The sequence below is a fragment of the Neodiprion pinetum genome, chromosome 7 (assembly GCF_021155775.2).
Source record: "Neodiprion pinetum isolate iyNeoPine1 chromosome 7, iyNeoPine1.2, whole genome shotgun sequence".
NCBI classification, from domain to species: Eukaryota; Metazoa; Arthropoda; class Insecta; order Hymenoptera; family Diprionidae; genus Neodiprion; species Neodiprion pinetum.
In genome coordinates, this window is record NC_060238.1 from 22372566 (window position 1) to 22660923 (window position 288358).

Below are 288358 nucleotides of genomic sequence, written 5' to 3' on the forward strand. Positions count from 1 at the left end.
TTTTGCAAAACTACGTCGGAATCGTGCCACGATTGATTTATTCCAGCACTTTTCAAAATCGCGAAAATTTTCGCAAAAAATGCAAAGGGGTTAGCCTTACTTTTTCTTCATTTTTCGACCAAAAATTTTAGGTCTCAGATTCGTTTGGTATGACTCTTACCTGACTAATTGGACCTCCAGGAACTCAGAAAACGCAGCGAGAAGAGCGTGGGATCAACAGGAGAGAAATTACGAAGGAAAATGCACCTGCTGAAAAATGTCGAAAAAACGGGTTCTCGTTTTTTGGCTGTAACTTTTGATGCATTGATCGCAGCGTATTGGGACTGCGCCCAATCGATTTCTTTTGCAAAATTACGTCGGAATCGTGCCACAATTGATTTATTCCAGCACTTTCCAAAATCGCGAAAATTTTCGCAAAAAATGCAAAGGGGTTAGCCTTACTTTTTCTTTGTTTTTCGACCAAAAATTTTAGGTCTCCGATTCGTTTCGTATGACTCTTACCTGACTAATTGGACCTCCAGGAACTCAGAAAACGCAGCTAAAAGAGCGTGGGATCAACAGGAGAGAAATTACGAAGGAAAATGCACCTGCTGAAAAATGTCGAAAACACGGGTTCTCGTTTTTTTGCTGTAACTTTTGATGCATTGATCGCAGCGTATTGGGACTGCGCCCAATCGATTTCTTTTGCAAAATCACGTCGGAATCGTGCCACGATTGATTTATTCCAGCACTTTTCGAAATCGCGAAAATTTTCGCAAAAAATGCAAAGGGGTTAGCCTTACTTTTTCTTCATTTTTCGACCAAAAATTTTAGGTCTCAGATTCGTTTCGTATGACTCTTACCTGACTAATTGGACCTCCAGGAACTCAGAAAACGCAGCGAAAAGAGCGTGGGATCAACAGGAGAGAAATTACGAAGGAAAATGCACCTGCTGAAAAATGTCGAAAACACGGGTTCTCGTTTTTTTGCTGTAACTTTTGATGCATTGATCGCAGCGTATTGGGACTGCGCCCAATCGATTTCTTTTGCAAAATCACGTCGGAATCGTGCCACGATTGATTTATTCCAGCACTTTTCGAAATCGCGAAAATTTTCGCAAAAAATGCAAAGGGGTTAGCCTTACTTTTTCTTCATTTTTCGACCAAAAATTTTAGGTCTCAGATTCGTTTCGTATGACTCTTACCTGACTAATTGGACCTCCAGGAACTCAGAAAACGCAGCGAAAAGAGCGTGGGATCAACAGGAGAGAAATTACGAAGGAAAATGCACCTGCTGAAAAATGTCGAAAACACGGGTTCTCGTTTTTTGGCTGTAACTTTTGATGCATTGATCGCAGCGTATTGGGACTGCGCCCAATCGATTTCTTTTGCAAAATTACGTCGGAATCGTGCCACAATTGATTTATTCCAGCACTTTTCAAAATCGCGAAAATTTTCGCAAAAAATGCAAAGGGGTTAGCCTTACTTTTTCTTCATTTTTCGACCAAAAATTTTAGGTCTCAGATTCGTTTCGTATGACTCTTACCTGACTAATTGGACCTCCAGGAACTCAGAAAACGCAGCGAAAAGAGCGTGGGATCAACAGGAGAGAAATTACGAAGGAAAATGCACCTGCTGAAAAATGTCGAAAACACGGGTTCTCGTTTTTTGGCTGTAACTTTTGATGCATTGATCGCAGCGTATTGGGACTGCGCCCAATCGATTTCTTTTGCAAAATTACGTCGGAATCGTGCCACAATTGATTTATTCCAGCACTTTTCAAAATCGCGAAAATTTTCGCAAAAAATGCAAAGGGGTTAGCCTTACTTTTTCTTTATTTTTTGACCAAAAATTTTAGGTCTCAGATTCGTTTCGTATGACTCTTACCTGACTAATTGGACATCCAGGAACTCAGAAAACGCAGCGAAAAGAGCGTGGGATCAACAGGAGAGAAATTACGAAAGAGAATGCACCTGCTGAAAAATGTCGAAAACACGGGTTCTCGTTTTTTGGCTATAACTTTTGATGCATTGATCGCAGCGTATTGGGACTGCGCCCAATCGATTTCTTTTGCAAAATTACGTCGGAATCGTGCCACAATTGATTTATTCCAGCACTTTTCAAAATCGCGAAAATTTTCGCAAAAAATGCAAAGGGGTTAGCCTTACTTTTTCTTCATTTTTCGACCAAAAATTTTAGGTCTCAGATTCGTTTCGTATGACTCTTACCTGACTAATTGGACCTCCAGGAACTCAGAAAACGCAGCGAAAAGAGCGTGGGATCAACAGGAGAGAAATTACGAAGGAAAATGCACCTGCTGAAAAATGTCGAAAACACGGGTTCTCGTTTTTTTGCTGTAACTTTTGATGCATTGATCGCAGCGTATTGGGACTGCGCCCAATCGATTTCTTTTGCAAAATCACGTCGGAATCGTGCCACGATTGATTTATTCCAGCACTTTTCGAAATCGCGAAAATTTTCGCAAAAAATGCAAAGGGGTTAGCCTTACTTTTTCTTCATTTTTCGACCAAAAATTTGAGGTCTCAGATTCGTTTCGTATGACTCTGACCTGACTAATTGGACCTCCAGGAACTCAGAAAACGCAGCGAAAAGAGCGTGGGATCAACAGGAGAGAAATTACGAAGGAAAATGCACCTGCTGAAAAATGTCGAAAACACGGGTTCTCGTTTTTTGGCTGTAACTTTTGATGCATTGATCGCAGCGTATTGGGACTGCGCCCAATCGATTTCTTTTGCAAAATTACGTCGGAATCGTACCACAATAGATTTATTCCAGCACTTTTCAAAATCGCGAAAATTTTCGCAAAAAATGCAAAGGGGTTAGCCTTACTTTTTCTTCATTTTTTGACCAAAAATTTGAGGTCTCCGATTCGTTTCGTATGACTCTTACCTGACTAATTGGACCTCCAGGAACTCAGAAAACGCAGCGAAAAGAGCGTGGGATCAACAGGAGAGAAATTACGAAGGAAAATGCACATGCTGAAAAATGTCGAAAACACGGGTTCTCGTTTTTTGGCTGTAACTTTTGATGCATTGATCGCAGCGTATTGGGACTGCGCCCAATCGATTTCTTTTGCAAAATTACGTCGGAATCGTGCCACAATTGATTTATTCCAGCACTTTTCAAAATCGCGAAAATTTTCGCAAAAAATGCAAAGGGGTTAGCCTTACTTTTTCTTCATTTTTCGACCAAAAATTTTAGGTCTTCGATTCGTTTCGTATGACTCTTACCTGACTAATTGGACCTCCAGGAACTCAGAAAACGCAGCGAAAAGAGCGTGGGATCAACAGGAGAGAAATTACGAAGGAAAATGCACCTGCTGAAAAATGTCGAAAACACGGGTTCTCGTTTTTTGGCTGTACCTTTTGATGCATTGATCGCAGCGTATTGGGATTGCGCCCAATCGATTTCTTTTGCAAAATTACGTCGGAATCGTGCCACAATTGATTTATTCCAGCACTTTCCAAAATCGCGAAAATTTTCGCAAAAAATGCAAAGGGGTTAGCCTCACTTTTTCTTTGTTTTTCGACCAAAAATTTTAGGTCTCCGATTCGTTTCGTATGACTCTTACCTGACTAATTGGACCTCCAGGAACTCAGAAAACGCAGCTAAAAGAGCGTGGGATCAACAGGAGAGAAATTACGAAGGAAAATGCACCTGCTGAAAAATGTCGAAAACACGGGTTCTCGTTTTTTGGCTGTAACTTTTGATGCATTGATCGCAGCGTATTGGGACTGCGCCCAATCGATTTCTTTTGCAAAATTTCGTCGGAATCGTGCCACAATTGATTTATTCCAGCACTTTTCAAAATCGCGAAAATTGTCGCAAAAAATGCAAAGGGGCTAGCTTTACTTTTTCTTCATTTTTCGACCAAAAATTTTAGGTCTCAGATTCGTTTGGTATGACTCTTACCTGACTAATTGGACCTCCAGGAACTCAGAAAACGCAGCGAAAAGAGCGTGGGATCAACAGGAGAGAAATTACGAAGGAAAATGCACCTGCTGAGAAATGTCGAAAACACGGGTTCTCGTTTTTTGGCTGTAACTCTTGATGCATTGATCGCAGCGTATTGGGACTGCGCCCAATCGATTTCTTTTGCAAAACTACGTCGGAATCGTGCCACGATTGATTTATTCCAGCACTTTTCAAAATCGCGAAAATTTTCGCAAAAAATGCAAAGGGGTTAGCCTTACTTTTTCTTCATTTTTCGACCAAAAATTTTAGGTCTCAGATTCGTTTGGTATGACTCTTACCTGACTAATTGGACCTCCAGGAACTCAGAAAACGCAGCGAAAAGAGCGTGGGATCAACAGGAGAGAAATTACGAAGGAAAATGCACCTGCTGAAAAATGTCGAAAAAACGGGTTCTCGTTTTTTGGCTGTAACTTTTGATGCATTGATCGCAGCGTATTGGGACTGCGCCCAATCGATTTCTTTTGCAAAATTACGTCGGAATCGTGCCACAATTGATTTATTCCAGCACTTTCCAAAATCGCGAAAATTTTCGCAAAAAATGCAAAGGGGTTAGCCTTACTTTTTCTTTGTTTTTCGACCAAAAATTTTAGGTCTCCGATTCGTTTCGTATGACTCTTACCTGACTAATTGGACCTCCAGGAACTCAGAAAACGCAGCTAAAAGAGCGTGGGATCAACAGGAGAGAAATTACGAAGGAAAATGCACCTGCTGAAAAATGTCGAAAACACGGGTTCTCGTTTTTTGGCTGTAACTTTTGATGCATTGATCGCAGCGTATTGGGACTGCGCCCAATCGATTTCTTTTGCAAAATTTCGTCGGAATCGTGCCACAATTGATTTATTCCAGCACTTTCCAAAATCGCGAAAATTTTCGCAAAAAATGCAAAGGGGTTAGCCTTACTTTTTCTTTGTTTTTCGACCAAAAATTTTAGGTCTCCGATTCGTTTCGTATGACTCTTACCTGACTAATTGGACCTCTAGGAACTCAGAAAACGCAGCTAAAAGAGCGTGGGATCAACAGGAGAGAAATTACGAAGGAAAATGCACCTGCTGAAAAATGTCGAAAACACGGGTTCTCGTTTTTTTGCTGTAACTTTTGATGCATTGATCGCAGCGTATTGGGACTGCGCCCAATCGATTTCTTTTGCAAAATCACGTCGGAATCGTGCCACGATTGATTTATTCCAGCACTTTTCGAAATCGCGAAAATTTTCGCAAAAAATGCAAAGGGGTTAGCCTTACTTTTTCTTCATTTTTCGACCAAAAATTTTAGGTCTCAGATTCGTTTCGTATGACTCTTACCTGACTAATTGGACCTCCAGGAACTCAGAAAACGCAGCGAAAAGAGCGTGGGATCAACAGGAGAGAAATTACGAAGGAAAATGCACCTGCTGAAAAATGTCGAAAACACGGGTTCTCGTTTTTTGGCTGTAACTTTTGATGCATTGATCGCAGCGTATTGGGACTGCGCCCAATCGATTTCTTTTGCAAAATTACGTCGGAATCGTGCCACAATTGATTTATTCCAGCACTTTTCAAAATCGCGAAAATTTTCGCAAAAAATGCAAAGGGGTTAGCCTTACTTTTTCTTCATTTTTCGACCAAAAATTTTAGGTCTCAGATTCGTTTCGTATGACTCTTACCTGACTAATTGGACCTCCAGGAACTCAGAAAACGTAGCGAAAAGAGCGTGGGATCAACAGGAGAGAAATCACGAAGGAAAATGCACCTGCTGAAAAATGTCGGAAACACGGGTTCTCGTTTTTTGGCTGTAACTTTTGATGCATTGATCGCAGCGTATTGGGACTGCGCCCAATCGATTTCTTTTGCAAAATTACGTCGGAATCGTGCCACAATTGATTTATTCCAGCACTTTTCAAAATCGCGAAAATTGTCGCAAAAAATGCAAAGGGGCTAGCCTTACTTTTTCTTCATTTTTCGACCAAAAATTTTAGGTCTCAGATTCGTTTGGTATGACTCTTACCTGACTAATTGGACCTCCAGGAACTCAGAAAACGCAGCGAAAAGAGCGTGGGATCAACAGGAGAGAAATTACGAAGGAAAATGCACCTGCTGAGAAATGTCGAAAACACGGGTTCTCGTTTTTTGGCTGTAACTTTTGATGCATTGATCGCAGCGTATTGGGACTGCGCCCAATCGATTTCTTTTGCAAAACTACGTCGGAATCGTGCCACGATTGATTTATTCCAGCACTTTTCGAAATCGCGAAAATTTTCGCAAAAAATGCAAAGGGGTTAGCCTTACTTTTTCTTCATTTTTCGACCAAAAATTTTAGGTCTCAGATTCGTTTCGTATGACTCTTACCTGACTAATTGGACCTCCAGGAACTCAGAAAACGCAGCGAAAAGAGCGTGGGATCAACAGGAGAGAAATTACGAAGGAAAATGCACCTGCTGAAAAATGTCGAAAACACGGGTTCTCGTTTTTTGGCTGTAACTTTTGATGCATTGATCGCAGCGTATTGGGACTGCGCCCAATCGATTTCTTTTGCAAAATTACGTCGGAATCGTGCCACAATTGATTTATTCCAGCACTTTTCAAAATCGCGAAAATTTTCGCAAAAAATGCAAAGGGGTTAGCCTTACTTTTTCTTCATTTTTCGACCAAAAATTTTAGGTCTCAGATTCGTTTCGTATGACTCTTACCTGACTAATTGGACCTCCAGGAACTCAGAAAACGTAGCGAAAAGAGCGTGGGATCAACAGGAGAGAAATCACGAAGGAAAATGCACCTGCTGAAAAATGTCGGAAACACGGGTTCTCGTTTTTTGGCTGTAACTTTTGATGCATTGATCGCAGCGTATTGGGACTGCGCCCAATCGATTTCTTTTGCAAAATTACGTCGGAATCGTGCCACAATTGATTTATTCCAGCACTTTTCAAAATCGCGAAAATTGTCGCAAAAAATGCAAAGGGGCTAGCCTTACTTTTTCTTCATTTTTCGACCAAAAATTTTAGGTCTCAGATTCGTTTGGTATGACTCTTACCTGACTAATTGGACCTCCAGGAACTCAGAAAACGCAGCGAAAAGAGCGTGGGATCAACAGGAGAGAAATTACGAAGGAAAATGCACCTGCTGAGAAATGTCGAAAACACGGGTTCTCGTTTTTTGGCTGTAACTTTTGATGCATTGATCGCAGCGTATTGGGACTGCGCCCAATCGATTTCTTTTGCAAAACTACGTCGGAATCGTGCCACGATTGATTTATTCCAGCACTTTTCAAAATCGCGAAAATTTTCGCAAAAAATGCAAAGGGGTTAGCCTTACTTTTTCTTCATTTTTCGACCAAAAATTTTAGGTCTCAGATTCGTTTGGTATGATTCTTACCTGACTAATTGGACCTCCAGGAACTCAGAAAACGCAGCGAAAAGAGCGTGGGATCAACAGGAGAGAAATTACGAAGAAAAATGCACCTGCTGAAAAATGTCGAAAACACGGGTTCTCGTTTTTTGGCTGTAACTTTTGATGCATTGATCGCAGCGTATTGGGACTGCGCCCAATCGATTTCTTTTGCAAAATTACGTCGGAATCGTGCCACAATTGTTTTATTCCAGCACTTTTCAAAATTGCGAAAATTTTCGCAAAAAATGCAAAGGGGTTAGCCTTACTTTTTCTTCATTTTTCGACCAAAAATTTTAGGTCTCAGATTCCTTTCGTATGACTCTTACCTGACTAATTGGACCTCCAGGAACTCAGAAAACGTAGCGAAAAGAGCGTGGGATCAACAGGAGAGAAATCACGAAGGAAAATGCACCTGCTGAAAAATGTCGGAAACACGGGTTCTCGTTTTTTGGCTGTAACTTTTGATGCATTGATCGCAGCGTATTGGGACTGCGCCCAATCGATTTCTTTTGCAAAATTACGTCGGAATCGTGCCACAATTGATTTATTCCAGCACTTTTCAAAATCGCGAAAATTTTCGCAAAAAATGCAAAGGGGTTAGCCTTACTTTTTCTTCATTTTTCGACCAAAAATTTTAGGTCTCAGATTCGTTTGGTATGACTCTTACCTGACTAATTGGACCTCCAGGAACTTAGAAAACGCAGCGAAAAGAGCGTGGGATCAACAGGAGAGAAATTACGAAGGAAAATGCACCTGCTGAAAAATGTCGAAAAAACGGGTTCTCGTTTTTTGGCTGTAACTTTTGATGCATTGATCGCAGCGTATTGGGACTGCGCTCAATCGATTTCTTTTGCAAAATTACGTCGGAATCGTGCCACAATTGATTTATTCCAGCACTTTTCAAAATCGCGAAAATTTTCGCAAAAAATGCAAAGGGGTTAGCCTTACTTTTTCTTCATTTTTCGACCAAAAATTCAGGTCTCAGATTCGTTTCGTATGACTCTTACCTGACTAATTGGACCTCCAGGAACTCAGAAAACGCAGCGAAAAGAGCGTGGGATCAACAGGAGAGAAATTACGAAGGAAAATGCACCTGCTGAAAAATGTCGAAAACACGGGTTCTCGTTTTTTGGCTGTAACTTTTGATGCATTGATCGCAGCGTATTGTGACTGCGCCCAATCGATTTCTTTTGCAAAATTACGTCGGAATCGTGCCACGATTGATTTATTCCAGCACTTTTCAAAATCGCGAAAATTTTCGCAAAAAATGCAAAGGGGTTAGCCTTACTTTTTCTTCATTTTCCGACCAAAAATTTTAGGTCCCAGATTCGTTTCGTATGACTCTTACCTGACTAATTGGACCTCCAGGAACTCAGAAAACGCAGCGAAAAGAGCGTGGGATCAACAGGAGAGAAATTACGAAGGAAAATGCACCTGCTGAAAAATGTCGAAAACACGGGTTCTCGTTTTTTGGCTGTAACTTTTGATGCATTGATCGCAGCGTATTGGGACTGCGCCCAATCGATTTCTTTCGCAAAATTACGTCGGAATCGTGCCACGATTGATTTATTCCAGCACTTTTCAAAATCGCGAAAATTTTCGCAAAAAATGCAAAGGGGTTAGCCTTACTTTTTCTTCATTTTTCGACCAAAAATTTTAGGTCTCAGATTCGTTTCGTATGACTCTTACCTGACTAATTAGACCTCCAGGAACTCAGAAAACGCAGCGAAAAGAGCGTGGGATCAACAGGAGAGAAATTACGAAGGAAAATGCACCTGCTGAAAAATGTCGAAAACACGGGTTCTCGTTTCTTGGCTGTAACTTTTGATGCATTGATCGCAGCGTATTGGGACTGCGCCCAATCGATTTCTTTTGCAAAATTACGTCGGAATCGTACCACAATTGATTTATTCCAGCACTTTTCAAAATCGCGAAAATTGTCGCAAAAAATCCAAAGGGGTTAGCCTTACTTTTTCTTCATTATTCGACCAAAAATTTTAGGTCTCAGATTCGTTTCGTATGACTCTTACCTGACTAATTGGACCTCCAGGAACTCGGAAAACGCAGCGAAAAGAGCGTGGGATCAACAGGAGAGAAATTACGAAGGAAAATGCACCTGCTGAAAAATGTCGAAAACACGGGTTCTCGTTTCTTGGCTGTAACTTTTGATGCATTGATCGCAGCGTATTGGGACTGCGCCCAATCGATTTCTTTTGCAAAATTACGTCGGAATCGTGCCACAATTGATTTATTCCAGCACTTTTCGAAATCGCGAAAATTGTCGCAAAAAATCCAAAGGGGTTAGCCTTACTTTGTCTTCATTTTTCGACCAAAAATTTTAGGTCTCAGATTCGTTTCGTATGACTCTTACCTGACTAATTGGACCTCCAGGAACTCAGAAAACGCAGCGAAAAGAGCGTGGGATCAACAGGAGAGAAATTACGAAGGAAAATGCACCTGCTGAAAAATGTCGAAAACACGGGGTCTCGTTTTTTGGCTGTAACTTTTGATGCATTGATCGCAGCGTATTGGGACTGCGCCCAATCGATTTTTTTTGCAAAATTACGTCGGAGTCGTGCCACAATTGATTTATTCCAGCACTTTTCAAAATCGCGAAAATTCTCGCAAAAAATGCAAAGGGGTTAGCCTTACTTTTTCTTCATTTTTCGACCGAAAATTTTAGGTCTCAGATTCGTTTCGTATGACTCTTACCTGACTAATTGGACCTCCAGGAACTCAGAAAACGCAGCGAAAAGAGCGTGGGATCAACAGGAGAGAAATTACGAAGGAAAATGCACCTGCTGAAAAATGTCGAAAACACGGGTTCTCGTTTTTTGGCTGTAACTTTTGATGCATTGATCGCAGCGTATTGGGACTGCGCCCAATCGATTTCTTTTGCAAAATTACGTCGGAATCGTGCCACAATTGATTTATTCCAGCACTTTTCAAAATCGCGAAAATTTTCGCAAAAAATGCAAAGGGGTTAGCCTTACTTTTTCTTCATTTTTCGACCAAAAATTTTAGGTCTCCGATTCGTTTCGTATGACTCTTACCTGACTAATTGGACCTCCAGGAACTCAGAAAACGCAGTGAAAAGAGCGTGGGATCAACAGGAGAGAAATTACGAAGGAAAATGCACCTGCTGAAAAATGTCGAAAACACGGGTTCTCGTTTTTTGGCTGTAACTTTTGATGCATTGATCGCAGCGTATTGGGACTGCGCCCAATCGATTTCTTTTGCAAAATTACGTCGGAATCGTGCCACAATTGATTTATTCCAGCACTTTTTAAAATCGCAAAAATTTTCGCAAAAAATGCAAAGGGGTTAGCCTTACTTTTCCTTCATTTTTCGACCAAAAATTTTAGGTCTCAGATTCGTTTTGAATGACTCTTACCTGACTAATTGGACCTCCAGGAACTTAGAAAACGCAGCGAAAAGAGCGTGGGATCAACAGGAGAGAAATTACGAAGGAAAATGCACCTGCTGAAAAATGTCGAAAACACGGGTTCTCGTTTTTTGGCTGTAACTTTTGATGCATTGATCGCAGCGTATTGGGACTGCGCCCAATCGATTTCTTTTGCAAAATTACGTCGGAATCGTGCCACAATTGATTTATTCCAGCACTTTTCAAAATCGCGAAAATTTTCGCAAAAAATGCAAAGGGGTTAGCCTTACTTCTTCTTCATTTTTCGACCAAAAATTTTAGGTCTCCGATTCGTTTCGTATGACTCTTACCTGACTAATTGGACCTCCAGGAACTCAGAAAACGCAGCGAAAAGAGCGTGGGATCAACAGGAGAGAAATTACGAAGGAAAATGCACCTGCTGAAAAATGTCGAAAACACGGGTTCTCGTTTTTTGGCTGTACCTTTTGATGCATTGATCGCAGCGTATTGGGACTGCGCCCAATCGATTTCTTTTGCAAAATTACGTCGGAATCGTGCCACAATTGATTTATTCCAGCACTTTTCAAAATCGCGAAAATTTTCGCAAAAAATGCAAAGGGGTTAGCCTTACTTTTTCTTCATTTTTCGACCAAAAATTTTAGGTCTCAGATTCGTTTCGTATGACTCTTACCTGACTAATTGGACCTCCAGGAACTCAGAAAACGCAGCGAAAAGAGCGTGGGATCAACAGGAGAGAAATTACAAAGGAAAATGCACCTGCTGAAAAATGTCGAAAACACGGGTTCTCGTTTTTTGGCTGTAACTTTTGATGCATTGATCGCAGCGTATTGGGACTGCGCCCAATCGATTTCTTTTGCAAAATTACGTCGGAATCGTGCCACAATTGATTTATTCCAGCACTTTTCAAAATCGCGAAAATTCTCGCAAAAAATGCAAAGGGGTTAGCCTTACTTTTTCTTCATTTTTCGACCAAAAATTTTAGGTCTCAGATTCGTTTCGTATGACTCTTACCTGACTAATTGGACCTCCAGGAACTCAGAAAACGCAGCGAAAAGAGCGTGGGATCAACAGGAGAGAAATTACGAAGGAAAATGCACCTGCTGAAAAATGTCGAAAACACGGGTTCTCGTTTTTTGGCTGTAACTTCTGATGCATTGATCGCAGCGTATTGGGACTGCGCCCAATCGATTTCTTTTGCAAAATTACGTCGGAATCGTGCCACAATTGATTCATTCCAGCATTTTTCAAAATCGCGAAAATTTTCGCAAAAAATGCAAAGGGGTTAGCCTTACTTTTCCTTCATTTTTCGACCAAAAATTTTAGGTCTCAGATTCGTTTCGTATGACTTTTACCTGACTTATTGGACCTCCAGGAACTCAGAAAACGCAGCGAAAAGAGCGTGGGATCAACAGGAGAGAAATTACGAAGGAAAATGCACCTGCTGAAAAATGTCGAAAACACGGGTTCTCGTTTTTTGGCTGTAACTTTTGATGCATTGATCGCAGCGTATTGGGACTGCGCCCAATCGATTTCTTTTGCAAAATTACGTCGGAATCGTGCCACAATTGATTTATTTCAGCACTTTTGAAAATCGCGAAAATTTTCGCAAAAAATGCAAAAGGGTTAGCCTTACTTTTTCTTCATTTTTCGACCAAAAATTTTAGGTCTCAGATTCGTTTCGTATGACTCTTACCTGACTAATTGGACCTCCAGGAACTCAGAAAACGCAGCGAAAAGAGCGTGGGATCAACAGGAGAGAAATTACGAAGGAAAATGCACCTGCTGAAAAATGTCGAAAACACGGGTTCTCGTTTTTTGGCTGTAACTTCTGATGCATTGATCGCAGCGTATTGGGACTGCGCCCAATCGATTTCTTTTGCAAAATTACTTCGGAATCGTGCCACAATTGATTTATTCCAGCACTTTTCAAAATCGCGAAAATTTTCGCAAAAAATGCAAAGGGGTTAGCCTTACTTTTTCTTCATTTTTCGACCAAAAATTTTAGGTCTCAGATTCGTTTCGTATGACTTTTACCTGACTAATTGGACCTCCAGGAACTCAGAAAACGCAGCGAAAAGAGCGTGGGATCAACAGGAGAGAAATTACGAAGGAAAATGCACCTGCTGAAAAATGTCGAAAACACGGGTTCTCGATTTTTGGCTGTAACTTTTGATGCATTGATCGCAGCGTATTGGGACTGCGCCCAATCGATTTCTTTTGCAAAATTACGTCGGAATCGTGCCACAATTGATTTATTCCAGCACTTTTTAAAATCGCAAAAATTTTCGCAAAAAATGCAAAGGGGTTAGCCTTACTTTTCCTTCATTTTTCGACCAAAAATTTTAGGTCTCAGATTCGTTTTGAATGACTCTTACCTGACTAATTGGACCTCCAGGAACTTAGAAAACGCAGCGAAAAGAGCGTGGGATCAACAGGAGAGAAATTACGAAGGAAAATGCACCTGCTGAAAAATGTCGAAAACACGGGTTCTCGTTTTTTGGCTGTAACTTTTGATGCATTGATCGCAGCGTATTGGGACTGCGCCCAATCGATTTCTTTTGCAAAATTACGTCGGAATCGTGCCACAATTGATTTATTCCAGCACTTTTTAAAATCGCGAGAATTTTCGCAAAAAATGCAAAGGGGTTAGCCTTACTTTTTTTTCATTTTTCGACCAAAAATTTTAGGTCTTAGATTCGTTTCGTATGACTCTCACCTGACTAATTGGACCTCCAGGAACTCAGAAAACGCAGCGAAAAGAGCGTGGGATCAACAGGAGAGAAATTACGAAGGAAAATGCACCTGCTGAAAAATGTCGAAAACACGGGTTCTTGTTTTTTGGCTGTAACTTTTGATGCATTGATCGCAGCGTATTGGGACTGCGCCCAATCGATTTCTTTCGCAAAATTACGTCGGAATCGTGCCACAATTGATTTATTCCAGCACTTTTGAAAATCGCGAAAATTTTCGCAAAAAATGCAAAAGGGTTAGCCTTACTTTTTCTTCATTTTTCGACCAAAAATTTTAGGTCTCAGATTTGTTTCGTATGACTCTTACCTGACTAATTGGACCTCCAGGAACTCAGAAAACGCAGCGAAAAGAGCGTGGGATCAACAGGAGAGAAATTACGAAGGAAAATGCACCTGCTGAAAAATGTCGAAAACACGGGTTCTCGTTTTTTGGCTGTAACTTCTGATGCATTGATCGCAGCGTATTGGGACTGCGCCCAATCAATTTCTTTTGCAAAATTACTTCGGAATCGTGCCACAATTGATTTATTCCAGCACTTTTCAAAATCGCGAAAATTTTCGCAAAAAATGCAAAGGGGTTAGCCTTACTTTTTCTTCATTTTTCGACCAAAAATTTTAGGTCTCAGATTCGTTCCGTATGACTCTTACCTGACTAATTGGACCTCCAGGAACTCAGAAAGCGCAGCGAAAAGAGCGTGGGATCAACAGGAGAGAAATTACGAAGGAAAATGCACCTGCTGAAAAATGTCGAAAACACGGGTTCTCGTTTTTTGGCTGTAACTTTTGATGCATTGATCGCAGCGTATTGGGACTGCGCCCAATCGATTTCTTTTGCAAAATTACGTCGGAATCGTGCCACAATTGATTTATTCCAGCACTTTTCAAAATCGCGAAAATTTTCGCAAAAAATGCAAAGGGGTTAGCCTTACTTTTTCTTCATTTTTCGACCAAAAATTTTTGGTCTCGGATTCGTTTCGTATGACTCTTACCTGACTAATTGGACCTCCAGGAACTCAGAAAACGCAGCGAAAAGAGCGTGGGATCAACAGAAGTGAAATTGCGAGTGAAATTAATATTTTCTTTGTCTGCAACTCTTCATACGATGATCGCAGCGTATCGGGACTGCGCCTACTCGATATTTCTCGCAAAACTACGTCCGAATCGTGTCACAATCAATTCATCTCAGCATTTTTCCAAATCCCGACAATTTCGCAAAAAACCTCAAATGCTTTTTCTAAATTCGTCAAAAGCTATCACAAAATGAGACTTAAAATGAGTCAGTCATACAGAAATCATTATCATTCTGCAAATATTCATCGATCAAGTCTTTCTAACCACCAAACTTTGTATTCATCGATGCTGTTGTATGTATACAATACATTCTTTGAATCACGGCCTAATGATGACAGGGTGCAATCCCCCCTTCTCCCATCTTCCGAAAATAAGTCATCGTTCAGCTAAGACGACATGTCCTCAAGTACACGCAACATGAAAAACGCCCAGAAAATAGATGTAGAACTGCACAGCTTCCAGATTGTACAGTTAGATTTCTTCGCTGCTTTTATGCAGATTTATCTCTCTCGCAATCTGAAGAACGGTGCGTTCAACGGAAAGCATCTTCACCCGCAAAACCCCAAAATTATTATTGAGTAAATTTCAATATTTATCACTGAAAGGTTCCCCCCAATTTCTAATGTCAGAAGTAGTATTTTCATAATTTTTATTCGTACAATGGATTACACACTGGTTTGTTGCGTATCATATGCTGAATTATACATAATATATATAACAGATAATTATATTTCATACATCATGAATAATAATTCATACATGTTAAATCATATGTTAAATCTGAGTTCCTATGTAATTCACTTCCATCAAAGGCCTCACTTATTTTATACCTATTCAGGCACTTAAATCCACCCACTCGAATGTTTTGACACTGCCACGCTTTTTCCGTTGTACTTAATATGCGCAACCGTATGAGGTACAAATTCTTCGACGATTCCTTTTCACCAATTGATCGCTTGGTATAAACGATACACATTGCGAAGAGCTTTCCGACGCCACGTCACGTTTCCATCCCCACAGTTACCATTACTGTCTCACTATCGTCAGTCTGCTCGCAGCTGGTTAGATTGACATTCACTCTAATTCAGAGTGAGTACAAATTTCAGAATATCACTTTCGGACTTATCTGACATCGGATCTTGGATTTTCTGCACAGCTTTCACATAGCCAATAAAGGCGGTTCTCTCTACAGCAGCCTGCGATTCAAATAATAATCGATTGTCGTCATTTTTCAGAATAAAATAGGAATTACACGGGAATCTTTTATCAGACAGTAAGTAGCTACCTTCGAGGATTAACCTTTCCGGGGTATTGCAGATGCCAGTGGTACCACATCTTCTCGCCTTACCAGCCTCACAGCTCATCCAGCATTCAGGATCTAGTAGTTTGCGCTTTTGTCGACCATCCGTAATCGGCTTCAGCTGCAAGCACAATTGGAATCATGGTTACCATTTATCGTCAATCGAATAGTTTCACCTGAAAAAGTTTCCAGTGCCATCCTTACCACTTGAAAATATTAGAATACTTCTAGAAAGGTGGTACAGTCGTTAAAGAGAACAGTAAGCAGTTCCTTGGAATCCTGCCAGTAGGTTCGAATCCCGCGATTTCCGTTCGCCATAAGTGGATGTAGCTGCAATCAATCAAAATTCGACCTTATTATGATTCTATTCCATATCTACGGTTAGAACGATTGTACGAGGTGTGTTCAAAAAGTAAGGTGACTTTATATTTTTATGAAAAACTATTTATTTATTCATCAATATTTATGTTGTCCCCTTCAAAGTAATCCCCCTCAGATATAATACACTTGTGCCAACGCTTTTTCCAATCCTCAAAGCACTTCTGATAAGCACTTTCTGGTATAGCTTTGAGCTCTTCCAGCGATGCAGTCTTTATCTCCTCAATCGTTGCAAATCTCCGTCCTTTCATAGGTCTCTTCAGTTTTGGGAACAGGAAAAAGTCGCATGGGGCCAAATCCGGTGAATATGAGCCTTTTGAGTAAATCAGGATCATCATTGACGTCATTCAACAGCTCCTGAGCGATGCTCATGCGACGATTCTTCTGGTCAAAATTAAGCAGTTTCGGAACAAACTTCGCTGACACACGTCTCATACCCAAAACATCCGAAAAAATTTCATGGCACGAGCCAACCGATATGCCAACATCCTCAGCAACTTCTCTGATAGTGATTCGACGATTTTCGAAAACAATTTTCTTCACTGCTTCAACGTTTTCATCTGTTGTTGACGTGCTGGGGCGTCCAGAGCGAGGTTCGTCATTGGCATCTTCTCGGCCATCTTGGAAGAGCTTGTACCACTTATAAACGTTTTTTTTACTAAGAGTAGACTCACCGTATGCCACTGTCAACATTTCAAGTGTTTTGGAGCACTTAATTCCATTTTTTACACAAAATTTGATGCAAATTCTTTGATCCATTTTTCTTGATAGCAAAAAATCGCCGAGCACACCAAAATACGTCTCACCTTTGTATCTGTCAAAAACAAACTAAACATGCTATACACTTGAAACTGTGTACAGATGTTCGGGACAAGTGTACCAACATAACATAAAAAAAAATCGAAGATCGAACGGACATAGCCCGCGAAATTAGAAAAGTCACCTTACTTTTTGAACACACCTCGTATACAGGGATAATTTCATTGGTCAAAGGTTCGAACGTGTGCTGTCTGACCAATCGAAAGAAGTTTACCAATTTTCTCAATAGAAACTAGGGCGAAATCGACGGCAGAATGTCCCGGGAAAGCTCGAGTATAAACGGCGATAGCGAGCTGGCCAGGATTGCTCCGATTTCCGGTAGAGTTGACAGTTGAATTCATGCAGGAAGTCCGCGGTTCTAATTAACATAATTTAACTTGTCGTAGGCGGACAGCTATGCCCCAGTTCCAGACGCAACAGTGCTACCGTAGCCGTTATCTAAACTAGTAGCGATTATTTGCACCGACTACAATGCGCTGTGTGGCATAGAGCCCCGTGTTACACGTATAACAATGTGTACGAAAGTTCAAAGTTGCCCCAGAGGGACTAGAGGAATAGCGCCTCCATGTCCTATGAGCCGAGGGCCAGGCAATTGCGTTTACTGGCCCGAGTCCCCCAACGTTTTGCGCATTCTACCCTCAGCGCTCGTTCATGACGACGCCGAATTCCTCCGCTGGGCGCCTTTCTGCAATTACCCAACAATTCTGCACCGTAATGCAGCCGTTATTTTTCGTCCGGTGTACGGGAGGCAAAACGCAGATGAATATCGGGGCCTTATATTGGGCTGAATTTGACAGGTACAAGGGTACATGTACATTTACATATGCCTAAATGCCTTAACCTTCCGACTAACTTGTTTTCGGTTTGAAACAAAATGCGAGTTCAATTATATACGGATTATGTGACGATGACTGGTGATGCAGCTGACGTGAGAAAATGAGATGCATTGTCACGTAATTCGTATGTAGAATTAAACTCGCATTTTTTTTTGGACCGAAAACAAGTTTGTCGGAAGGTTAAGGCATTTAGGCACTCGTTGTCCTGCCCTTTTCGGTAAGTGCAAGATAATGTTTTAACAATATGCAAAGTAAGTTAACAATAAAAATATTTTTTTAAAAAAATATTGAACTAATTTTTGAGCAATCTATTCGCATATTCACTTTCTTAAGGATGGTCAAAATGATCAAAGTGGAAAAATAGCCGACGATGGAAAAGTGATCGCACATATGACGCTGCTTGTACATGTCCCGTCACGATTTTGCTATTTTCCATTAATTTTGCGGCGATCATATGTCTCGAAGAGTTCGCATACGTCCGTTTCTCACGAATCGATCGATTCGTGGCGAACTCAAAAAAAAAAAAAAGACAAAAATCGCGACTTGGTATGGCGGTGAGTATGTAGGGGGGAAAACGGGGTTTCGGCAAATCCGGCTGAGGCTGTAAAATATGTGTTACACCCCGCGAAAATGCCAAGGCTCGAGAGACAAAGTGGCTGGCGTTTACCTAACTTATCACGTCCTCATGCAAAGTGCAACGATGTCAGGCTGCCAAGCCACAAAACAGGTTTGTAGCCCAACTCCACGTCCGTCGGCCGGATCTTTTTTCCCCTGCCCTTTATTTTACTTCGACGTTTCCCTACCGGCGGGGGGAAACCTCGAGTGGCCGATGAAATCGCTGCGGCCGTTTTACATCGAGTCGATACCATCGCCGGGAGTCTATTCTGGATCTGGGAATTATTTTTTTTTTTTCGAAACGCTGCAGGTTACACAGGTAAAATATTCGTTTTATATCCGCAGCTCGATTTGTCCAATTAGAAAATCCGGTGCTCGGGCCTTCCTAATTACAAGCAAGAGCACAAACACCGTTATTCATCAGTTTACGAATCACCGTTCCCTCCTCGAACCGGGGGGCATGATTATTCTTCCAAAGTTGTGAGTCAAAACGCTTCGCTAATTGACGAGTCGTTTGATCTCGGGTTTAGAAAGAAGGGGATCCCCCGCTTGCCGGGGACTCCCCGAAGGTTTTACTACTCCTCGAGATCAGGCCAGCGGGAATTTCCTGCATATATATATATATATATATATATATACCTTGAGAGTTTTCATCAAAGCGCGACATTGACAACTCCGCTTCCAAGTTCCTTCGTTAATAAATGAAAACAAGGTCAAAACATAACGATAACAAGAACAACAATTGTCGGAAGGATAAAGCAATGGCAACGCAAACATGCAAATTTCGAAAAATAAACGCCGAATGGTGCAAAGACAACATATTCGAAGAAGAGATTTAAGTTTCTAGCGGACCAAGTACACCACGCAAGGAAAAACAGGAACTGGAGGCAAAATCACGGCAAACACGACGAAGCTTTGCGGTTCTCCTCGGAAATCCACCCCCCCCCCCCCCCCCCCCCCCCCCCCACTTCCCGGTGATCTGCCGCCGCGGGGACCGGAAACAGGAAATAGATTTCCAGGAAAGCTTTATTGCCGCCCCTCCAGCCAAATCAAACATAAATAAAGATAAAATACGTGTAGCGCGCCACCCCTTTTGGCCCCTGTTTCTCACCCTTCGATGCTGCAATCCGGTAACCACTTCCCTGCAGGGTCGGTTCACCGTTATACCCGGGTTATTCCGCGCTCTGCTTTGCCGCTGCCCTGAGGAGTAGTTGTGCCAAGAGTTGCCAAGAGTTTCCCAATCTCGCAAAATTTAGGGCGGTTCCACCTCTTCCGCCAACCACCCCTTCCCACCCTGTGATCTATGCACCGGTCCTGCTTCTTGATCCGACCAACCCGGAAAGCGCAATCTTACTCCTGAAGAAAATTAAACTGGCTTTCTTTGGATCGATGATTATAAGCGTATCTCACTGTTTCACTTGTTAACTGCCCAACAGCTCGATTTCGGGGTTACGTTACCACAGATATTCAACGTATACACTTCTAGATGTCCTCATTTTCGCAACGTATCCTCATGTTTTTAGATATGGGGAACTCGAACTTCTTGGTTAACCACACGAAAAATGGTCAAATTGTTTGTTATTAACAATTTAAAAATCAAAAGTCGATATATCGAGAAACAGGTCGAACCAATCGATTCTGTGGTGAAGAATAAGAAAGTTTCTTTCTCAGACGATCCTCGTTGATGCCGTATTCTTCAGAAGTCAATTTACAGTTTACAGAGTTCCATTTGTTTTTAGACATTTGGCAATAAAAATAGGCCTTGGACGAGAAAACGTCAGTAGAAACACTCACGTATCTTTCACAACAGAATCGATTGGTGTCATTTGTTTTCGATGTTTCAAGTTACGTTTTTAAAATTATTAATAACAAGTAAGTCAACTATTTTTCGGATCAGTAACCAAGAAATTCAGGTTTTCCGTGCCACAAAACGTAACGACGCGTTGAAAAAATGAGGGGACCTAAAAGTGTACGTGGAAATTTCTCCGCTGCGTCCGGACGAATTACCGGGTAACAAAAGGTGCTACTTTCGTGGCACTGAAAGCTTTAGCGTATATAGAGCTTAAACGTGGAAACAAGTCACCTCGGCGCCAACAGATAGGCAACCAGAGACCAGAGTTACAATCTGCCATCTTACAAACTAAATCGTACCGCCCGATTCTGTAGGCGGCGGGACGGTTTGTTTCGACACCCGATATATGTATAAAATTAGGTATTGAAAATTTGAGCTCGTTGAAAAAAAATAGACGTTGAGTGAAAAATTCCATAACGTCAATGAATTTCGTGAACGATTTGAGCCCGAAAAAATTTCAAGCTGGATCCGACTCTAACCTCGAATTTATCGAATCAGCGATTTTTCATCAACGTCACGGTGATTCAAGATATCAAAGAACATTTTTGCCTGCGGGATTGGATTCCGGCAAAGGGTATCGACGCGATCATTCCGCCTTGAAATGGTTCGGCAGGGAATGAGAAAAAAAAAATCAGATTAATTGGTTCCCCGTCGGTAAAGCAGATACATAAAAAGGCTCAAAGTTCCCCCAGTGAGTTTAAGCTATTTGCAATTAATCCTGCGGGGGTGGAACGAGGCGATGTGTTTACGTATGAAACGATAGGGTCGTGCAGAACCTCATGGTAACACAGGGATCGAGGAGGGAGGTTCAGCTGCGTGGAAACAAACCTACGTTTGCGCGCTCTCTGCAGCGCTACACCACGAGGGTTAAGTTAAATGGGACAGAATGGAGACGTCCAACGTATGCGAGCCACGGCTCGTGAGCATCCTATTTATTACCCACCTCATGCTGTACTGCCATACACTCACGCTTTGCATTAAGAAAAAAAAAAATAAAAATGTATTTTTTCCTTGCAGTTAAAAGAAAATTCCTCGTCAAACGGGTTGCATCGTTAAAATGACATGAAAAAATAAATAGAGTACGATTGACCATTAATCAAAGAAATAGCCACTGTAAGCTAATCTTCATTACTAGTATCCGAAACCATGGTTTTCCGGTTATGGAAAAAAAAAAAAAAAACGATTATAGTTGGAAAAATGATTCGATATCGTTACGTACGCCATGTGTGAGATTTTGTTGGTAATCATATCGATAATTGGATATCAATGTGTACGAATATATCTGAGGGATAATTGTCTGTCAGAGACTGATTGGGGTTTGAGTAGGTCGATTCGATGAGCAGAATGGGAAAATATTTTACTCCGGAACAATTACCGATGGAATTTTTCAATTTAATTTATCAACCCCGGCGTTTTACAATTGTGAAAAAAGCCTGTAACGAGCGGTTCTAAACTTTTGTCCTCCCCTCTTCCTTTCTCTGCCCGTTTCTTTGCTTTACGGAGGTGAAAAGAAGAGCGAATGGAGTAATTTCGTTCCATTGAACGATTCAAGCATAGAGTCAATTCGCTTGATATCGATTATACCCTGCAAGCTCATCTTCGCTCGGGTTTTCATAATCCTTGAACTGTAGATTGGAGTCGCCGGTCTGACAAAAGCCGATGAAGAGACGTTGTCAGGGAAATCAGTGTATATAGTAGCATAAAATTTCAACGAACTAAATGATCTGCCTTTATAGAGTCGAAATTAAAGGACATGGATGCGCCGATAATCGGCAGCAAATGCCACGTTTTTTATTTGTGACTCAACCCGAGTTTCGAATTATCCAATTAAAAATTCTTGGTACGCGATTCGCACAGTTTGTTGAAAATTTCACGGTCTTTCACGTCTGGCTCGAACCATATCCGTGTTTCCGAAACTCCGATGTTTGGATGAAAATTTACGCTGAAAAAGTAAAGCTTGATACCGATAGTACCGAGCAACAAAATTTGTCCCGCGATGTACGAATACTTTTAACCTACAGTTATTTTCCGGTATTTTTCCCGATTTTGCAGCCGGATTCGAGCCTCGATGTCAAACTGCGGCTGAAATTTCACGAGACAAAACTTCCGTCACCTCCGGATTCATATCCAACTGCACTGTTCGTGATAAAATAATTGGCAGATGCACCGAGGGTCGGAAAAGTTGGTCGAGAGAATTTCAATTCGCGGAATTAGAACCGAGCCATAGGCGATAAAATAATTGACAAACATACGCCGGGTGTCAGTGAACTTGGCCGAACAGCCAGTGGATGTGACGCAGCTAACAATAAATATAATGAACTGGAAATATATTTATTAAATTTTTTATGGCGCATTGAAAAAGTGAGTCAAAATAACGAAATATTACATCAGCATGTGACAATTTCGTTATAAGAACTGTGATTCCGAAATTTTCATTTTTCATGAGATAATAGAATAATCAACAAGACACAAGCTGACCGATTTTCATAATGGTATCAGTCTTGTTTAAAGGAATTATAATATTAGAAATGAAACTGGAACGTTTATGCGCTGTGAGTAATATTCAGGAAAATGCATCAAGTTGAATAAATTTATGGCTTACGTAAAATTCTAGTTAAATACCGTTCGATACTGTTCTTTCATTAATTCAGTCAAGGCACACGAACTCTCCGATCATATGCGAGAAATGTAAACTCGCGATGCGATGATTGTGTTAACTAAAAAACCGCAATTTAGGACGCTGGTGATTTTTAACCGTTCAAATCGTTATGGGTGGTTTACGTTTGCGGTGCATCCGCACGAATAACCCTGAAGCGGTAATATGCCTGCAGAAATAAATGCTTACCTACATATTACGATAAAGCAATCACGTCGGGCCGAGGCGTGAATTGATCGGTGAAAGAACGGGGTTCGATTTCCGCGCGATATTCTCCCCCCATTATTCCGCTTCATTATCCCTCCGAATAACCTTTGGCCTTTGTTCCATCGACCGTAGAATCTGGGACGTGATTAAGGTGAAACTAATTCATGGAAATAGGCAAAACGGGCTGCGCGGGAAGTTAGTCAGCAGGTGATTACGCAAAGAGGCTTCAGCTCGACAAGCGAACGGCTGACCCGCGTCCCCGCATCGATTTTATTTACGGTGCTTACTTTATCACTCGCCTCAGGTAAAAGCGTCTGTGTTTGCGCGCAAACTATACATCGTGTAAATGCGTGGATAACACATATGGACCCGATGCATACACGTATATATACATGCATATATACGCCGTTTTATACGATACATCTATTTTCCTACGTGAGAACCGAACGCAATCTCGGAGTAGAGATCACTGAATCTGCAGTGTTACTCCGCACTCTGTAATATGGGATTCACATCGGCGCCAATATGCTTTTGTCGACGCGGAAAATCAGAAAAACTAAAAATTTCGAGAACTCTATTTCACTGTGCTGATTTTCTAACGATCAGTGATTATTAGCAATCTTTGATAAAAATTTTCAATCGTAACTCGCAATGTTCTGCAAAGTGAAAGGAACGCGAATTCAGTTTTTCTTACTAAAAAAACAATAACAAAGTGACCGGTCACGAAGTGAATTGATATTTTTCTCTATCTATGTTAAAATCAATTTGTAACAGCGCATTTGTCGTAGTGAATGTGCTTTCAATACTTCACGTGGCGGTCGGACCGCCAACTTCTGTATTTTATTTTTTTCTCAGACTTTTTCCGATAGGGTGGTAATTTCGGGCTGGAGATTTCGCGGAGGGAAATGTTATTCGTTGAGACAGGACAGAACTGAGGGTTCGCGGTGGCGTGAATAAGCCGATACTTACTTGTTCACTTTCGAGTCTGCAGGCTGCCGGTTTAAAATTTCTTCTCGTTCGCTCACTATTTTTCCTCTTTTTTTTTTATTTTCCTCTATCCCTGAAGACTTTGCCAACTATTATACACGCGAAGACTGAACTACGCGACTGACAGCGAACAAAAGGACTTTTCTCTCTCTTTCTCGTAAAAAGTTTTCTCCTCCCCTGCCGTACCGAAATTGCAGTTACTGCCGGCACGGTTCAGGAAGCCGGAAGTGAAATGTGGAGAATAAAAAATTGCCACGAGGAGAGAAGAAGAAACGTATAAAATAAAATTAATGTACAATACGGCCGTGCGCGACAAATTGGTATGCGTATAATAACATGAAAAGTTCTGAGGGGTATAAAAATATTCTTACACGTGTTGAATGGAAATTTTCTTCACTATCCACACCCTCCAATTATCACGTCATTAACGTTCACCCGGGGAATCTGAAGGATCTCGATTTCAAAGGACAACGTACGGATCCCGGATCTCGGGGTGTTTTACCATTTTCTGGAGGAACGCTCGGGTGGCTCCTTTTCCTCTGAACTTGCAAGTCTGAAAACCGATACACAGTATGTAGTAACGGAATATGATGTAGGTATAATTCTCATACCCTGGGATCAGAGCGAATTCAGCCTACGGGAGCAGGCTCATATTATACATACGTGCGTTTTGTCGCGTAACAATGATCCCTCGGCGGTTGATCAACGATCAAACAAAACTTCGGAAAATTATATATCCGGTTATTTGTCAGAAATGTTCCAAGGGTAATCCAATACAGAGTAAATCCGCCTGCATGTATACAATTTAGCGTACATGCAATCAAAATCCGCCTGCATTTATGCAATTCGGAGTACAGCTTACCAATATCCGCCTGCATTTATGCAATTCGAGCTATAGTTAAACAAAATCCGCCTGCGTATATGCAATTCAGGGTCGTTTTTATCCATCGATATTTGTCTCATGGTCTACAATTGGTTGGAGAGTACCGAAGTTAACCAATTGTGAGTAACAGAACAAATGTGATTCGGTAAAACGTATTTTCACAGTTGCCTGAACGCAGGCGGACTGTGGTAAACGTACATCCGATTGCATAAAAGCAGGCAAATTTTGGTAATACGTACGATGAATTGCATGAATACGGGCTAATTAACTCTGTGTTGTACTACCCGTGGAAAACTGGTAAGAAATAACCCGACACAACTGGGTGATAAAAGAATGAAAAAAATGTAATCACATAACTCACCTCAGACGTGAGGTTGAATATACGCTAGTCAATATTTGAAGCATTCTAAAAATCGGCTCCTGCAACCTGGCGTTTCACATTCCAAAGACGTTCACCGAGCTCGTAATTCTTTGCTGGTACATCCGGGGCCTAGACACTTTTCCGAGGTGGTGGTGGGTCGCCTGCCGCTGGTATGGGATACTAATCTGAAATTAGATCCGCAAAATAAGTTTCTCCAGTTGCATAACCGACAACGTTGAATGAGTTTCTTTCCTCGCTGCAGCCACTGAAAGATTATCCAGAGCGCAGCAGTCATCGACGTAGGTGTGAGTGATTGTATTACATATAGAGAAATTTCTGCATATGAGTAAAATTCATAGCATTAATAATTTTTCGCATCTGATTTGATCGCGGTTTTTGAATACGGAGAGACCAGGCTACTCGTTAAAATTGTGAGTGAATCGAGCTTTCAAGTAGTAAAATCATAGACTGCACGATTAACGAGAAATTCTGCCAACCCAGTACGAGTGAAATGCAGAGGCACATAATGTTTGAAAAAAATTCATACCAACCAAGTTTCTGATAAACCAATATCTGCGATTTCCTTGGTTTTCTCAGAATTTCACACCACGGAATTTAGGCGGAAAAATAACTCGACTGATTTATGTGTGCAAAGAATTTCGATGAATTGGAGAACTCGTATAACGTCAGCTGAATCATTTTTAGTATAGATTTTTCAAAAGCTTCATCACCTTAGATCGGACAACTTTTTGGCACAATCTGGATTCGGAAGTGTGACCGATACGCACAGGTATAAACATAACGCTGCTAACTTTTGACATTCAAGTGTGCGAAAAGAAGATTCCGGGACAGGCGCTAATAGCGGTCGACAGTTTAACCAAAATCCTATTACGCTCTATGAATATATTTGTTCTTGGAATGACTACGGCGTGTAAAAATAATTAAATTCCACGCGAGTCGCGGAAGGCAATGCGACGCGACGCCTGGCGTGCGTGATTAAATTAAAATTTTTCCTGCCACCTCCTCATCCTTTACCCCTTCTGCTGGCACGTTTTAATAGGGATTTGCATCTTGTTAACTTAACTACACTTACCCCCCCCCTAGCCCTCCCCCTCCCCTCTTTGTACCGGTGCTGAAAAAATATCACCGACTGACAAATTATTTACTTACGCAGACGATAGAAGATTTGATATATTTGGAAAGAGATCAAGAAATGAAGTGACCAAAGTCAATGATGTCGAATTTAATTGAACCGACTTACGTCAAAGTAGAGGAAAAATTTAAATCGATGCTTTTGAACTGTGATTAATTCAGGTTATTCATAATTTTAGACTGTGTCTCTTGTTTTTAATTGTGAAACGTACTATCAGTTCAAAGAATACGGGAACGAAAATATCAAAATTGCTTCAATTGCGTTATCAATTTTTGAGATTTTTCCTAACGATATATTTTCCAATGAATTTAAACTGAATCTGTTTTAAAATTCGGTCGATATTTTATAACTTCTTGCAGTTCAACCATATTTTTTTTAAATAATCTGTAATCTACACAGATTAAAAGGGGTCCAAATATTTTCCCTACGTACCTCCTGCCATCAGATCATTAGAATAGAGCTCTCTTTTACTCTATTTTTCACTTTGGCTATTATTCCGTTCACGGGGCAGCACCAATGCGAAAAAAGAAAAAATCCGCGAGTTCTGCTGCGGCGAGAAAAGCCGCAGAAATAAAGCCAACTGAGCACTAACGGCGCTCGTCGTATTCTGAGCAATTAAATCCTCATTGTCGATGGAAATAAAGGCAAATCGCGTTCAACGCAGGTCCAGAGTCTCTGAATTAGCCACGGGGGTAGCTCGCTGCGCCATGTACGCTAGCAGAATTGCAATTTTCTGCAACAATGACCTTATAACTCGGTCAGGTAGGCTGCAAGTACGACACGAGTCGGTTTGCGGCATTTTGTCCGATACACTGTAGCACACGAGAATGAGCAGTTATGATTATTATCTAAACGAAGATAAGATTGGTGAATGTGAAAAAATAATTGTTAATTCGTCAACACGCTTCTTTACTCTCGGGAAAAATTATTTGTTGTAGCTAAGAAATATTTTTCCTTCAGGGATCGAAGTATTTCCTGATATTGAGTAAAATTTAGTTGAAGTAACAAAGTATCTCTTACTGCAAGGTAGAAAAAAAATTATTTTAGCTCCAAGAATCCTTTTTTTCAATGGCATCTAAGAAAAGAGATTGGGATGAAGAGGAGATCGTATCCAGATGAAGATGAAAGATGAGATTAATTCACGTGTTGTCTCTATAGGACAATCATCGTTGAGGTGAATCTGAATGCGAAATTATTAGCTTGCAGAAAATTACCCAGATATCGTACAACAGTAGAACAGCGAAGCTGTTTCTGGGCACAGATTCCTGTGTGCCGATATTTTGCCAACACCTAACCAAGACAGAAATATTTTTCCAGAATGTTTTATCATTAGAATTGAAATTCTCCACACCGCCAAACATTCTGAAAAAAAGGTTTGTGTCTTGGTTAGATGTCGGTAAAATGTCGGTAAGATGTCGGTAAGACGTCGGTAAGACGTGGGTATAGGAACCTGTGTTCAGAAACGGATTTGCTATTCTACCTGCAACACTGGCAATGTGTGATTATCAGCGCTCCAACCACACCTCTGGAATTATTGCAGGTCGTTTATGCGCCCCCGTAGCGAATTACAAGCGGCGGAGCCACGCGACGGCTGCAGTCATGATAAAAGAGTGGCTGCGAAGTCGTAGCTAAGCGAAGTGGTGGTTCGGTTTGGTTCAAAGGGGTATAAGAGCCGGCTAAAGACGGTAATAAAGAGGGCAAGACGCGCCCCATTTGATATGCAAATGGGCGAGCAGAGTTGAACTCGACGCGCCTGCAAGGCGACACTTGAATTCAGATATTTCCAATTTCGCGATTTGCGATTATATTCACGCTTCCGCGAGAATTCCTCCTCCTCTTATTCCTATTTTTTTTCTTCGCCATCCACCCCGTTTTTTCCTCTGTTGAAACAGCAAAAGTGACGGAAATTCCCCCAAACGAAAATAAGTTTATCGAATTAGCACCGCTGCATGCGGGGAAAAAATCGCGCGGCAGCTGCCGAGATGTGAGCGGAAATGCAAAAAGGAAAAATCATATCAACGGGCGAGGCGAGCTGGGAAAGCATTCAGTCGAACTTTTCAAGGCTGATCTTCGACTCAGGATAAGTATAAATATAAATCCCACAGGGGTGGAATTCCCATTTTCGCAACAGGCAAAAAAAAAAAAAAAACAGCATAAAGCGATCGCTCATCATTCACGAATCGCCAATTGTACTTTTCGATAAATCAAGGCTGATGTAAATGCATAACTTGTGAATAATGAAAATCACGAAAGCTGTGAGTCGATTCAATTCAATGCAGATAATCAAAGTAACGTACAAATTTATTATTTATTCGAAAGCCCGTATATTTCTTGATTGAAATTTGTAGTTTTCAATTGCTATTTCTATACAAGCAACTGAGATTATTTCATCAAAAACTGACTCGGTCAACTTTGATCTCTGTATTTATTACATCTTGCAGAATTCATTGTTGGTCTGTTCAATGTGGGATTAAAAAAAAAAAAGAAAGAAAATCTGTTTTTTGTGAGTAAAAAATATTTTGATTCCGGTATTCGACAAGATCAAAGAACACACATGCGCTTAAGTATTCAGTAATTCACCAAAAAAATGTCCTTGTATTTTTATTCTAAAGAAATGCTCCAGGTCTCTTTTGCGTATAAAGATTTTATAGAGTTATCGGGTACATAGCCGATACACGAATTGGCTGCATAAACACGATTCGAAAGGCGTTTAAAGAAACATGCAGCAAACAAGGGAAGAAAAAACGAAGGATTTCCTTTCGCGGGGTGTAATAAAATTGCGGAATCACCTCCCGCGGGATAAAAATACGTTTGAGGCAGCGTGCGAAGACCGGGCGTCAACATTTACAGCATCTTAAACCGCGCGTTTTATGCGGAATGGGGGTGGCATTTCAGGTGAATTCGGGCCCGCAGGGGGTGAAGTGTGAGAGTCCAGAGGGGCGGATTCAGGAGGGGTGAAAGGGAGCGAAGAATGAAGAATGAAGATCAACCGAGTATATACGAGGAATAAAAATCGCGGGGTGAAGAGTTAAGGGAGGGGGACGCGACCTGAGGAAAAGTGGGTAATGTTTTATGCATGGAATCTTTTCGATCGTTTCGTGTCTTGGCAGGTCCCGTCAATATGTTTGAGGTGTTCCACCGGTAAAACGAGGAGACTTCCGACAGCCAATAGAAGCCGTTTCAAAGGCTCTTATATACGCGGACGGGATGCCGCTCCGGATTTCGTTTGGCTCGTCGATCCCGATGAGAGAGAGAGGGAGAATCGTTTCACCAGACCGAATATGCCGCCCATATTTTTCCCCCGACTCTTTTTCTCCGCGACACAAACTCTCAGGGAATCATCTTAGGCGCTTCTGATCCTCGAACCCCTATTTCGCCGGTCCGAATCTTGTACGAAATCGCCGTTCCTGCACTATCCGCAATATTCTCGACCATCCCCCACCCTCGCCAAATTGACGATGATGAACAGCTCACGAAAAACTGCTGTCCAAAAATTGTCCCCTTTTCGCCGATAGCCAGGGATAGTAATAAAATAAAGGTGAGCAAAATTTTCATACAAATTATCCTCAGGCACTGCAGGGGTTGGGGTGAGAATGTGGAAATGTTGCAAAATAGCAGGCTCACGATTTCGGATTTCAAAAAACCCGTATCTCATAGAATTTCAAAATGTTGTAGATCGAAATATAGGATACAAAAATATTGAAATTCTGTGCAATAGATTTTCGCATCCTTGAAAATTCTACATTGTGACCCTCCTGTTATCCGATCGTCATACATTTTCACCCCCAACCTTTGAATTCAACATTAAGAAATGTTGGCCATTTAATATTCGATCATACGGGGAATAAATTTTATCGATTTGAAGTAAGCAACAGTCTTTTTTTATACCATCATTTTTCTCTGTACATACATATCATGCAGAGAATAAATTTCATTCCAAGTATAATTTAATTAAGACTAGCCGTCGCGATCGATTTTGAACAGTGTCAAAAGTAGGTCAATCCTCTTGAGAAATTGAAACTGAGATTGCTGTTTTCAGTTATTTTATTTCGAAATAGTTTAAATTCGAAGCACGTAGATTTTTTTTTTTCATTCTCACTGTGCACGCGTCGGAGAAATCTTATAATACGAGTTTCCGTGGTGAGGTGAGATTTGATTTTCTACTTCCTCACGGTGATATGACGTTGATATTGAACGGATTCTGGCTGGGTTGATTAGATTACGTTTCTCAGATAGTGAGGGAGTTTCATTTTATTTTATTTCCTTCGAATCGACTCAGCTTATATCTTCATTTTTCAGTGTAGGTATTGAATACATTCCATTGAATTTCTTCGAGTTTTCTTTTCATTCTTTTTCACAAGATTGTAAAAGCGCATTTTCAGCTTCCTTCCATGAAGTTCTCGATCGCATGAAAAGGATGCCTTTAATCCCGCAGGACGGTAAAATTATAATAAATAAAAAAAAAAAAAAAGAAACAAAGGATTTATTAATAATAATAATAATAATAATAATAATAATAATAACACAGCGATGGTAAACCGATAAAACGCTCCTATAAACTGACGGTGGAAAAAATATCGGAGAATGATTAAGGCCACAGAGGGCCGGTGCATTCATAGGGTATAAAACTCTTCTTAATCCCTTACGCGCATAAAAGCCGAGGCTGGATAACCCGAGCCGAAGTTTAATGCGTTATTACGGCATCGAATCGGCTGCATAATTGTTGTAATAATCAATGGACGTCGCAGAATATGAGGAGGGATTATAAAGAGGGGGAAAATGAAAAACGCTAGGGAGGTTAAAACGGTGTGACGTGAGTGAAAATCGAAGAAAAAAAAAAAACCATATTGGCGAGTGAATCGTCCTTTCCTCGTTCTATTTTCATCCCTTTAAGTTTTCGTCTTTTCCCGCGGTGTATTCGTCTTCCTCTTTATTTTTTCATCTCATACGTCTCCTTTCCCCTATCCGGCGGTATACCAATATATTTCTCTGGTCCCCGTCGCTTTTTATTTCCTCCTAATAACCGAACGACATTAATCCGAGCGCCCGCGCTGATTGGTTCGATTCAATCAGCCCCGCTATCGCTTACATGGGCCATTCATTGAAAAGGGGAAGAAGGAGGAGAAAAAAAAACGATCGTTTGTCTCCCCCCCCAAATAAGACCGGCACTTTGACGTCGGTATATAGGGTGGCTCCTAAATCACGTCGAAAAATTATGATGCAAAGAACGAACCTTGATCATCCAATATCATGTCCGTCGATTCTTCCTTGATCCGATTCTCTTCATCCCCAAAGAATTGAGACCGCGATTTTCCGTTTTTAGCCAGGTTCACGGATTGAGGTATATTACAGTGTAAATCAGACACCCGGTAGACGACTCTCATAGAGAAAGAGAGAGGGAGAGAGATGGAGTAGAACTTGGAAGAGGAAGAGGAAGAGGAGAGAGGGTTGGGTTAGGAAGGGCAGTGGTTACGGTTCTGAGGTTCTAAGCTGTGAACGAGATTAAACGATCGAGGAACTAGCGCCACTTGTCAACGGGTCTCCTCCTTGTCGGTAAACAAAGCTTTGCGAAATTTCCCGAGATTCGCCAGCAGGAAGTCAAAGGTCGCCGCGTCCTTTCCGCAATTAGGGTAAAAACGGAAGCGCGCCTGGAACCTGGGAGAGACGGTGAGGTGAGGGTGAAATCCTCGCTTGCGAATGAAGTACCAACACAGTTGAAGACAACGGAGATCCCTCTCCGGTTTTTGCACACCCCCGGCAAACTACCCCTCACCTAACAATATAATACAAACTTATCGCGTTCTCTGTGTTCTACGAATCTCTTCCCTCTTCTTGTTCTCAGCCGATGCAACTCGCAGCCTTACTTCCGCTCCCTGATTAACGCGTTTAATTAAGAGAGAGAGAGAGAGTTCTACGGGTAGAAAATCGATTTTATGTTTTTTGCATTTTTTCTTACACTTACATCCCTCGTCTCGATTCCCAAAATTTTTTGGGATCGGAAACCTTTGATTTGCACGAGTCTGCATCCGGCCAATTTAATGTAATAAACAGTTTAAACTTTACATACATTTTTCTTCATTCTTGATTTATCAAACTTGCGCGCAAAGTTTCTTCTACAGTTTCTGAAATTTTTACACGTTGTTTTCTTTTTTTTTTTTGTTTAACTATTTTTCACACCGTGGCACAGGATTTTTCCCAAATTCTCATCTCGAAGACAGATACTCTAAATTTTATTTTGAAAACGGCTAATTTTTTGTTACGATTCTTATAAAATGACGTATTTTCTTTCAACACTAAGCTATTAAAAAAATCCTGTGACAATTTGCGGGAATTTGCAAGTAGATTATGCTCAAATTATCCATATGCTATGCTGCAAATATCAACCGAGAAACCTTGCGTGTAATGATTTTTCACATTTTGCACACTATTAATATTGCACTCAGTGCATCACTCTGATACATTTCAATGAGGATCTAATGAGGCAAATTTACTCTAAAGGATGTAAGAAATGCATGTCTATAGTCTTTAAATTTTTTAAAACTTTTTCTGCCCGAGAAAAAATTAACTGAAATGTTAATGTTTTTATTTTTATGTAGCAACGTGTGTCACATAATTCTTTGAAAATGTTATTAACAACTATATTTGTGCGCGTAAGTGAAGCTCGATCGATTTTCCTACCCACAATTGGAGATTTCGATGTTTCAGGTTTATTATGTTATTTTCAACCGGACTTTGAACAAAAAATTGTAAATATTACTCGTGTCTAGTTCTTGTCACTTTATGGGTGTTTGTCTCTAAAAGAGGTCTAGAAAATAAGGGAAATTATATTTTCAGAACTTCTTTATTGTCAAAATTTATTCGAACCTCAAGCAAAGTTTACAAAAATCATATTTCACTTCATTACATTTATCTGCAAGTAAATCTCTGCTTAGCAAATTAATTAGCGAAATAAAATTTAAGCAAAAAAAAAAAAAAAAAATCTAAATAAAAATAGAACCAAACGAAAATTAATCCAATCGTCAGCCTGCTGAGTTTTTCTTTTAAATGCCAAGGTGATCAATGAAAGTTGATTTTCCACCGACAGCGAGCGTCGCGTGTTAACTGATTACGGTTTCCGATTTCGCTAGTGATTAAATCGGAACGTCAAGAGACAAATCTGAGTAGCTGTATATCTATACAAAATGTGAAATGCAGAAAGCGATAGTGAAAATGAAGCGAGACAGAAAGAGGGAAGGAACGAGAAGAAAACCGTTTCGTTGAAATCTGAAGCATAATCCGCAATCTCTAAGCCTCTTATTTCATCTTGCCTTACAAACGCTTCGCTCGCTCGCTTCCCCAATTTCCGCGAATCTTAGCGGTTGTTTATCAAGGAGTCTCGTTAGGCGCGCCGATATAATAACTAATTATCCCCACCTCCCCCTCGCCCTGTCCGCTCTTTCATAATTTGGCATGGAACGAAGAGGTTCGTTAACGAGACAACCGCCGGGCGTGCGAGAAAAGCGAGAGAGGTTTATTACGGGGTTAGGATGCTTTTCAAGGATTCAACATGAATAAGGAACGGAATAAAAAATAACGCGCAAACAAACATGGCGGAAAAAGACAATGGAAAAGGAAATTCAGGCCTAGCTGGTTCCTTTTCGCAGCGTTGAAAATTACCCAAAGGGGAAATAATTACGGGCTATTTCACCGGCCAAACTATCGGGTGCGCAAATTGCGAAGAGGATAAAGAGAAGGGAGGAAGCTTTTGGAAAGCTTCTCAACTCTTTGTAGGGTGGCTTATTTTCCACCGGATTTCAGAATCCGTTTAATTATTTCTATTGTTCGATCTGCGGAGGGCGATTGAAGCAATTTTCCTCTCTTCTTCTCTTTTTCTTTTTTTTTTTTTTTGTTGTAAAATTTGGACAAAGTTTGAGCCTGAATCATCAAGTGACGATAATTGACGAACAAAAATGTATATATAGCTAGGTTTTATTTGAACGATTCACTGCATTTCTCATATATCTGAGTTGGATGATAAACGTTGGTGGTTCTGTGAATCGGAGAGAAAAAAATTTATAGAAAAAGAGCGGAGGTGAGTCAAAAAGTGGAGAATAAAACGAGAGCGCGATCGGCTCAGAGAAGAGGATTATAAAAAAAAGAAAAAAAAAAAGAAGCAGTGATAAAAATGAAAGAGGAGCAAATAAATATAAATAATTCAACCAGCGCGTTGCGAAGTGAAGCGATAAATTTCGTGGAGAGTATCGGATAGCTTAGTTTTTTTTTTTTTTTTTTTTTTACATTCATCTATTTTTATTCTCTTTCTTCGTATACCCTTTTTCCTCTCTTTATCGAACGGTGGAATTTTTAACACGCGAGATAATAAAAGATACGGATAAATACGCGATGACTGATGATCATTTTTCGAAACGATCGTAACAATTTTGACCTTTGATGTATCATATCGCAATTTATCACAAATTTATTTACACATATGTTACACAATCCTGAAACATTGCTCGATGAGAGTCGACGTATATTTCGAAAGTAAAATTACATCACCGGCCGTTGAAAAAATACTCTTTGACGCGTTTTAAAATCTTGTTCTGAAACTCGCAACGGATGCTTTTTAAGAATAACAATTATCAAACTCAAGTAGCTCTGCAGTAGCTAATGCATTGTAAACATGAAACACAGTAAAAGTGTGTGCATTAAAGGCGTTAAAACTCACAGCGAACTGCCACTTTTACATCGATTATTCGCTCAAGTACCTTACGGTGGTTGTGGATGGTTAGAGAGAAAGGGAGAAAGGGAGAAAGGGAGAAAGGGAGAAAGAGAGAAAGAGAGAAAGAGAGAACAAGCCTTCGAAGTAGACCGAGTAGAGAGGAGAAACCGAGGTATAAGAGATGGAGTTTTACTGTATTATAAATATATAGCCGTCTTGTAATGCACTCAACAACTTGTACCAAAGTGAAACAGGATAGAGATAAAAAAAAAAAAAACCAGGAACAACACAATGAAAAAAGAAATTGAGTGATAAACAAGCGTGTACTTATCGCGGGGTGAGGGACAAGACGATGGGAAAAAAATTACGGAAAGCGAATTAATAACCAACAAAGAAAATAAGAACAACAAAACGGGGATGAAAGAAAAACAACGAAATTGATTTGGGATAAGAAAAAAATGGAGAGTAGAATAACAGGAATTTTATATCCCTTATGTCAGACATCTGAGCGCTTTTTAATACTGCGGAAGAGTTGACTCGACGGTGTTACGGAATGTACCATATACGTTTGCGATGGTATAATAAATTCTTGTGTCAGATTGTGATAGGTAAATTTGCAATTAATTCTAAACAATGCGTAACTACCGATTATTACAGTAGTCTCGAATAATTATTAGTAGACAATTTTTGTAATCTATTTTGATATTCCCGTTTCCCTTAATTATTTTTATACTACTGTATTGACAAATCGGTACGAATGGAAAGAAAATTAAGCTGACTAATGTCAAACCGAAACATTTGAAATAATAACAAACAATATTATTAATACTTTTCTCTACGATCTATGGGTTGAAAAACATGGTTTCGACACTTTTTCGAGATGACTATATTGAAATTGTATTATAATACGAATGATTGATGTACGGTACTAACATATTAATAAAAAAAATTGAGAATCTCAACTCGTCGAATTCTTCAAAAAAAAACGTACCGATCCATAATTTCTGCAACGTTGAAAATAGCGCACTGCGGGAGTTGACCAAACTTGACGGAAACGCGACAAGAAAAAGAACGAGGAAAAAAAAAAGAATCAAAACAAAAAAAAAAAAAACCATTGGCTGAACAAGATCCGGGACAGAAGAATCCCGACGAAAGACTGAGAGAAAGAAACGAGGACTGCGAGGGGGAAAAAAAAAAAAAAATGTGGTGCAAAAACGGAAAGCTGCAGAAGGATTAAAAAGAGGTAGATAGGGAGGGAGGGTAATAGAGCCAAGAGACCCTTGGGATCGGGGGATGTAAAAAAAATCAGGCAAGCACAGGCAAAAAACTTAGACACATCCTCGGCGTTCGCTGAACGGATGTCAGATAGGAGTTGGCAATTAAGACTCACCCCCGGGAGGCGGCGGCGTCAGGGACGTCTTTTACTCCCGAAATAAGGAGACGGGGGAACGGGGTCGATGCCAAGAGGAGCAAAGGGTGGAATTCGAGACGTTCTCGGTTCCCGGCTCGCAGCCCTTCCCACGGTTTCGCGGGGCGTCGAGACATGTGCAAGATTCCACGCGGCTCAACCGTGGAAACCGCTGCTGCTGGCGCTACCGCGAAGCGACCGTCGCTATCGGAGCACTACCGGCGCTGCTTTGCTGCTGATAATGTTGCTGTACCGGCGGCGGTGGTAACCACCCCCCACCTCCGACCCCCACCCCCCGCCACCCCATCGAGGATCCGGCGCCGGAGTTTCTACTTCCTAAATAACTACCAAACAACGCGGTGTAAACGCGGTGTGTACGTAGTTAGGTAGGTACATGTGTCGTGCATGTGTGGGAAGCTTTTCGCGACCTCTGATCAGAGACCCGCCTTTCGAGTTAAAAATTCCAAGAAATTTTCATCGGGTTTCGCATTACCAAAGACGATGCTTCGTTGTGTTTAGAAACTGTAGAATAACTGAGAGAGAGAAACGGGTTTATTATAAGTCATGGGACACCGCGATCCCCTAAGGACTATGCAACAAGTACACGTAAGGAAGATAAACGAAAGAAGGTGAATAAATAAATAAAAAATAAAAAAAGAGAAAGAAGCTTTTAATCGCCCTGTATTATATATATATATATATATAAATGAAATACGTAATACGTATAAATATAACGTATGAGGTAAAAAGAATATACAATAAACAATCAGCAGAATGAGAAATAGGTGATAATGAAAAATAGGTAATAATGATAATCGTATCGTATATTATAAGTCAATAGGAGGAATAAACAAAAGTCAAACAAAATAAGTTAGAAATTACATAAATAATAAAACAATTGGGGTAAAATGCAAATAAAAATTGAAACAATAGTATAAGGTAACGAAAACGATTAAAATACAATAAATTTCAGGTGTCAACGAAAGGCAGAATAAGAGCATAAATATGAACACAAACATTAAAAAAAGAAAAATTCTTCCGCAAACATTGGCCTCGGCACATACAAACAAGAAATTTTTTCTTAAAAAATGAAACTTAGTCTTTTTTCATTCACCTTTTCAACTATCATTTTTTTATTTGCATAGCCGAGAAACACAGTGTTGAGTACAAAATGAAAACCATAGTTTTGTGCAGCTATAAATATGTGAAATTATTCTTTTCGATTATGGTTACTCGCTTTATTTTATTTTATTTGACAAGTTACTGCCGTAATTGAATGTTTCATGGCAGCGGTAAGTTGACGTTGATCAGCTTTGTTTCTCGGAAAAAAATTTCATCCAAACAGAGTTTAATGTTGCGAAAACTAAAAGAATTTAGTATTCGAAATAATAGTCACACTGATTGGTTACTTGTAGAACACTTTTCTAAACGGTGATTCAAATTTTTTTTAACACTGAGCGAAATTTTTAGATCCGGTTACCGCTTAGTACTTAACTATTTTCATTTTTCACCACAATCGAAAAATATAGTTCTAGGTAGAAAATGAAAATGACCTAGTTTTCTAGCTGCTACCGGAAAGTCTAGTCTCCGTTACTATTCTTTCTCATTACGATCGCTGTTACTATATTTTCTTGCAACTGTTGCGAAAATTTAATGCTTGTGCAACGATAAATTGACGTCAAAGGCTTGTTTATCTAAAAAAGTAGAGTAAACCTCAGAAACTGATTTTGCGTTGCAATAACCAAGAAAGGATCGAAGATAGCGCAAAATGTTTACGCGTACCTCGTTTTTCGCAATTCCAACAAGATTCAAACAGTTTTTCTTAACGATACCTGTTTTATTAAATTTTTCTAGTTACTACAACGAACGAAATTTACCGAGTGTAGTAAACCCGGTCAATTTACCATTTTAAAACCCGTATAATCCATTTTGTTTTTTAATTCTTCTCCACGGTATCCCATCTCTCTATCTCCGGGGAATTTGAATCATAATTGATATTCCGATTATATTGAAACGGATTGAATAAACGCTTGTGCGTGTAATTAATAATGGAGAAATATGAAATGTTTCGGGGTCCGACGACTTGATCAGTAACACTTTAATTCAGCCCTGTCGTAAATATCTCGGTTGTATTTTCCATATCTCTGCAGGGAGCAGCGGCACCCGCCACTTTAGCAATTTGCATATTGGTAGTATTTCAATTGGTAGCAGGGCATGCCGCCCAACTCCGGCTTTCGATCTCCCGGCGCGTGGTTTGGTCATCAGTTAAAAGTTGGCTCTGCATCGGCCAACATTTACAGAGCGAAAAAGAGAGAAAGAGAGAACGAGAGAGAGAGAGATGGGAAAATAGGAGTCGATATGCGTTATTGTTTATCATTTTCCGAACCGGAGTCACCGCGGAAAAATAATCCCTGTACAGATATGATGCGGAGGTAAATTGGGGCAAGCAAAATATGAAGAGAAAAAATAGTATAAAAAATAGAGTCTCGAAGGTAGGAAAATCGCATTTATCAAAAGGTTTGAATTGAAATTTATAACTGCAAGGGTAGCTTTTAAATAAATTGAATATTTGATAAGCTCGGTCTCGTCACTGAAATCGGGTTAAAAAATCAAGAATCTCAGATTTAGGTAGTCAATGAAAAACTGTAAAATATAAAACAAATTCTAAACGTAAATATAAGATAAAAACGTGAAATGTACAAACGCATTTTTGAGTCTCGCGATTTAGCAATTGATTGAAAATTCCACTATCAGTAAAGAAAAGAAAAAAACAAAAGAACAATGCTACCACATGATCTTAAAATTTGATTTCACGTTGACCGTCATTTTTACGAATCCCCGCAAATTTACAATGATTTCTTCACATCCCTGGAGAATTAAATTCTCGTTCCAAGAGCGTACAAAGATTAAAATCGTCGCGTTGAAGCCGGGGAGTTGTGGTGAGGTTGGGTTAATTAGAGGAAAACTTGAAGGGAATAAAATACCGACTACTTTCCACGCCCCGAAAATTTGCGGAGCTCTTTAACTAGGACGATAAGATTTGTGGCTTAGCTGTTGTGCTGCTCGTTGAGTAAGCCACGCGGCTTTTCTCTGCTGATCCACCGCCCCCGGAATTTCCCCCCCCCCCCCCCCCCCCCCCGCCCCTTTTTTTTTGAATTCTCCCCAAGTTTGGCAATTTCGGATATTTAGGGCGGCCGGGGAATCGTCCGCCTCTCGATCTGATGTATTTATTTATCCGATACCAACGCTGCTGCCTACCAAAAGTCGGGAGCGAGCGGAGAAAACCCCGGAAAACTGGGAAAGACGGCGCGAACTCGAATAAGGCACGCGTCCAGACGAAAGGGGCGGAAAACACAGTGGAAAAGCTTTGAGCGAGCGAGGTTGATGCATCGCTTTTCAAGACTTTACCCTTTTTCATCCCTCCTGGAAGCGCGGATAACAACACGGAGGATAATTTAATACTTTATACCGTAGGGGGAAAAAACTCGGCGATTGAATGAATGCAAAATTTCTTCAACACCCCTGAGCAACAGCTTAACATTATAGAATATTCAATTATAGGCAAGAAACTTGGTATTTTTTACCTTTCGGAGGTTAATTAACGAAGAGAAATAAAAACGTGAAATGCTAATTGTTTAAACAACATTTAACCTCGTTCCTGATACTTGGTCGCTTGTATTAAATCGATGCTTTCACGAAACCCGGGGACCAAAGTTCAAAGATAAATAATCAGGACCTGCCTTGATCACCCTGAGTTGATTAACATTTGACTGGCAGATTAGCTACATCCGTACAAACACGTGTTGGATACTGATTGCCGCCAGATATAAGCATACGTATGTGTGCGTTATACTCGGTCATAATCATCTCGGGAGTAATTAGGACATCGATAAGGGTCGACGATTCGTGCCGAGAGAAATTATTAGGTAAGCTGATAATCGTGCAAGTTAATCGTCGGGCTTCGAGAATTCTGTATATTTTTTTTCACAATTTTATTTTCAATTACTCACATTTCAGGCGGTTTTTCATCCTCGACGATCAACAACAACAACAACAACAACAACAACAACAACAACAACAACGAACAATAAGGTAAATTTGTTTCTAACGGAATTATTTACAAATTCTTAGAAATCTAATTGTTCTTTAACTTTTTAGTCCATCACAGTATTGTTTTTATACATGTTAAATATTTAAAGATTTAATCAAATTAAGCTAATTAGGCTCTGTTAAAAAAATAAATACTTGGATTATTTGAAATTTAGATCATCAAAAATTGTCAAAATAATACGATATTAGCATTAAGAAAAACCGATAAATCATGTCGTCTGTTTTAAGTTATGAACAACCGAATTTTCCTCATTTCGTACTAACGATTTTCATAATTTTTTTTCTTTATTGATAAAAAAATCTTTCAATAAAATTCAACTCGATGATAATTATGTATTTCTCTCATGCAAGGTGTTTAAAATTACCACTATCACTTTCATATTCCACCTTCATTCCTATCCCGAAACTGGACCTTGAAGAACGTGATTATTCTTGTAAAGCCTCGGTCGATGAAAATTGTTGATAATGAGAAGAACGGAAAAAAAAAACAAAAATAAAATGAAATGAAACCACGACGTGACGGAAGGGTTTGAAAATTCCTGTCGACATTTTTAGAGTAAAACGAAACGTCTGTGGAGAATTGGAGGGAAATTTTTTCACCAGAATATAATAATAAAGAACGTTTCGTTTCGTCGGAGAATGAGGATTTTTAAGTTCTCCTGGGAGGAGAAAAGCATAGAGAGAAAGAGAGAGAGAGAGAGAGAGAGAGAGAGAGAGAGGCGGGGGGATGGAGTTAAAATTTAACCATCTGGTTGATTAACCGTTATTCAGAGAAGAGGAGTATATATTTCCCCGGCGCAAAACCTCTCCCGTAATCTTGCCTCCTCAGATGGCAAGCTGTTTTCAAGTAAAGTAATTTTTCCTCACCTCTCCGCATCTCGTAGGATCTTGCAACCAGCCTCCGAAACGAATCACCACCCTTATCTTTTTTCACCCTCCTCGCCTCCCCCCCCCCCCCCCCCCCCCGCCTCTTATAAAGCAGCAGCAGCAGCATCTGAGAAAAGTAAACATTATCATGACTACAGTCTCAGCCGAGAAAAGAAGCGGCACATTTCTTTTTCCACTGTAATTTATACGCAAGGAATGTAATTATCGCTTTAAGGAGCTTTCGCACCTTCGGTGCACAGAAAATGATGCCAAATTTTGCAAGAAAGAGAGAGCTTCGTTGATTAGTTTTTCGAAGATGAATATAAATCGAATCTAAATATCATCGCAACATCGATACAAGTATCGTACCGTAAATTTTTTGAAATTTTTACAGAAGATTGAATAAAGATTCTGTCACCATTTTTGAGTAACAATTTATTCTCTTTAAACGATTGATTTTCTCGTCTGAAAAAATATTGAGTCGAATTGTTGATTTGGATTGATTTTTTTCCTTTAAAACCGATCTAATTATAACGTAAAAAACGTATTTTATGATCAATCGTTCCTCGCGTTTTTCTTTCTCGAAAAATTCATCCAGCGGTATGAAGATAAGCAAACACCGCATATTTTCACTCCTACATTAATTCAACAGACCTTCAGTTGTACCCGGGTGTTTTAATTATTCGGTTTTGAATCTTTTGACCGGTCGACATGGAGCTTCCGGTGCCTCCCAAAGGACGAGAGTTTTCCAGCTCGGAGGCAACTACTTTTCGACCATGCAGCATGCCCCCCTTTTACTACTGAAACTAAAACTAGCTAACCGGTTCTTAGGTGTGCAGGGGCACGTTGTACCTGCGCGTCGACCAATTACTTCCACTTCCGCCCCCTGATCGCCGTACCATGGACACCCAGGGCTGCTATTGTGTCCCTATTTCCCATTATGCGTGCGGCAAAGGCGTTCGAGTGGATATTGAAGCGCGTAAAATTTCACCCTCGAAATGTCGAGGCGTTCGTTACAATTTTCCGTAATCAGTGGCGCAAGCCCCGGAAAGCGTAAATAAGAAAAAAGAAATATAAAGAATTTCATTTTCCTTTTTTTTTGTCAGTTAAACTTTCACGGATTATAAATAATTGTGATTTGTGTACTGTGATCAGCAATTTGGAAAACTTTTATTGGGATGTCGGGATCGTGGGTGGAAAAAAATTGATGAACGCGTATCTACTAAGACTGACGATATTAATCCTGTGCAATTTTGCACAGATATGGCATCAAATTTTCTCATACCTGATAGTAAAAACTGAATAGTTAAATCTCAGCTTAGTAAAATTAGATCGAACGATTAGCTTGAATTATTAATTAGCAGATTTCATCAGATAAATAATATACAAGCTTTAGATCTAAATAATACATGGTCTGAAAAAATGGATTATGATATTGGATTCGGATTACAGAATATTGAATTGATATTAAATTCAGTTCGCAGGATCAAATGTTTGATGAAATAATAATCGCACTTGTCAATGTATCAACCGAAGTACGAGACTCGGGTTAATTTGTGAAAGGCTTACTGTACGCACCTCATCAGGTCTCTCGGTTTCGATTCGCAGACGATTTTATACGACCCTTTATACTGCTAACACGAGGTAACGATCAAAACTGCCTATTAATTCTGTATTAGCATAACGTTCTTCAATTATTGGTATTCGTCATTAAATGTAATTTGGTCGAATGCTTCCGGGCTTGAGTACATACATATATGATGCAATTGTGTAGAGAATCGAAGGTAATGACGAGGGAAAATGCGAGAATTTATACATTCCCCTATTTCGTTGCTACGAAAGAGTTGGAGGATCGATTCGCTGTTGCTGTATGTGTGGGGTAGAGGTATAAGGTGTACCGATATTCGTATCGTATATCAGAGATGTAGCATATACATGTACTGTATATAGAAGAGAGTGTAAAGTATAAGAGATAAAGGCTGAAGGGCAAGAAGAAGAACAAGGAAAAACCGGAAAAACTTTAGGGCGTAAAACATTAAACACTGGGGTGCGACGAGGCAGTGATTGAGTAAGACCAGAAATGCGAAGCAGTCGCTTTTGCTTTGTAAGCCGCTTTGCTGACGCTAAAGGTATAACGGAAACGTACCACTCAGCCGAGGTTTTCCGCAGGAAAAACAACAGGGGTTTTAAGCAACCGCTCTCGCCACCATGCAAGCCTAGCTTCAGCTTCTTCTTCTTCTTCTTCTTCTTCTTCTTCGATGCAGGAACTTCTTAGCTTAGAGGCACCAGCCCGAGACGCTCCCGACAGGATCACTTTCCCGTTTCTCTAGCCCGACTTCCAAGCTAGACACTTGGGCATAAAACATCCAGACTGTCGCCGTATAAAAGAAACTCATAGTCACTTTTGGGGCGATCCTTTTGAAAAACTGTTTTCCTTTGCTTTACCCCGAAAACAACAGTCCACTAGGAGTTGACGCTGAGCTAATGGCTACTATTCCCAACATCAGAAGTACCTCCAAATGATGTTGGCTCTCGTTTTATCCAGTAGATACATGTATAGCGCCGGTTCTGAGTACAGATTCCGATGCCAACGTTTTACCGACAATTTAGCCGCTTCACAGCTCAGACTCAAACCCTCCTTTATCGATGATATCGATGAAATTTACCGATGATCGATAAAAGGGGTTGATGTCTAATTTTGAACATCGTTTTCAACAGCAACACTCTATGTGTTCACTGGTTATGCAACGGCAGCTCTGATCCTCTAACAATGAGGCTATACTATAGCGATTCCTGTGAGGCAAATTATGGCGGGTGCTGGGTGAAATTAATGAATGGTATCGTTGAATGTTTGATGCCTCGGCGAAGGTTCTTTGTTTATCGACATGACGCTCCACCTGCCACTAGTTTAGGTTCCTGGAGCGCGAACTGGCAGCTCACAAGGTGTACCAGTCATAATGAGCGAGCAAAGTTCGGTATCGATTTGCAATTAGGGTCTATCTAATCGTACCTTTTCATGGATCGAGTCCGCCCTACGCAAAATTACCACTTTGCTCGAAGCCGTGTCAACGCTTCTCGAGAAGTTATACAGAGCGGGACAGGATATGGCAACATAAAGGGAATTCAGGAACGCTTGAATGCGAAACTGCGAAGCACTCCGGTTACCGCTGTTGCTCTCGTTGGGGATCGAGTGTCGCACATTCAGCGGTGGATTTGTTGCATAAGAATATCGGCAAACCGTGTTTTACGAGCCCCGAGTCTTTTGCCAGAGATTCAGTTGTATTGACGTGTTCACAGATTGGAATTTTCTCTCACCGAGCGACTGCCTCCTCCGACGAATGACTTTTCGCATTTGCTTAGGAGAGTGGGAAAAACATCCGTAGCCGAGTCTCAACGAGGAAATTGAATATTTTTTTATCAATGTGGGTTAGACTGTTTTAAATTGGGTGGATTTTTCTTTTCTTTCCCCAAAAACAAGGTTTACTCGATATTTTTTGTTATATTACAAAAAAACCTACCCAAGTATAGGATTGAAAAGCTCACGTTTAAGAGGCACATCATACCACGTGACTCTTTCCTATTCGAACACTCCAATGTGGGTACGTATACCTGACTTTGGCTAACGATTCACTTCGCTGCACGATTTTATTTTTTAAATTCTAATCTTCCCTTTCCGGGAGCTGATATTCTGCAAGCTCCGGCGAAAATTGCCAGCTAAATTGGACGAATCCGTGTAAAAAATCCATCCCCAATGGCTCGACCTGATTCATTCCGGAGAAAAACTGGCTTTGAAAGTGATCGATGGACGGCATCATACGTTGCGGCCTTTTTCACACTCACTTATTATTTTTCTCAACAGTTGACGCGTGTATACCCACGTAGGTACGTATTTCAAGTTTATTTCATTTCGGTACGGAAGGCAGTGTCCCCACGATTTTGACGGATGATGGATGGATGTACGAATTGGTTGAATGCCTATAGCCCGTTAGGGGTTCGGGGTTTCGCCGCGTTATAACAACTCGAAAAGTCAAGTGGGTCCCGGGCCGCGTTATTGGCTGTAATATAAATTACCCGGAGCTCGACCTTGCGCGAGGTTTCTCCTTTCATCGATAATTAATATACGTTGGGGAATTTTCGTTGTACAAGATGAAAAATGAAGAATAACCATATTAATTATAAAAATGTTCGTAAAAAGAATTTTCTTTTCTTTTTTTTTTTTTTGTTCGTTTCATAACAAGTAACGGTGAAATAAAAAATTGAAAAAAAAAATAAAATAAAATAATGAAACCACGGAAATAATCACAACCGCCGATTTCCTTTCGTGCGCTTCTTTGGCGTTGAGCAGGGCTCATTGGGTTGGAGTGAGTGTACATAATTTCTCAGAGAAGACCAATTACTCGCCATTATTACATGTATCCATTCCAAGGGGTTTCTCGGCTGCTCTTAGTTTCCCGTAGAAGCACGCTAGGTATCCGAATAATTAAGCATTAATCGAGTTTCTTCATTACCCCCCCAAGACGAGCTGCGTCTAAATCACGTTACGACCCTTCCCTCTGTCTCTCTTCCACTTGGCAAAGAGCCGCTCACTTGGTTCTCTCCACTCAGGTTAACAGAGTCGCCATGCAGGCAACGGGTGAAATCTGGTACCAACTGTGCAAGTCTCTCGGTCCTTCGTTCCACTCGCCATGCTGCGGCTCCGGCTGCGGCTTTCCATCTCCGCTAACCACGTCTTCAAGTTATGGTTGCACCGTTCTGTCCACGAAGTAATCCTTCTTGACTACCTTCGCCTCCTTCAACTGCGCCGCAATGCAACTCTGAAGAGGTTGGTGCCCGCCCTAATGGGACATAACCAAAGGGAAGAAGAAAAGTAGAACCCTAAGCGGATAAAGACTCGGACCGTTAGTCTCTCGGTTCAGAAGCACTCGAGTACCACTAAATCTTTCCTAGATGTTATATCGCTGAAATTAAACCCTGGTCTGGAATTTGACCAAACATTTGACGCTCCAAGTTGGAATCTGAATTTTCCTTTGAGAAGTTAATTCGTTTCAAGCAACTGCAGAGCTTGAAGTAAACTCGAACAACTTCACGCGATATCAATTAGCAGTTTGATGCGAGATCGAGTTACATATCTACTCAGAATAATTTCGCGTATCAAAGTGAATTCGCCTAGCCTGCCATGTCTTCATACAATGACTTTGCACGATTTTGCAACAGACTCGAGAGGTAAATTGGAGCGAGGTACTGTATCACAGACTCCTTGGAAAGTGAAACGCACCGTAGCGATTTCGTTATACTAACACCGATATTCTCGAGACTTTGGAAAAAAGCCTCTCCATATCGGGGCACTTTCCTTAACGCACTGAGTGGGAGATAAGTAAGTACGTACCTATAACACATAGGCAGAGGTGTGAAAGCTCTCTCTCCTAATTGTCCTTTGTGAGGTGTGTGAGGATGGCTGCTGACTGCAGAGGAAAAGGGCCGGTTGATTGGCTCGAGGACTCGAAGAGGAGGAAGTAAGTGGAATCGGGAGAAGGCGCGACTCGAAGTGAGTGATATTCGCTCCCGAGGGAATAGCTTGGTAAATGCGCGTTTAGCGCGAGCCGCAAAGGAGCTTCATTCGCTCCTTCGATTGCCGGGGATCTTAAGGAGTCGGAAAATCACTGGACCGGTTTCTTTCTCCGGTCACTTGTTAGGCGAACGATTCGCCCGAACAAAAGGCCAATCCCAAGTATATGGACCGACTATTGGTGCCGGTCAAGGTTTTCGGTTGACGGGGGAACCAAGACCCGTACTTCGGGTCCTCCTCATTGTCCGCGGCAAACCGCGTGGGGGGTAAAAAATCTTACGACTTTCTTCCCGTGCTCCGAAATTACCTGCTTCTACTCTCGAGCCTCTCTAGGATCAGCAGCATCCCCCGCCTCTCTCACCACTTTATCTCCTCAAGATGTACCGCCATCCGATATCGGCTGATCAGATTCACCGTGACGCGCGGCTCGGATTTGCGGTCGTCGACCAACTCCGTCGCGCAGCTCTGCGGAATTCGCAGATCTTTTGTCCAGGACGAGAGTGGCTAATTTCACCACGACCACGAGGCATGAACTGAATGTTCTGCAGAATTCCGCCGAGTGCCGGAGGGGAGAAAATTTCATCTCACGGGCTGCGCAATATTCCCTTTCGTTGATATATTCTGCATGGGAACTGGCAATTATCGAACCGGGATTTTCAATCGCAGATGGCGTATGTATATTTCCATGAAAATACGGACGTTTTTTATGCGGTAAAACTCGCTGCGTCGAATGAATCGGACTCAATTAGTGCGATAAGGGGTAAAAGAACCGTGGCTAGTCGTTGGAAAAAAAGAATCACCTGCAGTTGCTCGTTATGCAGCCACTGCATATTATCCTTTATGCGGGGTTTCAATACCGCATCGATCACGGGATTGCTAGTGATAAAATCCTCCATATCGGCAAATTCGCATTAAACTGTTTCCCGTGAGATCATGCGAGATTCCGAGTGCTCGGAATATTTCTGACTCTTCCGACTTTTGACTGACACCTTGTTACACTATCCGTTAACTTCAAGTCACGTACGTCGATAGCTGTCATTTTCTCGACAACGCTGTCTCCGCGGAATCGGATATTGTCCAGATTATCGAGGATAAAGAAACTCTCGTTGATCCTTGAGCACGAGATGGGTTCATTATTGGTGAACGACACAGCGGTCAAAGAGTGTCTCGAGATCCTGAACAGCGGTTTGAAGAGTAAAACTCCAATCGAAGTCTCCGCCACTTTGGAGAGGTTAAATTCTGGGCTCAGCAAAAGTCTCGAGTCTAGGATGCACGCGTTTCAGACTGGAGCCTGCGGGCTCATTCTGGATGTCCTGGACGATTTCGTCGACGTAAAAAGCGTCGTCCGCTCGTGTCTGAAAGCTCTGGTCACTCTTAGCAGTCAGTCAAATGAGCTGAATGAGAAGGGAATCGCTCGTCAGATGAAGTAGTTAACCGCCATGGTCGTTCATTTTTTCCTGGATGTTGTCTATTAGCTTGCTTCAGGAAGGAACCAGCGCCGGAAATTCACGGCTGGTTATGCGATGGATGAAGCGGTGCTGTCTGAAGAGCGAGAAGAACAGACAAGCCATCTTCGAGGCGGGCGTGACGGACCGTGCTAAAGAGATTTTGCAGAAGGACACCGTCACGGCAGGGGAACTCAGCGACCTTTGTTCGCTGCTGAGGGCGCTTATCCTGGATGATGACCTGACCATCGATTACGGAAATTCCGTCCAACGGACCCGTGACGTTGCCCAAGAGACCGTCATCTTCGTGGTTCCTCTCCTTGCCAGTAAGGAACCAAAAGTCCTTTTGATGCCACGTCCCGTTCACCATCCTGTCAGTAAATCATCCGATCGCAGAATTCATCCACAAGAAGAAAACGGTCTGCGAGGTATTGAAGACCCTGACAGCGCTTCTCGTGCGTAACGACTTTTGCGTCAAGGTCGAAGAGATCGGGGGAGTCAGCCTCGTTCTCCAGACCACGGTGGTACACCCCGATGACGAGAATCTGACCTGCCTGGTTCTCAGGCTCATTAAGAGACTGGCTGGGAACGACTACGTCAAGGTGCGTCTCGTCGTCGAAGGTGCCACGTCTCTTGTGGTGTCGGCGATGCGCAGGATGCAGGTGAGAGGTCGAAAGAAGGTGAATAGAGGATCCTTGGTGCGTTCCGCGAAGAGTATTCATTGGGACGACAGTCGTTACCATCAGTCAACGAGCGATGACGGGTTCATAAATAGCCGGAATATTGCTTTAGATGCGAACTTTACGAACGACGCCGAGACGCTAAAGCAGATGCAGCACCGTAAACTGCATCCACCTACGCATTCGGGCTGAGCAATTTGTTGTAAAGTTTACAACTTCGTTTGAAACTGCGCGTATACATATAGTGTACAGTACACCCACCTGATCTTGTTAACCGTGACGTATGCGTGCGCTATTTCTTTGCCAATTACGCGCAGCTTTCATGTGGGGTACGTTTCCACCTCGCTGAAGCCACCATGTATTTCCTAGGAAACCATGTGTTCAGTTTCTTACTGAAATGTTACGAACTGTTCGAACGATCGGAGGTAAATCTTATCGCCGTGAGTTTATTCCAGTTCTTGATTATCCCAGACCTGGATTGAGATCAGAATTGAGTTACCTATCGCTGCGCGAGTTGAATGACACGCGTAATCCGAGCGTGCGAATCTGCCACGAATGCGACTGCACCGCCATTCCTTCGAAGAGTCTTGCTTCGGTGAGCCAAGCCTAGTGCCTCACGGATATGAATTATCGTCTTTGAGTCACTGTTCCCACCTTTGATAGCTATTCGACATTCCGAATAGTTGAATTTAGACTCGATTATTATGGTCATGGTTCCAAGTTGTCAGAGTTTTCATAATTTTCGGTGCTGGTCATTTTAATACCTTGGACACATGATTATGGACTATTAAGATCTTCAAACTAGATAATACATTGGTTATCGTGACATTTGGTTTGCTCGGAATCTAGACCATTTCGAGTGGTATCATCGACTCCAAACCAATCGATACATCGACTCTTTCAAAATTCAGAATCTTGAGAGACCATCAGACCACTTAGAACGATGAGAAGTCAATTCGGATATTGCTCATTTGAAATGCCATCGTCCACCTGTTCGAGTCTTTTCTTATGTGAAAATATTCGACCCTTGAGAATCGTTCCTTCCGCGAAGTCTAAGCATAGTCAGTTCCCTTCGCAGAGTAGAATATTCAGTTTTCCCTTGAGTAAGAATATCTTCCGGAATAATTTTTCCCAATGCAGACGGGATCCGTGTCGGTGGCGGGTTTGGATTGCATCGGAGCACTGACCCTGGGAAGCTGGCGTAACGCGGGTATCTTTTACGACTGTGAAGCGGCCCTGTTGATCATCGAGACGATGAAGAGGTACCCGGGGAGCGTAATCGTTCAGCGGAATGGCACCCGGGCGATATCTAACATGGCGAGGAGCAGGAAGATCGATGCACGACGAGCCTTCCTGGACCTGGGGGTCGAGGCAGTCTTGGAAACCGCCATGAAGATACACGCCGACGACGGTGATATCGGGCCCGAAGTCACGGCCGCCTTTTCCGCCCTCGAACTGCACCCCGCGCTCAAGGACCACTGGGCTAAAATGCCCGCAAAGAAGTTGGAGTGTGGATGCAATGTCGTGGGAACAGGGTTTTCAACCACTTGTCAATAGTTGTACTCGTAATTAAGTTTCTAACAAGAAAGGTATCCCAGGTCGATCTCTCCGATCTAATTTCTTTTGTAATATATTATAGTAGACTAAAAACTAAGCAACACGTCTTTTTTTATGTGCCATTAAACACTTTGAGGGGATGAAAGCACCCCTCAAAGTAAGGCATGTCAAGGGCCGATTTGGTACTTTCACCCATAAGAACATAATATTTTTCAACCAATCCAACTGGAAAAGTTTTCACATAACGAGATATGAAAAATTTTATTTTCAGAATTGCAAAAGAAACAGAAAACTGCCAAATTGCCTTACTTTGGAGGGTGGTTTCACCCCGTTAAAGTGTTTAATGACGGATGAAAAAAAAAACACATCTGGCTTGGTTTTGAGTCTACTATAACATATCACGAAAGGAATCAAATGGGAGAGATTGATTTGGAATACCTTCCTCGTAAGAGAAAGTAATTCAAGGTTTCGTTGAGACTTCATTAAAATTGTCATTATGAGGAAAGTTCTGTCTTTGGGGTAGTTGTGGGCTCAAGGACAAACTGCGGAAAGGTCTGCTGGAATGTTTCAATACCTTCGTGAACTGAGAAAAAGCTCTTACACTTTCCAGATGCCCGTTTCCAGCGGCCCGTATTGATCCTGATCAGTCTGCGGCGTATCCGAGACGCACCGAGGGGGTAAAATAAGAAGTTTGATGAAAGCTGAGGTGTATAAAGATTGATGTAGCCGGTGCTGTTGCATCCGACTCACAGCTGCAAGACGAAGACGTCGCCGTCTCGACTCGGCGCTGCGTGAAATCGCTCAATTAGAAGAGCCCCTTGAGTAGGTATACGTATAATATCTCGCCGAAACTGTTTCCAAGTTTTATGAAGTGGGTTGAACCGCGATGGTTGAAGACGGCAGGTTCTTTAGGTAGGAATTGCAACGACTGGAGAAATTCTCTAGCTCGCGAATCGAGAGACCAGCTCGTTTGGTAGCTTCGAGCTGCAGGGAAAGTAGCGGGAAACTTTTCAAGGCCCGTATACCTTACACGACTTGTTGAGATGCATTGAAACGGAAACAATCGGACCGTCTTATCTTCACTCCGGAACAAGCTCCGACCCTCGAACTAATACACTCGCAAGCTGGAAGATGGGCTGTTTTTTCAACGACTGCACCAGCTGCGCAATTCAAAGCCGTCTTCGTTCCTCTTTCCATCTTCTGCTCTAATGCATACTCATTACACACTATTTTACATTTGCGTTCAAAACGTACAGTCCGACTGAAGTCGCGAGCCATTCTTGAGTTAAGAAATTTTCGCACCAATATTTCTGCGTCGATTGCCTTTCTTCGAATTTCTTACGCTCGAGTATATTTGGCACATCCCATTGATCATGCTGGCTAAATCGACCGTGCGTGAAATACAGATACCTACGTCTTTTTTATTCACTCGTACGCTGAAGATGTTCACTTTTTCTTTCTCGTCAGAAGTGAAACGAGGAATGAAAGAGAAATTAAAATTATCTAGTTCGACAATTTCAGACCCTTTCCAACGAGTTTCCAACGCTTCAAACTGCGGTTTTTGACATTTATCAAAATCACATGGGCACAATCATCCTTGAAGCTATTTTTTCATAACTTTACCATCGTTTTGGGCATCAGCATTATTTTTAGTCAATGGTCTACAAAGTGTACGGAGGTCAAGTTTCTTGGGTCATGGTCAACCTACTTTTTTTTAACAGACACGTGTCAGTCTCATTGAAAGCTGTCCTCAGACTTTATTCTGTACCAGTATGGATGTAAATTTTCGAGCAATTAGGGGTACAAAGAGAAAGAAACCAGAAAGACTGCCATGTTTCTGACATGGACGGAACATCGGCGTGAAGTAATTTTTTCGTAATGTGAATGAACCTCATCCCAATAAACTTAAACAATATATTTGTTACGGATTGGCGTAACATCAACAGTGTTGACGTGTTCGAGTAACATTACAAGTTATCAAAAAATTGTTGCGATTTGTTGTCAAGTAAGATAGTCTAACCCCGAGTTGAATACAGCAGAGAAAAGTAAGTATGTCCAGCGTATTTCAAACTCATAAACCAATGACAAATGAAATGTTCATATTTTTCTTATCTCTTAAAATGAAGTCAGAATTTGAGCATTTCTAAATCCAAAATGGCGGATCCAACATTGTGGATATAAAATCGAAAAAACTAATAAACGATTATTCTGGCCGGAACTTATTATTCGGGGGTTTTCGGGGTTGTACAAATTTACAAAGATCATTTGTAGTTGTAAATAAACTGTGACAAGGTTCAAACATGGAAATTTTTGAAGTAGCATGCCGATCATCCCGTTGTGACTGAAAGGGTGAAACCGTCGAAATCCGGTGAACAGTCAAGTTTAAATTTTCCGTTTGATCGGAACAACTTTTCCTTTTTTCCCGAAAAAACCGAGAAAAAAAAAAAAAAACAAACTAAATAAGCAGAAGAGCGGGAATTTCAAAAAGACAGCAAAAGCTTGAGAGGCGGTTCGTTTGAACAAAGACGATCAGCCGAGAGAAAAACATCCGCTTAAGAGATTGCGACGTCTTCGTGTAAGCGGATGCTGTGTGCATCGGTCCGGGACGGCGTCGCGACGCTCCGCGCCACGTCCCGACGACAAGGACGTTTCGGAGTGGGTCGCCGGTCATGCGCAGGTCGCTCAAGCAGCCAGGTGCGCGTCGAAGAGGCGCGAAGATTCGACCGACGTTTGGGGGAACTCCAAGAGTCGGTGGTGGTGCCGGTTCCACCGCCTGAGCGATCCGGCACGCGTTTAGTTGCTTGCGGGTCAAACGCTCGTCCGGTCGCGACGCGTTCTCCGGTCCCTCGAATCATCATCAATCCGCGATTATCAGCCGCGTCGGATATTCCGCGTCGCGATTCGCAAATCAGTGCTGTGCGGATAACAATTCTGGATTTGGAAAGAAGGGCCAAGTCCCGTCGCCCCCTACGGTTTTTTTAAAAACGCAACCGGAATTCATCCTGCCTAGTATGCGCGGTTTTTCGTCGCCTCAAGCGAGGTTCAATCGCCGTAATAACCGCACTTGACAAGACGAATTAACAGCCGATTCGCCAGTTCGTGCATGAAAATTGCCAGCCGCCGTCGTCCGGATTTCGAGTTTGGGTTCTGTGAGCTGCGAACTTTCGTGATTGAATTTCAGTTCGTCAAATTTCGCGAGCGCCAAAAGCGAGAGTGTTTTCTTTTTAAGTCAGTTTGAAGCTTAACGATTTGTTGCTGCTGTTTCTGTTTTATTGTGTCCCGTTTTGGGTTCTTTTTACTGTTTATTCAACTGAAATCGTTCAGATTTACCTGTGAGAAAAGTTCGCACCCGTCACACCGAAGTCGAGATGACGGGGAAATAAGTGCCTGCTGAAAGGAGCCTAAAAACCCCAAAAATTTCAACCTACCAAAAAAAAACCACGCCGGAAGTATACCCAAGGATTCATCCAACAGGAAATTGCTTGGCATAAAATGACCGGTTTTTTCACCCTCGTTCTGTTCGCGGGGCTTTTCGCTGCCTGGCCTGATCGAGTCCAAGGTAAGAGGAAAAATCTCGCGCGAAGAACGAAACGCAATTAGTAAAAATATCTAGTGGTAAGAAACGTGTAGAATATATTTACTTCCGTTTCCTGAGTATACACATGTGAATACACGTACCTACCGTTCGTCCTCACACAGGAGTAACAGCGTTGTAACGATTCTCCCCTTAGAATCGGTGAACGTTGAGAGGAAAACGCGTGTCTTTTGCCCAACGAGGCCAATTATCCGTAAATCACGGAATACGGAAAGTACGTTGGAAGTATTTCGCGTTCGGTTGATAAAAAAAATTTCTCGCAAAAGCTGTTTCAGGAAAAAGTTTTCCCAAAACGTTTCTGTTCTTTTTTCTGCAAGAAAAGAAAAAAAAAAAAAGAAAAAAAGAAGGGCTGCAGGTTTATCCATCCGGAGCACTTTTGATCTCGTTGAAAAACTCACTTAGCTTAGATATAGGCGTGTGTGTGCGTGTGTGTGTGTGTGTGTGTGTGTGTGTGTGGAAGGCGTACGAGGATCGCCTCTCTCCAAGAGTACTTCACTTAGCCGCATACTTCACTATTGTCATGCTAATGTGATCGCGCGGCTTTAACCCTCCTCGTGCTCTCGCGAAAATGGGGTTACCTGGAGAAATAACGAGTCGCCGTACTGCACTTCTGGGGATTTTCCTCGAGGAGGACGTTGCCTCGTACCAGCTGCCACCGTCATCTAGGGCAGGTGCATTTAATAGCCGGCTCAATTTGTCTTTCATTTCTGCCTCTCTTTTCTACTTCGACGAGGGAATAGGAGAACAAGAAGTGCGAGACGTTTGAGGAAATAAAAAATAGAAGGAGAAAAAGAAAACTTTACTGAATTTCGATCTGCGAGGGTGATTTTAGTCGCGGATATTCCGCTATATCGCAAGCTTTGAAAAAGCACTTCGACGCGATACGTGTATACATTACGCCGTTGAATTTCCTCGCTTCTTTCCCGAAATGCATTTCTCTCGGAGACTCTTGCGAAAACTTCGTAGCACCAAGACTAGTGAACAGCGAAAAGGCGGATCCGAAACAAACGAACGCGATGCATAGTCTTGAACTGTTTTCCAAACGGTTCGCGAAGCTGTGCGCAGAATTTTAATACCATTTATCTCACCGAGAAACTCGAGACGCGACAATTTGCGAAATCGCCCGGTTATTCAGACTCTGAATTCTGACAAGTCTTAGAAAAATTTTTTTTCATGCAATTTCGTATTTATTTTGCCTGAAGAAGAAATGTAATAATACATCACGCGTGTATCATTTTTTTTTTTTTTCAACTTAGCTTTTAGTTTCAATTCAGTTGTAAACTTTCGTGAGTACACAAACCTTGAAAAATTTCCCATTTCATCCGAATTTTGTACCAACTTTTCATTTTGAAGGAATTTAAGTAACCAAAAATTTCTCTCAGATAATTAAGTATTGATATACGTACATATTTATACTTTTGTGATGTAATTACAATTTCTTTTTTTTCATTTACCAAACAGGAAATTAAATTTTCATCATATATGTGTAATAGAGAGAGAACATAATGGAATTTTCACAGATTTACTTTCGCGAATAATCACTGTTAATGAATATATCGTGGGGGAAAGCTAACTTGCGAAATTTTATTTTCCTTTTTGACGAGAAAGGAAAAGGAATCAGGAGAGGCGAAGTAAAACTTGCAAGACTACCCGCCAAACGAAACACTACAGCCGCACGTTTCAAGGGGCTATTTAAATTTGTCGAAAGCTTGCGAATTAATTATAAACGAGTAAAAGTTGGAGTTGTTTTTTCTTTAATTATTTCTTTCTTTTTTTCTTTTTTTTCTTCTGTGTGTTTAATCTGAAAAGGAGTGCCGAGTAAAATATTTTCCTCAACCGTGACGCACGGATGGCGGAATGTAAATATAAAGGCAATCAAGGTGAGAGTGAATGTTTTGCTCGTTTATTCAGCAGGGCAGTCAACCAGTCTTGCATTTACTACGTACAGCAATTAAAATATAACGAAATGACATTGAAAGCGTAAAAAAAAAGCGAGATGGAAATTGCGGGGAAAATAAGACGAGCTGAAAGGTTTTTTTTTTCTCAATTTTTGCAAGCATCATGCATTCTTTAAGGAATTAAAAAAATGAACAGAAATTATTGAAATACTTTATACCAACAGGTTTTGGGATCATTTGATCACTGATTTATAAATATGTTATTTATTTTCGTTTAGCTCTGATCACTGAAACAAATATTGGAGAATTAAGGAACGATCTGAAAGCGTAGAAAATGAGACGCAGAATAATTAATATTGCCGGTCTTATTTTACTGTTAACGAGATATCGTGATTTCAATAAAATTCATAAGCTTTCATTCAATTATTCAGTCTCGTTTCGTTGATTTACTTTTTTTCAAGGCTCCTCGAGCGAACAGTTTCACGTGAATCACGTTCGTCAAGCCGACTTAGCGTCACCGAGGCGATGTATAAATTTAAACTTCTGCACGACTAGTTTGATAAATGTTTAAATTAACTCGCTGGAATACATCGGATATCGGAATAGGCGATATTCACGTTCGTTGAAATGAAATTACCGACTAATACCCGAGCGGTGTAACCGCCGTTAGAAATTGACGGATCGTCTTGGGGGACGTTTTCTCCTTCGCGATCCGCGTCATACACGACTTACGCACACCTGACTAGATACCGCGGTCTTGAATCAATTTTCCGAAGTGATTAGACCTGACAGAATCAGCGGGGGCTAAAATCCACCGTTCCGTTACCCTGGAGGGCTAATTAGATACCTGCAACCCTGAATAGCCGAGCGATTCGTGATACGGTATTAATGAATGAGGAGCCTGTCTCTCCGATCCTCTGCGAGGCGTTTCGCTTCTGCATTTTGTGTCTAATGTAGGGATCACCGAAAGCTCCGTGCAAGGGTGTACTGGCTCTGTACATTCTCAACCAAAAGTCAGTCGCGTCGACAATATTGGATACTTTGTGATAAGATGAAAGTCGGTGAAAAATCAACCGCGATAAAGACGGTGAGAAAATTAAATTTGAATAACAATAAGGTCTAAAGGTTGTCGATAAATTGTTCCACAAATTTTTAGGGAATGTGTTTCCTTCTTTGCGATGTGAAATGAATTCGTTGATTTTTCTCAACACACGTGAATTTTTCAACAATTTTCTCATTGTTTGGAAATTTCCGTTTTCGAATGATTTTCAATTTTGAAAAATGGGGGAAAAGCGTGAATTTTGGTTACGTTTTCGTAGAAACGTGTGACATTAAAATTAAAAATTTTCTGGAGCATTGAACGAATACTTTCGTAGATACAGTCTTCACAAATTTTCGAAAACGGACATTTCAACAAAATGGGACATTTTTTTGAAAGCTTAGGTGTATTCAGAAAAAGCAACGAATACATTTTACATGAAGAAAAATATTCCGTAAAAATTTGTCAAATAAGGTTTTGCTTAAACAATTTATTGGTAACTTTTGAGCCTTACTATTATTCAAATTCAATTTTCTCATCGCTTCTATCGTGTTTGATTCTTTCCCGATATTTATCTTATCATAAGTATTCAATATTGTCGACGAGACTCATTTTTGGTTGAGAATCTCTAACCGGTACATCCTTAAGCTTCCTCTATCAGTAACTAAAAGTTCACAAATTCAAGTTCTAATTTGGGTCTTCGGGGGGTGAAGTTTTATACTTAAAAAAAAAAACGAACGATTCTGTTTTAGAATTTATCGATAATGACATAAATTTATTTTGAACGAACCGATTGGAAGAAAAAACCAATAATATTTACTGTGTTTTTACTCTTAGGTGTTGAATTCCTTGTTTTTTGGGGGGAAATATAGGGGTGGTTTTTACCCCTCAGACAGTCGAATCGACACGTGGAGAAAAACACGCATCCGATGTTTTTTACGTGCTACAACGTATCGCAGAATGAATAAATTCGATGAGATACATTTTGGCTACTTTCCCAACGTTCGTTACAGATTCACTTGTTGACCATCATTGATTGACCTTTTTCATAAAGCGACGGTGATTCACTCCGTGGATAAAAAAATTTCTGAATCTTGATTCTGAAACTGAATTCGGAACTTACAATGCGTATCTTTTTCGCCGCAAATGATCGTTATTACAGGATCGTAAAATCAGTCGTTATAAATTTGGAGCAACAGTTTTAGACTTCAGAGACTAGTTTATATAATATACATAAATTCGTGATAATATATTCTTATTCACGGCAGAGTGAATAGTAAATACATTTTCTTAGAGTAAAATCGAGAAAGCGTAGATTACAGATAAAACCCTGCGCCGAGTAGATTCGCGAAAAAATTTACGAGTCGCGTTAGGACGGAGAAAAGTTTGATCTTCGTTTCTAATTAACCTCCCGTTTCTCTCTTTTCACAGAACAGGAAGTTGTCGTAATCATCCGAAAATGAAAAGTTGAGTTTTCCCCAGATTTACACGTTTAGAAGTTGAGATGAATCATTATGTGATGAATTTATTTGTTCGACGATATCTCGAGAACGAGATGATTTTGGTCTCAATTGACGCGGCTTTTCCAAACATAGGACTGATTAGATTTTGGCTTTGATCGGTACGGTACTTTTTCACTTATTCAAATAACAAACTTCCAAGAGATAAAATAAAAATGACGATAAATTGATATTGTAAAGTTTTCCGGCTCACTGATCACGAATCTAAAGTCAGATTTGCAAAATTTGAATTTGGCGTATTCGATATGCTGAGAAGAAAAACTATAAACATTTGAATTTTGTTGAAAATTGGTACTCGAAGGTTTTCCTGGTGGTTGATCACGATTCTGAGGTCAGATTTGCGAATTCCAAAACGGCGAATCCAATATGGTGTGTAAAAAAATCTAAAAATATTGCGATTTTGGCTGAAATTAGTAGGCAAAGGTTTTTTAGGTCACCGATAACGAATCCAAGGTCAGACATTGGACGTTAATATTGTCTTTCTGCAAACTTGGGACCTGCGGTGTGAAAACGAGAAGTTCGAGAGCTGGCTCACGGCCAGCTTAGAGTCCCTTTTTTTGTCGATATTTCCGAAAGGCGATCGTCGAATATTGCAATATCTCACGCTTCTTCTCTTCGTTCATTTCGGATCTAAATCCGCGTCTTGAGATATCGGATCAAGACGTGCAGCAGCGGTTTTCGCGCGGCTGGAAATAGTCGGACTGTTAACCCAGATATTCGTATCGAGTCGGATCGAGACTCCGAAATTTTTCCGGCTCCGTCGAATTATAATTAGTAAGTCGGTGGCGATATAAAAAGTGAAAACAAGAAGGATCGAAAAGTCGGAATTCGCCTTTGACGGAACGACGAAGCGTCATAATCTTCGACGAATATTCGCCGATCAAAGGATGAGAACCGTCGGGTTATCTCAGAGGCTGATATTTGCACCGAAGTTTAATTACTGTAAAATTAAATTCCCCATCCCCCCCCCCCCCCCCCCTCCCGCTACTTTGCGCTTATCAATCTTACTTAGCTGAAGTTTAAATGAAATTAGGCCCTGCAGAACTCGAGAGCCGGTCGGGGTGAAACGCTCTCTGCATCTGCGTTATCTTAACGTTTGCGTAATTTACCGGAAAACGGAAAACCCCGTTAGGCACTGTGTATGCGCGACAGTGGAAGCGGCGTTTCAAACGGAAATGATAATTACTCGGTTTCACACGGTCATAATATCGTAATCGCCAACAATGCAGAGCCGCCGCTCATTACCTTCGAGAGATCCTCGTATTCTGGTCAAAGACCCGAAAACGGCTGCGCTGCGATCCAGCGTTTTCGCGAAAACAGATGTATCCTCACGTTTCTGGTAGAAATAATTGATGCATCGATTAAACGAGTCCGAAAAATAATCGAACGCGACTCGAGTGAATCGGTAAGAACTCGTCAAATTTCTTATTATTTTTTTTTTTTTGAAAAGGTGTATTTGAAAACAAAATTTCGTCAATTTCAGACCGTAGTCTTAACGGCAGAAAAGTTTTTTCATAAGTTATATTTTTATTCAAAGTATTTATATTTCAGGTAAAAATATTTATTTATCTTTCACTAATTACATCGAATCCAGGTACTTAGTAAGTAAGACAATGATAATAAATGATAATTTAGTCATATAAATTGATATTGTATAGCGTCGTTCGTGAAATTGAAAAACAAAAACCGATTGTGAGGAAAAATAATCGATTACACTAGATTAATCGAGAAAAAATAATCTTCCGTCATTCTTACAAATTGCAGAAAATTATTGACCTCATTGCAAAAACGAAGCGTTTCGACTTCAAATTTATTCACCGATTTATTCCGAAAATTTCTACTCAGCTGCAGGATTTGACAAAATTTTTTTTTTTACATCCAAGACTAACTATATGAACTCGGAAAAAAATGTACACAATGATTTACTCCGATTTTCGAAAACCTTGCGCGTTGTTTCAAAACGGAAAAAAAAAACGACAACCTCAATGAGTCGGCTGAATGTTTGTTGTATGTGAAAATAAAGTTTGGACAATTTGTTGACGGTAGTTTTGGATGAATGAAAATTTCAATCACTGTCACGTATAGCGTTACAAAATTGCCGTGATTATTACCGTTGCTAATATCGTCGTAATGATTATCATAATCGTTTGATCGCCCCAATCCCGCAACGGCAACTTTGCCAACTGTTTATTAAGAGTTCTGAAGGGGTTTTTCGAAGGGTTGGGGGTAATGCCCGTCGTTTTACTCGCCCACCCTCGCCACGAGTTGACGGAAACTTTTAATACAGTTGGATTACGTCTTGCTCAAACTGCGTTAGATTCGTTAGATAAAACAACCCTTAATACGCCGCTGTTTCCTGTACGCGGATTTCTACAGTTGTTTCCGTCTTATACGTTTTAATCTGGGATTAGTCGACGCGTGACCGAGCTTTCATGTCCCACCGGAAATTCTCATGCCTTAATTATGCTAATTTTCATCAGGCACTTAGGTTTTTTTATCTTTTTCTTCTTTTTTGCTTCAACCGGAATCGCCTTTACAGAAATTTATTTTCTTGAGGTTGACTGTTTCTAACGAATCAAAATTGAATAACTATGAACGAGGTATCGGGTTATAGAATATTGGATCGGAACTTTGAGCTTCGATCAGAAAAACAGACTCTATTTCTTCACCGAAAATTATTATTCAAAGTTTGATAGAATGAATGAATGACTGACTAAAACATTTCGATCAAAAACCGTACGATATCTTTTGTGAGTTGAGATTCTCCGGAATTGGAGTAAGGAAATTAGAAAACCGTGAATCATTCTAAAAAGAAATTCGATGAAAGGTGAGAATTTCACTAAGTAGTTATACATTGATAAAATAAGAGGAGCAGAAATCAGAGATATTGATTTAAATGTCGATATTGATGTTACTCGAAACTTTTTCGCAGCAACTTTGTTATAAAACAATAAAAACTTTAATTCCACCAGAGAACCGAACCTCGGGTGACAAAAATTTTCGTTCCTCCAGTCGCAAAAAAATATATTACGAGTGACTATAATCAAACAAAATAGTTAAGAGATACTTGTCTTGATTTCGAACCTAGAACTCTATTTTTCACGGACAGAATGAAAGGGCAGATTTTACTCAAAACCTCAAGTGAAGAGCGACGTGTCAGATATTTTGGAAAAATATGCTTTGCAAAATGTAGAGTTTACTCTAGAAACAGTGAAAATCACTTTGCTTAGAGTCAAATCTGCTACGCTTATAGTAAAAAGTTATATATTTGACATGGGTAAAGGCAAAAACCTCGACACGTTCCTCTTTTCCTGCACTGAGAGAAAGTTTTAGTTCCGTTTACCGCTCAGTCCTTAACTATTGTCATTTTTTACCACAATCGAAAAATATCGTTCTAGGTAGAAAATGGAAATTAGATTTCTAGCCGTTACCGGAAAGTCTAGTATCCGTTACTATTCTTTCTCATTACGATCACTGTTACTATATTTTCTTGTAACTTTTGCGAAAATTTAACGCTCGTGCAACAATAAATTGACGTTAAAGCCTTGTTTATCTAAAAAGGTAGACTAAACCGAGCAAACTGATTTTGCGTTGCAATTATCGAAAAAGGATCGACAATAGCGCAAAATATTTACGCGTACCTCGTTTTTCGTAATTCCGACAATATTCAAACAGTTTCTTTAACGATACCTGTTTTACAGAATTTTTCTAGTCACCGTAACAAATGAAATTTTTCTCAGTGTGCAGTTTCGAGTAAAATCTGTTCTTTTTCTTCTCTCTGTGTATTGGATCACGGTAAGAAATGCAAATAGTTTTTGTCCTATTACCGATTTTTCGAAGGGTAAAAACCCACGTTTCGCACTATATTGAATATCTCGAACACTGTAGGACTTCGAATGTTCAACGACGCCTCGATTTCAACGGAAACCGAATGAGTTGTCAAAACGCTACCATATAAAGTTCCGGTCCTTTGTATGAAAAAAATGATGATCTCCATTCAACCCTCAGAATTGGATTTCTTACGTATGTTATTCAAATATCGAATACGAAAGGTCGATGCGCGACCTCTAAGAAAAATTGCAAGTTGCCCCGTCTTTTCCTTTCGGGAGGTTCAATATTGCGTTATTAATTATCGTTTCCTGAAGTATCGGATAGGATATAATAAAAAAAATGCATTTTTTTTTTCTTCTTGTCTTCTTTTTTTAAATCATTTTCTTTCGAGGCAATCCACCGTACACTTACCAGTAACAACTAAAATTTCCTCTCAATGGCTCGAGGCGGGCTTATACAAGCGTATGCGATTCCAAAGCGTGACGTCATCCATCCGTGACTGTATAACGAGGTAATGAGTCGCGTATGGATGAACCTAATCCAAACTAACAAGCTAAGCTCCGCTCGGAGACGTCGGAGCTTTCGGTTGTTGGGATCCTCGCGGTGTTTTGAGATGGTGTGTTGTTCCTGATACAGAGAAAGAAGAGACGGGAGGGGGGGGTGGAAGAGAGAGTCGCGCCCCGAAGCGCCAGGAGAATTGAGTTCGTGCCCCGAGTTTCAAACCAACAAGAAAATCCCGGAGCCTCTGCAGGCCAGGCAAACGTCGCCGACTTCCAGCTCGGCTCATCGTCTTCTAAAACGCTCGCGGTTGTTTCGACGTAGTCCTTTCCAACCCTCCTTGCGTTTTCTCATCGCCTCCGGCTGGCGGCGCACGTCGCGTGGAACCGGAAACAAATACCGCGAGTGCTTAGGGTGAATTTGAGATAAGAGAAGAAAAGAGGGGGGAAAAAAATGAAGAAAAAAAAAAAAAAATAGAAGAAGAAGAGGTGAAAATGACGATAAAAGTGAAAGGAAACCGAGGGGGAAACCTCGTGATGTATTTTTATTTTTTTTTTTCGATTGGTATGGTAAAAATTCAGTGATCAAAAGCGGGGATTTTGAAAACCTCGTTTTATAACTGTTTCGTTATTGGTTAGGGGGTGAAAATGGAGGCGGAACGGAAAATGGAAAAGTTCGATATCGAATTTTTGTATGTACGTGAAAATCCATTTCATGGAATTCCAGAATGTAGATGGTTGAAGCATATATGGAAAGCCGGGGTTATAGAATCGTCAATATTCAGACTGAGAACAGGGGTGAAGAAAGTTTTGGAAGATTGGGAGATAGAAGATTCGGAATATGCAGTTTTCAACAATGCGAAAATCCGGTTCATTAAATTTCCAAATAGGTCGGTTAAAGTGTATAATAATTAAAATGGAGGTACATAGTTGGATAAAAATGTAGGGAAATAAGAAAATTGTCGAAGTATGGAATTTTCACAATCGTGGAAATCTCTTTTAAAATTTGCAAATGATTGAAAATGCAAAAAGTAAAAATAAGTACACATAAGTAACCAAAATATACAACGGTCAGAATTTTGCTATATATTCTTATTCAGTCTGAAGACTCTGTATATATACGGCCTTCTACACTTTGACTTTTGGGTGGGGTAAGAATATAGTATAGTCAAAAAATACCGGGGCCGCAATATCGAATCTTAAAGTAAGCAACAATTCAATTTATAGAATTAAAAAATGTAGAAAGTCCACATATGGAAAAGTGAGGGGGAAAAAAAAAATCGAAAGGTATCAAACAATAGAATCGTATACAGATTTTAAATTTTGACATTTCGTCCTTCGACCTTCTGTATTTTAAATTCTCTTCACTCGTATCTTCTCCACTTCGATAATTCTACGAATTAAATTATCGCGCCGTTGAAAATTCGACATTCCGATCAATCTTCTATCAATCGACCATATCTCAGTTTTTCACCCTCACCCCGTATCGTCTACACTTCGACTATCTACGTTTAAGAAATTCCGTATTCGCGGGCCCCACTTTCGGGTCCTCATCAATTTTTGGCCCCATCGATTCCCGCCGCTGCAACATAACTCCGATAAATGTTGAAAAGCCTGAGAGTATCACCGTTCCCAGAATTTTACGACCAGGAATAATGTGATCCCCGTGATATGTTTTTCCACCGACCGGACTGACCGTCGCCGTTATATCGTTCGAATGTTTGTCTTGCGATACAGGATTCGTCTATCCTCCAGGACACGGCCGCAATTCCCGGCAGTTTTGCGGGCGGCTGTGGGATGTGCAGGGCGTCCCGAGGGATGGGAGAAAAATACGCACCCACACATCGGCCGGCCCGCAACGAGCCCCACTAATCATCCGGCGACTCTGCGCTTGACAAGCGTCGAGGCAGCGCGCTGGCTCGTTTTAATTTCGCCATACTGCAAGGGCCAGGGAAACCAGAGAGGGTGGAAACTACCCCTGCGGAAACACCGCCGCGAGTTTCAAAGCCACTTGATACACTCAGCGACGCGTAATCGTATCAACAAATACGCCTTCACCCTCTTTTCAGCCCCTCGATTCGGCGCGGAATTCATATCTTACGATTAGACGCGAGTGATTACTCGACAGGGTAGCTGGAACTTTGTTCGGGTCGTTTGGAACAGTCGTTGGACTAACGGTGAGTCGGAAACTCCTCTATTTGAATTCCGACATCACTACAGATCCAAAAGCTACCTCTACAAATCAGACGCGACTTCAGAGTCAGAAAGCAGGACTCGAATCCACTCTGGAATCATTTGACGTTAATCTGCTCTCAAGGTTTACCAAAAACAGTTCATGATCGGGCTCAAATCGTTGACTCGTGTTCATTTTTCAACACTTTTAAGCTCAGAGTTTTCATACGACAAGTCTTGGAATTTGGGACACGATTAAAAGCTCTCGTCAAGTTTTTGTGTCATTACACTTTTGCCCCGAAGGATTCGGTTGTTGGATATGTAATGAGCCAATGAGAAAGAGGCTAACTATGTAGATAGACTTAAGTCATAGACTGAATTGACCATCTAGACACTTATTATTCTACGATCTTTTTCTCTTCAATTAATCCTTAATTATATTGTACTAAACTGTAAATATAGACCTAAGACATAGACTGAGTTGACCTTCTAGACACTTGTTATTCAATGGTCATCTTCTTTGGAGCTAATTCTGATACCGTGTTGTTTCATAGACGCCATCGGTGAAGATAACGATAAGATAGACGCTGTGCCAATTGTGTGAAGTTCTGTTTCTTGTTATATCGTAACAAATACATTCCAAAAGTCGAAGTATACCATGAAATAAATCCTGTCCCATAATCATCCTTGCAACATCGTTTACCAACATAGAGTGGAAATTCGTTCGCGTTGAAAATCATGCAGGTCGTCGAATGACACGACTTTGAATTTGATTTTATATGATAAATCAGATGAAAGTGAAGCCGCAGATACGCCTATGATTTTCTGGAATGGAGTTTATGGCACCGAGTGCACGGTGGCAATTGGTAACCATTGAAGTTGGATTCGCAAGGCGTGTTTGGTGATAATCTGAATTTTCAATTTTTTTTTCTTTCGTTTTTTTGCAAAAAACGGAAAGGCCAGCCTCGGATTCCTTTGCAGCCAGTCCGTTTGCGACGCCTGCTAATACACTTTTCCCTTTCTCCTTTCTCCCGAATTTCTATCTCTATCACCCTTCTCCTTTTATCCTTTTGCGATTTTCCGGAGCAAAAACCACACCGACTCACCGCGAATGCAAATTACTCTCCAAGCTATTTCCATTCCCGATTCTCTCTACCGTTGGCCAGATTACACTTTCGCACCGTTTATTGGCACCCGGATTCTGACTACCGTTCGCTACTCAAAGTGCCGCACCCTACCAAAATCCGATTACACGTATTTCGCGACTGTTCTTTTGACGATCGCGTTAAATCGTTCTCTGGCACGATTTCCAACGAATTAAACTTACTTCAACGATCTCTTCGAAACACGATTGGCCGAAAGACGAATTCAAAAATCAGAATAACGTTCTAGAGAAGCGTGAAACCTGACCAGAATTACGGTTCGAGGATTCCAAGGCTCTGAATAGCATAAACAAGTATTGTACCGCAGGTTCTGAAAACATCTCAATCAATTTCAAAAATGCTGTCAAAGGCGTCGTGAACTTGTACGGAATTCAAAAAACCGTTGGAAACCTGTTCAGGCTAAATTTTCTAAAATTTCAATAATTCGGGAAATAAAAAACCAGTTTTCTTCCGTTCCCGAAAATTGAATACGTATGAATAAATTGCAAAAGGATCGTAGGATTGATGGGTCAGTTTTAGTTACTCGATGATCAGGGACGCTGATTGCAGAAAAGTGGTCTAATTACAAGGGCGACTTACGAGCGTAATTATGAACCGCCGCATCTGTTCGCCGGTCGTAATTCAGGCACGTGTCTTACCAAGGGCTGGTGTATGGTGTAGCGGTAACCGCACATCCAGGACCCGAGCTACCGAGCTTAATGGTTTATAGTTCGTCAACGCGAGCTTGGCGGTCAGACCGAAGAGAGACTGAGGCACCAACCGAGCCCAGGAAACCATATTCAAAGTGGAAATGTAGCAACGCAGGGTCAGCTGGGCCGAATTTTGATATTCAACGCTTTGGCGTTTACGCTGCTGACGGTTCCACGGGATGAATTTCAGGGGCGGGATCGGAGTTACGAATTTAAAGAGTTCCGAATTATTTGGCGGCGAAGCTTGAAGTAAAGAAATCAAACTTTGGAGAAATAACAAAGTTTCGAATGGCCGGAAAGCCGACGGCTCAAAGTTCCAGTGAAAATGGTGAAATTTCACCAAGCCAGAAATGCACGGAACTGAAAATCTTGGATCATTCGGAATTTCGATGTTTCAAATTTTTTAATAGTCTCACTTTCGTACTTTGGAAACTTTGACTTGTTCGAATTGTCGATCCTGAACGAATTGTAATTGAAATTTAAAAGATCTTCAACACTTTTGTCATGATAAAAACAGACCAACTGTTGGAATTTCGAATGTCGAATGCATGTTTTTTCCTGCGGAGAATTTTCATAGAAATTCATTCGCTCAGTTTATTCAGACATTAGTAAAACAGTATATAATTCTTAAACAAATTTATGTTCGAACATATTTTGAGTTTACTGTAACTGAAAAATAATAAAATTGGAATACATCGAATCCAAAACTAGTGACTAGAATCGCACAAAATGTCATTAATTATTTCCAATCATACTGAATTTTGGTTCTTCATATGTTGAATTCTGAATGATTGATGCAAAATTCGTTACACTTCTTAATCAGCGATCTCCTGAGCGGTTTATGAAACACGTTTCCGAACAAAAAGGTAGAAAAAAAAAAATTAAAAAAAAAAAAAAAAAAAACCAAACCAGAGGTGAAACAATTCGTTCTCAGTGTTGTACACAAAGTAAGGTGTCGAAGAAATAAAATCGTTTGACCCTACAGTTCCCGTTGTCGACTTGGCTGATTATTACGGAAGCGAAAATACCCCCCCCCCCCCCTCTCCTCCCAACGAAAGCTTACGGATCGTCGGATAACCTGAAAAAAAAAAAACGACTGTAAAGCTTCTCGGTATTAATTATATAGGTGAAAAGAAAATTTCATAAAATTTCCCGAACCCTTTCCGACAAACAGCACACGTTGACTGAATCGCCTCTGCGCGTCTGCAGAGACCCTGGATAAATACAATACCTGTAAAGGCACGCACACGCACACACACACACACACACACACAGGCAGACACAAAAGCGGAGTGAGGAGGCGAATGATGATCCGCATAGAATGTAGCGAGGGGCATTGAAATTTGGCAGCGGAGCGATGCTTTTATCGCTATGGCATTGAGGTCGATCTGCCGTCATGAATACGAAAGTTACAAGGGGATGGCCGTTTCCCGAGGGGTTGGAGAACCAGGTGACCCGGGGAATAGGTGCGGTCTCTCTGACCCGCGTTATTTAAAAGTAATATCGCGAGAGAAACTTCTCCCCGAGAATCAGAAGGAAAGAGAAAAAGAAAAAAAAAAAAAAGAAAAAGAAAAGAAAAGAAAGCTGCCCGAGGCTTTTTACCGACCGAATTTTTTCCTCGATTCCGTATTTCCAATGGCGGGCAAAATTTATTTTTTCCCTTAAAAAAAAAAAAAAAAAAAATAATAAATAAAAATAAAAAAAAGTTCTTTCTTATTTTTTTGTTTTTTTTTCCGTTTTTTTTTTTTTTTTTTTTTAAACGGAATTTCATGTATTACGTATCATTACTTGTAACGACTACAGATTGAATTTTCTCAAGTAGAATGTTAAAAGTGAATGGCATGATTTTATAGCGGTTGAAATACTTATCAAGAAAAAAAAAAAAACAAGCCAATTTTTGCACGATTTCAACTTTAACCTTGAGTAACAGTTTGATAGACCTTACTTATCAAAAAATTGTAAGAGATCTGTTTTGCTTGAATCCTTAAATGCCCTGCGAAAAAATATATATATATATATATATATGTCGGACATTTGTGTAAATTTTATTCGATACTGATCCACAAAATTCATAAATAACTAAAATTATTTTCTCTTGTCATAATTGAATATGAAAAACGGAAAAATTGCGTTCAGGAGAAATCACAAAATATTAACAATCGGGGCTCAAATTATCACAGCGGTCTTATTTCTTCTTTTTACAAATATTAAACGTGTGACTTTCAGGAAAAAAAAAAAATAAATAAATATGCGATTTTTTTTTGGACCAGTCTAATACACATATTAGAAAATTAGAAAATTCCCAACTGCTTGTGAGTGCTTTATTTGAATATTATTACGATTTCTTTCCGGTCGTTTTAGCCCGCGGTATAATTGAATACATCCTTTTGTTTTGAAACAGAAAATTACTCCTCAGACATATTTTCCTATACTTCGGTGCAATAAACGCTTGCGGAAGCTGTTGTCAGTCACGAACGATGTTTTGGCCCGTTTGCACGAAGCTTTTCGCTGAGTACACGTCGTTATTGTTAATTGTATGTACTGAAAACGCTCGACGTAGCATCGATTTCGCAATTTTGGCACCTCGAGGAGATTGATTGGCCAAAGATGGATACTTTCTACTGATTGAAATACGAGATGGTAAATTATTATAAAATATGAAACCAGACGATATTGATAATATTGGAATTAAAAAGAAAAGATTAGACCTCGACGCTTCGTTCCAAACAGTTTCAAAATTTGTGAAAAAATCTAGCAGATCGTTTTTTCCATCTCCATTTTACGATGGCTCACTTTGTTCGGGAAATAATTCTCTATAACGAATTGGATGAAACACTTTTTTTTACTACTTTGGTATCATCGAATATTCAATTACAAAACATTGCACCGATACCGAATACGATAAAAAATCGGCAATATTGAATTGACTATTGAAAAAAAAAAAAAATTAATAAATAATCATTTACTTCAGTCACTTTGTCGAAAAATAGTCTTTACAATGAAATGCACCGCCTCTAGAGTAAAATCGAACGAATAAACCGTGATTTGAATAATTTTCAAACGATTTGAAATGAAACTTGGGTATCCAAGCTTTCTTTTCTACAATTTTGGTATTTTTTATTCTTTAATTTTTGAAGAGCTGTTTCTAGCTCACGAGTATAATAATTTGATAAACATTCGATGTGCGATTATATTCAAATAAAATTTATAACTGACCAGCAGTTTTTCCAAAAACTCATCTCTAACCGGTTCAAGGCCAGAGAACTTCCGTTCCGAGATTAAATATTGCTCCACGTTGTAAAAAATTGATTATTTACACAGCTGGAATAAGCAGCGTCAGCGTCAGTTTTCACGATACCGTTAGAAAACTTACAGAAACCTAGAATAAGCGGGCCTCGCAAGTTGGCATGTACCAGGAAACATTACGTGAGTTTGCCAGCGGGCATAAATGGAGGATGACGTAATTTTAAACCTCAGCTTTTTCTAGCCGGGTGGCCCGACGTTTATTCATCGAGAATTTATAAACTTTCAGTTCGAGGACATTCATCACAGATATATAGGAAACTCGCCCGCGTCAAAATCCTGGCGAATCTTGAAAAGAATCTGCACCGCGCTATTTTTCTATGATGCGTGTTTGTTACTTTGAAAGAGAATTTTCTGTACCAGCGATGAAATATGTTATATTTCAAAAATTTTTGAACGAGAAGGTGAGATATTTTTTCAAATGTTCTTGCATAATCTCAGATTAATATTCTTGACAAGGAAAGAGATTTTTCTTTTTGGAGCCGGGTTGAAGTTCCGAAAGCGCCTGATTCCGAATTATTTCGTGGTGAAGTTTGAAGTAGAGAAAGCAAATTTTGAAGAAACAACAATGTTTCGAATGGTCGGAGAGCCGACGGCTCAAGGTTTCAAAAATTCAAGTTCCAATTGAGCAAAGTTTCGAAAAGATCAAGTTCCGAGAGAGCAAAATCCCGAAAACTAAAGTTTCGATAGAGGAAAATTCCGAAAATTAAAATATACTTAGACAGCGTAGTTTACTCAACGAGTGAGTGTAAAAAATGTGAAAAACCAAAAATCGGAATGACCAGGATTCCGAACGTAAAAATATCGAGAATCCGAAACAAAGTTAAATCAAAGTGGTGAAATTTCACCAGACCAGAAATTCGTGGAACTGAAAACCTTCGATCATTCGGAATTTCGATATCTTAGATATTTGAAATTTTGTCCTTTCGGACCTTCGAGCATCTGATCATTCAAAATCTTAATATTTCATCAAAGTTTAATTTCTGTACTACAATTTTCGTCACGAAAAAATTCGGAATTCGGCGCGTTCGGAATTTTTCAAATTTGGATTTTCAACCCCGCCGCTATTTTTTTTATCTTCAAATTCTTTAAAAATTGGCCAACAATAAGGATTCGATTGGATATTTAAAATCGAGAGTATTTCTTCAATTATTTTGAACAAATGCCGAATTCCACAGCGAAGCAATCACCTGGGTGAAAATTCGCGTCCTGCATCCTTCAGGATTCTTCGTGTCCCTCCCTTCTCATTCTCAGTTCACATGACGAAGAGACTCGAGGACTTGAGCCAACATTCGGTCGCGTAGGTAAAACTAATTTCGAAGTTCAACCCTCGCGCACTACTTTGGGGAAACAATGCAATACTTCGGACTTCCAGCACCTCGCAAGGTTCCACCCACACCCCCGCCCCCATTGCTCGCTTCGAGCCAAACCAAAGTCCTGTTTACGAGCTGTAAGTACCCTATATACACGGCCTAAAGCACCCTCATAGTCTCCCCAAACGATCCGGTAATCGGCGAGTGAAGCCTCGAGAGCGAGGAGACGTCGATTTTCGAAAGGAGATATCTGGGTTCGGGGGTAAAAATGCGGAAAGACAGGGAAATTAAAGGGTCAAGCTGTAGAATCGTCAAAGAGACGAAAAACTCTTCGTAGAAATATCGGAATGTAGAATAAGTCGAAATATGTAAAAGTAAAAATATGCAAAACACCGTATTATTTATAAGAAACGATAGAACGAATAATAATATAGCTTATTTTTCGACGATCTTTATGTTTTGGTTTTCTGTACCTCCTTTCTTACCTTCATCCAATTTACCTTTGCCATATTTTTATGGCGAGAAAGTAGAAAGATCGGAAAATAAAATAGTCGTAATGTAGAATTTTCAATGACGCGAAACTCCGTTTCAGAGAGTTTCGAAACGTAGAATAAGTTTAAAGAGAGAGGTAAAGTATAGAATACCATAATGTAGAAACTACGATAGAACGAATAAGAATACAGCATATTTTTCAACGATCTTTATGTTTCGGTTTTCTATATTCTACGCATCTACATTTTCATGTTTCTGTACTTCTATATTCCGTGGTTTAAACATTGCGCGGAAAAAAGATAACACATTTTTGATATTTCATTACTCATTATGAGCCCATTCTGCATTTTTAACTCTAGTTGATTGTTGATACATTATGATTCTATATTTCGTCCTGGTTTCACACTTTGATCCTTCAACATATTTTTCACCTTCACAATCAGATTTTCGACTTTTTGAAAACTCGATATTCTTTTACTCATCCGCATATTATTTTGCCATTCTACTTTTTGTGCCCTACGTACGACAAACACTTTGAGTTCCCATTTCACCGCATCAAATTCTTTCCAGGTATTTTTTACATTTTAACCAGCACCGTATGACGTGAAAAAAGGAAAAATATCAACGTGGAAAATATAGTAAATAAAAACAGTAATCAAACAAAATAAAAAAAATTCTACCCAAAATTGCGAACTTTTGCACAAAAATAGATCCTATCTGCTGTAGGGCATCGCAATAACTATTCGCGAAATTTTATCCTGGCCTCGCAGGTATGCGATTATTGACCGCATGCAAGCTTCGGCATCGAAAACTCGGATAAATTGCAGTTCATAAAAATTCGCAATGGATTTGTTGCAACGAGGCTACCATGCAGTTGTAATTCGCAAGGTAAAGGCGAAAATAACGGATTTTCGATTACGGTATATTGAAACGATGGAACCGATCGGTCTGTAATTTTTGAAAGAAAAAAAAAAGAAAAGAAAACGCCTATCGTAACGCATAGTTTATTAGGTCTTGAACTTCAAACGTGGTGAGAGACTCGATGTAAGGTTGTTACTTTATATTCGTTGTATTAAACAGTTTTCTGTTTGTCTTGTTCCGGTTTCTTTTTTTTTTTTTCTTCAATTGGCAACGTTCCGTTCACTCGCGCTTCGCGCTATACTCTCTACCGTGAAAAAGCATCGCGGAGAAAGAAACGTAGAGCTTGCAGCCTCGATAAAAGCTCAACTCGCGCTTTGCCTCCGGACTCCATCAGCACTCTGCGCGACCCCATTAATTAACACAGCGGCTACAACGAACGTGACTTTCAGGTTAAAACGCTCGACTTTGGCTCCGGTTTTTTTTTAACCTTCCCTTCAATGGATCGCGAATTTTCGATTGTCTCTAATGACACGGCCAGCCACTGTAGATTCTCAAAAACAAATTCACACCCGCGTCTTCGTTTTAATTCATTCTCCCCGAACGTTTGCCTCGACGAAATTCTTTCGCGTTGTTGAGCGGTAAAAAAAAAATAAATAAATAAATAAATAAATAAACAAACTTCGATAACACGAAGTGACAAAATTATTCAACGCGTAAAAATAATTCGCTGATAAAACGTGAAATTTTATTTTTATCGATCAGTTGAATCGGAGTTTACCTAATTTATTAATATTTCGAATTACCGTGTGTGATTTTATTGTATGAAGTTTAAGTTAGGTATCAAGTGAGGAGGAGAGAAACGGGGAGTGACGTTTTTTTCTTTATCTCTATAGTAAACGCGTTCATTTTCAAGAGGGAATTATCTGTGCCGGGTAACGCGGAGCTAGCGCCGCAAAAAGAAGGACGAAATGAAAAAGAGAAAGAGAGAGAGAGAGAGAGAGGATAAAGGAAAACGAGTGAAAAAGAGAAAGAAAAAAAAAAAAAAAAACGACAAAAACAGACAGTCGAGGAAAAAGAAAAAATAAAGAAAAGGGTTCGACATCGGCGTGACGCGGCTAAAGAACAGAGAGAGAGGTGGAAATATGAAAGCGGTGAAACGCTTACACACGTTGACGTAGCGTGTGGCATGCGATATTGCCTGAGGAGCGGCAAAGAGAGGAAAGGAGAATTGAAGAGGGGGAGAAGAAGAGAGACAGAGTGAGAGACAGAGAGAAAGAGAGAGAGAGAGAGAGAGAGAGCGAGAGTAAGAGGAGTGAAAAAGCGAGGAGGCGAGCCGAGGCATTTGACCGGAATGCAATTTTCTGTCGTTTGAATTCGCGGCTCGCCCGAGCGATGGATACTGACTAGTCGTCGAGAGCTACGAGTCGTCGCTTCGTCACCCGGAAACACCCGCGCCGCCATATACACAGAAGGACGGACGAACTTCTAATGGAAATGCATGCCTGCAACGAGGGTTTGTTCATTAGCTTCGCTAATGAGGACGAAGCACTCCATTAAGTCAACTACGCGCGACTACGGCGCAGATATTACCAACCCTCCTCCTCCTCCTCCCCCACCCACCGCCTTCCTTCCCATACCCCCCTCCGGCATCGCGCGGGAAATCTAAAGAGAATTTTCTTCTCGTAATCTCCTTGTAATCAAAGGGTGGGAGGAAAGAAAAGGGTAAGAATCCTGACCGATTTTTCGGAAGCTGTAAATTGTGAAAAATTTCATTTGTTACGGTAACTGGAAAAATTCAGTAAACAGGCGTCGTTAAGAAAAACTGTTTGAATATTGTTGGAATTACGAAAAACGAGGTACGCGTAAAAATTTCGCGCTATCGTCGGTACTTTTTTTTTGGTTATTGCAACGCAAAATCGGCTTCTGAGGTTTACTCTACTTTTTTAGTCAAACAAGGATTTAACGTCAATTTATTCTTGCGCAAGCATTAAATTTTCGCAACAGTTGCAAGAAAATCTAGCAACAGTGATCGTAATGAGGAAGAACAGTAACGGATACTAGAATTTCCGGTAACAGCTAGAAAAGTAATTTTCATTTTCTACCTGGAACTATATTTTCCGGTTGTGGTAAAAAGTGAAAATAGTTAAGGACTGAGCGGTAAACGGAACTAAAAATTTCTCTCAGTGTATATTCGCGTGTTTTTTTTTTTTTTCTTACTTAACAATTCTTCTTACGTACCTTTCGAAAAGTTAGTTTTCAGCCCGAAACGAAGCCTCCTGAAAGCGGAACACGGTAGCATAATTTAAAAAAAGGTGACCCATCCGATTTGACATTTTCAAACACTCTAACCGAAATATCTCGAAAATTATACAAGTTGGGAAGGTGTTGTTGGTTTCGTTTTGTAGATAGTCAAATTTTTTATAAAAAAGTTCTCTACTACTATAAACCTAAATGTTCATCTTTCATTTTATACGCACGTTTAAAGTCTTTGTTTATAGAAAATTTGGTGATTATTTTGGACAAGTTGATTGAAAATAATACTCCGTAAAAGTTCGCGTGACATTTTTCGTACCAAGTATGTTACTAAAAATCATCACCTCCATTTATCGAAAATTAAAAGTGTCCACTTTTTTCTTGTTTTTATATCTTACGATTGGATATAGTCTAAGTTACGTCATTGTATTAGAACAATACAGGTCAATACGAATCAAAAATTTCTTTCCACTTTTTCAGACGCGTGAATGAAGAAAATATAATTCCTAACCCAGGAAGGGAAGACATTGAAAAGAAAGGGAAAAAAGAAGAAAAATCAATTCATTGATCGGAGTAATTAGAGTGTGTTTTTGATTTTTTTTTTTTTCCTTTTTGTAACAGCAGAGCGTTTATATTTATCGTGCGATATGTATTGCGTGATTTAATTAAGGTTAAGAGCTGTTGCTGTTGCTGCTGCTGCTGCACCTCAAAAGATTGACAAACGAGACCCAGACGAGAAATCGAATCGACGCGCACCTAAAAGGGGGTAAAAATTTTTACGACGCCTCTGATATCCGTCCATGAACAAGGCAGGTATATACGCCCCTTAAACGGAGTTATATCCGTTTTTCGCAGCAGGTGCTACCGGGGCTTCTAATCCATTAAGGAAGTTCGGTCAGCTGTTCGACGGTCGAACCTAAAACATTCTCTCTCCACTTTAACGACGCGCATTGCCCACCTGTCGTCATCGTCATCGTCAATCTTCGTCATCGCGCGACCTTCCCAGTCCATTGACTTCCGGGACGGAAGTTTTTTACCGATTGAAAATATGCTCTGCGCGAAGCGGAAGAAACAAATTTGAAAAAAAAAAAAAAAAAAAAAAAAAAACACACACACGAAACGAAAAAAGTAAACCGTTTTTCGACGATACTCTGTAGAAATAAGACGCGGTGTTATTTATTATTAATTTTCAAGAATCTTGACTTTTTTTTTTACAACGATCGGTCTTTTAAACGGATATATAAGCGTAATTGTTTGAATTATATACTTGAATGAAAAATTTGCTCATCAATTAATTATTACCGGTAGTGGAAAATGATATTGATTATAAAAATGGGACTTTTACTTTTTTTTTTTTTTATTACAAAATGGGAATTTGTTAAATTGAATGATTCGTTCAAGTCGCAATGACGTTCATGTAAATTCAAGAAAAATAATCAACGTCAAAATTATATACAATAGCTTATGTATTTGGATGTAATTTTTTTTTTATTTCAAATCGCTAATGAAATTGTTGAAAACGTATTAAACTCTATTGATTTAAATCGTAAATTTAGTATTGCTGTTTTTTCATCACAATCAAAATCAGCCAGATCTTGAACAATTAAATATTCTCCGATACTAACTAAAGTGATAAAAAAATAAACTTACAGTCTTGTTAAAAAAAAAAACAAAAAATAACCAACCACCGCAGAATGAACTCGGAGAAATGTGACGTTATAGATTTTTTACCATTTTCCAGTGATATAAAGTGAAAAGTCGATACACTGAATCTCTGGTATACGATTAATATTTTCTTTCTCTTTTTACTTCGATCTGATAACTTACGATTATGTGATTTTTTTTTAAATACCCTATTACACGATTATTTCGTGAGAAAAAATTGAGCGAAAAAGTGTGAATTGTGGAATCGTTAGCCAACCTCGTTAGAATTGCGACTGTGAGAACAGGAATGAGTATCAGGAAAATTTTCTTCTCTTTAAAACAAAGGCAGAACAGAAGAAAGAAAAAGAAAATAAAAAAAAAAAAGAAAACGTGATTGGGTTGAGGTGAATCTTAATCAAAATGAAATAAATATCTGAAAAATTTGCTTCTTCTTTAGACAAAAAGCAGAAAAAAAGAAACGAAAAAACAAAAAATCGTAGAGTTGAAAGGAATTTAAATCGAATGAAATAAAATTTTCTCGCTCACACCGAGTGAATTATTCGACCGATTCGTAATCAAATAAATTTTTTATTTAATTCAAGAAAACCGAAAAGATCTTTTTCCACCAAGTGCGATGATGGTAGATTGAAAGGTGCCGTGAATGAGGAATCCGCGAAACGTGCCAAGCCGTCGTCCCGTTTTCTCGCACCGGATTAGCCCGGTTTTATTTTAGAGAAATTTGGGACCCTTGGGGCTATGTTCAAGGGGATTAACCAGCGCTCCCGGATTCCCTGGCCTAACTGGCGGCGCCCAATTGAGTGGAAGAGAAGATAAGAGACGAAAAGAGAAGTCGGAAGTAAATAAAAATAAAAAAAGAAAAAAAAAAGAAGAAGAAAGAAGAAAGTTAACCAACACCCAACGAATTACGAAAAGGAAGAAGATATACTCGAAATTTGTTTGCCCAATGAAAACCCGATCCCTTGACTCTTCAAACGCCTCAGAAATTTCAGCCTCTCAGACATTTTTTGCCCTAGCGACTCAACATATCAAAACGCGAATTTATCCCGCAAAGTGTTTAATTCCATTTTTTCTTTTTTTTTTCTTTTTCTCTCTTCTTCAATTTTTACCAGAAAAAAGAGGGTAACTTCGAACGCTGAAATTTTTTGCATCGATAAATGAAAAGATCAAACTACGGCGATTAAAGATTTCGAACGAAATCAAAGAAGCTTTGTAAAATTGTCCTAATCAGTTTTTCAATTAATTTTCAACGGTCTAATATATCACTTTAAAAAAACTGTACATTATCTGCAACTTTAACCAGTACGAAAATACTGAAATTTGAAAAACCTTTTCTTCAGTTCGACGAAAAATGAAAATGTAAACGCAATCGTTACATTTGTTTTTTTTTTTTACTTTTCTTCTTTTTCGAAAGTAAATTCAACATCTGCAATTCTTGGCATTATTCGTCACCGCCGAAAACTAGAAGATAAAAAAAATAAAAAAATCTCTGCCAATTTGACATTCGTATATTTTCTATTCGTACGTGAATTGTCACGTTCGAATAACTCGTTTATTATATATATATATATATATATATATATATGTATTTGAAACATGAGTAAGGATAGAAAGGAGAGGTCATCCGGTGAATGCGAATCGGCTAAAGCCGAGTATTTCATTCCGGTGGTGTGAAAATTCGTTAAAATTTAGCGAACCTGGTGCAGTAATTATTCTTTCCTACATATGAATACATACATATCCGTATCATCTATATATGTGATACACTGATTCCGCTTACCGTCAGCTTTTTGCGCTGGCCGCTGTACGTGCAGTTCTGATAGCTTTATCCGTTGAAAGGGTTTCGCCCGAATCCTCCCTCACTGTAACATATATATACATATACGTATATATATATATATATATATATATATATATATATATATATGTATCCATAAATATATCCATGTATAAATACATACACACACAAACACACGTTAGATCCGCAGTGGCGAACTAAATTTCGAGCTTATTATCCCAGCATGGATTTCGGGAGAGCAGCGTTGCGTTTTATCGATCGCCAATCGATTTGCGAAAATGCAAAGCCTTGCGACAGCAACTGATTGTGGGAAATTACTAAATGATATAATCAAAACGCGATGTCCTAAATCTATTTGGCGATTCTCGCAGCCGGTGCTGAGAATCGATTTGGGAACGTGGCGAGGCTCGTGGCAATAAAGGGAAAAGTTTTAGGGGGCTTCGTCTATATAAGGATTGTACCATAATAACGATAAGTTATAGGACGTTTGCGATGAAAAAAGATAAGAGCCTCTCGACGCACAGCCTGACTCGGAATCCACACTTTCCACTTTTCGTTTCCTCTCATAAATTTTAGCCGGATACGCTTTTTGCGCGATAATTAGTATCGGAAGTAAAAAAAAAAATAAAAAATAAAATCATCGGTAAAGGATATCGTTTGATCGAGTCAAAAAAATAACCATATAAAAACTTGTGATCAAAAGTAGAACGAAGATCAATTCTTCCAATCGTTTTGGGCATCAAATATTCTTTCATTATTATTCGAACCATCGACAAGGGAATTTATTTGAGTAATCGAGTGTGAAGGATTTCATTCGCTATGAAATAAAACGTAATAATAATCGTAACAATGTCACAAGTTTAGCGAAACTAGATTAACGATGAGTTTTTCGAACTAGAAGAGTTTTTTTTCTACTCTTCCATTTTGGCTCGTATTCGTTGAAACTGTACACCCGATAAATCCTGAAGCTTACTTCCTGCGAAAGTTTTTTCCATATTTTTTCAACTCCGAGCCGAAAGGCCTCTCCATCAATTAAAAAAGGATGGAGCTTTTCGCCGTTAAACTATACGGTTCGAATTAAACGAAAGAATTACGATGATGAAGAAAGGGGGCGAGAATAGACGAAGAAGGAGCAGGTTTTGAATATCGCAACTGTCTCTCGGCGTTTTCAAATTAAAAAAAAAAAAAAAGAAAAGAAAAAATTAATCGGTGTCACGAGAAATTCATCACTGAACGTAAAATGAATTTTCAACTATCAATCTTTCAGTATTCGAAAATTGGTTATTCTCGACAGCAAAAAATTCAACAACAACGTGTTAAAAAATCTCGATCGCCTTTCTTATCTTCCTAAAAATGAAATCCTCAATCCTCGGTATCCTCGATCACGATCGGCTATTTTCAGCGTTGCTCTATTCCTCGGGCTGTTTCGAATTCCTCGTGGTACGGAAAATACGGGGAATCTTTTCATCGAAAATTCCAGATCGGGTAGATATTCGCACCGCAAAAATATACATATGTAGGTAATATGTTCCGTACCAACCTATACGGAGTTACTCGAGTGAATTTGAAGCCTCCACGTTTTGTACAGATATACAATATCGAGTTACGATTTCAGGCGTAGCTGTATATATAAATATGTATATAGTAGAACCTGCATTGGTTCGTTGTGCAGATTCATGCGGGTCGGGAAGGTCGAGAGTTTCGAATATTGCCAAGAATTTCGCTCAAAGTGTAAAATGAAATTCTACCCCTTCAAGCGTGCACGCATAGATTGGTCTCCATGCATATTTGAAACAACGCTAGGATGTGTATTTATTTTTGGATTTTTTTTTCAACAATAACAATCGGGAGAGAAACAATTCCGGCTGTACCTCCACGCACCGTTTATTCGTCATTCGATGGATACGCGTTGCAAAATTTATTGAAACGTCAATTTCGTCAAATATTTGCCCGGCCAATGATATCGAAACGTTTCCGACTATAATCGAGTCTCTGCCATGATGCAGCTACGAAAAATCCCGTCTCTTCATACGAGAGGAAAAAAAAAGCAAAAAAAAAAAATAAATATGCCAAAAAAATTAGCAATTCAGATCGACTGTGTGTGGTTTTGATTTTCAATTATCGGAAATTAAATCAGTCAGATCGCCTTATCATACAGACTGTTAACGAAATCCTCGAAGCCTGGTATGTATTGCTCGTAATTGATTCGAAAGCTAAATTTCAACTAAAAACAAACAGAAAGAAAATAAAAAAGCATTATACATATGTATATATATATATAACGGCATGTGAAACGAACGAGTGAATAAAAACAAAATGTATGACAAAAAAACGGGCCGAGCTTTCAAAGAAATTTTTATAAGCCCAGATTTTTCAGTCGTTCGCATTCGCAATATCGATATCAAAGTAGATATTTTCAGCGATGGATTTTTGACTATCAGGGGCTTTTAAAAATTCGCATTGCTTTCATCACGTTTAAAGTGCATCGTCGCACGGCCGATTAAATTGTCAATTTTAAATGGTGAAAAAAACGTCCATCGCATATTTTGAACGAGAATTTCAATATGTAGTGGATTACGTTCACAGGTTACGTTCATTCAAGTACACGAGGTGCGCGGATATGAAGTTAGATATTTCTGATATGAGCTTGTCAATTTTTCGTAAATTTTTCTCGCATCCCTTGGTCAGCACCGAACGGTGTGAAAAACCGAAGAAAGACGGCCAATGCCGAGAAGTTTCTTTTAAACGATTTCGGAGAAATATCGCGTTTCGAAAACCAGCAATTCGGTTCAATAGCGCAGCGAAAAAAAATAAAAAAAAAACACGAGGAAATCCAGGCGAAAGATATATGCGAGGGGAATAAAAAGAGTGAAAGTTTGAAGAAACATCTTTCGATCCATCCGGCAATAAGCTATTCGGTTGTAAATTCTGTTACGGCTAAACTAAAAAATTGAGGATATCGAAGAAGGAAAACTTTTCGATATTTTCTACTACGTTTCCAAAATTCTGAATCAACATTCGTTATTTTGTTTTATTTTTTTTCTCATTTTCATTACCGATTCTGATTTGGGAATTTTACTGAAATGGTTCCAGGATTCTCTGATGTTTTGTACAAAATCTCTGAAAATTGTGAAAATATTTTGAAACGAATTTAAATTTCCAAGAGAAGGTTGAAAATCTAGAAGAAACTTGAGAGAAGTTGAGAAGAATATATGACCCGGAAGAGGGCAGCTAACTTTGAAATAAATTCGCGTGTTGTGTGTTGGGATCTTCCGTCTCAGATCCGCATACCCAACGACCCGATATGGGATCGGATCGGATTCGAGGTTAGAGCGTTAAATTTATGGGGCGTAACTGGAGCACGATGTGCATATAATGCAGCCACTTCAGAGGAAAGAAACGTATTTTGCAAAGAGTATAACAACAGGAGTTTCGCTGGGCAGGTTGTGCTCGTGTTTGTGCAGAGCGGATGAAAAACAGTGGCCAGAAAAGAAGAATAGAGAGGCGAGGATTGATTTACGTCGCAGTTTCCAAACGCGGCGGTGTAAACTTTTCGTTGGTTAGGAGGTAGTACCTGCTTTCTTTTCCGTAAAACTTTTTCCACATAGCTCACGAACGAAGAACCGGAAATAGCTCTCTGACTTCCGAAATTTTTTTCTCGGGAACACGTATATGAGAAAAATTGAATGGACTCTGCCTAACTTCCTGCTAACCGAGTTCTCGTTGTTCGCCTTCTATTCCAAATCAGAATGTTACATCGAGGATTTTGGATTTTTTGGTGGCCCGTTTTTGTACACAAAGAGACTTAGCCGCGGTCCTGCAGTTTAAAACCGTGGCCAAAGTTCGGGGGATGGTATTTTAAGTTGAGCGGATAAACGCGCCCCCGATTTTACGGTCAATTGCTCGGGGTGACGTTAATTAAGCAAAGCGCATACCACGGCCAATTTTCCGGTTCCATTGCAGATACGAAACTCTGCCGACGATTTCAAGCTCCTAACGTTTCCTGGCAACGAATCAAGGCTCGAATGATCCATAAACGGAATTTATCCCCAGCGATTTTCTGCTTTCGGTGTATTGTAAGGTATGTTGACAGGGAGAATAACATAGGGAAGGAAAAAGAGAACGAGGAGAGAAAGGAAGATCAGAACTACGACTTCGGTGCAGTTTCCACCGGATTTCGCCACTCTAATTCATGGCTTTATTGCAACATTCAAGTTCACAACCAAGCGCAACTAAAATCGGAGAGTATTTTCTGTCGGTGAAATATTCGCAGCACATTTTAGAGACTTTGGGGTTTAAAGATCTGAAAATATTTGCAGCGTCGCAATTTTTCCACCTTGTATATCACGTTATGGCCTCAGCTCAGTTCGAGGTGCTCTTTTCTCCCGTTTCCAGCATGGCCTCGGTGTCATTCACTTCGCTCACCGCACGACCATCACGTCCGTCATGAAAGACCACATCGAGCAGCGTTTATTCGGATGACCAGCCGAGCAAGTCCCGGTAAACTACGACGATCTAACCAGCACCGAAGTCACTTGATCGACGAATTTTACCGTAGGAATCAAGTGGCACATCGACATCGAGACTCCAATCCCTTGGCAAAAGAAGGACACACGAGTCTCCACTTCCGATTTGAAGAGTCCATCTGAAACCACCTTGGGTATTACAAATGACAAATAACCCCATTCGGATGGTTCCACCGTCTCAAGGACTGATCCATATTGGTGTACAGACCATGAGAAACTTGGACCTAACCTACACAGTGTAAGAAGAGGACGAAGTCTCCCTTCTCTGGAGGTCAGACTGGTTAAAAATGCAGCGATGCGTGTCCCTTGAAGGTGGCACGATGTAAGAAAATAAGTTGAATCAGAAAACATATCCAAGGTGACGTCGTGTAGGCGTCAAATTTAAACCTAAATAACGTCAACGTAATTATCCTCTTTGTGGAATGAAAGAAACTTGATATTTCATCCTTTAGTGTTTACAACCGAAATTTTCAACAAACAAAACATACGGAAATAAATAAGTCACCTACACACTTGGAGTCAGTTGTCAGAAACATGGATGTCATGTTACATTTCTGTGACGTCATTTTGGATATGCGAACGCACCTTATTTCCTTACGTCATGGGAGGTGGTAAGACGAGGGGCGGAAGACTCGACTCGTTGCCGTGGCTGAGGGTCACGGTGGTTCTAATTGAAAAGAGAACAGGATGACTACCATAAGGCGGCGTCAAGTTGGGAGACGGAGTCGAGGCCACGAGGCCCGGAGGCAGCCTGCGGAACGAACGTACGTCGGGGTTCCCACGTGCAGCACGCAGGTTGCATGTGGGCGCAGTCGACTCCTGTTCTCGGTCTCCAGTCCGTGCCTCTTGATGCGTGGTTCCGTTCCCACCCGTCCGTGCCGTCGTAGCTCAAGACGGTTTAACCGTTTACCCAGCGATTAAGGACGAATCGGCCGGACCAGACGAGTCCAAAGTTAGGAGGGCGGGAAAAAACCATTTGAAAAAACTTTCGGCGATGTCATACCTGCCGATGATGGTTAACGAGGATTAAACAACGATCCTACAGTGTGGTGGATACGATTCTGAGAAAATTCTAACAACGAAAGCTGAGGCGTGTCAATAAAACTCTGAGAAGAGGTACTTTATGTTGGGAACGTTACAAACCACCCAAAGAATCTTGTCCCAAGTCCTATGGGATTTCGGCCACATTTGTACAATATTGTAATGCATACTGGTGGGTAGTCTATGGTGTGTATATTAATAATATAAGAGTTCCCAAGTCCTGTCGCGTGTGCATGAAACCTTAACATGAAACTTCAAGTCATACCGTTTCACAAGTTACAGTACGTGTCGAGTCTCTTTGTTATTCGAAAGTGGGATGTTGTGCACACATTCTAACCGTCATTTGGTACCTGGGTTATGCCAAACACCATGAAAAATGTCTGAAGCACCCAAACGTACGCATAGAAAACATTTTTGTAATGTTTGACACCTCTGATGAAGAGTCCACTTCTGACGAACTTTGAGTAACTGTATTTTATAACGCACGCACGTTCGTAGGTTGAAATAATTTTTGTTTTTGTTATACTGAGCTAGCACCATGCACTGCTATATAAATCATTTATTTACATCAGAGGCCCAGCTTGGAACAAGATTCTTTGGCAGTGATTTGTTTTTAACATGATTATAATGTTTTTTGGCTTATTTTGTTCATCATTGTACGGTGCACAAGATGTTCATCAAGAATTACAGTTTCGCGTTTCAACTATATTATATTGTAAGATGTCTTCTATATATTTCATGCACTTTGTTAATGAACAATGAACCTGAAATCCTTTACCGACACTGTTGACGCAATATTATCTGGTACAAGATCTTGACGTTAAAAAATTGACGGTGTTAAATTTGATCAAAAGTGGCCGGTGTGGACTACGACAGACCAATTTTCATGCTCAATTTAGAACATGAACGTCAGATAGTGTTCCGTTGATGATAAATAGGTTTGGATCGACATCAAATGGTGTTGGATCGACACGAAAAAATATTCTATAAAAGTCCACACCTCATTTCTTTGACAGTGTTGTGTTACCGAATTTCCTCAAATTCATTTCCACCTCATGGTAGGGGACGTTGTTTCATTCGTGTTCACTATCATCGTTGCAAATGACACTGCTGGCGAGTTTCTAAATAGTGTAACCTCTCGTATCCAAACATTTCATCGAGACAGTAAGGAAATGTGAAATGACCTCTCGTGCGAGGATCGTCTCGAGTCACGGCACATCAGGATAAATTTCAACTTGCCAAGAGCCGATGACCGGCCCCTGGCACCTGGCTATTAGCCAATGTTTACCAGGAGTCAACGCCACGATATAGCCCAAAACCGATTACACGAGCCGGTGGAAAGGCAAGACTGCCTCCAGCAGCTGGTCGGTATAATGCACCCGGGAATGAAGCGACGGAAGGCTTTCATCCGTGAGTTGAATGGGCCGACGCGACGCTCCCGTAACGAGAGTAAAAAAGACCATGAGCACCGGTTGATGGCTTATCTGTAAGTGTGATTTTGGAGTGTTCGCGACTCGACGAATCGCTGGATTTATATCGCTGCACGAATTTCGAATCGAGCATATACTTCAAGGGATGGTTTAAGTGGTGGTGGGAAGTACAGCTTGTACAGTCTCAAACCATACATATTTTTAATTTTTTTTTTAAAGAAGGTCAAAACACTTGGAGAAATTTGAGTTTCAGGGGTTTATTATTCGTAGTTTCAAGGACATTTTAGAATTTTTACAATTCAAATTAGTAACGAAATGGCGGCATGGCGCGTATAAGTAGCTAACCTGACATCACTGTCTGAATTTTAATCGATAAAAATATTTTTTTTTTACCTTCAAACACATCTTTGCTTCCAAGCTCGAAGTCCAAATGTGAAAAAAAAAATTTTTCTTCACATATATACGATTGTGAGTCGAAAAATTCATCTTTCGATCAAACAATTGTTATAACAATTGTTATAAAAATTTGGGTACCGAAACTGAAAAATCTAGCCACGAGCTCGATTCATTAAACAAGTCTTAAAGATTGTGTCGAAACTTCAAGTCGGTCGGATAAAAATTGAGCGAGGAATCTGTGCCAACGAATTGAAAAAGTGGTTGTTTGCTACTTATGTGCGCCGTGCTGCCATTTTTTATTAATTTCTGTTAAAAATCGTTCTTGAATGCTCTTGAAACTATGAATGATAAAGCCATTAAACTCAAATTGCTCTAAGTCAATTGTTTTTCTGAAAAAAAAACAAAAAAAAAACTCTTAAAGATAGATATGATTTTAGACCGTTCAAGCTGTACCCTGCCTCACCTTTCGCACACCTTAATTTCAGGTTTTAAATACCGTACGTCACAAGTAGCATTTGCCTACACCGTGTAGAGGTTGGTAATCGTGGAGATGGATCGACTCGGTGCAGTCGCGCGAAGTGTAAGGAATTAGATTGCCGTACCCCGGTAAAAGGATAAATTAAGTGGAGTCCTGATAAATCGCGTGAGCAACCGATCGGGAAGTTACGTACCGAGTCGACTGCTAGAAAGGGTAGGAAATCGGAGGTAAATGAACAGAGAGAGAGGGAGAGAGAGAGAGAGAGAGAGAGTATCTCGTCCGGTGAAAGGGGGTGATATTGGTAAGCCGGGGAACGAAGGACGAGGGTTGGAATCGATACCATTGCAAATGTTTCCCATTCAGGTACTTTTCTAATTCTTGTTGTTAGCCTCTCCGACGTCACCGACCATGTTTGAAGTCTCGGAAGCCTAAAAGTAGGTATAAAATCACTGAGTTTATCAAGTTTCTAGCTGATCCCTTTGATCGTTTGCTACTCTTCTATCTACTCACTTCCAAGGAAGAACGTGCAAACGCTCTCACGAATCTGACGGATTAATCATCCACGGTTAACGATCATTATCTATGATAATAGACCGCGGCGTTTGGATGCTTTCAACTTAATTGAACCGGCATGCGTATTTTGCCTCAATGGCGAAATGTCGTCCCTTGTAAACTGCCCGCTTCCTTGGTTCCCTGTATATTCGGATGTTGGATCCACCCGGAAGTCCTAAGAACGCACAAACTTGACGCTCAGCATGACGTATATTATCGTTGATACCAGAGCGCACAATGCGCAGAGGGTTGTTTAGCTACACCAAAAAACGTTTCGGTTTCATGTATGTATAATTATTGCAATTAGGAGAATAAATAATACAACTGCAAAAATACGATTTGGAATAAATTGATGGTTACAAACGAATGAAACGGCGAAGACGGGATTATGGATGTGAAAAACGACAGGCTGGAGAGAAAAGAAATTGCGAAATGATTTTGGAAATTGAATGCAGAATTCAGGAAGCGGATGAGAGTCGCGTAAGAAGCTTGTAGACACGTATTTATCTGACAACGTCTGAGAAACTGTCAATTAATTATTGACAGGTTCAAGTTCGAGTTACGGATTCTCACGAGTTTCTATTCGGAGGGTAGAAGGTTCGGTTCTTCGAGCGGCTGAGAGAAGGCTGAGAAAGTTTTACTCCTGAAGGATATAAGGTCCCAAGTATACTTTGCCGTCTAACTTTGGCTGTAACAGACTTCTATTTGTATTCCCTTTGCAGCCGAGTTTCGCGAAGCAAATTGATAATGCGGGAGTACTTGTACCATTTTCTACAAGTTTACTTACCTTCTGTTTTCGCAGAAGGTAAGATAAAGGTGAAGATGGAAAGACGGATGTGGAAATAGAGAGAGAGAGAGAGAGAGAGAGAGAGAGAGAGAGACAAAGTGAAGGATCTTCACCGAGTCATAATTCCAGATTCGAATTTGACGTAATTTTTAAATAACAATCAGTTGTACAGCTGGAATGAGATTATCTTAGCGAATGACAGAAAAATTAGTTACTTGAAAATACGAATCGAGTATATAAATAAGTTTAGGAGCTACACGCCACGTGCTTTCCGATCCCAACGACAAAGTTATTGAAAGTTGAAATAAAGGGGAACGGAGATCAGGGAAGAGGAAAAATCTATTTCCTACTTCGGATGGAAAGGGATTGTCAAAAGACGGTGGATACAATCTTTTCGAACCGATAACAGGAAGCCGTGTATATTCGGATACATGACCGCATTTTCTTTTTCTCTTCCCGTCGAAACTCTGTTTACGGTCAAAGGAATTTAACGGAGTAAAAAGTAAAGACAATTTTCAACCAAAGGGCTTTTGGAAGTTTCTACCTAATTCCGCGAAGTTTAATCTGAGTATAAAGATATTTAAAACGAAGAAAAAGAAATTATTCCAACGTTGAATCTCCAACTCAATTAACTTCAGTCTCACCGTTTAAATTCAATGGTATCATTTTTCCGATAGCATGATTAATTCAATGACTTAACTTGACCCTTTTTTTTTTTGACTTATCAAACTTTTCATTCGGTTACATCAGTCGTCCTCAACCCTCCGTGTAACCCCACGTTTTTTACACCATTTGTTTTTTTTTTTTCTTTTTTCTAAAAGTTTCAACCAAATTATCCAAGAGTTTAAAAATATTGTCGATGAAAATTGCAATTCCGAAAACGACTGTTCTTTAAAATGGCCGAATCGTATCCTCCCAGTTTAATCCCTGAATTATCGAGCTTGCAGCTTTCAGTCTGCAAACCGATCGTCCATCTCGAATTCCTGATTCGCGATGCGTAAATGGCCAGCAGAATTACAGACGTGTCAATTTGTGGATAGGATGTAGGTGGATCAGGATTGCTTCGCGAGTGATTCAGCGAAGACAGGCTCGGGTTTCCCACGGGAGGTTCCATGGCGTCGGAAAAGCGAGTGTCGAGTCTCGGTTTAATCCGGAGGCGTAACTTGAACCGGAAATTTTCGCGGAGTGAGTTAGAGTTCGCAAATCTTGAGTTGAAATCCCGGGAGTTGATAAGCGAGCTGCAGTCGTTGGTGGAGGCAAAGAAGCGGATCCTTCCTCCCCTTATTCCGCAGGCCAGTTCCCCCGGGATTCGCAAGCTTGGATTACATCGGCGTCGCCAGCTGATGCAGCCCATTTCCTTCCAATTAAGCCCCCGCAAACTGCGGAGGAAACACCGATCCAACCACCGATTCGAATCCCCGAGAATTTTCCCCCTCGAATGAATCGTGATCGAGCTTTCGTCTCCTGCATTTCTCTGCTTGCAAAATGCTTCTGTACATATTCCTCGGTTCGAAAGCTCGCAAGCATCTCTGCTCCGATTCGAAATCCGTTCAGAATTTTCTCTCTACCCCAGGGATCGTTTTCCTGGATTCTATTTCCCGCTTCGAAACCAGAACGGAATGTCATTTTCTCCAGGACTTGGAGTCCTTCAGCTTCGACCGACAGCCGCTTCGTCGTTATTCCTGTTTTTCAATTTCGCTAATGGCTCGGGCAAGGTTCTTCGATCAATCACCAATTTTCAAACGTCGACCGGAACATGATATTGTGAAAACTTCTTTCCCCCACCGATCTAATGTTGAACTGTGCCTTTTTTTCCCCCATCAGTATAACCGCGGTAAAATTAGTTTGTCTCCACATCGATAGTTTCATCAGTTTGAGATCGTCGATTGAAAAAAATTTGAATTTGATATAAGAATATCGATTTCTGAATGATTCGATGTACGATTTACAAATTTTCGTTAAATTCGTACAAGTGAAGTCATTTTGAAAACCGTTTTTTTTTCTTTCTGTTTATAAATGCTTATATCGCGAAATGTGTTTAAAAATTACTGTATCATCAATTGTTTGTCAAAAATCTACTACTTCGAAGAAATATATTTTTCTTCCTCTTCCCGAACTCTCTGTTCTCCTTCTTGTATACCCGCAGCAATTAAACAGGAATTTGTTGAATTTGCATAAATGAATTCGCTTCTTTGAAAGCGACTAAAAATTTTTGGTCCATTTTCCAGGAGTGTCGAAGAGTTTGAAATCCAGGCAAAAGTCGACTTCCTCCTTTTCCTTCCTCTTCCCAAGCTCTCTGTTCTCCTTCTTGTATATCCGCAGCAATTATAAAGGAATTTGGTGAATTTGGATAGACGAATTCGGTTCTTTGAAGGCGGGCCGAGCTCACCCAGTTTCGCAGCGTTTCGGCGGAGGCGAGCGGGAGATGAGAGAGTTTCGTCTTGTCCGCAGCCTCCGGCTATTTCTGTGTCGCAAGGATTGGCGCTATGCCACGGCCACGACGAAACCGGGACTGGAGCCTCGGTCATCGCTCGACAAAGCCGCATGGCCCGTATCTATAAACGATTACGTCGATATTGCGCCTCGTATCGTTTTCCTGCCTTCCGCAAATATTATATACGGAGCTTTCCGTTTCGACTCGACCGACGACTTTCCCTCGTCATTTTTTATTCGACTATCCGATCTTTGCAAAAAGAATTTTTAGATTCTCTCAGATTTTTCCCACCTACTGTAAATCTTTCATGATTATTTAGATCGATCTCAAAATCTGTCTTTTTTTAAAAGTCTCAAGAATCTAATTGTCGTTCCTATCGTTTCACTTTTTTATTTTTTATTTTTATATATATACACGTAAGTGTATAATGGACGCGGTAAATTTGTGCGTGTGTGTGTGTCTTTTTCTTATAATATAACGCGAGAAAGGCCGACGAGGCGCGATCCATTCGCCGTATATACCTATAAGTGTGCTTTTATCGCCCGGAAGAATTATCCCCAGTTCCGATGACGTCGAGCGTACGAAACACGCTATTTCTCGATAAAAGCAAAAATTTTCACAATAATACAACGGCTATGTTCAGCTATAAAACAGATTCACCGGCGAATAAATTTCGCGGATGTGATTTTCTCATTTTTTGGTTCCTCCTCAATTTCTTTTTTTTTTTTTTTTTTACTTTTCCATTACCTTGCTCTCTATTTTTACACGATTCCAAATATTATCGAATCTGAAAAACGACCCGCTCGTTTCTTGGCGATATACCATGTACATTGCGTTATATTGAAATTATTTTTTCTTCGCTACTCATAACGGATCTACTACGCCTGTTTTGCCTGTGCAGAAAATGGCAAAGGATCCTGGAAACCGTCAAGTTTCACTTGAAAAAATAATCGTTTTTTCATTGGTCAGCGAGAATTTTCAACGGTTGTTAAACGATTATCGTCCCATGTAATGAATAATTCAGAAAAAAAAAAAAAAAAAAAACGGCAAAACAACTCGCCGCAGAGTCAAAAAACGCGCGATCGTCGGAGTGAAAAATTATCGTTGACCGAATTTATACGTGTATTGTGGAAAATCGGTGTTTGTGATGATTTTTACAATTTTTTTTTTTTTTTTCTCTCCTCCGGAAACTCAGATCTCAGCGATTCAATCAACGACTTATAATTTTCAGTATGTAATTACTCTGAAGGATTGAAATTAAAAAACTTTGAAAAAATTTCTCATACTCGTTTTCGTGAAAAGTTTTGATTAAAACACCAACTTTCTACAGATTGTTAACAAAGTGTTGATTTTTTTTTTTTTTTTCTCTTTCTTATTCTTGGGTTTGTTTTCTCTTATTCTTCAGACTCTGAGTGATCGTGAAAATGAGTAAATGCTATGGTAGAAAAAAAAAAAAATAAATAAAAAGGGGGAAGGAGAAGTTATGTACTTCCTTTTCAATCGCGTTATTATTAATCGAACCTTACACTAAATTTCAACACTGTTTGTCGGATCAGGCGTGATGGGGATAATCCGGGTGGTTTTCGAGGCGAGTATACGCGATCAAAAATGAATACCGAATGTATCGAGGGTGTGGGATAATCGTTATGTACTTATGTGTCCGCTGTATATTAGAGGAGGTAACAAAATTATCGGTGCTGTTAAAGCCGACACAATTGATCCTCAAAGTGAGCTTATATTCCAGAAGCTTATTCCCTGTAGGCTAATCTATAGTTATACGGGCTTTTCGGTATTATCGTAGATCGCTTTCGATAAAGTATTTACAGTCGGAGTACGTGAGGTAGAGACGAAAAGCGACGGACAACGTGTCCCCGTTAATAATTCATCACTTTTTTATACACCGCGGTTTCAGTTCGAACGCCCGGTTGCACGAACACAGAAAAATGTGTCCAAGTTTATTTCCGCTCTCTCTCTCTTTCTCTTTTTCTTCTACGATTTGTTCTTTAGCCGTTTTTTAGTTAAGGAGAGAACACGAAAATGGAGGTAATGGGAAGTATCAAATTCCATCTGCAACTGTATGCAGTCGACCGTTCTAAAAATACTTGAATCTGTGTTATTGTGACTCGTCGGTTCTTCGAATAAAACAAGATGCTTCGAACTAATGTTAAGTCGGTCGTCGAGCTATTTTCAGTGTCACGTTTCAGAAGAGAAATAAAACAAGTAAAAGGAAGGGAAAAAAATATTTATATACAGGAAATTGTCATGCATTTCACGAATTTTTTAAGTCTATTTTGCACGGAATGTATAATGTATTGAAACATGGTCAAGTCAGAGAACCGAATTCTTTAGTCTCGAATCAAGATAATTGCTGGTGTATTGCAAACTGTATTAATCACTATTATTGGATTGGATGAGATAGAGAGAAATCAAAAATATTTGGAAAGTTCCGAAAGCGCTAAGATCCGAATTTTTCGATGGCGAAATTTAAAGTAAAGAAATTAAACTTTCACGAAACATCAAATTTTCGAATGGTCCAAAACCCGATGCTCAAAGTTCCGAATGTGTAGAATGCCGAAAAAACGTAACTCGGACAAATCAAAGTTCCGAAAACGAGTAAATATAAAAATCCGAAACATCAAAATTACGAATGTTCAAAGATTTTCAGTCCTGTGAATTTCTGGCTTGGTGAAATTTCACCACTCTGATCTTTCTTTGTTTTGGATTTTCCATATTTCTACGTTCGGAATCCTGGTCATTCTAATTTTCGGTTTTTATCATTTTTTGCACCCTCTCGTCGAGTAAACTACGCTTTGTAAGTATATTTTAATTTCCGGAATTTTACTCCATCGAAGCTTTAATTTTCGGAAATTTTTGAACTTTCGAAATCTTGTATTTCGAAACTTTGAACCGTCGGTTTTCCGATCATACGAAACTTTTTCGTTCCACCAAAGTTTGATTTCTCAACTCTCAAGTTCCGCCATGAAATAATTCGAAATCAGACGCTTTCGGAACTCTTCAAATTCGGAACTTCAACCCTGCCCCAGAATATCCACCAGTACGATGTAATACGTGAACGTAATTCGGCACGGAATTCGTGTGTGAATTATTTTACATTCCCTACAAGAATAATTAAACCCGAAAAATAGATGTGTGCTAATTTATTTCCGAGAATTATGAACTTCCCTCTACGTGGCTTTAGATGCGAAAGCCGATTCGACGCAAGGCGCGACACGAAGCGTACGAGAATCGCTTCTTTCGTCTGCGGAGGGTGAAATATATGCACCATCCATCCCTTTCGAAGCGCTCGTGCAGCTCGTTTCCATCCCCCGTTCTCGATAAGAGTTCTCCTTTATAACTGTATCGGATTTAATGGAGTGCCATCTCCTATCTCTCCTGCAGCTTACGACCAGCAGGCCTCACGTGACCAAACCGAATAAGGACACCCTTGGCATCGTGCGTTGCTTAACTCGTTTCCGACGAACTTCCGGTCACCATCAGCGATATCCGAGGATCGAACAATCCCAACATCGGTTACTCGCGTCTTACATGCGAATTACTCATTTCCCCGTCATTTGAATGACTTATACACGTGATATTGAGTTGAAAGATGTGCGAGTGAAAGGGTCGAGAAGTGAAGTGAGAAAAGTACCCTTGAAATGGATTCTTTGACATGATTTTAATGCAGGGTACATTACATTGAGAAAAATTTCGTTTGTTATGGTAGCTAGAAAAATTCAGTAAAACAGGTATCGTTAAAAAAACTGTTTGAATATTGTTGGAAGTAAGAAAAACGAGGTATGCGTAAACATTTTGCGCTATCGTCGATCCCTTTTTGGTTATTGCAACGCAAAATCAGTCAGTACAAGAAAATATAGTAACAGCGATCGTAATGAGAAAGAATAGTAACGGATACCCGACTTTCCGGTAACAGCTAGAAAACTAATTTTCATTTTCTACCTAGAACTATATTTTTCGATTGTGGTAAAAAATGAAAATAGTTAAGGACTGAGCGGTAAATGGAACTAAAAATGTCGCTCAGTGCATATTTGAGTAAGCTGAATCTTGAATTTTCTAAAAACGAAACGATCAATTCGAATAAAAGTTAGTTAAAAAATCAAGTATATCGGGTATAGATGATCCGTGATAATTTCCAAACTATCAGCACTTCCTGTTTACCAAATACCGATTCTTCGAATTTTCGTTATTAATCATCTCTCTTGTCCCAATTGTCACAAATGAATGACACATCCGGACGAAAAGCCTTATCGCTCAGGCAAACCAACAAAGTGACGTGCACGATATTTGTAAATCATGATATGTACGAGTAGCCATCAGGCATCGAAAGTCCGCGGCTTTGATTCCCGCGTGTTTCGGAGATAATTTGAGACGTGTCAGTTCCCGATCGGCTTGTTCGACGGGCCGTCAACTCCAGAAACACGGTTGCAGATTAATCGGGAGGACGAGGGTGGGACGCGGTGTCCGATTCGAAATTTTAATGGTAAATTGACCGCCCGGAGAACGGCGGAATTGCATCGAAAATTATGCAGGTTAGCGCCGTGCTGCAGCCGATGGATGGAGAAATTCGAATTGGAGTCGAACAGCGTCCCAATAACCTGCAATTCCCTGTAACAAACGAACGATCCTCTCTCTCTCTTCCGTTCTGCATCTCGCTTCTGACCTGATTTTATGACAAATGCATCAGGGCGCCATTTCCATGTAATTATAACCTTCATTTCCTCCGTACGTATTCAACGAGATTTGATTATCCGCTGGGTCAGATCGGATTCGAGGCAATTTTAGTAAAAAATTCGTGAAAAATTGTAGCCGGGAATAAATTTCTCTGCTCATCTCTTTCTTCTTCTCTGCAGCAGGATCAAACGAAGTTAAAGGCAAAACTTTCACCCTCCTACCCCCGTTTTTTTCCGAAAGATACACAATCCTTTTTATATTGAAAAAGTTTACTAACCGCTTGTAATAAACGAGGGAGAAACGTCGATCGAAAAGAAGAAAAGGCAGAAAAAACGAACGATATAAAATATCGAATCTTGTTCAAAGAATTGGGTATATGTTCGCTAATTGTGGAAAACAAACGTAAAAATCGAAATATTCCGCCGAACTTGTTTATTTTCATACTTTTTTTTCTCGTTCTAATAAAAACTTTTATCGTTTGGTACGTATTCGATATTGAAAATAAACCGTGAAAATAAAATGGTAATATTTTGAGGCTAGAATTCGATAGCGTCAAATGTGTTTATTTATGACGAAGAGATAAGGTTTTGATTGAATTCAACTTGATTGACATCTCCAGTCGCGTGATTTTTCGGTAATATTTCAGTCACTTTTCCAATGAATTTTTTATCCCCCCATGCCGATAAAACTGAGTCATAACTCGACAGGCGACGTCGAAACGCGCGGTTCGAAAATTCTCTCCTGCACTCCGGCGATATCCTTTCTCACCTTTCGAGTGTCCTGGAGAACAGACGACCAGGTGATAACGGGAAATTACACGGACTATAACTGCGGAGCCGATATTGTTTAGCACCCGAGTATCCAACGGGCACAGCTGATCCTCCACTCTTTCTCGGGGATAAGGATTGTTTTTCATCCTAGAAGGATCCGTTCGCGTCCGCAGGACCTTCCTTTCCTACTTTACTCTGTGACGCACGTACATAACAAGGATGAAGTTAGTGCCATTATTGAAATGATTCGTGTTTCGGGAAACCCTTGATTTCGTAATTTTAAGTAAATGCAGTAAATTATAATGGGGCAAAAGTTATTCATATTTTCAAAACCGAGCCACTTCGAAATCTCTAAAAAGTTGTAAAACAGTGATTATTTTTCCCAATGTTTCGTTACGCTAACGTTACTAACTTCAGCCTCGTCGTATGTAACACTGAGAAGAATTTCAATTGTTACAGTAACTAAAAAAATTGAGCAAAACAAGTATCGTTAAAAAAACTGTTTGAATATTGTTGGAATTACGAAAAACAAGGTACGCGTAAACATTTTGCGCTATCGTTGATCCATTTTTGGTAATTGCCACGCAAAATCAGTTTGTTCGGTTTACTCTACTTTTTTAGTTAAACAAGGCTTGAACGTCAATTTATTCTTGCACAGGTATTAAATTTTCGCAACAGTTGGAAAAAAATATATCAACAGTGATCGTAATGAGAAAGAATAATAACGGATACTAGAATTTCCGGTAACAGCTAGAAAAGTAATTTTCATTTTCTACCTAGAACTATATTTTTCGATTGTAGTAAAAAATTAATATAGTTAAGGACTGAGCGGTAATCGGAATCGTTTGCTAAAATTTAATGCGCATGCGCTAAAATCCGACAGCGTTTCTTCGCCAGGGTGACCAACCGTCACCTGAAAATATTTATAACTTGAAAATAATCATCCGAATGTAAGCGAATTATGTAAATAAAAATTGATAAACCTAATACTCCTTCGAAAACTCTAAAAACAATAAAAAAAAAAATCGCGATGAATGTAACCTCAAAAATTTCACAACCGTCGGTGTTGAGCAAGACCGCCAGCGACAACTGTAAAAATTTTTGAGGTTAGGTTCACGACGGTTGGCAATCCTGGCGAACGATTGCTCACGGATTTTAGCGCATGCGCATTAAATTTTAGCAAACGACGTACAATTCGGTTGTTAGCAATTACTTCCGTATATGAAACGCAGCGAAGTACGAAGTTTTACAATTCCGCAATTTCGCAATCTCGATGATTTATCTCATTGCGGTTTTGCGGCGATCCTTGTTATTCCTCGATTGCTCGCCGCTAGCCGCCTATAGGATACTGTATGTATTATGTATGGCTGGGGGTCGAATTAAAATGCGAGAGAAATTTGATCCCAACTGTTTCGTTTTCCCCGCTTGACTGGAAAGTATTATCTTTCAAAACAGGACTAAACACCGCGGGGATCCGGACGCTGCGACCGTTAAACGGTGTTGAATAACGAAAGGTGGATCATATCGTTGCTTCTCTCTTTGAATTTTCACGGGAATGCAATTAGAATCGGAAGGGAGAAAAAGATGTCAAAAAAAAAAAAAAAAAAACAGGGAAAAAATATTACACTGTGTATAATGACATGTCGGATAAAATTTTAAAATTTAGGCAGAAAAAAAGAGGAATAAAAAATTGGGGGATGGCTAATTTGCAAATAACGTGAATTCATAGACTACAATTCGTTTTTTTCTTACAATCCGATTGTCACCGTGGCCAGAGAAGTTTTAAAAATTCTTTCCACGTGACTGCTGCAGTAGTTAGGAAATTCATTACCCCAGTCTCAAAATTTCTTCATCATTCAAATTTTGGGTCTCACGTTTCATATTTTTTTTTCAATAATATCGAACTCAAGAGATAATATCAAAGTTTTTATGCTACTGTGTTATCTAACCATCTTTCTTTGCGTTTTGTCAATCATATCACGTCGTTCGAATGTTGCACATAGTTCCTAACCCAACCCGTGATGGGAAATTGTCACTTCTGCAAATGGTCGAAAAATATTTTCGACACTGACTCGAGTGTTGAATTGAAAAAAAAAAAAAAAAAAAAATCCTTTTCCCATAAAAAAGCACCTGCGATCTGTTATATCCTTCAGCCTGGAAAATGTCCGGTATTGAAAGTTAAAAATCATCAAATGTCACGAATGCACGCAGATTGGTACCTGCTTTGCCTTGAATTCGAAAAAGAAGAAGAAAAAAATAAATGGGATCGAATCAGACATGTCCGCAAGAGCGCGAACTAGCGTAGTCAGAGCTTTTTGTCATTATGTTTCGCATGCGTAAGAAGTGGGCCACCCATCCAGACACAGGGGCAGACTGGGTTTTATCTACCGGCTCAATGAGAGAGGCTGGTAATCAGGGTGTCGCTGGATGGGCTGCTGTCCAAATGGAGAAAGGGACGGCAAGGGAGGCGGACGGGGGAGTTGAGCATAGAGAGAGGATCAGAGGTCCGAGCAGAGGTCGTCCCGACGATGGCTAACGCTGATGACCTCCGTCGACGTCGACGGCGCGGCTACGAGGAACCGTAGAAAGAAGAAGCGCCTCGTCTTTGATTCGAAGTAGGTACAGCAGCCGGCGACCAGCGACGCGACGACGGAGGTGAGGATGGGATTTAATTAGCTAATGAAGTCGCGTAAAAAGCTGAAAACTTCTCGACCAAAGCCACCACCCACCCCCTCCCCCCATTTGCACCACGTCCCCCAGGACCCTCCGGGATCTCGTTGAACCGAAGCTTCCAAAGCTCCGCAACCTCACGGCTACCTCATATAATCTCGATGCTTTAATGCTACGTAGATACCGAGGATATTCGGGGCGAAAGAACTGACTTGTGTAATTTGAAGAAGTGAGAGTTGGAAAAAATGAAAGAGAGAGAGAGAGAGAGAGAGAGAGAGAGAGAGAGAGAGAGAGAGAGAGAGAGAGAGAGAGAGAGAGGAAAAGATATAATAAAAACCAAACTTTGAGTCACAATTTTTGACTGTGATGAGTATACTTTTATAGACAGGATTTGTAGATAGGATTCGATGGTTTTACGAATCTGAAATCAGATTTTCAAAATTCAAAATAACGGATCCAATATGCTGAACGAAAATTTGAAATTTGATCGAATTAAGTTGGAAAACTCTATGTAGCGGTTTTTGGGGTCGCTGATTGGATTCGGCATAACGAATTTTCAAAATCTGATTTCTGATTCGTAATCAAATAGCCCAAAAACTCTTGGACAGAATACTTCCTCCGGATTCGAACGAATTTGAAATTTTCGTCGGCCATATTCGATCCGTCATTTTTAATTGTTGAAACCCGATTTCAGATTCGTAACGAGCGACTTCAAAATCTTATAATTTATGTAAAACACGTACACATGTAGAGGGATAACTTTCTCGTCAATGAATCATTCCTTCAATTTTCACGATTTTTTTCCAATCAATTTCTTCCAACAATAATAATTTGCCCTACATCGCGACGATTACCCTCGAGTATTGAAAACCTATTTTAGCATCCTGTCAGAAATAGCAAAAAAAAATCCGCAAAGAATTACGTTTTCAAAGTTTTCTAAATATCAAAAAAATGGATATAAAACAGATGTTAAAAATACTTACCACTAAGTCTCAAAGGGTTAAACTGGGACTGGGTGGATGATTTGATTCGACTATTTCACACCGTGTTGTACGGTGTATCGGTTAAACAGAAACAACTTTCGGGAATTCGACGAGCGTTATTTAAGCTCCGGCATTGTTTTCCTTTCGCCAATCCTTCTCTCATACACATACACACCCGTGTATGTGTAACTGTGTGCAAACTTTGCGACGTAATTAAAGTGCCGTGAATTTCTTGCCGGTTTTCAACGCGTCGTCCCCGCGCTATAAGTGAAATGAATGCTGAACTCGCGTTTCGCGTTTTGTCTCCTCTGTCTCACCCAGCTTCTTGCAGCTTGACTTTGGATTGAATGGATGGATATACGTTCTTATATATATATATATATATATATATATGTATTTATATACCTATACACGTATATATATATATATATACATATACCTTGCAGAGTTTCTGTACAATGGCGTTACAACTTCACGACGAGGTTGCCTCCGCTCTTCACTTCGAAATTCTCGACACCATCCGTTTCCACCTACAAAATTTACTGTTAATCTCGTATATACGAGAATCGCGAGTTTGTTGGTTGTTTGGTCGGGTGATTTCGATGGAACGGCAGAGCCGAAAGTTTCTCGCTCGTTCTAATTTTCGCCGTTTCTTTTCCCGCGGGTTATTCGATTCGTCGCGAGGAGCTGCCAACGAGGTTGATTCAATTCTTTGCTCTTTTCATTTATTGGGTTAGCCCGATTCCAGAAATATGAAGCGACGCTGCCTCAAATTCGTCTGAGGGAATACCGCGGATGAGGTAATAATAACAACGATAACAATAATACAAAAAAAAAAAAAGAAAATCGTATCAACGCCGCCGCCGCCGCCGCAGAAGCTTTTGGCTTTGAATCGAAAATTTCTTACACCGCAAAACGTTTCGTTTCATCGAAAACGACGATAATCCGTCAGTTTTCCTTTATCTTTTTCTTATTTTTCTAATTAACAGATAATCATCGCTGACGCGAATTTCGTATGTAATCAGCGTTGTTATTTCAAACAAGGCGAATCACCGAGATGTGAAGTTCTTCGAGCTTTTCCTAACGGAGATTATTTTTAGCAGGGATTCAGGCATTTGAACCACGGCTTGCTGCACGAGACTTGCACGATACTTGTAGCGAGTCTAGGTAATTTTAAGTGCGTAGCGTTTAATTCGGGCGGCTCTCGAAACACTCGAGCGCATTTCTAAAATGACTGCAAATAGACGACTAAATAAACAGACCGGTTGAAATAGAAAGAAAGAAATAAGAAAAGGAAATGAAAAACGGAAAACACAAGGCGAAGGTTCTCGGCATCGAATCGAGTCGACGCCCGGCCATTCGATCAGAATAAATCAAAAGAGGAAGAAGGAGGAACGTGAAAACAGAGAGAGAGAGAGAGAGAGAGAGAGAGAGAGAGAGAGGTGGAATTCCCGTCGAACTAGAACGCGAAAAGCTCCATGTCGACTTCAAACACACACAAACCGTTTCGAGAACCGAATATAAACCGTGGCTAAAAATCGTTCTGACGTCTTTACGTTGGAACGTGTTATAAACATGTGCAGAATTTGTAACCGTTCTAGTAACAGCACAAGCAAGAAATAATTGAAATAACAATATACAATGTATAAGTAACATATGGGGCAGTCCGTACCGTTTCGACCTGGATCTGACCCTTGACCTCTCGGATTGAGCCTGTGATTTTTTAGTAGATTGCTCTCACTTCAAAAGGCACTCTATTTTAATTTTTTTAATTTTTGGACTCGATTTAAATTTTTTACAGTCCTTTAAAACGATTTTATTGATTATTAAACGAATTTTGAAGATTATAAGACTAGGGAAATTTTTTCTTCTTACTGATTTCAAGCTTTGTCAGAAAAAAAAAAACGTTCAAACAATTAGAATCGGGGGTCATTTTACTATGGATGATTGCTGAAAGGTTATCGTAGGTGATCTCTGATTTTTGAAATTTTTTTTAGATTTTTTGCAATTTTTTTTTCGTCTTTATTTTGCTAATGAGAAATTTGCAAATCGTAAAATGGTTCCGAAATTTTTTTAATAAATTTGAAAAATCTAGTGTGACACATGAAAATGTTTCAACAACCATCCATGGTAAAATGATTCCCGCTTCAAATTTTTTTAACGTTTTTTTTTCGGAAAAAGCTTGAAAACAGTAAGCAGAAGAAATCTCCTCACTTTCGCGTTAACCTTGTAAATTTTGATATCTGACACACGATTTTTCAAAACATTTTCAGATTTTTAAATTGTGTGTAAAATGATGAAATCGTTTTAAAAAAATTGTAGAAAATTCAAATCGACTCCAAAAAAATCTACCAAAAAAAAAAAACCGGGTGTCTTTCAAAGTGAGAAAAATCATATAAAAATTGGCGGGCCCAATCCGACAGGTCAAGGGTCAGATCCAAATGGTACGGTGTATAAATTATCGACGCGCGTCTCCGTCTTGGGGGAAAAAATTAAATGGCGATTCCGTAGCAAACACGAGCTTCTTAAAACTTCGCTCTCTAATTTTCTTTCTCCTCGGAGATTTCTGTTCAATTAAACTTCCACTCCTGTTTCTGACACTCTTTCGACGCGGATGGAGTACACAAAAAATTCATCACGAAACTCTAACGTTCGAACAGCTCGAAGCAGGAATTCGGTAAGAAACTTGACGGTGTTTGTTGATGAAATTTTGAAAAAAATGATCGCTTTTTAGTTTTACGAAAATATCCAAAAGTTCCCGGCAGATGCTGACGAAAATTCCGAGCCGTATTTTCACCGCCGAGTTCTATTACGCCCTGCGTAACCTTACAACGATCTGGTTTTGATATTTTCCTCACGTTTTTCCATCTTTCAATTATCATCCTTCGTGTCTATATCGATCCCACAAACGCTGACCGAGCGTTTCATCCGATAAATAAATTCCGTTTCAGCTATGCGCGCCGCGGCTGCGAGCGAAATGGAATTTCGTACGTGTCGTTGAAACAGGAAATGCGCATCCGACGAATATTTTTCAAAATTTTTAGACGCGCTGTTTCCGAGCACTGGGCAATTTTTACAGAGTAGGTAAATTTGAGAAGAAAATTAACGAAAGGCTAGAAATCTGCAACCGAAATTAATAACATTGAATTCTGTGAAGACAGTGTCAATTCACCGAGAGGTCAAAAACTTTTTCATTCCCTGTGACAAAATGATTTAAAAACATTTTCTTAAAATTCTTTACATTGGGTGACGGAAGGATTGTGATTGTGTGAAATTTTATCCATAAAATTACTACAACACATTTATTTCAACTGAATAGAAAATTTGGCGAAGATTACATAAGCAGAAACAAAAAAAAAAAAAAATATTTTTTTTTCAATTATCTGATGATTCTTCAAAAGATTACAAACAACTGAACGTTTCACATTTGAGATCGTTGAATTGAATTTTGTTATTTCACTTCAGAGAACAATTCTTGCAATAAAATTTTACTCCATAAACTTTGCTTTCGTGCTTTTCGAGCTTTGACATTGTGTCATTTTCACTGATATAAAAATTTCCTTTTCTGTCTCGGCCGGCGCCTGATACACATCATTAAATGAACGACCATATTCACGGTTCTTCTCAAGGGTTTTGACCCGAACGAGCAGAAGTAGCGAAGATTTAACCCTGCCCGAGGTTAAAGCCGAAGAGAGTCCGATAGGATTTTATGAAGATTGAAACCCGCGTCGATGATTATATGTATTTTCGGATACTCTTGGGCCGGTCATAATGTTTGAGGAGTCGTTAAATTCCGTAGGATATAGGAAAAGATATTCGTTCAATCCCCCACTAACTCTCCCCTCCCCTCCCCCCCCCCCCCCGCCCCTTTTCCAGCACCGTTTTCTTCCGGTCCTCCATAAAAAAGATTACTTGACTGGCGGGATTCCTTTTACTGCGGTTTCTGCGTGCTGATGAAACCAGGAAAAAAACTCCAGAATCCTACGTCTCCGCGTATAAATAAGACGGACGTATGTATAATGGACGACACATTATACATACATGTATATACAATATACATACAATATATAAATACATGTATATATATTTGGGTTATTACGTTACTCGTGTGCAAAGCACCGGCTCTCATATACGTCGAGAAAACTGTCTTGCGACGGATGAAAAAAGCCAAAGTCACGTATGAAACGCGGGACTGCTTCGTATGTGCCCGGAATTTTTTATCGGGGGTGGGCGTACTTTTTTTCTTTTTCATCATTATTATTGCGCTTTTTCATCTTATTTTTTTCCTTCTTTTTTCTCCGCTTCTTGTCCTTTATCATACTCTCTCTGAGCGTTTCAAATTATACCTATACACACGTACCTCTCTCTCTCTCTCTTTCTCTCTTCTCACAGCGTAGGTAAAATTTTCACACGCAAAAATATATAACCCTGGGAATAACTCATGCGGCATTCAGAGTGCCAAAAAAGAGAATGACCAGATTTGAGAAACGTGCGAAGCTCAAAAAAACCCTTTCACCCTTCTCGCATTCGCTCCATACATGGTTGAAAAATGATCCATTGTACAGAAAATTATTACGCATATACAATCAGAATTATAACTCTCTGATTCAAAGGTTGAAACTTTATTGAGTCCTGATGATATTGAACTTGAAATATTACACCCGCAATTTGTTGACTCGCTGCTACGAAATTGTTCGCTGATACTTTGGTTGAAAAGTAGAAAATTATCTTGTTAATTCCTTAATCTTTTTAATCCTTGTCTCTTGAAGTAAGTATATCAATGCTTGAATGCGAAGGGATGTGCAGGGTGTTGGATTTCATCGACTGCAAAATCATGTCGCGTAATTTCTACAGGCTCACAGGATGAAGGAGAACGCGTTGAAACCGATACCCAACACAAGTAATAACCGTATGCATGCTACGAGAGAGCTTCTCACGAAACTTTGATCGCATCGTGAGAACGCGATTTGCTGCACTGATCGATGATCTACTATAGAGGATCGCGCACGTTGAACAATTTTATTTATATATATATATATATATATATTTTTTTTTCTACTAATTAGTGGTTAGAATATAGCAACGATCGTTGATCGATTGTTCAGAAGACCTGATTGAATAGCAATTAAAATCTTGGCTACGAACTGTAACAAGACTGGGATTTATTTACTTACGTATATCGCCTTTACTTTCATCCGCGGCTCATTATATCCTTAAATAATTCAACGACATTCTTTTGAGTATAAATTGAATCTGATTCTCAATTGATATCGGTAACAAAGGCAGAGAGATTCCAATTAATCGACAATCCAATTGTAGTCTCGGTGTATTAATGTATTTACTGTAATTATCAAGCGTTTGAGTTGGCGATTTGTACCCAAGTGGAAATTGATTTTCAAACGGATTCGTACTATTAGTTACTGCCGGAGGAAACCTTCCAAATTTCAATCATTCGCGTCTGACTTTAGCCCCCATTCAAGAATCAATGGATCTATTAAGCAAATGGAAACGGAACACCGAATAGCTTGGCGGAAAGAATGAACGACGGTGTCGATGAAGCGACTTGGATCTCGGAAATGGGAGGCTACGTTGCACCGAGTTTTTTACACACCTCGATGTCTCCGACTCTCGCACCGTTCTGGGCTCAATTCAGCTCAAAGACTTCTCAATTGACCATTGAGTGCTTGCGACTTGAGTGGCTCTAGTAGCAAAGTGTCAGTCGTGGTCAGACGAAACGTGAGTGCTCATAAGTCGGCGCCACATCTAAAGTCCGAGTCTCTATATCAGGCCAGCATCTCTTTTTCTCCTTTCGTTTATTGAATTATCCAATCTCTCGACCACCGAGAGTTGGAATAGCTCGGAGATTCTTCCTCCCGAGGTCATTTGTCCGCTTCGCCACGTCGTCCTGCTGATTACCATTTTCATCCTCGCGTAGTTGGATCTGATGCCAATTCGTTCCTGGATTGGCTCGAGCTCACGTCTATCGAAGTGAACGACGAACCCAGAAATTCTTCGAGATCGAGGACTCGCAGTGCTTGATCACAGTGGATGCTTGGCGGTAGTTGAGGTGGTTAATTTGCATGTTTCCCTGTTGCGGAAAGTCAAGGGACTCGAGCTTCCCCGGCGGAAGCTGGGTTACCAACATTGCAAGCCACAAAATATCCCGCTCGAAAGTCCGCGGTAGAAGCGTTTTAAAATATAAGGAAACTCTGGCGGACCACGTGTTTTCAACTCTGGGACCCGACGCGAAACATGACTCAACAACACACTATCGAGTTTCTCTTTTCGCGTATGTACGTGTAACGTTGCGAAAAGGGGCTTCGCTGCGGAAGTGCAACCGCCATCCGCCGACCACTCCTGCAACCAACGTTCTCTGTTCACCCTTGCTCTTGTTGTTGCTGCTGTTATATACTCTTCACAATAAATTTCTGCATTGTAGAAACCCAGCAAACTGTTCCACCATCATCCCTTTGTTCAAAAAGAACGGAAGAACGAACTGTTGAGAACAGGGATTTGCTCCCTGCGAAAAATTTTCCACCGCTATTACGTGAGGATTTGATACCACGATGTTCTGATCTATTATATCAAGGATTCAGTCAAGTTCGAATGCTCAGCGATGTGCAATGCTTTCTTACGGTACCTGGACTGAAGCACAATAACGTGGACTTGGTACCATGACGATGTAATCAATTATATCATGGATGCGTGCAAGTTTTGAATGGTCATTGATGTGCAATGGTTTCTTACGGTGCCTGGACTCGTACAATATAACGTGTACCTGATACCACAATGGCCAAATCGATTGTATCATGGATTCCTTCAAGTCCGAATGGTTAGCGATGTGCAACGGTTTCGTAGAGTGCTTGAACCGGAACTGATGAGGTTCATCTTTCACCGTTACTGCAATACCGGGGCTTCTGTCTCACAACAAGGGCAAAAAGTAGAGACTCAGTGAAGCGGCTGAAAATCAGGAATGACTCTATCAGTCAGAATAAGCTTTTGGTAAGCTTGGCACACGCTGCCAACTGAAACCGCATTGTAATGTTTTGACTAATTGGGTAAGAAGCTCGTGGCACTGTTTCGATGGGTGGTAAGAGGGGGGCTGTAAAATATACCCAGCATCCATTTCCGCGGGGTAAATTTCACAGCGTCACTTTCATTAGCGTCTAATAATGGTCCTGTTCCTCGTCGGCAGGCAGCTGCGGGCACAGGGCGAGAAGCTGGTGGTAATTGGGTCGCATCTCGAATTATGTAGCCCGGCATAAGCGAACACTCGCACACCGTTGGAGAGAATTCGAGCTTCCGGGGCACAGATGCCGGTACACGTTTCGAGTCCGCTATTTTCGCGAATGGAAGGGAGGCGGCGAAGAGGCGGCATTGCCGTTTGTGTATCTACACCCTGGCGCAAGATACATGTGTGTTTATTCAAGAAATTCGCGGGTCCTCGCGAGACTTCCGGCAGCTGGAAGAGGGTTGCAAACGGAGTATGGCCAAAACTCCGGGTGCTGCTAACTGTTTCGTGTAATTGGAATAATTAATTCTCTAACGACTGAAGCTCGCGCGCAATACACGGTACTCAGTCTATAGGTACCTTACACACCTATGGATGAACCCTTCTTTCACGGCTCCGTTTGCAGTCCGATTTCGATGCGCTGGGAGCTGCGCGTTGATTACACCGCCGAGGGAAATAATTATTTTCCAATTACGCCACACTGCACCCTCCTATCAACCCTCCGCCAATGATTGTGTGAGGGATAATGAAACACTTCAGAGCCGCACGCGCCCCTTCTCTTCATTCAACCGATGATGGATAGCACCACTGATACTCATCGACTCATCTGCCTCCAAATTAGTACCGACTCGCTGTCATGGAGAGAGAAGAGAGAGTCTCGCATTGGCGTGACTTGGCATTGTTCAAGACGATATGCTCTCGGTCCAATCTGCAAACACTGCTGGAATAACACGAGTCAACGAATTTTTCTTTTTCATGAGTTTCTATTAAGATAAATAGATTTTGATTCTGTACATCGAGTGATAAACAAAATCTTTATTTATTACTTATAAAGTTTGTTTTTGTCTTTTTTACGTTGATAAACAAGCTTGTAGTTTTTGGTTGATAGATAATATCGGTGCCTGTTTAGAATAAAATGGATAACGCTTACTCCAAGATTTGATGGACTTTATCGTTATTAACGTTACCAGGGGCTGTATAATGAGAGCATGATGGGAGATTACGTTTGGGGTTTGGTACGAGAAAGTCCGTACGAAAATAAAAGAATCACGGAAAATATTAATTCTTAAACTTTGTTTATCAATTATTATACGTTTGTAGTTTATTATTAATTATTATTTTTGAATAAAAGTGATATAAATGCAAAACTTGAAGTTTGTTTAATTGTTATTTACATCAAATGTTTGACAAAATAGGTATGTTCTCTTTGAATCCGAAATATCGTTCTGGTTTCTACAGAAACAATCTTTATCTAATAAAACAATTTTTCATCTATTATTTACGCAGAAGAAATCAAAATTTGACATCTAGTAACCAGACTCAAAATTCGTGTTTACCGCTGTAATAGATCGCCAATCACATTGATCAGATTCGTATGACAACCTGATCTGACGTCACATCCGATTTGGACAGATTTGGCACCGAATCTGACGAGATAAAATTATATTTAGAGGCGAATCTGAAACCGTGTTTATTCGGACAGGACGTGTCAACCATGGCCTTGGGATAATTATACATGTGACGATAGAAAGTCTCAAGACCGATGTGTTTATACATATAATTATCTTTAAAAAAAAAAAAGTATCATTTTCCAAGGGTGTATTTCCCGAGCGTTAACGAGCACCCGGCGAGATCGTGATTATGAATTTATGAATAAACGAGGCACAAGTCTTGGGGGGGGGGGGGGGGGGGGGGGGTGGTGGAAAGGGGCGCGATGCATGAACCGATAATGACTGTCGTATCCAGTTCTGCACAGGTTCAGAGGCCGCGATCTCGAACGAACCGCGAGTCCAGTTCGTACACTCCGATGACGCTGTGCAGCTATTTTCACAACCCGCGGTGGGAAATGCAGATGTGCCCTGAACTCACGTGACCTGGCTCACGTCCAGAGCTTAGCCTTCCTATTCCTATATTTTATGCAATATGTATGTGGACGCTTACGTGCGTGCCCACCCATCCACTCGCCGAGTCGAGGTCGGCCCGGCCTGTCCTCTGGAAGTCGCCGCAGGTCAATTCCGGACCCGCTTTTTTTTTCCACCCCGGACTTCATTCGCCCCTGTTTCTGACGTATTTTTTATACACTCGTTTGTCTTCCTTTCCTCACGGCCCACCGTCTCCGATGAATCGTTCCAGGATTTCTTTAACCCCTAATTTTTACCACAAGACATACGTCGGACGAGCTTTTGCGCAAGCTGTATAATCAACGACGAGTCGCGCTTTTCAAATTTGGCAGAATTCAAGCGTTGTACACATATATGCATACGAAGCAATGGTTTAGAGCATTACCTCTATAGGAACAGTATGATCTGATTTTGAATTCTCACCCATCGGCTGGTAGGTTTTTTTTTAAAGCTCAGGTTTCTTCAAGCTTACGAACCTATTCATTCGTCCGTTTTTTGTTGCTAGCTATTTCGTTTGGGTCGGAATATCTGAAACACAGACGGTCTGTGATGTGTTCTGTGCTCTTGCCGAATATTTCGATGATGGATATAAAAACGAAATTCACGTGCATCCAAAAAAGCGTGATATTCGGTTTTTTTTCTTCTTTCGATTTGTTTTGAAACCCATCACCATAGTTCATTGAACTGAAAAATTGGTGACAATTTTTTTCGAGGCTCCGGACATTCTACTTGTATTTATAAACATTGATCGTACAAATTTTCATCACGCAAGCTTGACTTGAAGCTTTTTTACTCGAAACGCAAACAGTTTTTTGTAAACGGAATATCTGAGTTTTGAATTTTTGTTGAATTTAAAACTGATGCCTGAAGTGGGAACTCGGAAAGCTTGGGTCGATTTTGAAAAAGCTTTCGGATAACAGGGAACTCGAAGCGGGTACTCGCGATTAGAAATTCGTGCCCGCCCCTGTTTTCCGGTATGCCCGAGGACTCGATGGAGCACGTACGTCGGGAATAGGGTGTGTGCCGGGGCTTCCACCGCGCAATTTTCCGTCGTCTTTGCGATAAGCTTTCGCGGCGAAGGAACAATAAGCTGTATTTACAGTCGGTGGTGCGATTAAATTAGACCCGGCGGCGAACCGGGAAAACTGGGGAGGCTTCCAACTACGTAAGCCATACCAGGAACGAGCCCTGCTGTTCTCAGGGTGAAGCAAAGCGAAGCGAAGCGAAGCGACGAGACGAGACGGAACGCCAAGTTACACCGAGCTTCCTTCTCCATCTGCGAGAACAAAAGCTCCTGCATCGCGTCGCGCGTCCCTCAGGCGCTATTTGCGCTATTTCGGAAGTTGACTCTCCACCTCCCGCGGGATCCAGGAATTGAAGAAAAAAGGAATCGGGGACGATGAGCTTGCGGCCGTCAATAGCGCTATTTGCCAAATTTTGAAACTGAGATCGGAGAGGGAAGATGGGAGGGGGGGGGGGGGGGGCACATTCATCGTTCCAATTGAGGCTGGGTTGAAGTTTCGAATTTCAAAAGCTCCGAAAGCACCTAATTTCGAATTATTTGGTGGGGAACTTTCATTTGAAGAAATCAAACTTTGGAGAAACAACAAAGTTTCGAATGATCGGGAACCCGACGGCTCAATGCTCCGAAATGCAAGATTCCGAAAATTCAAGTTACTATAGAGCAAAGTTCTGAAAAGTGAAGTGATGAGAGAGCAAAATTCTGAAAATTAAAATATTCTCACACAGCGTAGTTTACTCAATAAGTGGGTGTAAAAAAATGAGAAAAACCGAAAATCAGGATGACCAGGATAACGAATGTGGAAATATCGAAAATCCAACACAAAGAAAGATCAAAGTGGTGAAATTTCACCAGGTCAGAAATTCACAGAACTAAAAATCTTCGATCACTTGGAATTCCGATGTTTCAGATTTTTAAATTCTCTCATTTTCGCATTTTTGGAAGTTTGAGCCTCGGGTTTTGGACCATTCGAAACTCTGATGTTTTGTCAAAGTTAGACTTCTTAAAGTTTCACCATCAAAAAATTCAGAATTTGGCGCTTTCGGGTCTTTTCGAATTCGGAATTCCAACTCGGTCCTATTTCAATTTTTCCGTTAATCTACGTCTAACGTTATTATTGCTTGCTCATCAGGTTTTTAACTTTTCTCTGTTGCAGGTGAGTCCACTCATTCCGGCTTGTAATTATGTTTGTACAGTGCAGAACCAGGGTAATTTGACAGGGTATAATTACCCATGTGTGCTCACGCTGCTCTCGAATTCTGTAAGTACATTCAACTCTGCAGCATGTAAAATTCCCCGAGTTATTATACTCGATTCCGTTTCAACCCTTGCAATTCAGGCACCATGCGATGGAGAATCGCTGGATTTCTAATCTAATACTTCGTCCCTTTTTTTAGAGGTAGTCCGAGGGACAGAGTTTTAAAAATGGTCAGTCGACTTTCCAATACTCGGTCGTATTTTTTCAACCAGTAATCATAAATGTGAAAAAATATTTTGACTAGAAAATCGATATCAATTTTGTTCGATAAAAATTTCTAGCCAATTTCTTGGGGATTTCTACTAATTTTTTGAACTTAGTTTCGCGTTTTACAGCATTAATACATTCGGTACCATTCAAAAAACACATCCTACATTAATTAGGAGAAAGAATAATAATCCTTGCCAATTGATAAAGTCATCGTTAGAAAACTTGAACGTTCCAGATCGACGTCTGATTATTATTTCTTTCATAGGTTAGATTGAGACTACGAAAATAGGAAAAAATAGAGCACACGGAGTACGATGTTTGTCCACAGAGTTTTCCCACATCACAAAATTATTATTGTGTTGAACCTGTTGTTTCTAAGACCTGTACGACGAGCGTTGTGAATTTTTTATCGACATATTCGTTTCAGCAAGTTGGAATCGAACATGATTAACAAAATGCCGAGTCCCTTACAGAGAGTCTGTATTCAATTACGTGAAAAGAATTTTCGGAGAGAAAAATTCGGGTAACGATGGGATATCGGAAAATATCCGGGGAAGTATGGAAGCCGTTTTTCGCTGGAGTCCCGGGACTCCGTAGGAAGAGAACGAATGCGAAATATGAAGCCGGTATTTTGGATCGAAGAAGGGAAAAGCGGATAGCTGCCGCATAGAGAGGCGAGCAGATAACTGGCCGTTTGCCAAATGGCAATTTATTCGCGAGTCGACCGATACACGCTAGTCGGTATGGATCTACTTAAAAACTACCAAGATTTCGGGGGCGGGGTTGAAGTTCCGTATTTGAAAACTTCGAAAAGCACATAATTCCGAATTATTTAGTGGCGAAGCTTGAAGCAAAGAAAGCAAACTTTAGAGAAGCAACAAAGTTTCGAACGGTCAGAAAACCAACGATTTAAAGTTCAGAAGTGCAAGATTCCGAAAATTCAAATTACGATAGAGCAAAGTTCGGAAAATTAAGATATACTCACACAGCATAGTTTACTCAACGATTGGGTGTAAAAAATGAGAAAAACCGAAAATCAGAATGACCAGGATTCCGAAAGTAAAAATAACGTAAATCCAAAACAAAGAAAGATCAAAGTGGTGAAATTTCACCAAACCAGAAATTCACGGAACTAAAAATCCTGGATCATTCGGAATTTTGGTGTTTCAGGTTTTTAAATTTTCTCACTTTTGGAACATTGACTTGTCGGAGTTACGTCCTTTCGGTACTTTGTCCTTTCACAATTTTGCTCTTTTGAAACTTTGAGCCTCGGCTTTCAGGCAACTCGAATCTTTGATATTTCGTCAAAGTTTGATTTCCTTACTTCAAGTTTCGCGAGCAAAAAAAAAACCAAAATTTAACGCTTTCGAAACTTTTGAAATTCGTAATTTCAACTCCGCGTTTGGAACAAAAGCCCGCGCGCAAGCTCATACTTGAAAATATTTTGCAATCTTCATTATAATTAAAATATTCGCTCGCGCGTGGAGAATTTCTAAAATTCTTAAAGCGAATGACTGATAGAGCCGGCGTAATAACGCGGTTGTATTCGCTTATATCGCGAGCCGAGGAAGGAGGGCGCAATTTTTCGCAAAAAATCTCGTCGCTTTTCATTCTCATCATCATAATGTGATTCGCGTTTCTTGAGTTATGGTGTACGCGCGGCACTCGCTCGGGTCGCCGAGTCCCTTGCGCGGACTCGTAAACCTCCGGCTGTCCCTTTTCGCCCCCTTATTATACGCGTCCTCCACCCTCGCCCCTTTCGCCCACACCGAGGCACGAGTGCTTTTTTAAGCTCTCTTTTCTTTGGAGGAATTGTCGGAAGTGTTAAAATATGGAGTTGTTTTCCTTGCGCAGGGATTCGCGATGACTCTAAATTGTTGCGCACAGCTCTCTTTTTCACCCTTGCGAATCGACTGCTTGTACGCAGCCGGCGTCAGACACGGAAAAAGGGGGGCGGCAAATCGAGCTTGCGGGCTCAACGTTAGTTCGAAAAATTCGCGCTCTAATTTACCTCGCACTTTTTTCCCGCAAAAAAAAAGTGAGTGAAAAGAAGAAAGAAAAATATATCGTTCTTGCAAATATCATTTGTTTTTTTTTTTCTTTTTCTTGTCGATAGAATTCAAGCTTGCGGACGAGTTGGAAGGGCGGCTTGCAGGAAAGCCGGATGACCCATAACCCGCAAAATCTGTTGCGCTACTTTGAAAGTCAAATTTAGAGACGCGCGTTCGACGGTCGTGGCTTTCCTTGCTTTTCATCTGCAATGTAAATATATCTTGAAAATGGCGAGCTTTCTTTACCGCGTGTATATGGGAAAGTAACCGTATGGCGTGTATATGTATACCTACACATTTATAAAATCTCCCAACTATTCAAGAGGATGGACCAACACAGCCAGCTAAAAAAAAAAAAATTTGTTTCCAGGAGTCCTTGACGACTTTGAACAGTTTTTCAGGATTAAAAATTGTCGTTTTTCGTCGCACAAATTTCACCGAAGCCACGAAGGTTCAAAAATCGCACCGTGATTTCCGACTCCTGCGTTTCCCCTTCTCTGATTAATTTTCCTCAATTTTCACCACCGCGAATACAATTAAACGCCTTTTGCGGCGGGGCGTTGAGACGTAAAAATGAATTGTCAGGGATTCAAAGTGTACGGGGGGGGGGATTTCATCGTTGACTAAGGGTCCCCGAAGCCATTCGCATTTTCGGCACAGAATCTGCGAGCTAAGAGGCGTCGGAACGGCACGAAATCGTTTTAATTGCATGACGAACGAAAGGTTTTTGCCTGATGCAAGGAGCGGAAAGCCGCCGTCACATCGAGGGTATAAAGGACGTTAAATTTTCAACGGCTGCGTAGAGAGATTTTATTTGATGATCGGATACGAAACCCGCAGGTGCCCGCCGACTTATCCGCCTTGAAGCTTGTGTTCCGAGTAACAAAGTACCGATTAAATTCAAACGTGCCGTGATTTGTTTTACGATTTTATCCCGCGGTTAAGGGCTCGCTGTACCTACTGCTCTATTTTATTATAACGGTCCCTTCTTCGAGTTCCGCGTTCCAATCGACACGGATTTATTACGCGTCACTCGTACGATCCCGATTTCTGTATACATATGCATTTCGATTCAAGTGCTCGTTTCGGCATTAATTTTAAACGAATTTCTCCGCTACACTTGAAATATCCCATTGGAAATTCGAGTACGTTGTTATTCATTCGTTTCGTCTCGTTTTATTCAATTCCGAGTACCGGATGAATCGGCTCTTGGTTCGAAACTTGTGCAGTCACGATTCATCGGTCATGAAATTTTTACCCAATATTTTTACAGGACGTAAAAATTTTCGCTTCATCCTCAGATATTTCATACTATTCCGAGAACGAAGCTACAATAATTAGACAAAAGGGATCGATCAATTTCAATAAAATTTCCAATATGTTCTACCAAAATTAATTACAATTTATTATCATCCCGAAATTTCTAACCGTCCATATCAAAGATCGAATATAACAAAGGACGGAAACAAATTTTATTTCAATCATTTCACAAAAAATTCTGGCGTATACTACAATTGTCGGAAGCTGTATCCGGTTATTATATAAAATCGTCGAATGATCAAACGCGGTGTTAATTTTGTCTGATATTTTACCTCTTTGAAGAATATGAAATGAAAATGAAACAAAGAGGAAAAATAAAATAAAGTAAAATAACACACTTTAGACACACGCAGATATAATCCCGTCTTTTGTGTTTCGTATCTTTTACAATTCGTTTTTCAATTTTCTTTTTTGTTCTCGTTTTCGATCACACGTCCGCTAATCTCTAGCGTCGTTTTTAAACCGGTAGATTTAGAACCGTAGCTTTTGTTAGAAATTCTTTGTCTGTTTCGACGATTTTTTTTTTTTTTTTCTTTTCACCTTTTATTATTTTTCTGCAGCGGTGTAAACGTTAAGAATCGTGTCAATTGTATCCATAATCGGCGGTGTCCGCTCACCCGTTTCCATCCAGAATCCGACCAGCGTGGCAGCCCAGACATTGAATTTTTAATCTGCTCGGTTGATTCGAGAGCACACAGAAGCGGTTTTTATCAAATTCCACGATTCTTTTTCAGCCGTGGGCACGCCTCGTTCCATTATTCAGCCTCTCAATTTAAACCAACAAAGAAAGAAAGTTGAGTCGATGACATATTTACACAATACAAGTATTTACGATGAATGAAAATACGTGAAAGGTACGATTGTGATTAAAATATTTTCTGTTATTTATGTAACAGCGCTCCGATTATTCGGTAAGAGCTGACACACAGTGACACAATTTTATTTTTCATTCTTCTTCCACTTTTCCTTGTAAACACGTTTTCCCCGATCCTGAATCGAATCGGAGAAAAGAAAAAATAACATTACAGAGGAAAAATTCGCGAATATCAATGTCGCGAATAGTCTATACATACAACCGTAGAGACGAGCGAGCTTTGCAACCTGACACAAAGGAAATATTTTTCCTTGCTATTTTTTTCCGCTCACCGAAGCTGTCCAGGATGATAATGATCCTGGTAAGGATATAAGATTGATGGTGAACCCAGAGATCAGGTCCTCGTCCTAATTTTTTTAACGTTTTATTTTACGTCTATATGTCAACCGAAGTTTCTCCAGTTTCCCAATTTACGTAACTTGGATTCTGACTGTCAAATTGAAAAATTTATGCCACGTATCTAATCTCATTTCCGAGATAATTTTCTCAGCCTGAGACTTCGCGGCCTCGACGCGTTTTCGGAATTCCCGAACGACTACACGTGGACCAAATTTGACAAATGAAAGGCGTCGCAAAGTTACCATATTTATTTATGAAGCGGTCGATGCTCGAGAGACCAAAGTTGTTTATCACGTGCCGATATCCCGAACGAAGGACGTCCGCTCTGCTGTATAAGAAAAAAAGGAAAAAGCGCCAAAGAAGGACGAAGAGAAAAGTCCCCGTGAAATTCTGAGTCGTCAGTCTTTCAATATTATAACTTCGCGATTCGCTTACTCAGTTTGACAGGTTTTCGGTAACCGTTGGCACCTCAGCCTCTCTCTTCGATATTTCTCCATCAAATATTGACGTGGATTGTTCGGAACCACTCGATCATTGGCCGGATTGGACAGGCCCGACAAATTGTACGGTTTGAAAATGCAAGCTCATTCAAAGAGCGCGCCAATTTGAGAAAGCGCGCCAAATGGATCAAGCGCTCCAATTTTAAATGATAAATAAATTTGTGAAGCGCGGCAATTCAGGAAGCACGTCAATTTGAAAAAGCGTGCCAATATGAAACGAAAAATGAATTTAAAAAAGTGCAGTAACTAAAAAAGCGCGCCAATTTGATAAAACGCTTCAATTTGAAATGAAAAATAAATTTCTAAAGCCTGGCAATTCAAAAAGCGCGCCAATTTGAAACAGCACGTTAATTTGAAAAAGAGCGCCAATTTGATCAAGCGCGGCAATTTGAAACGAAGAATGAATTTGAAAAAGCGCGGCAATTTAAAAAACTGGGCAATTTGAAGGCGGGGGTAAACAGCGTTGTGTTTGGCGGATGTATTTACGGCTCGCGTGACGGATAATTAAACGCAACAATGGAACGGGTCTGTGCTCCCACAGGTTTCCCTCCCCCTTAACGGCTGCGAACGGCAAGCGGGCCAGCGGGTCAACGCTCACTAATGAATGCCTTTATTTCCTGTTCTACATGCGTCTGGTACCCAGTCCGAACCCCCGATCCTCGGCAATAACAGGATCCGCGTCATCCGGCCGCCGCGGCGCGACTCATGGACCAACTGCAACGGCACCCAAACCAACCACTGGCACTACGATTGGCGCTCGCATCTCGCCCAGTGCATTCCCGACAGGAAAATACACGTGTTTCCTAGATTGCAATCCCGCAACCACATGCCGTTGCTAACCGACATCCACTCCGGTTTTCCCCTTTCCTCCCCGCGCACTCACTCGCCCTTTGATCCCAGGCTCCGTCTCTTTCCAACCGGCCAATCAACTGGCAGGCACTTTGCGTTTCACACCCGCGGGAATTCGGTATAGTATAGTTTTTGCAGCCACGGTTCGGGATTTTCAGTGGCTATAATGGACAAGTGTATTCTCTTTAATCGCTATCGAGGGTTTCGATGCGACCGTTGGATCAGCGGCCATTCGAGGCCCGGGATGTCCAGGACGTAAATAACCGTCGGAAGGACGAGCGTGACCGGAAGTCTCCTCTCGCAGGACCCAAGGAACACTTGACTCGGCGTAAACTCGACTTGGAAACAAAATTAATCCCGGTTGAACGGTCCAAGGAACAAGGCTGCGGCGTCTGTGTCCCTTAAGGATGGTACCAAGGTTTGCTTGATGGCCCAACGTTGCGCGTGCTAATCTAGGGACATTTGAGACCGAGATTTCCGGCGTGACCCTCGGACAATCCGAGCCTTTGACCCGGTGCCACGTTCGTTGAATCATCGATCGCAGAGGTCATCTAGTCAGAGTTCTACGTTTGGTTAGAGAATTGGCCGTCCCACCACTGCCACCAATTTTTCGAACCAGGAATCGGTCAACACCGCGTTGTCACAAGTTGCGGTTTCCAGGAGTTGACCCAGGCAAAATAAAGCCTGTTTCGATTACACTGTTACCGTGCAGTTTTCAAGCCTGGTTCCCAGTGACCTTAGGCTGACAAACACGTTTTCGAACTGGGCGGAAACTCTCCCAGCAATTTATTTGTATATATACCTGTGATACCGCAGAGTTTGGCGAAACGCCGGGAGGGTGAATTTTCCTTCAGTCACCGCAAGCTCTTGCAGGGCTCTTGTTGAGAGAAAGATGTGGTGACGATTATACCCACATAGCTATTGGGTTTCATATGTCATAGCCATGTAGTTCGAGGAACCGTTTTAGTGTGTAGATATTTCTGCGTAGTTATGCGCAGATCCTTCGGCGAAATTGTAGGCCGGTTGAAAGTACGATTCAGTTTGAGAGAAAACCACAGAAAACACGGACTTTTTGCTTCATCCTGTATTTGATCAATGTTTCTGCGTATCGAAGTGCTCCTTTCACCACAGAGGTTGGAACAATTACACAGGTTTGAAACAAAATTTTTTCATACCGTTTCGTATAGATTTTTACTAATTGAAACCAGGAAATATACTCAAAAAAATTTCATCATGATAAGTTTTTTCTTGAACTCGTGTTTGTAGTTTCCTTTGGAGCGAAACTCCCGTTTAACTCGATATCTGGTATCTTATTCTTGATTTTAAAAATCTTATGCAAAAGTAATTTCTTACTTTCGTTTAATATGTATTACAGTGAGAGTCAAGAATAAATACAAACAGGGAAACAGAAAATGGAAAGCGGAACCCTGTTCGGAGAAGTATCAAAAAGAAAAGGAAAGTTTTCAAAGGCAAAAAAAACTGAACATGGAATGTTAGGTACATTTCATGAAGAAATTTTTTGGTTCATTGTAACGGAATGATGGTTTTTTCATTATTCTTATGCTTCTTTTATGTAAGCACTTTGTGGAAGTCATGTTTGGATTCAGCACACTCGGATACACAGTATTTACCAGAAACACCCAAAGCTGAAATAAAACATTTTTTTCACACCTGTGTTGTTTTCGCATCAAAGTCCTTTATATCAGCTGGATTCATTCAGCGGCACAAAATGGCGTCCACTCACTCTCTTCCTTTCCCTGCTTTCGTATCATACGCAGTATAACTGGTGGCTGATCATTTGTGAGGCTGACGCGCGCGGAGGTGGTAAAGGTCGTTGATTTGCCGGAGGCATGAGAGGTCCATGGTTAAATATCAAATTCCCCAAATGAAACCGAGGACAAAGATAACATGGTACGCACAAAGCCGCCCTCTGTCTCCCGACGAAAGGAAGCCTCGGGGTCGTTTTCCACGGCTTCTCATGTTTGCTGGTGGTTTCTACCTACATGTGGGCATACACAACGCCTAGTCGTTAGGTACCCAGTTTTCGTTTTGACTGTGACGTTGGCTCAGCAGCAGCTCTCTATCAGCATTGAAACCCAACCCTTATCTGGCGCCTGGAGGATTAGAGTAGGAAGATCCTTACTGCGTGTAGATCAGGACGAACAAGAGATTATCGTGACGCAATCGCAAGGTAGATTCTATTTTCGATTCCATTTTCCTACTACTAATTCACCCGGGAGCTTTCCTTTCGATCGTAGCGTGAGCTCCTCTTCACGGTATTATCAGCTTTGAAAATGAAAAGCTCGCTGCTCGTCAACTCGGCAGTTGTGAGCGTCGGGTGTAGGCTAATGCCAGCCTTCGTAGGGAAATTTGATCCTGGAAACGAGGAGCGAATTTGGGTCACGTTGAGATCCGCTATGATTTCATCTCTGGATGGAAAAAGAAAAAAGAGATCATGAAAGAGGAAAAAAAAAAAAACGGTGAAATATCATCATTGCTCTCATTATTCTCCTCTCTGATTCTAAGTGCAGCTGCTATTTACGAAAGTTGAATTACACCTATTGGTAAATATGTACAGCACGTCTTGTGTGAGAAACAGATTTTTGAATATACAGTATAATGTTCTTCTATGTTAGAAGACGCGTTGCGTATGTTTTGTCTATGCTTGTTAAAATTTGAATCGACCCGATGGTTTCCATTCGTCGAAAAAACTAAACACAATTATGACAAACAAGAGGAAATGTGTACCATAAAGCATGTAGATGGCGATATAAATGTCATAAAGTTAGAGACACTCGATACGGTTACATATTGTGAATATGAAACCAAGTCGCGAATCGATATCTGTTCTGTTCTACGAATTGCAGTAGTAAAAGTAGCGTAGGTAAAAGTTTGCGCATATTTATTTTTCATTCATTTCAAAACTGCTCCTGCGGGATTTTTTTTTCTCAATTTTCTTCCAAGCTCACATATTAAACATAACGTATACCGCGGCGCATGATACTATGCAACTTTCAACTAACCACCGAAATATATCACGCGGTGTGTTATCAAATTTTTCCCTGCGTTGAAATGGGCTTGAATCATTAAGGTACACGTGTGATAGCCGGGTATGATTGGAATAGATGAAACAGATAGAACAAGAGTAGCGAACATGTAACGAAGCTTTTCGATTCCTGAACTTTGTTGGTTTTTTACATGGTTGATGATGCATCAGGCGCACAGTCCAGAGAAACTTCCAACGTCATGGGTTGTAATGTGTAAAAAGGAGATGGTTCGGTTGAATAAAAACTGGATCAACGGTGTGGGTAAAAAAGAAAGCTAACAGAGATATAAATGGAACTACTGTACATGGGGCTTGGTTATTTTGAAGTCTTCTATTTTACGAGGAGTATCGTCTCATCCGAATACAACCCAACTGTTGTTTACTTCAGACTTTGGACGTTTGTTTTATGATTCATGTTCTGCGCGATCGAAGATTGGCAAAGAACCTGTTACAACCACGGTCCATCCACGCACTACGCAAATTCGTTTTGTCGTGAATGTCGGTCAGGATATGCGAGGGTGGAATCAGCCTTGGGGGTATCAGCTGTTCGATATCAGGATCATGTTCCTTTGAGCCGACGTGAAGAGGAATGTAAGGGCCCCTGAACTCTTTGAGGCTTTGCGAAGTTAAGGTGGTGGCCAAAAATGTCCCTGGGAATGAAGCAAAGTATACCGACTATCGAGTGGAGAATAATATTTCTGAAGGCCGAAGCATCTGTAAGCTGACGATAAAGGTTCGAGTGACTGGGCTCGAGAGCCGAAGGAAGCAGGGGATGAAAAGAGGGAAGAAGTTGCCCGAAGGAAAACCGCCACGTCGCTGGTCGCCCGTTTTACCGTATAAAGCTCAAAAGCTCCGCAGGAAAGAGTGGCTAGACCGCGGCCGGTCAGGTCAATGGTTTGAAAGAAGATCCGAGGTGCTTCAGCCCCAAAGCCGACCGTTTTCTTTGCGTGGATGACCAAGAAAAAGAAGAGACGAGGAGAGCCACACTGCCACGTTCTTCTCCAGCCTCCATCCCCGATTCTGATTATTTTATAATACACGTCCGATGAACAGACTCGATCACCGTCCCCGAGCTAATTGCGAATCTCAAAATCGGGGAACTCTGCCTCCAAACTGTACGGACCAACTCTTAGAGCCAGAACTAACTCCCAAGTTCGAATCGAGCGGTCGGCTCGTAGCTTGGAATCAACCTCTTCTAGCCACCATCTCACACTCTATACCCTCCTAGAGGTGGATTTCATTCGAAAACCAACCCGGTTCGTTAGGTTATGAACAAGTTCTCAACGGCCAGAGGTTAATTAAATAGATTCGGATTATAGATTCGCGTCAGCTCGCGAAGTCAAGACACCCTTTTCCACGTTCACGCCACCATCCGGATCAAAGAACGCTCCTTAAATCCTCTTTTCGAATCAGATAGTATTCATCAGCGCTCAAAATGTCAGCACTTGTATCCCTCAACTCCAGCATTTCATTCAGCCTGATGTTTCAAGTCGAGCGAGGAGTCGTTGATGCTTTTCCATACTCTCCACTCCTTGCACGAATGAATCTGCACTACGATAAGTGCACCAGTTATTGACATGTTTAGACCCAAGAATTGGTCCATTTATTTTCCAAGATTATAAATCGATAGTTCAAATTGTGAACTTCTTGCTGACCAAAAACCAATTGCTGGAGGGTTAGATACTACAAATTAATTTTTTCATAATATTGGAACTCAGGATAAAACAGATAGTACAAAGAAAGATCCATAATTAGAACATGGGCAATAACTGGTACACTTCCAATTCGTGGACTGTTTCTTAAACAGTCTCCGATCGTTTCTCAGAGATAATTCCGTGAATATTCAAACTTCTACGGAGCTTAGAACGAGAACACGGGGGTGAAAAAGTTGGGTTGGTGGGTCGAAGGGGAAAGTTACGATTCTCGTTTTATCGTAGGTACGTATACCAGTTTGTAACTATCGTGTAGTTGCGTCGGGGGCCAATTTAAGAAGCTTTGGACTAACTCGCAACGATATTAGACCACTTTCCTGAACATAATAACGCGTGGGTCATTCCACGCGGGTTTTCCGGGGTCGGGAATTAGGTCTCGCGGCAGATTTCCGTTGAAAGAGGAATTTCGTAAGTGATTGGTGTTTCCGGCAGTTTGAGGCAGGGCACGAACCTCGAGTTAAGCTCGAAAGCGTGCGTCCACCTCGCGCAGGCGACGAGAACGATGCGGGTACGTACGGTCAGTGCGCGAGCCTCCCGGCATCCTGTCGTAAATACCAAGGGCGTAATCCTCTAATCCTTTAAGTCCTCCGTCCTCCCCCACATTTTCCTCATTTTCTTTATCCCATACGCACCCTCCCGGGATTCTGCGACCGAATTCACCCTGCATCAACGATTCGACGATTTCCGTGCCGCAGGCAGCCTCGGAGAGAAGAGAGGGAAAGCAACTTTCGGAATTATCATTCGGACGTGGAGGAATTACTTGAAATTACCAAAATTAATGCTTCCTTCTTCCGAGTAGTTTTAAGATTTTTTCTTTCAACGGTGCTTTACGAAGAACTGGAAAGTCGAAAGTACAATGGTAATATCGCACAGTAATTTCAACATGCGAGGGGCTATTCGCTTAAATATTGAGCAACGAACGCTTTCGAACCGGTTCAAAATTATTTCAAACAGTTTCCAGCGGTCTAAAAGAAATTTAAAATGGCTTAAAGCTGATTCAAGGTGGTCTCATGCAATTTCCAAGTTGTTGAAACCGATTTCAAGAGGTTTCGAAACAATTACAAACGGTTTTAAACTAACTTACAACAACTTTCAAACAATTTCAAAGTGATGCCGCGCTATTTCTAGCAGTTTGACACCGATGTCAAGCAATTGAATGCTATTCATGAGCGAATTAAGCAGAACTGGTTTGAGATTTCAACTAATAAATAACTCTTCGATAACGACAACGTTCAATGAAAACCAGTGAATGAAATTCATACAATTTTAGGAACTTTGAGCGAAGTATTGTCGGGAAATCAGATGAATCCGAATCCTCCGATCCGCAACCATGTAATCATTTGACATTTCAACCCCAGCCTACATTGAACTGTTTTTTTTTTTTTTTCTCTTACCATCGAGTTGAGTCATCGGTTTTCCCTCTTTTTCGATGCTTTTTTCTCCCCGCTGGCTCCTTCTCCTCCTTCTTTTCGTTCCGCTATTCTTGGTCAACCCTCAGTCCCTAGAGCAGCAGCCGGTGGCTGCTGTATCGTTTTTTCTGGTCGTTATCCCCCGGCAGCTAGCAATTAATCCAATCCAAGGACCCGTCCGCTGCGGTCCAGAGCGGCGGCAGGATCGCGGACACGGTACCATTAAGCGAATCTACGGGGTAAAATCTCGCAGCGCGAACGTATCCTTTTAAATCCTTTCAAGTCCCTTAGAATCCTTTCAAATCTTTCACCACCATCGTCGCCCCCTTGCAGCCACTGAGCCAGGCCTACGCGACGAGCTCATAGACGTTGCTTTTCAACCCTGTGTACCTGAACCCTCCCCGTTTTTCCGACCATCGAGGAGGATTGACCCCCTCCGACTTCTTCGCGGCCCTCCCGCGTTTCCAAGATCATAAAGAAGAATGTATACCTGTATAAGAAAAAGATGGGCATAGGCATGGAAGAAGAAAAGCTTCGGGGAAATGAAAAAACGATGAGATTACGATATCCCAGAGGGGGATATAAAAACACCACGGAGGTAAATCGATCCGATCAATGAGGGCGATTATCGTTGCACGCGTCTTCCTGTCTTTCAGTTTCGCTCGCTCCAACCGCGCAGTCGTCCCGCGGCGAAGGCTTGCGGGCATCGTCACAGACTAATAGACGCAATATTTTACGTGAGATCCGAGCTGAGAAAGAGAGAGAGAAAGGGGGAAATAAGGGGAAATGGAAACTTGCGTGCGGTCCGCACGCCGCTCTCGCGGTTCCGTTGACTGGTGGCGCCGCCTGGGGCTCGAATCCGCAACAAAATACGACGTCAGGCGCCCCCGTGCGGCACGTGCTGCGTATAATCGTGCCGATCCGTCACGTCTCGGCTGGCAGACACGGGCCTCCTTCGGAAAGATAGCCTCCCGCGCGAATGCCGGATGAATTGATGAGACAGTGGGTAAATGCATGTCGCCTTAGGGTGGTTCATGTTTATGGTGCTGAAGATTTTTTCCCGCGCTTTCACCCGAATCAACTTCAAATTATTTAAAAACAATCGCCAGGATGGATTGTTCAATTTAAAATACGCGTGTTTCGGACACATTATCAGTATATATTTTATTGGAAGAATAACAATGTTGAAAAAAATCTCTAACTGCGAAGTTTTACTTGGAACTGCTGGTGATATTTATGTGAGAAAAAAATCACACCATCGTACCATCGAATCTCGACGAATCACACACCCTTGAAATTTGACTTTTTTTTTCTCTATTTAGAGGAAGTCCAATCCGTCTAAATTGCCTGGTATGACGATGTGATTTTTTTCGCAGATATTAGGACCAATGCCCGCGAAACGTTATTAATCTTACAACAAAATATATACTGAGAACGTGTCCGAAACACGTGTGTTTGAAAATGGTGGAATCCAGACGTTAGCGTTAAGGTAAAAATCTGAAAAAATTAAACAACTGTTTTTCAGTTATTTGGAATTGGTTTGGAGGATAGCCTGGAATAAAATCTTCAACGCCACAAGTATGGACCACCGTAAATTGTCGCTCTATTTTACATCCCCGATTCCCGGTCTTCTACGAAACATCGACATAACTCAGGGCGAGTTTCGCGTCGTCGAGAACCGCACGCGGGCGGCGTCTGGTCGTAATTGCAGGATCGTGCAGGGAAATTCTGGGGCAATTTGTGGAATCGGTAACAGAGGCGGTAACTGCAAGTGGGGTGGAGAAGAGGAAGAAGAGGAAGAAGAAGAAGAAGGGCGGTGCACGCTTTGGACCATAAACTTGTGTTGAGTCGGTGATCCTCGAGGGTGAGAAACCCGCTGGTTCCTCGGCGCACGTGGCGTCATTACGAAACTGTGTGCAATAAATAAGGAGAAGGTTCGCTCAAGTTTGTTTGTTTGCTCGCTTCGCCACCACCAACCAGCCAGCCACCTAGGGGTGCGGGTATTCTGTGTCCTGGGTGTACGTCTCTCCCCACAACAGGAACCACCCTCTCTTCCTTCCTTCCGTCCTTCCTTCCTTCCTTCCTTCCTTACCTTCTTCCTTCATCCCCCCGTTGCGACTCACGCCTCGCTCAAACACCCGGCAACCCCCACACTTAAATCTGCACGACGAATCTCCAGGGCAAGAATTCTGACGGAGTGGAGAGAAAAAAAAGAAACCTCTGAATTTTTAGTGTATACTGTACAAGTGTCGAAATCAGGTCGCTTTATTCAACCTATCCATTATCGGGAAAAAATCGGTACAGCATTTTTTCTGGAGTTGAAGGTGACCTGAAGAATCAGGGACAAACTGAAAAACGACCGACGGATTACACGGGTCAATAAAAAAATTAAATTTTGTTTTTTTTTATGAATTTCTGATGAAATAGATAAATTTCGATTCTATACATCGAATAATAACCGAAACCTTTATTTGTTACCTGTAAAGTTTGCTTTTGTCTTTTTTTTATGAGACTGTTATTTCATTCATCAGTTACGTAGAAGAAATTAAAATTTGACATTCAGAACCCAGACTCAAAAGTCGACGCGTTGACCGGTGTAATTTTTTCTCTCAAAAACCCGAAGCACGGATTAAAATTCTGATCACCTAGTTTATTTGCACGAACCTTACTTTCTTCTTCGGACATTCAACATCGAAAATTGACGAAGCCAGAGTACGATCTGAGTTTCGATTCACAGACACGAGAATGGAGATCAGACGGACCAGTTTCAGATGTTGTTGGCTGTCGGACATGTTTCGCGTAAGGTTATTAAAGTAAGTTATACCTACGGAAAGTTTCGTGATCCAAAGTTGCGCGGTGTCGCGGCGAGGTTGGCTGGCTTATCAAATGGATCCACGGTTCGGACAGGAGGACGCATTTGGTTACATATTACTTTCAGCGATACTTTTCTTCGTTTTTTTCTCTCTCTCTCCCTCTTTCTTATTACCGATTCCCTCTTTTCCTTCTTTCTTCCGACGCCTTTTGTAACTTTTTTTTTTATATTTTTATATTTTTTTCTTCTCATTCCCCGTCGCTCACTTTTCGCCGTCGCCATCACGTCGTTGGAAATGTAATTTCCATGCCACCTCGCTTTGAAAACGTGAGTTTGTACCCCCTTTGTAGTAGCTTTTACCAAATATGTATGATATTAATAAAATAACGAAACGAGAAAATCAAAAATAAACTCAACAACCCCGTATGACGAAGAATATTCGTATCTCGTCTAAAGCTGTAAGAAAAAAGAAGAAAAAACAATTTTCAATTCAACAACTCGTAATCACGGATTTTAAAAAAATGTAAAAAGGCGCGTTCACCTCAGGCGATCGAAATCGAACCAGCGACATACAGTCTTGTATAAATTGAAGAAAATTTCATACAACTTAGCAATTTCGATGACGACGATTTTATCGCTTTTTCTACACATCGTTCATTCATGTTCGCGAGGCAATGAAAACAACTGGTTGCGAATAGTGGGATTTAGAAATAGTGGAAAAAATCACGACAAGAGTACCGACGTAATTTCGCGTGAAATATATTACCTGTAGTGCGTTAAATTCGGTGTACTAGAAAATCCTATCGTATTATATTGTTTAATACAGCTAAACTGTGTACTTTTAATAACTTCACGCTTGGCTTACCCAAAGTGTCAAATATGGACTCGGCATTGCCGTTGGTAGAGGATTAATATTTCGCAAACATACCGCGTGCTGCGGTTTATACGCAATACATGCATATATATATATATATATATATATATATATATGTATATATATATATATATATATATATATATAAATAACGTATGACGAATTATATACATTAAATATATTTTACAACGTCGAGCTTGCACGTCACGCGTTCCGTACCTGCGGTGCCCGGTGTTTTCGACCAAAATATCATTATCCCGTAGTTTCAATTTAATTCTGCCAAAATCATACGCGCCAATTCGCAATAACGTGTTTGCATGCCGAGCAGTTCAACCAACCGCTGCGCTCCGCTGCTATGATCGACGCCAATGAACAGAACAAATTGAAACCAATTCGTTTGCCAGTCCCTGATCCGTCGCTCGGGGGAAAAACAACTCCTAAAATTTCACTCGGTCCAACGAACTCTTTTCACAATTTCGACATTTTTTTTTTTTTTTTTCTTTCCGCTTATTTTTATATATATATTTTTTTTTTCTCTCCACTACCGGAGAAAAACACATTTTACGCAACATCGATTTTTAGTCGTTCAACCATCGGGATGTAAAAAAGAAAATTAAACCAAAACAGGGGGTGAGAGAATGTTCGATTTAAGTGAGACTTTGAAAAAATTCGTTCATTAATAAAAAAAAAAAAAACAAAAAAGAAGTAAAATAATCGTTAAATTATAAATATTCTCTCTTTACGTTACTGTAATTATACTTTTTTGAGTTTCGAGTGGATTAAATTTTTTAATATCAAAAGAATCGGCAATTCCGTATCAGTCGTAAATTTTTGAATACGATATATTGGTCCGAACTTAGTTACTCGGAGATTTTTTGGGGTCACTGATCACGAATCTGACGTCAGAATTTGATCATTTCAAAATTTAAGATGGTGGATTTAAAATCGGAAAAAAACTATAATACTTACATGATTTTTGTCGAAACTTCTCACCCGGAGGTTTTTGGGGCTGCTGATGAGAAATCTGAAGTCAGAATAAATAAATATATAAATAAATAAACTGTTATTAGCCTAGGAAATGGAAATTTTCGCTGTAACCGAAAGGATTAATTTAATAATTTTTTTTATCGCCGATATCGAATGAACTCGACTGCTCAGCGTTATCGCGACATAATCATAACCAACCGGCGACTATTTTAGGCGAGAGGAGGAGCCGAGTGAGTTGCTGAATGGGGAGAAGGATGCAGTGAGAATGGCACGACGTGAAGCATAGGTTGGGGGTGGAGGGCGTAGATCCCTCACGACGCGGTGCAAACGTGTATACATATCGAGCGGAATCAGCATGTAATCCCATCGTCCATATACCTCGTCGTGTATACACAGGCGATACTATATTATATTACACGAGATTGTCGTTAGTCCAAAGTGCTCGTAAATCCCATTCGGTCATGCTGCAGCGGTCCGATTTTGAGCGATGGCTCGACCCGGGAATTTCACATTTTGACGCGTATCTTCGGCGGAGGATATATATTTTTGGCGTTCATCTAGGAGGGCTGGTTAAAATCTGTGATAGGAACAAACTTGAGGCTGAATTTTATTCCCTATACTGTGAGAAACTTCATTCGTTACAGCAACTAGAAGAATTCGGTAAAACAGGTGTCGTTAAAAAAAAAAAAAACTGTTTAAATATTGGTGGAATTACGAGAAACGAGGTACGCGTAAACATTTTGCGCTATCGTCGATCCTTTTTTGGTTATTGCAACGCAAAATCAGTTTCTACTTTTTTTTAGTTAAACAAGGCTTTAACGTCAATTTATCGTTGCACGAGCATTAAATTTTCGCGACAGTTGCAAGAAAATCTAGCAACAGTGATCGTAACGAGAAAGAATAGCAACGGATACCAGACTTTCCGGTAACGGCTAGAAATCTAATTTTCATTTTCTACCTAGAACTATATTTTTGTCGATTGTGGTAAAAAATGAAAATAGTTGGCGGAACTAAAAATTTCTCTCAGTGTGAACCGAGTCGAATAAGCCCGTTAAAAATTGCCAGCTCAGTACATGTAAAAAAAAAAAAAATTGAGACATTTACCTAGACATTCTCTCGAGTTTCTTTCCTCTTCCTCGTACCTCTCGAGAAGAAGAGTCTCCCGGGTCGAGGGTGCATGGAGGGTGAAAGACGAGGTCGCGGGCGTTTGAAAAGTAACCATGCGGAGGTATGAAATGTGGGACTTTTAGGAGTCGGCTATAAAGTTTTGTTCAAAACCAGTCTAGCTGGTGCGGGTCTCCCGGCACCGCCTCGTATTTCTGCCTCAGGTACGTACCGAGTCACAAAACCCTCGCGATGCGGCAGACGCGTCTTTTGAAACGGCGTTGCGGCGCTTCCTCGAGGCGAAGTCGCCCCCTCGACTTTCACGACGCGTCTCAGTGTCTCTGAGTGTCGACCCGTAAAATCATCCCCCGCATAAACCGCCTCGCGAAAAGCCACTGGAGAAGATCCACCCTCAACTTGCAGTTTACAATCTGCAAGAAAACGCGCTTTCTCTTAATCGCATGACGACGACAAATTTTCACATACGAGAATTCTTCGCCGCGAAAGGAACAAGTCGGAAAACAATTTTTTTCGCCATACTTTTCGTCGCCTGGAAAAGAAAAGAGCCTGACGGTTTTTCCGACAAATCTTCCCGATGATCTCGCAAAACGGTGAAGTGAAAAATGTCAAACTGACAAGACTAATCTGGGAAAAAATATAAGTTTGTTGGTTAAACATTGAGAATCGATTTTCTCCCGATAGAACCGGAAGTGAAAATTAAACGGGACACTGGGTAATTTTTCACGTCCATTATTTGATTGTAAAATCCTGTGAGTTTCAAATTTTTTTTATCGACGTATAGATAGAAAACGTATAGATTCGTTGAAATCAGAAAAATACTTTTCTTATGAATCACCAAAAGTGATAATAAGTAAGAAGATAAAAAAAAAAAAAAGAAAAAAAAGTGTGCATAATTAAACGACAATGGGTTTAAAATACCGAAAAGTAATAATTCGTTTTTCTACTCTGGAATGCTTACTTAATCTAACTTAATCGAGCTTATTTTGAGCTTAACTCGATTGACGCGCGCATATTTTTGCGAAAATCAACATGGAGGGATTTTTTTAGTTTTTTTTTTTTTTTTTGTTTTTTCGGGAGTCACGTCGGGTTTTTCCTAATTTGCGAAATTTTATCATCCGGTTAATACGCGGGTATTATTGCGTGATAGCTGCAGTAGTTTCCGCTCGAATTACCAGCCGCTGTTTGTACGATCCTCGCGCGTTCCTCGCCTCTTGTTTAATTGCCTTTATTTATGTTTATTATCTGGTACAAAAAGCTTTCGGCTGCTTGACCACAGCTGCGGACGCAACGCTAATTCATGCTCGACAAACGTATACACGCGGCTTGAAACCGCCGCTATGCCGTCCCAGAATTCCGCGGGGCGACCCGAATTTGGATTCGAAATCGTAGCCGATAATCCGCAGATTCCATTTTGACCGCATTCGCCCTTGGAGGAAAGCTTGATTACGGCTTTATCAAGGAACATGTTCGTCACGCGTGAAATTCACATTTGATCTGATAATTTGATCGATACAATGAGAAAAGAATTTGTTTATACATCGACATGGCGAAATAAATGATTTTTATCATTATCAAATTTAAGTCGAGCCAAACAATGATTCATTGAAATTTTTTAATAATTTCCCGAATAATATTTGACTCAACTAAAATCTGATTATAACAAAGAAACATTCATTTCGCTATATACAAAAATACGTTTATTATCAATAAATAAACTCTTTTCTCAATGTAAAAAAAAAAAGAATTCTCACATCAGCACCCGAAAATTTCATGCCCACAGTCTTTTTTTTTTAGTCGAGAAAATTGTAATTCAACTTGTTGGATAGATTGGTTGAAAAAAAGAAGGTTATCAATTACTGAAGATTGGTGATAAGATTCAGGGAAAAATCACAGCGAGTATAACAAATATTGTACAATTATTGCAGAAATTTCGTAACGTGTTGGGAAGTTTTTTCAAAATTTAGTCTTGAATTGTATTTACTTTCAAACAAATTTCGTAAATTACACAAAACTTGTTCTTGTTGAAACTACTCGATGAAAGTTGTTGTTTTTTTTTTCTTTTTTTTTTGTTTGGAAATTTTCGCATCATTTTTGGCAAAGGTGTGGAACCTCGAAAATTGAACTTTTTAATGATCGAACGTCCGATAAAATCTCGATATAAAATTCGGGGGTACACATTTCCACGCATTTTTTTATTTCAGTTACCGCATTTCCTCTTTTTATTTAAACTTCACCACCGCACTTGCTTCGAAAAAGATATTAACAAGCAAAATCTGCATCTATTACAGTACAGGTTATAGTTACAAGTAATTTCCAGTAACGCGTGTAGCTGCATGTCACGTATGTGCAAAAACAGGACGTAAAACTGATTTGAGTATTTAATTAAATCCGGTAAACTGACGAGAGAGCGTAAAAGCTGCTAAAGATTAGGTAGGTTGAAAAAAGTGGAAAGGAGAAATGAGTTTGAAAATAAAAAAAGAAAATTTCACGCCAATTACCGCATTCTGGCATCTGCATTCCGTGACACTTATTTCTCTGCTGTAGTTTTAAACGAGGGAAAAAGAGCGAGTAGGAGAAAGAGAATAAAAATTAAAAGTTTTAATTGGGATTGCAGAAACAACGGGTCAGAATTCGCTTTTCTCAGCCAGGAATGTAACCGGATGATATATAAAGGAGGTAAACAATTTTCAAAAACAAGGTTTCAAGAGTCTAATAATTCAAATTTATAATCGAGTTAAATTTTATTGGAAAATAATTTCGTCAATGTTGGAAGAATTGAAATTTCCAAATTCTAGTAAAATCAAAAATGATGTGTATTTTTTATCAAATTTTTTTTTTTGGTTGTTTTGTTTTCTTGAACGTCAAAATGGTGTCGCGTGTCCAATTTGGTAGATCAGAGTTCAGTTTGTTAGAGTTTTAATACCGTAATTATCCTGTTACTTATGTCAATAATTATAAAATACATGAAAAATTATAGCACAGTACAATAAAAAGTATAGCTTGAAAATAAGTGTAAGGTAGATAAAAGAATTTTTTCATCGAATGAATTATCAATAACGCGCAAATAGTGATTCTCAGATTAAAATTACAGAGTTTAAAACTTCTTCACGCGTTAAAAAGGCATACGTTATATTGTATTCCTTGAATTAAAGCTGCATTTCTTTCAGTGATCGAAGCTTTTGAAGCTACATCGGCAAACTTCGTGTCCGGGATTTCGATAATAATATGTCAATAAGTAATTTAATAAAAGCGACATAATACGTATTTACGTGGAAAGTTTTCGCTACAACGGTTGAGAGATAAAGACACGAAGGGTGGAAGGGTGGACGGATGCAGGTCGTAGTTTATTACACCACTCGAGTCCCTCCCTCCCCGTCACCCCTTCTCTCTTCTTCTCTCTTATTTAGCGCTCGTCAGGTTTTCCCGAGAGGTTAATTCCCCCGCGTGGTAAAAAGCTCGGCTCAAAAGCACCGATCACAAAGCCCGTGTGCATTTTCAGCCGGTTTCTGTTTCCGGATCCAGACTGCAGGCAACGGGCTACTTTCACTCGGATCGAATCTACTTCCGGCCCGCCTTATTCATGCCCCCCCCCCCCCCCCCCCCCCCCACCCGGTTCAGCAATAACACAGCAGAATAAATAAACCAACAACAAACCGAGTTACAGCCACGAAGTTTCGCCTCGAGCCTTGATTCCACCTGCCGAAAATCCCACCGCTCGCTATCATACATATAAATTAACATTACGGCCGGATATATGTTGCTTCTATTTCACGGGTTGAAGTCTATTTTCAGAAACGAAAGCTCGAGCTTCTCTTTGAATTACACCGACTTACCTAAGTGATATGAATTTATTAAGAAAAAATCAGTGCCTGAAATATTTCTCGTCGATTTATGCTATACAGACATTTTTTATTACAGCAGTTTTTTTTTTAATGAATTATGTTATAGAATTGTGAAAAATTGTTTTATTCAATTCAACGTACGCGGTGCGAATAAGTTTCGATGAAAATTCAAATTATAAGTATAAGTATTAATTCGGTGCATTTTTCAATGGGTTTCAAAATCGATTCATAGAAATTTCGAAAATTCGTCTCTGCTGAAGAAAGAATTATATCAATTATTATGAAAGTACGGTTTCTAGGTTGATGGTTATAAATATTGATAAATGAGAAAAATATTTCCTACCCTCAAGGAAAAAAACCCCATCTCATAGATAATGCTAATTTCCCATAAGAAAAAAGTTAGAGGTACGAATCTACACCCAAGTTCGGGTTTTCCTTTCCGTGAGGGTAGTTTCTAGACCAGATTGATGGCCACTAAACTGAAAACAATCCAACATGACTCGATTAAATCGATAAAAATCAATCGAATAATCGGTCATTTCGTACTTTTTTGAAACGGTACGTTAGAACCAAAATTTCATCAATTTCAGTACGAAGTCTTAGTGCCGTCAAAGTTTTTTGATAATCTATAGTCTCATTAAAAATATTCTTTAATTTCAGGTGAAAATATTAATACATCTTTCACTAGTTACATCAAATAGGTACCAGATACATATATAATTGATACTTTAAACACGTAAATCGACATCGTATTGCGACGTTCATGGGATCAAGAAACAAAAACAAATTGTGAGAAAAAAAATTTATCCAGTTAAAAAAAAAAAAAAATCGATTATTTTTGATAATTCTTACTCTGATCATTGAAACCTTGGGTACCTATAACAATATGATTTGTAAACAGCAGTTCCAAGAAATGACGAAAAAAGTGAATGTAGGCTAGATTTTAGGTATTTTCTTCTCTCTGGTTCCGGGATTCCTATTTTTCCGGAGAGCGGGAATCCCGAAGCGAGCTCTCATCATCACTCTTCGCATCGGGCGTTGTTTTTCCATTTTTTTTTTTTTTTTTTTTTTTTTGTGCCATGCCTGCGGGAGAGGCGTCCGCAAAAGGTGAAACACAGGGCGGTTAATTTTTCGAGTTAACCTAGAGCCAGAGACATTCTTTATCCCGAAGGCAGAGAGATAGAGAGAGAGAGAGAGAGAGAGAGAGAGAGAGAGAGAGAGAGAGAGAGAGAGAGAGAGAGAGAGAGAGAGAGAGAGAGAGAGAGAGAGAGAGAGAGAGAGAGAGAGAGAGAGAGAGAGAGAGAGAGAGAGAGAGAAAGCGTCCCGGGAAACCGGCAGACAGAGTTATACCCTCGAGACAGCCAGAGACGCCCAGCAGCCTCCACTTCGTATATCTTCATCCTGAAATCGTGGCGTAAAGTAGCGTGACGCTACGCCGTACCTACGATCTTCCCTGAGGTTCCACGATTTGCCGGTGGAGAGGAAGATAAAGAAAGAGAAAACGGAACGGAAAAAAAAAAAAAAAATAATAAAAATACAACAACTGACTCGGACGAGGCAAAAAGCGCCCCCAGCGAAAATACGACCCGGTTATTTAAGCCGGGGGTGTGATAAAAACGGTCGCGAAAGTTGGGGGGGTGAGGGATGCAACCCTGAAAATACCGGAATTAAAGAAAAGTAGAATAGAAAACGTAGGAGTAAATGTAGAAATTTTTGATAAGGGGATTAATCAAGCTTTTCAAAAATTTTGGATCACTGTTGTATTCTATTATTTGCGGTATTTTTTTGTTTCTCGTTCTTTCATTCTTTTTTTCTTGCAAAGAAGAAAACCGCTGTGTTAAATAAGAAACCGACAAAAAAAAAAAAACAAGACCGTAACGTTTTATACGAGGCAAATTTAAACAGAACCGTGCATCGCACGTTTTCGCTAACTGTAATCACCGGTGATAAAAACAGCGAATGCACCGCGCTGAAATTTTTTGCTCAAACAGTTTCCGCTACCGCGATACAGTTTATTTACCCCCTAGGAGTTGTTTGGAGAAAAGTGAACGCAGCGTAGTTTGAAATCATGTGACGAGGAATCGTTACGAGCTTCCGAAAGTTCAAAGAACGATATTTTCTAGGCGGGGGATTTTAGGGTTTAAAGTTGCAGCCGATTAAACGCTTCGAATTTCGTACAAATGTTTTTACTTATCATCGACTTTCGTGGCGTAATCAAAGTATTCGGTTTTTCTCGAAAATCGCTTTTGGAATTTCAACGAATCTTCGAGTTTTACAATCTCCAGGGTCCGAATAATGAGTATTTCGACACAAATTCGGTCTGTCAGTCTGTCCGACAAACTCTCGGGATGATCTCGAAAAGGGCTTGATAAAAGAATTTATCACAAAGGATTTTACAATCAAACGACGAACATGAAGGATTGCCATGTTTCGTTTAATTTCAACTTCCGGTTCTGCTGGAAATAAATCGATACTCAATTTTTTACGGACAAGCATATACTTTTTCAAAATGAGCGATTAGTTTTTTTTTCCCCAATTTATATACTTATATTAAATTTTTTTTGTTTTTTAAATATATCAAGTTTTTTTATCACACAAATTTTTGAAGTCTTAGATATCGGTTTCGGATTTTTTACTCCACCGTTTTCTAACATCATCCAGAAAGTTTGTCGGTCAGACCGAAAGACTCTTTACCTTTTCAACAAGACGAAAAGTATCTCGATAAAAGTTTTTTTTGTCCGTCCTGCTTTTGCCGCAAGCCCGATTCGAGAATGTCTGAATTTGGAAAAATAAAATTATGCGAAGATGTAAGAATCGTTTCAATTCGTCAGTGAAAGCATCGCCCTGAAAGACATCGGAAGTAGGAAAGAAGATGGAGGAGGAAGATGAGGAGGATGAGGAGAGTCAGCTCTTTGTGAACCAGCATCGAGGCGCGTGTCACGTTTGAATGAATAATGGAGACTCTACGTACGTGAGTCTGTGTATAACGGCGCTGCAGAGTCGATAAGCGAAGTAGATAAGTAGAACCGCCGTCGCCTCCGACGCCCCGAATCCATACGTATAAGAAATTCCACGTAATATTCCAACCGGCAAAGTTACGGCCGATCGAGTATTATTATACAAGAAAGGGTGAAGGGAGAAACGAATGAAGTCATTACCTGACAAAATGACACAGTTGCAAGCCGGCAGCCGATGATGCACCAGACCGGAAATCAACGGTAGTAAGAAAATTGCCTCTACTCTATATCTTTACGCTGGCAGCATGAGGTTCGACGGTGAAAAACGAAATGAAAGGAAAAAAACAAAAACAAAAAAAAAAAAAAAGCAAGAAACAAAACCTATCCAACAAAGGTTGTAACGTCATACTTTCAGTGGAAAGTTATACGACGCATTTGGATAAAAAAAATTGAACGGGAATGAAAGAGGAATTTTTTTTCATCATTGTAAAATTATTTCACTTTGCACACTGAGAGAAATTTTTATTTCCGGTTACAGCTCAGTCCTTAACTATTTTCATTTTTTACCACAATCGAAAAATATTTAATGCTTGTTCAAGAATAAATTGACGTTAAAGCCTTGTTTAGCTAAAAAAAAAAAAAAATAGAGCAAACCTCGCAAACTGATTTTGCGTTGCAATAACCAAAAAAGGATCGACGATAGCGCAAAATGTTTACGCGTACCTCGTTTCTCGTAATTCCACCAATATTTAAACAGTTTTTTTTTTTTTTAACGATACCTGTTTTACCGAATTCTTCTAGTTGCTGTAACAAATGAAATTTTTCTCAGTGTGTTACGAAGAAAAAATCTATCCACATAATTATCAACGATTCGTTAAAAAATCGTCAAATTAATTTTCTCTAGTGTGAAATATCGAATCAGTAGATTTCAGTAAAGTTCGGTTATCGTCGAAGCAATCTAAAAATAAAAAATAAATATAAAAGCAAAAACAAGCATAAAAATAACCCAAAACGACTTAAAGTGAGAATCTTTTATCATCTTTTATCGTAATTCGAGGGCGCGGCAATAAAGAGATACAGACGCTTATTGATTCGGTTTAACAGACGCAGGTTCAGAGGGAACAAGGAATAATAGAAATACATTTTTAAAAAAAACGTCAAGGTAAAAAAGTGCGGGGTTGAAGAAGAAGAAGAAAAAAAAAGGAAAATAATAAATAAAGGCAGCGCCCAACGCCCGTGCGAAGGGTCACCTGCTTCAGAAGGAATGAGGATTGAATAAATTGTATCTCTTTTGCGAAGTGTAGCCAAGAGGCTTTCCACCCAGCTTCCCCTTCTCTTATTTCCCTTCCGGTCCTCAACCCCATCCCCACGTTTCATCCCTCGCCATATATAAACCGTAGATGCATACATTCATACATACATATATGTACATGTATACGTATAGACGTTCCTGCATGGCGCAGAGTCGCTCATTCACTCCGAAGGATGTGTCCGCCTACGTCTGAATTTGCAAAGGACATTCCTTCGTGCTCCTTCTGCAGGATTCCCGGAGTATCTCCTTATTTTTCTCCGCGTGCCATCACCGTTGAAAATCTTCATTTCTGTCTGATTTTTCATTTGCCTAGACAACTGGAAGTGGATTTCCTTGCTGTATAAAAATTGAGGAATTTTTAACGGGTTGATACCACTGTGAGAACAAAAAAAAAAAAAAAAAGAGCTTTTTAACCCCTTTTTTTCGATGGAAGAAAATCACTGGAGCCATTAACGCGAGAAAATTGAATGTAGAAAATAGAAAAAAAAACCAAAAATAATCATACTATTTAAGCTAAATATCTATAGCTAGAGAAATAGATGGGGGATTTTTAAAATATAAATTTTTGTGCAATCAGCGAGCAATCGAATGAAAATTCTGAATTTTCGAGCAAAGAAAGGTCATTTCTTTGTTAATAAATAATATTCAAATCAACTCATCGAAAATCCCCTACGTGTTTCTTGTAGCTATCAATATGTAGATTGAGTGGTTTTTTTTTTTCTCCAAATAAAAATTTGCATGCAAAATGTCTTGCGAAAATGGCTCCAGTGTCGCTATTTTTGAATATTTGTTAGTAACAATTTTTTTCCTATTACACTGAAATATACGCCTTGATAACTTTCTAAAATATTATTATCTTCTTACATTTTCTTCCATTCAGTAAATAAAGAGTCACTTTTTAGGTTTTTACAGCGGTGTTACACTTTAAGAGTGTTTTGGAATTTCACGTTTCGTTACGCCCGGTGTATTCTTCCCTTTTCACCTTTTCGTTATCAAATCTGATCGTTGATCCTCACCACCACCCCCCCCCCCCCCCCCTCTCCCCCCTTCCTCTTTTTCCTCTTTCACCGACTCCCTGCGGGCACAATTGGATTTTTTTTCCCTCGAATGCCGGACTGATGCGTTACTTGAGATTTTTCCATTTCCGTTTTCCGCTTTGCAAAATTTCCGTCTCTCGATAATTATTTCAATATCAAAAGAATCTCTCGTCAGGCGCACTAATACACGTAAATTGTGAAAAATATCATTTCAAAACTTGAGAGAGAGAGAGAGACAGAGAGAGAGAGAGCGAAAGAGAATTAAGAAAATTCGCAATTTGATAACGAAAAACCTGACGTGACGTTTAATTTTTACCTATTTTACTTCAACTCTTCATTATGTGTAAAAGTACACAAATCATTTATGTAAAAGTACATTAATTAGCAGAAAGCTCTCGCAATCAATCTCTCTTTGATCTTCCGTAATTATGTATAAACAGTACGCAAGCACTGATCGATTTCTGTTACACAGAATATAATTAGTGTATAGTATGCACGTTAAATTCACGGTACAAAGTTAACTAAAAAAACGCGAAAAAAATAAGAAGCAAAAAGAAACTGTTTTAAAGAGCAACTTTTGTTGCAAGCAGGCAGTTCAATTGCTATTTTAATATGTATGTTGAAATGTGAATGAAAAAATACACCAAACCAACAATGCAAACGGTTGAGAAACGTGGAATAAAAATAATAAATTGCGATTCAATTATGTAATGCAAATCTGTTGGCGCGGAAATGCGAAACTGCAATGTTCAATTTTTTTTTCCTTTCTACCGGCAAGCCTCGGGCAATTCTGACCAAGTCTCGCTTTCTCGATGCTATAAAATATTTACTTTAACTTGTTTGCCTCTCGTTCGTGTGTAAATTCGTTCTTCCGTTCGCTTACAGGGTGAAAATATAAATATGGAAACAAGAAAATTGTCTGAATTTTCGACACGTTTATCTAGATGTAATAATGGCAGCAACAATACGATTCAACTTTAAGATTCGTACAAATATTCACCAAACTCATACGGAAACTTTTATATCTACTTGAATAGATGATTGTATAATATTTTTCAATATTTTCATCAAATGCGTTTTTATAGTTTTGGTTAGCATGAAAAAAAAATTGTTGATATTGCAACTAGTCCTGAATGAAAGAAGAGAAAGAATTTAATCCTTTGTTATTATTGGAAACAAATTGATTGAAAAAAATCGTGAAACTTGAAGGAATAATTCATTGACGAGAAAGTCATCCCTCTACGCTGTAAGAAATTTTTAGTTCCGGTTAACGCTCAGTCCTTAACTATTTTCATTTTTTAGCACAATCGGAAAACACAGTTCTAGGTAGAAAATGAAAATTAGTTTTCTAGCTGTTACCGGAAAGTGTAGTATCCGTTGCTATTCTTTATCATTACGATCGCTGTCGCTATATTTTCTTGCAACTGTTGCGAAAATTTAATGCTCGTGCAACGATAAATTGACGTTAAAGCCTTCTTTAAGTAAAAAAGTATAGTAAACCTGACAAACTGATTTTGCGTTGCAATTACCAAAAAAGGATCGACAATAGCGAAAAATGGTTTCGTGTACCTCGTTTTTTGTAATCCCAACAATATTCAAACAGGTTTTTTCTACGATGCCTGTTTTACAGAATTTTTCTAGTTACTATAACAAATGAAATTTTTCTCAGCATATACGTATACATGTTTTACATAAATCATAAGTTTTTGAGATCGCTGATTACGAATTTGAAATCGGATTTCAAAATTCGAGATAGTGGATCCAATACGGCAGCCGAAAATTTTAAATTCGTTCGAACCCGGAGAAAAAACTCTGTCGAAGGGTTTTTGGGGTCGCTGATCACGAATCTGGAATCAGATTTCGAAAATTCAGTACGGCGAATCCAATCAGCGACCCCAAAAACCCCTGGATAAAGTTTTCTGACAAAATTCGATCAAATTTCAAATTTTCGTCCTCCATATTGATTCTCCCACCTCTTTCCTCTCTCCCTGTCGTCAATAAATCCATCGCGAGCTTGCAATTTTACCGTTTAGTCCGCAGCGGCGATTCGTCTCCGTTAGTATATATAACGAGTGTGTAGGTTCCTGATCAGAGCCGCTGATAATCTCTTCGCAATTTGTATGATTCCGTATCGGATTTTCGGTCTCGACGAGATGCAATGGCGGCTTCTGATCCTCGGGTTCTGCACTTCCCGATTGGATCGGAATATATTATATATATATATATGCTCCTTGTGCCGATAAGTTTTTGCCCCTAAGATCGTCGTTTCATCTCGCTTCGGGAATTTCAAACGAACCCCCGTTATCTACACGCACCCCACGATTCGAACCCCTTATCGACCCCATCTGTCATTTCAGACCTTCGGAAATTCCGCTCGCTGAGTATCATATCAGAGATAATCTTCGCTCTAGCGTGATTCGTTTCATTCGTTTATTAAAAATCAATGAAAGTGAACCGACAGGTAGGGAGAGAGAGAAAAAAAATAATAATAATAAAAATATCTACAATCTTTGAAATTCTATGTACAGTAAAGAATTGAAGTAGAATTTTTGTTCTTACTACATAATGTTTAGCCTGTAATATCGACTGGAGCATAATTATTTCAATAAATATTCATTGATTTAAACAGTTTCTTTGACGTAATTTGCCTTTCAAATCACCTCGGGTAAAAAGCAAGAAAAAAAAAAAAAATTTGTACCAACAAGGTGTAAATTCACACGTTCAAGGGCAAAAAAAAAAAAAAAAAAAAAAAACAACGTAAAAAATTCCCCACGCGTTGAGGAACAAATTACGACGAAAAAAAAAAACAACAAAAAAACAAACAAAATTCACGGTACGACAAGCAAAGGGTATAATTGACAGTATTCTGGCTCTGAGAAACAAAAAAAATAAATAAATAAAAATGAAAACGAAAACAAAAAACAACACAAACAAAAAACAAAACACCAGTGACATACAATGTACATGCAGTGAAACTCGGCGTTATAATTGCTTTTTACACGGTTGAGAAATTATCGTGAAATTGTCCGGAACCTTCCCCGATTTGCCTGCCTCGAGGTGAGCCGACTGTCCGACAAACAAACAGAAAAAAAAAAAAAAAAACGGCAAAACGAAGCAAGAAAGAAAGAAGAATACAAAAAAAAAAAAGTAATGGCAATTTCTGTACCAAATTGTAAAAACATATCAAAACTCGAATTAACGAACAATGAGCAATTATTTTTTTCCCCCATTTACGTTTCGGGATATCTCTTCGCGATTTTTTAATCGAACGTAAAAATTTCGTCCCTTTGAAATTAATCTTTGCAGATTATTATCACCTTCTTTTCTTTTTTTTTTTTACTCGTGTTAATGAAATTTAAAAAAAAATTTTTTTTTATCACAGCTCGTCACATCGGGTGTCGTACCAAGTTATTATAATAATAATCATAACAATAATCATCATCATCATCATCATCGTCGAGGATATTATATTCGTAATAATAAACGTTCTCTCGACAGAACCGCTAGGCCGATGCGACGCGAAATTGAAACGTTATATTCATCCCCATCCCCTTCTTTTCCACCCTCATAAGTACATCGTATAAGCTTCTCTGCATCGTGTGCTTTTAAATACGACAGTGGAAAACCGAGTCCCGGAATTTACGATAAATTAAACATTCTACCGGTTTATTTAAACTGTGCGTACAACGTACATGCATGCATTTGTACGTGGTTGTCGCATGTGCGACACACACACACACACAGCCACTGATTTCTTTATATATATATATATATTTCTCATTCACCGTTATTCTCTGTTCAATTTCGTTTTTATTTTTCTCTTACACTCCCTTTCTCCTTCTCCCGGTTTTTTTCCTGATTTTTTTTTTTTCTTTTCCTTTTTCCTTTTTCACATCTTCGTCCCTCGCCCCTTGATAATCCTATATAATATGCGGGTGGACTAGCAGCCTGCAGGCACACTGTGCAACCCGATCGATCGAAGCTGTCCTACCTAGGTACCATATATTCCACCCCTTTAAGGGGCGATAGAACGATGCGAATTTCGAATTGCGAATTCTGGTCGGTGGGTATATAAAGTCTGGAGAATATTCTGCGGCAATTATAATATACGTCAATATTTCGGACTTGCAGGGTTTCGTTGTGTCACATATACATATATATATATATATATATATATATTAAGGTGGTCCTTATTCAGGGTGTTGCCGAATTTTTGCCAGACCATCACCAAAATCAACTTAAAATAATTCGAAAACAATCGCTTAATTTTTTCAGATTTTTACATCGACTCTAAGATAGTCCGCATTGTGATCGAAGTTTCTTATGAAAATTAACATGGGTAAAACTTTTTTTCTCAGTATATATTTTATTGCAAGAGTAATAATGTTGCAAAGAATCTGTAACCGCGAGGTTTTGGTGAGAATTAGTGCTACTGTCTGGGAAAAAATACACATCATCGTACGAGGCAATCTAGACGAATTGCACAACCTCGAAACCTGACTTTTTTTTTTTATTTAGAGGAAGTGCAATTCGTCTAGATTGCCTCGTACGATGATGTGTATTTTTTTTTTCGTATAGCATCACTAATGCCGACTAAAACCTCGCAGTTACAGATTTTTTGGAACATTATTACTTTCACGATAAAATATATAATGCGAAAAAAAGTTTTTCTCGTGTCATTTCCATAAGAAACTTCGATCACAATGCGGGCTATCTCAGACTTGCTGTAGGAATCTGAAAAAATTTGGCGACTCTTTTTAAATGATTTGAAATTCATTTCAGTGATGGGGCGGTAAAAATTCGTCAACACCCTAAACAAGGACCACCCTAATGCATATATATATATATATATGTGTGTGTGTGTGTGTATAAAGTACTTGAAGTTTGGAAAATTTTCCACCTATATATTTTTTTAGCAACGAATTAGAACACAGCTTGAAATTTTTTCTTTTGTTTAACTTTTTGTCATTAATATTAACTTCTCGCTTTTCTGTTCTCAGAGAAGAAAGAAAGTTAGTATAATCATCCGATAGAGATTTTGGGTTTGATTCGTTCGGTACTTTTTCCATTACTCAAATAACAATATTCCAAAAAATCAAATGAAAATGATGACGTCTTGAGATTGATGGATTATTGAATTTCAACGAAAATTTGTAAGGTGAGGTTTTTTCGAGTCTCTAATCACGAATCTGAAGTCAAATTGTGAAATCCAAAATGGCGATCTAATGTGGTCAAAAAAAAAAAAAATCTAAAAATATTCCGATTCAGTTAAAACCTGTTACGAGGGAGATTTTTTTGGGTCTCCGATAACAAACCCAAGGTCAGACCTCAAAAATTAGTAACGACGGGGTTGAAAATAAAAAAAAAAACATCTTCATATTTTCAATTAACACGATATCCGACGCTTTTAAAATCGTTAATCACGAATCTGAATTTCTAGTTTAAAATTCAAATTTGATATCGTTCATTATGTTTCTCTGTGAACTTGGAACCTGCAGCGTGAGAACTAAAAGTACGAGGGCTGGCGCTCACGGCCATTCCAAAGCCGTTTGTTTTTATTTTCCCCTCCTTTTTTTTTCTGCTCCTGTTTTTCTTCCATTCCGTGATTCGGCTCGCATTTACCTTCCGCATGTATATATACCGCTGCAAGAGCCCATTAATTTGGCCGCCCCCTGGGCGCCACAGGACTTCGTGACACGCCGTTAGGGCGACGGATCCTGGACGGAGGATGTCCGTCTCCCACGTGGTTACAATGGTCATCCTATTTGAGTCACGCATTTTGGGGAACCGAGGGACTCGAGGCCCCGATTGACCGATCGACCATTTCCGGTCTGAATACACCAAATTCCTCACCGAATCGAACACGAAGTGTTTCATCTCCCCCTTTTTCTACCGAGCTTCTTTTGGCCAACGTATAGATTCGATTTTATCACGACGTTGAAGTTACAGCGTCTTTTTCTACGCCCTGAAAAGTCCCCGAAAGGTACAAAATTACGTACAATGCCGTGTACACGACGAGGGTGAGACATCGGGGGATAAAAGAGAAAGAGAGTAAAAAAAAAAAAAGAGAAGGTTCCTTCAGCTTTTTCACACGAATTCCTTCTTCCCCGATTCTTAGCTATGGGATGTTTTATTGGGGGTTGCATTATTTCGTGCATATGTTAAAAGCACGAACGTAATTTTTTAAATCACGTGTGTGAGATATTCCAATTTTCCCGAAGCACTGTTGACGACTGTTTCAATGATTGAGATAAGAAAAAAAAAAAAAAAAAATTTCCAAATCGAGAAAAACTTGCGCGAACCAAACTTTTCAGAATGATTATTTTCCCAAGGGTAGAATTCTCGCTACAAGTGATAGAAATTGAAAATTGTTCTTGGGAAAATTTGTAATACGAGTGAGTGTCGCGTCGTCTTTGTTGTTGTGAGAAGATGAAGCTTATGCCGGTATAGAAAACGTCGTGGTAGAAGAACGTTGACGCTAACGACGAAATCCTCCTATGACGTCGACGGTAATACGAAGAATAATTTACGAAGCGGAAGCACAGGTTGAAACCACTATTATTCCACACCGAGATAAATTCAAAATCACGCTCGAAAAATTCTTCACTTGTATTACAGGCATACATTCGTACGCGTATCTCCATCTTTTCTACACGTAATAATACATCACGGCGTACACAACCAGGACACAATAGGAGCACTCGAGTTTAAACACAGATTTTGGCGGTAATATGTCGAATAGATTCCGAGACTTCGTTCGGGATAAAATACAAGACGGTAGAAGTATTTTCGATGCGTTGCAAGGAAGTAGAAAATGAAAAAAAGAAGTGTCGAAACTTTCAAAGTGAAAACTATTGAACAAAATATACGCACATCTGGATGAGTAAAAAAAAGGATCGGAAGGAGCAGCATCGATTTTGCAGAAATCAATTCTGCGGCAAAATTGTTCTATACAATAGTTTTACAGTTTCACACATCCAAGAAATTATCCGTTTCACGCAACACAAATTCAATACAAATAATTTATAATATTAAATTAGATTAAATTGAATTTATTTGAATAAAAATGTACGAAATTGAAGGTTAAATTTATGATGTTGACGATTTGTACATGAAAAATATTGTGTGTAGAAAAATTTATGGGAAAAATTATTCTGCAGAAAATATGCGGTAGAACAATTTTTCTGTAGATAAAATATTCTAAAAAAAAAAAAAAAATTGCTGTAGAATAAAATTCTGTAGATTCGAACCGCATTTCATAAAAATCTTACAATACCGACGATTATCAAGGATAATCGAGTCAGTCCGGAGAACCGGAAGCGAAGAATGAAGTAACCGAATTGAAAATCGTCTGCACGCAAGGAGTAAGAATCCACATATGGTCAGACTTCTGTATCTGACGGGCAAACCGCCGCTCAAAGCCAGGCAACAATTTCATCATTGCGGTTTTTCCATTCACGGCAAACTTGTATTACCGCAAAACGTCAGTTTAACAATAGATAAGTTCGTACGAATTGGCAAACCGCGCGGTTAAAAGAGACCTAACTTCCTGCCCGACAATTGAGGGTAGTTGAATTGCAACGTAATAATTCATAAAAATAAAGCAATTGAACAAAACCTCAGGATCTCGGAGAGAGAATGAACGATGACGATGTAATAACAGTAATAACAATAAAAACAATAATAATAATAATAATAATTCACACGGTATCGCATTCGCGAAGAAAAACCGCAACTACTTTTAACCAACGACGTGCACTGAAAGAAATTTTTATTTCCGGTTACCGCTCGGTCCTCAACTATTTTCATTTTTTACCACAATCGCAAAAATATAGTTCTGCGTGCAAAATGAAAATTAGATTTGTAGCTGTTACCAGAAAGTCTAGTATCTGTTACAATTCATCTATTGCAATCTGTTACTATTCGTACGGTAAAGAAGAGAAGATAAAAAATATCCCCGACATTTTCACTTCACTCAAATTTTGTTATCGGTTTCGTTGTTATTATTCTGAAATCCAAGATCCATTTAGCTTAAAAATCACTACAGTATCGTTAGTGGATTTAATATAATATCGAGTCGAGTGTCAAGTTGTTTGAAAGGCGCGAAAATATAGCTGATTAATTGTAAGTGAAACTGGAACGACGTAGTTCAGACATCAAAGAATTTCATTTTCTAATGTATTTTCCTCGTCGTGATTTTGAGTATTTATTTATAAGTCTGAGTCAAAGCGTGCATGCAAAACCATCAAGATAATATTGTACACGAAATAGGTGTAATAGTTCGTTTTTACATCAATCAAACTTTTGTTTATTTTTCGCGAGTAATTTTACGCCCTATTTTTGCCTCAGTTATTATACCCGTGCTACAATACTGAGAATTTCGAGGTTCGTAACCATTTCCAATTAATAATAATCTTATCATTTTGCATTATAACTAATACGTGGGTGAACTGTATCAACATTTTTTAAAAACAAGTTTTCGGTATCTACATCAACGCACATTCTAAATTCATGAATACCGATTGTAAGTGGTTCATTATCATCGTTTCGAATTAAGCAGCCCTTCCGATACTGAGGTACGAATTATCGTTTTCACTATTTTATCAAATTGCGCATTTCAAATCTAAGGTAACAAGGTTCTCTTGTCAACAACGAAAATAAAACATCTTATTCTCTGATTATATTAGGTTAGAATTGGTGCCTAGCTGAAAATAATATCCTTTTTGGTATTCCGAGAGGAAGTCTCTTGTTTTCAGATCAACCCATCGTATCATTTCTAATCAATTGTTGATTTCATTGAAAATCAAGCAAATTAACTCGAAGACATTTTTTTAGTCGACTTCGATACAATTTTCTTATCAAAAAATAAATGCTATACCTTGACTCCTGTTTAACATCAGTAAATAATTTTTTAGTCTTCCGAGAAGGATCAAGACGTGAAAAAATTAGACTTCTCCCTCCTTATTGTGATCTTGAACACCGTAAAAAAATTTCTACATAATCCAACACAAGGCCGAGAAATTCTTCAACACTGTATTATATAATCGAACAAATAATTCCGTAAGCATTATCTCTGTAAATAAATCTTGTCCAACTGATATTCGACGCTGTTATTATTATCCTAAAAATGAGCGAACATACATCTTTGATCAGAAAATTTGTCTCTCCTGGCAAAATTTCTAAAGGTCACTCCTCATTGATCAAAAATGCACAACTTCGATAACGTATATCTCGAACTCGACATCTCTCAAAAGCTTTCTAAAAAAATACGTCACTACAATTTTTCCATAAGAAATCGACAAGGATGTTCGAGGATTATCTCTGTCATTACCGATCACCCTCAGGACATGCAATTGGGAACGTGTGTATTGTTCCTAATTTTTATCGGTTTCAATTTATCACTCGACCTAAACAAAAAAAAAAAAACACGTATTAAATCACTTCTCGCAGTTGCGTGCGATCGTAAACTGTTGATAAAACATTTTATAATATCCCGGAGTGATCAGGATACCTGCGTGAAATAATTTCACCTCTGAACATCGACAATCTGCGGCAATCGAAGAGCGAAAGTTACACATCTCCAAACACGCAACCCTTCCTCGATTTCGGTGTCGCATTACGTTGTTCCTCGTCAACCGACTCTCTGTTTTTTGAGGACGAAAATGCGAACGAGGGGTGGAGGCGGGGGAGGGGGGGGGGGGGTGGATGAACGAAGGGGGTTGGATTTCGTTTCATGTTTTACCGAAGCTCCGAGTGGCCCCCGAGGGCCCTGGGAGCCAATTTAACGCCCGATCGGACCTTCGAGTTTTGCACCGGTTTACGTTACACGTTTTGAAAAGGAAATTGGAGCGTCGTTGAAACGAGGAACGAAACATAATTATCGGAAAACAGGAGCGAGATAACATCAACCACCTCCCCCTCTGTCCTCACATTTCGCATCATCCACGGTTCCTCCTCTCACTGCTCGATCGGCCCGAAGCTTAACGCAGATATTTGCGGGTTTCCGTCGGACCGTATTTCACACTTCGGAAACGAAGGCGTTGTACGATAAACAATTGCGGAAAAACGAATTGAACAATCGCGTAAACAGTCGAAAAGGAAGAAAGTAAGAGCGAACGAATGAGATTCGTTAGTTCGACTGGATGAACGAGAAAAAAAAATAATCACTCGTCAAAATTCGGTTCTATTTTTTTTTTTCCAATTCACGACCTGATGTTAAAATCGCGAAGCGAGCGCTGTAAGTTATTCAAAACATTAATGATTTATTTTGATTCCAACAGGAGTTTGATATTAAAAATGAATGTATTTGCGAACTATTATTAGGACATGGAACAAAACGATGCGACATATTTTTCCTTATGTAAGGTGACGTAAGTACACTTAGAAAAATTTCATTTGATAACAATCATAAATAAATAACTATAAAGTAACCAGAGAAATTCAGTAAAACAGGTATTGTTAAGAAAAAAACTGCTTCAATATTGTTGAAATTACGAAAAACGAGGTACGTCTAACCATTTTGCGCTATCGTCGATCCTTTTTTGCTAATTGCAACGCAAAATTAGTTTGTTCGGTTTCCTCTACTTTTTTAGTTAAATAAGGCTTTAACGTCAATTTATTCATGCACAAGCAATAAATTTTCGCAACAGTTGCGAGAAAATCTAGTAACAGTGATCGTAATATGAAAGAATAGCAACGGATACCAGACTTTCCGGTAACAGCCAGAAAACTAATTTTCATTTTCTACCTAGAACTATATTTTTCGATTGTAGTGAAAAATGAAAATAATCAAGGACCGAGCGGTAAACGGAACTAAAAATTTCTCTCAATGTAGGCGTGTAAATTCCTTTGTCTTGAAAAATTCGGTTCAACCGATTAACACCACTTAGATTTATAACCCTTAAGCCTTCATCAAGTTTTACAGTCATTACGATTGTTTTACAGCTGCGTGTTTTTTTTTTTTTCTGTAAAACCTATTCACTCGAGCATCACGATCAACGTCAGGCAAAAAGTTTCCAAAAGTTGTAATACACGTACGTACACCAGCGGTAAAAAGTTGACAAATGTTTCCGAGTTTCAGCAGGATGTGTAGAGAAATTTATAAAGGTGCAGGTGTAACTGATGTATTGTATGACACGTAGAGACAGATACACGTATAAACTCAGACGCGCATACGTCGGTGAAAGACAAACTCACCGAAATCCGGAAAAGCCTCTCGGAAAGCTCGTCGTGACCGGACTCGGAATACCACTTAAGAGGATGAGGTGTGGAGAACGCGAGCTTCGGCTCGGTCGGGTCGTGGAAACCTACCTTGCACCCCTTTCGCAAAACCCTGACAAAGTTTCGGTGGGGCTGTAGGAAAAGCTCATCTTGCCGAAGCACGAACATTCAACTTTTATCGCGACGCGATAAACGCCGGAGATTATAATAACGCAGAAAGCCGAATTTACACGATGCAGGGAGCAGATTAGATTCGATCAAAAGCTAGTCTGACATTGCTGAAAAGCGGACAATTTATTGGGGCGGTGTTCGAGTTCCGAATTTTAAACCTTTCGAAAGCGTCCAATTCTGAATTATATGGTGGGGAAACTTGAAGTAAAGAAAGCAAACTTTCAAGAAGAAACAAAGTTTCGAATGGTCGGGAATTCGATGGCTCAAAGTTCCGATATGCAGAATTCCGAAAATTTAACTTCCGATAGAGTAAAGTTCCGAAAAATAAAGTTTCGACAGAGGAAAATTCGGAAAATTAAACTTTTCCGAGTTCTGCTCATTCGGAATTTTTCACCTCACGGAATTTCGAGCGTCGGGCTTCGGACGATACGAAACTTTGATGTTTCTTCAAAGTTACATTTCTTTACTTCAAGTTTCTCCACCAAAAAATTCAAAATTTGGCGCTTTCGGACATTTTCAAACAAGCCCCAAGTTTTTACCATCGATATATCAATGCAAGCTATCGATAACTTTCACACAGTTGATCAAATTTTGTAAAAATTTATAGTATAGTTGTATAACAGCGTTTTCAAATCTTGTCCGAATCGAAGAAAGATTCGTTCAAAGAAACTTCTCAGAGTATTTGTAGTTTGTACTCTTTTATATTTACTAGAAATTTTAACATTAGTATTCATTCGGTCCTTTGTTTGTTGAATTTGCTTCATTTTCTTCGGCTGAATAAAGAATTACGATCGCGTCATCGCTTTATCAACATCAAATTATCGCTATAGTAACAAAAAAATATAATGTAACGTGAGTTCGTTGATTTTTTGATCGATTCTTATTCTATCATCCAGAGTTACAATAAATTTTTTATTCACGACGAGAACCGAAAATATATTAACCGGTACTAAAAATTCAAACAAAAAATGACCGCTGCATTACTTCAATTTTCATTTTTTTTTTTTTTTTTTTTTGTCCAAACATAGAAGACAGTTTTTATTGTTCGCGTAAAAAGATTTAATACAGTTTTCGAACCCGGCACTTGAGTAGCTGATAAAAAAAAAAAAAAAAAAAGTTATAAAAAAAAGCTTACCGTTCGGCTTATCTAACGAGCTTGAGAAGAATTGACTGAGATTTTTTCCAACGACCCAAAGAGCGGAGAAACGTCGTTGAAACATTGAATAAACGTTGAGGGAAAAGGTAGGGAAAAAGAAATTGGGAATGAGTTTGAGAGGAACGATCGAGATTGGATCGTTAAAAATGTGTTTTCAAGGACTTGAATTTATCTGCATGGGAGTTAGAAATCCTCGTTTTAAAGTATAATCTGCCTTTCCGTTCGATTAGGTTTAAGTAACGACGTGACGTCGACTAAACGAAGAAACGATGACTCCGTTCAAACGTTTCCCGCCTTCGTTTCGTTCATCGTCGTCATCGGTTGCTCTTTTATCGGTACCTACTTTTAATCGCTCGAGGATCCTTGTTACAATAAATTATTGAGTACACGCGTGTGTGCAAATTGCACTTCAGTTTCAAACGCACGCGCAAGCAAAAGCGATTCTCCAACGCGATTATGCAACGTAACATCGATAAGAGCGGGTAGAGTTTGACTTTTATTTTTCACTCCATGGCTTCGAGCCTCGAATCGCAACATCGCATCGCTTGCTGCACGAGTATATTTGTGCATATATGTACAAGGTGCTCGAAACTGTCAGTTGAAATAACGAAATATGTAACAGTTCTTGTGATGTTGAAAATAGAAATAAAATATACAGTGAAAAAAAAAAAAACAAAAAAAACGACAAGAATAATTGGGTGGATGAAAATTTTTTTTTTACTCGGGTCAAGCACCCTTGGAATTTTTAATTACCTCTCGAATTTCACCAACTGAGGAAGGAAAAGTGACCAATAAAAATTAGTGTGTGGGTGGTAAAATTTTTTTATTTTATTTTATTTATTTTTTTTGCGATTCTTTACAGCCGCAGTCTCCGGGGTGAAAATACGTTGCTGGAAATCGACTCTTATGCACATCACTTCACGCGCAAAAAGATAATAATCTATGAACCATACCGGGGAGGTTTTCAAGCTGCAGGAAATAAACCAGGTAACGAAATCGAGTCGAGTAATCGTATTCCTGATCCCGCAAACTCGTAGCGAAAAACTACCACGTACTTCATTGCCGCAGTGGGAGAAGAGGGAGAAATATTGAGGAGAAAATGACGGAATGAAAAAAGTTGACAAATTTTTCTCATTCTCATTGTTAAACCCGGTCAGATTTTCTTATTACGTCACGATTTATTTACACGTAATTCGTTAATTTTTCGCCACGTTTTTTTGCAGCAGCGATTAGTAAACAATTCGTCAATCTTGCAAAGAAATGATTCAACATTACATGCTTTTGGTTGGGAAAAAAAAAAAAAAAAAAGAATGTGATTCGCCTAAGGCGATGAGAAGTGAAAAAAAAGGCCTGCGAGTGTCAATATTTTCAATAGAAATTTGTTTTCCCCCAGAAAACGTTGGCACGTTTCAAAATACTTTCTAGAGACATTTTTTTTTTTTTTTCCTAATTGGCACTTACAGCCTTTATTAATTTTCCTCTTCAATTCGCGTCATTGCAAATGATTATTCCGCTACCTAATAACGTCGACGAGAGGATGATACAGCGATGCTGCGCATGCAATAAAGCTGCCGCAAGCTCGTTGAGTGAAATTATTGTTGAACCAGCTGAAGGCTGAAAACTGTGGTATAGAAACGCCAGATAGAACACACCAGGCAGCTACGGCAGCATCAAATTACAGGACGTTACTGCTGTTCCAGGGATCAGGCAACCTTTCACGTTGATGGTTATTATACCGGTGACTCGGCACGATTTACACAAATTTATCTCCGAATAACGCATATACATCAAGGATTTCGTCCTGTCGCCCGGTTCTTTTGGTCGGAAAATATACGCATCCTAGTGTAAAATTTCCTGATTTGGTTAATCGTCATATTCGAAAATGAGATCGGAAACTGAAATGTTACTGGCGAAAAATTGTCTCTATCTAGTTACACCGAATGAAATTCAGACCAGTTTAAAAAAAAGTGATATTCTGCTTCAAAAATGAGTTCTAAAAATCTAAAAAAAAAAAGAAATATCTAGGTATTGTTCAAGGATCGTTGAAAAAAACTCTGTGTCTTAGTTTTTCTTAGCAAAATTATCACGACTAAGTGACTTTGCGAGAAGTTTGAAAAATGTTTCAGGTGAAATTTACCGAGAGTGATCAATTAGGGTTAAACGTTGCAAATTATCGTTTCCCAGGCTTTCGAATCTCATATTTGATCATGGTATAAGAAATTGAAAAATTTTTCACTAGATTTGTAATTCTGGTTGAGTTTCTAAAGGATTTTTGATCTCATTAGTGGAAGAAAAAAAAAAAAAAAAAAAAACACGGAAGCTCAAACTCAAAATAGAATTAGAAGAGAGTTACGTTTGAAAGACGGAATTTAAGACATTTCTTTCAAGCTTGAAGATCTAAGGGAATATTTTAAATCTTCCCTTTCACTACTCAGGTTAGATATATTTAATAGGATTTTCAAACTTCCCGTTCAGCTCAGGGAGGTTGACGAGTCGATAAACAATAATACCATTTGCTTGTTTTGTTGCTAGATAGTAGTAATAAAACTGATATTGAAAATTGTTCAAATTCAAATATTCGTCGACAACGAAAATTTTCTTAAAAACCCCAAGAAAAAGTAATACCCAAAAAAATTACGAAATTTAACTTTGTTGTAGAAAATATCGACGAGTTTTCATTTCCAATCACTTTAAAATAGTCAAAAATTATAATTTATCCGTAATGTTTATTTCATTTCACGACGAGTAATAATTTTACTGCGAAGAAAGTTCTCCGCAATTTCATCAAGACGCTATTTTATCAATCGTGTGGGATCGATGAGTAAAAAAAAAAAAATAAATAAATAATCTGCTTCAAGGTATTTGTGAAAAATAATGATGTGAACAAATGCACAAGATTTTCAAGATTTCAAATAAAAGGCAGGGTTATCCAATCTTACGTTAGCAAAATTTTTGCACGTCTATTCATTTTTCTAACGTTTCCGAAAAATCATTCCTGCAGCTTCAAAAATAACCTCTGAATAACTTCAACGGTCAAACGCGAATTTTGAGTCTGGATTCTAGATTTTAAAATTTCACTTCCTCCGGGTAAATAACGAAAGAAAAATATCCAGAACAAGTCTGCTTTTGTAGAAACCAGATCGATATTTCGGATTTTATGAAGAATTACCAATTTTCCCAAACACTGATTGTAAATAAAAATTAAACAAAGTTCAGTTTCGCATCAGAATCACTTTTATTCAAAAAAATAATATTGTTTCGGTTTTTTATCAGCTGAATAATTCAAATCATAGATTTTTTTTCAATTTCAATCTTGTTCAAAAAATATTAATTTTCACCTATTCAATATCACTCAACATACAACAATCGCGTGCATAAATCTCTGTAGACTTGTGCTTAGCGAAATTATTAAATCGTTGTTATTTCTCCCAAGACTAAAAAAGCAAACTTCAAACTGGGGAGTATATATTTTTCCATCGTTTCGACGCATGGCAAATACCCAACCCATGGCCAAAAATAGAAAAACAAAAACAAAAGTGAAATTCGACCGTTCAAAATCTCATAATAAAATTGACCGTTCAAAGTTTCACTTTGTCTCGTCAACAAGATCGAGCCTCGCGAAATCGTCCCCAGGTCAAAACTAGCAAGATTTCGTTCTAAACACACAGGAACACACGTGTCTTTCCCCCTGATAATTCCCCTCGGGAATCGGTCTGGAACAAGTCACTCTGTGTAAACGGGAGGTGAATTCTGTGATAGGAATCGTCGATCGAGCGTCCTTTCCTCTAGGTCTAAGGGTCTGTGGGTGAAAGGAGAAAAAAGGGTTGGGAGGAGGGTAGCGACTCTCCGATCACTCGCATCGGCTCCTACGACTCGCTCCGGGGTTTCGAGGGGCGATCGGAAAACCGGGCCATGTATTCATGGTGCGGATTTCAATGCCCCTCGACAGTTTGGTCACGTTTTAGAGGCGTATAGACAAAAGTTGATTCGGTACCCGGAACGGCGCGGGTTGCCATCTACGATCGTCGATGGGGGTTAAAGGGGGTGGCGAGGAGGGGGCGAAACTTCCTCATATCCACGGGGGGGGGGGGGGGGGAGGGGGGGGGGGCGAGTTGGCTGCAAGCTCGACCTTCGGGCATATTCGCATCTCGAAGTAACCACCGCCCCTCGGGAGGCGAACCGAGCCATCGCAGATTGCATTACGCTCCACGTTTTTCGATAAACAACGCAGAGAATGTAACTATGTATGGATCGTTCCACGACGCCAACTCGACCGGTGTCGGACCTCCTCAGTTTCAAATTTTTTTTTCAAAAGTTTTTATGCACTGGGAAAAATTTCATTTGTTATAGTAACTAGAAAAATTCGGTAAAACAGGTATCGTTAAAAAAAAACAAAACTGTTTGGATATTGTTGAAATTACGAAAAACGAGGTGGGCGTAAAAATTTTGCTCTATCGTCGATCCTTTTTTGGTTATTGCAACGCAAAATCAGTTTCTAATGTTTACTCTACTTTTTTAGTCAAACAAGCGTTTAACATCAATTTATTGTTGCACGAGCCTTAAATTTTCGCAACAGTTACAAGTAAATCTAGCAACAGCGATCGTGATGACAAAGAATAGCAACGGATACTAGACTTTCCGGTAACAATTAGAAAACTAATTTTCATTTTCTACCAAGAACTATATTTCTCGATTGTCGTAACAAAATAAAAGTAATCAAGGACTGAGCGGTAACTGGATATAAAAATTTCTCTCACAAATTTTTTTTTATTTTTTAAGCACAATCTTATCACGTGGCTTGGATAAATTGAGCTAACGTTTCATTCGGATAAATCTGACGATATTTCAATTATAATATTACCTTTGTCCAGTCCAGTTTTTTTTTTTTGTTTTTTTTTTGTTTTTTTCTTACCACAGTTACGAGGGCCAAGCAGAGGAATTGTAAACGAATAGCGACGACAATAATAGCGATAACAATTTCAGTATGATGATCCAAGGAAAATCAGCAGACATATTATTTAATATCAAAAACGCATTATAGACGTGAATATTTGATTTTCCAATTTTACCACGTCAAGTTTTTGTCATCTTCTGAAAAATGATCTAGAAAACAGCTCGATGAAAAGATCTTGAAACTTACAGGATTTCACAATCAAATTATGGGCATGAAAAAATTTACACGCAGTCAGTTTATAATTTGACACTTCCGGTTCTATCGGAAATAAATCGATTATCAATGTTTTGCCGACAAATAGAGGAGATTTTTTTTTTAAATAAACGATTATATTTTTCCCAGTTTATATATTATTCATAAAAAAAAAAAAAAAAAAAAAATGTACCAATTTCATGTTTTTTACAATTCTTCTTCAATACTTTTTCATTTGATCGCCACGTTCCATCAGTTTCAAATTTTTTACTCAGACATTTTCGAGATCATAGCGAAAGTTTGTCGGGCAGACAAACCGACGTCTCTTTCCTTTTCAAAGCTTATGAAAAGTATGACAAAAAAACTCGTTCGTTTATGATATAATTGTCAGTTTTTCAGTATCAGGTGCTAAAGATTCAACGATATTCGATATCTTACGTGAATAATATTATACGGATGAAAATTCGCGATACGACAGGGATTTGTTTCCCACCGTATTAGCCGAAGACTTATTCAAAGACGTTTCCTCGAGTAACCGGGGCACAAAATCGGGGACAATAGACGCTACAAACTTGCAGAAACTGAGCCGAGAGCGGAGGAAGCGTGAACCGAGAACTGCGAGATCCAGCTTCGTAGAATCTTGAGCTCATCTTCGCCTTATCCCGAATTCGCGATGGCACGGAGCCGCGGAAACATCCGAGCATTGCAATGGCAGCCATGCCGCCGATTTCATTTCCCACTAGGCGAATTGTTCGACAAGTTAATTAACTGCTTTCCTTGTGCGAAACTCTATTGGGAGAGGGGAGAAGAGGAGAGGAGAGGAGAGGAGAGGAGAGGAGAGGAGAGGAGAGCCGCCGCCCGTTAACGAACCATTGGAACACCAGGCTTCGCGGAAAAGCTGAAAAGCTCCACTCGAATCCAAAATTCTCGGTCCGGACTGCCGGCCAATTTTTGACAATGAATTTTGATTGGCGGGTAACCGACTCCTCGTCACGACGTCGGAAAGAGGGTGAAAATTATTTAGTCACACCGCATTCTCGTTGTTATTCGCCGTTCGCGAGCTTAAAGCTCTGCGGAATTAGCCTTTTCAGTCATATTGGTAATTATTCTCACCACCTATTTTGGATCAATTTTTTTCTATATTTAGAGAATTTTGAAAATATATTTAATTTCTTTGCTTTTTTTTTTTGTTATTTCTGACACTATACTAATATGACATAATAAAATTGATTGAAAAAAAAAAAACGTGAAAATTGAAGGAATAATTCATTTCCGAGAAAATTACCCCTCAGCACATGTGCATGTTTTATAAAAACAGACAAGTTCTTGAGATCGTTGATTACAAATCTGAAATCGGATTTCAAAAATTCAAGACAGCGGATTCCAATATGGCGGACGAAAATTTCAAACTCGATCGAAACCGGCGGAAAAACTCTGTCCAAAAATTTTTGGGGTCGTTGATTAGGAATCCGAAATCAGATTTTGAGAATTCAGTATATCGAATACAATCAACGATCCCGAAAATCCTTGAACAGAGCTTTTTCACCGTATTCGATAAAATTTGAAATTTTCGTCCATTGTATCGGGTCCGCCATTTTGAATTTATGATTCGTAATCAGTGTTCCAAAACATCATAGAAAACTATTTTGTTACAAAAGTTGGCTCAGCACAGTAATGTTTGATTCAAAAGGTTGAGGGTGGGAAATTTTTACGTGCGTGCATTGCGTCCGGGATAACCGGAATCGTAAAGTCCGCGGCATTGTCGCGAAACTGCGATTCTTCTACACCGATATTAGCGCCAGTGGTTAAATTTGCAAGCTCGAAAAACTGGCCGGAAGCCAAAGAGTAGATCCGAAACCCGCTAGCGGAAGAATCGCGAAGATACATCGAGGTCGGGGCAAACTTTAGACTCTCATTTATTCCGAACAGATTCTCAATGAGAAATCTGCCGAAATAAAACTTTCCGCAAAGTCTTTTTTCAAACGAAAGCGTGGCAGTAGCGACCTTTTTTTTTATGCCGTTCCGAAAATATCGCTGTTTGGTTAAAATCAGTTCGATTCACGAATGCGAAATATTCAAAACGTATCATGTTTTCCATTTCCTCATTCTGTTTCAAACTGTACGTAATCGATAGTCTCACGTTAAATTAATAAAACACATTGACAATTAAATAAAACAATTCAAATACTTTAAAAAAAAACCGTCAACTTCTTTCACAATGCAGTAAATATTTGATTTCATTGAGTCAGTCAAACTTTGCGCACAGTTTGATTGAACATTTTATTACACTCCACAAACGTTATTAACAATCACGATTATTTTCAAGTGAAACAAGCGGAACAGAATTATCTTTAAAAAAATAAAATATCACGTTTACAGCCGATTAAATGAATATAATTTCTTTCCACCGTATAGATATAAATTTATCTCCTAACTGTCAATTTTTTTTTCTCTCGGATCGTTGTATTTTTTTTTTGTTTTCATTCTTCTGTCAAATTAGTAGATACGATGCGTTGACAGACGGCTGACGGGTCTCTTATTATTTTGCGCAAATGCGAAACAGCGCGGCGACAATTTACCCTCGCAATTTTCTATAATTTTACAATAGTCGTAATAATAATAACAATAACAAATAAACGACTATAAAACGACTTCGATCGACGCGAAGAATGAAACTAGAATCCAGCCATTCGGTGTTTCTGCTGATATTCTGTCACTTTGTGCGTAAGTTTTTCTCGCATCTCGATACAACGTCTATTTCCCTCTATTTTCTCCCTCTCTTTTTTTTTTTTTTTCTTTTTGTCCTTTGGTGATACTTGTTTAACTCCGCGTTTGCGAATCGAGTGTTGTAAATTTTTTTTTCTTCCAAATGCGGGTAATTTTCCGGATTTGAAGTTGGCGTGAGCGACGACACGACAGGCGGCGGAAAAGTGGAGTGATGTATTATTCCGCTATCGGCATTATATACATATACGTATGTTATACCATTGACATTTATGCCTCTCATGAAACCGCGGGGGGAAGAGAAAATGTGCATTTTTATCACCCGAAGAATCTCGCACGTAACATACGCTCCCTGTATTTTCTACGTGCCCCGGGTTTGTTCCTATTGCTCGATGATGTAAATGGGACCTGAATCCATACGGGACGTTTATACGCCGCGTTCCATGCACGATAGAAACAATTTTGACGTATGAAATAGTTACGTGTTATTCCGAAGACGACGAGAAATATTCGGACAAAACGCGATTATCGACTAGCGAATAAAGATTTGAGTCGGTTATTTTTTTTCCGTAAACGAGAAGTTTGACGAGATATTTGATTCGTGACTTTTTTTCATTTCCATGCATATCGGAATCAAAAATTTAATTGGAGGGTTTTATTTTTCCGAAAGCTCCGGTCATTCGATTTAAATAGTTTCTTCTATCAAATAAAGATCGAAATATTACAATTTTGTATTCAAAAACGCAGCCGTGGTAGATCACTTTTTTTATCTTCATAATTAAGTCTTATTCTTGATCGTTTATTTAATTTTTCTTTCTTTTCTTTTTTCATCAAACTTGCAGCCGTTAACCCTCCGCGTTAAATTTGAGGGTAAAAATTTGATTCGCACTTGAGCGAAACATTCGTTTTTCACTCCGATTCAGCCCTCTTCTCTTGGGTAGAAGATTTAACCAGCGAACGCGTGAATCATTGATAAGAAGAAAAATCCCTGTTCTCATTCCTGACTTTTCCTCTCTTGCTTGCGCGGAGTGAAATCCCGATTGTCGTAGAATAGTGTCGGAGAGAATTGTGTCGAACACAAATTTATGCTAATAAAAACGTGGGATAGAGTGCAGGCTGTGCAAAGATGGAGTAAAAGAGAGAACGAGAGAGAAAGAGAGAGCTTTCAACAGTTCTCTCTGCGAGGAACGAAGGCCCAGACATAAAAGCTCGGCGAGTGTTGAATTTGTAAAGGATTGCGAGGCGTTTGAGGGGAGAAAATTTTGTCAGGAAAATGTCAACGCGTCGAACTACATACGTGTGAATATGTCAATCAATCAAAATTTCCCAACGCGTGTTATCCGGTTAGAATTTGGAACGCATATTGTCTCGTTACCATCAGCCCCTAGAATTTTCGATGAAAAACTGTAATCTCGAACACTTTCAAAGCTCGGAATAGAGGGAAAATTTATTTAGTCTTTTTACAAATTTTCCCAAACATCCGAAGAGGAAGTAAACGGAACAGTGACGTTCATTCGGCAAACAACATTTTCGTACTTGGTCGAAACGGAAAGAGAGAAGAGGGGTGGTCGATGGAAATAAACGACACTTGTCACGGTGATTGGGTAATCGGTTCCAGTGCCAAATCCAATCACACGTCCGAGACATAGACGTGAACGACGGACCAATAAGGGATGCTTTTTTCCTTCGTCCAACCCTAGTCATCGTAGTTAATTGTACAGCCGAGCTTTAGGCTCTCGTACGATCAAACGCGGTGGTAATTTCGATTTCAATCATCAATTCTCCTTCTCTTTCGATTTGATTTATAACGATTTTTGTATTTTCCATTTCTTCTCGTCCGTTATGGAAAATATTAATTAAACGAAGTACATGTCGGGGCTGATCGAGGGGGTTGATTGACCAGAAATTGATACATTTTATCCCCTTTATCAGGAGATAGTCCCGCATCGAGTATTTATAAAATTGTTGTATTCCCGAGCTACGATCAAGACGTTTCAAAAAATGCAAAAATTAAAAATGATGGACGTAGAAAGAATATCTTCAAAATTAGTTGAAGTCGAGTTTTTTTTTTGTTATCGAATCATTGATATGGATTGTATTTCTTTAGTTTTTTCTAAGTAGTCTTGGTATCAGTGCATTTAACATTGTAAAATTGAGTGTTAAAAAATGCCAAGATATCAGAAAAGTGTTTCAGTTAATTTGTAGAAAAAAGTCTGCCGAATAAAAAGCCGTCACAGAGCGAAGTTGATCGAGTCTATACTAGAACCACTTTGAAGCGTTTTGCGATAAATGATCGATATCTCTAAACTTTCATCTACAATTCCAACGTTTCTTACTCTTTAATTTTCGAAGAGATCTTTGTAATATCAGATTAAAAAAATTTGATAAACACTCAACGTAAAATTATTTCGTAATACAATAAACGAAAAATCAAAAATTCGTCATCATCAAATATTAAAACATAAATATTACGTAAAAATGTGTAACGGTCACGTACTTTTTTCAAAAAGTATTCAAAATAAATGCAGAGAGGGACGAAAAATTCCAGAAAATGAGGGAACGACAAAAAAAAAAAAAAAAAAGAAGGAAAAAACAAACAAAAATAAATCGATAACAAACAAGCCCCAACACAATCAATTAAACGGACGTCCCATGATCCCTCAATTGTTTTACACGTCATGTGTGTAACCTGTGGACGGATTATTCGTATAAAGCGATGCGGATTGGCGGACGAAAGGTATAAAATCGCGGCGAGCGGTGTAGTATAGAAATTGCGAGGAACGGTGAGGGTTGATTATTAGTTTTGGATTAGCTGGCTCCAGACACGCGTCACGTTTCACCATGGACGTGACTGACCTGGGTCAAACACTTGCAGGTCCTCAATTGCGGACTGATTTCCCCGATGAAAACTATCCCAGGATGTGTATAAATTCAACGCGCGCTGAATCTACTACGTGCGACAAACCCCGGAGTTATTCGATTCTCGCATTGCAACCGCGATATTGATGTTTTCGACTCGGCCGAAGAGCTTGGATTTCGAATTTACGAATGCCAGCCGCATAATATAAACAATTTCAACGCAGTGTAGCGATCTTTCCCTACACAGGGAGAAAGAATTCGATGATTTACAGTACCTACGGAATTGCCTCGATTGTATTTGTTTATTTATTTTTTCTTTATTTCAATCATTGATAAATAATGATTATTTTCTTATTTTCGATTTATTATTTTACTTTATCGACTGACATTTTTATGTTCTCACGTGAAAAGTATCGTGGCTAATTTTTATGAAATTATTTCATTGAAGAACGTCAAAGTATTTCAATTATCCTGAAAGCAGAGTAATTCAGTTTGAATATGGAACAGAACATTTAGTCCGGTCGTACAAGAGACGCATCGAACGTTCGAAAAAAAAGAACCAGATAAAAAGTGAATTTATCCTACATGTATAAAATTCGCATGTTTCATAGTTATGTGGAACGACGAGCAAATTTTTAATTTTTAACAAGGGTTCGAAATTGGTGAACTTTGAGGGCTGCGTTGTGGGGTCGGGAAATAATCGTTTTCCTTAATTCGCTGCACACCTCTTGCTAATTGGTATTCCCAGACACGCAAAGTGAATAAATTTTGGGGCGGAAGCAGCTGCGCGCAATATTTCACACACAAGCCCTCGAGCGCACTTTATACCGAAATATTTTTGTAAAAATAAAGGGGCGGTGAAAAATGGTCAATAAAATTCCTCCAAAGTGTAATATACCGCGGTAATTTGTTACAGACGTAAAATTTTTCTCATCTCTGATTTCAGGCAGCAACGATCAGCCCTCGCTGACGATTGACGTGCACGCTGAGAGGGGGTCAACGGTGGAATTACCCTGTGCTTTAAAGCTCCCGGAGTGCGGGGGTCTCCACAGCATAAAGTGGTACTGGGGGGCGACGCGGATCTTCATATTCAGCGAAGGTGTGGGACTGACTGCCAGCGATGACGAAATATCGCACAGGTGAGACAAATCGAAACATACGTCAGGAGTCGGAGTAATAGAATAGTAAAGCCGGTTTTTTACGTAGATTTCTATGTCGACATTTTATCGTTAATTATTGTTAGCCAAAACGCAAACTTTCTGCGGTTGAACGATATTCACTCGAGTGGTAAGACATTTTGGAAAATGGTTTGTGTCTCGGCTAAGTGTCGGTAAGATGTCGGTAAAGGTATCTGTGTCAAGAACTGGTTTTGCTATTCTACCCAGAGAGACAAATGGCAGCAAACCGATTTAAATTCGATTGAGAATCAAATTTCTGGACCGTCCGAATCAAAAATTAATGAGAAGAGAGAAAGAACTGTTTTTGAAAAATCTAAAATATTTTTATTTGCTCCTATGACAGTGAACACGTATGAAAAAAAATCATTACCGTGTGATAGAAATGAATGAATACACTTAGTTCAGGATAAACCACAATTTATGATATTAGATTTTACAATTAAAACATTTCGAGTCATCAAACTGTGGTGTCTTTAGAAAATTTCAATGATTTTGGGCTAATTTCTTTTACCGCGTAAATTCTTCACAGAGTAAATAATATCCGTGATATTTTTCGAAACTATTTCCGTCTCCGCTTTTCCTTATACCTGTTGATTTAGACTACTGCGTGGGTTTCATTCATCTAGATAAAGCACGGTGGAATCCAAAATTTAAAACATAATTCGCAAGGCTTGTAAAAAGTGATGACATTTGCAGATAACATCACTCGTGAAATGAAACTCCACGCGATGATTCTATTAACGAGAAGATAATCAGCGTATTTGTTAGCGAATTCTGGATTTCTGGTTCCAGTTTTATTATCAGGGGTTCGTCAATGTCAGTCATTATTCTCAATTAAACAGGAATACTCTCTCTTTCTCTCTCTCTCTCTCTCTCTCTCTCTCTCTCTCTCTCTCTCTCTCTCTACCTCTCTCTCTCTCTCTCTTTCGCGCTCTTTCGGGTTAGTTGAGAATCGAGCCAGAGCCAAAGCAACCTCATAAATAATTTCGCGTACCTACTTCGTGAAACTAAGCTCTAACGGTGATAATAAGGGAGCAGTTTTGATATACCGACAATGTAATCCGCATCCCGATTCGCTCGCACCTCGCACCGCCAATTCTACACAATTAATGTCCCGGGATGAAATTTTAATTTTTAAAACGATATTTATTACCCACCAGTGAAGGAGTGAAGTGGATACTTCCATACTCACACCTGCACACGTCCAGTTATTCAATCAAAAATATCTCCTCAAATTTCACCCCCGATATCAGAGTACCGCAAACTCGGTTTTCCGAAAAAAATTCACCCAACCCTCCGGGTATTAATTCGTGTATAGAGATCATATTTCCTGAACAGATAATTCACTTTTGCAGAGAGCGATTGTTATCACATTGAAGCTTAAAAAAATTTCATACCGAGGATAACGCGGTAGAGAACGATGGAGAATTTTGAGGTCATTGAAAACGATAATAACAGATATAACAATTCCCAAATTTTCTTTGATACAGTCTTCGGTTATTTCAGCTACAAAAACTTGCAAGCTTATAGTTCATAATATCCTGAATAATTTCTTCTTTGCAAAAAATTTCACAATTTTCATCTAAGAAAGTAAAAGTCATCTTCGAATATATGTTAATTGTGTCGCAAAAATTTCAAATAAAAAAAAAAAAAACAAACACTGTTGACCAATCTGCTGAGTAACGACACAAAAAAAAAAAAAAGAAAAAAGATTATCAAAACGAATGAAAGAGACAGAGAACAAATCCTAATGGGTCTGTCAAATGAGTTGAGGTATAAAAGGAGGTGGAAAAAAAAAAAAGTAAACAAAAGAAAACGGTCAAGCGCTGTTTCAGAATGTTGGGGATTTCGATCCCTAGGGATAAAGCTCTGGCTCGTAATCAAGGCGTTCGTTCGCAGCTTTTCACGCAACGAACGAACGAACGTTCAGCCCAGAGGAACAGAATCCAGGAAAAGCAGAGTTTGTTCCCGGTTTTCCAAGGAGTCTTCTCACCTCCGGATGACCCGAGGCTCAGCAACTTTTACGTATTGCTAACGAGCCCAGAGCCTGTAGCTAACTTCTAATCCGCGGGTCCTTCGCCGTTTGTGAATTAGCCTCGAAACGCCGGAGGTTTATAATTCAGCACCGTGCCGGTGAAACGCGAGTCTGTATCTCTCGGCGTTAGTTTTTCCCCGTTTCTCTCTATCCGACAATTGCAATCTAGGTATACGCTACAAAAATGACGTGTATAGGAAACTTGCAGGGAACACATGACTGGATAAGTTTCCTCGCCTTGCCGAAGGTGCTGAAATAGAACGTCAGTCGATTACAACGGTCATTCGTTCGCCTTCTTACGGACAGTCACAAGTTTATATATCGGCTGGTATGAGTTCTTCTCACACGAACAAGCGCACGTCCTCCCTTTAAGACGGAAGAGGAGAAAGGTTCGGAACTTTCTTCCTTGCTTCAAACTTTTATCCTATTTTCTCTATTTGTTATACTTCTCGCTTATTTTCTCTTCTGCTAACGATTTTGACAGCCGATACAGGTAAATGAAAGAAAACAAAAAACGAATTTATTTATTTCCTAGTTTAATCATCATGCATCGTCAAAAATGTTAATGAACATTCTTTGTCTTTAATTAGCCCAGCGTATAATACAACGGTTGTTGAAAAATTTCAAACAGCAACGTTCTCCTCGTAACGGATAAAATGTTGTTAATTAATTGGCAACGGGGATAGGGTAATAAAAAAATGTTCTCGATATCATCGTTAACACACCGAAAGTCGAATTCGTTGCGGATATTGTTAGGCTAACCAAAGTTGAGTTGCCAAAGAAATTCGGAGTTTCATGTCCGGTATAAGCATCGAGCGTAAGGGAGGAGGAAAATGCGCAGCCACCGTTCCAAAATCCCCTTCGGCACCCTCTCGGCCGATATAAATGACCCTGCGGCGTCTGAGAGGGCTGACCTAGGGATAATCTGAGTTAGTGTCCGGCCGGTCGGGATATCGGGCAGTCATTACGATGTTATCGCAGTGCCCCGGAGGAGACCGAGCAGAAGTAGAGTGTAGTAAATAATCTCAGATCTCGACGAAGAGGAAGAAGGAGGGGAAGAACGCGATCCTGGTGAAATATTTCAGGGCCGTTAGTGCATATAATAGTTGAAAAAAAAAAAGATGCTAAGAGAAGGTTCTTCGGTCAGAAACTTCACGTTTAACTCATATTTCATCAAGTTTTCTGTGAAACTTCCCTACCAGCGCGCGTCGATTGGCCAATTTCACAGAAAACTCCCGGTACAACATTTTCGCAAATATGATCGAATACAAACAAGATGTTAAGAGAAAGTTCTTTGATGACAAAATTCATAATTCAATGTTTTGTAATTAGATTTTCTGTGAAACTTCTCTGTCAGCGCGCGTTGAATGGCCAGTTTCACAGAAAACTCTCGGTACAACATTTGCGCCGATAAGACAATACACGGATTGCCTAAAATTTTGCAATTTTCTCCATCACTCTGGAGAGATTCTGTTAAAACGGTATCGGAGAAAGATCCCGAGCTTCGGCTCCGGCAGTCAAGGCAAACAATTAGTCTCACGGGTGGCTGCGGGACGGTAACGATTGTAAATGTATTCATTTTATTCATGAATACTGATTGCACGAGATACTTAGCTTAATTTCCACAACCTCCTGCATTAATTCGTCCAACAAATCGTCCGACAGCACTTCGATACATCAACTCTCTTTCTCCCCTTTACCTCACCGATCTTTGCTCCCGAATCGCATCACATCCCCTGGAGTCGTACATCGGAACGGAACGTTGAGACGAACGGTAAATGATTTTGCGGTCGAGTTTTCCGCTGCGCTGCGGAACGGGAAGAAAACAAGGGACAAGACGAGACAGAGTGACAGAAGAAACAACGGATTCAACGTGAAATAAAAAATTTAAGGACACTGCGGAGGGTGAAACCGTCTGTTACGCATCAGGCGGGACTTCGCAAAGTGACGGATGACGGTCAGCTGACGGTAGCTGGTCAAAACTTTTTCCTCGACAGGTTTCCGGAGTTTGCGGTACACCCTCGAAACCGCTTGGAATACGGTTGGTTTTTACCAGAGAAAGTGGGAGGAAGAAAAAAAGAAGAAAATACAAAGGATAGCAAAACCCTGAGGAACGATATTTTGGCAAACTTTTTAAGAGGATATTATACGTCAGATATAAAAGCACCTCTTCACATCCCAAGTTTTCTTTCTTCCTTTTCTTCACCCGCCTACTTTTGTTGTTGATTTTTATCTATTCGCGCAGCGTTTGTGAGATTAAGATAAGAGAATTATAAAATGAATCTTTCAGTCGCTGTTTCAGTCGGTCAAACTAATCAGCGGGAATTCATTCGTTCGCGGGTTGAAACACGCGATGAAGAAAAAGGACAATCATCCGGACTTGGGATGGTAATCAGGATCGAATCTCTCGACTCCTGCAGCTTGTACAGCCGGTATCTATCTATACGGATAACTGTTTGTCCAAGGTCTACAGTCTGCACACGAGTGTTTGCGAAGACGAAAAAGAAAAGGGAAAGGAACGAAGACAAGGAAGACAGGAGGAGGAAAAAAGGCCGGCAATCGAGGGAAGAGCTATTATTTTTTCCATGTATAAAAGGCGGGGGCCGACTTTGACGTTTGTCCTGTCTTGGCACTCTTAGAACCTGGTTGAAGACCCTCGTTGAAGGGAAGTGAGTTTACTTGAGCGGAAAAAGCGATCCTTCTTCTTCCCTCTATGCCGAAGCCTGAAGTGAAACTTCTCAAATGCAAAAATTAAATCCTACGTCGAGTCAAATTTTTTGCCCGATCAACCATTATGCTCTAAAAATTTGAAATGCACTTTTTCAATTTCAGTAAATAACAAATTATACCTGCGATTTTTAACGCACATTTAGGAAAAAACACGATGGATTATAATTTGATGTAACGACAATTCACATCGATTCATAAATTGTCACGTGATTTTTTAATGGTTTTGTAGAATTCTCTTCGATTTTCAAATTGGATAAAATCATTCGGAACACTGGGAAAAAAAAAAAAGAAATCATTGGTAGACTATAAATTACCGAAATCGAAAAGTAATTTAAGTTAGCTCGATCGATTCGTTGTTGAATTTTAAAAAATATTTCAGACATTCAAGTTTCCTTGCTTAACGATTTTTCACTATTAAAGATTCCAAATTTCTAACTTTCTCCTCGAGCGAATGGCCAATGAATATCAATGATGTTTTATCAAGTAAACAACGATGTTCGTTTCACGATAAATCCGTCGGCCTGTTCAAAGCTTTCAAGGATTCGCTTGAGCCGTCCTTTGAGGTTGCGGCTCGGTTCGCAGACGGAATTTTGCGAACTGGGTAATCGCCGAAGGCATTGCCAATTCTCGACTTTCGAACTTCCCGTGAAAGTTCGAAGCGCGCGGTCAGGATAATGGACGGTGCGCGTCAGCCGGCCTCTGGAACCTCTCTAACCCACTGCCGAAGTCCCTTAGTCGTCTCTCTCTCTCTCTATCTCTTTCTCTCTCCGCTCCTCTCTTTGCTGGCCGGTGGATAATAATCGCCTTTCCAAATCCGGCGGCATTGTCCGACTCGCAGTATCCGGAGAATCCGTTAGGTTCCGTGTCCACATATTCCACACGTGTGCGAAAATACGTCATCGGTTTCGAGGTGAAACGGAATTTCTCCCGGAGAGTGACGAATGATATTTTTTCTTAACGCGGTGTGGAAAATTCGACTTTGCGCACCAGTTTTGCCAGAAAAAAATGTCAGATTTTCCAACGCATTTTGTATAAGCGTGCGGAAAATGCGGCTTGCTCGTGGAAAATACCATGCAAATGTAAAAATGTAATTAATGCATATAACGATGGAAGTAATTGTTTGATTTTTAAAAGCATGAGATTATTATGAAATTGAATATATTCGTTGAAATCTTATATTTCAGATCGAATATGACGTACGAAGCGAACGCAACTAAGACCTTCCTCAAGATTCCTGATCTTAAACTCGACGACGAAGGACTCTACAAATGCGAAGCGACTTACATGGCGGTGAACAACCGAGAGTGCAATAACGTCCAGCACATTATATTGACCGTTACAGGTGAGTAAATTCACGATAAGAAGATTTGTGCAAAAATGCGAATGATTCGCGAATGCGTGGATCAGTGAAAAAACAAACTCGATGTGAACCTAAAAGAAACTAACCAAATAAATCGAACAGACTTTGATTGGGGAGAATTACTTCGTGTGACGAAAAAGAAATTAATCAACAACCTTAAAGTAGTTAAGCATTGTTTATATTACTACATCAAAGGGTTATGTTTATATCAGTCTTCTCCGTTTTGATGAATCAGAGATCTTTTCCCTCTAATTTTGAATCGACATAATTTCGATATCAAGAAAATATTTATTTCTACAATTAAATTCAACCTGGTTGAACGTTAATCACAGTTCTCGAATATGAGTGTCGTGTAATTTTTCTTTCATCCGAATCTAAATCCCAAACTTAAACGAACCTGAATCATAATTATTACGTTGTAAAGAAAAAGAATAATTGAAATAATCAGCGGAAATGTGTAAGAATTGTAATTTATTTCGGAGAATATTTCGTTTTTGTTATTCAGCCGAAATTGTCATCGCGAGTATATTTAAATAAATTACCTACTCGTCGCTGCGGCGGGATTTGCTTGAGCCAATTCGGCATTATTATTGTTATAATAATAAGGATATTGTTATAATACGAGTTAAGAACGCTAATGAAAGCACAAAAAGGCTGGTAGCCGAGTACAATTAGAAAATACAATTGCCATCAGGCCATAAACCGTAATGCCAGACAGTTCGTAACTCGCGAAACGACAAGAGGGTTGTAAAATTCATTATATTTCCCCCTTTCCTTCCTTCCTTCCTTCTATCCTTCAACCCCAATTTCAGCGTCACATACGCACGCGTCGCGATTCGCAACGCTGTTGAAATTTCACCAACGTTCGAAATGCTTAATTAATTATTCATACGTCGCGGAGAAAACCAAATTCCTCTGCGGCTTTTTTCACAATTGCAAATGAATATAAAGTAAACAAATTCAAAACGTGTATAAAAATAACAAATAATAGAGAAGAGAAGTACAAAAAAAAAAAAAAAATGCAAAAATGAAATCAAAATTCGTTCCGTACCGAAACAAATTTTTTCCCCGCTTAATTTTTTTTTTTTTTTTTTTTCACACGTTGTTATAAACCGTGTACTTTTCTCATCGTGAGGTGAATTTCATCGCGACTCGTGAAACAGCTTCCGTCTCGTCGCAGTTGTTTTAACCGTTGATAAATGGTCCAAGGAAAACCGTTGACATTCCTATCGCGGGGATTCCGTCGCCAGGACGTTTCTACCCCACTGAAGGGCAATTAAAAATGATATTCATTTGTTTCACCCGTGCTTGACGACGGGGGAAAAGCTGAGCTTTGTCCTTTCATCCAATTTATACATGTATATATATTAGGGTGGTCCTCATTCAGGGTGTTGACGAATTTTTGCCAGACCATCCCCCAAAATTGATTTCAGTGATGGGGCGGTAATAATTCGTCAATACCCTAAACAAGGACCACTCTAATATATATATATGTTTGAGGATTTTGTTGCAATTTCATCGCGTCTCTGAACTCTGACCTCTAACTCTCTAGAACTTAAGAAAACATCTTTGTATCCTAATATTTTCACATTTCTGTCAAAAATAACAAACATGTAACAAATTTTCAATACAGTTCATCATCGATACACAGATATCGTTGTAATTTTCTTACGTTAATAAATTTTACAATTGTTTTCTGGAATCAATTTCACAAGAGAATGATCGTAGGAGTAATTGTAAAAAAAAAAATTGTTCAACTGTGAAAAAAACAAAACCAATCTATCATATCTTCGAATCTTGAATAAATAAAATGTCAAATCTGTGATAAAAAAAAAAATCGCCAATCGAATCCGCGTTCACTGCGTAACATAACGTGCAGGTATAAACTACGTCGAGGTTTACTTCGAAAGTGTGAAATCCGGGGGCGGGGGGAGAAAGGATGACAGTCGACAAGTGCCTGCGCCTCGAGTAGTTCAATTAAGAAGATAATTCGGAGTATATTCAGGCTGACGTATAGGCGCAATGTACACTAGTGAAGAATATATACAGCTGCTGCGCTTAAAATCCTGCCCTCGAGCCTTTCGGCTGAAAGTTCCACGTAAAGTTCTCTTCCGAAAAGTGCGAGAGAGAAATAGAGAAAGAGAAACATAGAGAGAGAGAAAGAGAGAGAGAGAGAGAGAGAGAGAGAGAGAGAGAGAGAGAGAGTGAGAGAGAGAGAGAGCTTTTTGGTTTGATTATACAGAGTTTCGCAGCCATCCTACGCCTCACATCCCCTCCCCGTCGGGGGTGAGGTTCAAGTTTCCAAAGTTTTTAGACAAAGATTTACGGCGTGCCTTCCCTTCATCCTTCTCCGCCCGGAGACTCGACTTGATTTTAATGATAATTTTATTAAAACGTCACTGCCATGTAGCGTCGGGGTGGTTGAAGGGGGCGTTTTATCCACCCCCGAGTAATACTCGCCGACTAGCTTTGATAAATGTCTTCGCTTCTTCGTTCCCTCTATATTCTTCGCTATTCTCTTTTTCTACTGAAATTTCCTCAACGGGATTCCGGCATTCGCGAAATGATAATAATACTGGTCGATGCTTATACATACACATATATATATATATATGTATATTACCCAGAGCGCATTACGTTGACGAAGCCAATTATTTTCGAGAGCTTTTTACCGGCAAATATTTTGTGCGACAAATACTACACACAGAATATACACACAAGAGCTTAAACAATACCTTCGAGTTTGCTAAGTCAATGTATAGATACGTAGTTTACACAATGCGTAAGTTTGTAGGCATTAAAATAATTGGAAAAGTTCACAAGCCGCTTATCTTGTGCGAGAAACTATCTTTTTTTTTTTTTTTTTTTAATTTCTTGGAAATACCGGATCGCAAGAAGAAAAATTTAATTCAAGGGTGCTTCTATGGCGAGGGCAATAGAAAATGATCGTTTCGATTGATGTTTTATCGTGACTAGACTAACAGACGGTACAGATTGAATTAAAACGCATGTTAAAGCTGCGGAGTTTTACTTTCAAAGACGAAAAAAAAAGTTTCTTGGATTATTTTTAAAATTTACGCCGGTATGTCCGTTTGACTGAAACTCTGCGAAAAATAACTCGCAAAACGGTAACCGTAAGTTTGTAGGTGAACGGCATATCGGAAATACAAGAATCAGGTTTTTTTTTTTTTTAAATCGTCAATTTATCCTCTAAGCTGCCAAGGAACAATTTTTGATAAATTGAAATTTGGTTTAGCTGCAACTTTCTTTTCTTAATCATATTCTGTGTTTTTTATTTAGACTTTCAGGAACGTTCTTATTAGTTTTTCAAAAAGAGAAGGTTGAATCAAAAATTCGTTCTGCGGGATCTTGGAGATATATTAACTTTTCTAGAAAGTTTAGATTTTTGTAATTTCGATATTCCGTTCGTACATTTAAATAGAATCGGTTTATTAATAATTTTGAAATTTAAATACACGGATTAGTAAACTATTTGAAAATAATTTCTAAATTGTATCTACGATTGAAATTTTTTTTGTCACATCCGTCAATTTGATGTGTTGATTAAAACTGCGATAAACGCACAACGAAAATTTTTGACTCGGTTAGAAAATATGCAGTGAAGATGAAACTTCTAATTAAAGAATTCTGGATTTTTTCCTACATTCTATACCGGTTGCGTTATTATTTAATCTTTTTTACAACCCAATTTCGAATCTTATTTCTAATTCAATAATCAAGACTATCTTCCAAATTCTAGCTTTTAATTCTTGTCCGCATTAAAAAGTTAGATTCTTTTATTCAAATTCCACCAAATACTTATCGACCTCGTTTCATCTTCTAAACATCAATCTCAGTAGGTATATTTTCTTCTTTCTCGTCGTTCTGTTACAACACAGTATCTTTCACGTTCACCTTAAGAATCCCCAAGGAATATCTTCCGAGAGTCAAAAATTCATTCAGTCTAATTTCCCGATCGTGCTAAAAAAAAAAAAAAATTCACTCAACGATTATAATATTTTTATCCTCGGGTGATTAAAAATTACTGTTATTCGGTTAATGCGAAGCGAAATTTCGTACGCATATATAAATTACACGTACACGCGGAGGTCTGAGAGATTGAAAAATTCATCTCCTGGCACGCGGTACACTTGGCTTGGCCGATGCTATACGAGACTCATCTACTGAGACGGAGGCATTCATGCAAAAAATTCAGTCTGCAAGTTTTCATTTCCCCTCAGCTCGATCCTTGTCCCCCGACTCCGTCTCAACGTCCGTTTCTCTTCTTCTTTCTCTCTTTCTCTCTTTATCTCCGCTCTCGTTTCTTTCACCCTTAGACATATATTCGTGCGGCCGCGTCTGTCTTCGTCTCTTATTTCTCACCGTGCACGCAGAAAAGCTCGAGAAATGTGCTCCAATATCTGGATAAGTCAAGCTCGAGTTGTTAGCCTCACATCTGCTCCTCTCGAATATCGTCACTGTTATATACTGCAGGAAAATAAGCATCGAGTCCTACGATTCTCCCCCCCCCCCCACACCAATAATGCAAATTGTTACTGGGGTGAAAAAAAAAAAAAAAAAAAAAAATGCGAGAGAGCGAAAAAAAAGTCGACGGAAAGAAATCCCGAAAGTCAAATTACCGAAGGTTGAAAACGTGGAAATACCATAAATACGAAAATTTGTCTTGTAGAAAAATAATTTCCGAACTTTCATTCTTCTATATCTCCACATTACGTGCTTTGTTTATTCGGAGTGAATTTAAAAAACATTTATTTTACCGGGTGATTTATCGAAAATTCCAATTTCACTCCATTGATCATTCGTTATTTTAAAATTCTTATATCGAAACTTTCGGCTCTTCGAAAAGTCAACTTTTTGGGATTTCAACCCCCATCCTTGAAAATTAATAAAAAAAAAAAAAAATTCTTCTCGGTTTCGGCAACGATTGAAAACTGCAGCGCTGTCCTTGTGGTTTATTTTTGACAAGAATAATCGGTCAATCTGCGACGGGAAAGGGTAAAAAAAAAAAAAAAAAAAAAGATTTCTCGCAGTAAGAAGCAGAAAATATAGCAGCTATTTCTCGAGCTATTTGTTTACTCCGCGCAAAGGTCACTTATCGACAGACGCATTAGGACCGAGTTGTATTATATATCGCAAAGCGAGTCGTCCGAGAGACGCGGGGATAAAAGTAAAAGGCAAGGGTCGTTTTCGCCAACTTTCCACATTAAATTTACCGCACCATTGACCGAGAGACGATTTAAAGCAACGTCATAATGTGGCAAAGGGGACCGAAGTCTGGCAGATATCGAACGGTAATGACGGCTAACATTTTAACTTTTTTACCGATCGCTTAAGACGTTGTTCGTTACCCAAGAATCGATGACGTTTGGTAATTTTATTCGAAGATAAATTATCCAATTTTTAAGCCACGAAGTTCTTTTTAAAAAATACAAAATAATGGAAAGATATTGGAATTGTGAGGAAAAGATCAGACACCGACGATAATTGATTTTAAATAGAATGAAAATCTGGCATATTTAGTTCCATTTCGTTTTAATCGTTTCAGGTTAATCATTTCATGCGGAAGGATTATTTTTCATCAATTCCCTTAAAATCTCCCATTCCGTTACACGTAATTATCATCGTTGAATATTCAATTATACAACATTACAGCGACATTGAATACAATAAACATATGCGAATATAGAATAACCGGTTGAAAAATAAAAGGAAAACTTGTTTCAATAACTTTGTACAAGATATTGCTATGACGGACTAAAATCTAACGAACTTTCTACATTTTCAGTAATTTTTATTCGATTTCAATTAAAGCATGAATATAACACCGGACCACCTTCTTCACCTTTTCATGCATTCTCAAAGAAATCATCGAAAAGCAAGTTTAAAAACCACACGGTAATTCGGTAACTAATCAACGTGCAGATACAATCTTTTAACAAATTTGACAAAAAGTATCGATTTCGCAGTTTGTTTACTGCACTGTAACAATTAATTAAGGGGTAACAAAGTTCCTCGTTGAAAAATCGCGTGGTTAGGTTACAAGGTGTAGAAAAATATGGCAAAACTTGGGCGTTATCCCTAACCAGTAAATACTCGGCATCCCCTGGTAATCGTATTCAAATTTAAAAGGGGCATCTTAAGCCCACGTTTATTAGAAAGCAGCCCGATGGCCGTGGGGGAGGGGGGGGGGGGGGGGGGGGAAGCCGACGGTACTTAAGGCGTTCTTCTTCGTTTCATGGGTTTGAATTTGTTCCGCACTTCTTTGCTCTTTCTTTCCTTTCACTCTTCATCCGCTCTCATTTTTCTCTTTCGCTTTAACGTCGCTTTATTACAGGTATATAAAGTGTATGTATTATACATACATCCGATCCACTCAGAGTTACCTCGCAGACTTTCAAACGCCGAGGGGGGTGATCCTTCTTGTGCTCACAAAGCGCGCCCTCTCTCCTCTGCATTCGTAATGAACAAGTACACCTCATTTTCATTATTATTAACAACAAATACGTTACGCAGAGGAAATTCTTTTACACCGTTTCACGTCGTCTCCAGATTTTGCACTTTGGTCATTTCTAACGTTTCAATTTTCATCAAAGATCAAGTCCGACGTGGTATACAGATATATTTGAATACGTCGATAACGAAGCGGTGAAAGGTATTCAAAAGTATATTTAAGCACCTTGAGCTTCTTGCCTTTGTTGATTGTAAGCTTTTTTTCGATTATATCAAACTCACGTGACAGAGACGTGAATTTAATTAGAGATTAATTAAGTCCAAGGTTAACCAAAAAATGTCGATAGTATAATATCAGAAAAATCCAAGAAACTTTAATCAACTTGTGCTTTTTATTTTTCTTTTTCTTTACCTTGTATACGATAGTTTGTAGTGAATATTAACTTGCGTAACAATTGGTAAAAACTGATTTACCTATTGAGTAAAAATTCCGAATCGTCGTTTAAACTTTGGTTCTATGGTCCGAAGATTATTGGAACCAGATAAAAAAAAAAAAATGCTCGCAGAGTTTCATCGTTTCGAGTGATTTTTTTTTTTTAGGAGTTTATCATTCGTAATATTAAGAGACTCTGATCTCTTGCACGCGATGCAAAATCCTTTTTTCATGAAATTCTGCCTTGTTCTGTGATTTGAGGTGAAAAAAAAAAAAATAAAAAAAAAAATCACTCTCGTCTAACACGCGATTTATTTCCGCATAAATTATTAACGCTATTTTACTCCATACGCAAACCGTTATTCTGATTGTGGGTTTGAAATTTTTATCGCCGCAAAAAGATACGCGGTTTCATAACCGCAGAATATACTCGTCATTTGAATATATATTTGCAAAGCACTCGAACTCGCTTTCCGGATTCTCACAACGCGGATAATCCATGTTAAGCTGGTTTTAGTGGTTATTGCACGTTTGCTCAAATTATTCCTACATGCTGAGATAAGTTGAGGTGCACGTGAAGCGAATTAGAATGGATTTTTTCCCACATCGTTTCATATGTGGTAAAAATAATAAATACGAGGAACAATTAAATCTGCGATATAATCGAAGAGGAATATCTTTTCAAAAAAATTATCATCATTGAAAGTGATAGCAATTAATATCCTACGAAGAAAATATTCTTTTTTTATAGAAGTGGTAATTTACACCGACTCGGGGATGAGGAAAAGTTTTCCATTCTAAAATTGAACTCGAAAATACGTTGGTAAATATTTTTTTTCGCCTTATGAAATAACGAGAAATTGTTAATTTCCTCCGTTTCAACTGTATATTTTCTTTTTCCACTAATTTCATCATTTCAGTAAAAATTTTATACCGCGATTCAACCTTCGCTACTCGATACAGATCGGCGTCTGAACTTTCAGCCTCTCGATAGCGATACGTGGATCAACTTTTATTTGAAAACTGTAGGTACTTTTCTCATTACGCGAAAATATCGAGAAGACTCGCTTTTCCGCCTCTCTTTGAACCGGGACGTTAACAAGTCCGTAACTTTTCATCGTAGACAGATATGCAATTTGTAACCTGGTGAAAATGTCAGCTCGTATCTGCATTCGAATCGAAGTCAATTTTTCAACCAGTGTAATAAACATCGGCGTGGTCAATTTAATTGAAGAGGTAATTAAAGTGGCCGTGAAAAATGAAAACAAGAATAGTACGGTGAAGAATTGATGGAACAAAAACTGTTCGGCAATTCTGATTGAAATCAGTCAGAGTTGAATTGATTGAAGAAAGCTTGAAAGAGTCAGGAAATTCAACAGATAAGACTGTAATTTTGAGTACATCGAAGAAATAAACTCGCTTATACACAAAGTAACATCGATCTTGATTAAAAAAACAATAAAAAATTGCGCTAAAAATTTTGCTTCGTCGGACTAGTTTGTGTATATTCTATTTTTATTTTACTATATTATTATTTTTTGTACGGAAAATCGAAGGCTATTGTTTGTAAATTGATAGTGGGACAGTAAGATATTTTCTAGACGTAATATTAAAGGTATTCGAGTATTAATGTGCTAAAAAACAAAATTGTCAATAATCAGTATGATATTTGTTGAAGGGTTTCTGGAAAAATCGTATTTTTAAATTCTGGAATACCTGGAAAAATCAGGGAATTTCAGATTTCAACTTTTTTCCACTTCACGGATATTCTCACGAAACCGTGTCCCCGATAAAATTTCTGTAATCTTAAAATCGCGCAGCGAATAAAACTGAATATTTAGGGTGAGGGAAACATATAGTCACGTGGGTAAATATCGTGATTGGGTAAACAGGGTTGGGCAAAGCCCGTTTATAGTTGTCGAAAGGGGGAGCAGCCTGATCAGGAATCAAGAACCCCGCAAGCGTCCGTTTACCCTGTTTTACCGCGAAGCTGGAAATCCGTCGGGCGATCCGCAAGCTCGATAGTGGATATCACGTTATTTGGCAATTAGCGAAAGGCATTACCTGCCATACACTCACTCTCAACGATACACAGTTTAATCAACCTTCGCCATTATTCCCATACCGCAAATAGCGAACTCCCTTCTCTCCCTGCTCTAGAATTCCGTCGCGAAACTATAAAGCGACGGATATATACATATACATATACATATATATATATGTGTGTGTGTGTCCCGCAATATTACACCTCGTCAAATCCCGCTCAAATATTGTCACCTCATCCCTAATTATCTCAGGTGATCATATTTCATGGGTTCTTGAATTCAGTTACAGCGTCGAATACATTTTGTCTATGAATTAACGCGTTTCGTTCGAGTAGAAAAATATGTATAATTCACTTGATCGTGTAATCGTAATATTAAGACTTTTAAAAAAACGAAAAGTTGTTCAAATTATAGATCTGCGTAAATAAACACCGGTCGACACGAATTTTTAGTCTTGGTTACGGATGTCAAATTTTTATTTCTCCTGCGTAAATAATGAATGGAAATTTTTTTTTTTATTTTTTTTTTTTTTTCAATTAGATAAAGTTTGTTTTTGTAGAAACTAGAATGGAATTTCAGATTCAAAGAAACATTATCTATTTCCTCAAACGTTTATTGTGAATAAAAATTAAACAAACTTCAGTCTTGCATTTGAATCGCTTTTAGTCGAGAATAATAATTGTTAATAAACTACAAATGTAAAAGAATCGATAAACAAATTTTAAAAATGAATATTTTTCGTACTTCTTATACTTTCGTACGGACTTTATCGTATCAAACCCCAAACGTAATATCCCATCATGGTCTCATTATACTGCCCCTGATAACGTTAATAACGATAAAGTCCATCAAATATTGAAGAAAACATTTTCCTTTTTCTTCTAAATAGGCCTCCATATAAGCTATCACCAAAAAACTTCAAGACTTATTTATCGGCGTAAAAATGACAAAAACAAACTTTCGTAAGAAATAAATAAAGGTTTCGGTTATTATTTGTTGTATAAAATCGAAATTTATTCATCTCAATAGAAAATCTCAATTTTGTTTCTTTTTATGCGAACCTATGTAATTTATCTGTGTTGAAAAATTTCAATGCAATTTTTACAATAATTAAACACATCGAGTGCAATCGATGCCGAAATTTCGTTTTCAGAGATGTCGAAAGCTCGTTTTGATTGGAATTCGAAACTTCTCTCGACGAAGTATTTTTGTGACAGCAAAACGACAGATCGATGGGATATTTTTCGTCCGCGAACTATCGGTATCAATATCCTTATCGAAAGGTGGGAAATGGGTGGGAAAAACAACAGGCAGACATTCAGTTTGGTAAAATCAAGAAACGTATTATGCAAATTGAGACAGCGAGTAGCGAGGGCGAATATGACTACAGTTGGCGAGCCTTGGGCTGCGGGGCGATAGGCAAGGAGGTACGAAATGTTTATTACGTTTTGAATAAAATATCCCTCTTAGGTAGGTTGCAAATTCACCCTACGCACGCGATAGGTATTCAGGACAAGGTATCGCATCGGGGTAAAATGATCGCAGAAAGGAGTGAGTAGGTATAAAGAAAAATGGTATATTATGCCCGCATGGAAAGAAAAGGAAGAAGAAGAAGAAAAAAAAGAAGATCCCGAGGAAATGAACAAACGTGAAAGAAAAGATTTTCCAACAATCTACACGTCACGAATTCGAATGATTTCATTTGTTGCAGTAACTAGAAAAATTCAGTAAAACACGTATCGTTAAAAAAACTGTTTGAATATTGTTGGAATTGCGAAAAACGAGGTACGCGTAAACATTTTGCGCTATCGTCGATACTTTTTTTGGTATTTGCAACGCAAAATCAGTTTTTGAGGTTTACTATACTTTTTTTAGTCAAACAAGGATTTAACGTCAATTTATTCTTGCACAAGCATTAAATTTTCGCAACAGTTGCAAGAAAATATAGTAACGGTGATCGTGATGAGAAGGAATAGTAACGGATAATAGACTTTCCGGTGACAGCTAGAAAACTAATTTTCATTTTTTACCTAGAACTATATTTTGTCGATTGTAGTAAAAAATTAAAATAGTTAAGGACTGAACGGTAACCGGAACTAAAAATCTCTCTCGATGTATATGCAAAGGTTTCTGCAGGTGCCGGTTTAGAAAGCGTATAATAAAGAGAAAAAATTATAAGTTTGTCGGTAAAACATTAAAAATTAATTAATTTCCGGTAGAACCCGAAATTTGAGTTGAACGAAAAATGAAAATATTTCACGTAATTTTCCATCATTTGATTGTAAAAGCCTGTCAAGTTTCAAATATTTTTGATGAGCAGTTTCCAAAATTATCGCAAGAGATCGTCGGACAAGCCAAAAAACTGTTTTTTCGATTCTAGAGTTTCGTAAGCGTGAGATTCGTTCAAATTAAAAAAAAGCAATTTCCAACCAAAGCCAACACTTTTATCATTTATCACCAAAGGTGATGAAAAGTAGAAAAATTCGCAGCCCATTATACATGACATAATTTTTGGCAATAAGCTCGCTTGAAGGACCAAAAATTTCAAAGCTCAAGCTCACCGTAAGTTGACGATGAATAACGATGTCCTTTTGCACCTGTTTCCGCAGACGATCCTGGACGAGTTGGCTCACTCAAACACTTTGCACCAATCACTCACTTTTATCGTTTTGTTGCACTTGATTAACTGTCAATACTCAAATATTAATTCACACCGATTAGCGCGAAGCTTCTACCGCGTCGCGTTGATCAAGACTGAACAGCGTTCCAAATTCAATTCTCGATTTGCTTCGCTCCGTTCGAGCGGCGAGACCGATTCAAAACAAAAACAAACTCGACGCGTTGTGCTTACTGAGATTTACGATCGTGAGACGCACAATTTTGAAAATCGTAGACACCTTTTCCAGATGAAATCTCAGTCTATCTATGAGTTATATATTATACGCTCTACATTTTATTTATTTTTTTTTTCAAGAATCAAGAACTGAGCCACTGTGGCACGAGTCAAATTTTATCGAAGAAAATTTGGAGAGCTTTTTAATTCGGTATGATTTTTTTTTTTTTTTTGGGGCGTTTTCTGGACAGAAGTAAAATTAGCCTCGAGAAAATTTAGAGCGTTTGGTTGAGGGAAATTTTTCTACACGTTGTTCTTCGAGTTTTTTTTTTTTATTTGCAGTTAGATATTACTTTTGTTGGATTGACGCAGTTTTCACTCGACAAAATTGAGAGATTAAATGTCTGTCAGATTGTATGTGTCTTGTTATTTACGATGTTGCAGATTTTATATTTTATACTCGATTTCTTTGACCCGTAGAAAAAAACAATACTAATTGTATCACAAGTGTGCTGATTTTACTTTCTAAAATTTGCAGCATAAATTTGATTCGATGGGTCCGAAATAATGGGTTGACATTTTTAAAATTAGACAAACTTGAGAGCAACTTCGATCGCGGGACTTTTGTATTCGATAATCTAAAACATAAAATAAAATTCAGATAATTTCGAAAATTTGAAATCGCGAATCTGACATGACATTGAAGAACAAAGTCGTTAGATTCTGATTGCCAGTTCTGTACGCAAAAATTTGGACTGTCTTTCAAACTTTGATCTGAGATTTAGAGCCAGCTGTGGTAGGAAAAAATGAGAATCTTTGAATACCAATCATATTCACGAATATTGTAAAAGATAATAGAGACGTATTTACGGACATGTAAGAAGACTAAATTTTCATTAAAACAAATTGATTAATTCAGGAAATAAATTCGGAAATTCCAGGCCTTGTACGACGCAAACGGGATAGCTAGTTTGATAATCAAACTTAAGATTTGGTTAATTAGGGTAATGGGCTAGGCGTGCAGGATCAGGAGGTACGATATATCCTAGGATACGGGATTGGCTGAAGCCGGGATCGCGAGCTGCGTCAAATTACACAGGTACCTTATATGCCGCGAGGACAAACTGGCCAATAATTTCAATTAGGGATAACGGTTAATTATGAGACTTGCGTAATGTGCGGGGATTCCGGGCTGACCGAAACGCGGAGATATATGGCCGTAAAGCGTGGTAAGGCAATTCAGACGAGGGTGTGTACGCCTTACCCTCGCCACGAAATTCCCGATTACTTTTTTTTTTCCATTTCGTACTGAATACACGGAGACGCGGTTTCGATTATCCAAAATGAACGCGTTTCGCGATGAAACGTGATTCCGATTGCTGTGAGGAAAACAGAGGGATTCTAGAGTGAGCGTGCTGTTTCTTTTCTGAAAATCTGTAAGGAATATTGGGATTCGGCTTTTTGTGATCATGATCATGATATTACCGTTGTAATATTGAATTTTGACTATCTTTCGATTTGAAAGAATTTTTTTTCCGTTCGAAATATCTAAAAAAATTCAGGCTGATTTTCCAAGTTTCAATTGTCTTGAACAAAAAATTCAAAAAGATTATCAACATGTACGAGCATGGTTACGGTATGGACAAAAGTTCGTGTCGATATTGCAAGAATTCGCAATTTCTCCTAACTTCAATGCCGAAGTTTCATTTGTTCACTGTTTTTTTTTTTTTCTCCGATGACATTATTGTCCATTGGAATATTTTCTATAGAGTTGAATGAAGTGATCGTAATTCAGACCATAGCTATACTGATATATTTTAATAATCTTAATAATAATATTTCGTCTAGGCTAAGTATAACTTCATTAATCATATCAAACACTAAAAAACACTTTTAAGCTATCATGCCTGCCAACACCATTTCCTAATATTTTGCGATGAAATTTTTTTCTAACAATAATTCATATTCTGTATCATCGTTCACAAAAATCTTAATCCAAAAATTTCTGATAAATTATCGAGAAAAAATTCTAGGAAATGAGGCAAGAAAACACAAAACAGACCAACGAAGAAAACTTGTCATTCCAAAAGCAACGTAGTTTTGGAAGGATTCAATAAAGTCCGAAAATAGGCTGGCGGATGAAAATCAAAATTTAAAAGATACGAATTCATGATAAACTCATTACGATCTAGTCCATAAAAAAAAAAAAAAAAAAAATTTCAATTCACTTAAACGTCACGGTTTCGTGTATATTTTTGCAATTTTGAGCGTAACGATTCTTATTTTCGACAAAAATCAATCCCCAAAATATAAATTTTCTAAATTGTACAACAATTTTATTTTTCGGACTGTAATAATACACCGATTCCTCAACGTTAAAAATTTCTTCCCGTTCCCCTAATTTTATTATTATTACTATTATTATTATTACTATAACACGTGCGTTCCTTTGACTCGTTATCGATGCTTCTGTACAAACTCAGTCCGTGCTAATTCATCACGGCATAAAAAAACTCGAGCCCAAGTTATCCAAGGTAAAAAGAGTGGGAGGTAAAATCGATGTTTGGGGACACTTAACGAGAGTTGTGATTACATCGGTTGTACATAAGGCAGCCCTAATAGCTCTGCTGGGGCGAGTAGAATCAGGCGATTTTCTGCATGTGGACTCGGGCTCTTGTATTAACCAAACTCCGCCGCATGTACGGAGTCACGTCATCAATCATTTCTAACCAGCCTTGAAGCCCCGGATCAAAGAATGCGATGTTGGAAAAAGCACTTTGCCTTACCCCCTCGCAAAATATCTACCCCTATCACTCCTCGTCGCAAAATACATCAGCAAAACTTCGACCTATTTTTCCCCCTCCCAAATCCATCGTTCTACTCCAAGTTTTTGAGTTCCGGAAACGCGGAAAGAGAGAAAAAAAAAAATACAAATTGACCAGAAATTAAGTTGGCTTATCAAATGTAACTTGACGATTTTATTCGTTTCACGATATTTCGCAGCATTTAAGAACATTTCGGTCAAGTATTTCTTCTTTTTTTTTCTAGCTGCCATTTCGGTCGTATAAGCGTAAAAAATCTCACCACCAAACTTCCGATGATGGATTTGTTTCGATTTTTAGATAACGGTGTAAAATTTTTCAACAAAACTAATTGACAGTTACTAATTAGATAAGCCGATGCTAACATGTGCTGTATTTTGACTGTCTTTACGGGGTGCATCTTTTATTTTTTACTAATAAGCCTTAAGGCTGGTTTTTACTTTTCGAAATTTGTTTTTTTTTTTATGCATCACAATATGAATTATGAAGCATTCTGAGTATTATCCTGAAAACAGGTGTCGGTATATATTTCTTCGACTTTCACCGAGTGACGCGAATATCATCGATCAATTTATACAGCGTCGTTAATTCGGCGGTCACAGAAGCATTATCCTTTCCCAGTATCGTTCACCCTTTCTCAAAGGGTGCCTGATTTATTTGTGAAATGGCCGTGAAGCATACCGAAAAGGGATAAACTTTACCGCTGAATAACATTCGAGGATAATTAATTAATCCTGGAAGGGGGATCTCGAATAATTCGCAGTGATAATGAACCTCTCGAATTGAGCTTTGCTCTCGTCAAAAATTCTCGGGTTACGTTTACGCGAAACGAAGTTGACCCGATACGTACGAAGTGAACGGAGAAGAGTAGCCTCAGACTTCGTCGAGAGTTTAGCCGCGTTTAATTTTCAATCGGATAACAATGAAGAGACTCAAGACGCGGAGATTTCTTCCCCAGAGGATGAAAGGCTCGAGTTTCAAGTTTTAAACGAAGTGAAATTACATCACGCAAGAATATTGAAGAGAGGAGGATATAAAGGAAGAGAAAGGGACAAACGCATAGGGGAAATAAAAAAAAAAAAAAGTGGAAAGAACGAGAACAGCTGAGGCAATTGAATTCGGAGACGAGGACGACGAGACGCTGCTGCCTGCGGCTAGGGGGGGTGAAAAAAGTAAAAAAGGGGGCATAAAGGAAGGGTGAGGGGGGTTGGTTGGCTGGTTGGTTGGTAAGATCCGTGAAAAAGTTTTTCACTCGTGAAGAACGGTGAATAAATAGGCGTTGAAACTTTTCAATATTAACCCCCGGTCCCCGAGCTTATCGCCCCCCTTCTCCCCCCCCCCCCCCCCCCGGCCCCTCCGCCGGTCCATCCCCTTTGGGAATTTATTACTTTTCCATAACTGGCTGGTGCACACCGTTATAGGCGGGTTACACGTGGCGCTGGTATGCGAAAATTGATATTGTGAATTGGCATCAACCGTTCTCCCGTTTTCCGTTTCCCGTTTCGAAGGGGGTCAAGGGAGGGTATTCTCTGACCGAATCCGAAACTCGCCTCGGTTCAACTTATTTTTCTCCTCACTCGTTCAGCGAGTCTTCGACCCTGTGCGTTTTTTTTTTTTTTTTTTCATTTTTCATCAACGTCTCCGGCCGCTTCCTCGACCCCTTTCTTTCCGCCCTGCCCCCCCCCCCCTCCTCCCTCCCCTCCCCAACCACCCCATGAAGCTGTGACGACGCCTGAGGCGAGCTTTATGCCGCACTTTCAACTTCCCTACGTCTGGTATTTGAAAGGTTCTATAATTTGCTGTTTTTTTTTTTTCTCCATTGCAATTTTACCGTTTTTAGGTAGGTACGCTGTTTTTACATTTCCAAAAAATTTCACCCCTCCCTCCCCCCCCCTCCGCTAAACCGGTTGCATAACGTTCGTTTCAGGTGTGGGTAGTAAAACTGAGTACATATGTATCTGTATGTATATATATATACATATATATGTAAAACAAAATTTCTCCAGACGAAAGTAAGTTTCGCAAGTCTATGTTTGGCGTAAAATACTCCACCCTCACTCACTCTTTCTTTCTCTCTATTTCTCTTATACAGCTTTTCCTACCCAAGCTGCGAAGCGTAAAGTTATTACTGCGACTCAGACTGAGCTGCATATGCCAACGATTTGGGATCTCCAGCTGCTTCCTTGCAAAAGGAAAAAGTCATCGCATTTTTTGACGTAATCAATTTTTGAACACAATTTGGCTGGTAACATTTCGGTATTTCGTTGCGAATACGAGAATGGTTGGAAAAATTTGCCTGTAAAATTGTAAAAAAACATTCGATTCGACGAAAGGTAATCGTGCACGCGAGATAACGATGTTGATTTGGTAGAAGCGTGATGAAGTACGATTCGTTTCGTGATACCATCCAAATGATAATGATGAGACCTCTGGTGGATTCAAATACATTGACGCATACTATTAATTAAATCCGTTCGATAAACGATATATCATGAAATTTACCAAATTATTACAGGTAATAATTGCGGGTTACCGTAATCAAACAATATTTTCATACGAAAGAAATATTCTGCCGATACGGCGCAATAATAATTGATCCCGTAACAAGTCGAAAATCCTTTCTATCACGAAAAGTAAGATATGCAGTCATGTTAGCCATGCAACCGGATTGTTAGTGATCAGAACTTGATTCTGGGATAACTTTTTCCTAAGAATATTCAAGCACGTGGAATAACGTCTAAAAATTGTAATCTGATCTTGCTACTTACAATGAAAGCTCGCATTTCACAAACGGCTAGTGATAATAATCAATAACGAATTTCAGTCAAAGTAAAACATTACTGTAAACATCAAATGGATGGATGTTCTCAAAGGCTGGGTTTACACGCCGGATATGTGAAAAAAAGAAAAAATAAATAAATAAATGAAAAGAAATAAACACCTGTTTCCGCGAAACCAGTGAAAGCTTTTCTTGGTCAGCTTTTTCCAGAACATTACCTGCTCCCCCGTTTATTCTCCTGCCTCCGAGTCGAACTTCCAGCTCCACCTATCCTGACTTGATTATGTGTAGGTATCTTTTGTGTCTTCCTCCATCTCCTCTCTAGCACCTAGAGATCGAGAACTGGTTCTCGGTTTGTATTACGCGGGCCATTGTGCACCTTTCAGAATCTCAGGGTGTCTCTAAGCCCGCATACGGGACGCTTCGCTTTGCTTGAAAAGGGGGCGATAATATAGGCTCACTCGGAGTTCTCGACGTGGAAAATAATCCAGCGATGCGATAGGGAAAGGTATAAATATATTTGGCGGGGTGGTTGGGAAAATAAGAGAGAAAGAGAAAGAAAGAAGAGAAATGGAAAAAAAAGAAAAAAAAAAAAAAAAAAAATCTTTGGAAAAGGGTAAAAGCTCTCCGAATGTCACCGGAAATCATGTGTGTACGGCACACGCGTTGGGTTCTGTTACATAAAAAATGTACGTGCGAGATGCGAAATTTGCCAAAGAGGAGGCTGCCACGAGTGGCGCGCGGCTGTCACGTTCAAACAGAAATCCTGGCGTAGTAGCTTGCCGGGTAATTGAGTGGAATCGAATCCTTTGGCACACTTTGCCCAGCGCTACCCAAAGTGGTAACCGAGTTAGTTGTTCGGTTAAGACGGAGGATTCCCAAGGCAAACAATCTTCTTTAGTTACCAGAGCACTATAAGTGCAACCCCTCATCACGCGGGCTTGAAATTTTTCTAAAATCACGTTTCGCAAATAGATTTATACCGGTACTCAACGCGCCAAACTTGTACGATGGCTGATCGACGTCTCGGTAGCTGCGGTCTGTCTTAGGTTGGAAATCCAAGATGAAAAGTTCGCAATTTTACGTAGAATTTTACTATTATAATTATCAAGGTCATTGAGCAGTCCTACCCTCACCGACCGAGCATCTTTTGTTGATCAAATTATTGTAATTCTTAGTTTTCGACCAGCGACCTCAATATTGCACTAAAACAGTCTCTTTTTTGGCTAATTTGACTTCTCATTCTTTCCAGGATTGCGGAAAGTATCTCATTTATGCAGTTTTTAACATCGAGAAAGGCGGGGAATGTGGAAATAGTGACACGAGTCAAAAAACTACGTATTTTTGTCGAATATTTTTGGGATAATAGTAAATTTTTTCAAATACCGCTATGAAAAAGCGATGCGCCGACGAAATTTGAACCCTTTATGTTCGTTTGTTTATTTAATAGAGGAAGAAAAGGGGTGAGATTTCTCGATCGGTAAGGGTAGGACTGCTACACGACCTTACCTCAACCTTGCACTTTTGTTCCTGTCCATAATTAACAACAAAATATCACCAAATTACTTGACTTATTTTTTGTTATCGCGCTGGTTTCATCCGCTTAATAAAAGTATCAAACAAGAAGTATGAAATTCGTTTTACCCTCGATTATCTGGATTCAGGTATCTTGAATTGCTTCTGATTGCTTCCGTCAGCGAATTGAAGCCTTCGAGTTCCTCGTTCCGGTTTCCAAGACCGTTTCTTCACGCGGTTTTTCAAGCCTGCGAACTTGTCAACGTAAAACATGTTCGAAAACTTTTTCGGGCCACTCCCAACTATCGTGCCTTTGAATTTAGCCGTTCGTCAGAAGCATCGCTGCAGCAGCGCGTGAAAATAGCGCAATTACGCAACCTGAGCGAATTGTATTCCGCGATGGGCTGGGATCATAAATCCAATGTAATTTCGGTCGGCACGTGGATGAAGGGCTGGTAGATATCTACCTCGACGCGAAGTGTAGAATATAGGCGAGTGCCGTGTCTAGGTTAACGTAAAACCGTAAAGCTCTCGGCGTTCCATCCAGCGTGCGGGGTAATATCGTTTAATTACAACCGCGATAAGCGGCCCGTTTCTACCAAGTTTAATAAGACAATTTCTTACCGGTTAAATACCGTCATCGACGACGCCGAGTTTTCCCACATCGCCGACACACTTACCATGCATGGCCTGCGGTCTCTCCAATTAGCTTCCAGCGGACCTGGAAGTTGGAATTGTTCATCCGGTGTTCGCTCCGTTATGAACTCCGCGGCAAAAGATCCTCCGAGATTAGAAATTATTCCCGCACTCGTGTTCTCCGGATCGCAATTTTTCAATCAAAAATGTGGAACCTGTTTACAAAGGACCTCGGAGAAACCTTATTGTAATTGGATTCCGGTAGAATTGGATGAATTTTTAGTATGTCATAGTAAAAATCCTCCCGATCAAAATTTATCATTTATAAAAGTTCCAAAAATCAGCACTTCTTGAGGTGCATGCTTCGCAAAAACGGTGTCCAGATTTTTTGGTATCCATGGATTTGGTGATTTTCGTGAATAATAAAGCTTCTAGGATACTCGTAATCGAACGAAACACTCGAAAAACTGCACGGTTCATTCTGAAAGGTAGGCAGAAAGCTGTGACTGATTCCATCCATGAACTTCCTGGTTTACCGGAAGAAGGTGCAACGTCAGATTTTGCTTGAAGAATGAGACCCTTCGACTCTTGCAATAATCGACTTTTTCTGTTTTTCACTCGTCTGTGGAGTCTCTGCGAATCGGTTGTGTAGTTTTTGATCAATATATTTTATTTTAAGTCCCTCTTGAAGCTTCGTCGTTCGTAAAAATCGTCTAATCCATACATATCAAAAAATCCATACAACACCCTTCCGAATCCTGTATCTCGGAAAGTGCTGATTTTTAGGACTTGGTACTATAACATACTGAAAATCCAGCCAACTTCAATAAGGATTCAGCGAGGTCCTTTACAGAGAAGTTTCTTTTTTTTTTTTTTGTTTTAATAGATGACTTTTTCCCTTAGCGAGTTGGTTTATTAAATTCGAGATAACGCGAATAGAGAACGTTCAATTTTTGGTGCGTTCACGTCGAAACTAAAACTCGTTTGTGTAGTGCCCGTTAAAAATGAGATGCGGCAAACGCGATACGCCAAACACGGGCTGCCAAACATCGGACCAGCGACGATAAAGGGCTGCATGTCTCGCTTGGTAAAGCTGGGGGATAAAAACCGAACAAAAACCGGTAATAAACGCCCTTGCGTGTTATCTGCGCAAATAGAGTGAACAAATTTTTCATCGCTTCGAGTACTGGGAGCGAAAATACTCGAGGTCAACGAGTTTTCATTTCTCAAAGCGTTAATTGAAAACCGATTTCGCTATCTGCGATGCTTAAACTCGGGTAAACGATGATCAAATCTAAAAAGGAACGCCCATTCCAAGTAGTCGGTATATTAACGGTTTAAAGCGTTCCTAATAATATCTCGGAAATCACGGGTTCAAAGAGGGATCAAATCTGTATTAATCGGTTAACTCGTACAGATTTTTTTCAGTTTTCGTGCCAGAATCGTTAGCCACATACAATCGACCGAATTATACCAAAATTGTTACCCGGGGTTTTTTGGGTTCCTTATTTCTTTTCAGAAGTTATTTTTTGAATTCGCCAAGCCCTGAGGGTGATAACGCGGGTGAATTATTTGTTTTATTATGAATTTTGTTGTTACATTCAAATTCGAAATTTTGTGTCTCTGAATTTTTATTTTTTTTTCGGGGTCTACGATTCCATTGCAAAAGTTATTTTTTCAATCTGCTACCTCTTGAGGGTGAAAAACGATCCCCAGCATATCAAGAGACTAGTCATAAATTTACTTTACTCCTTATTTTACATTGGCATCAGGCTGGCGTTGGTGATGAGGCTGGTTAGTTGGCTAGTTTCGGTTTTAGTTAGAGATTTAGGTATCCAGTTTTACTCAGACTATAGCTGATCTTTCGTTACTTCATGCTTGTTTTTCTTTTCATATATTTTCCAATTTTATATTTGTAAACAGCAACGCTAAAAACCTTCATGTGATGATTTTCAGATTAACCGTCTAGCTTTACGAAAATTTCAATCATCACCGTCGCCATTTTGGATCCTATGTTTCGCAACTCTTCAATTCACAATAAAAAAATTCATCATCAACGACCCCGAAAGCCCCCGAGTAACCAGTTCCAAAAATTTTATTCCACTTCTCAACTTTTTGATACAAGGACGCTGAGAACTGTTGCAATTATCGGCGTCAAGTCACGCAAGAATTTCTCGCATTAATAATCCTCCGGTAAGAGAATATCTTTTGCGACTTCGGGATGGCATTGTTACAATATATAAACGTACGCTGGGCGTTTATGGGGTGAGAAGATGGCAGGGGAGGGGGAGGGATGCCGCTCTTAAGAGACAGTTGAAATATATAGATGTTCCCCCCGTCTCTGCAGTGCAGCACCACCGCCGTTTGGGTCAGTGATGAAGTGTTTTCGTCATTCCAGGTGATCCCGCGGGAATTGAGAAGGCAAAGGAATTTAATTTCACGCTCCCTCGGGAAACCAAACGACTCTGTCCCCCTCCGCTCCACCTCCCCCCCCCCGCCCACCGCCCTTCCGCCTGCCTCGCAGAGCAGCTTTTCTCCACCTCTACGGCAGCCTTAACCTCTAAACTCTATTTTCTGGCACCAACAACGCGAAGCTTTCTTGGTCGAATCAGCTTATCCTCGAGGCCCCCTAGCTCCGGTGAGTGACTTTTTCCTCCCCCCCCCCCCCCCCCCCCCCCCCCCCGCCTCCCCCTCCACCCTCCATTCCTCATCCCCGACAGACATTTTCGCATCTAACGCCTACGGCGGAATCCAACCGGAGACCGGTTGTGATGGTTGGTTTTACAAGAAGAAAAACCATAGCGTCGATTCGTATTTTTGAAACTACGCTGACCCGCCTGAAAACGTCAAATTTGAACTAACGATAATCAAGTGACTGTATTCGAAACGTCTGATTTTTAAAATTGAATTAAGGAGTTTGAATTTTTCAATTTCGCAGTAATTATCTTGCAACTTGTTTTTCGAACTGGTTTACCTCATCATTTTCGGCCGTATTTTTTCACTGGGGGTAGAAAAGTATAATGATCGTATAATGAAATGGTTACGATATAAAAGTTTGAAAGTATGTTTCGGAATGAAAACGAGAGTTTAATATCGGCTGAATTCGAAAATCGTCCACTGATTTTAGACTCAGAATTTTTATACCTTTAATTTGACCTTTACGAATTTCGACTCTTGTATATTTCCGACCTTCTGCATTTTCATTTCTATAAAACAGACCCTTTTTTATTTTCTGATTTTTCAACGTTTTTATTCCCGCCAGGGGTTTGATTTCAATTTTTCCTTTCCGGCGAATATCTGTCTCACACCGTCACCGTCGTATTTTCATGTCAGCGAACCAGGATCAATCGGTATATCGAAATGTGAAAAAAAAAAAAAAAAAAACAACTGGCACAAAAAATGGCTGAAAAATTGAAGAGAAAAAGAAATAAAGAAATAAATAAAACATTATCACGCGTATCAACGCGAGGTTGTACAGCAATTTTTGTGCTGCATTTCGACGGGTGATTCGTGTCTACACGCCACGTACAGAACTCGGTTGTCCATTTTGTTGGTCGTGCTGCAGTGGTAGCCAATAAATCATTCCGAAAACGTCGATCAATCAAACGGAAGTCCGAGTGCGCGTCAACTTCCGTTACGGGGATAAAACATTGTTTGGCATTGTGGGCCAAGCTCTGCGGTATCTGCCTTGTCGAATTTTACAACATTAACAGACGTACCGAAATGAAAAAGTCAGAACGCCAAACAGAAGCTTTGATGAGCTTTCGCGAATCAACCTCACAAAACCCGCAACCCTTATTCCCTTCGTCCGCATTCTTGGTATCTCCATCCCCCTGTTTTTCTTTTCCTTTCAATTTTTATTCCTCTGATCCGATATTAAATTCTCTGTTCAAAACACCACCAATTTCCTTTACGAAAGAGAGCGTAGAATTGAAAAAACGCACTCACGCACACTGGCGCGTACAGAAGTGTAAAGAAATAGGGGTGGATATTAGGCACTCGCATCGAGCCGAGAAACACCCCCAACTGTCACTGGCACTCACATGCCTGGGTGACTTCTTTTTTTGGTCAGTTTGAGTGACCCCGATCCCGAAGCGGCCAGCCTTTTTTTTACGAATTACGCTGTGCATTTGTTCTCGAGAATTTTTTTTCTTTTCTCATCGATTTCCGCCCTTAATGTTCCCTTATTTTTCTTTGCCTCGTCTTTTTTCATCTTCGTTTCACGTTTCTTCTCGTGTTTTTATTCTCGCATGACAGGTTTTCACGTGGATTTGCTTTTTCACGAATCGGTTCGTCGCCGTTGCAAATATGTTACACGGTTTCTTTTTTTTTTTTATTTTTGCCTTCTTCACACCGGAATGAACGATTTCAATAACAGTCACACGATTTGGTACTCCATGCGTATCCGCACGTGCGTGTAAAAATACAATTCGACCCACCCCTAATACGCTTTTTTCAAAAACTTTTTTCCACTCACAGTTCTTTCGCTATACGCTCCGGTTATTTTTTTGCTTCAGTCGACAGGCGCTATTGAAATTCATGAAATATCACTGAGGGTAATAATTGGATCAATGGGCACGCCTGTTTATGATATTGAAAATTTGGAATCTAGCTTCTTCACTCAATGAAAATTAAACCACAGAAATTTTTTATTCCCAAAAAACACACCGCGCAGAAATTTACTGCGAGTCAAGTTCTTCAAGGTTCAAATTTTTTGAATGTAAATCTATACTTTCAACTTTCAGGGATATTAGCTTACTGATTTAACCAAAATTTTGTTTCAGAATCTCGTTGATTCTCAATTCCAAACTCCAGCAAGTTGTAATTAAGAAATTCCAAGTTATATGTTCCCGAGTTTCTATTACAGATTCCGAGTTCCAATTCTGAATTAAAAATTTCACATTCGAGATATGAAGTTCCAAATCACATGTTCCAAAGTCATGGTGTTCAGTAAACACCCATCACAAATTCAAGGACATTTCCAGGACATTTTCAGATTATACAAAGACATTTAAAATAGAATATTTCCAGAACACAAGAAAAATTCAAGGACAGTTTCCAGGATCTTTGATGGACAAGAAAAATTCAAGGACAGTTACCAGGAGTTTTGAAAGACAAGCAAAATTGAAGGATATTTTCAGATTATTCAAGGACATTGAAAATAGAATATTTCCAAGGCATCAGAAAAATTCGAGGATAGTTTCCAGGACTTTTGAAAGACAAGAAAAATTGAAGGAAAGTGCGCAAGACTTTCGAGAGATAAGCAAAATTCAAGGACATTTCCAGAACCACTGGAAACCGTGAAACTCCAATTTCCAAGTTCCATATTGTAGGCTCCCAATTCCTCATTCTGAATTTCACAAAGACATAAGACGACCGGGCTGTGAAATATCCGAAAGGATTTCTTTGCCCCAGTTCTCACATTCGAGAGGAGTTCAGTCGAAGGTTAAGGAGTCGCGCAGGAAGCGGACCTTTAATCCGACGTCGAGAAGACGGGGGTGGAGGGTGTAATAAGGTGCCGGTGCCGGGCTGCATCTCGGGCCGCGACACCGTTCCGCAGCATGCTGCTTCTACACTACGACACGTAGCTTATGACGCGACTTACGAGTCCGGCTATTACGACCATGCGCAACTTATACACACGTGCACACGTGCGCAGGCACATAACTATTATACTTTCCCACCCCTTCCGCTATCCCACGGTTTATAGCAAGCGCCGCGGGCGGTGGGAAAAGCGCTTCTAAACGAGCTCAGCGTTTTAGAGGAATCGAATGACTCGTTGAGTCCGAGGGAAAACGGTGGGACTGAACCTGTAATGGAAGCGTAAAGAAAGAAATGAAACTCAAACTTAAAAATATAAGAAAATACTTGACTCATTTTTAATCTTATACTACTCGAAATATACTGCATAATGAATAATTGTCGAGTATGTGAATTATTTTCAAGTATATCAATATATTTTGAGAAAACGAAAATTTTTTGAAAAATATACCGCTATTTTTTAAACATCCCAAACACGTCTCAAAATCGCCCAGTAAGTGTTTCTCTACTCAAATAAAAGCATTTTGAGTCAATATTGTTATTTTAAAGTCAACGTGATAATGTTTGGAAACAAGATATGAATTTAAGTTCATTTCGAACCGAAATTGTGTCATAGATTAAAAAGAAGTAAAAATTGTTTTTTTCTTTACTCTTCAAAATTTGATGCCAAATTTTTAAACCGAACCTGTTCTTCTAGCATCATTGAAAATTCTCATTGTTTGTTACATTAGACGTATATGTGTAATTTGTATGGCTTGTATAAATTATCTATTATTCTAGTCGTTGGTCATTAAAAAAAAAAAATATTCTATGTCAGCGTTTTTGTTTTTCGTAAATTTGATCCTCGATAATAAAAAATCTTGCGACCGAATTTCTTATCCCATTCTTTACCAAAAAAATGTCTTTCTTTTGCCGAGATCTCGGAACCTAAGTGGCTTAGCAGTGAAAATCGATACGATATGATATAACCCTGCTGTTCTCCTCAAACTTTTCCTGCATCTGGAGTATATGAGTTAGGATGAAACCGTAGCAACGGTTCGCGAACCAGATTGCGAAGCCGTTCCACATATTAACGAGGCTGCTTGAATCAACGACGGAAGTTTAAATCCCCGAGGATTTATGGCTGCATATAATTAAATTCGTTTGCCGAAGATTAAGGGTGCAGGTTTAAACTTGCGGGGCAGATTAGAAGCCACTGGTAGGAAAGAACCCACTTTTTTCTTTTCACCCTTGGTAATTTTCACGCGCTTCTTTCCGCGCTGTGTGAAATTCCAACGGTTAAAGAATATTAACCGTGATTGAGAATTCGAGATGATGTGCTGTTCGATCCAAGTTAAGTGTGTGTGTGTGTAACTTGGATCGAACAGCACATCATCTCGAATTATATATATATATATATATATAATACATATACATATATATATATATATAATACATATATATATATATATATATATAATAAATGTATATACATGTGTATATAAGTTCATGGGATAGCTGTATTATACCTACGGTTTAATTTCGAATGCCGATCCCGTCGCAAATCTCGCTCGAAAGAAAAAAAAAAAAAAAAAAATCTCGATGAAGGATACGCGGGCAATTTATTATACATATATATTTCAACTTTTGCGTGGTATTAAAATTTTTCACGCCGGTAACCACGGTGTACGAAATTCTCCGAGTCTGTAACAAGCGCAAAAACGTTCCAAGAGTACACAGAGGCACCTGGAAAAGAGGGAGGCGGGAGTTTTCGTACCGAAAATGTGAACCCCGTTTTATTACGATGGCAAATAAAGTCGCGGATATGAATAAACTTTTCAATGAACGAGAGAAGGCGGCTTATTCCGCGATGCTACCACCACTCCAACCCCTCAAACCTACGTCTCCTTCTTCTTGTTCTTCTTCTTCTTCTTCCTCTTCTTCTTCTTCTTCCTCTTCTTCTTCTTCCTGCCGACCGCACTTTTATGCGCGTGTATTACCCGCTGCTCTTGGTGTGTACCTAACCCAAATACCGGGGGGTGTGTATATGGGCCGTTTTCAAAGTGGTGTTAAGGCATATGGAGCATGCACGTAGCGATTCCCGTTGCAGCTAGGAAGCAGAAGCTTTCCGAGGTGTCCGAAAACTGGGTCATACTCTGTGAATATTAAATCCCCTCGCCCCCTTCTTCTCCCCTGAAACTGCGACACGATCTCCGGAAAATGAACCACCCTTATGTACGACGATGCTCGTGATCGTGCAAGATGCGAATATTATTATTATTATCTCTTGCAAAAGCCGCGCAAATCTTCTACCTCACGTTTTCTCAAATTCAATAAGATACTATTCATTGGTTGGATCGAAGAAGATAACAATAATTGTTAAAATGTTTCCGCAGTTGGAATTCAAATATAAACTATATTTTTATCGATCGAATTTCAGATCAAAAACTGTGACAGTGTATTTGGGAATTAATGAAACTTGGTATAAACTATTCCAAATTCCAAAAACGCGCTGATGTGTAATTTACTATCATTGGAACTCAGGATAAGTGAAAGGTTGAGTTTTCAATAATGCTGATTGATCAGAGCTTTGGTTACTCGAATTCCGAAGCTTTCAACATCTTTCAGCGCGTTAATAATATCACATTATTCTTGTTAAAGTCCTTTCCTACGACAACTATTTCGGCAAATTTGAACAGCCGTTCGACCCCTGATTATCATTAATTTCTTCTACTCACCATCTAAAGTTTCTCTTTCTCTTGTTTCCAGTGAAACCGGAAAAGCTGATCGTGACGAACGAAGATACGTCGGAGCCGATCGTCCACGAGAGTACGCTGAGTCCAGTGAACGAGGGTACGAAGTTGGTTCTGAACTGCGAGAGTGGACCGGGAAAGCCAGTTCCCATGGTCACGTGGTTCAACGGAACGCAGCGATTGGAAGGTGAGCTTTCGACGTCGAAGGGAGCTTAACGATCCCCCTCGTTTTCATTCGACGTGAAAATATCCTCCCTTCCTGATTCTGCTGAAACATAGAAGAATTCTTTTGAGCGGTTATTCACAAGCTGGAACGGGGAAGGATGGCACCGTGGATTCATGGGGACTCGTGCAAAGCTTTCCGGGCTTCAAATAACCGATCGGTATTCAGCCCGGATCGTTGAAGGGCTGTTTGGTCAGCCAAAAGCCGAGGGCTGGGGCTAGGAACCACAAACTGGGGGCTCCAGGCTCCGGCTGGAAACCTTGGAGGGTGCGATAACGAACGTGAGATTAATGCCTCGTTCTCTCCATTCGCAATCTCCACGCTAACGTTCGACGATAAGGTTAACAACCTGGGATACCGCCTACCTTGTATCCTAGACTGCCTCGTCGAACGCTTTACAAAGGTGTGACCTTGCTTCTCTACAAAACCTCCAAATCGTAGTGGAGGAAATTCAATGTCGAAGAAACGAAATGAGGATGATTTTTGTCTTCGATTCTATTACCGCGATTTTCGACTTTGTCGTGGTGATTTGTGGAAGTCGTTTCTTCTCTTGGTACATTGAACGAAGTATCGATGGTTGTATTTTGATCAGGGAATTCGTGAATTTTAAGCACAAAGATCACGTCTCATTGAATTCAGATGAACAATATTCATTGATCGATTAGAGAATGATATCTTTTTAGAAGAATATCATCGTTGAGTTTTGAATAACATCGTTGGTCCTCTCTCGAGTGTGAGAAATCTCCTACTTCCATAAAACAATTTTCACAGCAATAGTAGAACAAGATGAACGACACTTGCCGGAGGTCAAAGGTCGCTTCGTTTCCCCTGAACCATCTTTTCCGAGATAGAAATCGCCGGGTCGTCGATTCCCCAGATCGCAATAAGCGTGCATGGGTGCACCGGAACGTGTTACCAATCTAAAAGTGGAATATGGACCGTGGCCACTCGAATCCGTGTCTCCGAGTGTTCCACACCCGCTGTACGGATAAAAATAGGATGAGAAGAAGTAGCAGAAAGGAAGAAGGGATCGAAAGTTCGGTAACGAAATTGTCGGATCTCTAATTCACATTCTTATCACCTCGTTTCCATCGATTTTTTACCCCCGGCCAGAAGTTTATTGTGACAAATGCTGGGAAACGGCTGGAGTAAACGCGTGCGTGTGTGTATTCCGCGGATAAAATACGAAAGAGAGAGAAAGGATAACAACGAAAAATTCGGGAACTTGGAGAGTATGGAGAAGAGCCGACCACCCTCGGCTGGTCGGTAGGTACATCCGAAGGGCTGGAAGAGGGGCTGCGGACGTCCCGCTTGAATTACATCCGCGCCTTGATTCCGCGTAATTTTGCGGCCTTCCCTTGTACTTGGTCCCTCCCCCTGTTCACGGATTGAAAAGGATAGCTGGGGGATGGTGAGGATGGTGCTTCTCTTCCCTTTTTTCGCCACGTCGTTGGTCCCCGATCCCTTTTTTTTTTCTTTTTTTTTATTCTTTTGCTCTGCACTCCTTTGCGCTTCCTGCTCTTTTCCACCCTCGCCGCACATATTCTCGAGTGCGAATATTTTTTACCCGTCTGGAGAAACTGCTGAAAGATGTCGCGAAATTTTATCCAGCTGGTGGTAAAGCTTCTATTGTATAGCTATAATAATACTCTTTGTAAACGGAGAGTTTAATCATCGGTAGCGCACACGAATGTGGTACTGTAATAGTTGCCTTGAAGAGAAATTTCATTCTTCAATTCTCACCCTTGCCTTTTTTTTTTTGTTTTTTCATCTCTTCCTCTCTTTCCATTCTTCGTGTTTCTGGACTTTGTTCCGCTTTCGCATTAGCCGAATGAATTCTAGCTGAAGCTGTTTCAAGCCGGTTTCTACTCGTCATGGCCAAAGCCCTGTATCCTAAATGGCAACGCGTCATGCTCGAATTAGCCTTTTGTTTGGGAGTTTTATCGTGTGATAACGGTGTTAATAGCTTGCTTCACTATACGGCCACGCTTTTTATTCCTGTTCAACGAGCCTCGAGGACAGGCTTCGTGATGATAAGTTCCCCAATGCCCTTTTTCAGGTTTCCGACAGCTCCCTAATTCCATTGTAACTTTACATCTCCATTAATAACCCGGCTATCCAGCCGATCCTATTTCTCACGCCTCGCCAAACACTGATAAATAATTATCAAATTATCGAGGGTTTCATTTGTTGCTACGCATAGTCATTTGATTTTACTGAATAGGGACACGTTTTTGACTCGGTAATTCAAGATATCGCTTCTACAGGATAATGAAAGATCAAATATCTCTACAGTATTCAGGTTGAAATCATTGAATCGCTTTTGTGCTTTTGCTATGTTGTAAGGTTTCAAGTTTGATTCCCGATTACTTTGTGTCTGTGACAATTGTTCCTTATCTCAAATTCCCTTTGACATGTTCGGCGAAACATGATACTATTAAGGGAACCGGAATGTCGCGGAAACTGATTATTATAGACCTTCGGAAACCTCCAGAATTTGTAGTATTCGAGATAAGAACTGGATAATTGCATTCCATAAGGTAATCAGTTTCCGTGACATAATTAATATCTGATCAACGATTTGTAATTATTATTTAACGTCAAATTCGAACGTCAACACAAAGATCGAAGAGACAATATTATCTTTAGTTATCTATTCACCGACAAGTCAAAAGTGCCGGTTTACTTGCTTTATTTCGAGAATAAAATAAACTGTCAAACCCGAGAATGGCGAGCGAAAAATAAAGGAAAATTCATCGGTTTCAGCAACGAACTCAACCGAGGTGGAGGAAAATGGTATCGGAACCGCGAGCAGCCGTTTAGAAGTGGCCGTTACACGTGGTGACCTAGGGGCGAGTTTCATCTGCAGGGCGAGCAGCCCCGCGCTTAAAGAACCCCTGGAAGTTAAAACAGCGGTGGTAGTAAACGGTAAGTGAAATTTTCAAATTTTCAATATCGTCCTACATTCCACAGTCCCGTAGTTTTTACTGTACGCTGAAAGTTTGGCTCGATTCAGTTCTGATATTTGGATAAAGGTATTCCGCAGCCGTGGTCGATATTCTGCAATCGTGAGATTTGAGATTGTACAATGAATTATATCGTTATTTAACTGGGGCTGGGTTGAAATTCCGAATTCGAGAAGTTCCCAAAGCGCCTGATTCCAAATTATTTGGTGGCGAAATTTGAAGTAAAGAAATAGTTGGAAAACCGACCGATGAAGGTTCCGAAACTTCAAGTTCCGATAGAGCAAAATTCCGAAAAATGAAGTTTTGATAGAGTAAAATTCCGAAAATTGAAATATCACACTGCATAGTTTACTCAACGAGTTGGTGTGAAAATTGAGAAAACCCGAAAATCAGAATGACCAGGATTCCGAACGTAAAAATATGGAAAATACAAAACAAAGAAAGATCAAAGTGGTGAAATTTCATCTAGCCAGAAATTCACGGAACTGAAGATCTTGGATCATTCAAAATTTCAATGTTCCAGATATTTAAATTTTCTCATACTTGCACTTTCGGAACTTTGCCTTGTCGAAGTTACGCCCTTTGGACATTTTGTCGTTCGGACAACACGAACTTTAATGTTTCATCAAAGTTCGATTTGTCTACTTTAGGTTTCGCCACCAAAAAGTTTGGAATTCAGAGCTTTCGGAACTTTTCAAATTCGAAATTTCATCCCCGCCCCTGCGAGCGTTAGTTAAATTCGGATTCTAACTCAACCATCGAGTTGTTATTCAACTGTCCTTTGAAAACACCTGCTCGCAAAGGTGATTGTGATAGATACCTAATCATTTGAAATATCAAAACCACTATGCTCATTAAAATCGACGCGTCTGCAAATCTTGACTAAGAATATAAAATCCGTGGTTGACAAGTATAAAAATACAATCATAAAATCGACGCTGAATCGAGATCATCGGACGGTATCAAGGCGGTGCGTCGGGGTAAAAATTCCAAAGCACCGCTTGGGGGGAATAGATCAGCATAATATTTTGTAGAAGCTGGGTATTTGGCGAAGCAGCTTTGACCCAGCCGGCGATACTCGAGACCTTGTCTTTCCGTAGTCCCTGGTACCTACGTGAAATGTCGAGTGCAATTTTCCGATATTAGATTCCCTGACCGAGGTGGTCGCCTCTCCCCCCTTTCACCGTTATCCCCTCCCCGTCAAGCATCGCGTCTGGCTCTAAAATCACCCAACGGCCGTTTGGCCGCGGTCAGAGGTTGAAAGCTTGACTTCGACCGACCTTGGAACTCGGGGCGAAGTTTAACTGCGCCACCTCAGACCGCGTAATCGCCTTATCACAGACTGTTTTCGTTCCCTCGTCCAGTTCGCCCCCTCGGTATGGACCTCAGCGGTGTCGTGAATCACGTCGTCCAGGGTTCGAAGGTGATCCTCCAGTGCCAAGTGCAGGGCGCGAGGCCGGCGGCCAACATCACTTGGTTCAACGGCACCGAGCCGATCAGCATCGGAAACGAAGTCAACGTGCTGAACCGCGAGCTTGCGGAATCGGTGAGTGATTTTATCGTCATCGATTTGTCGAGCTTTTATTATTGGACTCGGTGCAGCGGAAGGTCGACAAATATCGCGGCCGCTGCACGGGGTCGACTATTTGCCAAAGTTGTGGCCTCGCAGACCGGAGGAGAATATCCACCGAGGATAAGTATAGTATTTAATTAGTCAATAATTGGCCGGGCAAAGCTCGAAACGGCGAGTGACGGAGCGGATGGGTAGGAATCAGACTCACGGCAAACAGGCGAGGGCTAATTATACCCTGGGGATTTGAAGGGCAAACAGTGGGCGCGGTTCGTCGGCCGCGGCTCGCGATTCAGCGAGTCGAATTCATATCTGGGAAAATCCAACCACTCCTGGATAGTCTGCATCCCCTAACGCGTTTTGTTGCGTCGGGAGTTTACGAGGGAGTCTGGATTTTCGTCTTTTTTTTTTTTTTGTTTTTATCCTAAACTTCCCCGTAACTTCAAGTATTTAGCGACGAAGGATTAACGATTCTAAAAAAAATGAGGGTCATATTCGGCTGCAGGCTTCAAGACGGCGAGAGAAGGGCGCGCAGCGATAAAGAGGGGAAAACAACCCCTGTGTAATAATTAATTTTTCTAACAATAGCAACGCAATCAGAGTAACTGCGGGTTACGAAGGAGCTTGTTGGTTTGTACGGCTAATTTTCAGCGGGGGAGAAGAAAGAAGGAGAGAGAGAGAGAGAGAGAGAGAGAGGGTGGGTCGCGAGTCGCGAGGATTGACGAGGGGGAGGAAAATCCGGCGCAACACTTTCGCGAGATTCGTGCTCTCTCCTTTCCCCGTTTTCTCAGCGGCCTCTTTTCATCTGTTTTCTTTTTCTCGTGCCACTCTCCTTTCCCCCGTCATCCCTTCTCTGCCTCGCCAAACCCTCGTCGAAAAGCCCGTGGATTTTCTCTCTCGGCCAACTTAGCTACGCATAAGAATTAGGAATTACCGTTTTAATTATCGTTTTTTACGGAGCTTGGGATTAAAAATAACTGCAACAGATTCTAAGACACCGCCTTGTGTTTGGTAGAAGCTTTTACAATTTCAACCCCTACTTTTGCCTTGGAAAATTACCCTTACGTATTATACATATAGTATAACTGGTTTCTCGGGAACAATTAGAGTGAATCTCCTGTATTGGGAAAATTTTTTTTTATATTAATTTTCTCATTTGTTTTCTCTTCTTGTTTCTAATTTGTAAATGAGAATTTTTTCATCCCCCTTGCAGACCTTGTACTCCTTCATTTATTCATTCATTTATTCAAACTCCAACCGATAGTCTGTTTAAGCTTGCCCGAGGAGAAAAAACTTTTTAATCCTAATTTCTGCTACAAATTGAATTTCAAATTACTGAGAGTAACATTTCGTGACGTATTTTTAACGCAGCTCAACTCGCGGGAAGGAAATATAGCGATGAAAGTTATCTAACAGGTTCGAAACTGTAGTTAGAATTTTAGTCTATCTGGAAGAAATAATTACTCAATTTACAGAATGAAAAAAAGAAAAAAGATTTGAATAAACGGGAGCGAAAGTTTGTGAAATTTTATGTAAAATGCGTGAATTGTATGACGAAGGAAATTTTTAATAAAAAGACACGTTATTGAATTACGATACTTGAATATTAATCCTTAAGCAATGGTGTAATACACAAGTCATTTTAATGTTCCTAATAATTATTGTCAACTCTTTCCATTGACGCAGCCTCAACCATATGAATTAAAGACCAGCATAATACAGCTTGTAAGTATCCAAAAGATAATGCATTCACTAAAAATGATCCTATAATTACAATTTCTATTGATCGATCAGCACTGATGAGATTTTCGCAAAAGGCTGTCTCAACAAGTTCCGTCCCTCCATAGTCGATTTACGTTTGTCTCTATTCTCTCAACTTTTCCTGTCAAGGATCTGTGCCCTCAATTCTCTTTAAGGGTCACAAGTATCTTTAGCTTGGGGGTTTCCCTCGTTGTCAAGGGTCGAAGTATGAGCTGCATGCAGGTAGAGAGATGAAAAAAAAAGAATAAACAAAACGCTGAAAAGGAATCACAAAACCAGCAAAAATAAGGGAGCAGGAATTACGTAAAAGCGTAAAGACTTTTGGTTCGTCAACCCTGTTCTGTGAGGGTGGATGGCGTGTTTGAAGGGTGGGCGAGGAATACATGCTTACCGATTCGTATACACTGAAACGCGTGTACAATACGCGTATAGCCGTAAAATAAGAGGACGGTGGATGTCGGTGGGGATATTTGACAAAAAGCTCTGCACGGACGGCGGGGCGGGGGATGATAAGCTTACACTGCGATTAATTTTATTTAACCTCTTGGACCGCTTCTCCGTTGTGAGCCGGTATACTCGGGACTTGATGTCCGTGTATAAATAAAACAGAACCCCCGCCGTCTTGGCACTGCGGAATAGCGAGGACGATTCGCTCCCGCGGCGTCTTATCGCGGAACGAGAGAGGAAAAATTCACGTATTTTACATATTTAAAGCAAACGTGACTAGCTCTCGCCGCATCTTTGCCACATAAATTCAAGAGGTACCTACATCCAACCTATCCGTAAGATAGGCTATAACCTCACATGACTTAAAACAACTTTTCGTCAACCGCACAATTTATCATTGAAATTTTTATTTCGATATCCAAGTTCGAAAGGAATTTATTGCGGCAATGATGTATAACAGAAATAGGACGGAATCCATAAAAGGATTTTATGGACGCTGTTTTTTGTGGTCTGACGAAAATGGGATTGGCTAGGTAAAATGGCGCTGGCTCGAGCGATCAGCTGATCGCTTTGGGTTGATTACAGGGCACACAAGATTCCATACCAAGCTGCCAGACGTTGATTCAGTTGGATTCAGTTAATGAAGATTGAAAACTGGGCCGGCATTCCAGTTTTATAACAGAGTACAAGATTTTGCTGACAATTCTGTTCACCCCGTTTGTCAAATGGGATCTTGCGAGGAATCCTATCGAAACGGGCACCTTGCGGGAGTATCGTTGAAAGACGTTTCAGGGAGTTTGTCCGGGTCGTTAGCATGTAAATTGATGTAGCGGAGAGTTGCGATTAGCATAAATAGTATATACTTGGTGGATTATTCATAACAGCATGTTTATCCTCTGAGTAACAATATGTATGCTAAAACAGACGGTGGTAGTAGCTCGATATGTCGTTCTCTCGTAACTTAACAGTACGTCCAGGGGATGACGTAAGCCATTCCTGAGCTCTGGATATCGGAGATCCATAAAGTGTTGTTAAGAAAAAACAAACGAGTGACGATTCGCCACTGGCAAAATATGAAGACTTTGATAGAGCTGTGTAATTGCCCGTTGTTTACGGGTCTCGCGTGATACACGGTTCGACGGGTTCCTCGCTAGGTTAGAGAGCCCGAGTGATACCTCCATGTCACATCGTCACTTACCCAACGCCCTGAAGCTCGCTCATGGCGTGCTTGATTCAATTAGCGCTAAACGATTCGCCGCTCGTTCACACGAGCCTGATTCACTCCTACTTCGAACTCACTCTCTTGATGTGTTGAAGTGAGGATTTACTCCAATGAAGTGAAAAATCATTAATCGAGAATGAAACCTGTGCAACTCCAAATCGAGTTAAGTTTGGAGTGACTCGATTGACTCCAAGCGTTTGGATTGTAAAACTTTATTCTTACAGAGTGAGTATTCCCATCGTCACGCTAGTTGCACGGTTTTAACTCCAAGGAAATTTAGCGAGTACACTGTGCCAAGATCGATCGAAACTCCAAACTGCTCGAATCTCTGATCACCAGTTAGACCGAGAAATCGGACGCTAGACAACGCTTGTTTCTTCTTTCTTTGGAAAGTGTACGAACACGAAACGCGTGTCGAGAATTTTTTTGGTTAAAATCGTGCGGACGCTGGTAGATGTCGAGAACTGAACAGTGGAGAACGGCTACCTACTGCAGGTGCGGTGTGATTTGTGGTCCGATATTAGAGATGCATATCCATTCGTACCGGGTCGAAATCGCGTTGCAGAGATAGCGGATTGGCACAATGCGTGTAGGTGCAGGCTCGGAATCCATCGAGATACTACCGGGGAGTAGGACTGACCACTGCTCGATATCGGCTCTGCATAGAGTGCATCAACTCACACTCTAACGTGTATTGCATCCTTCCTCTGACCGTGCCGAATCCGGCTATGGGCAATACAGGGATGTGGCAGAGCGTGTAGCGCTTTGCCGTAGAGCAGTGAGAATGTGTCAGAAACATCCAGTTCGCGAAATAGCGAACACGCATCCCTGGCCGGCAAACTGACTGTCGTAATTGGCATTGGAACAGTTCGGTTGTATCCGGCACATATCCTTGTTTCAACAAACTCAGTCACGTTTCACCCGAACGTTCGCGATTAATTACTTTAGCGAAGATCGCCGTTTTGGTAGCACACAATGAAACAAGATGAGGCGAACCTTCGGATTTCCTTTTTTCCTCGAAGAATTTCGACGACATTATATTTAAGAATAATGCTAGGCTGGTATATTTTGGCGAATATTATGAAGAAGAACGTAGGGAAAAAAAAACTCGACCTGACATCTCGTTATACTCCTCGAGCTTCGCGAGTCTCTCTTCGCCGCCGGGGGTGGATGGAAGTGGGGAAACAAGCCGAAGAAAAATGTAATTTTCTCACGAGGTGTGGGCGGTCTTAGGTCTGCGGTGTATAATGCGGCAGGGAAGAAACACAGAGGCGTAAGCGCACCGAGAACGACTCTGAGCAATTTAAACTTGCCGCCATAAATAATGAACTAAATGCTTCAGTTTTTTCTAACCGGTGTTATGACCCTTCTCTCAGCTTGGATAATAAACCTAACCCAACCTCCCCCCATCCGAAGATGGGCCGAAGTTTTGAACGGTGCATTTGGACAATTTCACCGAACGCTTACCACGCAATTTATCGTAATACGAATCTTCCTTCCGGCGTAACACTTTTCGTGACTTGCCGCCCTTCGGGCAATGCTGTAAATCGTTGCCAAGAATTTCCCGAGACACTGCAGTAACAAAGAAAGTACCTACGCGCCTGAAGTGTACCTTATCGATTTTCTTTATTCTGTAATCTTCAAGAGTTTAAATAAAAAATTAGGAAGCTTTTTTTTTCACGCACTGATTCCACTCCTGAAGGTTACCCCTAAAAATTAAGGATGCGACCCTTGACAGTAAAACACTGTGCATATTATCGTCTGTTGACAGTGAATAACGATAAATTGGTTTTATCGATAAATTTTACGTCATCGTAGAGAGATCGTAATAATCCGATTTTTGGGGAGTAAGCCTGGGAGGTTGTTTGTAGCCCTCAATGAGCTGAATTGGCACTTGAAAAAAATACGTGTTCTACATTTTTTGATATTCCAGAACGTATCACAGAATGCAGAAAATCCGCGAGGTGCACCTCGGCTACTTTGCTTGTAAGATATGAATGAGTGTATATAATTTTCCCTCCGACAACGTCGGGAAGGAAAACCCCGAGGGTGAAGGAGGATGCGTGTCGTGTCAACTTAGCGTTATTATTTCAACGTGGAAGAATTCCGAGTCATTTTTCCTCGTTCCCGTTTCTCGCTCGGTTAAAACCGAACCGAAATGGAAAGAGAACGGAACATGGGAGATTATTATCATTACCGTCTGTAAAATATTCACCGAAAGGTCTTTTCAACTGCGAATACGAAGTCCGTCCTCGCGGCTTCCGCAGTCTCTTGTGTTTCCTTCGCGAAGGACTCTGCATTGCACCGACGAAGTGTAACTGCTACGTGTACCCTGGACACAAAGGATCCTCTGTTGCTCCAGACTCGTATTATCCCTCGCTAATCAGGTCTTATTGTGACCTCCACCTATTGTCCAGGAATGTTTCATATCTCCACTCTCATCGTGTATCCCCCAAGCTTTTTTCTTCTTCCTTCCGCGTCTTTTTCATCCCGGTTTTGTTTCCCGTTCGTTTATCTTCCAGTTAGTCAAGGTTGTATCGTCCGTCGATCTGATTCTGAGCCTCTAATCCCGTCTCTTGATACTTCGCTGGTTATCACAACTCCCAGAAACGAACAAACATGATGCGATAGTCTTTTCGTGACGATTCTGAAGTAATAATACAAGAAAGATTCGGGACCCAGGGATCTACTGCCGACAGCCTCCCCAGTCTGAAACCATTCACCGCGATGACGTCACAGTGATCTACGACTGCTGTACCGACCCGAAGTTCAAAATCGCGCTGCTTTACCAATAATTTTATAGATCGAAGGTAAGAATTACGGGTCGGTATAGCAGGTATCTATCACTGTAACATCATCGCGGAGAAGGGTTTGATTCTGGGTAAAATGTCGGTAAGTGTCGGCAGTAGATCCCTGTGTCCATAATCTCCCCTTGTATCACCACTTTCTGAGCACCAAACTCGCGGCTCAACAACTCAGCGGCGGCTCGAGAACTTAAGTGTGAAATTGGATGAGACGAGTTTTCAAACTCTTGAATGGATAATAAAGTCGAAAATTTTTCCCTCTCAGTTTACCAAGACGGCAGTAAAGTCATTATTCGAAGAGGTGTATTTTAATCGCGTACATCGCTTAGTCGGTACATGATAGCTGATTGAATATGATTTGCCCTGAAATTGACAATAAAGCTAACTCATTGTTCCTCCAAAACTTTGCCACCAGATTGACGGCACTTACCGCACAGAGAGCAGCCTGATATTCGAGGCGACCCACTATCAAAATGGAAAAAAGTTCAGCTGTCACGCCGAGAACATCGTGACGCTTCAGAAGAGCATCAGGCCGATGAAGAAGTCGATAATCCTGGACGTTTACTGTGAGTATGATATATATCTGAATTTGTTTTCATTCATTTGTCAGCTGCAAGGATTTGTAGATAAGTGAATAATGAACAGCGGGCAGAATTTTCGAAACTAGTACTTGCGCAATATTGAGAGTATAAGTAATGATGACATTCCTTACAGAACCTCGAATAACTGCGGAGCTTTTCTCCCTTATATCTTGAACGACGAGACTTGAATCCCCGCCAAGCTATATAATAACGCTAGAATCGCAACGACAGTGTCGTTATTATCCCGAGAAATCCGAAGATCCGTGTAAAATGAAAATTGTCGCATATAATACAGAGACAGGAATAATGAAACTGCAGTCTTCGCTTTATAACCAGGCTCTCAAGTCCGTGTCGAACCTATTCAAGATGTCCAAATAATGAATTTGCCACTCGTTCTCTGTCTCGCGTGTTCCAGAGGTATTTCTGAATAATGGTAGAAGGAGAGTCGGTATAAGAAGGAGGAAACTGGGGTATAACAGAGTACCTAACAAGAAGAAGAGAAATAAAAAAATTTAAAGAAAAAATCGAAAACAAAAAAAAAAATTATAAACTTCCGCGCAACTCGCAGGTCGATACATACATGAAAGCGGCGCGCTCTTGGTTATAGCAGCGTGTTGGTTATCTGCGGCGGGAGCTGAGGGATGAGGCGCATTATGAAAAGCCACCCGGTGGAAATGACTGGTGAAACTAACTGTACCGCGCCTATATATGCTATAATATATACTCACATTGACACGCTGTGCGCGTCGTTCAAAATACACGTATATGTTATATACACAGACACACGCGAGAAGACCGATACGAGCTATGCTATCAAGCTTGCGACTATACACGATCCCCGCAACCCGTCTCACACCATGAGTTATCCTTCAGCCGAAGGTGTTGACGCAACACATCGTCCATCTTTCGCCCGATTAACCGAGGGCTATAAATGCGCCGTGGAGTTTTTCAGCCCCCTCGTTTTTTCCTGCGTTTTATCTTTTACCTGTTCTTTTCCCGCAGCCCCTTGCGGCAAAGTCATGGCTTTAAGGCCGGTTCATTTTTCCCCCGCAATTGCAACACGCGCCGAAATTATTTACGACGAAATATTCGATCAATCAACAGTTTCAAATATCGTTTATATCAGGGTCGTCCTTATTTAGGGTGTTGACAAATTTTTTTTGCCCCACCTCAGAAATCTACTTCAAGTAATTCAAAAACGATTTCCTAATTTTTTCAGATTTTTGCCTCATCTCTAAGATAGTTTGCATTGTGGTCGAAATTTCTTATGGAAATAACGTGGGAAATACTTTTTTACTCATCATATATTTTATTGTGAAATTAATGATGTTCAAAAAAATCTGTAACTGCAAAGTTTTAGTGGGCATTAGTGCTACTGTTTAAAAAAAAAATCACATTATCATACCAGCTACTCTAAACAAATCGCACACTCTCGAAATCTAACTTTTTTTTATTTCGAGGAAGTGGAATGATGGTATAATGTCTATTTTTGTTTTTAGATAGTAGCACCGATGGACTTTAAAACCTCGCAGTTGCAAATTTATAGGAACATTATTACTCTTGCAATAAGATATATATTAAGAAAAAAAAGTTTTTCCCCGTGTTATTTCCATGAGAAACTGCGATCACAAAGCGGAATAATCTCAGAACCGAGGTAAAAATCTGAAAAAAATTAGGAAATTGTGTTTGAATTATTTGAATTTTATTTTGGGAGGTGGGGCAGAAAAATTCAAGTCTTACGGCATAAGGATATCAGCTGCTTTTCGAACGAGTAGCCGAATTTCCAAAGGATTATCATCGTGGGCGATCTGCAATTCTGCATTTTTTTAGGTCGCCTTTCAACTCCGTCGACCTGATTTCTGGCTGAGAAATGACGCCTCCGGCGACAGGATCCCCCGGAATTGAAATAAAACTGCCTGATACGACGTTACGCGTTCAGTTATACACAAAATTCACGAATTTTTCTCCCTTGGCGAATAAATTCCTCTTCGCCCTCCTTCTTCTCCTCGGTGGTAAGCCACGCACCGATTTCGCGGGTACCGGAAGTGAGTAAAAGGAGCGGTAAGAAGCGCAGCCATTCCTTTCCCTCAATACGCGCAATAAATCGAGAAGGGTTACAGTGGTAATAAGAAGAATGAAGCCAAAGTTTAGTGCAAAATTGCTGTGCTGCCGCGCCTTCAGTTCTGCGTGAATCTCTCCCCAGCATCGTAATAACCTTGATAGCTTCTCCCGTCCCTGAATACGATCGTTTGCACGTGAGAATCGGCAATCTCGTGAAATTCCACCAAACCACAGGGTTGAATTTTTTTTTTCACATGAATTTATGAGCTCGAATTACGAAGGTATTCAATTTTTTTCAACACTATTTGCGGTGATTTTGCCAACCGTAACGTTAGTGACTGAGGAAAGAAAATCGTTTTATAACAAGACGGAATATTTTTATACAAAAACAAGTAAAATCAAAAATAAGGCAAATTGGGCGGGAGTGAAAAATTCGAATTTCTATAATACAATGTTAAGGCCATAATATCGAATTTTCAACGACGCAAATATTTATTTGTAATAGATAGAAAGATATAAAGTATAAACAAACAAAAGAGTAGAATATTCGTAGGTACTATATTTTTCAAAGTTCTGTGAATTACATTTTAAACTCTCTGTCAAATCGAGGCTCGAATCTTTTTGGTAAATTTGATACTCGATACCACAAGGAATGGAGAATTAAAAAAATGTTGACCGATTTTTGGTGCTCTTTATTTACAGATCCGCCGATCGTCAGCTATCCAGTGGGAAATATAACGGTAAACGAAACACTGGATATCCATTTGATCTGCGAGTACATCGCTAACCCGGCGCAGTTGGAGACGGTAAAATGGTGAGTGATTTCTTATACGTAACTATGAGTCATGAAAAATTAATTTTATTAGGTAAAGTTTGTTTTTGTAGAAACCAGAACGATATTTCGGATTCAAAGAAAGAATACCTATTTTCTAAAACATTTATTGTAAATAACAATTGAGCAAACTTTAGTTCTGCATTTGAATCACTTTTATTCAAGAATAATAATTGTTAATAAACTAAAAATGTAAAAGAATTGCTAAACCAAGTTTAAAGATGAATATTTTTCGTACTTCTTCTATTTTCGTACGGTCTTTCTCGTATCAAATTCCAAACGTAATCTCCCATCATGCTCTAATTATATTGCCCCTGATAACGTTAATAAAGTCCATAAAACGCTGATGAAAACATTTTTCCTTTCTCTTCTAAATAGGCACCAATATTAGCCATCAACAAAAAACTTCAAGACTTATTTATCAACGTAGAAAAGACAAAAAAACAAACTTTACAACTAATAAATAAAGGTTTCGTTTATCATTCGATGTATAAAATCGAAATTTATTCATCTCAATAGAATCTCTCAAATAAAAAAAAAAAAAAGGGTTTCACCTACATATAATAATAGGAGCGAGAACTGTTGTAATAAGAAACGTTATCTGTAAGACTTGGAGTTAGTTCACTGTATACTCTCGGTATTCGACGAAATTGACTTTCAAGTTTCGAGTGCACGTGACGCCGATGCTGCGGTCCTCGAGAAGTTGGCCGCGATACAATATCTCTCCGTTGTTTGCTTATTTATTATTTCCAAGGCATCGTGTGCGCGAGTTTCTCTCGTACATCTACACTCCACACTCTGGGAAATCCAATATCGCGATTCCAGACCGTATCTATCGGCACTCGTTGTCCCGCGGCCATTCTTCGGGCCTCTATACTCCATCCGCACTTCAAAGTACCTGGGCAACGCCGACACGACGATGAAACGATAATTTCACCCCCCCTGCACCCCCGAAGCTCTTTTTTCCATAAAAATTTTCAAGCCTCCTTACGCCATCCCCGAATCAACGCGGTTCGTCAATTCAGAACCAATCAATCAAATCCAGTGTCCGTGTGTATAAATTTTCCTTCGATATTCTCGTGTCAGAGAGTTTTTTCCCCTCGGAATATTACCGCCACGAATTAGCTGAGCTTTCATGGTGCTTGTTACTACTTTTGTTATGTAATTAAATCGATTTTTGGTAAAATTCACAAATTTTTCAACGTTCATATTCAAGCTGTTTTCTTTTGTTTCACAATTTTCTGGAGTGATTTGTGACTACCTTTTCCTAATACAAAACTCAGTAGCTGAAAAGTGATCAGTTTCTTAAGATTCGTTAGAATAAAAAGTATACGTCGACGCTTATCAAAAGTGCAAAAATACGATACAATCTCTAATATTTGTTGATAATGATCTGGTTCGTTAACTTTACGATAACAGCTTTACATTATTGTTTCTAATTTCACAACTATTCAATTTTACCATCACTTTCAATTCGTTCTAACGAATACAGCGAGGATAAAAGCACGGAGTATAGATGTATGCAGCAATATCGGTCGAGCAGTATAAAGATAGAAATGGGGATAATTAAGTTAACGAAGAGCATTGAGGGCGGTTGGTTATATCTGGCGGAGAATCGAGTATACGCATGCGTGTTTGAAGGGTGGAAGGGTAGGTGGTAACTTCCACTTAATATTCGTCGGTAGGTAAAAACCGAGGCGGTAAAACTTGAGACTTAAAATGAGAGCGAAAGCGAATAACCGTGCCGGCGATCTCAGCGGAGTATTGAAAATTCTAATTTCAGATGTTTGCAAGTGTATTAAGAATTAACACCCGGTTTCCCGGGCTCTCGGTCCGCGAGCCGAACAACGTTGCAAGTAATATTCTGAATTAGTTCGTTAGAATCGTTATTAAAATGTTACGCTTCGTGAGCGAGCGAGTTGGCAGACACGAACGAGGCTCTTAAGATCCGCCTGCAAGACGCGAGACTTGCGTAGAGATTACAAAACACCTAGGGGGTGAAAAAAGGCTGCGAGACTTTTCGAGCAAAGGCAATTCGCTGGCAGCAGACGAGCGCCAAGATTTAAAGAAAGTTACATCGCGAGACGGGGAGAAAGAAGAGAGGAAAGGAGAAAGTGGAAGGGGGGTTGGTCGAGGGTAGCTTGAGAAGTAAGATTGTTAAAGAGTTTCTTCAAGTGAGTTCGGGCTCGCCTGAAGGTCTCGCGTAACGAATGTTACACGTTTTTCGCTTTCCTTAAGAATACATTTTTCAGCCCCCTTCTTTTCTTCTTTTGTCCCTGCAACCCTTTGGTCGAAAATTACTTTTTGAGGGTGTTTGGGTTGAATTGAACCCCGTTACCGGGAATCAAATAATTATTCGAGCCTGAAACGTTCGTCTTTATCGCCTTCTTAAATTTCCTGTCACGTTTTGGCAACGATTATTGTTAATGTTTTGATTTTTATACTGCCCAACAACTTGGAAACACTTTTTTTCTACCGACGAGGTAAAAAGAAATTAGATTCGAAGGCAAGGATTTTTTCGGACCGAAGAGGAAAATGTGATTGTATACAATTCGCCCCTTTTGTTTTTCTCCTTATCGACCCTTCGACGGCCACTCAGCCAATGTTGAAAAACATCTTTCGTGTATTTTCGAGACGTATTATAGCCCAACTTTCGTGATAACTACGCCTCTTCAAACGACGTAACGCAACTGTTTGTGATATCGGTACTATAATCTTGGTCGGTATTTTTGTAACGCTAATTCAATGTTATCGTATATCTATTCAATTCCCTGAAAACGTGTTGAGCTTATCCCTCAGTAGGAAAAGATTTAACACCTCTCGAGTTGTAAATTTTATTTCACATTTTCCGCAAGAATAGTGGAGAAGAATAATAAATTTTTTTTTAAATCGCGTTTCACGTAAAATTGTCGGCTTTCGAGAAGAGAGAAAAAAATCAATAAATAAATGAAAGAAAATTATGAAGAACCTCGTTTACCTTAAGCTGAATCAAGTTTCTGATGAAATGATAATCCGGAAAGGGTCAAATATTTTCACAATCATAAAAACAATTTCAATAACGTATTTTCGGGAAGCGATCATGCTCGCGTTGAGCTTGCGAAGCTTAAGGCGAATAAGATTAAGTTCGCTCAAGTTTCTTCTACACCTTCCTCAAATATCTCTGACTTTCGCCACCCGCCCTGCAGCAGTCAAACTTGGCGGATATTCAATCGGAAGATATTTCATAACGTAGAGATATTACAGGTGCAAACCAGCTATGAGTACGAACTTTGTCTTTTCGGTGAAAGGTTTTTAATAAAGCCAACTGGTTGGTGATGCCGAAACGACGGCTAAATCCTCGCGAATATCCTTACAGTCTCAATTTTCAACCCCCATCTTCCGAATCAGCTCGTTCAATTATCGTGTCACCCCTAGGCTCCAGGACGGTGAAGAGATCAAGCTGACGGACGATCGGTTCGACGGTGGTACCGTGGAGCAACCTATACTAATAATAAAAAACACCAGCTCTTCGGACATGGGGAATTATTCCTGCGTGCTGGGAAATAGCGTCGGAGAATCTGTCTCACAGGACTACATCGAGGTCTCCGTGTTGTGTGAGTTGTTGCTTTTTCTTCTGTTCTCCTTTGTTTGTAAGCAGAGCTTTGTCATCATCCTCGACATTATCATCACCACCAATTACCCAATATTTATTTGCAATTGTTGCTTCTTTCCCGCACGATGATTCACTGCTTCGACTACAAGTGAGGGGCTTACCATTCTTGAATTCAAGTATACACCATGAAAAGTGCTCTGAAGTCACTTGAAACCTCGTCAAGTCATTTAAAGTCACTCGTAGTCACTCGATATCATTTAAAATCATTTGATGTCACTCAAAGCCACTTTATGTCATTTGAAGTTACTTGAAGTCACATGATGTCCGTTGAAGACACATGAACTCTGTTAAAATAATTTGAAATCAGAAATTCACGAAATCATGGAAGTCACGTGAAGTTACGCAAAGTCACTTCGAATGACTTGAAGTCACTTAAACTTCATGTCATTCAGAGTGAATTGAAATTGTATGAAAACACCTGAAATCATGAAATTATGAAGTCATGGAAGTCACTTCAAGTCACATGAAGTCGTTTGAAGTCACTTGAAATTACTTCAAATCATGAAGTCACTTGAAGTCCTGTGCACTTACGAAGTTAGGTGTGTACCCAAGTTCAGTTCAATGACCAGACGTCGATTGTCCACCAACTCCTATTTTTCACATCCTTGGCCTCTTCTGCTTCCGGTTCCCATTCGAACTTCACGCCCCATCTTACCTCCAGATAAACCCGTGGTTGAGGTATCAACCGATCCTCCGGACGCTGTCAACGAGGCCGACAGACTGAACGTCTCTCTGAAATGCGAAGTTCGGGATGGAAACCCGACGATCCTCACCGCTGTTCAGTGGTTCCTGGACGGTGATCTCCTCAAAGAACTGCCAGAGTGCGTTAGCAACTCAACGCCTTCCACCATGGACGTATCTTCGACCTTTTGCGACATTGACCCGAGCAAGCTGCTCCTCGAAGTCGTCGGCAGGTCTTTTCATGGAAATTATTCCTGCAAGGGAAGAAACGACGCCGGCTGGGGACCCACCTCCGAAAGCAAAGCTGTTGTTGTCTATTGTAAGTCGACAGTAATTGATAGGGATTATTTCTTGGAGACAGCGGCTGAATTTTTAACTGACACAAAATTTCAAACAAAATTTTTCAAATTCTTATCAAAGTTCGATTATTATTCAATTACGATAACGTAGAAATACACGAGGTTGATATTAGTATAACGTTAATACTTTGCAAAATGTTGATTAAAAAATCAGTACCATTTTGTGATTTTAGATTGATTTTGAAGGAGCTAAATTTTTTCTCATTATCGTTGAATGAAATTCAAACAGTCTTTCGGTGAGAATTAAGAATATTTCTTTTGAGTGGATCATTTTTATATTGATAGAGTTACAAACTTAATCCTGATAAAAATCCTGAACTTACCGAAATTTTACATATCAAAGCTTCAGTAATTGAGCTTTCTAGAAATTTCACAAATAGTGTTGTTTGGAACATGGAAAATTTGATCATTAACTTGACTTGACGTTGAAAATTTGATCCGAAACAAATATTTTTCCAATGCATCCCAAGTGAATTTTGCGATGAATCGAATTTTAAACCACATTCAAGCGTCTTGTTCATTTAAAGAATTGTGGAATTTGATGTTAAAGTATTTCGTTGGAAAAAAAAAAATTATAAATAAGCAGTGAGCAGCGATTGAAATTTCAGAAATATGACCTCCTGATTATAATTTCTGTCGATGATAGTTCAGGTATTCACGAAGTCACTATACTGACAAAAATTCCTTTTCAAAAAATTCTCTCCTCCTTACGATTAGACAAACCGGGTCCAGCTTCGATATCGTACGAGCCAAAGGAAGTGGTGAAAAGGGATCGGCTGAAGCTAACGTGTTCAGTGGTGGACACGGGTCGGCCAGAAGTAACGGGTTACAAATGGATGCGGGGACAGCACCGTCTCTCCGACGAGAACAAATCGGTCTTGGATATAAAATCGGCTGACCTCGAGACCCAGGCGAACTTCACTTGTTGGGCATACAACGAGGCAGGAGACGGAGACCCGGCGACGGTTTTCGTCCAAGTTTTCGGTGAGTAAATACCAATTTGTTAATTAAACATCGGTGGTTATCTCGAGTTTCACGAACCACCGTCGTTGAGTCGCGATTATTCCCTTGTTGATTCGCATTCCCTTTCATTCCAGCGCCCCCCGCCTTTGTGAGAAAGTTACCCCCTTATACAGGGGTCGTTTATGACACCCAGAAAGCTAGCATATACTGTTCGGTCGAGTGCGTTCCTCTGTGCAATATATCCTGGAGCAAGGACGACGTCCCGATGAACTTCACCGACAACAAACAGTACTTTGTGAAAAACACCTATCACGATCCTGACCCGAAGACCAACGACTTTCAGAGCATTCAATCGGAGCTCATTTGGAACCTTTCCTGGTGGCCGAGTGGTAAGCTCGACCGGTTCGATGACAATGGGAAATTCACTTGCGAAAGCACTCCGAACACCATCGGACCCGGCGTCAAGAGCACGACCCATTTCCACGTTGAATGTAAGCACGGATATTCCTTCCGTTTTTTAATACTTCGGTACCATCTCTGACAAGAAGCAAAAATAGTATTCACCCAATCGTGTGAAACACCTCCTTCAAAAACGTTATCAACTTTGGTTCTCCAAAAATTTTATCTCGTTGTACAGAAATTCTAGGAAATCGATTTCCGAGGGTAGTTTTAACCCCTTCAACGGCCAAATGGGCACGTGAAAATTAATGTGCGACTGACGGTTTTTCATGAATTACAACATATCACGGATGAAAGAAAATCGGTGAGGTACATCTGTGATAGGTACTTTTCGCGTGAGATCATCGAGATACCGAGCTATTTCGCATCATTGAATTGACGAGGTTTTTACTTCGACCGTATATTCACGTTGATCGACATCAGTCGCTGTAGCATTCGAAGCTTTGTTCGGTCGTTCTTTTTGTTCCCTACTATCGATAATCCGGACGCATACCACGCTTGAAACGAAACCGCGAATCGAAGACAAAAGGAACGAGAAGATCGATCCCCTTTACATGGAATACCAGCGGGAGGGTGGCTCCCCGCAAAGCAAATCATCGCTTACTCATAGCGGCCTTATTTGATCACTCAAGAATGTTTTGATCTTATTCCAATGGCGAATGGGAACCAAACATCCTTTACGTTTCAGTTCCCCCGGAGAACATCAACGTTTCGCAAAAGGCCGTCAATGTTTCTTTCAACCAGACTCCGGAGGCGGTTACTTGCTTCGCCATTGCCCACCCTGAGCCGTCTTTTAGGTGGTACAGGGAGGGATCCAACGACACGATAAGTGAAAACAATGTACTCTCATTCTCCCACGGCTTGTCTGAACGAAACACCGGCAACTACATATGCGAGGCTTCGAACCGGCATGGATTGCAAAAAATCGTCACGCACATCAACGTCCAAAGTAAGTTCCGCGGTGTTGGAAGCATGCCCAGTATCTTCTTTTTTTTCTTAGGACATCAACAAAGTCTAGGAAGGTTCTCTTTCGGCTTAAATAGCTTTGGGAACGTATTTCGATTCCTGTAAAAAAATTAGCCAAAGGAGTCGATGCGTAATTCTGAAAAGAAAAAGATAGCTTTCATTCATCGTTTAATATTTTTAACAGTTTAAACGGAGGTTCAGGATTCATTTGGTCATAAACAACGCGATTTCTTTTCTTTCGTAATAATGCTTCAAATTTTCAATCATGACTCTAATCGTCTCGAGACATTTCTTACAACCCTTCCATGTTTCAGCAGCCCGCAATGGAAGCCAGAGTAAGTTTGACGAAAAGTGTCAAATCTTAGTGAAAACATTGTTTACGCATATCGATCGATTCAAACTTCTTTGATTCGGCTTCGAGCAAAAAAATTTAACCTTTTGGCTAGGTTTTGATTCATGATTTCACCTTTCTAATAATTCTACTGGAGATTGATGATACCATACATTTAGTGAACAGTTTTAGCAAGATTCTTGAATTTAATCACAAAAATCAACCGAAGAGATTATCAATAATTCTGAAGTGGTTACATTACGGGATTTTCCTTATTTTCCATTTTCAGAAGAGAATTGCGTCATAAAATTTGTCTCACTGTACATTGATCTTGGGTTCTGTTCGTTAGATCTCGTTTTTTAGTTTCAATTATTATCATTACACCTGGTAGATCTTGATCACCTGATTTATCTTCTTCCCAAATGCTTTAAATTCTCAATCACGACGTGAACCGTTTGGAGACATTTTTTACAACCATTCCATGTTTCAGCAGCCCGCAATGGAAGTCACAGTAAGTTTGACGAAGGGTTAAAAACTTTAGACACAAAATTGTTGCTCATATCGATAGATTAAAATTTCTGTGATTCAGCTTTGGAAAAGAAACAATAATGATAATTTTTCGACCGGTTTATCCATTGACTTAATTTTTTTAATAATAATACTCGAAGTTGAGGATTCATTTGGTGTAAAGGTATATCCTGATCTACTAAGAGTCTTCGAACAAACGTAATTGATTAAATGAAGGTTCAAAAGCTTTGCTTGAATTCAGTCGGGTAGAATTAAAATTACAAGAATCAAAAAAATAGATCGTGAATAATTCTTAGAAGGTAAAATTAAGGAATTTTAGATTTTTTTTTTTCAATCTCAGAAATGAATTGCTATTCGTGACGTTGAACTCACAGTGAATCGATTTTAAGTCTGACTCATTAGACCGCGTTTTTGAGTTTCAAAAGTGTGATCATCATGCCTGACATATCCTTGATCATCCGATTTCTTTCCTTCCTAAATGCCTTAAATTCTTAATCATTATTACTGAAATATCTTGAGACATTTCTTACAATCCTCCCGTGTTTCAGCAGCCCGCGATGGAAGTCACAGTAAGTTTGAAGCAAAGTATCAAATTTAAGTGAAAATATTTTAACACTTATTTGATCACATAAAACTTCTGCGATTCAGCTTTGGAAAAGCACCAAAAATAAAAAAATTACAATTTATTAACAAATATGATTCATGGTATTAATTTTTTCTTAATTCCATTGGAGTTTGATGATTCATTTGTTGTACAATCTGGGCCGAGAAGAATCTTAAAATAAGCGAAATCGACCAACTGAAGATTCAAAAGCTTTGCTTGAATTCGCGCGAGTAGAATTTGATTAAAGGAATCAGAGTAAGAGATCATCGGTAATTTTTAAACGGTTACATCACTGAATTTTCAATTTCATTTTCTTTCTCAGAAGAGAATCGCTTCATGAAGTTTAACTTACAGTGTATTGATTTCCGATTTTATTCATTACGCCGCATTTTCGTTTTAAAAAACTTGATCCTTACGCCTCATAGATCCTTGATTAGCCAATTTCTTTTTTTCCCAAATCCTTCAAATTCTTAATTATTATCTGAATCGTCTCGAGACATTTCTTACAACCCTTCCATGTTTCAGCAGCCCGCGATGGAGGCCATAGTAAGTTAAAAAAACGACAGAAATTATTTTTGTATATTCCGATGACGCGATTGAATCAATAATTACGTGGAAAATATTTCAACGGCATGAATTTGCTTTCGACACTTTTTCCATATTTTTCACCCCTGTCTCGTTTTAATAACTGATTATCATCGTCGTTAATTATCCGGCACTAAATTGGCTCGGCCCATTTTCCGCGTCGTTTTACACCGAGCAATTATTAGTCTCGTTATATCGAACAATAATTATTTCACACACAAGCGTACAGTAATATATAAATACGCTGACCGAGATAAAACGTAATATACAAAACACACAGACTGGCGTCACGAATGATTAATTGTTTATAATTTGACTATCCATTAGCCTGTTACAATTATTGATACAGCTTAAATAAACAGCGAGCATGCAAAAACAAGCAAGCAAGCATCCGGCGTAATTTCGGACCTGTAACAGTCTGTCAACGAATTCCTTAACTCGCGAATTTAAATTCCGAAATGGCGCAACAAAAATAAATCGCGAGAGAAACATTGCAGGAAATCAATCCGATTACCATGAATAATTTGTTTCCTTTCTTTCATAATATAATTCTTTAGCCGACCACAAGCCTTTCAATTAATTTTTTAAAAATTCTACAGGTGAAACCGTACAAGTACCGTGGTGGAACAAATTCGATCTTCTTCTGATCATAATAATCGTCGCCGTTGTCATCATTCTGGCTATCATAATCATCTGGATAGTAATCTACCTAATTTGTCGACGCAAGCGGAACCAAGCAAAGCGTGAGTACAAAATTCAAATAATTACGCATTTGAAATTCATGAAACACAAAAATAGAAAAAAAAAATTAGCTTACAAGCTGTTCGAAGTCGCGTTATTTGCATGCCTTTGAAATCGCGATACCGAATTCCCCCTTCACTGGGTATTGTGCAAAAAATTTTGTCGCCTTTCTACTTTATGCGCATAAAATGATCACTGACATCGAAGCAGCTGAAAAAAACATTCATTTTCCCGAGCTATAAATCTCTGTTCAATGTAAAATGAATCGAGCATAATTCAGACCGATAAAATAAAGAAAGAATAAAAAAAAATTCCGTTCCTCAAAAAATCTTTGGTATATTCAAACGAAGAAGAAATTCGGTGAATGCAACGTAGTTTAGGGCAGACGTCACACAGGAGTGAGAAACACGGTATTAATACGATTTAAAAAATTGCACAACAGCGTCGCAGATTTTGTCTCGTATATTTTTTTAAACTTCACACCCGTTGCGAGCCGTTTTTGTTGTTGTTTTTTTTTTTTTTCTTCTCTTCTCCATCTTCCAGCATGTCTTCTCGCGTTTCGCGAGTTCCTTCCTCCTCCTACTAGCAGCGTGTAGATTTTTCTCAATGTTCGGGCGGGATGCTAATAATTTTAGTGAAAAAAGCCCCGAAGGGAAAGGCACTGTGCCTTATGCCTTCAGGTAGGTATAGCAGTGCTCACAGTGTGACACAGAGCAATATCGCCGGCTCCGACAAGGCAGTCAATTTGTCATCCTGTCAGATATTACTTACCGGGAATCGAAAAACACTCGGGATGCAGAAGCCGAGAGGAAGAGAGAGAGAGAGAGAGAGAGAGAAAGAAGGATGACGACAAGCGTGGAGCGCGAGGCGGAAGCGGAAAAGGGAAAGCTACAGTTTTCAAATTACTTTACCCGATATGCAGCAGCCCCACTTTCCCGAAACGTGCAGTTCCGACTGTTTTTCACCGGGCGTGTTTTCAGCATTTTTTTTTTTTTGTTTTCTTTCTTTCTTTACTCTCTCCGGAATCCATTTTCAAAATTGAAAATTAAATCTCACCGAAAAGCGGGAGTGTAAGGATTTTTTTTCTCTCTCGATACTGCATTCGATTCTTCTCTGAATAGTCTTTCTTTTACCGAATGTGTACGTCCAGAGTCTTAATCAAATGTTAGGAAACGAAAAAAAACCGTATCAAAAAATTTCCCAGCATCACTCTGTTGGAGATGATCATGTGTTAAATCATAAAATGTTTTGAAAGGATTCGGCGTGTAATTTATTACATGATTCACCCTGTAAATTCCATAAAAAAAAAACATATGTAAGAAATCATATAATAAATTACAAAAACAGGAATCATCAGATATACTAGATCGAAATTCATACAGTTCACTGTATATTTGATTATATGATTTTTGATCTGGTATATCTGAAGATTTGTGCTTTTGTAATTTATTGTGTGATTTCTTATATGTTGTATCGAATTTGCAAAATAATTTATGTAAAAAATTACATGATTTCATACATGAACATGCTCGGTAGGGCAAGAAAGAATCGAGAACATCAGAATTTAAGAATTTTCAACCCTAGAACGATAACGTTATTTTTTTTACCTATTTCGGTAACGGGGGGGGGGGGGGGGGGGGGGGTGAATAAAACTCCCCAATGTTGTAAATTTCATCTCTCGAGTACATAATATCGTTAAGGGTTCTACGGCGTCTCAATTTCTTCGTTATTTAATGAAGAATCACGTGGGTCAAAAAATTTTTTCCTGCGTTCCAAAACATTGGTAAAAAATTATTAAACGAAAGACGACACCGTAATTTTCTCAACCCCCGTTGTCGTTCAAGGGTAAAATGTTCGAATTACAAAACCTCACTCCAAATCATTCATATCTTTCCTCGTATCATTCGAATTTACCGCAGAGACAAACTTTCATCGCCTAACAAATACGTTGTTAAACTCGTGCAGGTATCAAAAATCGAAAAAGTTTGCGAATTATCGATGGAGTTTTTTTTTAAGATTTCCCAACCTTCCATTCATACCGTCAGTTCCATTAATCCATAAATTCGCCTCGAAAGGATATTTTCGTGGGTTGTTAGCTTCGATGAAAGACGAAATCAGATCGTCGCGAGGGTAGTTCGTAAATGAGTATAGATATGGGTAAACGATAGCGCGTGATCTAGGATCGCGGATAACTAGGCTCGATGATAAATCACGGGAAGGGCTGGCGATAAATCGGCGAGGAGTCCGACGGTTTCAACCAGAGATATATTTCACCGAGCTCATTGTGATTCGAGTCGCAATGACGCTAATTGTAAGATTTGTATGCGACCAGCGAATGATCGCAAACCGTAGCATATGACTGGTGTTTAACGTCAGACTAATGCCTTGGGTATGCTAATCCGATAGGTGCCCCTCGCTATAAAGCAGTTGCTTGGGGGTAATCAGGCGTGAATATACGAGGCAGATATAAAAGCTTTCCCCACCGCCTAGGAATCCCCTTCGTACTCGAGTATATTCGCATATATATATACATATATATATCATATATACCGCGAAATACATACTCGCGGTGCAAAAGGAGGACGAAAATGTAGGAAAAATAAGGAACCGTCCGCTTTTCACCAAATCGTTCCTTTCTTTTCGTTTCCACATTCTTTTCTTTTTTTTCCTTCACCCCTGCTTTCAACTTATTTTTTTTCCCCCCCCTTTTCTTCGTCATTCCTATTCTCAGGCCGCAGAAGATGTGTATATTCCACTTTTAAAGTGGGGAAGTGCAAGAACGAAACGAGAGGGAGAGAATAAATTCACAAAAAAAAAAACTGAAAAAAAGGAAGAAAAAACACAGGAAGAGACGGAAAGAAGGGAAACGTTACCACATAATTTGCTGTGACAAAGTATACAGCTCTACATGTTATTTCTGCTCATTTATTTCCGTTCCTTTAGCTTCCTATATTTTCTTCTTCTTTTTTTTTTTTTGTTTTAGCATATTTTGTAACCGTGAAATGAAAAATTTGGTAAAATTTATATTGCACAAAATATAACGGCATACGAAATATGACCAATTTGATTTTTCTTTCTCTCTTCTCTCTCCTTCTGTTTCAAATATATTTATATACCGTGTTTCCACAGCGTGACGGATTTTGCCGGGCTTAATCTGCATGCTGCCTGACTTTGTTATATTCATATATATATATATATATATATATATATGCGTTTCGAAAATTGATCGTTATATTGTGTTGTTCAAGTAATTTTGAACAAAAGGAGATATTGAATTGGGATGAGTGATGAAATTAGAAACGAGAATAGGATTATATATTGTAAATTGTTGTGTTTGAATTTTTCATCCAAACTCCGAAACGCAGGCATTTTGTAATTTCTGTTTTTCTTTCCTCTGACGGGAGTTTTTGCACCTTAAGCTATCAAGTATGTTGAGTTTTTTTTTTTTTATGTATTTAATGTCACCTGCAATACTTGATCGAAAATGTTCGAAAGGAAAACAACGAAAACGAGAGATGGGAATTAGAAGACAGAGAGAAAACCGCAGATAAATGAAATCGTTGTTACGTCAATATCATTGGTTTTCTTCTGTTTTCCGTAACGTGTAGATATATACATAAATATATTATATATATATATAATCATATATATATTATATATATATATATATATATATATATACTCATGATATTGAGCATGTGACCGTGCATTTTTGCTTCAACATTAAAAGTATGGAGAGTCTGAACCTCGGTGGATGTTTTCCTTCGCTTCTACTCTGTTTCAAACTTCTATACGTCTGCAGAGTTTTGAAGACGTCGTGAAACTTTTAAATTCACTTTTTGAGCTTTTGAAAAGCCGGGCTTAGAGGAGTACGCGTCACGTGACTCCGTGACTTTTAACGTTGCAGCATAACGATGCGGAATTAGCAAACATCACTAACACGAACTTATTTGTTTCTGTTTCGCTTTTTGATTTGGACTTACTAAACAAAATACAGACAATAACCGGGTCGTCGAGATGGAGGAACGCGATCAGTAAGTATATCTGTAATATAAATCTTACCTATTATATAACTTGAATTACAATTCCACGTGTTTATGATTTTCGCTCCTCGTATATAATTACTAAAACCATTCATAGAACTCTTGTTCGATAGCCAAAATTGTACACGTAGACTCTTGATGGATATCTTTTTTTTTCCGCAACAAGTTACTTTTATCTCGCCATTAACTTTCCTCCCTTTCGCTTATAAGTAGCTTTTTCCCTAGGCATTTGTCAAAACAAGGAATAATCAAAACCAAGAATCCGATAAAAATTTACCGATTCTTGTTCCTAAAAAACAATGCGGACTTAAATTTGCTCGCTGTTTATTGTTCAGACAGACGGAGTGTGTCCCCGCCTACAAGTTCTGCGTTTCCCCGTTGTGCATGATCCGTGATTTTGAATTGTTGAGGGGACTTAGAACCACCGAACGATGATCTTGAAAGTTATGCGAATTTTCAAGCTCACCAGACCCGATCTACTCAATATTGAATATATCAATCGGAAAGCACCTTGAAACGAAAACTTGAATCCTGTCCTCGAAAGCGGTTTAACAATCCGCAATTATCTTTGAAACAGTGCTTGGATTGATTCAGAGCTTTGAGAATGGAAGCGAAAAAACTTTCTTCGAATCTCGACGATTTCGTTTTTTCTTTCAAGCATCGAAATGGGCGGTTCTTAGGATCTTTATGTCAAATCATGAATTTTCCACATCGTCTGTCCAGGCTGTCGACTGTGAACTTGACCTATCCAACTATGCTTAATTCTTGTCAAACTTGCATGAAGCTGCGTCGATATTTTTAACCTGATCACCTTGTGTACCGGCTGTATATGTGAACGTCTATATATTTATAGTGTAATAAATGTCAAGCACGCATGAGTACTCTTACAAAATCTGTTAACTTATCTAGACCGTGTCAGTAAATCGTTCAGGATCGTGAATTCTCTTTGAATCGCTCACTTCGCGCATCCACGGTGTGAGAATGATTCCGATTTGAATCAGTTGAGCAATTCTTTCGCAACAACATCAGTTTTCTAGTCCCTGAACGACTTACTCACCTTACACCTTGGGGTTTTCAACTTTAGTTGGTTGCGGAAGGTAAGCGGTATTTCCTAATCTTCTTCGACTAAATTTATTGCCATTACGCTATGTGCCCCGTATTATAATAAACCCAGACGCAATCCTGATGACAAAATTCCTTCCCCCCTCTGCCAAGCTCGTTACTTTGAAATGTTCAAAATTCCCGTCACAGCACCCCGTAATCATTGGTGGTGATCAAGGCAAGAATTTTGTTGATTAAGATTGTTCTGAAATCAGAAAACGAAAGCTAATATAAATGGAATTAGGAGAAACCGCACGAAAAAAGTGAAAAAATCTGGCGCAGCAGTCGCCGGTTGCCCGTGTTTCCTTGTAGATTCGATGTTGGACGCCGGATTAGAGCGGAGATGTTCTTGATCCGTGAACCATGAAATGAAACGACTTGGACCCATCCATGTCCCACGTAGAGTGTCCCGTTCCAATTTTCTCTTTGTATCCTTGTAGTAGATTTCCTTTTGTCCCTATCCCAAGTAAAAGAACTAAAAGCAAACAGAGAGACCTGACCACAAACAAACGGGATGAAAATCGCGGGACCAACCAATTCGATTGAAGGCATTGGTCAGCGATTGGCTTTCTTCTAAACCCACTGACCAGACGAGAAGAGAAGAGAAAAACCCGGACACGTCTGTGGTGGTGGTGGTGGTGTTGCTGCTTTCTCGATGATTGGCCGAATCGAATCCCACCAGGGAACGACGTCCGTTCTGAAATATGAGGCGAATTATACATCAGGCCTGAGACTCTCGACGTTGGTCCCGCGACTCCTGGTCCCCGTTCCCGGATCCTGAGCCTCGGTGAATCCCGTGTAACACCCTGACGTGCCCTGACAGCCCTGACAGAGGAGCGCCCAGCCAGGCAGCAGCGACAGCTTCACACCCAACGCCAGCACCTAGATGGCCTCTAAAGCCCGGCGTTCTCGTGCACATTAATCGTTCGCACAGCCTCCGTTCCGGGCTGAGCACTCGGCTGGACCTGCAGTCCCGGGTGGCTGGTTCTCGCCCCGTTTCTTCGTGCCTAGAGAGCGACTCTGAAGGGAGATCCGTCCTTCACGAGGCCGTCCACACCGTCGCGAGAACGCCGGTCCGCGCCTACAGGCGATCGAAAGACACACGAAGAGCCCTCAGCATGTCGAATGTCCACGAAGACGGCATGCTTGCCAGGGCGAACAGGATTCGAGCCATGTTTGGAGCACAGTTTAAAGACTCCGATACCTTTCCGGGAATCTCCAGAGACAAGACAGGTGAGCTTGGTTGTTGTTTTCGTCTTCGGACGATATTCAGTAGTCCTGATTGGGCCTGATGTACTTGACCATACACTCTCAAGGTACACGAGTTCGGGGTATCCCCGACCGATATCTTTGCAACTCGTGTATGTTGTAGAACATTGAAAACTGAACGACACGGAAAAACGGTTTAAAGAGGTGAAAATGACTCCCGAAGATGGAGACCCAATGAACTGGTTTCTCAGTTTTTAATGGAAGTGCTTGTTGTATAAATTTGAAGGCAACCAACGGTAAAATGTTTCATGTATCGATAGAAACATTTCAGCGTTGGGTTCGTTCACATGTATCAAGAGCATGAAGAAATCACCGCGTTGATTGCCCATTTTTGAGGGTCGTTTTCAATCCTTCAAACCGTTTTTCTACCCATACAAAAAAAAAAAAAACAATACCGAGCCTTTGGTTTTCAATGTTCTACAACATACATGAGTTGCTGTGAATTCGAGATGGACGCAAAACTGGTGTTCCTCGTTAGTGACAAGTTCGCATCGATTGAAGTCTAGTCAGTTAAAACCATGAGAGTTCGTTTAAAGCTTTGCGAAGTTCTTGACTTCAATACAAAGGTGCACAAGATCACGTATATAGTGTTTTATAAAACAGCAGATTAAAATTTGTCATCACAGACTGATTCACCGATACTGAAGAAATTTCATATTAACGTTAAACGGTCTAGAAAATACGTACAAAGAACTATTTCAAAAGAGTTTTTGTAGTTGAAATATCACAAAACGTGAGATCAATCATGTACCGGAAAGAAAAAGAACAATTTCTCACCAGGACGGTGAGAATTCACGCCACTGTGGGCATGAGCGACAAGCGGCGAAAAAGGACGGATAAGAATTTGTTGTAGCGTGTATAAAGGAATAAGGTCTCGTAGCGGAGTGGGCAAAGCTAGCAGCGGAATGCGCATGGTGAGAGCTTTACGTGTTGTGACAGTATTCGTGTTATGTGTTTCCTTTAGCCGTGACTTACAAGAGAATAGTACCACCACGTCAACGGGTCTCGTGCGAGGTGGCGGTGACGTCGTTGTCGGGAACGACATGCCCGAATTACGAGGCCAGCGTATCTCGCAAGCGTAAGAAGCCTGGAGCAGGTAAAGTACCCGCTTATCATGTTTATATATGCACACTTTTTTTACGACACAACCTTACACACATAAGGCCCTCCATAGGTCGTAGACTCATAGACAACACGCGTGATGCTACGCCTCGGCGCACGTCGTGGAACACCGAAGGGACGAAGACGAAGAAGCTTGAGTTCGTTATCTTCGAGTCCCTTTCGTGCACCTCGGGCGTTGCTGCTCCCCTGTCATGTTAGGTTCACACGGTTTATACGAATTGATAACACTATATATATCATATATATATAAATAAATATGCGAATGTCAGATTGTTAGTCGTGCTGATCGATAAACACCACGCTGTCATTGCGGCATGCAGCACCAAGGCTTACCGAAAGCTTCGAATGCTAGCTTTCGATCGATTCGCCGAACACCACCGCATCACAAATAGCGTCGTCAAATTTTCATCCCATTCATAATTTACTTATCCATTTTTTTTTCTCTTCTTCTTTTTTGTTATACGCAAAAGTGTTCAGAAATTTCAACACCGATGATACGAAGAAATAAAGAACTTTACATTAGCACAATTATTTCAAAAATGATTTTCTTTGTTGTTTGTTTTTCATTCATCTCCTCTGTATCACCAATATCGCAATGATTTTCCGAATGAAGAGACCTTGTCTTTCTTTCATAATTACAGATCCAACTCAAGCAGCGAATAATAACCACGTCGGCAGCGTCTCGGAAGGTCTGCCGGATCCGGAAATGAAGACCTTTTACGAGAACCTACCCTTCCACGGAATACAGACACCTCCGAACAAGGTTTGTCCTCTTTAACGTCTACCGATCGTTCACAGTAAATGTCACTCAAGTTCATTTATCGTGCCTCGTCTATTTACCGAGCGGCAATTATCCGACGCGACGTACGTGTCATTCGTGCCGTTTCGGGAGCTTTAATTGTTACGCTTTAAACAGCCAGCCAGTCAGCCAGCCAAGTGTCAGTCGTGAAACCACCGGCTTTTCACTGGGAGTTCGTTAATTCGTTGTGCTTTTTTTTAAGCGTCGAATTCCTCATCACGCGATACTTCGTAAAAAAGTTGAAGATAGATGAAATCCTCTAAGGCGTAATCCGCAAAGAATCAGTCATCCAATGTTTATCGAGGATGAGCTTTGACGGGAAATTTCGTATCGGAGATTTACTACGTATGGGAAATGACGCGGAAATAATTATGAGCCACTTAACAGCGTCGCGATGTGGAAAGCGGTTGGTGAGAATAATTTCTTCAAATGATCTCCGATTCGTCGGAGCCGAGGAACCGTCGCTCAAGTCCTAATGACTCAATTTAACTCCGTCGGCAGTGATAATAGAATCCAGTGCTATTAACGCTAGATATATTACAATTATCTACCTCGCGACCCGAATCAATTTGAGAGACGTGATATGGAAGGAAACGCAGAAATGGAAATGCCCTCGCCCAGTTCACCGCTTCAACCACCTTCAGACATTCGACAGTCTCCGATTCCGGGAGCCGGCAAGCGCGGAATAATCGTATTACAAGGACTGCGAGATTGGTGGAGCGAGGGTCGCTCACCATCCGTATAAGACCGCGCACCATAGCCCGTTAATGTTAATATCCTACCCTTCCAACGGGCTCTTCCGCCGCCGTGAATTCCGCCGATTGCTTCCTACCGGGATGAAAATCCTCCGAGTCCCAATACGAGGAGATCAAAGAATGAGATAATTTTTTTCCCAAACCCAACCGAAAGCCGGAGCGCATCGCGACTGACACGTAGCTTCGCTTAACCCAGTGATCAGAATCTGGTGAGTATGCGATGTTCCCGGAATGCTTGTAATTGTCGTCGTATAGCAAAAACCTCGATCGCCGTTCGATGTGATGGTCTGACATAAAGGCTTTCTTCGGGGATCGAGATAACGCTGAATCCTCAGCTATGATCCTCGAAGACGGCTTTGATCAGTGCCAAGGTCGCAGCTTCACTAAGCCCGATAACCTTAGCGCGCATGCTCTTTTGCGCCCGATGTGTTTTAGTTGATTTCTCCTAAGTTTGCCCGATCTTCGCCTTTGCATGGCACATTGCACTCGACCACGTCATCGCCGGCTTCCTCGAGGCCGGCAAGTCGGCCACCGAGTCGTTCGGCGAGTATTTGCGGCGGAAGTTCCGGATACGGATCGACCAGAAGTCATTTAGGCCCTCACTACAGTCCGCACAACATGCCGAGGAGCAACTCGCCCGAGCCAAAGTACAACTCGCTCAAACCACGCCGAAGAAAGCACAAACACGCGCAGTTCTACTCGCTCCGATTGTGCAGACGGCATCAAAACACCCATCATAACTACCAGCTCTACGCTGTTCCCATTCGGAAGAATTGCCTGCACAAGTCTGGGTCCGTCGAAGAAATTACGGACGCTCATATCACAGGCTTCGCCACCGTTTCGAACGAGGATTCGAAAACCGTCGCACCTCCCGTTCCAGCGCCAAGGACAAGACGTGTCACAGACCCCTCGCAACACACTTACCAAAACGTTCCTCCACCTGTTTTTCCACAAAACTCGGCAACTAAAAACGTCAAGGTTTGTCGCCAGCCGCTAATTCACTCGCATGATTTCCTCGGCGTGCTCGCCAAGGTCGTGACGTTCCTTAATCTATGAGAGAAAAATTGCCCTTGTCCAGTCGGTGAAGGAAATTCAATGAGAAGTTGGTCTCGTTCGACCTTGTAAGAACGTCGCGGCTACCGGCGAGAGCTCAAGGACACTCATCGCATGAACAATACGCACTCGTAGACGCTCGCACTGTACCCCGATCACCCAGAATGCACCACCCAGAGCCCTCGAAAATCCCGAGACAAGGGAGACCGCCGAGGCCCAGTTGTTCCCAGCTACACGCCATACGCCCTTCTCCAACTTCTAATTGGATATCGTATGTTTTCCCTGTCAAGCTGGACTCGGGCATCTATATAGCGACCGCCCTCGTGCATGTCGGCCATGCCGCAAGTAAGTTTTGGTTTAAGGGACACAGACACCACACTAACAGCAGTTGCTCGGGCTAGTCTCACCGTTTAGCTCTAAAGCCAATCACTCTCGCCAGCACTCTGTTGACTGCCCGCAACATCTGTCTCCTTGAAGACAAGACGTGTAATTATCTCGGTCCTTCACGCGTCGTTGTCAAAGAAACGTCTGCTCCCCTTTATACCTAACACTGACACTAACGTAGCGAATCACCCCCAAACCGTAACTCGTTTCTCCCCACCTATTACTAACAATCTGAATGTCCGCTCGAAGAACTAACCGTGCCTGTTCCAGACCGTCAACCTATACAACTACCAAGAACACTACCAGCAGCACGAGCAAGAGCTGCAGCAGTACGGCTACCCAGTGGCCAGCAGCAGCTCGAACCAACTAACCCTTCCACTAACGCGTAGCCTTCACCACTCGTCAGTAGTGAGTCCCAGTCCCATGCAGACAACGACGACTACGAACTCGGTGCACCTGAACCACCGTCATTCGTTTCCACGCGCCCTGATCCACGGGGACATGGAGATGGACCTGGTACACGACCACCAACCACGGCAAGGGGGACGCCGGCACGAGCGTCGGAAATACCGGAAGCACGGCAACGACCGTAAGCAGAAGCAACAGCAGCAGCAGCAGCAACAGCAAAGGCGACAGGACCCCCGAAGGACCGAGTCGCCTTACACCTTCTCCCGGGAGACGGGTTTCAACCAGATATCGCAGGAGCCTCGGAGTGGTAGCGGGAGCAGGGAGGGTACCTACAAGATATCCTACCCCCATTACTACGAGGACTCTATCACCGAGTGCCCCCTGGACTACCCGTCCTACGAGGGAGTCCCCCGGGAGCACAGGGAGCGAGAAGTCGTTGATAGGTACTCAAATAGTAACAGTAGTCTTCGGTACGCTGATCATCATCACCCAAATCCATCCGCTCGCGGGCGTAGCAAGAACAATAAGGCCAATGGCAAGCCCGCCAAGACCAAGAGGCACTCGACCGCCTCCAGGGAACCCCAGACTCGGTCACCGTCCGCGCCGCCCGCAACCCAGTACCCTGAACTCCAGTTCCGAGACGTCGGTCAGGAGATCGACGTCTGAAGGTAGGTACGGCATCGCGATCCGCTTGCGGCCATTTTGCCGCCTCTCTGCACTCCCGGTACCCTCCGCTCCCCGTCAACATCACTGAACCTTTGTAAAATTGGAACGCGCACTGGTCTAAAATCGACGTGCCGAGAGAGATAGATGAAAGTGGTGATACGGGTGCGAGTAAAGATAACAAAATGTCAATATTTCGACTGACCTTTACATTGACTCTCGCTAGTTCGAATGGCCAAATTTCCGCGTAGCAAACGATTCCGAAACGTCGAGTTCAGAAGGGTAGAATTTCCGATGGTCGAAATTTTGAATGGTTGCAACTCCATGTATGTACGAAGGTTAGTAACGTTTGGAGTTTTGACCCTTTGGATCTTCAACTTATTCGGTGTTTTGACCGTTCGGAGTATTGACCATTAGGTACATCTATACTTCAAAACTTGACGTTTCATAATAATGGCCAATCTGAGCTTCGACAATTGGTAATTCGGATTCACGTCTAGTACCTCAATCTATATCCATGCCTTGTCTGTTATATCTATGCACACAACTCCAAGGAGTATTTTAGAATCTGTGTCGTTACTACTCTTGGTATACCTACACGATACCCTCTCTCTTACGGAATCGCGCGTTCCAATCGTAGTATGGTTCAGTGGTGTTACCCACCCTGCAATTCTTCAGGCGGCCCCGCTGCCCTTCAGTCTGCACTATCGTCCTAGCCAGAAGCCGCGTTCGGGGACCTCCAAGTATGCCTAAAGTTCAAGGTCAGTGGTTGTTCCTCGATTTTCCGCGTCTTTGACCCTCTCATTATCTCGAGTTGTCTCTTCACTTTCCAAGACTCGTCGAGTCGGACTTTCACCGTGCGATTATGCGTCGTTCTCTTCCATTCCCGAAATTCATCCCTCTCGCCCATCTTCCTTCGGACCTCGCCGTTTGAAATCACGCGTTCCACTTCCGAACCCGGATCCCTCGCAGGCGTAGCGTACGCGCGAACACGACACCAAGAGGAGAGTTATGCTCAAAAGCCCCGATACAAAGCCGCTGTCATTGTCCCGCACAATGGTCCGGCCATCTATTAGAATTTTACGCCATACGGGCTCGGCCTGCACACAAGTTTGTTAAGTCGTAGGCATGCCGATCTCACATGCTTACGCGCACTTTGTGTCTCGTATACCTTCTACAAATACCCGTTCATGCATATAAGACACAATGTAGGTATACACCATCCACCGTCCCGCAGCCACCATCGTACGCACAACAATGACCATTGTGTTTCACTGTTTGTTCGTAGGAGGGCCCGAAGGCAAAGAGCGATACCTACATTTTCTAGAAGAAATTCTTCGGTAATTAGGTAAATCCTATCATTACTACGTAATTTTTTATTTATTTTTTTATCTCTATCTCTCTCTTTTTATCCATCCTAGCCAACTGTGATACTGCATTATTCATTTGTTATACCTCTTATTACAAACATACAACCGAGACATTGTACTATTCTCGCTATTTGTAGCAATCGGATTAACTCGTTGTGCTGCATAGCTGCGTTGTGTTCCCGAGGCTTTTGGGCTAACCGCACGTTATTTCGCACATATATAATGTATGAATATACAGTACGTTACGTAATTCAGTAGTTTCTCATGAACCTACTGCAGAAAGTGCACCATCACTGGTCATAATTGCCTGTAATACGCTACGCCAGCACTCATCCCACTGAATCCATACGTACAAGCAATAACTTAACAGTCGAGTTTCCCACATATAAAGCAATCGAGTCGCACGTCCATACTCAGTTTGGAAACCCGCGGGTCCATTAAACGTCTATAAACTGGCAACAGCCAAGTGTGAGCTTCGCTTTTCTTCGCCATTTGTTCCGTTGAAGTTTGCCGCCGCTTAACGATCAGCAGAACCATTGGACAATCGATACTTCTAATATTTCATCATTTTTCTCAACACTCTCTCTTACAGTGTTCACTGATCAGGTAAAATATGTCCGCTGTCATGCCATCATTAACTGTAATATCCTTGCCGAGAGTTAGGCCGCCTATTTTATTTACCATTTTACGCTTTATGTGCGTCTATATGTACGTATGTGTGTCTCTTGTGCAATAATTTGTCTTACGATACTATGATGTATATACTACGAGAGAAAATTTATCCCTGATTTATATAAATATTGGCCTCTGTGCTACGGGGAAAATTCAAGACAATCCAAATGACTGTTATTCTCTTTTTTTTTTTTTTCTCCATCTTCGTGAAAAATCCAGCCCTACAGACCGGAGTTCTCGGACTTGGACTACGCCGATGTAGACTATCGTTCCTACGGGCCTATAAACTACAAAGCTGCCAGCATCGCTCTCCTCCAGAAACAGAAACAGCCCCAACAGCTCCAGCAGCGTCCTTCGATGTACGGTCCTCTACACAATCAGGACAACGAGGAGCTTCTGTAACGATTTTGAAGTCTTCAGGATCAAGGATCAAGGGAGTGATGGGGATTTCAACGAGGAATACGAAGACCGGTATGAAGATGCCTATTGTACATACATATATATTTATTTATGTACCGTGACGAGTCAATGTCTCGATTCGCGCAATATGGAGGCACGTATCATATTATATATATGTATATGGGATCAAGTAACGTACCTTCTCTCTATGTATAATAAAAAACCCCCGATACCGTGGCACGCGCGAAGAGTACAGTTGGAAAAAGAAAAATTCGTAGAAAAGAAAAAAACGATTATACAAAGATCGGGTCGCCAGAGTTTTTACTGAATTTCCATCATCTTTTCACGATAGTTTATTGATTTGAAAAAAAGAAACCCTTTTCCCGTTTTTCAAACTCATGAGAGCTGCCCGTGAATCATACCCTGCAGCTTTTGCTCGGTGAACTGGTAGAATATCGTTAGATAAACACTGGCTATAAATATTATAATATCTTGAAATAGAATGGTAATAATAACATCAATATGCGAATAGCCTATCCATACCCTATACATGTATACATAATAAACGCGTGTATATAAACATATTGTGTGCACAAAAAAAAAAAAATAACAATGATATTAAATAATAATAATAATAATAATAATAATAATAATAATAATAATAATAATAATAATAATAATAATAATAATAATAATAATAATAATAATAATAATAATAATAATAATAATAATAATAATAATAATAATAATAATAATAACAATGAACGATTAAATTTAGAACTTATATATTGTACAGAATTCGTGATATTTTAACGACTTAATTAATAATTACACGCGTGACGTACTTACGCAACGTACGTAGGCGTTGATACGAATATCAAAAGCATTAAATAATCGATCCCCTTGCTGCCCCCCCCCCCCCCCACCCCACCCCTACCCCTCATCATACTTGTCATTGAAATTAAGTCGCGAGGTTAAGAAGAAATCTACGGAGGTCACATGTGACGACGATTATATAAATTAAAAGAAAAAAAAAAGTTTATGTATCATTGTTACATTAATATATTAATTATCCTAATTATAATATATCGGTTAATCGTCATGTAAAATTATGAATATCGCATGAAAATCAGACGATCAGCGATATATATATATACATATATGTAATATAAGAATTGTTACATTACATATTGATAGGTACATTATATGTGAAAAAAGAGACAAGAGAAAATGGAAAAGAAATGAGGAGAAAACAAGTAAAGTAAAATATCAAATTGACACGTGACGCCCGCCCCTCTTTGCCAATTCAAACAGCATGCGCTCTGCGGCAAGTCTCGACATATCTTGACGAATATAACATTACATTATATTATACGAGAGTTGAAGAAAGGAAAGAGAAAATGAAATTTATAAAATTGCGTATATAGGATAAGAACGGAAACCGTGCTTTTATTTCCTGTTATTAATTGTTATAGGAATCAGATTCGCAATTTCTTTAATAAGGCGAGGGAAGAGGGTAAAAAAAAAAAAAAATCCTTCCATCACATTTTTATCCTCGAAACGAGCCCCTCATTAATTTGGAAGATGATGAGAGAGAGAGAGAGAGAGAGAGAAAGAAGAAAAAAAAGAAAAAAACAAATTTATAATACCATTTAATATTTTTGGCATATTTATTAATCTCTCGTTGTTGTTCTTGTTGTTGTGATCTTCCGTCCATGAAACGAAGGTGAGTAATAAAAACGTTACGGATTAGCTGTATATAGGCGTATAACTCGATTGAATTAACTGGAATTCATTTTACCTGCGATAATGAGAAATGTCGAGTCTTGCGTGTATGCTGCGTTAAATATTATATTTTCTCTTATAACAGACGCGATGAATATCTTAGTTATTTATCAAAGCTCTCATATGCGCTATATCGATTATTATACTTACTGTGTACTCTTCTATCTATTCGCCGGTTGTAAACAGGGTAAAGTATAAAATAAAAATTAGAATACCAAAAATGAATAGAAAGAAAAACAAGGGAAGAAAACGAAAAAAAAAAAAAAAAAAAAACGAATAAACGAGAAATAAAAATAACGAATATAAAAATCGTTGTCGCATTAGATATTCTATCACGTTACCGTGACTATTATTCGTACTTGTTAGAGGGCTTAGCCAGGGTGTTGTTTAACAAGGAAAATGCATCGTCGTCTATCGAGGGGCGGCGTTCAACAACGAAATGCTATTACGATTAAAGAGGGCTGACTCTCGCAATCAAGGCAGCCATTAAAAGGACCGGCGTGATATATTTTCGATATCGTTTAATAATCTACGTATAATTAACACGTTTCGTAGATAAAAAAAAAAAAAAAAAAAACAATCATTCGTTTTTCTCATCGCCGGATAAATTTTCAAATTTATAGTTGACGGTATCCATTGTTATTATTATACATTTGCGCAAATTGACTCACTTGAATATATTTCGCTCGATTGCGTTACTTCTGGATTTTCATTCGTTCGTTTTGGAAAATGACTTTGTGATTTTTTTTTTTTTTTTTTGTTCGTATTGTAAAACCGGTCGTTAAGCCAGTAAATAAATTTACAAATTACCAGACGTGTCTCTTGTTATTGATCTACTCTAGTTGTAAAACCGAATGTAAAGGAAGAAAAAAAAAAAGACTCATATCAATAAGATTGTAAAACACCTAAAACACACACACAATCATGAATATAAACGATGTATTAAGCCTATAAAAATTATACGCTCATGTAATTTTTGTTATTAAAAAAAATGGATTGCCTTGTTCGGTGAGTAATTTCGGGGACTCAAAGATCTAGGTTCATTGAATCCGCCCAGATACTTGCCGAACGACGGATCCTTCATCTTGCCGTACGCTGCATTTATATTTGAATGCTTGTTGTCATTATTAACATTGTTAGAAGGAAAAAAAAAAATGGGAATCTAGAACGAAAAAAAAAAAAACAATCTTGGTTGCTTTGAAAATGGATAATTTGTTTTTGTACATGTGTTATACGTATAAATATGTATTATATACAGTCGTTATGTTCTTTTTTATTTTTACCACTTTAGTTTATTTATTCTTGTCACGATAATTATCAATTGTCACAGTTTTTTTTTTCAATTTTTTTTTTTTTTTGCGAGTGATGTGTCGGTCATATTTACGCGCCCACTCAGAAGTCTTACCCCAGCACACATTCAAACGTTCCTCATATAATATAAAAGGCTATAACGAAACTGAGAAGCGTGCGTAGCAAAGTGTAAGTCCATAAATAAACTAACTATTATGTAAATGTAAAATGTACGCGTGCCAAATACTAACATATAATTTTTCATAGCGTATTGAATAACATCGCGATTTTCACGTGAGAAAAGATCATTTTTCTTGACACCTCCGTCGACAAAAAAAAAAAAAAATGAAGAAAAATATCGGATCGGGAGTGGAAAAATCATACGATCTTATCGCGTTAATCACTTGAAGCCCTTATTATCATGTGACATCGAATTATAGATTACGTTTAAGTGATTGCAAGTAAAAACCTGATAAATTTCATTTCCTGGTTTGTTATTCTCTATCAAGGATTGTCTAGTATTTTTTTTTTTTTCCTTCTTTTTTCAAACATAAGCTATTATTATTGTGGTATTTCCGTCGCTTCGGTAGAAGAAAGAAAAAGAAAAATAGAAAGATATACAAAGAACAGTACAAAAGAACGAAACACTTGGAGCAAAAAAAAAAAAAAAAAAAAAGAAAGAGAAAAAATTCACCAAACCCAAACGTCTTCATCCGTTCTTACAAACATGCAAAGGGCAGTTTTTCCCCCAATTGCTAATGATCCCTTCATATGATAATAATGTAAATTAAAGGTAAAAACAAAGGTGTACGTGCATGTATCAAAATGAAATACGAATAATTGAGAAGAGGTTCGAAGGAAAGAAAAAAAAATAAATAAATAAATAAACAGAGAATATAAATCAATGACGTACCTTAAGCAATATCTGTCAAAAAGAATAAAACGAGAAGTGTTTAAAGAAAGTTTTGGGTGTTAATCGCGATAAACATATTTCTTCAATCTTTGTATTATTCATTTAATCACGTAAGTTGAAAAGTCCGTTACCCGGAAAAGCGGCTTGACGGATGATCATTGTACGTAAAATGGGAGCCAGGAAACAGGGCTAGCAAATCGCAATTCGACTGCCGCCGTTAGAATCCGGATCGATCCTGCAAGGGATCTACGGGGCCACTCCGAGTGTCGAAACGATCGTTATACATCTCTGTCCGTTTGGTAATCCGTTACAGTCTCTCCTCAATAACCATGCGTTATCTGGTGCGTAAAGTTGCGACCAGTTTCGGATACCTACCCGGATCTATAAGGAGGAGGCAACGCGCAACGTTGCGTGCGATCCTTCGTCTTATCCTTAGTCCTGCCTACGTGTCACGTCTTCGTGTCCTCCCCCGCCCCACATTTTCTATTTCCGTTATCGACGTCTCGGTATTTGGTAATTCCGAGGATATCGTGAATTGTGACAACTTGCACACCTCGTCGATTTTCCCACAATTCTTTCGATTTCTTACTTTATTCTTTTTTTCATCGTTAAAAATGTGGGGGAACCTATGTTTTTTTTTTTTTTTTTCCTACTATAACCTTCCTAAGCCTTGCACCATTAATTAACGTATTAATTTGATGACGGTGAAACGATGCATTGATGTTAAGTGGTTATGATTAATTGGAAAAACATTTAGACTTCACGTTCCGATAACCCAAAAATTTGCTATCGAAGGTGATATTCGATCGAAATAGTGACCGTGCCAATTTGATACAAGGTTTTTTAATTTTTTTTTTTTTTGCAATTACAACGATATTTAAACCGTTATCGAGACGACACCCATTTTGTTAGAATTTTCTTTTGACCATAAGAAATGAAATTTGAATGAATTGATCTTAAAGAGCAAGTCGTTTGCAACAAATCGCGAAATTCGTTGAGGTTCGATAATTTTTTTTTGGTTGTTTTTACGTTTGTTTTTCTTGAAGATCATTAAATTTTACTTTATGTTTTTCTTTACATTTCGATAATTTTGTTGACAAAATTTTAATGAACGCCAACAACAATCTTTGAGCCCGCTTGGTCATTTGATGTGTAATCTCTAGCCCGTTTTGTAAATCGTTTTTCAATGCAGCAAATGAGAGAAGGATATGGAGAAATAGAAAAAAAAAGAAGAGAAGAAACGTAAGAAGAAGAAAAGAAGTTTCATAAATATTTGATATTATTGAAAACAAGCAATCTCTATTAATTATTATCGTTATAAGTTCACAAGTATTTTTGTATAGATATCATCGCAGTGAACGTAACATATTATATAATATATATACCTAATATATGATATGATTAAGATATAGGTATATGTATAATAATGAACCCCCGCCTGTATATCACGAAAAATATTGTATACCTACATACATACATATATATATATATATGTATACATGTAACTGAAGTTATATTATTATATTATATATGAAAAAAAAATAAAAAGATATTCGAAGAGATGTAAATAAATGTTTTCGATGAATTTTAGCTAATGATCATTGGATGTATGATTTGTTTTATTAAAGCATCTAATGATTCCAGATCGAGAGAGAAACATTTTAATTTTCGTCTCGCATAGTCGAAGTTTCCTCAACAATTATCGCAAGTAAGTATGCATATTTTTGTAAAAAAATTTTTAACAACTTGTTTGACAATTTTTAATTGCAGGAATATTATTTTTCCTCAGTGATTCAGTATGAATGCTATACATACATACGATATGTACGCATGGCGTAACAAAATATGTTTTTCAAGTATGCAGTAATAACAGTCGATGTGGCAGTAAATTGGAGGGCGTGTCGTGGAACTCATTAATTAAAACTAACGTACCCGCAACTTGAATTTGCAGCGGTGGATGCTCGGGCATGTGTAAAGTGAACGCTTTCGAAGGACATAGAAACGGGCAGGCAGGAAGTGGTTAAATAACGCGAGCTTAGACGGGGCGTGCGTTAAAGGGTGTTCAATAGCTCATGCAAACGACGGTGTAGTTATTTGATGGAAAAAGTTTGAAGCTCGTTATACCGCGGAACCGCGTGTTAATTTTTCAAGAACACCAAAAAACTTATCAGCGAGTCGAATTTGCAGATTCGGAGAAACGCCGCGGTGCCTGTTTGATTCGCATGGCTGACGGTGAGGGAGGAGATTTATTTCGACCATTCTAATACAGAAGTGTTAATCCACGATAAAAGCTCCCCTAATGCGAACGATCAATTCGCATCCGAGAATAAGCGAAGCGCCAGTCGGATTCGGGGTCAGGAATAAAGGACGAGAAACGAGAAGCGGCGGGGAGGAGGAAGGGGATATATCAAGAGCCGTGCAAATTCCGGGAGATTCGGGATCCCGGACGACGAGAGTCCTCTCCTCGCCCTATCAACCCCAAAAACTTTTCCTTTCAGGTCTCACTTAACTCTACGCGCCTCGCAGCGTCGCGGCGTCGGCCCGAGTGATGGTACAATTTATTTTAAAACACCCTCACGTCCAAGCAAACATCTACAGAGTTCGCAGTCATAGCTGCTCGGCCATTGATCGTTGACTGAAATCTGATTAAGCTCAGACTTCGACAATTTTCCGTCATTCCAAAAGCCTGTCGACTGAAATTCTGTGTCATATTACCGAGCATAGATCGGAAACGATTTGTTCAGATTCTACCGATTCATTTGCATTTTGTTTCGTCGCCATCGGTCGATCCTGGCCCGAGATACAGCCGCCTCTCGTTAACTTTCCGCTCGTGGGGCTGTCGCCTTTTACACTGTATCAGACTCCGACGCGACGTTCTGACATGTTTCAAGTCATTTTCAAATTCTTCTCTATCATTGCATCGCAAAGATTTGATTATACCGAGGAGCGGCCAAATAACGAGCGGACTTACACCGCGATTTATTACCGCAATGGTAACAATTGTGTGATCAACGAGTAGCGTAACGACTGTCCGCTACCGTAAACTATGAATTCGGGCCACCTCTCGTTATAGTTCCGCCGTCGGAATTTGCACGGGAAAACGAGTTCAATCTGTTTTAGAAAACTGTGCTCCTCGCCACGTTGACATTATGATAACAATGACGTCAACCACGGGATGCGGTGATATAACGAGCGGACCTATAGTGAGAGTTTCAGCTGTAAATAATTCATGCGCTGAGTCCAATTTATGTGTACAAGTTATGTAAACAAGCTTTGACAGCGCGTCGTGGAGCTTGCAGTTCAAGATCAAGCCCTCGGATTACGGCGGGAAACAGTATATTGGGTAACAAGGATGCAAACTCGGGCTTTTCGGGCCGAGCGTAAGCTTGCAATATAAGTCGTAGGTGAGCCGAAGACGAATATCGCAAATACGCGAGGTGAAAAGGGTGTTTCCTCCTTCTTGCAGACGATTCCTAACATAACAAAAGTACGTTGCGCGTTTTTTCACGAAACGCAAAATTGAGGTTAGGGTCGCGTAATCAAAGATTTGTTCACGACAGCGCATGCGCGCAGTGCGGAAAAGACCACTTTCAACTTCTAGGACTTAAAAGTGATCTTTTCGGTGCTCCGAGCACGCACATTCGCAGACTCGCCTTACCGTCATGGAAACGGGTACTTTGTGTACGGAAAACACACGTGGAAAAACGCGTTAAGCATGTTCGCGTTGCATGAAAAGTAATTAATATTCTCGAAGATCGCTGGAACAAGTTGTACTTGAATCTGCGCTGCGGATTCTGCGCGTCTGAAAAACAGCTCGTTATCCCCCGGTTGTCAAACGGCTGAACGTGGCTCGAAAACCCGGGCTCAACGTATCTGTCAAGGTTTCGAAAGCGCGGTTGCACCTGAGATACGGATCGCGTCCTTGGTAGGGAGTTAATTTCCTGACCAACAGGCGCAGGTATCGTGGTTCAAATTATCTGCGCGAAAGTTAGGTTAAGAGGACCCGCAAGAGGAATTCTAGCCTTACGATACAAAAATGCTAAAAAAAACCGCTCATTGTTTTTTTATAAATAGTTTTTGTAATAGAAATTATATCCCACGTGGAAAAAGAATTCTGGTAAAATCTTCGCTATTTTTGAAATTCACATTTTTTAACGAAGAATTTTGAATGTCGCAAAATCCATACGCCAATTTGTTCGAAACAGTCAACAGGACATGTGAAAAAATCGGCGAATCTTGATATCAAGATATCAAGTATTGAAAGAGGAGATATATTTTTAAGTAAATAAAAACCACTGATAGGCTCTTTTTCGTATCAACGGGCTTCTCAATTTCATGTCTTATGACTACTACTGTAATAAGATGTAGATATAAAAGTACCGGAAGTAACAGGAGTGAAACGGAAAAGTGAAAAAAAAAAGAATTTGTAGCAATGGGATTGGCTGCATGGATTTTTCGACATTACTTTGCGTTAAAAAATATCAATTTTTGAAAATGTCAAAGATTTTGCCGGAATTATTCGTCGACATTATTTCGTATTCAAGACCACGTACGCAAAAAAAAAAAAAAAAAAAAATCAGCGGCTTTTTAGCACACGTGTATCGTAGGGCCGTAATTTCACTTGCGGGTCTCCTTAATTAAGTTTTCATTTCCCTCTCTCGATAAGTTTCCGCATTGGTTGTAGCCGAGTTTCACTGTATATAGATATACATCCGTGATCATTGAGTTTCGCACTTTTGAAGAACGCAGCTCGCGGAATAATTCCGGACGTAATTGAGTCACGCGCTGATCTTTCGTCAGTTGGGGAAACCGAGTCTCCGTCTTTTGGTGAATTTAATTCGAGGCACGTTTCTTTGCGGGAAAATGTATTAGTAGAATAATTAGGAGATGATTGTTTTGAGACTGTTCTTCGACTCGCCGAATTCTCCCCGTCAAATTTCAAGGATGTAACAATATTCGCCTATAATCTAACACCTGTTTATCATTCTCCGATGAATATTTCTCTCTCTCTCTCTCTCTCTCTTTCTTATTCTCTCTTGAGATTTCTTTTTTCAAGTTTCGTAAGCGGGAAGTACGCCCGGTTCTGTGTACAGCCCCTTTCTCCGACCGGAGATCCCGACTTTCACCCTAACGCCGAGTCCCTGAGGGCGAAATTATAATACGTACATAATGGATCGCGTTTATTACCTTACCCGCTAATTTCATTATATCCTGCTTTATGAGCGTGCCAATCACGCTGACCCTCCTTTCTACTTCCGGAAACTCTGCGTTTACCAAGCCTCATTTTTCAACGATTCCAACCGCTGCTTGACTAAATTTACGTACACAATACATTGCATACTGCTGTATAATATCGCATTATAAGAAGTGTATTGAAATAGGATCTTTTCAAAGATAAAATTGCCCACCGAACTTTGAACTTTCGGGATTTCAATCTCTTCTTCAATTTCAGCGATGTGAGCATTTGTACAAATATTTACATCAAGATATTAAACTATCCATTAATTTTAGCCCCTGAAACATTCACTCGAGTGTGATCGAAGAGAGTAATTTCGCAATTTGATCCACTGGATTTATCAAATGACGAGGCCCAAGTCTTTCAGAAAATCGTCGAATAATCCACGAGATTTTCTTTTCGATTTTTCTTTTTCCTCCTCTCTTTTTATTTGGAAGAGGAAGTTGCGATCGCAGAGTAAAGCTTATTTCAAGGACGTTATCTCTGATCCTTAAATCTCCGTAAAAAGCGAATTACGATTAAAGATATTATCCTATGTTTAAGAAAAAGTTGTCTTTTCTTTGTTCTTCTTCTTCTCCTTTTTCTTCATATTCCTTTTTTTTCTCTCTCTCTTTTTAACACCTTTAATTTCACTCGCCAGCTAATCTTCGTCTGGCTTTACCGGATAAATTATCCACTGGTTTTGTATATATTTACTTTTCAGCTGCTCTGGAATAAAAATGACGCTTTGCTTAAACCCTGAGAAAAATTCATTCGGAGGATATAAATTTTCCGTGAAGGAAATAAACGAAGGGCATATTTTCCCCAACTTTAGAACACAACTCGTGACATGGCCCTCTAGATCCCGTATCGAATAAATTTGTCCGAATTTCAATAGAAATATACTTTCACCCCGACGGGCTTTGCACGCCATGCCTCGAATAACAATTTGGAATTACCGGTATTTCCGCTTTTCGTAAAAAAAAAAAAAAAATTGTTTTCCTCAAGTTTCTTTTCAACCGTAAAAACTTTTTTCACAGAGTTCGTAATTTTGATTGTCGATTTGACGATCAATCATTGCACTTCAGCCCTCAATAGCTTGCCCGTGTAATTAATTGGGCGGTAAAAATCGATCGTCGGATACAGCTTTCAATCAGCTTTTCAATCGTCATTTAATTCAGTTACGAACATATTCCGGAGAGTGTAACAATAGTTTGAAATTAACCCGAGGGCTGCAACGTAAATTGCGCATCGAAATTTCTGCCTGCAGGATACGTCGATATGGGTAGATACACATATAGATATAGGAAATATAGTATAGGTATAGGTATCTGTTTTTCACTAAAGGTACAAGGTAAAAATAACAAAAAAAAAAAAAACAAAACAGTGTTAAAATCTACGTACCGATATTTTGCAACATCAGAAGTTTATCTGTATCTAGAACAATATGCGATAAAGTGTCATCAGACTTTATCATCGGTTTGTTTGTTATCGACACAATGCGGTTCGGTTTCCGATTCATCGAAGGAGAAAAGCATTTGTTTATAAACAATTATTCAGTATATTCCACATCACATCCAATGATAAATTGTTGGAATTTCTATCTGTGATATACTTAAACATATACGATTACTTTATACGCAAAAAAAAAAAAAAAAAAAACTGCGTGTTGCAATGAACTAAATTTGTGTTTTAATTCCTGACATTCCATTTTTTTCCGGTCAATTTACGTAAGGGAAAATCACGGAGCGGATCGTTTGGATTTAATCCTAGAATGGTAACGTTATTTAAACTTTTTTTTTTTTATCTATTAGATGTCGGTGAAGAAATGTCACAATCTTGTAAGTTCCATCTCTCGGGAGCATTGTATCATTAAGGGTTTTATAGTGTTCAATTTTCATCGTTTTTCACCAAAGAATCACGTGGACAAAAAAAAAAAAAAAAAACCCTCTTCACTCTCGAATAATGAAATTGAATTATGTTCGATGTCTCGAGTCGGGAACGTGAGTCTTTCTCTTGCGGCGGGAGATTCAAATTCGCGTTGGGTGTTTCTTCGCACCCCGTAACCGTTTTGGTGTTAAAAAAACAAAAACCGTTATGAAATACCATTCAAAATCGATAGATGGATGAAATTGGAATAAGCCTTGAGGAAATTTACTTTGTAAAATCGTGCGGGGAATATTCTTAGACGAACATGGTACACAATTTTGAGCTCTCTTTCACAGAATCGGACCGAGTCGTTTGATCCGATGTGAAAAAAAAGAGAAGGAATAAAATAGAGTAGAATAGAACATGTTTTCATTGTGCGAGGGCGGTAACCCTTGAGTGCAAGGAGCAAGCGATACATATATTGTAAGTGAGAATTTTTACTTGTAATTATCTTAACCCTAAGAGAGAGAGAGAGTGAGTAGGCAGGCAGGCAGGCAGGTTGTATATATACGTATATAAATAAAGAGAGAGAGAGAGAGAGAGAGAGAGAGGAGAAACGCGTGTTCCTGACTGCCTTCGCATTGCGGTCTCGATTTGGTCAAGATTCTTATCCGCCCCCAGCGAACGGCGTCGTTTTGCTCGTCCGGTTGGTCTTACTTTGAACAGCGGAGAAAACCTGACCTGAAAATATCTCGAGGCGGCCGAAGCTTCTCTTCCATTCGATTTTCGATTCAAAAGAATATCGCCGGAGGCTGAATGACGGCCGTATTCCGTATTGCAGTCTGGTCTTCGCTTCCGGAATTTCGTTTGCGTTTCCCCCTCCTTTTTTTTCCTAAGCTCCACCCTTTTTTAGGCTCGATTTTTATTTTCAACGTTAAAGCAAAATTTAGCGGGTTCAGACACGGTGGGGAAAAAATCCCGGAAATCTTTGATACCAGAGCCTGCAGGGTGAAAATATCCTCAGCCTCATCCTTTGTTCTTCTTCTTCTTCCTTATTTATTTTTTTTATTTTATATTTTTTTTTTTTTTTTTTACTACTTTTATTTTGTTCTTACTCGCCGGAAATAAAAAAAATTTTCCTCAATTCTCCACCGGTAATCGTTTCGTCGTCGAGATGGACGCGGGATCGATTTGGCCTTGAAAATGGCCGACATCTGTGCGTGTGTTTATTATACATCTGTATATATACTAGAAAGTGTCGGAGTGTCTTTCAATTTTTTTTATCACTTTGCGCATTATCTCCGTGATCCTTTTAAACGAGGTTTGACTTAACGCAGGGTCTTATTTCTTCGCAGAGACAATACTCGAATAATAACAGCTTCAGCTGTGATGTATAGATTTTCATATAATACAGCGGAATTGTATCTTGTACAGTTTTCAGTAGATTCAAAATTTTTCCGAGTTTTTTTTAGACGCCGCTTATGAATACGGATTTATTAATTGTCACGAAAAACAATCTAATTTGACGCGTTATTTTTTTGAATTTGTTTTTACGCGGTTTTCATCGCCAAGTTACGTAAGTACCTACGTAAAAAAAGCTGCCCCAATTATTTAATTAATTATCGCTAACGCGCTGCAGCTGCTAAATATGTGTATATACTATTATGCGGAACTCGCGCGGTGCATATCACCGAATAAGTGACCGTTTCAATCGCATAACGCGTAATTAAAAAGCTCGGTTAACCAGGCGAGCCTATCCAAGTCGCTAATTGCCGCGATGTGTCACGTTAATTGCGCGAGTTTTGCGAAGACCATTTTTCATCCTAGGATAGAGGAAGAATAATGATCGCGTTGATGAATAAAATAATTAGTGGGAGGACGAATCAAGTGTACTGCAATGGATGGGGTGGAAAAATGCGAAAGACCGAAAAGTCGACGGGATGAAATTACGAAAGTCAAACTAGCGACAGTCGAAAACGTAGAAAGACCACAAATATGAAAAGTTGTCTCGGAGAAGAGCAAGATATTGAATTGCGAAAGTACCGAAAAGTCAAAAAGACGACTTTTCAAATTTCAGACTCGTGCTTTTATCGAAAACTGACTAGTCCGAATTTATCAATAACGACTAATCAAAGACTCGAAAAGACAAATTCCGGAACCCACTGAGACAGAATGGACAAAATACCGAAAGCTTGCAATATTTCCTGTAAATTCTGTGCTTTGTTCATTCGGCAGTGCCGTATTTTCTGAAAATACATTTTCGAATAAAAGAGCTTTCGGGAAAACAGCTTATCTACTGTACGATTTATCCAAAATCCCAATTGTTATTTTAAAATTCGTATCTCGAAAATTTCGGATCTCTACTTGCGTGACTTTTTGGTATTTCGGGATTTGACCCCCAACCCCGCTGCAACAACGCCGTAGACAAGTGATAATTAATACAGCACAGCTTTTTCCCAGATTCGCCAACTTCTCGTTCCCTTCCCTTCGTCTTCTCTCCAATATTGCTTCTTATAATGTACTTAAGAAACAACCGGTATCAGCGTAAAGTTTTCCCCGCGTATCCATCCTCCTGCATCAGAAGCGCGACCGCCGAGCGGAATGAGCAGCAAGAATCGGAGTAGAAAATCCAATATGTACCTTATACCAAGTCCGCCTCTCTCTAACGAAGTTCGATATGCCGCCTCGGGATCGACGGGAGTTTATATCGAGGGCGTTTAAGGGCGGGTCGTTAAATCGGAAAATATATAAAAGTTAGAGCAAGGAGCTTGAGGAACAGGATTCGAGTCGCGCCGAATGATGCTACGATAATAATTTTTCCAACCCGGTTGCCGAGGCGCTCGACCTCGGCTCGGAAACGCGCACCTAACGATCTCATCCAGCTTAATGAAACGGCTTACTTGCTAGTTTCGATTCAACAAGCTCAACGCTAATTATAGGGTTAAGTCGGCTGCACCGTTCGGATCCCTCGAGTTGTTTGCAAACCTGCGGAGGAAAATCGCATCGGTATATGTATGCGGGTAATATGTACCGCATCGAGTATTATTGCCGGGGGGATGAAATCGGACGGGTCTGAAAGCTCATCCGCTCACCTTGTACAGTTGTACCCGATAAAAGATTATGGGAAGATATCCGCACGATATTTTTCACACTCCGTTGTTCGATTTTCGGCTCGAGGCAGTTGCAACGAAATTATCGCCAATTGGCAAGCGATCGAAATGATTTTTTACAATTTTCAAGGGTTGAAAAAGATTCTTAACTCGTTATAAAATCATTCTTAAAGGCTGAGCGCAGCTCCGTTGCAGGTTTTGCCGCGTGCGCGATTTCGTCCTGCTGCAAGCTAAGGAGGGACTTGTCAAAAAAAAAAAAAAAACTCTTCGAAGTAAAACGGGGAAGGTACGAATGATGCTGACGATGGCGCGAAAAGCTCCATTGGGAGGTTGATGATAAGGAAAAGTGTGGAGGAGTGCGAGAAGAGTCTGAGAAAAGCGAGTATCAGAAAAAGAAAATGGCAAGGAGTAAAAACAAAAAGAAAGGAAAAAAAAATACTCAGGGGTGTAAAGAGATATCCGAGAAAAACGTGAATCGAGAAAAAAAGAAAAAGTAATCGACGAAGACCGACAATCCTTGATCACGTAATAAACTGTTTTTTTTTTTTTTTTTAATTACTCGCGAGTGAATGAAGACTCGATTGCAAATTTCGAACTCTTCACGAGCTTTTCTCAATCCCTCCACGTTACCTATCAAGGGTGTAAATTTTGAGGGTACAATTCACGATTGTTTGCCTGTACCGAAAGCTTTCATGAAATGCAGGTTGAAAAAAATTTTGAAATACCGAAAAAAGAAATTTTCAAGGAAAATTTATGGAAAAAAAATTGTCTCCTTTACGTGTGAATAAAGAAGAGTATTTTCAAATAATTGCATCCCTCTTTTCTTCTTATCATTTTCTTCGAGAATGATGATTGTAAATATTATAGGCAAATGAATCTCGATCTTTACAGAATATGCATAATTTAGAATCGTTGATGTCACGATTAACTAAATTTATTCAACCAAATGTGTATGGTTTAATTTTCTGTTTCAAAGGTAAAACGAAAAAATATTAACAAATTATTGTTTCCTAAACTTTTATACCATCATATGAAACAGAAAAAAATTCACTCAACTTTCCCATCGAATATATACAATTGAAGAAAAGAATTAAATCAGGATGTAAGGTCCTCGTTTCTTGATAATTTTTTGTTTTCATAAAACACTGGCGTCAAAACTTATCTACTTTGTAAGGGGAAAAAAACGGCATTCACAGAATCTTTCAATCATTTTCTTGAATTGACAAGTGAAATATAATTGAATGTACGTTGCGTATTCCGTTTTAATCACTGTTCATGAATTTGAACAACGTACTATATTTGAGCTCGTAATGTCTAAAGTCCCGAAGTGAGCCAGGATTCGAGAATCGGTAATTCACCAGTCGAGTGATTTATCATCGAGAGTTGGTGTATTACATGGTAGAGAAGATTTTTAAATTGGATTTAGAGGAGCCATTAAAGCTAAAAATAAAGCTTTGAAAGTCGGTCAGAAGAGACGAGGAGGTGGAAGAAGATAATTGAGTGAAAGAAGAAGTAGTAAAAAAAAAATAACAAAAATTCTTTAAAACTAAAACACCGAAATAAGGTACGTAGTAAAATCAAGTCCGCAAGCTTCAAGCGGTCGAGAGTTAGCTATTAATTTCAAAAATTTTCTGAGCATGTAACTTGAACCATAAGGACTGTATTAAAACTGGCCAGAGTTATTCCTCGGCGACCAATTTGAATACCATTATTATACCTACCCGAAAAGTTTCGTTGCGAGTCTAGTCAGCTGCAGCGCTCTTTGAACCCTGGGGTATTCCTCCCCCCCCCCCCCCCCCCCTCTCACCGCCCCTTTCGCTCTTTGTAATTGATCTATTTATCTTGCGTAAAGGGGCGTTAATGACCCTTGACTCAAGGGTTAATACCAACCTCGATTAAATCATCGCCAATTTGAGTCACCCCCGGAATCATCCCCCGCGTTTTTCCAAGACAGTTGGATCCGTTGTAACGATCGAGGTATCGAGGATAAAACTTTGGTGAAAAAAAAAATTTTCTACCCTCGGGTGGGTAATGCAAGCATAGTAAAAGCTCCGTAGCGAGTATCGATTCTCACGGAGTTTACGATTGAATCGACCAATCAACCTGGGAGATTAAACCCCTGCTCTCCCGCCTCTCGTCCGACCAAACCGAGATAACCGCGAAAATAGGGAGAGGGGCTGCTTGACAGATTGCAAGCGGGGACAAGGGAGGATGAGAATTATATCAGACGCGAAATTAAGATCGAGAATAAACCACCCTGTGAGGCATATTTTTTTTCCCCCCTCCGTTTTTCAGGCGGGTTTGAAAGACAATCCCGCAAATGGAATTCTGTGTGAAATTTATCCTGGTAACGTCTAATTTTATCGGACGTCAGGTTGGGGTGAAAGAAAAACAAAAAAACTAATGTGCGCACACACAATAATAATAATAATAACAACAAAAATGGTGTTAATTTTGAGTGGAAAAATTTTCCGCCTAAATTGAATTCGTCCAATTGAACTCTCTTTCTTCTTTTCATTCTTTTTTTTTTTATCTTATATTCCTTTATTTTCGCTACGAGTAATCTAATCAACGGTGATTAACCGAGACACTTCGAGTCAGCCGCACGTCAACGATGATTAAAGACATTAAAGGATTAAGCTGAAGGGGCGGCTTAGCGAGGGTATAGCGGTGTCCTTTGTCGTGGTTTTATCGCCCGTCTGAGGCCCTTGACGCAGAAATATAATTCGAAATTATTGAACGGCGAGAGAGTGATTCTATTAGGGAAATTATTTACCGTTGAGAAATGGGGAAAATAACGCCCCGCGAAACAATTGGAAGTGAAAATTTACTCCCAGAGTTTTTCCCTGGGGAAAATATTCAGATTCTGTTGTTCAGCAAATTTGTGTTATCGAAGAGAGTGAAAAATTCAGGATGATCGATGAAAATAGAATTAGGGCTAAGAATTTATGAAATTTCCAAATACGGCGAAATCAATTTTATGAAAATTTGAAACGTGGTAAGATCAAAGTTAACAAAGCCGAAACACAGAATCGTCGAATTATAAAATAAACTTTCGCTTTTCAAAAAATCACTAAATTGTAGTAAGCCTGATATTTTGTAATCCTTAGAAAATTTTTTTTCCAACCACCCTTAAATAGTCAGTGTAAATTATCAATCACGCTGTGTTAAAAAATCTGATCAGTACAAAATTATGAAATTTCCTTAATTGGACATAAAGAAAAAAACAAAAAAAAAAACAAAACTAACAAACCTAGCCGAAATACCAAACAGCCCGAAATCCCGAAGGATCCCTAGTAAATCCTTCGAAGCTCGAACGAGCTAAATAACTCAGAAGTTTTTTTCCTTGCAGGCAGGCAGGCAGGCAGCATTGCGTTAATTAGAAAACTTTTCCGAAACATCCGACTCGAGCTCCTGCAAGCTCGCAATAATCGCTTTCCTTATCAAGTACGATGAATAATTATGTAGAAATAAATTTTCACGCGTGTAAATTCCCCTTCGGCAACTTTACGCCAAATTGACAATTGGCAATTTAACACGCCGCAAGTCGCAAGCTACGCGCTGTCGTCTGCTCTGGATGACGGCTTCGCGAAGCAAGGACGAGAAACACAATTTCCTGGGGGCTCTGGAAAATCTACGAAACTCAATTCTCAGACCACGCGCCCCTCGCCGCACTTCCATCGTCAGCTTCGGCTGTCGCCACCCTTCGGGAGCTTTGCTCGAGATTTTCTTCTCTCTCTCTCTCTCTCTCACTCTCTTTCTAAGAAAACACAATTGAACGCCGTTTTATTAAGAAGTCAGAGAAGGAGAGAGCTGAGCTCCGTTCGGGGTTTTCCGCCCTTCGGAGCAGCGCCCGTTATTATGCCGTATTCTTGTTCACGGCTTTTCCAACGTTTTTCCCCGCCGACTGGCTCGTAACGGAAATGACTACGTTCCTCCGCGAATATTATTACTCTTCTGCATCGCGGAGTGGATTGCAGTCGGGTTTTCAGTGCTGAAATACAGATATATATACACACCAATCCGCGTTCGACGTTCTCCAAGCTTTTTGCAAGTTCAATACACATTGTCGAAAGTTGACGCCGGGTGAAAAGATTTTCCAGCTTCTTTGGAGATAAGCTACGCGCGTCAAACTTCGATTCTCCGTAATACGCTGATTGAAAATTGGGTGGGGTTTGAAAATTGGAAGGGTCGATATTCCGAACGGACGATATATCGAAATTACAAGCATCAATAGTTATTCTGATCAGTGACAGCTTCGAAAATCCATTTTTCGAAAGCTTGATTTTCCGCAACTTTGAAATTTCAATCCTTCCAAGTTTTCATCCCCGACGTGAGAAAGGTGCCGAAGGTGGGAATTTTCCTAAAGCTCGAATCACGCGCCCCGTGAAAAATGTATCGACTAGGGTGATTCGGCCCGGAGTTGGTCCCGTGTTAAGTTGAACAATTAACAGGGTCGTTTCACGAGGATGATTTATACGGGGGTTGGTCTGCGGTTCACGGACACGTACGGGGTAAGAGATCCCGTGTGTGCCGGATGGGCGCCTTAGGGAATATTGACCCTGTCCGTTGTGCTTTAATGCCACTTACCACCTGAAGCTTAACACTCGGGCGTAGCTTTAAGCGGGTAATTAAAGGACCTACGCGTCGTTAGACGTCCCGAGGTCTCGTTAGCTCCGGTATTGGACAGTGCACGATGACGATGCGGCCCAAAAGCTGCTGCCTGCAAGCTCGACCGAGCTGCGAAAGCAATACGATTTAGAGATTGCTCACTCCGCTTAGCGTGTGTAATTTGCATCGCGAGGGGTGAGTGAACGGACGAGCGGAACGGGGTTGAAGTTGCGAATTTGAAAAGTTCCGAAAACGGCTAATTCCGAATTATTTCGTCGAGAAACTTGAAGTAAGGAAATCAAACTTTGGAGAAACAGCAAAGTTCCGAATGATCGGAAAGCCGATGGCTCAAAAATTCCGAAAATTAATGTCGAGATAGAGGAAAGTCCCGAAAAATAAAGCTTCGATTGCGTAAAATTTGGAAAATTAAAATATACCCACAGAGCGTAGTTTACTCAACGAGTGTGTGTATAAGATGAGAAAAACCGAAAATCAGAATGACCAGGATTCCGGACGTAAAAATACCGAAAATCCAAAACAAAAAAATATCAAAATGGAGAAATTTCAATAAGCCAGAAATTCGCGGAACTGATAATTGTGTATCATTCGGAATTTCGATGTTTCAGATGTTTCAATTTTCTCATTTTTGCACTTTCGGAACTTTGACTTGTCGGAATTACGCCCTTTAGGCATTGCAATCTTTCGGAACTTTGAGCCTCGGGTTTCGGATCATTCGAAACTTGGATGTTTCGTCAAAGTTTGATTTCTTCAATTCAAGTTTTGCCACAAAAAAAATTCGGAATATGGCGCTTTCGAAGCTTTTCAAATTCGAAATTTCAATCCCACCCCCGGACAAACGATGATCACGGTGAGGTTGAAGGAGAAAAGAAGGGGGGAAAAAAAGGGAGATAGGAACTCACAAAAAGCGACAACGCCACTCGCGCAGCTTTTAACCCTCCGCAGGCTAACGAAACAGGAAAGATTAGATTAGCCGGAGGCGGCTGGCGTTCCTTTGAGAGAGACATTTGTTATTTCGCGATACGCGTTGAAGCCTATCGGCTGGGCATCACGCCTCGCCGATTCAACTGCCTTCGAACACGCATTCGAGCATGGCTCGGCCTCGCACGCATGCACACCATATTCGATTTCGACGATTATGCCGTGATTGGCTACATTTCATTCTATTCCGGTTCCAGGACTTAATACTCCCCCTTAGCCTTAATTTCACTCTACGAATATCTTATATCACTCGTCGATTACCATCGTGTATTATACCCTTACACGAAAGAATGATCCATCCATCGAGATCCGACGATCGATCATTCGTGGCGATGTAATTGTGATTGTAGTCTTTATTCCCGGCTCAACGATAACGTTCACTTTATTTTACCTAAAAATCGGGACAAAAGTAACATTTTATTCCCTCTTTACATTTTTTCTTCATCCCTGATAAACAAAAAAAAAAAAAAAGAAGAAAGTATCACTTTTCTCCCGCGCTTAATTTTACACTTTTTCGAGTTTTCTCTCTTTCTATTCTATCTTAAACTACGTATCTCTGTACTATCACAAACTTTCAATAACGTTATAATTTTCATACAGACCAGATCGCACTTAGACATAAAAGGGAAACACTTTTAAGTCAATAATGTGGCCAGAATTGAGTCGGAAATAAAGTCGTATACATGTAACACTGCAGCACAGGAATAAAATTCGATTAATCTTCGACTTCGTTCTCTTATTACGTGTGATGTAGTATTACCGATGCGCTTTCTCTTGGACTTTTATCCGCAGGAAATCACTGATTCGAGGGCATTCGCTTTGCCTCGATAAAGGCTATTTCAGATCACGGATCATTAACAGACGGCAGCTGACTCGGTCAGGGAATATCGAAGGCACCCTACGTGAAATTTCACGGTGGTGAACAGCTTGAAAAGTGTATGAAAAATCGCGTACACGGCGGTACTCGAGGCACGAACCGAGGAATGAGAAACGTAAACATTTAAATCTCGTTTGCAAAATTGAGTAATTTCATTTCGGGTTAGTCGCGAGAGGCGATTGAAGTGCTCGTTGGATTGATATTAAAACCTGTCGGACATTTTTGAACTCGTATTTCGCTCTCGGGGTTTTGCTTTTTTTTTTGCCCATTTTTCTTCTACGTTTTTTCTCCATCCGTCCGCTCCTCTTTGCAATAGAGGAATACTTCGTCTCATCTTCAGCACCTATATTCGAAAACTCCATACAAATAGCGCGATATCCTTTTTATCAATCGAAAAGTTTGAAAGGTTTTCGCATACACGTTGCGCGATCGGATAGGAGAAGAAAATTCTTTACTCTCGAATATGGGGCGTTCTACATAAAATTAGCAGCCCATGAAGCTCATCCTCTACGATTTTAATCATTTTTTAGTGTAATGTTTACACCGATCCAAAAAGGTATCGGTATTTTTTTCAGATTTTTTCAACCACCGGGGAAATTTGAAAAAAATCCAAAAATCTATTCCGGAAACGCCATTTTTTTTTAAATCTGAAAAAAATGTACACAAACTCTATGATTTCAAATGTGATTTTCAAGCACCACACAATAATGCGATCTCAATATTTACAATTTTTTTCCCAAGTTTTTAATCTTCCCATATCGGAATCTGATTTTTTTGTTCTACTCCCCGATGTGAGTGGATTACGGAATAAGAAAATCATATGATTCAGCAGTATGTTAAGATCGACGCATATAAAAAATGAATGATCAAAAACAAATAGAAACTATTGAGGTTAAATTATCTTGTGTTGCTCAAAAATAACATTTTGAATCATAGAATCCGTGTGAATTTTTTAAGTTTCTGAAAAATTGGCGTTTTCGTAATTCGTTTTGCAATTTTCACTAAAACCCATCAATGGATGAAGAAAATCTACTGCTAATTTGACATGGAATGCCCCATGCAGATGATATATTTACATTCGCATGCTCATCACTGAGGAGCCATTTATTTCTTTACTTTGTTTTCTTTTTTTTTTCTTCTGCACGAGAGACGTATATATGTGTAAGTACATCTTAACGTCGCTGTGAAAAGATGAATCAGCTGCACCGTTTTTTAATCACCGGCCTTAACTTCGTTGAAAAGATATCACTCACCAGCTATACTTTGCTGAACGAAAAGGAATGATGTGAAGAAGAAGAAGAAGAAGAAGAGGATGAGAAAAAAAATCCATTCAACAGTCCTCAATGGGGTCTCAAGAGTTGAAAAGTTTAAAAATTTCTTTCCACCTTCTCCGTTCCGCGCAAAACGAACTAACTATTGTATTATAAAACGTCGCCATAGAAAATTACTGCCGGGAAATCGTTAACGTTTCAATGCGCGTGCAAAGCGATTGGAAAACTGCGTTTCGATTAAACATTCATTCTGTCCCTCCTTTTATCTGCGATCTCTTAAGAATTTACTTGTCCCGACATTCCTGCAGTTTATACACGGTGAATACAAAGTTCCGTAGTTTCGCTCTCTCTCTTTCTCTCTCTCTCTCTCTCTCTCTCTTTCTCTGTCTCTCTCTTCCAACGGTAGAATTTCTCCTAAATCCATCCGAGTATCAATTAATGATTTTGCTCCGATCGTTTCACACATCACACGGCTGTCGTCTCGACTACGCCACGTGTCCAGAATCGGACGAGGGTGAAGAACTTTTTCTCCGAGTGAACAAAACGGTCGAGGGATAAAACAAAAAAAAAAAAAGAAAATTCCGAGAACTGCCCGGTCCTGTTCACCGCTGTATTGAATTCTCTGAAAAGCCTGACTAGTCTCCAGATTGTATTACATTCCGTAATATTTCCGGCATGAATGAATATACCACGGCGGGATCTCTTCCTTCCTCGAAATTTGACCACGCTCAAGAATTATCGTCTTTAATTAATTCCTCGATAAAAGTATTTCAAAGAGTGAGAAAAAAGATGGAGGTAGATTAAGAGGGAAGAAAATCAAAATTAACATCCCCAATTACGCGTACAAGGGTGTCTCAATCCGACGGCTGAGAATGGAAATAAAACCTCAAAAGGGACTGAGAAAGAGGGAAATGAAAAATGACAAATTTACTCGATGCATTATAATATCAGAATAGACGAATGAAGAAAGGGCTGAATTCGAGAATTTATACCTCGACAACCGAATTTTTGTTTAATTCAAAAGTAATTAGATCGAGTTTCGTTCACGCATTTTTTTTATCGAAATTAATTTGTAGGAAGCATTGTTATCGACGATAACGTTAACCATTTCATTAAGCGACATTTGGTCGACATGGTGGTCGTTACGAACTTTGAAAAACATGGCTGAACCGAATAACTTCAAATTTAGAGACAGTATTTTGGACTAGTCGATGCTCTTTGCTATAATCTGAATTATCCTTCCGTTACGTATAATATCGACAGTTTGAAGTGGAAATTCGATTTTACCTGAAAAAATGTGCAATTCTTTCTTTTCAAACAGACAAAAAATGTTATAATCATGGTTTGAAATAAAAAATAAGAATTGGAATAAGTAAAGTAAGCTCGATCAGCATGCTTTTTATATTAAATAAAACTCAATCCACGCTCGTAAAGTTCGATTTCCATTTCCATGAGCGGTTCATTTCCTGACCATTCTCCTTCTCGAGCTCCACTCGAATGAACTTGGATTCGATTCACTGGTCTCAATTTTTGGCCAAAGGTTGGTGAATTCAGAGTAAGGGGTATTTCGCAGTGGTGTAAATGAAGCGTCACAAAGTGCCGTCGGCGAAGCCGGTCTCCTGTTATTCCGGATTAAGTGACATGTTGACAAATTAAGACGTCGCCGGCGTTGAATCCGCGCGTGGCTCGAAGCAAGCCGGAAGCGGTTGCCCCGTTTCCTCATCGACTTCCTCCCAACGTGTCGAGGGAGCGAGTCCCGCTTTCCGGCGTTATTGGTTCGGCAGTCTCGGTGTGTACGAATTAATGAGGGGGTCCCAACCCCCGCCTCATTCATCCATTACTCCGTTTCTCTTCCGGTCCAATCCCACCGCTGTCACCAGGTGCTCGCACCGAAGGAGGACGTGGTCCTGATCCGAGAGACCAGACTCGGCGAGCGTCGAAGATCCAGCAGCAAGAAGACGCGACCGTGGTGCAAAATACGAAGACAAGAAGGCTGCGAGTGCTGATTGATAGCGGGGTAAAAAGCTGAGCCTGTCATTGCCAAGCTCCACCTTGCAGATGGCCTCTAATCTGTAAAGCACCTCCAGAGACGTCTTTGCTTCGAAAGTGAAGGGTGAAATGGTGAAACGGCGAAACGTCGGCACCCTCGGCCTCGAATCGGTCGATCATTCACCCCTGAGTTTCATCCACGAGTGAGAAGGTAATTCAAGAAAATAAAAAATAAAAAAAGAAAAGATTTTAGGAAATAACGGAAATGAGGAGCTGAAGCCCGTGGTCTGATTAATCAAAGTATGAGTAAGCTGAGCCGATCCACTCTGAGGCTTTGGAGGAAGAAGATAATCGTCCTTCGAAAGGAAACGGATATCAAAAATCGTGAAGATTGTAATCAAAACGTGGTGGCAAAGCCTCAATAACTATCTCGAATTCCGCAGCCTGCATGAGCAAACAGCCGCGTAACCGTTTCTCCGTCCCTCTTCGATTTCCTCCATCTTTTTTCCCGCTTTCGTACGCGGGGCGTGAGTTTCTCCTGGGGAGGCCGACGTCACCGGAACCAGAGTTAAACGTAGCCCGTCAACGGACGAGAACGGTGGTGATCGTTTCCCTGGGTGCTTTTATCGTCCTCGAAGACTGTGAACGCGGAAATCGTTTTGATGATACCCCGAAAACTCTTCCGAACCCATCCAATTATGTAAATAATAATTTTATTCCAAGGTGAAGTGTTCTGGGAGTAAGTGACATTTCCTACATCGGCATTCCTACCATCCTACCCGCGTTAGGGGGCATGTGCTTCGCACTTCCTTCGCAACCCAAGATCGATGCCGAAGAATGAGTGGGGAAAAACGAATTCTCGATTTTCTACTCTTGTCAATTTCGTACGATAAAAAGTATCGGTTTGGATGAAGAACGACCTTTCACAATTTTGATGGTTTAATCTAGAATAAAAAAGAAAAAAAAACATCCCTTCTGCCAAATGTGGCTTGAAATCACAGGGAGCTGAAATATTTACGATGTAATCCGATAGATATTATCCAAAATAGGAACCTGCTGAAACCAGCAACTTCTGGTTAATTGCACTATGCAATAATAAAAAATTCACTAATATCTCGAATAGTTGTTCGTATTACGTATACCTGGTCAACAAAAGAAAGCAAGTTTGTATTTAGATATCATGTCTCAAAACCACGGTTACAAGATAAATATTAAAAAAGGTGAAAAATCACTCGTTTCACCCCCTTTTTCTGATCTAGTAGTCGTCACAGATCAAAGACATGCTACGTCAATCGATATTATTGTAAAAATAGTCTGGTTATTGACTCACACCAAGAAACAAGTGTCGCTAATGAAACATTTTTCCCGTCTTTTAATTTATACCTTTTTTGGTCACTTCATCAGCGGTCAATCAACCCGATTTAATTTCGAAACGCCAAGTTTGTTACAGTGGTGTCAGAAGTGGGATACCACGATAACTGACTGCAAGATGAAAGCCAATTTTTCAAAAAGAGCTGAGCTTTTTTAATGAAAAATAAAGTTTTGTGACGCTCATTTATAAAATTAGAAAAAAAAATTAATGAATGCTTTTCGCTATGAAACCCGACGTGATATGACAATTTTATTTATAAACCTCAATTGACTTCAAAGTGAAAAAATCATCCCAAGGAAGCGTTTTTGATGCTCAGTTTTTGTCTTTGAGGCCGTTTAAAACGATTTTCACCGAATCATATTAGTGAGAAATAATAAAATGTTTGACTTCCCGAGAAATGACCCGTGGAATAATTCAAAGCTTCGAAAAAGTTTGCGGCAATTTTTCCTGTGCATTTGTCAAGTTTCTCTTCAAACAGAAATTTCGATATATAATAATGAAAATATTTGCCGATATCCGTCAAGCTTCTGTATAATAACGATAACCGAATTCACGTTGAAGAGTATTATTTGTTATCAAATAATAATCCCGATTCTTCCTCGAGTGTAAATTACAGATCAATTTGTAGTGATGATTTTAGAGCAAGGTTTATACAGAGATTGCTCGTGTGAGTATATTTGCGTGGAAATCCTCGTTGGCGTTTCTTTGGAAAAGACAAACTTCGCCGGTGGCTTTAATTCGAAGTCAAGTCAGCCGGCGGTATTTGGAGAAATTGTTGATTTTAGCATCCGCGGTATGAACAGAGGGCCGCAAATGTTTGCGAGAAATCGATTCGAGCTTGGTTTGGACTCGGGTCAGAAGGGCAGGCCCTATTGGATTTGATAATTCATAAATCAAGTTTCCCAAGGTTCTCCATCCCCGGTATAACCAATAAACTCCAGGCCTGCGCTTCGCCTTCGCGCACTGACACGGGTGGATGAAAATAAGGGATGGAGGGTCCCGTCCCTGCCCAGGCTGACCACCGTGACGAGCATAAATCGCCGCCGCAAACATCGCCTCAAGAAGCCCCGGCATTACCATAACGCCAACTTAACACCGGGGTGTTACACCTTCGCCCGCAACGCGAGCGATATGAACCCCATCTTGATGCTCGCCAAAAATTTATTCGCATTTATACATATTGCTGGCTCATATTACCGCGTTCAGCAGCAGCAGCAACAGCCACCAGATGCTACCCGTGGAAAATAACCACTGGCGAGGAATTCGTGATTGAGCTTTATTTCAATTCTGCCAAACGTTACGAAGGTACTGCCTTAAATGTGGTAAGAAATTTGACCAGTCATTGTTTTTTCCAAGAGATCCCCTCCGTTTCGGTAGCCATATGTTAGATTCATCTCCTCGATTTTTTATTCCGAGATCAAAGAAGTTTCGGGAGAATTGGGAAGATTAAAAAATAATCTAATCAACTTCAATGTATTTTAGTACAGTGTTTTTTTATAAAACAAACTTCAACTGTTTCCTGTGAATCGAGATGATTGTGGACGTTTACTATTTCTACTGCCTTTAGATAACGACATTGGTTGGCCAAAAGTCGATCATCCTTTTAATTTTATTGCAGCGTTTGCTATTTTCGTATATTTCGAAGAGGTTTTTGTAGCGCAGACTTAATTGGTCACACTTCATTCAAAATCTAAGAAAAAATATCTCGGTGTTGTTGAAGCATCGCAGAAAAAGCTCTTGCAGTTGTCCTAACCGAAATTGATTCTTTAAAACATCGGTAAAGTTAAGGTCTCAATACCTTAGGACTTTACAGGGATTTTGATAAATGTGTGCAGCGTAATATTCATTCCAAGTGATCAATTAGGATTAAGAATATAATGATCGAGTAAATACTCGACGTATGATTGTCTCGAAATAATATTAATAAAAAGTACAATTTTCCGACGAACCACTTTTGGGGAGCGGTGGTTGAAATTTGTTTTTCCGGAAAGCACCAAGGAAAGAACCATTCCATGAAAGATGGAAGCAATCCTCCGACCCGGTCGTGTTCAGTTGACCTCAATGATCGGCGTAAGAAACAGTGGGAGAAAAGCTCGAGCTTATTTCCTCAAGAACCGTTGCCGCAACTTCACAGCTGCGTACCTCATCCGCCCCCCAGCTCACCATTTCGAAAATAACACGTATAACGGAATAGAATCTGCATGGATTTGAGAAAAGTTTTCCAGGTTCTGTACACAATTTTCAGGGGCGAAAAAGGGAACGGAGTAGAAAGCCCATTTTGGAAAGTTGGCCTAACTCTTCAATAGAATAACGGGAGACGTTCCCGGGGCCTCGAAGCGGTATTATAACCGTGTGTGCGACACGAACAAGACGTAAACTTTCCTGAGTCAGAATCTTTTCGGTAGTTTCGACGGCTCCGGGTAAGAGGGAAAAGTTAGTCAACGATTCTTAAATCACTTTATTCACTCCGAGTCGGAACTCACCGCGGCTGCATGAATATTCAGTTCCAATAAGATCAGGTCGATGATGAATATGGATGTTTCTGCAAATTGACCGCATTCTTCATACTCGTTCCACCATTCGAACGTTCCAAGTTCGAACTGATGACAACCACACTCCGAGATACCAAATAGCGGGTGGTTATTACATCGGAATTCCTATTTCTCTGGTTCGTCAAATAATCCGCGAAATATTTCTGTCCCAAAATGACTGCGATTAGCACGATATTGAATTGTCGTAGAGTTTAGGTAGCGAAAAGTGAAGTTCGTTCAATTTGGCAGCTACAGATTCTCGTTAGCACCTGATCATCGTACTTATTTTTCTTCCCAATCCCGCAAGCCCATTATTCCGCACCCTACCCGGGCTGAAACTCGTGATCTACGACTGAATTTTGCGAGAAAGAACCGGGAGCATGGGACACGCTTCTTGGCTTCCAATAAATAACGCTGATTGCAAGATTCAAAAGGATTTGCAAGCGGGTTCGGAGACGCTGTAGAATTTGTGTTCATCATTCTCAAGGGGTGAGAAAAAAGTAAGAAAAAAAAAACGAATCTCTGGTATTTTGGCACTGATGAAAAATATCGAGAAGAGTTTTTGGTGGCAGCGTGGTGGGATGTGGGTTGAAAAATTTTAATTAACTCACTGGATCCGAGACCGCGCGATGTGCGGATTAATTTACAACGAGCTGATGATCAGGGCTGATACCATCTTCCACGCACCCTTGTTCTTCGTTTTCCGGGACTCGGGACTCGGGATTAGGCACGAGTTGGGTTTTACGGATGTCTATCGAGACCTGGTGACGAGAGGAGAGATGATATCCGCCAACTGCCAGCCCCGGGATATTAGCCGAGTGCATGTGACGCGGTACAATTTCCTCGAAATACAATACGGGTCAAGGAGCACGTCCTTGTAGCTCGCGTCATCCACCCCTTACCAGCGCCCCTATTTCCGGTGTCGCGTCGACGAACGCTTGCAGTGTACGTGATGCTGTTGCACAATGCCGCCGACTGATAATGGCTCTGATCAATTTTGCTATCAATTATTCCGCCATCCATTCTGCCGCAATTACGTTTCATATGCACGAGTTCAGATGACATTGAGCTTCGAGAGGCAGGGACGCTTCTATGTTTATCGTTAGTAAGCTTACGGAGAAATACAAGCTCGCTAAAATGAGAAGTGTACCGTGAATTTTCGCGGAGACACAAAGGTTCCTATAACAAGTACCGCGATCTGTATTGACGGATAACAAGGTACAACAACGGCGAAACATATAATGACATACAGCTTTCGAGTCACGGGGGATTACCGGGGCTTGTTGTAGACGGTATACTCACTGAATATTCTCTAGAAGCATATTTCGCTCGGTTAATAAGCACACAAACACGTTGAAATGTAAACTCAAAAATGACTATTCGCTCGACTAAGGGCGAGAAGTTAGTCGCGATTGGTAAACACCCGGAGCTTACGAGATGACAAGAGCTTCGAAACTCTCCACTTCTCAACTTCCGAGAAGCGCGTTCCTATCCAAAATAAACAAAACAAGACAAGACAAGCCACGGTGACGCTTCGAATTTCAACGTTACACCTAAGAAAATTATCTCAAAAGCTGGATCGTGTTTCGATAATGCTCAGCTTCTGGGTTAAGAAAACACACCCTTGTCGTCAGACGGGGTTTCGGGTAGACGAAGATTTTCGAGTAGAATAGAAGTAAAATTGGAATTCAGTTCCGCGAATCAAGGTTCAGGTACCAAATCAACAGCCTACGGGACACTTCACTTTATCGGAACATCCTGCGCGACTTCACGCTCATGAACACATCCTGGACTGTTTGGTCAGGCAAAATCGCACAATCAGCATTCTTTCATCCCGATGGATCGAGTTTCCGTTATTTATCGTCATTCTCTAGAAATTATTCCCCTGTCGGTAGCGCCATTCGATTCCTGATGGCATCACGTAAGAGCTTAGAGCCAGGCTCAGCCTTAGACAAGACAAACAGCCCGGCTTTCAACCCTTAGCGATGCTGCCTCTGCCCTTACATCCGGATGAAATCGATTACCGTTCGGTCAAAAGGCGCGCGGCCGTTGTGAGTGTAATTATTTATCCTCCTTGAAGAAATTTCTTCCTGTATGAATTGCGCTCACCGCTGCAGCTTGACATCATTGAATCATATGATACCCTGTATTTTGATGAAGCTTAGAAGCTTCCGAATATTTTTTAAACTGACAAAATCTTCACAACACTAAAACTAATAGTGTTACTGACAAGGATGCTATCCCAGATCGATCTCTCCGGTTTGACTTCTTTTGTAATATGTTACAGTAGACTAAAAACTAAGCGACGCATATTTCTTTTTATCTGTCACTGAATACTTTCAGGGGGTGAAAACACCCTCCAAGATAAGACATGTCAAGGGGTGACTTGACAGTTTTTTTTTGGTTCGTTTATTTTTTATTGACAAAATTACATATTTCGTTTCTCGTTATGAGAAAAGTTTTCCAGTAGCACTGGTTAAAAAATATTATGTTCTTGTGGGCGAAACTGCCATATCGCCTTTTGACATGCCTTACTTTAAAGGGCGGTTTCACCCACTTGAAGTGATTGATGACAGTTAAAAAAATATATATGCCGCTTAGTTTTTAGTCCACTATAACATATTACAAAAGAAATCAAATCGCAAGATCCACCTGGGATACATTCCTTATGAGTGATCGTCACCACCGCAGAACTTTTCACACGAGCATCGCGTCGTTTCGCCCAAGGAATGTCAAAGTTTGGTATCCAACCGTGAGGATTCAGAGACGTGAGCATACGCAGGTACGTCTGCAAGAGGCAAGTGTTACAAGAGTGGGCAAATATCCTATTACCGGGTAATGCTGGTATAACCATCGGCGGTACCGGCATCACCACCATCAAGGGACGCCGTAGAAACGCGGAGAATTGCAAACGCGCAACCGTACATCACCCCAGATATTCCAGACATAAGCTCAACCCTTTCCAACGCGTAGGCATTAAGGAATGGGACGACGAATTCCGCCTCGACCGCAAGCATTGCCCGGAATATGGCAAAGCATCACTTTCTCTCTCTCTCTCTCTCTCCCACTCTCCTTTCTCAAAGCAGGAATGAAACCAGCTTGCGTTTCTGGCAATCATTTGTTAACATCTGTTATGTTACGCTTCAAAAACTTTCCACTTACATATGTCGCGTAGCGATTCTTTGAAAGCTTTATCGCTACTGACTATTTTGAGTTACACTGAGGTGAAGTAAACTGTGTACTAAAAAAAATTTCGATCCGAATTTCATTCCAGTGTTCTATTCTTGGGCAAGTTTCTTTCACTAAATTGACAAGATTTTTAGAAAAATTGATGTGTTGATTCGAATGTAAAGCTTTCCAGTCACCGGGATCGAATTTTCATAGTTGACCCATCAGAATTGACTTCCAATGAATTTCTCTTCAATTAATAGATTCGAGTTGATGAAAGTGTGTTTGTACACGTAATGCAAAAGGGGTTGATTACCCACAGCGTGAATAAATATGTTCTGGTTTCGGAACCCTTCGTGATCACTGCGGCTGAGAAACTTGCAGGAACGCAAGTATAAGTAATTTGGGAATAATCCCATTAGATATAACGATCACTGCAGAGAAGCAAGATAGGGCCGAGCGACGGGAGTTTTTGGGGGGGGGGTGAAACAGGCGGAGAAGAACGGAGAAAGAATTTGGTAATGGCATCGAGAGACAGGGAACAGAAACTGTTTGAATTATTGAGATGGGGCTTTCGGGGATGGGCAGGAGGCGGGCGGGGTAACGCGGCGGTTTGGTAGCCCGGAGCGAAACCAATTTTCGCAGAGCGAGCTTTCGCATTTACATTTAACCGAAGCAGCAGCGGCGGGCTGTATATATAGCTGATGGTGGTACATCTGCGCCTACCGCTCTGCGGAAATAAAGCAACGCCAGCGGAAGTTGGCCGTGCGGTTTAGCGGGGAAGGAATCAGAAAGGGCGGCGTTTCGAATTTGCAGACGAACGAATCCTCCGCGGCAAATTAGGCGCGCCCCGTGTCAACGCCCGACTCGATAAACAATAAGCCCGAGGCAACCACCTGTGAATTAATCCCCCTTCGTTTCCTACCGAATTCTTCACACTGCAGCCCCAAGATTTCTCATTGGATATCAATTGGACGACTCTTCTTCATAAGAAACGAGATGGCGCGGCTGGCGAATTGTATCTATAATTGTGTGGCGGTAACATAACCTCCACACCGCCTTCATTATACCGAGAATAAACGGTAAAACCACTGATCTCTACACTGACTGAATGGCTGACTCCTGTGCTTTCAGTACACGCCAGACTGTGTTGATTAGAAGCTCCGAAAACCGACACTAGCGCTGCAATACTCGAAGTTGAACTAACTGGTCATATCGGTGGGTGACAGACTGTCAGAAATAGGTTTAGTCACGTGGCTCGACTTGGAAAAGCTTGATTGCATGCTCCTTGTCAATCAAATGACGATGTGTGAAAACTGTATCCTAAAATTTGTCAGCGATAACGTTAAATTCAAAGCACACATAAAAAGTATATCGTCAAAAACGTGATTCGTTAGATCCATTGAGGATATTGAAGCGCTGGTGTCAATTTCGTTTGCTTTTAATCGACTCAGGCCGAGGACTCTGTTCAGCCATCAAGGTACTATATAGATCAGTGGGTAAAACTTGAGCCAAGTTACCGACTGCGCAAGATTTTCGTCTGCTAGACAGGATAGCCAACTTAACTCGAAGAGGAACGTGAGACGTTAAACTCTCCAATTTTCAGTAATAAATTAAAATTATGTTGCTGCGATGACTCATAGCAGTAATAATTGAATACAAACGGGTGTCAAGTTTTTCCGAATTCCTACCATCGACTGTTTGAGATCTGTTCAACACGAATAAGTACCTATCGCCTACATAACATCCGTGAGTCACGTTTGACTTGTGAAGTTTAAGGTGGTCAGCCTGCGTGCAAAGAAGGCAGGCAAGCCTCGCGCATGCGCAGTTCAACACTCAATCTGCCAAGTTTTACAATTTCCTCTCGGTTTTCCGTCGTAATCGTTTCTCAGCTGCGAAAGTCGAGAGATATTTTCCCTCATAGGAAGATTCGAACGTTGGACTGATGCTGCAGTCGGGTATCCGACCTACGTGAGCCGCTGATCTCAACCTGGACACGTATATCGATTCGATTCCGTGAGATTTGTGCCACTCGATTTTGCAAACAGAAATAAGGAAATAACGGAACAAGGGTCGCGCACGCGACCCGAATTCGCAATACGGCAAGACCTTTATCTCTCGCCGATCCTCCTACAGTCTCCTAAATATTGGCAGGTATAATCCGCCTGCATGTCTCCTTGCGTTTTATACCGAACCTCGTTCAGAGGGTCGATCCCAAAAAAAGGATTCAGCCATTGCACCGTTTAAAATCCTTACCAAATGTCATTCAGCCGAATTTTTGAAAAAATTATGAACCGTAAAGGACCCCACAAAAATTGCTCATTTTTGGGCTCTACGTGAATTTTTCCGAAACAAGGACCAAACGATACCTTATGATACCTTAATATTCAGGAAGAAATTTCAGTACGAATGCTTCCGAAGATATTGGAAAGCACTGTCGAGAAATTTCGGTACATTTTGTGAGACATGAGAAAAAAAAAAATTTCAGCCTTGAAAGAGCGACCCTGATACTTCTTTACTCTAAATCCGTATCTGATATGAAAAATATTAGTTAACCCTAAAACATTTCAGTAAAGCCAAAATCATCCCGAAAAATAGAATCCAATTATTTTAGGAGTAAACGAGTATTTTTATTTTTCATCTAAATATTGCGGTATCGTAAGATATAAAAAAAAGTCCTTGTGTCGTGAAAGCTCTTTGAATAAATGAAATACAGTGATTGTTGATAAGTTAAAATAGATGATTCAAATTCCTGCTTATTTTATTCGCTGATAAGACGATACTTTTGTAGCTTTACAAAAATTACACGATAACGTAAAATTTTACCAGAATCATTTACACTCAACCTTGTACTCGTTTGTTGATTTTTTTTCACCCCGTTTATCAAATGGATCTGGACTCTAAGTCACGACACATTTATTTAATTCATGCGAAGCTAGTTTTGTTTTTCTATTTCCTTCTCGTGCTTTTTATTTCATCTTGGAAATTTATTTTAAAGCATAGAAAATAGTCCTGCTTATTGTTGGTAGGAATTCAGATTAATTCTTCAGCTAGGTAAAAAAGCTACTTGAATTATTGTTATTTTTTTTTTCTATTTGAGAGACCATGCAAAATTTTTTTTTTTTCCATCTGAAACACCGTTAGAGGCGGAGCTAATATTTCAGTACCCTTGAACCCATCACCGCGATTTTTTTTTTTTTTTGTGAGTGTAAGGCGTATTTTATGCCGAGCAGCTGAGGCGACACGGAGGCAAAGCTCTTTCGGGGTGAACTTTGGGCTCTTGAGACAAGGATTTATTCCTGAATCGAAATCGAGCATCTATGTATACCCACTCGGTCTCTGACAAAGGCTTCGTTTTCAGTCACACCGCCGGAAAAGCCAATATGCCACCGCAAGGCGGGATCGAAAAGCGAGTTTTAAGGCTGCCGAAACCACGTGTCAATGCCGACGTACTTGTCCGTCCCGTTCACTTCTTTTTTAAAAGCTAAACACGTCTCTAAACCGAATCGTGAGTTTTGCAGTTTTTTTTTTTTTTTCATTTTGTGTCCTCGACTATCAGAGAAATCCAAAAATCGAGGCGGTTCTGATCCATTTCAATATGACGAAAATTCATAACGCAGATTAAATTTTAAATGCTGAAAAAATTTCAGGCCATCAACTTTCAACTCGTTTCAAATTTCCGGTGGCTCGAGTTTATGGATTCTAAAAGTCTAATATCCGCTTTCGACAAAAAAATTATACATTCTATACTATGATAAACCTAGTACAAAATTTGTTTGCATCTAGGTCATTAATTTTTCGTCACGATTCTCAAACCTCTAGAGTAATATGATATATACATTTATTAGAAAAAAAAAAAAAAAATCACTAAATGATACCCTAGTAGATATGAAATAATCTTTTCTTGTAACGATCAATGAATGCAGGAATGAAGATAAACTCCTCACGAAAAACTTTTAAGTCGCATTAGTTTTCAAACAGAGAGATGTGAAAATTTGATTTCAAATTTCATGAATTATCTCTTGAACACTTTTCTGAATTGCTCACAAAAAATTCTAATTTCGATTGAAATAAATTCTTCGGAATTTCAAAATATCAGAATTGTAGACTCTTAGCTAAATTCTGTTCAATTGAACACTTGATCAGTTTAAATTTCAAAAGATTAAAATTCTTTGAAAACCTAACCTTGTTTTTTTCATTAAGAAAAGATAATTGTGTGACAGCGAAAGATGCGCCGCTGTTCTGTAACAGCTACTTTGTCATTTACAGGCATCAGATCGTCGCAATCGGTATCCCGAATCGATCAATCATCGGCTATTGTTTAATTTTAATCAGCGATAGTGCACACGGACGCCCGAAGCCATTGTGCGGGAATAATTACGTTGAAATTTTATTCCAGCGCCGCAATTATTCTCTATCTCTTTTCCCTCTTTCTCTCACTCTTTCTCCTCTCTGAGTAATTGGCGGTTCTTGAAGTGGCAATCGCGTGGATTGATTGTTGGAAGAGTTAAGAAAATAAAAAAAAAAAAAGAAATAAAAATACAAGCACCTCTTAATTTTTAAAGTCCTTTTCTAATTCCCGTTACTTCAGAAAAGTCAGAGAGCCGATTGTTCAAAGAGGTTTTTTCGCAAAAAATTTACACTTCTTATCGAGACCAGTTTATTACCAGACAGGTAGTCGTATTTATTGAATGCGATAAGAGAAAGCTTTCGATAAATGATTTCGCGCTATATTGATGACGCGTTTTATTCAGAAAACACGATTTTATACGATCAATCACCTTCGTATTCTAATCTTCAGTTAAAAATTCCAGTATCCTCTACGTTTCTGTTATCGAAAATACCTTCACAGTTTGTTACGCAACTAATTCGTAACGAAGTTGATGGAAAGTATCGATTTTTGGAGAACCAGCCTCCTCGAATCCTAGTCGAGACTGGTCACGACGATTTCGTGTTTGCAGAGTTTTCATTATTCTTGTTACTTCCGCTCCCAGCGTAGCGCGTAACGTGTGCACGTGGCAATTTCGAGATTGCCAGGTAAACAGGGAAGAGCTTCGTAGTTTCGGAATGGCCGCTCAAACACAAACCGGATACACGAATCAGCGCTAAAACACGTTGTATTTAGTTTTCAGTTCCATGGCTAGCTTGGGTGTAGTTTCGACGGTTAATGTACCGCCGATGTATACACGGTCTAGCGAATATCGCTGAACGTGCGTGGGAGTGTAAAACCGTCGGCTTTTCCGCACCCCTCGTTAATTGTTTGACGTGGCGAATGTTCGAACGTATATAGAGACCCGAGATGGTCAATTTTTGCTCGGCATGATCGTCTATGTATGGTGAATTCCATGCGAATCCAACCAACGCCCGAGCTTCGCGACTTTTAATTTTGTTCAAAAAACTTTCTGCAATTGTATCAACCCCGAAATTGTACCCTACATTTTTTGTAGATTTTTTTATTCAACTGCTTAATTATGTATATACAAATATTCAACGTGATTTTGAAGAGGGACCTTTTTGAAAATACTCAAGAAATTTTCAAGAACTGTACTTTATTTTCCAAACATTACACGATGGGCCGATTTTTTTTCTACTTTTTTCAACACCTTCAATATTTGTTTTTTTTTTTTGTCAGCTAAAGGTAAAACATTTTTTGACCGGTTTCATTATGAAGTTGATAAAAGAAAAAAAGAAAGTTTAATGTGTCTGAAAATAGACAAAAATCACTTCATGATGGGACGGGTATAGAAATTTTCTAAGGAAAAAATAAAAGTTTTGAGTATTTTTCGGAAATTTCAAACAGTTTAAAAGATGTTTAAATTCCAGTTCAGCAAAAAGAAATTGAAAGTGCTGAAATAAAATATAAAAAAGTCTACCCATCATGAGCCTGGTCTTGAGAAGTTCGGAAGAGAAAATACAGTTTTTTTTTTGTCTGTTTTTTTAAATTTTCCTGTCGATTTTAACAAAAGTCATTTTCAAAATCACTCTTAATATTTATAAATGAGTAATCAGTCGAATAATAAAAATCTGAAAAAAATTCAGAGTACTTTTTTCCAGAGTCGGTACAATTTCAGAAAATATTTTTAACAGAATCAAAAACAGTGAAAGCCAGACATTGGTTTGGTTCACCTGAAATTCTTCACATGTTCTGCATCTTCACCGATGAGGAAAAAAGAAAAGGATACCTTCTCAATTTACCTCGTAAGCTCGTGATGTATTTTATTTTATTTTTTTTTTTCCCCTTCTTTTTTTAACAATTCATACATCCCATCTTTTGTTTTCCATTTCCTTCGCTTGCACTCGGTCGTCGAGAAGTACCTTATATACTACTAATTATTAAATCGCAGCAGCCGCAAGCCCGGGCCGCATAAGTTTCCCGTTGACAATCACCCGGCTCAAAAACTCGAGTGTAATCACTGTTGTTCTGCTTAAACAATTCAAATCCTACCTAAGGGCGAACTTTGTGTTCGTTGTTTTTCTCTCCCTCTCTTGATCTCTCATTTTCTTCGTGTTTTTTTTTGTTCTTTCTTTTTTTTTCTTATTTTTCTTCCATACCCTCGCCGCAAGATTTTACAACGGAACAAAGGACACTCGAGGGTCTCAGGAGGAGCGAAGGGGATGAATTTAAATGAAAATTGCAGAGCGTGGAAAATTACGTTATTTAGAACGAAGTCAGCTTTGACATTTGGAGAATCTGCGGATTGACTGGAGCGAGAATGTAATGGCTGAAAGTGAAGGTGAACTCGAATGAAACAAACGGGAGGCACCGGTGTCGGAATATGTCTAGCCGTCTTAATTTCTGCAAGTTCAATTCGTACCCACGTCATTCTTGGACGTTTCAGCTCCGGGAATATCTCACCACGCTAATGATGTTAACGCAGGAAACAAAAGCTTGCGGCTCGATTCAAAACTCAAGACAAAGGTTCGGTCCGTTGATAAAACGTCGACGGAATTTACTGGGGCTGTGAATTGCCGGTGAAAACGAAATTCGCGGCTTTGCCATGTACCAGAGTCAAAGTATCAAATATTTTTATCACACATTTTATACACATTTTTTTTTGTATGTTTGGAGAACTTTGAAAACATATTTTTTTGCTATTTCCGATGATACACTAAAATAGGTTTCCAATAGTCGAGAGTAATTATTGCGATGTAGTGTAAATTATTATCGTTAGAAGCAAATTGATTGGAAAAAATCGTGTAAATTGAAGGAATAATCACCGTTCTACGCATATACACGTTTTACATACGTAAATTATAAGTTTTTGGGATCAATGATTACGAATCTGAAATCGGATTTTGAAAATTCAGTATGTCGAATCCAATCAGCGGCCCCAAAGTCCCCTGCGTAAAGTTTTTCGACCGTATTTGATAAATTTAAAAATTTTCGTCCACCATATTGATCAGCAATCATGAATTTTTTAAATCTGATATCAGATTCGTAATCAGCGACCCCAAAAACCGTACTGCAGCTTTTGGATTTTCCAGCATTCCGTTAAATTTTATTGAAGAACCGTAAGTATATAACTTACGTCAAAATTAATTCGTTCTGTAATTCTGAATTTCACGTAACGACTGTATATATATAATCGAAAAAGTCCCGATCCATTGATTCAATCATTTGCTTCAGAGGAATTCCGAGATCTCCGACGGAATTCAGATTATGGAAAGAGGTGAAAAGTTCAGCCGGCAAATGCTCAACGTATTTTCACCACCCTCGAGGATGCCAATTAAGAGTGAGGCCGAAAAGCGTTAATGACTTCGCATTTGGAGTGAAGATCCCTCGGAAGAGAGACAAAAGATAGAGCTAAGAAACCTGATAAATCGAGTTCATTCTTTTTCCGATTGAAACGTGTCACCGATTCTGTGCAAAAATGCCTAAAATCAATCGCTTCAAACAACACCGACGCTGTATATATTTGCAAGTGTTTTTGGAGTTTACTCCTTAAGAAACGATTTGAGTTATAGGGCCCGGTACGGAAATTTTATGGGGAGTAAAATCGAGTGTAACACGGAAACTTGAGGCGTTATAGAAAGAGACAAACATATATATTGAACGTGCAAAAGAATGTAATAAATACATATAGTAGCATTTATTGCATCGATACAACGTACACAAACAGCAACCTAACCATCAACTTTTAATGTTTTGATTTTAAAGTTTTCTTGTACTTCTATGCATTGATACGTGTATTTTTATGTACTACGCTTTTATTGAAGTGATATAAATAATCCGAATAATTAGATATATGTTTGTTTCTCTTATCATTTTGGAAGATGCGTTCCTTTACCCTCTTTTTCTATTCGATATGTATCATAATTATCGTGGGTAAGGAGTAAACTCCAGTCGTGCGTCGGAGCTGACGCACAAACTTTTTTTTTTTTCAACCCAAGAAATGAAACGTTAATTTTTCAGCATAGTCAATAAAACTCAGTCACCTCGATCGGAGGAAAATATAATTAGTGACGTGTGTCGATAAAGACAAAAATATACCTAGCTTAGATAAGTAAAAAATATATAATTAACAAAAAGAGACATATTAATTAGTTGAAACACACAGATAATTTGATTACCTGAAACAAGCAAAAGTTTTATTACCTGAAACAATCGATGGTACGGTTAGCACGATCACGTAAGTCCATACACCGGACATCCCTTTGTGCTTTAAATTATTACAGTGAATATCGTTTTCGACTCAACATTCTATAGTTCCCATTGTCAGTGCATTTGTTAAAAAATTGGTTTTGTTGCCCTGAAACAGAAAATAATACGATCGGTTAAACGAGTGTTTCTGTATATTTCAGATATATTTCATAAATACTTACGCCAAGATTCTTCACCGTCACTACACACTCCGCGATTTTTATCCCCGTGAATTGGCCGCCGGCTTGGAAACGCCGCGCTTTCTCTCAGAACCAAAAAATATCAAGCCGACGCGCAACGGGCGCGGTCAATTGAAGCTTGAAAACTCAGTTGTTGGTAAAAAAAAAAATTGATCGAAGAGCTGCAGGCTTAACACATCGAAAGTTTGTTACTTTTTCATATACCGCTTACGAAATCGCTAGGCAAAGAGCGCGATCGTTCGATTCGCATTATCAGGGTGGCGACAATTTTACTAGAGTATAATTCATCGACTTTTCCCTCACTTTTTCCGTAAAAAAATTCCGAATTCCTTGACATTTTCCCACGAAACTTGAGTATTATTGAGCAGCTTTTACGACCTCACAGCTCCAGAGGTTGTGCACCTTGAATATATTAATTTGGATCTAAAAAACACGTAGCATTGCTTCGTTTGAGACGAATAATTGGAAATTGAACGATTCCATTTCCGATGGTCGGTTTAACTGAATTTATGAAGCGTAGCTCAAGATTGATAACGATTTTTTTGAAAAAAAAAAGTACGTTTCTCCATTTGATCGATCATATCTCCCTGATTTTTCCCGGTTTTAAAAGTCTCTCACCACGCTGCTCGATCACTAGATCACTGGATCACTCGATGCAACTGGCTCACTCGAATCGAAACTCAGATCACTCGGGTCACCGGATCATCCATTTTTGGGCCACTGGATCACTCGATCACTCGATTAGTCCCGGAGGCAGCGTCAAAGATTCGCGGGTCATTTCCGCAAGCTTCATCTTTTTTAAGTTAAATGTGTAACATATAATATTAATTCGGACGTCTGTCAAATCACCCTCACGGCGGGGGGTTGCGGCAGGGTTACAATTACAGCAAAATAAATTTAAAGAAATAAACGTATTGCCGAATAAGCGAAACTTATCGTACGCATTAATTGAAACATAATTTTCGCGTATTCCGCCACACATTTTTTTCTTCATTTTTTGCTGTAAGGCTAACCCTCGTGTAACCCCCCGTCGTGGGGGCGCGTTGGAAGACGTTCGTGCTACTCTATTGTATGTAACACGGATAACTCGGACAAAAAAAATGAAGCTCGTGAAAATTGTGCAACGAAATCTGTCGTTACCTCCCGGACTAATCACTCGATCATTCGATCACTGGGATCACCTTGGACACCTTAACCACTGGATGGAGTCGATTACCGGATCCCACCGATCCCTCGACCACTGGATCGTCGGATCATTTGCAGGATGGAACCGATTGTGCTCAAATAAAATTCCCAGACTTTTCCCGTAAAAAAATTCAGAACTCCCTAACGTTTTCCCACGAAACTTTAATATTGTTGAGCAGCTTTTACGATCTTACAGCTTCAGAAGTTGTACAATGTACATCTCGAATATATTAATTTGGATCTAAAAAACGCAAATAATATCGCTTCATCTCACACGAATAATTAGAAATTGTACAATTCTATTTCCGGCAGTTAGCTTGGCTGAATTTACAAAGCACGGCTGAAGTTTGAAAACAATTTATAGAAAAGTGCGTTCTTTCCAATGGTTCGTCATGAATCCTTGACTTTTCCCGATAGACAAAATTCGCCGACTACTTCCGGTTTTCCCGGTTTGTCGCCACCCTGATTATTAATAATCGCGCAAAAGGCGCGTCCGATTCCCGTGATTAATTCACACGCGCAAGAGGGCGCGACCGATTTACCTGTCAAAATACCTTAAACATCTAGAACTTGTCGCAAAATTCTGCAGAAACCCAATCCGCATCCGCGTCTTTTCGAATCCGACACGTCGCGATGCGGATTGTTCTTCCGAGATGCGGGTCAAGTCCGGGAGGGAGGTTGGAGGGCATGCATTATTGTGTGGCGTGACGGTCGGCGTTCCTCTTCGACGCGAAGTCTTCGAGCTCAGCATCTCGCCATCCAGCGTACCACGGAACGCGATGGATGGTCGAGAGATGCGTTTTGCCCATTCGGACGATCACAGAAATCAATCGAATGGAATAACGATCGGTGATGACTGAATAATTGAATTGAACAACAATGGAAAAATGGTTGCAGAGTGACAAGAAATGGAAAACTCTATCTCGTTAATATTCGAACGCTTACAAACGGTCGAGAGACTCGAATACGGAGTCTCTTGGGAAAAAAATCTCTGCGATCGTTCGACGCTGTGGATTAGAAAAGTTAGCAACATCGCGGTACATCGCGACCTTCCTACCCTTGCCTGTTTCCCAACGGAAAAGAGAGACGCACACACACACGCACAAACCCCGCGACGGATCCGAAAACGTTCGCCTACCTACCCGGTTACCTATATTCGATCCAAACGATTCTCCATTCTTTCCAACACACGTCATTCTTCGTCATTCGCGCCGTGGTCACTGACTTACATTTTCGTTGGTTACCTGTCGGGAGCAAAATGTTTTTGTATCGTAGTCTGCCTACTCGGAATACAGTATCGCGGTTGTTTCCCGCCAAACCTGATATCGTATGTATCATTGTAGCAAATGTTGGCAGACTATCGGTACATCAACCTTTTGTAAAAGTGATTAGAAACATCCTGTATGCCAATTAGCATTTTTCTAAGCGAGCTAAGAAAAAAAAGCATTTGATCGATACTTGTTCAATGTTAAAATATTGAAAATGACGTATAATATAATATTCAATTTGATTGCGTTACGTTATGCCAGACTTTGGAATTTTATCGATATAACAATAATGTGAATATTTGAATACGTTCAAACCTCAGGTGAACTCACCGCTTAAAGGACATCGTCGGTAAATTGAAACGTAGATTATTACATCAGTTGCGAAACACAATTCGATCTCGCGAGTGCCGAGTAAGCGATGGTTACCTGTCGCGATGCTCATTCCACTTTCAGCAACGTGTAAAATTTCTAACTTCAAGTAAGCTGCGGTTAATTAAATTGCGAAACGAAAATTATCCGACCAAAAGTCAAGCACGTTGCGATCGCGAATGAGCCTATCCATGCAGCTAAGAAATCCAAGATTTGTGTAACAATTGTTACCACCACGCCACGTGACAGGGGAATCCCAGGGAAATACCCGTAACCTAAATACGTGCAAACTCACCGACGTTGCCGAGTAATGGAGAAGTTGCTCGGAAGTCTCTGGTTAAATCTGGAAAAGCAAAAAAGGAGGCCAGAATTAATTTACGTATAAAGCTGCATTTTCAGTTCTCGAATTAATTATCACCGTTGTTTACAGATTACGCAAGGGTTAAAATTATGCTTCAAATGTATCACCTTGAACAATCAAACGGTTATCAAAATGAGTATTCTTACCTCCTTTAGGTTGCTCCACACTTGAAATGTAGTAGTTCGCGTAGCATCTCACAATCAGGTCGAATGGTGAAGCGTCGCACTTTTTACACTGCGATAAGAATGTAACAGAATATTACTCATTGTACATACTTGGATCAGATTTCATGTCCCTACAAACTGTGTGTGTCAAAATAATAATAATTTTTTTTTTTTTCACAACATTTCAGTGGTTTCCGATGTGTTGATAAATGAACTCCATAAATGAATAACAGAAAGTTAATTAAATAGACACAAGTATCGAATATATATATATGAGTAAGGCCTGTGAACAGCTACCACTATTTACGACCAAAAGCGACAATGTGATCAAGAATCATATTTATTACGTACCTGCCGGTTTTATCCACTGTAGGGGATGGTCTAGTTTTCACCTTATCTCCAGAGATCAATCGATCGAGCCGACTCTTTCGGATCGTTGATAAATTTGGTCAATCACACTGAAATGTAGTCCGTCCCTGTAGTCAGATAAGAGATAACATTTTGTTAGTATTCCATGTTCCAAATAAATTCACGCTCTATTGAAAATTAGCGATCATTTTTGCAAAACATAATCAAAGACCGAACACCGATAAAGCTTAACCGAAAGACAAACCTCCGAAGTGACGAACATGTAACGACACAGCTACACATGCGTGAATAATAACACACTTCCGTATTCGGTTGACGAACCGATAATTTATTTTTATACAAAAAGAACTCACTGATAAACACGTTACAATTGCATTACGAACTCATTGTCAAACGAAGCTCGCCTTCCGCAAGGCCCGTTTTTTCATAATATCAGAAAGAAAACCGCAACGGAATATTATCGGAGTATTTTCTTGTCACAAAACGCTTCTGACGAGTCAAAAGTCTGCCCGAGAGGAATTTCAATATGTTGTTAGCCTGTTCGGCAAGCTTCGGAAAGCTAAAATTTAAAAATCTGCAGCGTGATAATTAAACTCGATTCCACTTTTTGCGTCGTAGCTGCTTGCTTAAAGGACTGATTGTGAGTTAAAGTTGTCAACGATGCAGCTACGCACTCACCGAAGGTCGGCCGCACAAACAAATAACAAACAAACGACACGCGACGCGTAGAGTCAAGAATCGAATTCGCAAAGACCTGAAGTTGCACGGTAGAACGAAAAAGGAGGCCCGGATTAATTTAGCAAATCGGCTTTTCATTTCTCAAATTAATTGTTACCGTTGTCTAGTTTAATATTCACGCATTGCACGCTGTAACAAAAGTTCGGCTTCAAATGTACGACATCGAATTATCAATCAATGATTAAAGCGAGTATCGTTACCTGAAATCTGGGCTGCTCCACACTTTTACACGTAGTAGTTCTCGAAGCATCTCAGGTTTACGGTTGCACAAAACAATGAAAACTCGGGACACGAAATTCACCCCAATTACGTAATACAACGTAACAGAAATCGTTGAGCTTATATACTTGGCACGTTTTTGTACAGTCACGTAGTACGAGAATAATTTTCGGTACCTACATGCGTTCGAAGCCAGCTTCAGTCGAATACTGATAGTAAAGCACCGATTGTCGGTCAACATTTCGAGCGTGTTTACATCGCTGCGTCCTTCGAGACTCGCGTCAATGTTACGATCGGCTTCAATGGATCGTAAACTTTCGTCACGTACGCACAAATTTGTTTTCTTTTCAAACGGTGAGGTGGTTGCGAGTTGTATTAAACGATTTAAAGTAACCTGCATGCCTAGAAATTTAATCTTTTCTTTTCTTCTTCTTCGATAATTCGGTCACCGCCGACTCGGCACCCACTCGAGCTCTTCGTTTGTTTCTCGCAGGCTGGCCAACCCGTCTTTAGTTTTAAACTGCGAAAGACCGCAAAATGATTGCATCGACAAAGACGACGATTATGTTTTGCCAATGAATGCCCCGTAAATAAAATTGAAACATAATCGTCGTTGTTGTCGTCGATGCAATAATTTTACGATCTTTCACAGTTTGAAATTAAAAATGGGTTCGGTGGTGACGGACTGCAAACTTTCAAGATATTTTCTCGATATATAAACTAGTAATTCAGTTCGTTTACCGGAATAAAAATTACTTTACACCAAACTCGAAGGAACGTTTTCTTACGGAAGTATTATTAAAACTTTTCGATACTGCAAAAGTGTGAGGAATTGCGTGTTTCGTCGATTGTCTAAACAGTGACGTTGAAGAAAAGATGGTGAAAATTTTTTTGAGCTACAAAAATAAAAAGAAAAGAAATATTCCTTTCGCAATGTGGTAATAATTCGATTGAATACCGTATTCGGTTTATTCTTGCCACATACAATTTCAACTGCGGATGAATATCGTTCATTCACTGCAAAGTTAGTTTCCAATCAACAATCGGCAGGGTGAATTTTTTGCTTTCTTTCGCGTTTTTCGCAACATACAGAGAATAAAGATGTGATCGATCTAGCCCAAAAATGCTTGTATCGAATTCCAAAAAATTCGACAAAAAGGTAACATAACTGTCAACATTTTCTGAGAATTTACGATTTTTTAGCTGATAATTAGGGCAGCGGTAAAAAGAAAGATTACAAATCACAAAAAATCAATGCTTTTCTTACGGGAAAAAGTAAGGCTTCCTAGCGGTGGGTAAATATGGAGGGAAAAATTTTTAAGAATTCTCACATTTTGTTTGAATTATTACGAACCAATTTGGGGGGTAAGACCATTAAGATGCGATTTTGCCCTTCTTAAGGACAGGTCTGATATATATCATAATTATCGTTCGTAAGGAGTAAACTCCAGTCGTGCGTCGGAGCTGACACACACACCTTTTTTTTTTATTTTTTCCTTTTTCTTTTCGGTGCACAGTTTTGCGGCAAACACGGAGGAAAATATCTCTGACGTTTGTAATAGATTTTCGATCCCGACTGTCCGAAAGAATAATCTTTGGAATATTGTATTCGTGAACGTGACGCGAGAATTAAATTGAGAGACGCGAATATCCTCGAAGGATGAAACATTCCGGTAAAAAAATGAATGAATAATTTCTCGAAGGCGAAATAAGTGGCAGATATGACAGCCGAGATGACCTGACAGGCGTTGGAAATATATTCGAGTATAATACGGTTCGCGCATTCCGTTCCTCAGTTTTCGCAATATCGGTGAAATATAACAAAATCATTCCGAGGAAGAAAGCTGATATCCGCTGAAAGTGCTTTTCACAATGGCGGGAGGCGAAGCGGCTTCGCGCGTCCATTTATCTCATCGCTTTTCAATACCATCACTCGATTGATATACTTGGTTATTCATAAGCCGAGGGGATGGAAATTTCGCAAGAAACGTGCCGTTCCTTGTCTCTGCTTCTTTTTCCACCCACGCTAAGATAAACAAGTCGGATATGGTCAGTCGGATCGAGGCTCGGCGGTATCTAAAGATCGATAAATCGGTTTGAGGTATGAAAACCTGGAGCGAAATAAGTTATTGCCACTATAAATCAGGTCTCGCGTAGCCTGCAGCCTCCGGAGTAGCCGGATCAATTCCACTCGTAGGACGCGCAGCCGAAAGTAAGCTCGTGATATACGCTCTCGAATATCGTAAATAATGGTATCGATGGGGTAAATAATAACCGAAATACTTTCCCCGTGTAATTAGGATCGCCGTTCGATTCAACGACGGACAGACATACCTTTGTCATTTTTGCGGCGAGAACTTCTGGGCCGGTGTTGAAGTTAAGAATTTTAAAAGCTCCGAAAGCTCCCAAGTCCGAATTACTTGGTGACGAAGCTTGAAGTGAAGAAATCAAACCTTGGAGAACCAACAAAGTTTCGAATGATCGGAAACCTGACGGCTCAAACTTTCGAAAATTCAAGTCTCGATAGAGAAAAGTTCCGAAAAGTAAAGCTCCGATAGAGCAGAATTCCAAAAAACAAAATTTCCATCGAGTCAAAGGGTAACGGAGGGTGAAGAATGAGAAAAACCGAAAATCGAAATGACCGGAATTCCGAACGTAAAAATATCGAAAATCCAACACAAACAAAGATCAACGTGGTGAAATTTCACCGAGTCAGAAATTCACAGGACTGAAAATCTTCGATCATTCGAAATTTCGATGTTTCACAACCTTCAATTTTCTCATTTTCACAATTTCCTAACTTTGTCTCATCGGAGTTACGCCCTTTCGACATTTTCTCATTTCGAAACTTTGATGTTTCGTCAAAGTTTGTTTTCATTACTTTAAATTTCGCCACGAAACAATTCAGAATTTGGCGCCTTCGGAACTTTACAAATTCGGAATTTCAACCCCGTCCCAAACTTCTTGACATCTTCTTTCTTTCTCTCTCTCTCTCTCTGCGCTATGCATGAGTAATAATTTTACTTCGGAAGATTGACGTCGTCGGTCGTAAAAGGACCACGGAATACGACGGCTTCTCCGGCTCACTCGAGAGTGATCTTCTCTATCCGAGCTTAATGGCAATCACCGGATCTTCTTTGCAGTGCTCGTAGAAAAATCCGGCCATACTCTCGCTGTGTACACTTGCGCCGGGATGAAAGCTGTAAAACTGCTTCGAAACGTGACGCGTTTCTATATCGGGTATCAACTAAGGACATGCAGGGATGTTGGTCTGTCATTTCAGGTAGCACCGGAATGTTAACGTGTAGCAATTCGTATGAGAAACTGTTTAAACAATAAAGTGCATCGTACTCATAGAGTTCGTATCTTCGCATCGGTATGGTAACTGATTTTTTTATATGTTTTTAATATTCTGAAATATCACCGGACACGATGTTGGACTGAAATTTTTATCTAGATATCAAAAATTTCAAATGACTACTCGAAAAATTCGTCGTCAACTCGACTTCTGAATCACTTACTTACTTACTAAACTTGAACTCTATTATTTACAAAGATTCTATCTTAAATATTGATAATGAAAATTCGTGGTTGCTGTGAAAAAAAAAAAAACAACAAAGAGATTTACTGTCAAATGTCGAGCTTTTCGAAGGATATTCTTCACACTTAAAAATTTCTATATAGAACTTCCTATACTGCATTGGAAATTTTATTCGAATATCTAACGGTGAATTCACCATACATTTACTGTTTATTCAAGTTACAAACACCATGAATTTACTACACAATTTACCAAATTCAAATTACGTTTTTGACTATTTTCAATAAATAATAGTAAAATCAAAAATTTTCATTGTAAATTCAAGACAAATACACAGTAATTTACATCGTTGCATCGAATTTGTAAATTTTAAACCTGATTACGTAAAATTGCCAAGTCTTTCGTACATTGAATGTATAGTAAATTCACAATCAGTATCAACACTATCTATAATCGATTTTATCATTGGGATAAATGAATATATAACAAAACCTGCAATATGACTGAAAAGAAAACCAACGAAACCCGGTAAAGTTAAATTATAAAAAGAAGTGTTTCAGAAGTGTTGAAAATCCGTGAAATTTCTCATCGTAATCTCGAATATCCATTACACGATGTTTATACACGCATCCCGGAGGATTGAATCAATCGATCGCGAGACCGGGCAAAGTTTGAGCCCAGGACCTTACAGGTGGAGAGTTTACACGTTGACTGTTCGCGGTAGGGATGAAAGGAAGCGTAGCTAGGGGTTGGTTCTGGTTTATCTGGGCGTCCCCCATCTCTCCCTCTTCTAGTCTGTCATATATTAGCTTATCTCGGCAGTATTTCAACCCCTCCCGAAACGCGGAACGGCCTAAGGATGGGGTTCCGAGTCAGGGGAGGAGGTTGAAAGGCGCCGCCACCCTTGATCACAGCCGCAATCGCTAGCGGGTTGATTTTTGAGGTGTATACATGTACATATACTCGTCGGGATTTCACGACCCGCTGATTTCGAGCCGTCGTCGTTATTATACAACTAGCGAGGAGAGAGAGAGAGAGAGAGAGAGAGAGAGAGAGAGAGGGGGGGGGTTAAACTGCATAAGTACACCGTGTAATTCTGGGGATAGATTTACGCTCATATACTAGACACAGGGGTGCAGAAGGAGAGCGAGTTACGCCTAAGAAGACGAGCTTGCAGGGGTGGTTATATGTACAGGTACGGGAAACGGGGGATTTTCAACGCCTAAGTAAAGAGGATCAAGATTCTTGTTGGGTCTACCTCGGGGACAAGGTTTCGAGGGCGAGGAGTAAACAACTCTTGTTTAGATTTCGGTTGGCCCCATTCTTAACGGATTATTTATTTTATTTATTTTTTATCACTTTTTATTTTCTCTTCCTTTTCTTACGTTCTCTTCACTTCACTTTATTCTACCATCACACCTCTTTACGTCAACAAATCGCGGTTTCCTCTGTCAAAATCTGACGTCGAGCTTTTATTGGTTTCACAACAACCTTGAGGAATTAAACTGCGAATTTTGTGTACTGGGGTTTTATGAAAGTGGCGGACTAGCTTGAAAAGCTTGGTTTGCCAAAAATTAACACTTTTCAGTCGTTTTATCAGGAAATATAGTCCTGGATTCGGTATTTCTTACATTGTTGTATTCATAAGCTGAAAATATATCCTTAAAAGTGTAGGAAAATAAAAAATAGTGGATTCTTCATTACAAATCTTCCTACGATGGTCGACTGATTTATTCAATCTCGTTAAAATTCATTGAAATAATTTCTCTTCAAGCAAAAAGACGATAAGCAAAATTCTAAGATGTACAAGTAGATTTTTTATTCTTTTATTTTAACGAATCAGGGATTATTATGAATCTGCAGTATTTAACAGGCGGTTGCATTTTTGGTGTCGAACTTGAACGAGACTCGCGCTTGTCGTTTCTACGGTCAACGCTAAACCGGAAGCTCGAGCTCTTCACGGACCAGCACGTCCTTGCAGCCGCCTGCAAAACGATAGAAAAGGTGGCGATCTTTTTGCGAGGAAGCTCGCAAGCTCTTCGAAGCAACTTGGTACTCGGCCAAGCGTTCGGAAATCTGGTCGAAAGCCCCTCGCTCGGACTGAATCAATTGCTGCACTTCCTTCTAGGTATATAAACCGCGGCGGGAATTCAACCCTTGAGATTTGTTGTTTGCCGCACGGTTGTACGAAACCGTGAGCAAACATCGAGGTTATGTATGATATTTAATCCTGATCGGTGAAAGAAGAAAAGGAAAGTCTGGTCGATTCGAGGTACGGGTTTCATTCCCAGCGATTATCGATAAATCGAGAAAAGTTTTTAAAAAGCTTCTCGCGGAAGGGAGCGAAAAAAATGTAGCTCAGGAGGGAATAGAAAATAAAGACACAGCTTTGATGAAGGGAGAGATAATCTGAGCTATGGACGTGAAGAAGAGACCCTCGAGCGTTGAAAAGACCGTTTTCAGTCGTTCGCGCATTCTTGAGCGTCGTAAATCTACAGGATAGAGTGAAAAACGTATAACGCGTTACAGATATTTTTCGAGAGTTGCAACTATACGTAGGAAACCGTGACAATTTTTTATTTATTTTTTTTCTTCCATTCTCATTTCCGCGTGAGTTTCAACGTTTCTCTTTTTTTGCCCCGATGATGTACTGGCTCGAGTCTTCTGCACACGCAGACTCACCCTTCGGGTTTTCAGCCCCTGGCAAGCTGTCCATAATTCGGGTGGTGTACGATAATGCGAAAGATCAAAAATTCGACGGGACGAAATGTCGAAAGTCAAGTTACCGATAGTTAAAAACGTAGAAAAACCACGAATGAGAAAATTTGACTTCCAGAAATATAGAAATTGAGAAGGCAAAAATTTATAAACAAATTAATACCGACATTTTGTTGAAAATGGGCAAGATTGCGAAGGGCAAAATATTGAATTGCGAAAATATCGAAGAGTCAAAAAGTCAACTTTTCAAATTTTTTTGTCGACCTTTTTCTTCGATGATACCGACGATTATCTGATACAACGAAATAATCTTGATAAAACTAGCATTGAGTCAACGAATTTCATGAATTTCGAATTCTCAGGCGATTCAAAATTTCGTCCTTTCGGGATTTTGGTACTTCTGCATTTTGCGAATCAAGATCTTGCTCCTTCTGAACTTTGGTTTTCGACAGAAAATCTTCGGTTCAGTTTTGGCTGTTTCAAGTATCAGCCATTCTCAATTTTTAATTTCGAAACTTTAATTTTTCCGTATCTTCACATTCTATGCTTTGTTCATTCCTATTGCCTACTGTTCTAGAAATACTCTATTCTGAATAAAACAGCGTACAGTTAAACGAACTTTCGAGAAACCAGTTATTCTAACTGGGCGATTAATCGAAAATCTCAAAAATTTCGAATTTTCTACCCGTCGACTTTTTGCTCCTTCGCATTTATCTACCCCGCCTATAATTCGTTGGTAAAACCGAGTTATGAAAATTCGAGTACACTATCGATTCGATCCTTGTGCAGACGGCGAGCTTTCCAACTACCCTGCATACAAGAGGCTTTGAGACGTGCGCGGCGATTAAAAACCGCACGGCGATAATCGGCGCGGTTTTCCGAGACAGGCGAGGGACTCTGTTATACGAAGAGAGTTCCATTTTCGAAAAATATTTCTCAACGCGCGTATATTGCACGCGTTATAAACGAAGGGTCGCGAGTGCCGTGGTGACATTAATTGCGAAGCGGCATCCTCGGGACCTTCCACCACTCGGCTCGCAAGCTCTCGCAGGATCCTTAACGAATGGAATAACATTTTTAAGGAGTTTTAATTTTTTATAATCCCCGCCACGGCTTAACAAGATTGCGAGATTTATGAGGACATAACTCAGTGCGGCGTAAGTGATGAAGTGCCGCTGCCCGAGCTACATGCCAGCCCTCAAGCCTCTGCCAGGACCAAAACCAACCCCTCTACAACGTCCCCTTCCAATTCCCAAGGTACAACACCCCCTCGGTTCGTGCAGGTTGTAGTCCAACAACCGCAGTGACGTCCCGCCGCAGGTACTCAAACCCTTTTGCCCCGTTAAAATTTACTCGAGAAATTTCGGAAAAAAGTGGGAAAAACTAATGACCAAACTTCGAAAAGGGGATGAAAAATTCTCATGTATTTTTTAGACGATTTCGGAATATTTTGAAATCATTTTTTAGGTAAAAAGAAGTGAGATCAGTACGAGAATGAAAATCAATTCGGGAAAAATCTAGATTCTCAAGAAATTTTAAACATGTACGTTACATTACGCACCTGTTATATAAATCGCAATTTCCTACGGTGCGAATTATTTTTTAATCATCAATGATCAAAGTTCTTCTTTACGTTCGTTGTAATTCTTGTTTGAATAAATTGTGCTGCTCTCTTTCATTAAAACTTTTAACAGGCTTACAGATTTCATGTATGAGGAGTACAAACTTGTCGAGTAAATAACGTTGCGGAATTATAATATTCAGTTTCGCATACGTTATAACGTTAGACAAAAGCAGAAGGAGCTTTGGATATGGATTCATTATTTTTACGACGAGGTACGGAATCTTTTGTCTCTGCAGGGATGGCAAACTTCGTTGCGAAATATGTTTGTTAATATTATAAGTTAAAAAGTGCTAATCCGTCGTTTTACGACAAATTTATATTGGAAAGAAGGATTTTGAACAGTGATTAAAACATCGACGATTAAATCAATCGCGGCATTTTTTTATTATATAAATCGCAAGTCGCTCGACTTGCGATAAGATGGATTTTTCAATTTTACAGCCCATCGAGCATGCGAAGCTTAAACGAGCGGGTGAAATCGCGTGTGCCAGAACGGTTGGAAATATCTCTGTACCTAATATGTACGATTTTTCATGCAAAGATTTAAGTAAGTAAGCCGGGAAAGAGAGATGAAAAAATATGATTACCAAATCAGTTCGAGACTCTAACGAGACGGTCGACTAAAAACCCATTTTCTGTACAATATTCCTCACATTCGCTACAGTGACGGTAATTTGGCGATAGTTCGTCGTACCGAAATCTCATGCGTGCGTTCGAACAGTTCCGAAAGCTCGTTGCATTTGTAGAA

The 288358-nt window shown here is 39.9% G+C and overlaps 2 protein-coding genes and 1 long non-coding RNA gene across 22 annotated transcripts; 2 read left to right on the plus strand and 1 right to left on the minus strand.

Moving 5' to 3' along the window:
- Positions 1–15369: 15369 nt before the first annotated feature.
- On the minus strand, positions 15370–24668 carry LOC124222722 (uncharacterized). Its single transcript, XR_006884104.2, has 4 exons — positions 24585–24668; positions 16068–16193; positions 15849–15984; positions 15370–15759 (listed from the first exon to the last, which is right to left on the minus strand). It is a non-coding gene; the product is annotated as an uncharacterized lncRNA (long non-coding RNA).
- Positions 24669–48386: 23718 nt separating this feature from the next.
- On the plus strand, positions 48387–49579 carry LOC124223744 (armadillo repeat-containing protein 6 homolog). Its single transcript, XM_046635979.1, has 3 exons — positions 48387–48688; positions 48738–49033; positions 49104–49579. Exons 1-3 carry the CDS (start codon positions 48387–48389, stop codon positions 49577–49579), a joined length of 1074 nt encoding a protein of 357 aa, XP_046491935.1.
- Positions 49580–53702: 4123 nt separating this feature from the next.
- Positions 53703–235212, plus strand: nrm (neuromusculin). 20 transcript variants are annotated; one of them, XM_069137728.1, is made up of 26 exons: positions 53703–54503; positions 162676–162868; positions 168857–169014; positions 196856–197026; positions 199829–199990; positions 201393–201574; positions 203285–203323; positions 208248–208398; positions 211177–211288; positions 214721–214899; positions 215620–215958; positions 216716–216982; positions 217096–217452; positions 218109–218369; positions 218704–218721; positions 219208–219228; positions 219794–219814; positions 220375–220395; positions 221034–221177; positions 225173–225209; positions 227143–227552; positions 228553–228684; positions 229352–229473; positions 230700–231242; positions 231972–232552; positions 235034–235212. In XM_069137728.1, the coding sequence occupies exons 1-26, from the start codon at positions 54437–54439 to the stop codon at positions 235074–235076; spliced, it is 4731 nt and encodes a 1576-aa protein (XP_068993829.1). In that variant the 5' UTR covers positions 53703–54436; the 3' UTR covers positions 235077–235212. The 20 variants fall into 20 exon arrangements, with proteins under 20 accessions (XP_068993829.1, XP_068993813.1, XP_068993816.1 ...); XM_069137712.1 differs by having other exon boundaries at positions 231972–232777; positions 235034–235138; XM_069137715.1 differs by having other exon boundaries at positions 219797–219814; positions 231972–232777; positions 235034–235138.
- Positions 235213–288358: the final 53146 nt, after the last annotated feature.

What these genes read in the sequence shown, in the direction of transcription:
- LOC124223744 (XM_046635979.1), top strand. Translation starts at nt 48,387, where the DNA reads ATGGGTTCATTATTGGTGAACGACACAGCGGTCAAAGAGTGTCTCGAG. An exon ending in GGAATCGCTCGTCAGATGAA is followed by an intron (nt 48,689 to 48,737) that starts GTAGTTAACCGC and finishes GTTGTCTATTAG; the next exon opens with CTTGCTTCAGGAAGGAACCA. An exon ending in CGTGGTTCCTCTCCTTGCCA is followed by an intron (nt 49,034 to 49,103) that starts GTAAGGAACCAA and finishes ATCCGATCGCAG; the next exon opens with AATTCATCCACAAGAAGAAA.
- nrm (XM_069137712.1), top strand. Translation starts at nt 54,437, where the DNA reads ATGACCGGTTTTTTCACCCTCGTTCTGTTCGCGGGGCTTTTCGCTGCC. An exon ending in CAAAGCTGTTGTTGTCTATT is followed by an intron (nt 215,959 to 216,715) that starts GTAAGTCGACAG and finishes CCTTACGATTAG; the next exon opens with ACAAACCGGGTCCAGCTTCG. An exon ending in AGCCCGCAATGGAAGTCACA is followed by an intron (nt 219,229 to 219,793) that starts GTAAGTTTGACG and finishes CCCGTGTTTCAG; the next exon opens with CAGCCCGCGATGGAAGTCAC.